Here is a 281,869-nt window from a genome sequence, read left to right on the forward strand (position 1 = left end):
TCTAAGTAGGGTGTGGTGCACGTGGTTTTAATCCCAGCACTCAGGAGGTAGAGGCAGAGGGGGTCTCTGTGACTTTGAGGCTGGCCTGTTTTACATAGTAGGCGTATAGTGATATCCTGTCTCAAAAATCTTGTAAAAATTTACACAAGTCAGTCACACACAGAGATTCTTACATGGTATAAGATGGGGTCCCTAAGGCTCAGTCCTTGGGAGAGGGTTTGTCAGCATTGTTGACCAGGGTCATAGGGAATCCTCTCCTTGAAACCATCCAGGGGGAAACAGTGTGGTGTGTGTGACCTTGTGCTCTGGTTTTTTACACATGGCTGTACTGTATAAATCCTGAGTTTGGACACTAGATTCTTCCCTGGGTTCCTAAGATCATGGCTGGGGAGGTGGGTTTTCACTAACTCACCTATCCCTTCATTGCCCCCTGGTCTTTCTTCCTGGAAACCCCTCTTCCCCCAACCACAGACCTTCCATATCAAAGGAGGGTGAGTTTGGGACACCTCAATACCACTGGACAAGCTGTCAGTGCCCTCCTGGGAAAGGGGACCCTAGCTACCCAGAGCCCAACTTAGAGGGGATCTTCCCCAGAGGGAAGCGAGATTGTGATTTCATTTGAGCGTGTATGCATCAAAGCTACAAGGTTAGAACACTAAACATTAAAATAAAAACAAAACCAAATGGGCTAATTTCTCTTTTATGCAACCCATTAAATTTTTAAAAAGAAAAAAAATGGCTTAGAAACATGCCATTATTAAATCACACTTCTGAAGCAATTTTCAGGCTTCTCTTTCCTCCCTTGAGACCTGTCTAAGCCAGTGAAGAAGTTTTCTTCACTGTTAATCTTTGGGATGAATGCCAAACAGAGTACTTCTCTCCTAAGCTCCCAAGCAGCAAGATAGACTTCTGTTGTGAAGAAGAAAATTTTAAAAACGAGGAACACATACCATAGAAACCAGACCTTCACTTCGACCTCTGGCTGGGTCCTCTGTGGCGGTTCCAGGTTCCTTTCAAAGACACTGGGCTAGAGGACTGACAGAGGGAGGTTTCTCTGTTCACTCATGACTTCCTCTTTCCCAAGAGCAGACGCCGTGACTCCCACCCTCTGTCTCAGGTGTAGCTATGTTCCATAGGATGCCACGCCCTCTGATGCTCAGTATTCATGCTGTAATAGCTACCCCAGGGCTAAATTTGCATTGACTTAAGCTTTAATTTTATAGAATTGTAACTCTTCTGCCCAGAATTACAGATGGCATCAGCCAGTTTCAAGGAAAGACTGCACAAAAGATGGGCGTGACATTATCAGTGAATGAGCAGTGATAAGGCTGACATGCCTTTCAGAAAGAACCACCAAGTAGTTTATTAGTGTGACGTATACTGAAGCCTCTGATAGCCAAGAGTGATCTGCTTTATTTAATTGTTATTACTGTTACTTTGCCTGTATGTTGGTGCATTTGGGCCTCCAGACTTGTGGAGGTCTGAGGACAACTGGCAGGAGTCTGTTCTCTTCTTCTACCACATGGGTTCTGGAGATGGAACTTAGGTTGTCTGGCTCAGAGATAAACATCTGTGTCTGAGCCATATCACTGACCCCAGAGTCTATCCTTTTGACCCTAAATTCTTTTTTGCTGTATTTCAAAACCTTCCCATGCCCCAAGTCCCAAAATAAAGATTTTCAGATCCCTTCAGCTACATGATTTAAAAATCTTCGTAACACTTTATGCTTTATAGTGCCAACACTTCCTAATCAGTTTAAGAGCTACCCATAAACGTATTGTATCTAATAATCCCCTCCACATAAGAACAGCCTGCTCCTATCAGTCGAATACCGTGTACCCGACTCTGCTGTGAACACTTCATACATATTAGATCTGCAATCCTTAAAATAACAGGTGAACAGGGAGGGGAGAAGAGAAAAATGTAGAGCTCAATAAAAAAAGAAAAAAATGAAATAGTGAAATAGTTACAAAATTTACCTCCATTTAACAGCTAAGGAAATTGAAACACAGATTGGATAACTTGTCTAGTAACTCTGGTGTGTGTGTGTGTGCATGTGTGCCTTTGCACAGATATTTCTAGGTCATACTTGTGCTAACTGCTTCATGGAACAGAAAGTAGAGAGTTTTCTTATGTCTGCCCTCCAGCCTATACACACAGCCACCGCTTCTGTTCCGTCAATGAACTCACCTTGACACTTTGTTACCATTGACAAGGAAGGCTTCCATTAGGGCCCTCTGGGGCTGTCTACATTCTGCAGGTTTCCACGCAGACACATTCACAATGGCATTCATCCACTGTTATTGTATTGTACAATAGTGTTCGTTACAAATTCCTGCTCGTTGTGGATTCTCACTGTCTCTGCTTTGCCTTTTCCAGGGATCACACATATATATCACACATGGGTCATATATGGTATCACACATGGGTTACATACAGGATCACACATAGGTTATACACAGGATCATACATGGGTTATACATAGGATCACACACAGGTTATACATGGGATCACACATGGGTTATACATGGGATCACACATGGGTTATACACAGGATCACACATGGGTTATACACGGGATCACACATGGGTTATACATGGGATCACACATGGGTTATACATGGGATCACACATGGGTTATACACGGGATCACACATGGGTTATATACAGGATCACATATGGGTTATACATGGGATCACACACAGGTTATATACAGGATCAACACAGGATCACACATGGGTTCTGTATGAAATCACACATGGGTGATATATGGAAGGTGATATATGGAATCACACACACAGGTTATATACAGGGTTATATATGGGATTACACATGGGTTATAAACAGGATCACACATGGGCTATATACAGGATCACACACAGGTTATATACGGGATCACACACAGGTTATATATGGGATCACACATGGGTTATATACAGGATCACACACAGGTTATATACGGGATCACACACAGGTTATATATGGGATCACACATGGGTTATATACAGGATCACACATGGGTTATATACAGGATCATACATGGGTTATATACAGATTCACACATGGGTTATATATGGGATCACACATGGGCTATATAAAGGATCACATACGGGTTATATACAGGATCACACACAGGTTATATACAGGATCACACACGGGTTATATACGGGATCACACACGGGCTATATACAGGATCACACACGGGTTATATACGGGATCACACACAGGTTATATACGGGATCACACACAGGTTATGTACAGGATCATACACAGGTTATGTACAAGATCACACACAGGTTATATATGGGATCACACATGGGTTATATACGGGATCACACATGGGTTATATACGGGATCACACACAGGTTATATACGGGATCACACACAGGTTATGTACAGGATCATACACAGGTTATGTACAAGATCACACACGGGTTATATATGGGATCACACATGGGTTATATACGGGATCACACATGGGTTATATACAGGATCACACATGGGTTATATACAGGATCACACACAGGTTATGTATGAGATCACACACAGGTTATGTACGAGATCACACACAGGTTATATATGGGATCACACACAGGTTATATACAGGATCACACACAGGTTATATACGAGATCACACACAGGTTATATACGGGATCACACACAGGTTATGTACAGGATCACACACGGGTTATATACGGGATCACACACAGGTTATATACGGGATCACACACAGGTTATATACAGGATCACACACAGGTTATGTACGAGATCACACACAGGTTATATATGGGATCACACATGGGTTTTATATGGGATAACTCAGGCCTTGAGAGTTTGGGTGTATGTGATGGATGGGGGATAAGGAAGAGTGGAGCAGAGAAAACACAAGCCTACAAAGATGTGCTGAGTTGGAGGAAGATGGTTTTAGCAGAAAGACTTAGTTAAGTAGTTAGATGCTGATACCTAAGAATAAAGCTCTGAGCTAGGTGTAGTGGCTCATGCTTGCAATGCTAGCACTTGGGAAGTAGAGGTGTAGACAGGAGCAATGTTCTGAGCCAGCTTTATGGACATAGTGAGTTCCAGGAAAGCCAGGGCTACACAGTAAGACAGAAAGAGAGGGAGAGAGGGAAAGGGAAAGGGAGAGAGAGAGAGAGAGAGAGAGAGAGAGAGAGAGAGAGAGAGAGAGGAGAGAAGAAAAGAAAAGAAAAGAAAAAAAGAAAGAAAAATTTAAAAATGCACATCAGTTAATTTCTCTATTTTTTTCCCTAGTTTTCTCTTACTTCTATAAAATCATATTTTCCCCACCTCCCAGGAGAGAGGTATTTTTCATCTCTGAGGTGAATTATACCTTAAAATTAGGCCACTCATTTTTGGATTAAGAGAGTTAAATAAATTATCGTTGGCTCTTACTTATTTGCTTAGGTTTGATTCCACTGGTTGAAATAAAATGAGTCAGCACGTTAACCTGCAGGAGGGAGGAGAAGCTGTAATTGTTCACCCGTAGGCTTCTGCCTGCTCACCATTGCCTCAGAGACGCCACCACTCTCTAAGCAGGCATTGTGAGAGCCGGGCAGGCATCAGGAGTCTTCACAGGGTCAATCACTGGAAGACACAGATGATAATGACTCGCTGGGAACAAATGGATCCACAGCCATAGAGAGCTGAAGGAAGTGAAATGGGAAGATGGCAGGAACAAAAACAGAGACAGATTGTACCCACCAGATAATGACCTTTGTTTGAAACAGACAAATTCCTTCAGGAGCAAAACCTGTTTGCCTCAAAGAATAACCAGCCTAGAGTCCACAACCTCTGAGTGAATTGGGAGCATAGGAGGCAGGGGAAAGGGAGGGGGGGGAGGAAGGGGAGTGGGAAAAATGTATAGCTCCATTAAAAACAATAAATTATAAAAAATATAATAAATGAAAAAAATAGCTTTAAAAACCTATTTGTCTTGGGGTTTCTATTGCTGTGGAGAGAAACCATGACCGAGGCAACTCTTAAGAAGCATTTAACTGGGGACTCTCCTACAGTTTTGGAGGTTTCGTCCAGTATCATCAAGGCAGGAAGCATGGCAGCAGGCGTGGTGCTGGAGGAGGAGCTAAGAACTATTTCCTGCATGAATGTGGCTGCTTTTGCCCTTGTCCTGGAAATTTGCCTGAGGCTAAATGGAAGAGTTTTGGAGGAATGGAATTAGCAGGGGAGACTTCAGGACAGCCCAGTGTTGACAGTGACACGTGGTTATTGGTGGTCACTCTTATGTGGATCTACAATGAAAAGAAACAGACTGAACAAAGAAAGTTACAAAAGGTACAGTTGGAGGAGGGAAGGGGCTCCAGGAAACGTACTGTTGGAGCCAAGTCCTGTGCTCACAGAGATAAAAAGTTCAGAGAAAAGCTTGATGCTAAATGGAATAAAGGGAGAGATAACCTCAGGACAAGAACCCATCTAGCTAAACTTCCAACTTGTGAAAAGAATTTAAAGAAAAATTTAAGTAGTGAATGTAAGCGAAAGTTTCTGTCCTGCCTGGTTCTGCAGCCATTCAATCCCAAAGAGGCTTATATTAATTATAAACTATTTGGCCTATTAGCTCAGGCTTATTATTAACTACCTCTTATAACTTAAATTAAGCCATAATTCTTGTCTATGTTTAGCCATGTAGCTTGGTACCTTTTCTTAGTGCAGCATTATCATCTTGCTTCCTCTGCATCTGGGTGGCAACTGCATCTGGCCTTTTCTCTTCCAACAATTCTCTTAGTCTGGTTGCTCCTGGCCAATCAGCATTTTATGAAACAAATACAAGCGACAAATCTTTACAGCATACAAAAGCATTATCCCATGGCAACTGGAAGAAACCATTAACAGCAGAAAACTGATACAGATGTATTTGAACCATGGTGCCAAGTTCAAATCCAATCAAGCAGAAACTTCCAGTTTCTGCCACATGGTTCTGGCTTTAGCTACAAGGATACAAGAAAGGGGTTGTGGAATCTCTCTTCAAGGCTAAGAAAAGCCACAGAGACCAGGAGGTGTCCCTGCATGGAGGCCTAGAGAGGTCTTTGTGTGAAATTGTGATGGTGAAGCCTGGATTGTGCTGGAGACCCCAAGATGTTGGAATGTTGTGGGCTTTCCACCAGAGAAGACTAGTTGGGCTTCGGTTTAAACCTATAGAAAGTCTTTATTAGCCAGCCAACTACTACATTGGGGGAATATCTACTAGGTATCTTGGTGACAGTAAACAGGTACTCTTTCCTGGAGGTTCCTCCAGCGAGCTTAGTTTGTTCCCATTTACAGCTCTTAGGGTTGGAAGTGGGGCTTATGGAGTCTTAGGGTTCAAGTATAGCCTGTAGTTCTGCCCTGTGTCTAGTTAAGAATACTATACCCTTGTTAGCATCCCAAACACCGAGGGGCTGGCTTCCACTGCCTTCTGAACCTTTTTTTTTTTTTTTTTTTTTTTTTTGGTTTTTCGAGACAGGGTTTCTCTGTGGTTTTGGAGCCTGTCCTGGAACTAGCTCTTGTAGACCAGGCTGGTCTCGAACTCACAGAGATCCGCCTGCCTCTGCCTCCCGAGTGCTGGGATGAAAGGCGTGCACCACCACCGCCCGGCCTGAACCTTTATTTTTGAGGTTATCAAAGGAATTCCTGGGAAAATGAAGTTCAGAGCTTGCCATCTTAGGGCTCTCATCTTTCAGGTGTCCCAAGTGGGTTGGTTTAGGCTACTGGGCCCCATGACTCTAGGTACAGGTTTCTTCTGGACAGTGAATCTTCTGTCCAAATCTGAACTATGTCGGTGTAACTTTACTTCCCAGGTTCTACCAGTTTTTCAATGATGATTTTGGTTTTCTGACAGGTCCTAGATCACAGGGTTATGGGACTGCATTGCCTATGGCCATAAGCAATGCTTTGAAGGGATCAGTGTGTCCCTAGGAGGATTCAGTTTAGTAACCCATCAAGAATAATGGTATTTGCTTGGCTTCTGGCAGCTCGGGGGGCTGTCAGCTGGGCAGGCATAGTTCTGGATAGGTCAGCGCTTCTTCTCCAGTGTACCCACAGCCCTGGGGGCATGCTCCTGCTCAGGAGTCAGCCAGTCACCCTCGAGTAGCCTCTGGATGCAATATGTTATAGACATCTATCTGGAAGGTGGGTCGTGTCTCAGTGGATAGTTCGGCTATGAACTCTCTGGTTCTGGTTTTAGCTGGGTGTGGATGGTCCACAGAATGACATCGGAGATATTGGTGACCTTTAGTGTTGCTTCAGGTAGGATTCTAGTCACCCATATAAGGTTTCCAGGCTGGAACTTGTGGGGGAACTCAGAAGTAACCCAGGGCGCACCATGTGGAAAGGAAACCATCTGATGAATAATAGTCCCCGCGGTGTATTACAGGGCCTGTCAGGACTCCAGGAGGGAATGGTTCCTACTGCTGGTCTCTGAGCTGGGGAAGCAGGGTGGGGCCATCTTCCAAACATAGTCTCGTTGAGGCAAATCCCTTCCTCTAGGGGGTGCAGTGGGCTCGGAGCAAATCAAATAGGGAAGTCTATCCATCCTTCACTGGATTCTAACGAGAGTTTTGTTAGTTTTGCTTTTGTTTTTTTTTTTTTTTTACATGCTCAGAATTTTGTGGGCTATATGAAAATTTCAATGAAATTTTCAACCGATGTCTAAACCTTTAGTTATTATTTGAGAGATTGTCATTGAAAGCTAGCTGGGTCATTGTCAGACCCCTTTGCTAGAGGGAGGCCAGTTTCAGGGAACACTTCTTGGAGAAGCTTTTTAGCTACTATTTGAGCAGTTCAGTATGGTTATAAATGTTTTACCCACTAGGAAAAGGTTTCTATAAAAGCTAGCTAGTATCCTCCTGCAGCAGGCTGGATCTCAGTGTAGTTTATTTCTTGCTGGGGTGTTGGCCTCTCGTTTGGACTCTTTCCTGGGTAAGGACTCTCTGCTTTGGATTTACTTGGGTACTAACCTGGCATTTAGCTCTGGACTACACGGTCTAGGCATAATGTACCTCGGTGTGAGCAGGTCAGAGAGTTTTGTGGACCCCAGATGAATAGCCTGTCAGAAGTCAGCTACCAGAGTCCTGTCAATTGCTTCTGGAAGAAAGACCTTACCCTCTGGTGTCCTCCATCAACTGTGGGAGCAAGCTGTCCGTATTTTCTTTTTTGCATCCTCTATTTCTTCTTGGTTGTACCATGGAGTCTCAGGCAACTGGGTCAGGGTGTGTCACCAAATATCAACGGACCCCACTGGTCTTAGGGACACTTGTTGGGCAGCCAGTTACCTCTTGTCTCAAGGGAGTCATCTTTTTGATGTCCTTAGCAATGGCAGATATCAACTTGTAGGGGAAGCCAACTAGCCTTCAAGAGGGCCAAGATTTTCTCTTTGTTTTAAATGTCCTTTCCTCCAGCGGTGATAAGGCCTCTTTCTCCGTAGATTGTATCATGGACATGCATGCTGGTAATGCCACAGATAGAATGATGGGCTTTCCTTTGCCCCATTGGAGAGCCTGGGTCAGTTCTGCTCTCTGGGCTGAGGTGTCTGGCTCAGGCTTGGGCCCACCTCATTTCAGTTCAAGTAACTACGGTAGCTCCCACATTCCTGGTTTTCATCCTGGCTGCATGGTTCATCATTGATTTCCCTTCTAGGCCCACGGGCAGTTTTTCTACTGTTTGCAGAGAATGATAGGTTTTGGATTTTCCAAGTATACAGAGTCATTGGTTGAAAAGAAGCCATGAACTCTGAAAGAGGGCTTCTCCTTCACCTGGGTGCACCCAGTTACTCAAAGCAGACAGGGGTGGGAGGGGAAGGAGACCATTTCTCTCTTCCTCCACTTAGATGACAGGGGGCCCCTCCCCACTTCCACACAGGGACCAGGTCTGTGTGCTGAAGCCATGTAATGAAGCTAGCAAGCAGTCTGGGAGCAGAACAGCTGAGAGAGCAGCTGAGCAACCCGACAGAGCCCAAAGGATTGAGGTCCCCAACAAGAAGGCACAGGCCTTAAGCCAGGGTGGGGATGTCTCTCACACCACAAAAAGCCACAGGTCGATTCAGGGAAACTGGCCAGGGTGTCTGTGGTTTCATGTTTCAGACAGCCTGAACTGTCAATGGGCTGCCAGACTCCAAAAGAGGGCCAACGATTTTCACAGAAGTTCCTGACCTTTGCTGTGTGAGAAAGACATATCTTGCCCTCCATGAAACTCTCCTCTGGGCCATGGTGGACCTCGGCCCCTATGGCCACCAGCATTGTCATAACTACAGCAGCAGCTACCAACACTGATGCAGACGCAGTTGCTGCAGAAAGGGAGGTTGCAGTGTGGGCACAGCACAGCCCCTGAACCTGCAGTCAGGGGTGGATGCAGGCATGGTCCCAGTCCTGTGACAATTCCCCCATCTACTTTAGATATTTCTCCAATTAACAGAACTGACAGAAACACATAGAACACACACACACACACACACACAGAGAGAGAGAGAGAGAGAGAGAGAGAGAGAGAGAGAGAGAGAGAGAGAGAGAGAGAGAGAGAGAAAGAGAGAGAGTAAAGGGCTGGCCAACACATATATACTTGAAAAGATCAGGGGAGTCTAGTGACATCTCATATGGATCCCCGACACCAGATCAGCAGGCTCGGCCAGCCTCTCCTGTGTGTCCTAAACAGAAGGCACCTTAACCAGATATACCTCTGGAGGTGACAGGCAAGGTGATCTCTACTTTGTTCCTTTTGGGGTTGAGGGGTCAGAATCTTCTGAAGCATTAGGGCAGCCTTTATTGGAATAGAACAATGACTAAGAGGGGCATTTAAATTTAAATCAGGGCTGGGAAGATGGATCAGTTGGTACAGTGCTTGCCTTGGAAGCATGCTTACATGGGTTCAGATCCCAGCACCCAGATAAAAAGATGGAGGCCTGTGGCTGTAAACAGAGCCTGTATGAGGTGGAGACAGGAGGGTTCCTGGAGCTCACTGGCCAGCCAATGTACTCAATTGGTGAGTTCCTTTGCTGTGTGAGAAAGAGACATCTTGTCCTCCTCCATGAAACTCTCCTCTCGGCCATGGTGGAGAGGCCTTGTCTCAAAAACTGAGGAGGAGAGCCATGGTGGAAGGTATCAAACTGTCTCAGAATTACTATTGCTGTGCTGAAACACCTTGTCCAAAAGCAACTTGGGGAGGAAAGGGTTTATTTCACTCCTGGTTCCATATATAGTTCATCATCAAAAGCAGCGAGGGCAGGAACTTAAGCAGGGCAGGAACCTGGAGGCAGGAGCTTGTAGACAGAAGTTTCTGTCCCACCCAGTCCCACATCCATTCAGCCCCCAATCGCAGGGTTTTTTGATTGGACCATCAACACCTGCTGAGCGAGCGTTCTCCTTCTGATAGGTGCCCACAGTCAAGTATCAGCGGCTGTTTTGAAACTGGTTGTTTTCTTTTTCATGTATGTGCATGTGTGTTTGCACACATGTCCGTGTATGTATGGGACCTGATACCAGAAGGTGCAGGCTAACCCGGAAGCTCCCCCCAGGCAGTCGTGAGCTACTTCATATGGATGCTGAAGACTAAGCTGGAGCTGCTCTTAACCAGTGAGACGTGTCTCCAGCCCCTGTACCAACAATCCCCATGACTTAGTGTCTTCTTCTTCTGGTAGACTACCCAGCAGTTAGCTTTGTTCTTGAAGCTACGTTTCTCATTGTGTATTACTCAAAAGAAAAAAAAACCTACCTACTACATAGAGGGCAGGAGACATCTGTTGTCTCCCTACCATGCTATTCTTGTTCCCAGGGGATGCACTGACAAGCAATTAATTATTCATAATTCTTCATATTCTAAATTGGATAGAACATTGGTATGTATTAACGAGGATACAAAATTAAGAAATGCCTCAAATTAACGTCAGTATTTGGTAAACTTTTAGAAGATTATTGGGGGAACACTAGAAAAATTGGATGAAGGTTTCTTGGGAAAGGGGTTTACAGGACCAGTTTCAGGGCAGTGGTTACGTTTTAGTCAGAAAACAGGTACCCGTGACCTATTTCTGTGGCTGATATAAAGACCTGGGCTATAGAAAACAATCTTATGCTTCTTGAGGACAGTAAAATCAAATTATGCTGCACTTGAACGTTAGTGTTTTCACATCAATTCTTCCTTTGTTGACAGAACACCTGGGATATTAAAATAAGTCCAAATTGATGTGCTATTACATTTAATGAAAACGACGAGCTTCTTTTCCTAGTGGCGCAGCTAAATTTCTTCACCTAGTGGCAAAGCATCCATTTTCCCCCTTAATACCACTCAACACTAAGATTCATTATCAAATTTCACATCTGGAAATGTTTTAGAAGACACGCTGAAGATTCATATGGCTTAGCTATTACAGGCATGTCAACTTATTTACTGAAAGGACCAGTAGTGAAAACCACTGTGCTTGGTAACACTCGGTAGGACTGTAAGTAGGAATAACATTCTCAGAAACATTTTAAATTATATTATAATGCTGAACATTTTTGTTCCCTACTATCCAGCTATTTCACTCCCATATATAGCCTGGATAGACTTTTACACATGCGCACCATGAGGTAATACACATAGAAATTCAGGAGATCATTCATCCAAACAAAACCCCAAAACTTAGCCACCTGTTACTTCTGTAAGGAAGAGGAGTGTATTAGTGATGGGAGGTGATACATCAGCAAATGGATGGAATTTCAGCTATCCGTGACAACACGCGAGGATCCGGAAATACGGCGTGGGCGAAAAGGCAAGTGTTAGAAGACCACGGCCAGCAAGACAGTATTTCGGAAAGGCCAAAATCTCGTGAACGAGGACAAAAGCTAATTGATTTTCTTTTTTACAATGGTCACGTCTTTCTTGATGGTGAGAGTGTACAGAGCCCCGAGTGGAGAGCTCCAGGGCTTCAGGATGGCCAGTCTAACTACACAGCAGTTCACCGAAATGTATAGAGTTCGGCACTGGGCAAAGGTGTGTTTGGGTGGCTGCATTAACCTAGCTGCGTGATGTTTTTATTTGTAAGTTCATTGCAATACAGTGATTTTTTTTTATTTAAGAAAAAGAAAAGCAAAACAAAACCTTGAAAGCTAACCTCGACAAAATCTCGAGCATATGTAATTCAGGGATGCCGACATGGGGCTTAGCACGATAGCCATGGAGGACAGTTAAGGAGAAATCTTCATTGTTGGTACAGTTCCTTTTAATCAGGCCATTGCTTTATGTCTGCAGTATTTATGGGGGTTGTGCTTCAAAAGAAGACTTTAAGGTACCCTTTCCTGTGTATTGTTGCCCCCCCCTTGCCTGCTGGAGTAAACAGCTTGTTTTCCTGTGCTTGCAGCTGCTCTGAGCACGAGACCCTCAGGAGTTCCTGATGGTGGGTGAGTGGCTTCTGGGGGGCTTGCAGCTGAGAGAGTGTGGCCATTAGTCAAGGAGACCCTATATAAGCTGCCTTGGAACACAATAAAGGGAGCATTCTTGGCTTTGTGTGTGTGTGTGTGTGTGTGTGTTTTAATCTCCAGGCCTTTGCCCGATTCGCGAACCGTCCTGTAGCGCGTAGAGCAGGTATTGCGCCATAGTGTATAATTGGAAAGGCTTTCATATAGAGGCATATACTGTAGAATGTCAGAAAAAGTGTCCAACACAGTCCTCTTCAACACAAACATATATTTGGATAGAAATGATAAAAAAAAATAAGAGCATGATTCAAAGTGATAATTGACAAGTTTAAAATGTGCAGAGAATTTCTACATGATTTGAAATTTTCTTCACTGGTTTTCTTTTAAAACATTCTTAGGTTTATTTACTTTTATATGTCTGAGTGTTTTGGCTGCACATATGTCTGGGTGCTGTGTGCATGCCTGGTGCTCTTGGGGTCTGAAGAGGGCGCCAAATTCCCTGGAACTGGAGTTTTGAATGGTTTAAGCCACCGTGTGGGTGCTGGGAACTGAACCTGGTCCTCGCCAAGAGCAACAAGTGTTCTTAATCACGGAGCCATCTCTCCAACATCTACGTCAGAGGTTTTTTTTTTATCACTTTTATTACCTACAGACTGAGAAGGTAAACCATATTAAATATTTTTAACTTTGTATAAGGTAGCAAAACCAAAAACTGATGAGGACATAATGAAACATCATACTAGAGAGTGCGTTTACTGGTTATTTTTTTTTTTGAGACGGGGTCTCACACTAAATGTAGAGCTTACGCCTTGGACTGGCCAACAAGTCCCGACATACACCTGTCTCCACTTCCCCAACAATGGGACCACAGGTGCATGTCCAACTTTTGACCCAGTCTTGGGATCTGTGGTAATGTGAATGAAAATGGTCCTCATAGGCTCACGGGGAGTGGCACTATTGGGACGTGTGACCCTGTTGGATAAAGTGTGTCACTGGGGAGTGGTCTTCGGGGTTTCAGAAGTCCAAGCCAGGCTCAGTATCACTCTCACTTCCTGCTGCCTGTGGATCCTGGTGCAGAACTCTCAGCTCCCTCTCTATCATGTTGGCCTGGGTGCTGCCAGGCTTCCTGCTGTGATAACAATGGACTAAACCTCAGAACTGGAAGACAGCCCCAATTAAGTGGTTTCCTCTATAAGAGTTTCTGTGGTCATGGTGTCCCTTCTCAGTAATAGACACTCTAAGCAAGACAGGATCTGAACTCAGTGGGCATGAGCAGCAGGCATGTCACCAACAGAGCCATCTCTCCAGTCCTTACCTAGTAACTGTCACTCTTCTATCTCAAGAAAACAGGACTGCCATTAGCTCAGCATTCATTACCGAGTTCCTTGTACGTATAAAGTACTTGTACAGTGTGCCTTTTATACTACCTCTTTCTTTACTGTGAAATTCAGAAAAAAAAATTCACTTAAGCAACAGGGTTTTTAGGTGTTTACTGTGAAGGTGAAGGACAACTTATTTGTAGTTGTGTTGGATACTAACAGAGCTCTGCTTGTCTCAAATGTGTGGCATAAGAATCCACATAGTTTTTGTTGCTGTTGAGATTTCTGTAACAAAGATGAACTGAAATGTCATCAGATAAGAATTATACTAACCCTCTCGGTATCACTGGCAATTAATGGACGTTAGAGTATTGCATGATGAGAATTGGGTTCAATTTCTTATTTGCTGTACTGTGACATTTAACACCTTTGGGCCTTAACTTCCTTATATCCTAGACACAGATAACAGCTCTCTACCTTCATTAGAACATTGCTGTGTGTATGGAAACATCTACTACATCTAAAAACCTTTGCAGCCAGGCGTGGTGGAACTCACCTTTTGTCCCAGCTTATATTGAAGACCACATTCTAGTTTCCAAAAAATATACTCGTAACAGTTCATATTTGTTTATGTTTCTATTGTTGGGATCATATATGTGCCACTTAAATTGATATTCTTTTTTTCTGGTTGTGAGGGAAGTCTAGGTTTTTGTTAAACTTTGGAAGTTATGGAAAATAGACAAAAATCTGAAGGAGAAAATGAGAATTGTTATAGTTACTACTTAGTTACTGTGAACATTTTGTTTTATTTCTTTCCAGTGTGTACACACACACGCACACACACGCACACACGGTTTTTCTAGACAAAGTTTTTTTGTGTAACAGTTTGGCTGTCCTGGAACTAGCTTTGTTGACCAGGCTGGCCTTGAACTCACAAAGATCCACTTGCCTCTGCCTCCCAAGTGCAGGTATTAAAAGATTTGCTCCACCACTGCCCAACTTATATTTATAGCTTAAAACGTAATTGGGCTCAAAAGAAAGCAGAAGAGTTTGGGGGACACATTGGCTGGGAGGGTATCTGGAGGCCTGAACGCCAGTCCAGTGGATCAGCACCGTTCTTCGTGGACAGGGGTAGAGAGAGTGGAAATTTTCCTTTAAAGGTCACTTGTTCATTTTTTTTTCCAGGCGACCAGCCCTTGACCACATTTCAAGTTATCCTGCCGAGGTCCACCCTTGTTTATACTCTTGCCCTCAACTTCTGCGAGGACTGAGGAGGTAGCTGTCACTTCGGAGCCTCCAGAAGACTGCCAACCTGAACCGCAGGGAGAGTCGCTCGCGGAGGACACTCCGTGGCGACCAGGACAGTCCCAATCTTTAGAGGCCAGCCTGTCCTGGATCTCCCGAGGTTGCCATATAAACCCGATCTCCGGCTCTGAGGTCCCCGATTTTGGTATCCGAGGGGCAAAACTGCTGGGGCCCCGGACCGCGTCCCGCTGCTCGGGAGATCCAGGCGGGCCTCGTTGGCGACAGCCTCTTGTGGCCAAACTAATCACTCAGTTTCGATTCGCGAGCCGGGGGAAATGTGTCCCATCTTGCTAGCCTTAGGAAGGGGTAGGCGTGGACGGCACCACTGTGCAGCGTGCCGCAGGGGGAACCGTTCACGTGCAGCTCCCGGCTCCTCAGCTAGCAGCCGCGTCGCCCGAGAAACCAGCGTTCAGTGCAGTCTCTTCTCTATCACACCGTCCCCTGGAGCCGGCCCCCAAAGCAGAACCGACGACCCGCTGGAGCTGGGCGGCTGGACGCGCGCCCACCCCCCCGCGGTTCGCCTCGACCTGCCTGCTGCCCACGCGCGTCCGCCACAGCGAGCTCCTCAGGGCCCCCAGTCGGGTGAGAGCGCGACGCGGTCCAGAAGCTCCACTCCAGGGGCGGGGCGGGGCCAACGCGTGCGGGGCGGGGCGGGGCGGGGCGAGCGGAGCCGGGCGCTGCCGAGCAGAGCCGAGCCGAGCCGAGCCGCGAGGTGCCGGGGAGAGGCAGGCAGAGCCTGCCGGTGGCTCCGCACCCATCGTGCTGCGTTTCCCGGCTCGCTGTCTCCCTGCCTTTGCCCAGGCGCCCGCAAAACTTTTATTGTCTCGGGCTCCCCCGGGGTGTTTGACGAAATCGCAGCGCTCCGCTGTCGCCACGCTCGCCGGCACCGGCGATCGAGGGGACGTGCAACGCTCGCCCGCCGCCGGGCTCTTGCGCCCTGCGCTTCCTCACCTGCCGATTGCTCCCGGGAATCGCGAGGGGGGACCCCCAAAAGGACCGCGCGGGCGTCGGCTCACCGAAATCCTGTTCACCGTTGCGGACCGGCTCGGCGCAACTTTAACTTGATTGCTGTCGCCCACCCAGGGCACCCGCGGCGGCCGCCGCCGCCGCCGTCGCTGCGGTCTCACAAAGAGCGCGGGGAAGGAAGGCGGCGCGGGCGGCGGGCACGGGCCTCGGGGCTGCCTAGACAAAAGGGAAACTGCCATCGCTCTGGGCGCCTGCTCCGACCCGTCGTGGGTTCATCCTCCCGGCCCGGGCTGCCTTTTCGCCTCAGTCCCTGCGGGCTGTGCCCGCAGAGCTCGGACCCCGCGAGCTGCGGGGCGCGCGTCGCTGCTGCTGGTTGGGGCTCTAGGTATAATAAATGATAGAGGATACAATGACTTTGCTGTCTCTGCTGGGTCGCATCATGCGCTACTTCTTGCTGAGACCCGAGACGCTTTTTCTGCTGTGCATCAGCTTGGCTCTGTGGAGTTACTTCTTCCACACCGACGAAGTGAAGACCATCGTCAAGTCCAGCCGGGACGCGGTGAAGATGGTGAAGGGCAAGGTGGCCGAGATTATGCAGAACGATCGCCTTGGAGGACTTGATGTGCTAGAGGCCGAGTTTTCCAAGACCTGGGAGTTCAAGAGCCATAATGTGGCGGTGTACTCCATCCAGGGCCGGAGAGACCATATGGAAGATCGCTTCGAAGTTCTCACCGATTTGGCCAACAAGACGCACCCGTCCATCTTCGGGATCTTCGATGGGCACGGCGGCGAGGTAGGAGTTCTCTGGGTCCGTGCGCGTGTAAATAACCGGGCGTCGCGTGCGTGGCGGGGTCGGATCTGGGTGAGAGGGGCGTGGTGATGACCTGGGATGACAGATGTCATTTAAGTTGCCAAGACCCCTCCAAAGAGATCTTGGGGACCGAGCGTTCAGTGTAGCCGAGACATACACTGGATATTTATGCCGCTTTAACACAAACTTAGCAAGGTCAGATGCCAGTAAATAACTGCTAGTTTTCCGGGGAGAACTAATAGTATATCCAGTGAACTTTGTTTGTCCCCGGGCCTCATTGTCCTAATTCTAGGGTTTGAGGCGAATTAGCTGCCAAGGAAGACGGTGGTGCCTTCAGTGCACCCCTAAAGGGAAGAAGCCTGCATCTGCTGGATAGACTCAGTGAAGGTGAAGGAAACCGACTCCTCTCATTTCCTTCGCTCTAGGGAAGGATCCCCAGCGGCAACGCTGAGCTTCTTCCCAAGTCTGTCAACTTTGCTGGTGCAATGGGACAGGGATCAGAGATGCCTCCCCGGTGGTGGGTTTTGACTGCCTGGCTTTTGGAGAGGTGGCTGTGCGCAGAGCAGGCAGTGGCCACACTTGACCTCTGTGCAGTGACCAGCTTGGGGAGACCGATGTCTCTTTTCTTCTATAGGCCTTTGCTAGGTGTTTAATCTGGGAGCAGGAAATGGGCTAAAGCCTGCTTTAGGTCTTTCTCGCAAATTTCTGACACTGGGGAGTGTGGAATCGCAGGTTTCCTGGAGGTCCTGCCCTTGGGCCTGTGCCCAGACGCCGTGAGTGTTAAAATGTGGCTGCAGAGCTCAGCGCCGTTGTCCTGACATCTATCTCGGTTGGACACTTGTAACTGTTTGATTGCATCACACTCCCCCACCTCCTTCTCGGCAGCATTCCTTATCACCTACTCCTCTGCCTCTTCTTCTCTACTACACTCTTACCCACCTTCCTCCTCTGGGAACTCTAAGGCTTGTTCTTCTTCTTCGGTGTTTGCTTGTTCTTTGGTCCAGCAGTGTTTTGTTTTTGTAAACACCGAGGAAGCTTTTGATTGGTTATCTTATCTTCATTCTTCACTCATCATTTGCGTATCTTGCCCAGGTATGGTGCCTACCTGCCAACATTGCCGAGAATGCCAAACAGTTGCAAAGCTTAGATGATAAGACTGGAATTAGACTTTAAGCATTTTTTTTTTCCATCCCCTCTGCCTGTTTGTAATGGGTCCTTCAGAATGAAAGTTTCTCGTTCATTATCCTTCTGAAGTCTTCGGGTGGTTTGGAGTGCTCCTCCCTTTGACCACAGCAGTTGAAAGACGGGATGCTAATTGAGATAGGAGACGCTGCACACTGTACAAAAAGATACCTGAGTCCCAAGGGTGACAGTGTCATGACTGGGTCATAATGCCATTTATGTGCCTGAAACCAGTGGGGGTGAAGGAAACTATGTGATTTTTCTCCCCTGTCAATAATTTAATAAACATGTTTATTATCTATTTATAGTAAGACAGTTGTTGGTAATCTGACTCTGGGTTTGGAAAGCACAGCTCTAGAAGTTTTGGTGGAATATCCGAGCTGTAGAACACTGGCCTGTGCTTGTCTAGATAGGACATGTTGGCATGGTTTGGGCTCACGCTTGTGATTGGATTGTTAGAATCTTTTCACTGGAGTCTTTGAAGACCTGGGAGCTGCAGAGCCGGAAGTTTCAGTTGAGAACTTTCTAGCAGTGCCTGGGGTAGATACACCACCCAAAAAAGGGTGTGCTGGAGGCTTCCCTTAACTCATCATTCTACATGTACGCAGCTTTCATTGCATTTTAAGAAAGTTTTAACTGAGAAGATGACCACTATTAGCCAAACTGTGAAATGTTTCTTATTGCTCCTTCTGTTAAAACGCTTGCTGTTTGTAAAATAGCTAACGATACCAGTCCTCATGGAAACCGAGCAATTGTTTTAGCCCCTGTTATCACATGCAGTCAGTTCTCTTTGACTTTGTTTTATCTTAAAAAGGTAAACTAGGAAGTGCTATAAATGTGTTATTAGGTTGCTATTAGGATTGGGATAATACCAGATACTACTGAGTGACTTCTCTCTTGTCTTTTTCATTCTCTTGCTCTTTATTTGAAAAAGATCCCACCATCTAGTTCTTGTTGTTTGTGTTCTTGGCTCCTTTAACATTCACCAGAGGAGGGTGCCACTGTTTGACTTTTTGGAATGTTTGTTACGTCCTTGCAGAAAAGGAGCCTTTCCTGAACGATGAGTTGTACATATACACATGCGCACAAGCACACACAACACACACAGAACAGAGGGTAAATAAGTTAAACCTTATTTGTGATCATTCATACTGATAAGACAAGCCATTAAAGTACTGTTGAGATTCAGAAGAGACATATACATGTCCTTGTAGATCTCATCCATATATGTTGATTTCATCCTGTTTTTTAGATGAGGTGCTGATGGCCAGAGACACATTGACCTTCTTAAGGCTGTACGGCTAGTTAGAGACTTTTGGTTTGTTGGTGTTTTTACAGGACAGATAAAACAAAAATTGCACGTTTATCTGTAGAACTCTCGGGATGACTGACCACCTCTTCTGTTCCCCAGGAATTTCAGACTAATAAGAGAGATAGACTCCTAGACTAAAAGTAGAAGTATGGTGCTCTGGGGACACAAGAGCAATCTTTTAAACCACCCCTCCTTTAACTTCCCGATGCTGAGTGTATAGGCCTGAGCCACCATGCCCTGTGTGCTTTGACTGAGAATCTCTGTGACTCAGTAGCTGCCGTCACCTTGGGCCAATTGCTTAAGCAGCTTTTTCTAGGAGTGTTTTATCCAAAAAGAAATGGGGGACAGTAGTGCATGTAAGGTGAATCCTCTTCAGCTGTAGTGTGTCTTAGCTGGACGTACTCAATGGAGAGAAGAGCTGGAAGTCTGCCATGGTGAGGCAGTGGTAACCAAGGGAGAGACGGTTTGCCTGTGCGAGTGATAGCTTTCGTTGGGCACCCGTAACCAGTTTAGTAGGCATTCCTCACATTCTCTGTGCCCTCTTTCTAATATTTGGTAAACTTCTGATTATTATTTAAGGATTCTACAAACATCGAGAAAGTAGCACTCTGGAATCAGGTTCATGTTTTCTCATTACTGGAAAGGAATATTCCCTTGGATCAATTAATAAATTGGGAGTCTGATTAGTACTTCAACCTCCTATGAGTTGAGTTTCAGCAAGGTTTTTGTTGTTGTTGTTGTTGTCTTGCACAAATGCATCTCCGCCCTTGTGTTGAAGACTAGACTGAATGGCTAGGACTTCATTTGGATGTTCAAGGTCTAAAAGAGCTTCATCTCTATGACCCAAGGGACCAGGCTCTTAGTTTTATTCTCTTGGACCCTTGAAACATTCTATCCACCACAGTATGGACAGATGGTTGACTGCTTGTGAATGTTCTGCAGCTATGGCGGTGGTTTTCTTGTGTAACATACTATCAAAACAACCAAAGGTTGCAAGGGAAGCTCAGATTGTGTCAGTAGAGAGAGAAAGGTGCTAGTTTTATACTTCAAAAACATCATCTAGGGACTGAGCATGGTGGCCCAAACCTTTAGTGCCAACCATGTGGGAGGCAGAAGCAGGTGAATTTCTGTGAGTTCAAGGCCAATGTGGTCTAAACAGTGAGTTGCTAAGTAGTGAGATCCTGTCTCAAAACAAACAAACAAGCAGAAAACCAAACCAACCGAACAAATAAAAATCAAAATATACCATCTAGGAAAATTATTGGTAGTGCGTTTACCTATAATTTTACCTGCAGGCAAAAGGCATCTTGTCTTTTTGTTGTTGTTGTTGTTTTTAAAGTACTGTATAGAAGAAAACCCACCAATCCTTTGCAATTTTAGCCAAAATCTATCTAGGTGATTGGATTGTTTTCTGCATTCCTGTATTAAAGGTCACATATATCTTGACACATCACTTGAGAATGTTCGAATTTCTATCAGACAAGAGCGTACCTCAAGTGTTCCAGTCTTGAGGCTCAGCTGAGAAACCACGTAGGCTTGCCTGCAGGATCCAAGGTCAGATAAGAGACCCTGTAGGCTTGTCTGCAGGGTCCAGGCTCAGATAAGAGACCGTGTAGGCTTGTCTGCAGGATCCAGGCTCAGATGAGAAATCATACAGGCTTGTCTGTAGGATTCAGGTTCAGATGAGAGACCATATAGGCTCCCCTGCAGGATCCAGGCTCAGCTGAGAATCCATGGAGGTTCACCTGCAGGATCCAGGCTCAGATAAAAGACCGTGTAGGCTTGTCTGCGGGATCCAGACTCAGATGAGAGTCCATATAGGCTTGTCTGCAGGATCCAGGCTCAGCTGAGAAACCATGTAGGCTCCCCTGCAGGATCCAGGCTCAGAAAAAAGACCTTGTAGGCTTGTCCGCAGGATCCAGGCTCAGGCTCAGATAAGAGACCGTGTAGACTTGTCCGCAGGATCCAGGCTCAGATAAGAGACCGTGTAGGCTTGTCTGCAGGATCCAGGCTCGGATAAGAGACCTTGTAGACTTGTCTGCAGGATCCTGGCTCAGCTGAGAAACAATGTAGGCTCACCTGCAGGATTCAGGATCAGATGAGAGATTATGTAGGCTTGTCTGCAAGATTAAGGCTCAGCTGAGAAACGACATAGGCTTGCCTGCAGGATCCAGGCACCCAGGTCTTAATTTTCATCAGTAATACTTGTTTTGAGTCAGCTTTTCCTCTGAGAATGTCACAAAACCATAGACATATTGCAGACATCGACATCAAACTTTGTTTATTTTCAAAGTCAAGTGGTGTATCCAGCCTCTGTATTTCAGGGTTTTTAGTCAGAATGGAGTCTAGATCCACAAGGAGCTTTGTACCTGGGCTTCTTTTTGGAACAGCTGCTAGTATTTTCCAGCATGTGCACTTTTCCAGTGTGTGAACTCCTTCAGAGTGTGCACATCTTCTCCAGTGTGTGCACTTCTTCTCCAGTGTGTGCACTTCTTCTCCAGTGTGTGCACTCCTTCTCCAGTGTGTGCACTCCTCCAGTGTGTGCACTTCTTCTCCAGTGTGTGCACTTCTTCTCCAGTGTGTGCACTCCTTCTCTAGTGTGTGCACTCCTCCAGTGTGTGCACGTCTTCTCCAGTGTGTGCACTTCTCCAGTGTGTGCACTTCTCCAGTGTGTGCACTCCTTCTCCAGTGTGTGCACTCCTCCAGTGTGTGCACTTCTTCTCCAGTGTGTGCACTTCTTCTCCAGTGTGTGCACTCCTCCAGTGTGTGCACTCCTTCTCTAGTGTGTGCACTCCTCCAGTGTGTGCACGTCTTCTCCAGTGTGTGCACTTCTCCAGTGTGTGCACTTCTCCAGTGTGTGCACTCCTTCTCCAGTGTGTGCACTCCTCCAGTGTGTGCACTTCTTCTCCAGTGTGTGCACTCCTTCTCCAGCGTGTGCACTTCTCCAGTGTGTGCACTTCTTCTCCAGTGTGTGCACTTCTCCAGCGTGTGCACTTCTCCAGTGTGTGCACTCCTTCTCCAGTGTGTGCACTTCTTCTCCAGTGTGTGCACTCTTTCTCCAGTGTGTGCACTTCTTCTCCAGTGTGTGCACTCCTTCTCCAGTGTGTGCACTCCTTCTCCAGCGTGTGCACTTCTTCTCCAGTGTGTGCACTTCTCCAGCGTGTGCACTTCTCCAGTGTGTGCACACCTTTTCCAGTGTGTGCACATCTTCTCCAGTGTGTGCACTCCTTCTCCAGTGTGTGCACTTCTTCTCCAGTGTGTGCACTTCTCCAGCGTGTGCACTTCTCCAGTGTGTGCACACCTTTTCCAGTGTGTGCACATCTTCTCCAGTGTGTGCACTCCTTCTCCAGTGTGTGCACTTCTCCAGTGTGTGCACTTCTCCAGCGTGTGCACTTCTCCAGTGTGTGCACACCTTTTCCAGTGTGTGCACTCCTTCTCCAGCGTGTGCACTCCTTCTCCAGTGTGTGCACTCCTTCTCCAGTGTGTGCACTTCTTCTCCAGCGTGTGCACATCTTCTCCAGTGTGTGCACTCCTTCTCCAGCGTGTGCACTCCTTCTCCAGCGTGTGCACTCCTTCTCCAGCGTGTGCACTTCTTCTCCAGCGTGTGCACTCCTTCTCCAGTGTGTGCACTCCTTCTCCAGCGTGTGCACTTCTTCTCCAGTGTGTGCACTTCTCCAGCGTGTGCACTTCTCCAGTGTGCACACCTTTTCCAGTGTGTGCACTCCTTCTCCAGTGTGTGCACTTCTTCTCCAGTGTGTGCACTCCTTCTCCAGTGTGTGCACTCCTTCTCCAGTGTGTGCACTCTTTCTCCAGTGTGTGCACTCCTTCTCCAGTGTGTGCACTCCTTCTCCAGTGTGTGCACTTCTTCTCCAGTGTGTGCACTCCTCCAGTGTGTGCACTTCTCCAGTGTGTGCACTTCTTCTCCAGCGTGTGCACTCCTTCTCCAGCGTGTGCACTTCTTCTCCAGCGTGTGCACTCCTTCTCCAGCGTGTGCACTCCTTCTCCAGTGTGTGCACTCCTTCTCCAGTGTGTGCACTTCTTCTCCAGTGTGTGCACTTCTCCAGCGTGTGCACTCCTTCTCCAGTGTGTGCCCTCCTTCTCCAGCGTGTGCACTCCTTCTCCAGCGTGTGCACTTCTTCTCCAGTGTGTGCACTCCTTCTCCAGTGTGTGCACTCCTTCTCCAGCGTGTGCACTTCTTCTCCAGTGTGTGCACTTCTCCAGCGTGTGCACTTCTCCAGTGTGTGCACACCTTTTCCAGTGTGTGCACTCCTTCTCCAGTGTGTGCACTCCTTCTCCAGTGTGTGCACTCCTTCTCCAGTGTGTGCACTCCTTCTCCAGTGTGTGCACTCCTTCTCCAGTGTGTGCACTTCTTCTCCAGTGTGTGCACTCCTCCAGTGTGTGCACTTCTCCAGTGTGTGCACTTCTTCTCCAGCGTGTGCACTCCTTCTCCAGCGTGTGCACTTCTTCTCCAGCGTGTGCACTCCTTCTCCAGCGTGTGCACTCCTTCTCCAGTGTGTGCACTCCTTCTCCAGTGTGTGCACTTCTTCTCCAGTGTGTGCACTTCTCCAGCGTGTGCACTCCTTCTCCAGTGTGTGCACTCCTTCTCCAGCGTGTGCACTCCTTCTCCAGCGTGTGCACTCCTTCTCCAGTGTGTGCACTTCTCCAGCGTGTGCACTCCTTCTCCAGTGTGTGCACTCCTTCTCCAGCGTGTGCACTCCTTCTCCAGTGTGTGCACTCCTTCTCCAGTGTGTGCACTCCTTCTCCAGTGTGTGCACTTCTTCTCCAGTTTGTGCACTCCTTCTCCAGCGTGTGCACTCCTTCTCCAGTGTGTGCACTCCTTCTCCAGTGTGTGCACTTCTCCAGTGTGTGCACTCCTTCTCCAGTGTGTGCACTTCTTCTCCAGTGTGTGCACTCCTTCTCCAGTGTGTGCACTCCTTCTCCAGTGTGTGCACTCCTTCTCCAGTGTGTGCACTTCTTCTCCAGTGTGTGCACTCCTTCTCCAGTGTGTGCACTTCTTCTCCAGTGTGTGCACTTCTTCTCCAGTGTGTGCACTCCTTCTCCAGTGTGTGCACTCCTTCTCCAGTGTGTGCACTTCTTCTCCAGTGTGTGCACTTCTTCTCCAGTGTGTGCACTCCTTCTCCAGTGTGTGCACTCCTTCTCCAGTGTGTGCACTTCTTCTCCAGTGTGTGCACTTCTTCTCCAGCGTGTGCACTCATCTCCTTGTGTGCTGTCACTTGGTTGTTATGAGGAATGTCTTCCAAAGCCGTGACAGATCGGCCACAAGGATGTTACTGAGGATTTTGGAGCATTACATAGTGCCCCTTCTGTAAAGACCCCGCTACCTTCTTGTTTACATCTTAAGGGTACTGAGTCATGTAACCTAGTCATCCTGTATCTTTTGCTGCTGGAAGAGCTGAGTCAAAGCTCTGTCCTCTAGGAGAAGTGTGGACCTTTATAGAATGCGTTCATTTGGCATGCTAACCTCACTCCCAGGATAGCTTATCTTTTCTACATTCAATTTCCCTTTGTCCCATTTTTCTCCTTCTCCCTTTATATATGTCACTTTATTATCTCGTGGTATTGCATGTACTTATGTGAGATTCATTGGCTCCCTCTGAAATAAGATATAGCTCTAACTAGAAAAATTACACATGGTACAGTCAGTGATCTGCTCTTCAGACGTTACAACTGAGGTTAGTAATGCTTAGCCCTCCCACTGTGGTGTACAAGAGACCCGGGGATTTACTGAGGAGAAATGCTTTAGGGCCTAAGAGAAAATAAAGATGACTTTGGCTTTAAAATGATTCGTTAACATTTTTCAAAACTATCTTTATATTTTTTCTTCTTCTTCAGTGAGATCCTCTCTTCTGTTCTTCTGTTCTTGGGAACATCTTGGCCGGTGAATGTAGGAGACTAGCTATGACTTTGTGCATCTTCTAAACTAATAAGAAAGCCAGTTCAACGGCTTCAACAGCCTTTATCTGTGTGGTCTTCCACGTGTGTAAAACAGAGTTCAGCTGTGTGATGTCCAAAGATGAGTCAGTGTATTCTCTGCCCATAGGAAGCATTTGTGTGTGTGCATATGCATGTGTGTTTGTGATGTGCATGTATGATCTCAAGTGTGTGTGTTTAATGTGCATGTATATTTCCCAATGTGCGTGTATTCGCACACTCGCTCTTGCATGTGTGTCTGAATATGTATCTAGAGGCTAGAAGTGGATGTCAGGCGGATCATTCTGCACTTTAATTACTAAGGCAGTGTCTCTCCTTGATCTTGGACCTTGCTAATTTGACCATCTATCTGGCCAGCTTGCCCACAAAACTGCCTGTCAAAACTGCCCACAAAACTCCTGAGTGCTGGATTATAAATGGGCCATCGCACCTACCTGGTTGTCTTGTGGGTGTTGGTAATCCAAATTCCGGCCCACAAGCGTTTTGTCCACAGAGTTATGTCCCCAGCTGTTCAGGAAGCTCTGTCTAACTCTGGGGAGGTGAAGTAGTTTAGAATTTGAGGGCTACAGGGTACCCATCAGCCTAAGTATGTACTGGTGTGTCCGAGAGAGCTTACAGGAATAATCTGGGATACTTGTGAGAAGAACCTGACATCCATGGTATCCTGGTGATTTAGTTGAGGCTGGGTTGGAGGGAGAAGGGGAAGATAACAGTTTGTGTAGAAGGACACGGGTGTAAATGGTTCAGAGGGAGCAAACTGCAGAGTTAGATGAGAGACAAGTAGGTGGCCTCGTCGCTCAGATCAGACTTCAGTCAACAGCCGTCATCCCGGAAACCCATTCACTGTGTTTTCCGTATTTGAATACTGTCCATTTTGATATACACGATGGTTTTAGGTTACCTATTTTATGTTAAGAGCATTTATTTGGAAAGTAAACTTCTCAGCACTGGGAGCAGGTGATCCATCAAATAAAATTCTTGGGCTTCAACTTTCTATGGAGCTGTCACCATCCTGATGAAGTAGAATGGTTCTACGAAGGCTCCCTTGGTTTCCAGGTACAGGTCGGCCCCTTGTTCAAGATCCTCCTCTTTCAGCCTCTTTGCTTTTTAAGGTCAGAAAAGTGATTTAGAAAATTTAACTGCCATGCATAATTGGAAGTCTGGCAAACTGCTTCATAGTGGCAGGATACTGTAATGATGAAAGGGTACTGTAGTGATGGGAGGATACTGTAGTGATGGGAGGATACTGATGGGAGGATACTGTAGTGATGGGAGGATACTGTAGTGATGGGAGGATACTGTAGTGATGGGAGGATACTGTAGTGATGGGAGGATACTGTAGTGATGGGAGGATACTGTAGTGATATGAGGATACTGTAGTGATGGGAGGATACTGTAGTGATGGGGAGGATACTGTAGTGATGGGGAGGATACTGTAGTGATGGGGAGGATACTGTAGTGATGGGGAGGATACTGTAGTGATGGGAGGATACTGTAGTGATGGGGAGGATACTGTAGTGATGGGGAGGATACTGTAGTGATGGGGAGGATACTGTAGTGATGGGGAGGATACTGTAGTGATGGGGAGGATACTGTAGTGATGGGGAGGATACTGTAGTGATGGGGAGGATACTGTAGTGATGAGAGGATACTGTAGTGATGGGGAGGATACTGTAGTGATGGGAGGATACTGTAGTGATGGAGAGGATACTGTAGTGATGGGGAGGATACTGTAGTGATGGGAGGATACTGTAGTGATGGGGAGGATACTGTAGTGATGGAGGATACTGTAGTGATGGGGAGGATACTGTAGTGATGGGAGGATACTGTAGTGATGGGGAGGATACTGTAGTGATGGGGAGGATACTGTAGTGATGGAGGATACTGTAGTGATGGGGAGGATACTGTAGTGATGGGAGGATACTGTAGTGATGGGGAGGATACTGTAGTGATGGGGAGGATACTATAGTGATGGGAGGATACTGTAGTGATGGAGGATACTGTAGTGATGGGAGGATACTGTAGTGATGGGAGGATACTGTAGTGATGGAAGATACTGTAGTGATGGGAGGATACTGTAGTGATGGGGAGGATACTGTAGTGATGGGAGGATACTGTAGTGATGGGAGGATACTGTAGTGATGGAAGATACTGTAGTGATGGGAGGATACTGTAGTGATGGGGAGGATACTGTAGTGATGGGAGGATACTGTAGTGATGGGAGGATACTGTAGTGATGGGAGGATACTGTAATGATGGGAAGATACTGTAGTGATGGGAGGATACTGTAGTGATGGGAGGATACTGTAGTGATGGGAGGATACTGTAGTGATGGGAGGATACTGTAGTGATGGGAGGATACTGTAGTGATGGGGAGGATACTGTAGTGATGGGGAGGATACTGTAGTGATGGGGAGGATACTGTAGTGATGGAGGATACTGTAGTGATGGGGAGGATACTGTAGTGATGGGAGGATACTGTAGTGATGGGAGGATACTGTAGTGATGGGAGGATACTGATGGGAGGATACTGTAGTGATGGGAGGATACTGTTGTGATGGGAAGAAACTGTAGTGATGGGAGGATACTGTAGTGATGGGGAGGATACTGTAGTGATGGGAGGATACTGTAGTGATGGGGAGGATACTGTAGTGATGGGAGGATACTGTAGTGATGGGAGGATACTGTAGTGATGGGAGGATACTGTAGTGATGGGAGGATACTGTAGTGATGGGGAGGATACTGTAGTGATGGGAGGATACTGTAGTGATGGGAGGATACTGTAGTGATGGGGAGGATACTGTAGTGATGGGGAGGATACTGTAGTGATGGGGAGGATACTGTAGTGATGGGGAGGATACTGTAGTGATGGGAGGATACTGTAGTGATGGGGAGGATACTGTAGTGATGGGAGGATACTGTAGTGATGGGGAGGTACTGTAGTGATGGGGAGGTACTGTAGTAATGCTGTTTTCACAAGAGCCTGGATGGGAATGTTAGTCACTTTCCTGGCACCATGACAGAAGTCTCTGAGAAAATCAAAACCCTTTTAAAGGAAGAGCGATCTGTAGTGGGTCATGTTTCACAGGTCTCAGCTAGGTCTCAGTCTAGCTTCATTGCTTTTATCTATGGCAAAGTTGAAATGTCACAGCACAAGGACTGTCATGGAGGAAGGGTCAGGCAGGTGATACCTGCGTTTCATGGCAGCCAATAACATGAGACGAGGGTACTGAGACAAGATATACCATCCAAAGGTGTGCCATTGGTCACCTACTTCCTCCACCTGGGTTCTACTCAGAACAGCCTATTTAGCTGTGAACTCATTGATAGGTTAATTAGTACCTTCATGGTCCGATCACTTCATCATCTTGACGGCAAGTAGGGACTAAGCCCGTCAGGATATTTTGTATTGAAACCACACACACACACACACACACACACACACACACACACACACACACCCTTTTCTTTGTGTTAGGGATCAAACCCAGGACTGTGTGCATGCTAAGTAAGTATGTAATTTATTACTAAGCTCTATCTTTCATCCTCTACCCAATTTCTTTCCTCTTCCTTCTCCCTCCCCAGACAGGGTCTCACTCTGTAACCCTGGCTGTCCTGGAACTCACCTCGTAGACCAGAGAGATCCACGTGCCACTGCCTCCTGAGCCACAGGGTAGCTGTTTTTAGTTTTCTGAGAAGCCTCTATAGAGGCTGTACACAGTTTATGTTCCCAGCAGTATATAAGGGGCCCCTCACCTTGTATTATTGCCAGTTTTTATCTGACAGCTGTTATCTTTTTTTCCTCTTCATGGTACCCATTCTCTTAGATAGACTTTAAATGTAGCTTTAATTTTTACTGCCCTGGTGTCTATAGCTATTCAACATTTTTCATGTCTTTACTGGACATCATACTTTATTTTTGAAAACCATTTGGTCATTCCATTAGTCCATTTATTGATTGACTAGTTGGATATTTGGTATTTATTTTTTGGAATTTTTGGAATTTCTGGACGTTAAGTCACCACCGCTGTGTAGCTAGCAAAGTCTTTCTCCCAGGCTGCAAGCTCTCTCCTGACTCAGTTTGCTGTGCAGGCACTTTTTATTGTCACATGACTCCATTTTCAGTTCTTGGTCTAATTTCCAGAACTACCGAAGTCCTTTGTCCTTTGCAGACAGTCTCTGCTTTGTCTTGTAGTGTTTTCTTGTATAACTTTTGGCATTTCAGGACATGTATTAAGGACTTTTTTATCAATTTCAGCTGAGTTTGGTACAGAGAGGCCGAGGGTCTAGTTTCATCCTTCTGCATGTGGGTCTGTAGATTGGCTAATGGTACCACTTCTGTACCTTCAGTATAATAGTTGAGTAAATGAGCAATAGTCTGAGGTTTTCAGGCACCAATAGGCATTTTTTTTTAAAAAAACAAGAATGTCTTATGTCTTTCTGTATATGAACACTTTGAGAAAATTTGTTCTGAAAGTTTCAGTCAAAGATACAAACCAGGATAAATATGAGCTTTTGGAGTTAGTAGTAAGATGAATTTGATGGTTTTAAAAGTCGGTTTGCAAAGCTGATGATAATGCCATATTAGAAGTGTTATTTTTAACCAGGCATCGCTTCGATGCCAGAGGGAATTTAGAGATGGGCACCAGCCTGGCAATTTATACTCAGAGTACAAAGAAGTTTATGTTTACCTTTTCTTCCTCTCTGTGACTTGAGGCCCGAGGGGGATTTTATTCTCCAGTGTTTTCAGAAGAGAGAGCAGAGGGCATTCTGTCCCTTCTTCTGCCTTCCTGGCAACTCTGCTGAGCATTGGTATGGGACATTCAGGTCTAACCTGTTTTGGTAGCCTGGGAAGGGACTGGAGACAGCATGGCCTTCGAAGTTCTGGAGACATAGCTTTGAGTTCAGAGTCCTTCACGGCCGTCTGATCTTAGGAAAGTCACCGATGCACTGTGAGCACAGCATCTTCTTCTCTGCCACGGGGCAAACACCTGCTCCCGTGAGTGGTGAGGGCATTGCAGGCTGTGTGCTCGTATGTGGTTCTCTGGCGTCAAGTCTTCATTCTTGCTGAGCCCCTCTGCTTCCCTTTTCTTCTTCCTCCTCCCCTCACCTCCTTCCTTTGTGCTTTATACTCCCAGCTCAGTTTGATTTGGGCTTTTTCTTTCCTTCTTGACGGTGTAGAGGATTTAGACTCAGCACAAGGCAACACTGATTATACCAGCGACAAACTGGCACGCACACAGACTTTGCTCTTTTGAGACAGGCTCTTGCTGTGTAATCGAAGCTTCCTCAGCCATACACACACACACACACGATACACATGATTCAGTCTTTTGTTTTTATGTATGTATATGAGTGTTTGCCTATATGGACAGGCGTGTATATAGGACCAGGCCTACATGGTCCAGTCCTTTATTTTCTGTTTGTATATGAATGTTTGCTTGCATGGACTTATGTGTGCTGTTTTTAAGCTCACCGCCCGCAAAGTCTAGAGGAGGGGATAGATGCCCTTGGACCTGGAGTTCCAGACGATTGTGAGCCACCATGGAGACACTGGGAAATGTTCTAAGAACAGCAAGTGTTCCTAACCACTGAGCCGTCTCTCCAGCACTGTTATCATTATTCTGAAATTTGTTTAGTGAAGAGATGAATGAAATTCATCTCTTCCCATTTAAATTCCATCTATTTATTTGCGTTTTTAAAAAGGCTTTGTTTTTGTTTTATGTGTATGGGTGCTTTCCTGCATGTAGATATGTCCACCGCTTGCATGGCTGGTGCCCGCAGAGGTCAGAAGAGGGCAGCGGAACTGGAACTGGAGTGACAGAGGGTTGTGAGCTGCCTTGGGGGGCCAGGAGCTGAACCTGACCCCCCTGACAGCAGTCAGTGCTCTGACCACAGAGTCACCAATCTAGTTTCCTCCGACCGCTTTTATTCTTTCTTTTCTTTCTCTTTCTCTATCCCTCATTCCTTTCCTCCCTTCCTCCTCTTTCTTCCACTCCTTCCCTCCCTCTTTCCTTCCTTCCTTCCTTCCTTCCTTCCTTCCTTCCTTCCTTCCTTCCTTCCTTCCTGCCTGCCTTCCTGCCTTCCTTTTCTTTCTTTTCTTTCGAGGCAGAGTCCATGGCTGGCCCAGAACTCACCATGTAGACCAAGCTGGCCCCAGACTCAGAGCTCTGCCTGCCTCTGCCTCCTGGAGGCTGAGAGTAAAGGCGTGGCCACCATGCTCAGCTCTTTAGTTTTTATAGAAATACATACATTCAAAAAACAATCAGCAAAATTCTACACAGTGAACTGACTCAACATTCAGCTCAAGAAATAGATTATGACCACTTCTTCCTCCCATCTTCTGTTCCTGTTCTCTTTTGCAAACTATGTTTTTTTTGGGGGGGGGGGAGTATTTTTCTTTAGTATCATGTGGAATGTCTCATGCTTTGTGCAAACTCTTAACAGCTATAGTAGACAGGTCGAGCATTATGAATGGTCTTGGTAGATGCATTTTTATCCCCTTTGCTTTCAAAAGCATGTCTCTTGGAAAGGAATTTCCTGGGGCTGTTAAGTCGGACCGAGTGATCCTGTGGTTCTTCTACGAATAGGTAATGTGTTCTCTGCTTTTATTTATTCAAACTACAAAAGTCTGCTGAACACAGGGTTGTCTATTATACGAAAATAAAAGGGAAGTAAATGGCCCAGCTGCACAGGCCTCTAGCTGTCCTCTCTAAAAAGCATTTAACAGTCAAAGCCCAGGACATAAGGAGAAAGAAATCCTGTGGCGGAGGGGGCTACAGCGCTGGGTGACTCATCTCCTGGGTACAAGGAGGTGATTAGGCCGAAGCATAAGCACCTTCTAGAAGCCACGACTGCCGCGTGTCTGCCCAGTTTCTGTCTGGACATGTTCAGAACACTGGAGGGAAGTTTTCAAAAGGCGGCTTCTCAGGGAAAGAAATACAGACTGTGAATTGAATTTAAGGCCCTTTATGTGTTTTCCTTTCAGAATCAAAGCAGAGAACACACAAATGCTGGAAACCTTGGGAACTTGCTCACCTAGAGTGTGTGTCTCTTCCAGCTTTCTGTGTGTGCTCAGTTTGCCTGTGCTAAATTTCCATATGTATCTTCAGAATTCCACTGCTCAATTTTTGGCTATTATCCTTTTTATTAGGATTTATTTTATTTATCCAGGAGAGGTTTTTTTTTTTGTTGTTGTTGTTGTTTTTTGCTAAGACAGGTTCTCTGTGTAGGCCAGGTTAGTCTGAAACTCACTACATTGTCCGTGCTGCCCCAGACTCACGATAATTCTCCAGCCTCAGCTTCCTGAGTACTGGGACTGCAGGTGTGAGCATCCTCTGTGGTTTAGATTTTCAAATAACCGAAGATTCTGGCAGCTGGGGAGATGGCTGAGATGGTGAAATGCTTGTGCAAACCTGAGGGCCCAAGTTCACATCACCCACACAAAAGCTGGGCTCAGAGCCGATGTCTAGAACCCTGATGTTGGGGGCTGCAAGGCAGAGACAGGTGGATCCCTGGAGCACATCGGCTAACCAGCCTAGCAGAACCAACGGGTTAGACTGTCTCACAAAGTAAGGTGGAGAGTGGTCCGGGGAGACCCCTGACGTCAACTTTAGGCCTCCACACTCGTGTGCACACGTGTTACACGCTCAAATGAAATGCACACATCGCACACAAATGAAATAAAATGATTTTAAGGGTAAGTATTGAGCCAGGCGGTGGTGGCGCACACCTTAATCCCAGCACTTGGGAGGCAGAAGTTTTGTGGATCTCTGTGAGTTTGAGGCCAGCCTGGTCTTCATAGTGAGTTCCAGAACAGCCAGAACTGTTACTCAGAGAAGTCCTGACTTGAAAAAAAGAAAAGGAAGGAAGGAAGGAAGAAAGGAAGGAAGGAAGAAAAGGTTAGAGTTAGTATTGAATATTAAAAAAATGCTAAGATGTAATTCACGTAGCATAAAATCCACCTCTCTAAAGTATGCAGTTAATGAGCTCATGAGGTTGCACCACTGTAGCCCCGGCCTCATCCAGAGCATCTTCCTGCTGTAGGAAGAACCCCAATGCCCATGGGCAGTCACCTTCCTCAGTTCTGCTGGTTTCAGTGCCACAGCAGAGGTGCTGGCCTTTTGCAGAGACATTCGTCCCATCCGGTGTGTGTTGGAAATGAACTGGGATGTGTGTTTCCGGAACCACAGACCCATGCTATACTCCTGCGAGGACGGCAGGCTGTCGGAGTTAGGTTATTCCCAGGGCATAAGCAGCTTGCGCAGAGCTCTGGCCATGAGCATCAAAAGAATTTCAGGATGAAGAGGTCGGGTCCCTCTGGTCTGTGTGGTCAGGCTTACACTCGTTTCTCTGTTAGACCATCTGTTGAAAAGCAAGTATAAACCGTGCCTTTATTTAGCTGATTTCTAAAACCCCAGCCTTATCTCTAGACTGAAACGATTGGCTTTTAACAAACCGTTAAAAGATTTTAAATTTTAAAAATTTTCAGATTTTAAAAAGATTTTGAATCTGTGTTTTTATTATTTTAAAGGTAACATATCATGTGAAGAAGATTTCAGACACATAAGAGAGGACTTGTTGGGTTGGCATTCCTTGTCACCTGTTCTCGCTTCTCATTCACAGTCCAATCGTCCATGCTTCGTCCTAGATTATTTGCCGGACCTGTTCGTGATTCTTAAGTGTCCTTCAGAAAAGCTTGTTACTGAATTGTGTAATTCTGTGATATAAGCCTGTTTACAACGGATGGAAAGTTTAACATAGTTTGCTTTCCCAAATAGTGGTTGTTGAAAATAGTACTTTTTCTGAAGACTCACTATGGCCTCTGTATGATCAGTGGAACTTCTGAGCCGTGGTGTAAATGTGTGTTCTTTAAGAGCTAAGTCTCTTAAAAATCAGTGCAAGAGAGAGAGAGAGAGAGAGAGAGAGAGAGAGAGAGAGAGAGAGAGAGAGAGAGAGAGAGAGAGAGAGAGAGGAAATAGAGAGGAGAGGAGCTCATACATTCTCTCTGTGTGATCTGGTGGGGGTATCTGTGGTACCTACACACATGTGTGTACAAGCCAAGGAGAACGTTGAGCACCCTTCTGGCTCACTCCTTGCTTTTATTCCCTCCAGACACCTCTCACTGACTATCCAGCTAGGCTCACACCCAGCAGGTCCCGGTGATCCTCCTGTCTTTGTCACCTACAGCCGGCCACACCTGGCTTCTTATGTAGCTTCTGAGAATCTAAACTCAGGTTCACCTTCTTGCACACTCAGCAGCCGTAACCACTGGACTGTCTCCCTAACTTTTGTAAGACTCCAGGCCAGATGACTTCTAGATTCATGTCTGTGACTTTCCGCAATAGAGGAGCTATAATGGATACGAGCGGGCACGTGGGAAGAAGCCAGCAGCGGCGAGCACGCCACGCAGTGTAGAATGAGGTCAGATTAACATATGCTGTTTCCCAGTCCAGCATAGCTATTGTATAGCCTAAAGTATAAGCATAATTTGAAGCTCACCTTTCAAAAAATACACAAAAAGTTGGACCTAATAATTATTGAGATTCTTAAAAATTTGTAATCCCCCCCCCCATATGCTTTCCGAAGGGCAAACTCACCACCTGACTGGTTTATATTAGCAGGACCTTGTTATGTTCCCAGTCCTTGTGTCGAGTTGGGGTAGTTTACAGTGGTGATGTATGCTCGCCTCTTAGGAGCCTTATCTCAAGACTGAATGCGGAGGGTGAAGGAAAGGTGTGCCTATCAACAGACTGGGCATGGGACGACAGAGCAGTGATTGTTCCGGAAAGTGGCCCTGAAGGGTCCCCTGTGACCAGTCTGTCTGGCTCTGTGATTGTTCTCTTGGTCACTGGAAACTTTTCTCAGACTTTGGCAAACTGCTAAGTTGTTTCTCGTATCTGAAGACTTAGATTTGGGGCATGTGTTCTTTTTTTACCCAGTTCATTTATTCTTTATTTCATCCCACAAGGCTTTAGAAAGTGTGTGTTTACTCTAGACACAGAGTTTATGTAAAGCCTGTGACTAAACTGTCGTGTTTAATGGTCTAATTATCCACAGTTTTAGAGGAAAAGGAACATTTGGAAAATTTGCTTCTGAGAACACCTTGAAGGTTCTGCAAAAATTTTAAGATTTGTATGAGAAATAATAGTTTTAAATATTTGTAAAACAGTATTGTATGTATATACGTGTATATATTTATGTGTGTATATGTGAGTGGGTGTGTGCGTGTGCGCCATGGCATTTGCGGGCGCCATGCACGCGTGTGGAGGTCAGATGACCGCTTTGGACGTGGGTTCTTGCCTTCCACCGGTGTTTGAGACGGGCTGTCTTGTTCACTGCTGCGTACCTCAGCGTAGCTGGCCTGTGAGATTCTAGACGTTCCCACCTCTACTTCCTGTCTCGGTTCAGGAGCACTCGCCTTCCAGTCCTGCACTGCCTCACCCTGTCCTGTGGGTTCTGGCCATCAAATGCAGGCTCTTGCACTTGTGTGGCAAGCCCTTGACCCGTGGAACTGTCTTCCCAGCCTAAGAAACAATCATTTTTAAAGAAAAGCTTGTGATTTCCTAAACCTTGCAAGTCTGAGAGTAATGTGAAAGATGTTATCACTTTATGTAATGTACAACACTCAAGCTAAAAATTTCAGACAATGTGAAAATATGGTCAATAAAGGAATTAAATTCTTGGCCTGGCAGTGGGGGTGAACACCTTTAATCCCAGCACTCAGGAGGTAGAGGCAGATGGATCTCTGTAAATTCAAGGCCAGCCTGGTCTACAAGAGCTAGTTCCAGGACAGTTAGGGCTGTCAACAGAGAAACCTGTCCTGGAAAACAAAACAAAGCATAAAATTAAATTCTTGAGGCTGGAGAGATGGTGGAGTGGTTAAGAGCACTGGCTGCTGTTCCAGAGGACCTGGGTTAGCTCTCAGCACCCTCGTGAAAGCTCATAGCTGGCTGTAACTCTAGTTCCAAGGGATCTAATGCCCTCTTCTGGCCTCCCCAAAGTGGGGCATAGATATACATGCAGGCAAAACACCCATATACATAACATAAAAATATATTAAAAAAACTGAATTCTCTCCAAACTACTTAAGGGGACCATCATTATCAATTTCCATTTGTTTCTGGGATGACATTTGAAGTGTGTGCAAACATGTCTGTTTGATTCAAGTTCTCCTTTTAAGTAAATAGCTGTGTGGAAGCTTCTGTGCCTTGTGTTTCTCACTCAGTATGTTCTGGAGATCTGCTGAGTTCCTTTTACTTGCTGTTCAGCATTTGTCTTAGGATTTCTACTGCTGTGAAGAGACACCATGACCACAGCAACACTCAGAAAGGAAAAATATCTGATTGGGTAGCTTACAGTTCAGAGGCTCACTCCATTATCATCATGGTGGGACATGGTGGCATGCAGGCAGACATGCTGCTGGAGAAGTAGCAGAGTGTCCTACATCTTGACCTGGAGGTAACAGGAAGTGGTCTGAAACACGGGGCATGGCTTGAGCATATGAGACCTCAAAGCCCACCTTCATAGTGACACACTTCCTCCAACAAGGCCACACCTCCTAATAGTGCCACTCTCTTTGGGGGACATTTTCTTTCAAATTACCATAGTATTTTATTACACAGATGAACTGCTATTTAACTACTCATTCCTGATGGACATTGGCATTTCCCCAGGGTGTTTGCTTTCGCAGACAGTGCTATATGTGCAGTACTCTTTATATATGTGTTAGTATATTTCGCCGTTTGTTAATCATATTTTGGCTTCAACGTTGCTTTTTTCTTTCTTTGTAGCTAAAAAAGATCAAGCCATCAAATATAGCAGTTTATTATTTTGAGATGTTATATCTTATTTAGAAAGCAGTTTCATATTTAGAGATAATCACGACCTGTTACTTTTCTAGTATTTTAATGTATTCATTACTTTTAACCTTTGAGCCATCAGCAATATGAATGTGAAATAGTTTAGCGTGATTCCCTGCTTTCCCAGAATAGCTCCACTTCCCAGCTCTGACGGATGGCAATGCTGGTCGGTGCGTGTGGTTTTTCTCTCACTACATTTCATGCACCCCGCATAAGCTGTCTTATTTTAAATCCCCACAGTCCCAGGTATTTACAGCTCAGTGGGATTGCCCATGCCGATAGTGTGGTGGTATCCACCCGGGCAGCTTCCTGGCTAAGAGACTTTCTGAGGCCGGGCTTTGATGTCCGTTTAATTATTCCAGCTGTTATCACTGTATTTTGATGACTTTTGTACTCATGAGTGATGTGCTGCTTCTGTGTTTGGTAAAACTTTTGTTTGTGTGAATGTAGATGATCAGTTTTAGCATTCCGAGTTTTACTGATCCCATTCAGCATCATAGAAATCAAACCTGCTTCTTTAACGGTAGCCTCTAAACATCTTAGCTGGGTGAAGATGTAGACAATTCTTCGCAAATATGTTTTATGTAAGTATGTGCCGAGAGGAAGTAAGTTGAGAAGGGAAGTTGGCCAGTTTGAAAAGTAGCGAGTGTGTGGATCTGAGCCCTTTAGGGGTCTCAGTTAGACCAGTGTTTCTCAACCTTCCCAATGTTTCAGCCATTTAATGCAGTTCCTCGTGTTGTGGTCACCCCCAACCATAACATTTCGTTGCTACTTCATACTGTAATTTTGCTACTGTTATGAATCATAATGCAAATATCTGATATGCAACCCCCAAAGGGGTCGCACGCCAAAGGTTGAGAAACACTGGGGTAGAAGGTCGTGTTTGGGAGCATAGCCTCTGGAAAGCATGGAGACAGGAGAGAGTCTGCGATGCGGTGGATGTCTTCTGAGGATAAGAGGTATCACTGCAGGGCAGACTTTCTGAGGGTTTTGTTACTCGTGAATTTTCCCTTCAGTTGGTTCTGCACTTTGGAATGGCAGAGTCAGGATGCAGGGAGGGCACAAAGGAATGGCGGATGCTATTCTTGGGAGACCAGCTGTATCTGGCTCCCTCAAGGGTCAGCATTCTGATTTCTATATATAACAACTTGCATATTTTCTCATCCACGTTGGAGAGGAAATTGTGTAGGACGATGGTACTCAGGTTGAAGCCACTCCGTTGAGTTATTTTTAGGTGCTCTTTGTAGGATGTTCAGGCAGGGCTCTAGGTGGTTTCTTTGAAGTCCTGTTTCATTTTCATTAGAACTAAATGCTTCAGCCAGTACAGAGGCTTAAAGGCCTTTTACTTGTACACATTCCACTGTCACTGGCAGTAGAAAACGCCAACAGAGCAGCCTGAGGTGTCCCCACAGGGCCTCAGAGGCCACAGAACAGAGTCCCTCAGCTCAGAGGGAAGCAGGGTCAGTGAGTTTATTGACACCTGAAGAGCTGAGTGCAGTGTTAAAAACAGAAGCTGTGTGACCGGTTTCCTGGCTTGTACGTGACTTAACCTACAACAGCGTTTCGATATTAGGGAGGGAATGTGAGGGCATTACTTACTTTTCTCATTCAAAGAACTTTTCCTTGAAGAGAACCCCTTTTTGGGCACATTGTGCAGGAAGGCAAGGGGGTGCTAGAAGAGATAGAAACACTGGCAAAAGGGATTCTTAAGTAGAGGACATAGTTGAGCCATTTTTACATCTCTTTTGTGATGTTTCTTAGACATGACAGTACAGTCATTCTGTAGGTGACCTTGATGGTTATGTGTGAATTCTTCAACATGAGCCTCTGAGAGGTGGTGACCTGGAGGAGAAGACTGAGGGCTGCCCTACTTGCAGGTCTTCCTGACTTGACCTCTTACACCAAGAGCTTTTTATCCATTATACTGTTGCAAGAAGGCTGCTTGTTTGTCCTGGTCACCCAGAGCCGAAATAATCACACAGAAACTCTATTAATTAAAACACTGCTTGGCCTATTAGCTCTAGCTTCTTATTGGCTAACTCTTATTTTAATTTAACCCATTTCTATTCATCTATATATTGCCATGTGACAGTGGCTTACCGGGTAAAATTCCCAGCATCTGTTTCTGGCGAATCCATGGTGACTCTCTGACTCTGCTTTCTTTCTCCCAGCATGCCATTTAGTTTTCCCTGCCTACCTAAGTTCTGCCCTATCAACAGGTCAAGGCAGTTTCTTTATTCGTTTATGGTAATCACAGCACAGAGAGGGGACTCCCACATCATTATACCCAGCACAGCTGTCTTTCTGGACTTCCTGATCTTTTGATTCAGGCTACAGTCACAACCATGGTCACAGCTTCAGCCTTGTGCTAGACTTCAGTTGTCCTGAGGTCACGGAGCCAGCCATAAAGTGAATGAATGGGACCTGCAGGTGTAGCTCGGTGCTGGAGCGCTTGCCTACATGTGCAGTGTTCTGTTTGATCCCAAACCAAAGCAGCATACCGACAATGCAACCCAAAGTAAAACAAAATAAAGCCCGACTACTAAAGATGAAGATGTGACAGCCGGGGATGGAAGTCAGTGGTACGGTGCTTGCCTGGCACGTGCAAGAAAGGCTCTGGGTTCAGCCCATAGTATCACCCAAACAGCAGCGTCAGCAACAGAATAAAGCAAATCCGCCACCCGTGTGTGTGTGTGTGTGTGTGTGTGTGTGTGTGTGTGTGTGTGTAAGTAACAAGCAATTGAATTTATTTATCAAAGGAGCGGATAAAGGATACTTTTAGCATCAGAGGGATGTGAAGCCATGTAAGTTTTGATGCTGTGCTATTTACGAGATCTCTCCCAATCCCATCTGTAAATAATAAACAGACGCAATAAGTAACTTGTAGAGTTTTGTGAAGATTTAAATGAGATTATGGATTAAAATAACCTGGGACATAATTAGAACTTACCAGACTTCTTAATGATGGTTCAGTCCCCTAGCATGCCAGTTTCTTTTCTTATTTTTTCCCTTAATAGCTCACATTTTAGTATTATTGTACAATTATAAGTTTTATCCATCCATGCATCTGTCCGTCCATCCATCCGTCCATCCATCCGTCCATTCATTCCAGACCCATTCATTAAGAACTACTTTATGTCAGGCACTACTCTAGGAGCTGGACTTAGAATAGCACCCAGGTATGGCTTGCTTTTTGGGTTTTGTTTGCTTATTTCTTTGAAAACAAGGTCATATCATGTAACTCAGGCCAGTTTGAAACTAGCTATCCTCCTGCCTCCGCCTTCTGAGTCCTGGGATTTATAGGTGTTCACTCATCATATCCAGACCATGAAATTTGAGTCTAGTAGGGAAGAAAGAAAGAAATTTAAAAAAATAAGAAAATGTCAAGTGGTGATTAGCACTGTGATTCAAAGTATAAATAGGAGAGGTAGGACATTAAATATGCTTATTTAGGTTGTAGAGACAAGAAGAAGGCTTCTTGGATAAAGTGACATTTTACTGAGACTGGAATTATGAGGGCTTAACTGTATTAAGATCTGGAGGAAGAACATTCCTGGCATAGGGGCCAGCTAGTGGAGAGGTGGCGATACGTTCGTTTTATTCTAGAAGGAGAAGGATGGAGCTGTCAACAAGTGCCTGATCTTGGGGGATCTTATGGTCAGCTTCTAGAGTTCGGTGTTACGTTGTTGAGCTTGGAACTTCCTGTGCTGAGATGTGTGGGTCTGTGTTATTTATTCCATGACTGTGACTGTGAGCTCCTGTATAATAGTCCAGCGTAAGCGTGCACTGGACAACATTCGTTATCCTGCCCTTCGGCGAGAACAAAGGAAAAGCATTCTCTAGTACAGCGAGGTAAATGGCTTCAGGACCAAGGTGTAGGTGGCCGACTACGCATAACTAATTTTTGTGTTAGCTAATGAGAGGTGATTAAAGTAATATGCTTATGTAATTAACTTTTAATTATTTTCTTAGTGCCACTTAGTTTATGATAATTCTTCAAATATAGTAGCACAGCAGGATAAGCAAAGACTAACAGGTTTTTGCTAAATATTCATTTTAATGCAGCTTAGAGTGAAAAGTATATTTTGGAAAAAGTAAGTTTTGAATTTTATTTATTTATTTTGTGTGTACGGGTGTTTTGCTTACATGTATGCCTGTGCACCATGTGTGTACCTGGCGCCTTCAGAGACCAGAAGATGGTATCGAGCCCTTGGGATTAAAGTTACAGATGGATGTGAGCTGCCTTGTGGGTGATGGGAATCAAACTCTGGGTCCTTTGAAAAAACAGCCGTGGTGCGTTTAACCGCTGAGCTGTCTTTCCAGCCCTCACTTCTTTTATTCTTTTTCTTTTTGTTTTGTTTTGTTTCGTTTTGTTCTGTTTTTCAGGACAGGGTTTCTCTGTGGTTTGGAGCCTGCCCCAGAACTAACTCTTTTAGACCAGGCTGGCCTTGAACTCACAGAGATCCACCTGCCCCTGTTCCTGAGTGCTGGGACTAAAGGTGTGCACCACCACCTCCTGGCTGCAGCCTTCACTTTTAACTTTAGAGTGGTTGGATTTGAAGGGAACTTAGAAACACGGTAGAGTTCTGATAGTAGTGTATACCCAGCTTTTCCGATTAGTATCTTAGGTGTTTATCGATACATTTGTCAAAACTACTGAACCACTGTATGTACAGTATTTTAATAAACAGACGTCCATAATTGCAGTGCGGTTTTGAGGTTGGGTACCTGATGTTAATGCACTCCAGGTTTCATAGGTTGGCGGCACAGTTTCCCGAGAGTCTCTTGTCATTTCAGATGCCAGCTGCTAATTCTTAGAGCTCCTGGGTCACCCCTGTTTCTGATAGGGGTTTACACTAACCATTTGGCTCAGTAATTCACTTGAATAACTCACAGAAACCAGGACCAGCCAATGAGGAGATGGACAGATGGAGTCTGGGAGAATCTCATAGGTACAGCTTCTGCGTCCCAAGGGTGGATCAACCCTCCTAACCCATGCCTCCGATTCTAGGAAGGTTCATCGTAGAATGTACCTCAGTTTGGAATTCTTTGATGCTTTTTTTCAAGAGTGTATCAAGGGTACTTCAAACTGCTCGTGGTAACCATGGGAACCTGAATGCGCTAGTTCTCTGCAGCTTTCTCCCCTGTAAAGTTGCCCCCGTGTCCCTCCCCTTCCACCCTGTTAGTGTTTTTAACTATCACATTTATTTGCTTACTTTACTTATCTATGTGTGTGTTTGTGGGTGAACAAAGGGGTGCGTGGCCTGCCTGTGTAGGTCAGAGGACAACTTTTGGGAGTTGGTGCTCTCTTTCCACCTATGTGGGTCTGGGGAATCAAACTCAGATCTCGAGCCTCGGCGGCTAGTGCCTTATTCTGCTCAACCGTCTCGCTGGCCCCCGCACCGTGTACAGAGCACCGGGGAGGTATGGTCCACCTTCTGGAGGGTGTAGTAACAGAAAGGGTGTTCTTTCTTTCTGCGTTGCTTTTGGAGTGCTCCGGGTTGAATATGAGGCGTTCCGATGTTCATGCCTTCTGCTTTCACCTACATCCCTGGCATGGATGAAGGCGTTTGCGATACAGGCGAACAGAATGATTTGAAGAATCTATTAGGAAAATACAATCAAGTGCTAGAAAATTTCAAGTATGAGAAGAATGGAACCACAGAGAATGGAGCCTTTCTTCAGACGAGTGAACTCTGAGGGACCGTGAAGTTAGAGGCAGGCAGCGCTTACTATTAGAGGGAGGGGCTTTGGTGGAGGGCTGTGTCACTCAGGTTGTCCTGATCTGGGGCATGGAAGGTCATGACTTGCAGTGCTCCTGCTGAATTACAAGCAGAGGCCTTTCCTCAGTGTGCTTTGGGAAAGGAAGTGTAGCCGGAAGTCCTCCGTGTGTGAAGTGGCATAGCATTTATCCAGCTCAGAAAAATCCTATAATGTGTTCATTTGTGTGAAATATAATTCTTCCATGGATTGACATCTAAAAGATAAACTTTAGAAATTAGTATTCTGGTTTTCCTCTAAAGAATATTCAGCTTTTGATATATGTATGAATGTACGTATGTATGCATGCATGCAATGTATGTATGAGTATTCAGGTTTTATGTATGGTCTGGGTTATCAAATTACTTGTGGAATAAAATATAATAACTGTATTAAAGCTTACAGTTGATAAGTGGGAGAAAGTGTTTAATTGGGTGGGGGGGGGCCGGGTACAGAACGCTCGGGCCCTGTGCCTGTGAGGGGAGCATTTTCCCGTTGTTCTAGAGTCGGTCCTGGGGACAGCGCATTCTGAGTTATCATTACCCTGTTGTTGACAGCCGTCCCATCTCCAGTGGCTCTCCTCATGGTGGCCATATGCCAATTCTTTGACCCTTCCAGGCTGATATTCACTGGACAGCAGCTGGCCTAAGGGGAAAGGAGGCTTAAATCCATCCAGGGCTCCAACCAGGGAGCGAGATGACTTGTGATGTCGAAAACCACATAACCCCTCATTATGAAGCCCGAAGTTCTTGGCGGGGTGGTTGACCCAAGCAGCATCCCCTGGCCCCAGGATTCTCTGGTCTGTGTGGAAACCTAGAGTGCGGCCATCTGATTTAAGGCAGTGGGGAAACTTGGGCAGTTAGCCCGGGTCGGCCCTGCTGGCTTCATCTGTCGGAAGGAAATGAAAGCTTGCTTGCTCAGCACTGGCAGGTGAATTCACCGACTTGCAAGTTAAACAGTCTTCTATGGAGGCAGAGGTGTGACTTAAGGAGTTGAAAATCAGATAAAAATGGCAAAGTACCACCTACAGGGCAGTTTGGGCAATGCATTTTCTTATCTTTTTTTTTAAAAAAAAATCTCAAAAAATATTTCTCATTTGTCAGGGTTTTTTTTCTAGTGGCTCACCCGGTTTATTTATTTTCAGAGATAGAGTACCCCTTTCTTAGTAACTCTAGGCTAAGATTTCCCAGCCTTAACACTATTGACATTTGGGGCTTGAGTTTTTCTCCCTTCCTTCCTCATTTTCTTCCTTCCTTCCTTCCTTCCTTCCTTCCTTCCTTCCTTCCTTCCTTCCTTCCTTCCTTCCTTCCTTCCATCCATCCTTCCATCCATTTTTCCTCCCTCCCTCCCTCCGTCCTTCCCTCCGTCCTTCCCTCCCTCCCTCCCTCCCTCCCTCCCTCCCTCCCTCCCTCCTTCCCTCCCTTCTTTCTCTCTTATCTTTTGTGGTGTTGGAGACAGAACCTAGGGCCCGTGGGTACCAGGCAATGTGTCTCCCTTGTGCCTAGTTCTACCTCTTTATTGCGGAGCTGTCCTGTGTATTGTAGGATTTTGGGCACAACCCTGGCCTCAGCTCCTAGATTTCAGTAGTGACCTTCACCTGCTCTGCATTGTAGCAAGCAGAATTTTTCCACACATGGCCAGTTAGTTGCATGGCAGGCAGAACTACTGGTTTTGTTAGCATATCCTGGAGGACCCCATTTTGACCGTAACTTGGCATCAGCTTACATCACCACCGATGTTATTTTTTTTCTGGCTATAAAACAGGGTAATTATTTATGCCCCTTTATCATATTTCTCAATCTAGTGAAATAACACATTAATGAATGGCTGTGTAGCCAATCTAAGTGCAGCATTTTCAGTTTACAGGCTAAGCTGAAGCTAATAGCTCAGCACTGCCTAATTTTATTCTTGCTACTCTTCTTACTTTTAGGGAATTTTGAACATTTGCTCACTTATCTCTCTACCCAGCCTCACAGTACTCCCCTCACGGGAGTTTTGATCTGCAGTCTTGGGTCTCAGAAGTTTTGCAAAGTGTTGTGATGTGGGAGGGGATGTATGCTGTGAATGTGTTTTATTGCCATTGGCTAATAAAGAAGCTGCTTTCGGCCAATGGCTAACAGAGTAAAGCCATATATATATATATATATATATATATATATATATATATATAGAGAGAGAGAGAGAGAGAGAGAGAGAGAGAGAAAGAGAGTAGAGTAGAGTAGGCGGAGTCAGGGAGAAGCCATGTAACTGCTGCCAGCGACGGACACCCAGCTGGAGCCCACCAAAACTTTGCCAGTTGGCCACAACCTCATGGTGATGCCCAGATTAATGGAGATGGGTTTGTTTAGGATATAAGAGCTAGCTAGCATTATGCTTAAGTTATTGGACAAACAGTATTGCAAATAATATAGTTTCTGTGTGATTATTTCAGGAGTCTGGGCGACTAGGAAACGACCAAGCAGCCTCCTCCAGCAGTGGTGCTACAGGTCTGTGTAATTAGAGAAAGATCTGAGTCCCTAAACCTGAACTTTTCTTGGAGAAAGGAAGTAACTTTCTGCCAGCTCCCGGGACTGCTCTTAACCTCTCCCATCAACTATAAGCTGGGAGGATGGGAGAACCCTGGCTTGGGAGCTCCAAATTGTGCAGCCGTGTACTTCCTTTCTCTGAACATTTTCTCTATGTTGTAGGCAAACGTGTACGGTATCTCTTTGCCTTTCTACGAAAGTGACGTGAGGCTAAATGGGACCCGCAAACACCGCTCGCCTCCGTTGCCTTCTTTTGAGTGCCTGTGAGGGAATGGCCTTTCTTTTGTAGCCGACATTTTTGGAGAAGCAGCCTTGAACTTTAGAGTTGGAAGGCTCTGCATTTAAATTTGGTGTTGCCCTTTTACTGGCTGCGGGCCTTGTCTGTAAGAGAGGTGGTATATATGATGCCTCCCCATTTTTAGGATGGAGTGTGATTAAATTAGATAATGTCCTCTCTTGGGTACTTGGGTACATAATAGGAACCTAGTGCAAGGCAGTTCCATTCTTTGACTCTCTGCTTTTCTTACCATCCACCCACTAAGCCAGTCAGTTACAAATACCTCAGACAGTCTAGGATTCACACTTGAGGGCCTCTCCCAGCTCTCATGGGCTCCCTCTGCCTGCTCCCTTTTGTCATGTCTCAGCATCTTCACGCTCTGGGGCCCTGGCATGTGCTGATCTGTTGGCTGGTTCAGGCAGATGTCCGCATGACTTGTTCCTTTAGGTACCACTTGTGCATTACCCTTAAGATAGGCTGCCTGGCCACTGAATACACAGTAGGATTTGCCCTTTACTTGATGGTATTTCTCTTTCTCCTGCCTCAGTGACGTTGCTTATCTCAGGTCACAGAGCTTGTTGGCTGTTTATCTCTGTTCACACGCACACGGGCCTGACAAGGACAAGGACTCAGTTAGTTACCGCATCTTCCTTGGCTGTATAGCACGTGGCCTGCACGTGGTACTCGGTAAACACTGCTCGGATACATGAGCGGATGAATGTTAATCACTAGTCACGACACATTTTCCTTGAGTTTTTCAAGAAAAAGATGCATGTCTGGATTTTAATAATCATTATTTAAATAGTCTGAGATGATATTGGTCTATAGGTGACCACTTGAGTCTTCAGTGTTTTCTATGAAAATACAATTTATTCCGAGGCTTTTTTTTTTCCTTTAAGCAATTTTAATTTTAGAGAGCTTTTAATTGCATCGTTAACATTCCTGCCTGTAGGTCACTGTTGTGTGTGGATTGGGAAAACAGACCTGTGCTCTATTTATATCAGCTCTCTGTGACCTTCAGCTGGCTGTCAGAGTCCTTGATACCCTTCTCAGTGGAGAAACTGAAAGTGCACAGGAAAGGGACTGGAGACATGGCGCAGCAGTTAAGAGCGCTTGCAACTCTTGCGATGGACCTGTGCTGATTTCCCAGCCCCCACATGATAGTTCACAACCACCCAGAACTCCAGTTCCAGGGGATCTGATGTCCTTTTCTGACCTCTGCGGGCATCAGGCATACATGTAGGCAAGCACACACATAAACTAGTAAACAAATTTAAAATTATTTGAAAACCAGATCAAAACAAAACCCCAAAAAGGTGGCTCCTGAGGAACAACACCTGAAATATATCTGGCCTATGCATACACACACACACACACACACACACACACACAGATACAAACACACATGCTCAAATGCACATACATGCAAACATGAGTTTGAGGGAAACTCGGGCCGTGCGGTGAGACCTTGTCAACCCTAAAAACAAACAGAATTACAATTATTTGCCAGGCAAGTGTAGAGAAGATCTAATGAAAACTGAAAGGTTTGTATTTAGATGGCTGGATACATACGTGCACTCTGTAGGGACTGTGCTCTTGCTGGAGAACAATCTGAGTGTTTTTACCACTATTATTTTTATTTAGCTAATTAACTGTGAATAACAACTGACGTATGGAGAACAGTTTTCCATGTTAGGCTTTTAGCTTTTATATTCAAATAAACTTTCCCTCCTCCACCTTTAGGCATCTTAAAAATATTCCTAGGTAGTATGTGTTAGGATTTAGGCATATGCTGGCCCCTGTCACCTGGGAGGATGCACTCAGGTCCTGTGGCTGCTGTGTCACTGTAGGCAGGTGCAAGGGTCCCTTTAAGAGACAAGCTCCGCCCACTCCAGAGAGAGGGGGGGGGAGGAGAGAGAGAGAAGGAAAGAGAGAGAGAGGGAGAGGGAGAGAATGGCTTACACAGACTGCAGGCATTTTACCAGACAGGGTAATTACATATTTTATCTTTTTGAGAAAACTTGAAGAAAAAAAATCAAGCCGTAACCTCTTTATTAAATAAACGGTGTGTCTGTCCTTTCTTGGACAGAACTTCGGTCACTTTTTTGATGTGAGAATCAGTTGTAGCCAGGTATCCCTGATGGATGCCTTATCTCTGCTCATTTTGATGTTTTTAATAAATAGATGGGATTTTTTTACTTTGAATTTTATTTTTTCCTTAATCAAATCTATGAACTTACATATTCCCAATTTTGTATGTAGATAGCTGTCTTTGTAAAATACACCTTTCTCAAGTTTAAGACAAGTGTATTTTTAGAGGCTTTTTTTTTTTGGAGTGTCTTTTACAAGTGCTCTGTTTACCTCTCCAGCTTTATTTCCCTTGTGACTTTAAAGACACACTCACTTCCAAGTGTGAAAGAATTCACCATTACAGTTGGCCCCAGCAGTATTTGGCCCTAGGCCATGCTGCGAAAGGAACCTGTCTTTCCCCTCACGTTTGACAAACTGGACAAACTGACCGTGGGAAGGAGACCAGAGTTAGCATCCAGCTCAGGAAACAAAGTCCTCTTTGGGCCCTGGGTGACTTTCTTGTGACCCCTGTGTTCTCTCCTCAACCCCCTTGCTGTCAGACTGCCCTGTGGGACTGTTGGCTCTGTTCCCGCTGAGATGATCATCCGGGCCTCTGATTACCACCAGCGTGTGTAATTCAGAGCCCACTGCAATTGACATCACCCTGGAGCCTAGGAAGTGTGATTGTTACCTGCATCTGCATATTTGTGATTTTTAAAATTCTTTCTTCCTATGGTTGTAAGATGGTCCTGTATTAAGTTTGGCAACTCGAGGAGTAGAGGGTTAATTTCAGAACTCCCTGACATGGCCAGGTGATAAGCTTGGCACTGTTGGGCCTGTCCGATGGCTGTGCAACGCTGCAGTGAAATACACTTGAAAATCTATTAATGTCTACACTGGACACCATCTTCCTTGCCTTTAAAGCTTTTCAGCAATTTTCTAGGAAAGGTGTAGCCCGTGCCTGCAGCTTCCAGGCAGAATCTGGCCTGCGGACCCATTTATTAGTCCTGGTCAGATTTTAAAACCTGCAGTTTCACCCAGCAGCTAGATTTTGAGTATCCTTTGCAAGTCTGGAGATTGTGTCAATATTGAACTTTCCGTAGGCTGGAGCTAGGAAAACAACAGCTCCCCACCCCCTGCTGCCACTCCCGCAGTTTGGGCAGCCCACCCTACCATCCGCCTTGTGTGTAGCAGCTTGCTTGTCCCAATGCGTCACCACTGGTCCCCACATTCTTGCCACCCTGGATCATGTCCCCAGCCCTTTCCCCTCAGTATCCGTGCTCGTCCTCACCTCACCTGTATGAACAACATGCTGAGCTCTGAACCTTGGCCCCTTCTAATCCTTTTGACGTTCCCTTCCCTACTTGTCCCTCCTGGCTGGCTCTTACCTGCCCTGTGAGACTCATTTGATTGCTTATTTGGGGTGCCACCCCAGGCTCATCTCCTCCTCTTTCCTGTTCTGTTAGATGACCCAATGCAAAGGTCCCTGTTCCTGCTTTGTCGCCTCAGATAGAGCTTTTAGCACGCTGCCCTCTCAGGTTGAGTTACATGGCCTTTCTCCCTTTAGACCGGGGACCTTTGAAGATAAGGCTTGTCTTCCTACACTTCGATTTATGCAAGTTCTCACAGTTCTTGCTACATAATAGGATTGCAATATATTATTTTAATTGACATATTTGCCAAAGGCAGTAATTTTCTGCTTTAGCTACAGGTGAGAATCACCTGGGCACCCGCTGGGGCCAGTTATAGCATAAGCATACCCTTTGATCAGGAATTTGCTTAGGAATTGGGGCTTTAAAAACCCCTAGGAATTATGCTGTGTACCCAAGGTTATGAGTTATTAAGAGTAATCGAAAAAAAAGGCAGTTGTCTGTGATTTATTTTGTTCGTTTCATTTTATTGATTCAGGACCTTATAGATCCCAGGCTAGCCTCAACCTATGTAGTGGAGGGTGGCTTTGAACTCTTGGTCCTCCTTCAGTTCCTCCCGAGTGCTAGGATCACGTTCATTTGCTCCGCTTGGCTAAATGACCATGACTTCATTTAGGGTTTGTCCTAGGTAGCTTTGGTTGTGTAACACACACATGGGAAGAGGGAACCTCAGTTGAAGGATTGCCTCCATCAGATTGGTCTATGGGACGTTTTCTTGCATGCTAACTGATATGGGAGGGCCTAGGCCACTTTGGGCAATGTCCTTCTTGTCCAGCAGGGCCTGGATTATATGAGGAAGGTTGTAGAAGGCGGCTAAGCAAGCCAGGGGCAGTGGAGTTTTGTAGTCTCTGCCCAGTGCCTTCCTTCAGCTTCATAGCTTGAGTTGCTGCGTTGGTTTCCCCGATGATGGACTCTAAGCTGCAAGACAAATAAACGCTTCCCTCCAAAGTTCCTTTCGGTCAGTTTATCACATTGAGAGAGAGGCAAATAAAAGGATTAAAATATCTGGTTCTTATTTTAGTAAACGTGTACCTCTGATGAACATTTTATTTACCCCGGGTGGCACATGGGCATTTAACCAAGTAGACAAATACCCTAATGGGATCAGTTTCTTTCCCAACAGCCCGGTGTTCTGCATGCGCTATTGGTCGCGGATAGCTCATCAGCAGTGTTCTGTCCCGCACATCCACAGCTTTTTATCATGTTGGTAGTTTATGGTGTGTAGCCGTGTGCCATTTTCTGCTGTTCTGCATTTTGATTTAAATTTCAAGTGACTTATTTTCCAGGCACTCTACAAATTAGCTAAGGAGTTTATTGACTTTCCAACACTAATTACTTTTTTTTTTCTGTATGTGCGCATCCTTCTTTGTTTTATACGGGGACTGCTAGTTAGAATCCAGATAAATAAAAATAACCATTAGCTGTGTGTGGTGCACACTGGGGACAAGGTCGTCTTAACTTGGTGAAAGCTATGGCCAGTGACACTGTCTGATAATTAAATCATCAGTCCTAACCTCATGACTTGATTGGAGAAGGTTCAGGAGCGGGGAAAAAATGAAAGAGTTGAAAATACATTTATGAACTGGGGTTGCCTTTATTTTGAGTATACGGAGGTAACGCAGCTTCTGCGTGTGCCCCACCTCTGTGGGACGGGTCCATGAGCTATGGTGTGCACCTGGAGGTCAGAGGACAACTTTATGGGGTTGATTCTCTCTTTCCACCTTTCAGGGTTCTGGGACTTGAACTCAGGTAGGCAGACTTGCATGACAACTACCTTCACCTACTGAACTAGCTCATCTGATCTTTATTTTCGTCTGTCTGTCTGTCTGTCCATCCGTCTATCTTTGAGGCAGGGTCTCCATTACCCAAGCTAACTTCCATTTTGTTAGTGTAGCCTAGAATGACCTTGAACTTCCCTGCCAGGTGCTGGCTCTCAAACTGGCTTCTCCAGTTCTAGGCAAGCCCGCTGCCAGTCTAGCTGCATCTCTAGCCTCTTTCCCTTTGTGGGTGGTGACTTAATTTTGTTTCCACTGGGAATGCAACAGTAAGCATTTGCCTTAAAAATTCCGAGTTTTGGAGACTTACAACCGAAGAAAATAATTTCTTATTCATAAAGACTGTGGCGTCGTGGTATTAGCTGTGATTTCTCCCCGAGGGCTTTATGAGGAGCGAGCACTGAAGGCTGGTGACTGAAAAATGCCCCGAGCTTCCTTTTTTATCTCCATGATTGGGAAAAATTTCATCCAATTAATCTTTGTATCTGCAGCAAACGATCTTTCCACAGTGCCTGTTTGTCTCACCAATAAAAGTGCTTTAATTGACATCAAATCCGGCAGCAGTTGCCTAATGTAATGTAGATTTTCTAAGAATTGGTCTGCCCCCTCAGCTCCCTTTCCCTCTGTGCTGAGGCTGGGGGATGGGAGAGGAATCTGCTGACTCTACCCTCTCTAAGCGGAATTCTCCTTGTGGGAAGAAGGGGGTTCAGGACTTCAGCCCTTAGGGGTCAGTCCTTTTAGTGGCCCCTGACCCCATCTGACTTATTTCTAAGCTTGACTCAGTGACATCACATGACCAGGAAGAAGACACAGTCAGCACAGAAGAGCCAGATTCGAATCTCTGCCAGGCCTGGCTGTCACCTTCAGTCACCTGGGGACACCAGGATGCAATTATGTGAGCTTCCTCCACAGAGTGGAGAAGGGAGTTGATTAATCAGGCAGTCTGGTGCACTCAGCCGGGTCTCCCTCCACGGAGCTGCCCAGCAGCTCCATTCTGGATGGGAGGGGAAGGCTGCCAGTGGGCCATTCTGTCCTTCTGGGTGGACACCTGTTTTCTTGCTTACTGCCTCTGCTGCCAGCTTCCTTCCCTTCACCCTGAAATGATCGGGGAACTGGCGTCTGATCAGATGACCTAGGTAAAGAAGTGGCAGTCGCCTACAGGAGGGGAGAGTGTTGGCAGGAAGGGAGGGGAGATAGCAGCTGCCAGAGTCAGTGTGCCTGGCACCGGCGCCCTTCCCTCAGTCTGCTCTCGTGGCTTCGTCTCTGCTAGCTCAGGGCTGCTGTTTGGAAATATGAAGTTCTGAGCTAACTGTGGCACGCTCCTTTCTTTCTTTTCTTGGATTGCTTGGGTTGCTATTCTGATTCCATCTGTTCCGATTGTAAAGATTTGACCTTCTGCGAAGGTCATTGGCAATGCAGTTGGTGGTAGATGGAGACTTGGGAATAGAAGTTGATGGTGTTTGTCATCTCCCTGCAGTAGAAAAAGAACCTCACTCCCATCTCATAGCGCTCAGCCCCCATTCCCTCTTGTCCCCACACTGAATTTCTCACCTGAAGGCTGGGCCAACTTGAGTTTTCAGGCCCTTCTGGATCCCAAACAAATAGTCTTTGAACAGATTCGGTCCTTTCCCTGGTGGTATCTGGCCTTCATTTTTAGGGAGCTCACCTCCTAGATTCCTGTCTCGCAAACTGTCTCAGATTTCCCTAGGCCCCACTGTGTGCTCAGATGACTAGGCTCTATTGACAGTCATAGACCTTGAGGGCTGACTTTGTGAAGCTGTGGCTGACAAGTGGACAGTTTTAGCAACTGTGGCATCTGGGACTGGTCACTCTTCCGTGAGGCAGTAGAGTCCCGGTCTAAGCCTAGAGTCCTTTTGCTTACAACACCGCCCGCCTATCTGATGCCCGAATGTTGGCAGCTCTATGCTACATTTTGGTACCTTGTCTTTGAAGGATGCAACGTGATGGAGTGACGAGGGCAGGCTTGATCTAAAGCTGCTCAGGATCAAATGGTATATCCGGGGATTCTTACATGTGCTTTTGGAAGTGGCTTTATCCTGAGCCTTAGTTCTTCATCTGGAAGATGGGGTGCTACTTCTGGTTGTATAAGCTTGTAACGGTGACATGATCCGCCATATATAAAATCTCTAGCATAGTTCCAAGTCCAAGGCTCAGTCTTTCCTTTCTTCGCTTGGTCTCTTACACTGTGACTGAGCTCACCACGTTCTCTGTATACAGGACAAACGAGAACCTTGCCTTCTCGACCACACATTTCTAGTTGGCTTTTGCATTTGTTCACTTTCTGCTGTCTCTCTTTCATGTGTATTAGTGGGTCTTGGGCCAGGCCTTCTTCACGATCCAGATTTTCTTCAAGTGGGGATTATAACACTGGGCAAAAGGGTCAAAATCCAGGAATAGCTTCTATTGTTCCTCTGCCCCAATTTTCTAGCTGCCCTTGTCAATAAATCAGCCCATATTTTTTGACCCGTGGGCCATATGGTTTCATGTATAGCCTTGTGGAATAAGTTAGTGGCTTTTGGAATCCTGAGAGTCTTCTGTTTCCAATTTGTTTAGCTCAGCAATGAAAATAACATTTGTTGCTATTAAATTAGTCCCCAGAGGCTGTCTTCTTTTTCCACTATGCAGCTATGAAGCAGCCAGGCACAAATCAGCGGAGCTGAACATATTTTTAACCAGAAATTCTTAGACCTGGCACCAAAGTTGCTTAACCCACACCAAGCCAAATTCCAGGTCACATGACAAATATTTGCTTATGGATGGTTCACATGCAAATCCTGGGCACAAGTTTAGTATTCAAAGGGAAGATCAAGGGGGATAGTGCATTGTGGGTGATTTTTGCCCTGCAGAGAAGTATTTGAATGCCATTGAAAATGAATCTTATACGTCCCTGGTGTTGGTGAGCTGGATCCAATTTGCCACATCTGCGGGTGGACTCAATGGTGCTCACAGGTCTCGAGGAATGTTCAAAGACAGTTTTACAATGTCACAAAGCAAATGGAAACTTTCTGTCACTTCAAATAATAGCTCCCTAGAGACTTTGGAGCATACTGAAAGAGCCCTGGTCAGCCTAAATCGTTCATTATGTTACAGCCTTCTAAAGTAGTGGGCCCTAATTAGATTGAGGGAAGCATTGATTTTCACTGACACATGAATATTAATATTCCAAGGTGGAATATGCAAAGGATGGAAATAAAGAAGTGCCTGATAGTTCCGGGCACTATTCTAATAAAGGGATCTTAGTGATTGGCCTCTATTCTCATTCTCCACTTAATAATGGAGCACACTGAATGTCTAAGGTTGATCTCCCCGCCACCTGCCCCTTGCACACTTTGATGCTGAGCTTATATCCCCCATCCCTAAATGTGAAGCAGTGATAAATTACAACATTGCATCAGTGCTGTGATTCTCATCAGATCAGAACTATCGAGCCTTGCTTGGGCTGTGCTTCCAGAGGTCAGGGAGCTGTGACCTGCAGCCGACTTTTGTGCAGCCTTGAGAGCCTAGAGTGGTTTTTATGTTTTTAAAGGACAAATACTGGTCATTCACCAAAACAATCCTGCACTAGCTGAAGAAGTCCCAGATTTTTACTCTTTGGTCTTTTACAGGGCAAGGAAGGTTTACTAGTATACTGTGCACGAGCCGTTCCCTCTGTGAGCTTGGTTTGGCCGCTCCCAGTTCTGTCTGTTAGGGTCAGCACAATGGAAGAGTAGAAGTTGTGGGTTTCAGAACTGGACAGTACAGCTTCTGTATCCAATCTTCCTGACTTCTCTCTGGAGAACCCAGGGGATTAACTTACATCCTGCAAATGCCAGCTTCTTTGGGGTTGTTGTGACCCATTTACATGTGCTTAGTATGAACAAATGATAATTTTTCAGTCAAAAATTAGTAAACCAGGGCTGGGTATATACATATATATATATGTGTGTGTGTGTGTGTGTGTGTGTGTGTGTGTGTGTTAAGTTAGTAGCATGCTTGCCTAGCCTGCACCAAAAAAGCACTGGATTTTGTTCCCAGAACCACATAAAACCTCATAAAAATAATCCTAGCATTTAGGGAGTAAAGACTGAGAGGATCAGAAGTTCAGGATCATCCTCGATCTCGTTCTATACATAAATATGTCTATTTGAATGTAGTAAGTCACCTGTAAAGCCCATACTACATGGATAACTGTGAAAAGATTGTAACTGATTTGTCTGTGAATGGACCTTCATGAGTCCCAGGACTTGCTGGGTGCTCTGTATCTTTGTTAGGGTTTTTATTGCTGTGAGGAGACACCATGACCACGGCAATTCTTATAAAGGAAAACATTTAATCGGTGGCTCACTCACAGTTCAGGACTTTAGTCCATTATCATCACGGTGGGACATGGTGGCGTGCAGGCAGACGTGGTGCTGGGGCTGAGAGTCCTACTTGATCACCAGGCAACAGGAAGTGGTCCGAAATACTGGGCATGGCTTGAGCATATTATGAGACCTCCAGGCCCTCCTCCACAGTGAGACACTTCCTCCAACCACACCAGACCTACTCCGACAAAGCCACACCTCCCAATAGTGCCACTCCCTATGGGAGCCATTTTCTTCAAAGCACCACTCTTGGTGTGTCCCTAAGTGACCACCGTCCTAATGTCTGAATCCCAAAACAAGTTTTAGCGGGCAGTGTTGCTGGTTCTCCTCCAAAGCTGGTGCTTGCTTCAGGCCTTGACAGGGACACATCCCTTTTGCTCGCTGTCTCTGATGCCTTCCGTTTCCCTCAGCAGTCTGCAGTTGCTCATGTCTTTGGACTTTCAATGTATACAGGCATTTGGGCCTTTGATGGTGATCCAAAGTCAAGACCGTTATCTCTTCATGCCTTCCCCCTGTCCTTATTAGAGACAATGTGTGTAATTAATTAGGTAAACAATAATTTGGCCCTTCTTTTCGGGGTGGGCTCTCACCGTCTTGCGCAGGGTGGCTTTCCCTGGACTCAGCAGGTCTCCTGTCTCAGGCTCCCAGAGAGCTGTGATTCCCATGTAAGCGGCTGTGCTCCGTGGGGTTTGATCTTCTTCAACAGCCCCGCTCCTAGGCCGTCACAGCTGTTTTCAAGCAGTAGCTCTAGGTGAGGGATGTTCCTCTTTATTTCTGTGTAGAGGGGAATCCACAGCATTTCTGCTTCGTACCTAGATGTCTCAGAAGCCTGGCATTTGACATGAGAATGTCCGGGTTCTGTCCGGCAGAGGCTGAGGCTGTGGGTGTGATGTCAGGAAAAGCCCTTCTGCTTGCTACTTGGAAATCTGTGGCTGGGAAGTTCTCTCTCTGTGTAGTTATGCTCTGCCTGGCTTCGCAGGGACGAGTCTGGGTCATTTGCTTCTTTAGAGCCACATTAGTAGGTGAGGTTTGAGCTTGCGTGCAGCTCTGTTGAGTGGATGTGTAGATCGTGGTTATTTCTGGAGCACCCTCCCCGGGATAGTTCACCTCTGCTAATATGTTATTTCCATGTTTGTAAGGATCTTTTTTGTTTTCTTAGCTACTGTTAATAAACAGTTCACCTACTATTAATCAATGGTTTTGTTGGTTAAGGGGAATTTTTTTCTGAATTGTTTTGATAAACTGAAGTCTTCTGTATATGAGCTGTCTCTTATTGATACCACTGGCATTTAGCAATGCTAATGTGACCAGCTTTATGATATTGTATTTCATCATGATTAAAATAGCTTATTAGGATTTCTTTTACATTATCGTGTGTGTGGATGTATGTGGGAATGGTGGGTGTATGTGGTGTGTGGGAGAGAGAGGTCAGAAATGGAATCTGTTCTCGCCTTCCACCATGTGGATTCCAGGGACTAAACTTAAGTCACCAGCGTTGGTGACAAGCTCCGTGACCCCCTGAGCTCTCTCGCTGGCCCCCAAATCCTCTATTTTTAAAGTTTTCCAAACTCGCCGCAGCCGAGTTGCAGCTTTAAAGAAGTTATTAAAGAGCAGCGGTCTTGGCCGACATTCTGCTTCTAAGCTAAAATCAATACAATTTTAACATTGTTCTACAGATATAGAAATAATATTCTGATCCTGTCAGAAATCGAGAATGAGCTAAGCTATTGGTTTAGCTTCATATGGGTATTTAAGCTACAGATTTAAATTTCAAATCCCCAAATATTACTTTCTACTACCTCTGCCTGGGCGAGTGAGAAGCAGAGGGCGTGAGCCTGAGCCAGCTGTCAGCACGCATTGCGCACGCGTGCTTGCCTTCTCTGGGAAGCCATCCTTCCATCAGCTCGCCGGCATGCACCTGTCAAATCTAAAAACACGTGAACTGGGCCGGCAGTGTTCGTCATATGTCTGAGGAACTTTAGATAAATTGGAAAGAGGAGGTTTTGGACTTTCAAGAGCATTCTTTTTTTCTCTCTACACAGTAGCTGGAAACATGTTTTAACTTGCTAAGATCCCAAAAGTAAAATAAAGACAACATTCAGGAGGAAGGCGCAGGTCTGTGGCTGCAGCTCCCAAGAGGAGCAGTTGCCCCGTGTGCATGCTGCCTTGAGTTGGCCTCCCCTACACCACAAAAGAAAAAAAAAAGGCAGAATAAAACAAGAAAACCAGCAAAACATAACAGTAAGCAAAAAACAGATGCGGGCGGAGCTTAACCGTCTCCCTCCAGGGAGCAGCCTCTTTCCTTGGCCCAGACCTCACTTCCTGGGTTCCCCCTGCAGGGCTGTGTCTTCACGTCTAGATGGGCCACTGAGTCCTGGTGGGTCCCCAATGGCAGAGACTGAAGGCGCTGTCTCTGGCCTCCCACAGACAGCAGCCCATGTGCCCATCTTCTGGTTTCTTCCCGGTCATACTTTACATCTCATTCCTCCATTCCAGAACGTTCTCCAGGGACAACTTTTTTTTTTTTTTTTTTTTTTTTTGTGGAGCCTAACTTTTCTCCTGGCCAAATAAGACTGAGAAATGCCTGCACATTATAGCTGCCTTTCAGAGCCCTGGGCCCTGACTGGCATGGAAAGAGCTGTGGAAAACCCGCCTCATCCAGGGCTAACATATTTTTGCTCAGTAAATACTCTCTCAGGGCATAACTGCTCTCATTGGCTTGAAACATCCGACATTCCGCAGGGAGAAACTCTTCCCGGAAGCCGCGAGGAGCATCAGGTTTCCGGGATATCACTGAAGGGAAGGGCAAGGGTGAAGAAGAAATAAAGAGAAAGTGTTATTTGCTAAGTCAAACCATTTTACATGCTGCCTGAGGCAGAGCTCTGAATAAGGGCCCTCCATCAGTTCTGTGGCTAGAGACCGGGGCAGCGAACACAAGATGCCTTGCCTTATTTTTCCTTAGGAAGGATCACGTGTTTAAAACGATAAGACTCCTTATGGAAATAGGTACCCTTCAGTTAACCAAGATCACTTTGCTCACGTGCCTCCTTTGCTTTTTGTGTTCTCACAAGAAGATTCTGTCAGAGTACATATAGCCCCCGATTTCCATAGAGCTCCCGGTACTGGAAGAGACGAGTTGTTTAGAAACATCTAGACTTCCATAAAATGACTGGGCTTTCTCGCTAGGGAGCTCAGGCTGGCCTGTACCTTAAGCTTCCCCTGCCTCTGCTGCTGTAAGGTGTGGGCCCTCTCCTTCCTAAGACTAAGGAGCCTTGGGAGACTGGAGGACGGGTGTGTAGAAGCCTGAGTGTAGCAGCGATCCGCAGTGATTTGAGTGGTTGTTCAACTGAGGTCTCGGCGAGAATGGTTTGCTACACCCCTTTCCCCCTTGAAACTTCAGAGCCATGTAATGAAATGGGAAAGAAAATAAATTTCTTCTGAAGACATAAACGTAGCCTAAGAAAATATGGTTAAAATGTGAGCTTTAAGGAAGTCACAGAATCTAATTTTTTTTTTTAGATCAACTAAATACAGGCTCTGTAATGATGGGGTATTTTTGGTTTGTGTTAAAAATGTCCCCAAATTCTTTAATTTTATATCAAGAACAGAGTTCTTTTCTGTCTGGTGGAAAACCCAAGGCTCAGTCTAGCTTCTGATGGGATGGGTAGGCGGAGGCGAATGTGGGAGGTGGACTCAGGTGATGTCATGCTGCCTCAGTGGGCAGCAAGTCAGCTTTGCCCTCCCATGAGGCCCTCTTATCAGGTCTGAGAGCAGGCTTGGCTTCACCCTTGACCTTATCTTGAACATGAGAACCTTGGCTACACAGTTATTCCACAGCTAAATTTCCTTCTTTTTGCTCCCCGTTCTGTTAGGCCTGAGTCTTTTTTAAAAAATATTTTTAAATTGGTAGACTTGAATATTTATTAATAAAATGATTAGAGCTACTAGTGATTATAAATTCATGTTGATGACATTGACATAGAGAATGTAATCTGGTAGAAAATTATAAAAGGATAATTACAAGAGAAAGAATTTAAACAGAATATACATCCATATATACACATATATGAGATTTGACTTCTTATCTCTTGATCTCATAATTATCTGAGTACTTTAAGAGAACTGACATCATGGATGGGAGACAGAAACTGAGAAAGTTTGATGTCCCCGTGGCAAGGTGGCTTAGGGAAATTCAGTTGTGGACATATCTTGATGGAAGAGATAGTGACCAGTGAGTATCTCTTCTCGAAGCCTAGAGTAGACAACGGAAGCTGAGACTGAAGTGGAGATGCAGGAATGAACCATGAGACTTAGTTAATACCAGAAAATGTACGTAATCCATCACTATATTGTGTAGGAGAACTGCAGTTAGCAGATGGAAAGAAAGAGATTTAAAGATACATTTTCTTTTTTTAATTATGTCTGTGTGTGGGGGATGTACATGGAACAGCAGGTGGCCCCAGAGGCCAGGAGAGGCTCCAAACTTTCTAGAGCTGTAGTTACAGATGATTGTGAGCCTCCAGACATGGGTGCTGGGAGCTGAACTTGGGTTCTGTGTTAGTTAGGGTTTCTGTTGCTGTGAAGAGATGCCCCACTCCTGAAAACTCTTACAGAGGAAAACATTTAACTGAGGTGTTGGCTTACAGTTCAGAGGTCCAGTCCATTATCATCATGGCAGGGAACATGGTGGCAAGCAGGCAGACACGGTGCTAGCTACATCTTGATCAGAAGGCAGGAAGTGGACCGTGATACTGGGTGATATCTTGAGCATTGAAAACCTCGAAGCCCTCCCCCAATAGTGACACACGCCGTCCAACAAGGCCATAGCTGCTCCAGCAGAGCACACCTCCTGGTGGTGCCACTCCCTGTGAGCTTATGGGGGGGGCAGTTACATTCAAACTTCCAGAGGCTTTCTGCAAGATCAGTACACGCTCTTGTCTGCACAGCCATCTCCTAAGTTCCCAAGAGAAATTAATGTAGAGAGGGATGGAGGCATAGCATGGGAAAAGCAGAAGTGTAGGTGCTGGGGATGCTCAAAGAGGAAAGGATTCGCTCAGTGCCGGAAGCCAGAAGGAGAGCAGGGTGCAGTAAGGACACTGACTTTGGCAGCGTCAGCCACAAAGCACAGGTGATGGATTAGAGCAGAGACAACACTGCCTTTTAAGGAGGGGTAGTGTTGACTGTGAAACCCGTATAAGCCTATGAAAACAGTCCTGGGCATGCTTTGTGTGAAGTTAGAGCATCAGTCAGCTGGGGCCGTGTCTTTGTTTGGAAGCCTGTGTGTAGCATAGGGAAGTCCATTCCTAGTAGTAGGAATGCCTTCTTCTGTCTGGGGTTCACCGATGTACCGAGCTCATTGCTGTGTATTCCTTTCAATAAAAGTGTTGACTTGGATAACCAATTTATAGTTTAAAAACTAAAAAGCAGTATAGGCTACTGAAAAATATAATTATGTGTTATAATCTGATTTTATTTTTACTCTCCTCGGGCCTGCTTCTGTTGGCCTCAGCAGGCTATTTTCCTCCATTGTTATGTGGTAACTGCTGATATATTTTGAGACAAGTCAAAGCAAGCCTTTGTTTTGCTTGTGCACAGTTCTGACTTCTGCCCGGTTTTTAAAAAATGAATCACCACAATTTTTACCTTAACACACAGAGCCTCATTAAAAGTGAAAATTCAATTCCTGTTTTGGTAACTTGGTGCTAAAGCTGTATGGTGGGTGAGGAGAAATGAAATAGTATAAATTAATCGTCATAAATGCTGTAGACGACAAGTCGTGAACTTGAGATAGTATTCTGAATAAAGTAATTCTAGACCTATAGAGGTGTAGATTGTGGTATTTTAGCAATATATATTTATATATAATGTAATAATAAGGTCAGGGTAATAACTATTTCTATATCTTCAAACAATCATTTTCATGTGTTGGGAATTTCATACTTTTCATAGATTATTTTAGCCTGTAGTTTACTATGCTAATGAAGAACCAAAGTTAACTCTTCCCCTCTGTTTTGGTGCCCGTTATCAGACTTGGTGTCTCCCTGCTGCCCTTTCCAGCGGCTGCTGGGTCCCATTCTATACGTTTATAAGGTTAGCATCGCTATCTACAAAGGGTTAGGAACATGCTGTATTTTCTCTCTGCTAGATGATTTATTTTTCTTTGAAAGCCGTTGGTTGACCTGGGAATTATTATGTAGCCCACGCTGGCCTTGCACAAGCTGGCTTCCCTCCTACCTCACCCTCTCCACCTGTACAATTACCTGTGTGAGCCACCATGTTTACTTTCTCATTGGGTTTTAGGGAAAATATACTAAAAATAGTATCTCTTTATTTGAGATTTTAGTTAACTTTTCTCAACTGTGGTTTGAAAAATATTAAATTCCAGAAATAACAACTTGTAATTTTAAAGTAATTTTGTAATATTTTAATAACAATTCTATTTTAATACTTTTATACGTTCTTTTTTATTGTCAATATTTGTACCTATTTTATAAATTAAACCTTTTCATACCTTTGTGTATAGAGAACAATGCACAGTACACATAGATGGGTTATTGTATCTGTGTAAGCATCTGGGTAAGGGTGTGTGTTTACGGTTCTGCACTGTTGCCTGGGTAAGGTGTGTGTTTACAGTTCTGCACTGTTACCTGGGTAAGGGTGTGTGTTTACAGTTCTGCACTGTTACCTGGGTAAGGTGTGTGTTTACAGTTCTGCACTGTTACCTGGGTAAGGTGTGTGTTTACGGTTCTGCACTGTTACCTGGGTAAGGTGTGTGTTTACAGTTCTGCACTGTTACCTGGGTAAGGTGTGTGTTTACAGTTCTGCACTGTTACCTGGGTAAGGGTGTGTGTTTACGGTTCTGCACTGTTACCTGGGTAAGGTGTGTGTTTACAGTTCTGTACTGTTACCTGGGTAAGGTGTGTGTTCACAGTTCTGCACTGTTACCTGGGTAAGGTGTGTGTTTACAGTTCTGCACTGTTACCTGGGTAAGGTGTGTGTTTACAGTTCTGCACTGTTACCTGGGTAAGGGTGTGTGTTTACGGTTCTGCACTGTTACCTGGGTAAGGTGTGGTGTTCACAGTTCTGCACTGTTACCTGGGTAAGGTGTGTGTTTACGGTTCTGCACTGTTCCCTGGGTAAGGTGTGGTGTTCACAGTTCTGCACTGTTACCTGGGTAAGGTGTGTGTTTACGGTTCTGCACTGTTACCTGGGTAAGGTGTGTGTTTACGGTTCTGCACTGTTACCTGGGTAAGGTGTGTGTTTACAGTTCTGCACTGTTACCTGGGTAAGGTGTGTGTTTACAGTTCTGCACTGTTACCTGGGTAAGGTGTGTGTTTACAGTTCTGCACTGTTACCTGGGTAAGGTGTGTGTTCACGGTTCTGCACTGTTACCTGGGTAAGGTGTGTGTTTACAGTTCTGCACTGTTACCTGGGTAAGGTGTGTGTTTACAGTTCTGCACTGTTACCTGGGTAAGGTGTGTGTTTACAGTTCTGCACTGTTACCTGGGTAAGGGTGTGTGTTTACAGTTCTGCACTGTTACCTGGGTAAGGTGTGTATTTACGGTTCTGCACTGTCACCTGGGTAAGGTGTGTGTTCACGGTTCTGCACTGTTACCTGGGTAAGGTGTGTGTTCACGGTTCTGCACTGTTACCTGGGTAAGGTGTGTGTTTACAGTTCTGCACTGTTGCCTAGGTAAGGGTGTGTATTTACGGTTCTGCACTGTTACCTGGGTAAGGTGTGTGTTCATGGTTCTGCACTGTTACCTGGGTAAGGTGTGTGTTTACAGTTCTGCACTGTTACCTGGGTAAGGTGTGTGTTTACAGTTCTGCACTGTTACCTGGGTAAGGTGTGTGTTTACAGTTCTGCACTGTTACCTGGGTAAGGGTGTGTGTTTACAGTTCTGCACTGTTACCTGGGTAAGGTGTGTGTTTACAGTTCTGCACTGTTACCTGGGTAAGGTGTGTGTTTACAGTTCTGCACTGTTACCTGGGTAAGGTGTGTGTTTACAGTTCTGCACTGTTACCTGGGTAAGGTGTGTGTTTACAGTTCTGCACTGTTACCTGGGTAAGGGTGTGTGTTTACGGTTCTGCACTGTTACCTGGGTAAGGGTGTGTGTTCATGGTTCTGCACTGTTACCTGGGTAAGGTGTGTGTTTACAGTTCTGCACTGTTACCTGGGTAAGGTGTGTGTTTACGGTTCTGCACTGTCACCTAGGTAAGGGTGGGGTTGACTCTTCTGCACTATCACTGTGGCAGAGTCTTATTCACCAACACATGTATTTAGATAAAGGGCATGTTTACAAAATAATCTTTGTTTTTAACATTAAGCGACATAGAGCTAGAGAATTTCAGATCTCAAGTCTTTATTTTAGGCTGAGAATGATGGACTCATCTGTTTTTCTGGTGATGGACATGTCAGTCCTCTTCACATTCGTTGCTGTGACCGGTGCAGCTGCGAGTATTTTTTGGTATTGTCTTCTTGTGTACAAATGCGAGAGATTTTTAAAGGATGTTTGTATGAACGAAGGTGCCTGGCAGTAAGATATATACATTTTCAACTTAACTAGATATTACTAAATTTTCTCTAAATTAATTGAATTAAATTATCATCCCATTGCTGTGTACCACATTCCAGAGGTCTCCGGCCAGTTCTTCTCTGGGGGGTATTGTGTGAGAGGCTACAGACAGTTCCCCTCACCCAAGCACAGACCATTCCATTGCCCTGTTCCTCTCTAAGTTTCAACCCCTTGGTATGTAAGTGTTGTTAGTACTGGAGACCTGGGAATTTAATCACAGGATGTCTTAGCTGGCGAGCCTGGCTCGTTCTTTGAGAACCTGCCTCTCCATAGTTAGACAAAGTGAAAAGTCACCCTCATAAAGTAAGATGGAACTATCTTCTGTTATCTCCAGGGAAAAGGAGAGCCTGCTTTGCATAAATTAGCATGCATAATTTGTGCAGGCAGTGGACTCCTGGAAGGTTGCCAGAAAAGCTTTCCGTAAGATGAAATTCATGGGAGTTCTTATTCACAAGACACCAGTGAATGCTGTTTTCTCTTCCACTTGTTTACTTCTTTTGGTTTTTCTTAATGTTGTTCTTGATTACAGGTGGCTGGGGCAAGGGGAAATTCTCAAAATTAGTTTTTTTGTGGGATGTTAGTGCAAAGTGAGGTTCATGCTCTTAGACGGCGGTGCAGACTATAAACGATTGAACTTCACTTGCCAATGCCGTGGTATTTGGAGATGGAAGTGATTAGGTGATGAAGGTGATGCCCAGGTAAACAGAGTGGGGAGGAGAGAGCTTGCTAGGTTCTTCTGCAACGGCAGAATAGAGTCAGAGATGGGTGGTCTGCAGCATGGAAAACGGAGCTCTCCAGTCTCTTTCCTTCTAGAACAATGAGAAACACGTGGTTTTAAAAGCCATTCAGTCTGCGGGGTTTGATACAGCAGCCACAAACTAAGAGAATATTTAAAAGTACTCAGTTGTACTGCTGATGGTATTTTTAATTCTTTGTTTTTAAATCATCATTAGTGTTAGGGCAGGAAAATCTCTCTGTGTGTGAGCATGTGTGTACACATGGAGAGGTTAGAAAACAGCACTAGGTGTTACTGGTTTGCCTCCCCCCCTTTTTCTTTATTAAGTTTGTTCTTAGACAATTTTATAAGTGATTACAATGTGTTCTGATTATTCTCATCCTTGTCAACCCCACCTACCATTCCTTTTCTGTTTTGTTGATTTCTTTTTTTTAAATATGTATGGATGTTTTGACCGCATGTATGTCTGTGTACCATATGCGTGCCTGGTGCCTTTGGAAGCCTGAAGAGGGCGCTAGTTCCAGATGATTGTGAGCCACCATGTAGATGCTGAGAACTCAACAGGTCTTCTTGGAAGTGCAGCCTCTTAGATGCCCAGCCATCTCTCCAGCCCTGAGTTTGTTTTTTTGAGGCAAGCTCTCTCCTTGACCTGGGGCTCACTGATTAGGCTAGGGTGGCTGACCAGCCAAGACCCAGGGATCTGTCTGCATTTGCCCTTCCATTCCGAGCTTGTGCCGAGATGCCCAGCTCTGTCATGTGGTGTCTGGAAATTGAACTCCACTCTCCATGTTTGCAGAGCAAACACTGACTGACTGATCCATCTCCCAGCCAAGAAATTCTTTTATGAGGGAAAGGTCATGGATTGGAATATTATAGATGTCAGCCTGTTCATTTTATAGCCAGTCTTCCATAGCAGGATTTAAACCTTGCTCCTCACCTGTCAGAAGTGAACCCTTTGATGTTTGGAGTTCTAGATGAGACAGTGTGGGTGGACCAGTGTAACTCCACTACTGGGATCATGGCCGGGAATCAGGTTCCGTCACCAGAAACCTCATTGGTGGCTCCGTGAGGAGCTGCAGAAGTCCTGTGTCTGGACATGTTATGTATCTAGAGCTCCATCCTTCAAAGAGGACAAGGGAGTTTAGAGCACAGCATGGTGGGGCCCTGGAACCCTCGGGCACTCTGAGAAAAACCAAAGAGAAGAGCAGACAGTTCCGTTCTAGTGTGGAGACAAGCCCTTTCCACCGTCTCTGCTTCAGGTCTTGGTATGGCTCATCTTTTTAAGCATGCATTTTTATAGCTTTTCTTTCTAACCATTACATAAAACATGAAAGTTGCACATATTAATGTTACCATAATGTCTAATATATGTCCACATGGTGTGATGTGTTTTCTTAAGCATTTATCATGTTTTTATAGTGAAAGCTTCCTTAATATCGTAGTTTTTGAAATGGTCACCACAGCATTGTTCTGTGTGCTGTGTGACAGCAGACCAGGGCGTTTTGTCTTTAGCTGTAGTTTAGTGACCGCTGACCAACCTTTCCACGCTCCTCTAGGGCCTTACTGTTCACATTCTCGGCTTCCATGAGATCAACTCTTAGAAATGTCTACCGGTGACTGACTCCACGTGGTGCTTGGCTTTGTGTACTTGGCTGATTTCTTTTAGCACACTGATATCAAATTCCTCCTGCGTTGCTGCAAATGACAGGACTCTATTAATCTTTTACGACTGATAGAATTATAAAATTGTGTCTTGTACGTCTCAGCTGACGGCACTTGGTTCCGTCCCTTTCTGTCCTGTTGGAATAATACTGCTGTAAACAGGAGCGCAATTGACTCTTTGACAAACCGATTCTTTTCCTGTGGATAGAACCAGTGCCGGGACAGTTGGCCCTTACGATAGATCTTTCAAATTTTTGAGAAATTCCATACTGTTTTCCGTAATGGCCGTGTTGATTTATGTTCCTGCCACCTGCGTGGAAAGGGTCCCTTTTCTCCACATTCTCACCAGCATTTATCTTTGTTTCGGACAGGGTCTCACTACACAGCACTGACTGTCTTGGAATTTACTCTGTAGACCAGGCTGGCCTTGAACTCGCAGAGCTCTGTCTGCCTCTGCTTCCTGAGTTAAAGGCATTAAAGGCGTGTGCCACTACAACCAGCTGCCAAAGTTTATCTTCAGTCTTTTGAATACTGGCCATGTGCCACTGTGGTTTCTATGTGCCTTTCCCTGACAGTGGTGGTGAACATCTTTTCATAGTCCTGTTTGTATCTCTGTATTCTTTGAGAAATGCCTTCTTAGGCATTTTGCCAGTTTCTTAAGTGGGTTGTTTAATTTTTGCTGTTAGGATTTTGACATGCCTTGAACATTTGGGGTAGCTACCAGAATCTATACATTGCAACTTTTTGCTCGTATTCTGTGTATTGTCTCTGCCCTTTCCTTCCAGTGTTGACTTTGTGGTGTAGAAGCCTTCCAGTGTGATGTAACCTCTGCATTTGTCAGTTTTTGCCTTTGCTTCCTGTGCTTTTAAGGTTGATCTCATATTATCTATTCTGTTTTGAGACTCATTTTATTTCAAGTATAGTTTACTATTTTTGAAATTCTTCCTTATGGAATATGTAAACATCCATATTTTAATTTAACTTTCCTTTATTTGGAATTCTGTTCTAAGTCCCATGGCTGGAACAACATTTTAAGTATGGTAAAAGCTCAGCTTGTTAACTGTGTGGCAAATACACACACACACACACACACACACACACCTCACACACACACACACACACACACACACCTCACACACAACCCCTTGTGGTCAGCTCATCTGTTTATGACATTCTTGTGTCCTGATGTTGTAGACTGGCTTTCTTTATCCCTAACACATCTCGAAAACTTTATCTGTTTATTTGTGGCGTCTATAAATTTTTGTGGGTGCATGTATGTGTGTGTGTGTGTGTGTGTGTGTGTGTGTGTGTGTGTGTGTGCGTGCATGCGTGTGTGCGCTGTCTTCTTCAGTTGCTCTCCACTTAAGCTTTTGAGATGAGGTCTCTCTCTAAGACTGGAACTCACTGCTTTAGCTAGAATAGTTTGCCAGTGAGCTCCAGGGATGTGCTTGTTTCCAGTGTAGCCTTTCAGCATTGGACTTACAGACATCCCAGCTTGTTAGTGATGGGCTTACAGACATCCCAGCCTGTCAGCAATGGGCTTACAGACATCCCAGCCTGTCAGCCATAGGCTCACAGACATCCCAGCCTGTCAGTGATGGACTTACAGACAGCCCAGCCTGTCAGCGATGGACTTACAGACAACCCAGCCTGTCAGTGATGGGCTTACAGACATTCCAGCCTGTCAGCCATAGGCTCACAGACATCCCAGCCTGTCAGCGATGGACTTACAGACAGCCCAGCCTGTCAGCGATGGACTTACAGACAACCCAGCCCGTCAGTGATGGGCTTACAGACAACCCAGCATGTCAGTGATGGGCTTACAGACATTCCAGCCTGTCAGCGATGGGCTCACAGACATCCCAGCCTGTCAGTGATGGGCTTACAGACATTCCAGCCCGTCAGTGATGGGCTTACAGATCTGTGCTGTTGTGCCAGGCTTTTGTGTGTGCTGGGAATACAAACTCAAGTCTTCTTGCTTCAGCCAACTGAGTCATCTCCTAAGCCCCCTTAACATACCTTCATAGGAAGATACACAGTAGGCAGACAAATATGTAAGTACTTACGGTGGAGTAATTTGTTCTTGTCAGTATTTGCAATTTGAAATCAAAGCATTTAGGAGCTAAAACAATGGTGTAAAGCTCATAAATCTGGACATAAAAATATTGCTACTAACAGTCCGAATAAATTGATCATGATGGTTGATGCGAATCTTAGATTGAACTTTATGAAATTGCCAACATTAGATCAGTATGACTTATAAAATGCTGTTTTCTTACATCTTACCTTAGACTGTCTTAGGCGGCCACTTGTATGGTTTGCCGTGCGCCAGGACTAGGGCAGATGAGTTCAAACATTACTGCATTCTTTAACCTCAGAGGGCAGACACTAACTTCCTTTGCATTCTTGCTAATGGAAGACATTAGAGAAGACCATGGTTTTTTCTGTAGTCACTGAGAGTAGCACACGGTATAATCCTCCTGCTTGCCTGGCAGTGCTGGCCAAGTCCACAGAACAGGACAAGGTGAGGAGGGGGAGGTGCATTTCACTGTGGGCACTTTTTAAGCCAGTGGTTTTGTGATGTCATTTTATCATCAGAAGAGAAATAAATGCATGTAAGTTTTGGCTTTGTGTAGTAATTGATATAAACAGGTTAGGGTGAAGCCAGTTCCTATGGTGTGAGTAGAGATTATTATACCTTCTTATTTTGGATGCAGCTGGCAACTGATGTGGGATTTTCCTCTGTATGCTGTGTTTACCATTAATGAATAAAGAAACTGTTTTGGACCTACAGCCGGGCGGAACAGAGCTAGGTGGGGGAAAACTAAACTGAATGCCAGGAGAAAGAAGGTGGAATCAGAGAGAAGCCATGTAGCCCCGCTGAGGACAGATGTTGGAACTTTACCTTGTGGCAATACACAGATTAATAAAGATGGGTTAATTTAAGATGTAAATTAGCCAGAAATACGCTTAAGCTATTGGCCAAACAGTATTGCAAATAATATGGTTTCTGTGTGATTATTTCGGGGCTGAACAGCAGGGAACAAAACAAGAGACCTCTTACCACAGGCAACTGTCAATTTTTTTGTTTGTTTTCTTCTTTGTGTTTTGTAGGAAAGGTCATGCCTTTCTGCTTCGACTTTTGACTCACAGGGTGCTTAGACTCTTGCCCACTTTCATTTGCGAGCTCTCTGCTAGACTTGTAACACCTGCCAGACCCCTCTGTAAGTTCGCCCTTTTTGTTCACCAGACTATCCATATTTTGGCATGACTATCAGGCATACCTGTTTTTTGGCACAGCCCCACCATAGTAAAGTTCGTCTATGAGACGAATCAAATGAGAAGCCTCTTGTAACAGACATTTCAGGGTAGGGACATTTGAATGCTCAAACTGTAATTATTTCAAGAATGGTGATTTGTGTCTCAGGCCTTAATATGGCATCTTGTCATAGTTCAGAATATAGTTTGGGTCTTTAGTCCTGGCTTACTGATGCTATTTATTTTATTTATTTCATATATGTATATATATATATATATATATATATATATATATATATATATATAGCATCTTTAGAAACCATCATCAAAACAATTGGTAATTTGAGTTTAGCAAATGAAATAGGATGTGAATTTGATAACTGTGGAGATATATTAGTAATAAAAATCATGCTTGAGTCTTGTTATGATGAATTTCTTTGGTAATTTGTATAGTAATTGCTAAAAATAGATAAGCAAATTATGTGTGATTGCATTTCCTAGGTACAGATGAATTCTCTTTTGATAGAATCAGCATTTAGATGTATTCTATCATTTTTCCCCTCAGAGGTCTCTCTGCTTTGAAGTAAGATCTTGGAGTAGGCTGTGGAACCCTTATCTCACCCGGATCTCTGAATACAACTCAGTCTGTTTTTTAACTTAAAAGCGCCATTTATAAAAGTACGCGTATTTATAACATGCATGGAGACAAATGTATTTGTTGGGTGGGGAACAGCACCGGGTAATTTGACTTAGTTTTGCCACTCTCAGGAAATTTCATTAGATCCCCTGTCCAGAATTCTCAGCTATAAATAGAGATCAGCTAATTTGATGAAGAGCCTGTGGGTCTACAGATAATTGAACGAATATATCAGGGTTTAGAAAAACTCGCAGGAGATGACAGTGATAGTGAACAGAGCCGAGGAGAGCCGTGACGTGGGGAAGAAGGAGAACAATGGTGGGCTTGTGTAGGACAAAGTGCAGCTCCAGAGCCAGCAGCTGGCCCTGTGCCTCACTGGAACCCATTGTTCTTCCCCACAGTCTTTTGCTCAGCTGCCTCAGTTCCTCATTCTTCAGCTCCTCTCCCTCCCATTCTGGTTCTTGACTGTAGAGGGCTACTTTTGCTGATGTTCTTGGGGGAGTTAATTCTGCAACTGCAAATGTAGTCCGCCTTTGCACACGGGCTGTCAGAAGAATTCTTTCCGCTGTCCTTTCAAGTGCTTTATCACTGGCTAGTTCCGAAAAAAAGAACTGTGATGTTTAAAGAGGCTTCTCTGGAAATATTACTAGTATTCCTTCTGGATTGTTTTTACTAATATTCATTAGTAAGTAATGGCTACATTGCTAATGTTTCTTCTTATTTCTTTCTTTTGATTCTCTTTCTTTTGGGGATGTGCATGTCTTGAAAAACAAAGTGAGCATTGAGAAAGTATTTTAGGGTAAGGATTTAAATTTCTCTGTGCTTCATTTATATGGTTGGTTCGTTTTGAAAGAGGATCTCCCTCTGTCATTCAGGCTGGTCTGGAGATCCCAGTGTAGCCCAGGCTAGCCTCAGGCTTTTGGTCCTTCTGTTCCAGCCTCTGAGTCCAGCTGGCTTCTGTGTCCTTTCCATCTCAAAGACAGGTGTTGAAGCAGCGGGGGAAATGTGTGCCTTCACATCCAGGGAGACATCTCTTTAAGGCAGCTTAGGAAGTGTAAAAGTATGGCTCAGGTCACAATACCGTGAAAGGGATGGCAGTTGGAGCATGTTCTCACCCAGACCTCTGCACACACCATCCCGCCGATGAAGTGCTGAAAGAGATGTGTACACAAACTGCCTACCCAGTGGCTTAATGCTTCTTGGTGCAAAATAAGTATGACACTCGAATATCTCTCAGGCCTCCACACCATCAACTGTTTGGCCCACCCACGCATGGATTCTGTGCCTTGCTTGACTCTTTTCCCGGCTTCGAGATCCTAAGTCTCATGACACATGATCTAGTTAGGGGACTGTTTATGGGGACAGTGCAGTGGAGTGTTTAGATTCGGGACTATCTCCTGCAGTTCACACATCGGCATGCTTTCCAATAGCCCGTGTAGACTCCTACTGTGTGCCAGAGATGATTATAAGTAGGGAGGGGGCAGTGCTGACAGATTTTTTTTTAAAAAAATTCTTATTCCCTATATCTGGAAGATAGACAATAGATGATAGGCAGATGAGGTAGGGTTGATGGTTATGGGTACTAAGGAGAAATAAAGCACGGGGAGGGGCTAGCAGACATTTCTTCAGTGTAGGAAGTATAGTTTTTGATGAGGAGTGAGCCATGTTGATATTGGAGACACACAGTTATGCTATAGCAGTTCTTGAATCTTCTTCATTGTTTTTTTTAGGTTCTGTAACCTGCCCAGACCTTAAAAAAAAAAAGGAAACTTTTGCACATAGGAGTGGGTGGAGTCATGGAAAATTAAGCCATACCTAAACACCGCACATACCTTTGGTTGTAGCAGGCTTCCAGACATCAACGAACATAACCAAGGAGCAAGTCGTCAGAAACCCTGAGAAAGATGCCTTATTAAACAAAACAGAGCAAGCTCCTCATCTCCAACTGATGCTGGATCTCTGTGCCCCTAGCTGGGTCATCATTTTTAACATAGACAAGGATACTGGTGATGTGGGAGTCCCCTCTGTGTGCTGTGATTACCATTAATAAATAAAGAAACTGCTTTGGACCAATAGTAAGGCAGAACTTAGGTAGGCAGGGAAAGCTAGGCTGAATGGTGGGAGAAAGAAAGGTGGAGTCAGAGAGAAGCCATGGAGCCACCACCGGAGACAGACATGCTGAAACTTTGCTGGTAGGCCACGACCTCGTGGTGATGCACAGATTAATGGAGATGGGTTAAACTAAGATGTAAGAGTTAGCCAATAAGAAGCTAGAGCTAATGGGCCAAGCGGTGATTTAATTAATATAGTTTCTGTGTGGTTATTTCGGGGCTAAGTGGCCAGGAACCAGCAAGCAGCCTCCCACTACATACTGGTGCTTAGAAAGAAGCAGTATGCCAAGAGCCTAGGAGTTACACTGGGGATGTGTGGTGTGTTACTCACTGACTCAAGGAAAAACAGTGGAAGGCCCTAGATCATGGCAATCCTTGCTGCCTGCTGCTGCCCGTGTGGTTTACCCCCCACCTATTATTTGTGTTTCGTTGATCTGAAATTCTTTCTCTTTGTGTTTTTGCTTATTAAAACTCCTCTTGAGTCTCAGAGTCACCACACTTTTATTTATCTCTGTCTGGCACCCCTGAGTGCTCCATGACTGCGAGTCACGGCTGAGTGGATGGAAGAGGAGGTCTCAGCTGGCAAGCACCTTCTCTTGTTTGAAGTGGCGTTTCCAGACTTTGTCAGAGGTGCAACCCTTTCACATCCTCTGATTAGACAGAGTGGCCTTGTGGGTAAGGAGGCGAGCAACCCATTCATCCTGCCAGAGAGGGTGCCTTTCCCTCTCCTGTTTGAGTAACCGGCATACAGTGCTTTCTTTTTCCCTGCCTACTGTTTGTTTGTTTGTTTGTTTGTTTTTTTAAACCGTGCTGTCCCCTTCCAGGGCTTTCTGTTTCATTTTTGCCTCAGCAGCTCCCTTCTCATCCTGCAGGTGGGCAGACTGGAACAGGATTGCATTTGTAGCCTGTCAGCTCGTCTCGTCTTCTGGCAGAGATGAACTTGAACATTAAGAAGGGCTTGGGAGGCAGTTACTAAGAAGCCGCTTTGGTGTATCAGGGGTGGGGAGCGGGGGATGAATATACAGACATTTTCCTCTCCATTAGAGAGAGCTTAGATTCCGTTAGCATGCCCTCCCTGCTGTTTCCCAATCTATCAGTTTCCTTCACGTACTCCTACTCTACAGCTTAGCCTACAAAGGTTCGAGCCTGGCAGCTCCTTCTCAGCCAGGAAAACACAAGCACTTTGGCCTGTCACATCAACAGGGCTCAAGTCCTGACCATTGAGAAAATAGCCCGAAAGTCCCAATGCCTGGCACCATAAATCCTGGCTTTGTGAGATAACTTAGCTCTCTGTATGTATTTTTGTGCAGTGGCTTTTATCCTGGTTTAAAAAACCGGAACCAAACAAACAAAACCTAAGTATTTTCTGGCATTGCCATCAACGTTCTTAGTGGCCTTAAAGTCGTTATGCCTGCTGATTCTGAAAGGCACTTTGATCTATGGTTCTTGTGATTCATATTTGCTAGCTCAGTATTTAATCCCTCAGCATTATTACCAAGAAAGAGATAGCCTAAGCTGATTTAGAAAAATTACTAATTCTCCTAGTGGAAACCAAAACTTTGAGGTAGTATCAACCTATGAAGGGAAGCCATTTTTTAGAGGGTAGTGTCTGTTTCCATGTCACCCTAAAGAGTTTGTGGTGTTTGGAACTGTTTCCTTTAAAGACAGGGACTGGAATATCTACACCTCAACCTGCTGGTGTAGTTGAAGATGACCTTGAACTTCCAATCCTCTCTCCTTCACCTCCTAAATGCTGGGATTGCAGGCATATGCTACAATGCCCTTCTTATTTGGGGCAAGGGTAAGTACTCTGTAAACCGAGCTACATCCACAGGCAAAGTTGTACGTTCCTAAGCGCATTAGAGAAGTTTAGATGCCTACGGAAGAGAAAGGAGTCCAGTCACAGTTGCCCATTGTTGCTCTCAAAACTAGATTGTGAGGAATTCATGCTAAAGGGAATGTTATGGACAACCACATGAAATGGTCGGGCTGATTCTAACCTAGTCAACAATTGTACATGCTGTAGTAGGGAACATTAAGACTTCAAAATTGACTTATAAGCCTTTTCCCTCCCTCCCTCCCTTCCTTCCTTCCTTCCTTCCTTCCTTCCTTCCTTCCTTCCTTCCTTCCTTCCTTCCTTCCTTCCTTCTTTTCTTTCTTCCTTTCCTTCTTACTTTTTCCCCTTGATGGAACTATTCTATTTTTCTCATGACATTCTGCCCAAAATAGCCATTAAACTACTTTTAAGCCTGCATATGACTGCTGTAGCAGTGGACATGAGTATTTAAGAACAATTTGAGACACGTTTCTAATCACCCACTTTATTTATTTTTTTTAAATATTTATTTATTTATTATGTATACAACATTCTGTCTGTGTGCACACCTGCAGGCCAGAAGAGGGCACCAGACCTCATTACAGATGGTTGTGAGCCACCATGTGGTTGCTGGGAATTGAACGCAGGACCCACTCTAATCACCCACTTTAGCACAGATTATAAGTCAACACTCTCTGAATTCCTGTTCCATGCCAGAAGCGGTGTTAGGTGTTGGGGGCAGAACTGGACTGGCTACATTGTATCTACTGCAGCTTCCTCCTACCTTGGACAGCACCCAAGTTGGTTTAATGGGATGCATCTGAACGCTCTTCCTTCCTTAAAACGAGCGCCATATGTTGCCCTGGAGAACCCATGGATGCTCATCAGTAGCTGTGTGGTTAAAAAGTAATTTATGATTCTGACCAGGGAAGCAGGCATGCTAACTGCAGATCTTCACCTCCCCCTCTGCTCCTACAAATCCAGTCCCTGAGTCCTATCCCCAGTCCTGCAGCAAGCAAAACACCTGCTGCTGTCTCCCTCCTCCCATGCCCATCGATCGCACAGATCTTCCCTTTCTGAGCCTCCCCCCACCACTCACTGCTTCATGCCAGTCCCCGACTCCAGCAGGTATTCCTGAGACCCCACAGGCAACTCAAGCCAAAACTAATCAGAAAAGATGGGGAGTTCACTACAAACTCATCAAAGGAAAAATCCACCAAGAGGGCTTTTCAGTTCTTAACATCTATGCACCAAATGCAAGACACCCAAGTTTGTAAAAACACGACAGTTTAAATTACATAGTGACCCTCATACACTGATAGTGGGAGACGTCAGTATCCCACTCTCGCCAGTAGACAGGTCATCTAAACAAAAACTAGCCAGAAAAAATGCTGGAGCTAACAGACATTATAAACCAATAAACCAAATGGACCTAACAGATATTTACAGAACTGTAGTAATATGGGCGGCGGCGGCAGGGTTGCGTCCCCCAAACCCAAGCCACCTGCCCGGCTCGGCTAGCATATGCCCCAAATAATTACACGGACACTGTATTCTTTTAAACACTGCTCTGGCCCATTTCTAATAATCTATGTAGCGCCCCTAGGTGCGCTTACCGGGAAGATTCTAGCCTAAGTCCATCCTGGGTCGGAGCTGGGGCATGGTGTGCGTCTTCCCTGGTGCAGGTAGCATGGCGTCTCTCCTGCGTCTGCTCCGGAGAGGAGAGCTGCGGAGTCTGACCTCACTTCCTCTTCCTCCCAGCGTTTTGTTCTGTTTACTCCTCCCACCTATCTCCTAACCAATGAGCCAAGCAGTTTCTTTATTGCTTAACCAATGAAATCAACAGATTGATATATGACACTCCCACATCACAGAACATTTCACCCAAACCCAAAATATACCTTCTTCTCTGCACCTCATAGAACTTTCTCTAAAATTGACACCACATACTCAAGACACAAACCAAGCCTCAACAGATAAAAGAAAATTGGAATAACACCCTAAATTTTATCTAACCATCACAGATTAGAGGAATTCAACAGCAACAGAAACGGCAGAAAGCTTGCAAACTCATGGAAATAGAACATATCACTACTGAATAAAACAAGGAGCAACAGAAACGGCAGAAAGCTTGCAAACTCATGGAAATAGAACATATCACTACTGAATAAAACAAGGGTCAAGACAAAAATTCATTCATTCTAGAAATGAATGAAAATGAATCCACAGTATAACCAAACTTATGAAGGCAGTTCTAAGAGGCAAGTTCATAGTACCAAGTGCCTACATTAAAAAAAAAAAAAAAGAAGCGATCTTGTATTACTAACTTAACATACCTGAAAGGTCTGTAACAAAAAGAAGAAACCACATCCAAAAGGAGCAGACAGCAAGAAATAATCAAATTCAGGGCTGAAATCAATAAAACAGAAACAAACAGTACAAAGAATCAATGTAGCAAACAGTTGATTCTTTGAGCAAATCAATGGGATTGACCAACCCTTATCTAAATTAATTAAGAGGTGGGGAGAGAAGATCCAAATTAACAAAACTAGAGCAAAAAAGGGGACGATGGCAACAGATGCCTGGAAGTCTAGAGAATCATAAGAGCGTACTGTAAGACCTATGTTCCAACAGAGTGGAAAATCTAAAAGAAATGGATAATTATCTGGATTGAACTTAACCAAAGTTCGATCAAGATCAGTTAAGCAATTTAAATAGACCTGTAACTGCTAGTAAAATGGAAGCAGTCATTAAAAGTCTCCCAACCCTCCCCACTCCAAATGCCCAGGGCCAGATGGTTTTAGCCCAGAATTCTACTAGACTGTCAAAGGAGACTTAATGCCAATACTCCTCAAATTATTCCACAAAATAGAAAGAGAAGGACCATTTTCCCATTCATCTTATGAGACCGCAGTTACCCTGATACTGAAACCACATAAAGACTCAACAAAGAAAGTGAATTATAAACCAATTTCCCCTATAAACATAGATGTAAAAATTTTCAGTAAAATATTTGTAAACCGAATCCAAGAGCTTGCAAAAAAGATCATCCACCATTATCAAGTAAGCTTTACTCAAGATGTTCAAGAATGATTCAGTATACCTAAATTAATAACTGTAATCTTCTATATAAACAAACTGAAAGAGAAAATCACTTGATCATCTAATTAGATGCGGAAAAGGCCTTTGACAAACTCCCAACACTCTACATGATCAAAGTCCTGGAGAGATTAGGGATACAAGGGACATGCCTAAACATAATAAAGGCAACATACAGCAAGCCTATGGGTGATGTCAAATTAAATGGAGAAAAACCTCAAAGCAATTGCACTAAAATCAGGAACAAGACAAGCCTACCCACTCTCTCCATGTCTCACCAAGATAGTTTTATCTAAAACAAATATGACAACTAAAGGAAATCAAGGGGATACAAATGGTAAAGGAAGACATCAAAGTATCCTTATTTGCAGATGATATGATAGTATATACATAAATGACCTGAAAATTCTGCCAGGAAATTCCTACAGCTGATAAACACTTTCCGACGTGTGTGTGACTACAATATTAGCTAACAAAACTCAGTGGCCCTCTGTACATGAATGACAGATGGACTGAGAAACAGATAGGGAAACAACACCCTTCACAATAGCCTCAAATAATAGAAAACACCTTAGAGTAACTCTATTTTTAGTTTTATGTGCATTGGTATTTCTCCATGGGTGTCAGGTCCCCTGGAACTGTAATTATAGACAGTTATATGCTGCCATGTGGGTGCTGGGAATTGAACCCAGGACTTGAGGAGGAGCAATCAGTGCTCTTAACCGCTGAGCCATCTCTCCAGTCCCAATAACTCTAAACCAAACAAGTGAAAGGCTTGTATGATAAAAACTTAAAGTCACTGAAGAAAGAAATTGAAGACGATATCAGAAGATGGAAAGAATCTCCCATGCTAATGACTCGAAAGGAGTAACAGTGAAAATGTCCATTCCACCAAAAGCAATCTACAAATTTAAAGCAATCCCCATCAAAATTCTAACACAATTTTTTTTATACAAGGTTTCTCTGTGTAGCTTTGAAACCTGTCCTGAAACTTGCTCTGTATACCTGTATGTCAGGTTGGCCTTGAACTCATAGAGATCCACCCGTTTCTGCCTCCCGAGTGCTGGGATTAAAGGCTTGTGCCTTAGAAATACCTACTTGGCTCTGATTCTGACAGGCGGACACTCTATTGCTCACAGGCAGTCACACCACAGAAACTAAACCCTGAATGGTTCCAGACGTGTTCTTAGGAAGTAGGAAACTGCATCGGAATATACATGTTGCTTTCATCGGAAGGAAATGAAGAGGCAGTTCAGCTGCCTGAGTGCTGAGCCAGGACCTCAGCCACGCTCTGCACTGGGAACTGCCTGCACTTCTCCGTGGGCCCTTGAGTAAGTCCTCCCACCTGAACGTCATCTCTGATATGTGTGGGCTGTGCTGAAGGTTTCCACACTGAAAAATTCTGGTGTCCATTCCACAGATGTAGAAAATCTAAGTGAGTCTCCCACTCCAGAGCCAGACCCCGAATCTGAGTGTCCCATCTCTCCTTTCATCTGGGTCCCATGCTATTCACCCTGTATGTGGAGTGGAGATTGGCTGGATGTTTTCTGCGTTTACTGAGTGGCTTCACTAATCTAGCTATAGTTAGCAAGTGCTTTTTCATTACCACCACCATGCTAAGCATTTAAAGGCCTTTTGATCTCTTAGTGACTTTACAAAGAAAAAAAACAAAACAAAAACAAAAAGCCAGTTTCATGTGATAGGATTTGTGGAAGCCCTAGAAAATGTTCTGTTGAACCGCAGTGCAGGCTGGTGTTTTGCTTGTTAAAGAAACATTGGTTTCTTTGGAGGAAAAAGTTATGAATGTTGATTTCATATTAAAAGGCAGATGCACCTAGCGATGATGTTGTTACCAATTTGTTTTAAAGTCAAGGGATCATAAATAGAGAAAAAGCTGCCTCGTTCCATCTGCGCCTTCCCTATGTCAACATCGTCTGGGGAGCCGTGAGACCAGCTCGATCTATTGACTGAATGTCTAGAGAAGAGAGGGATAGTGCTAATACTACTACTAATAATAAAAAGACAGGAAACAGAAAGGACGCTGTTACAGGCTTATGTCCTAGTAGGTGATAAATGAGAATAGAAACATGAGTTTGTAAAGACAAGTAAATGAGTTTCCTGGGCCTTAAGCCCCTGTGGCTGTCAAAGCAAAACTGTCCGGTAAAGAAGGGAGTCTAAACAAGCAGGATTCCATTCTGGCGTTTAAATACTTTCACTGCTTTCTCTTTTCATGCCCATTTCATTGAATAGCACTGGGGTCATAGCCCTGGGGTCATGGCTCTGGCAGTGTTCCACCACCCAGCAGCTCCCCTTGTGTCTGGGAAAGGATTGCTTGTCCTTGCTGCAGGAAGGTCAAAGCAGGGGTGGGAGCTGGCGTTGGTCGCCCAGGGGAGGGCAGGGTCCTTGGAACTCGCAGCTGTAACAGATGAGAGGAAAACGTGGTTAAATGGCAGGGAGTGGGGTCAGGGAGATGGCCCGGTGGGTAAACTGCTTGCTACCTAATAGCTCCGAGAGCTGAGTTCTGATACCAAGCACCCAAGTTAAAAGGTACATGTAGCTGAGGCACCTGTAACCCCAAGAGCTGAGACATAGACTGTGGAGGCGGGCAGGGACAATCCCATGGAAATAGGATCTGGGAAAGTTTGGGAAGAGCTGAATTAGGTGAAAACAAACTTATGTCTTTGTACAACTTTCCCAGACTCTTTAGTTTTGGAATGAGGGATCCAAGAGGATCACATGGTAAGGAGGATTCTCCACTTCATTGGCTGGCAGCCACCTTAGACTGTTCCCTCTTAATGCCTTTGGGAAATGCGATGGTATATTCACACCTCCCAGTCCGTGGTAAGACTGCAATTGAGGTGTTTGTGGCATTCTCCTGGGGGAGGGGTGTGTACTAGTCAGTATGGGGAAATTTTCCTTGAATCCCAGTTTGCCTTGGGTTTCATAAGACTTACCTAAATGTTCTTGAGTCTACAGAAACCCAGGTCCTACAGTTAATGTGTCCAGAGACACAGGCAGCTAGGAACTGGCTAGATTTATTAAGGAACTGCCTTACATAATTACAGAGGCCGAGGAATTACGTAGCGCACGGTCTGTAAGTTCAAGAACAAAACAATCGTGACTCAGTCCAAGTTCAAAGGCTTTAGAACCAGAGGAGCTCTTGGCGTTTCTCTCAGGCTGTATCTGATGGCTAAGGACCTGGGCGGGGGGGTGGGGGCTTCTCTTGTACATCCTGGATTCCAAGGGCAGGAGAACCTGGGGTAATATTATGAAAAGAAGACAAATGTTGTAACTCAGACAGGAAGTCACCAGCCTCTGCATTTTTGCTCTGTCTGGGCCCGTAGTCAATTGTAGGGCACCCGTATAGTGTGAAGGAAGAAGCGCTTCTGTTACTTGACCCGTTGAATATGCATGTTTCCCCAAAGTGCTATGAGAGCAATCCTGAGGGATCATGCTTTGACTTGCTATCTGAACGCACCATTCCAGTCACGCTGATGCCTGAGGTTAACCGCCACAGAGCCCAGTCTGTCCAAGCAGAGATGGAACTTTAGGAATTTCATTTTGCTAAATTGATTACTTAATGTGAGTCAGTCTACAATTGCCCGAATCTAAGACTTTTTTGTTGTTATTGTTATCTCCCCGTTCTTTTCTTCTGATCGCTCACTTCTCACTTAAGAGGGAATCTGGAAACTGTGTGCGATGGTATACACCTGAAATCCCAATACCTGAGATGCTGGGGCAGGGAAATGTTAGCTTTAAAGTCCAGCTTGCCGGGTTGGGGAACGGATGGACCCAGTTTAGAGCCCTTCCCTGTTTTCACAGAGAGAACTCCGTGAACCCCGAGATTTTCTTCAGAAGATCAAAGGTCAGCACACAGAGTAATAGGACTTTATAAACACTCACACTCGGACTGCGGACAAGGAGGCTTCACATAGAGCTGTGTTTCCAAATAAGAAATGGTGTTTGGCCGCGTAGCTCGACTTTGTATTTTCAGCACAGAGTGAGAGGAAAGCTGATTCGTATTTTTAAAACAGTAGGAAAATTCTTTCTGCCCGGATATGAATTCATCTTGGGACGAGCTTCTGGAAATCCTTGCCTTCCATTGGCTGCAGGGTGCCGCACCGTCGCATTTTATGTGGAGTCGCGCAAGGAATCCTTGCTGCTCTTCGGCCTCTTGTCGCTGATTTCTTCAGGTGCAGGTAGTGCTGTGTTCAGGAGTTACAGTTTCCTGGCCGGCTAACAGAGCCGGCCTCCTCTTGTTGTGTTTGATTAAAGAGATAGAAGAGACTCTTATCTTATAGTTTAGTAAAATGTTCAGATTCTCCGCAGACGTATACCCCCTCCCTTGGGCTTACACACAGCCTTTTATTCAGCATCTTGGTAGGAGACCTTTAAAATCCTGTTGGCTGAAGCTCAGGGAACATTTATTTGTCCCTGGTTAGGTGTTTTGTAACGAACACGGATAAAGAATAGACATGGATAATTTGCCCTTGTTAGTAATGTTCAAGGATAATTCGCCCTGGGGGAGGTTATCCACTTCAGGAGAGACGCAGGGATGAGCCTTACTCATGTGTCTGAACACTTCATCTCCGGATGCCGGTGGTACTCTTCTTGATGTGGGGCTTAGCTGGCGGAAGTAGGGTCCCAGGGCGGGGGTTGCAGGTTATAGGCTAGCTCTGATTGGCCAAGCGCTCTGCTTCCTCCTGATGGCACAGACTCACTTAAGCCACCATGCCTTTTAAGTCGGGTGGAACTGTATCTCCTGCGCTGTGAGCCACAGTAAAGACCCTCTCCTTTAAGGAAAGTTTACCTGGTATTTCGTGCCAGTGCTGAGAGAAACAGCTGGCACCGTGCCTTAGGAGCCTGCATAACCGGCACTCGATTTCTGGAGGGGACTTTTCATGCTTCCCGAGATACTTTTGGAGAACTCATGCAGAAGCGGAGACTTTGGCTGGTCCCTAGAGATGGGAAGGACTTAGGGAAGGTGGAGGAGTGGAATGGGCTGCTGGCGGCGTTAGTATTGGTGGCTAGAGCAAAGATGTGTTTTTCCACATGGGTTTTTCCTTTCGACTTTAATAGAGACTAATGAAGGAGAATAGAGACTAATTGGACTAAAGCCCCAGAGGTAGTGTTTTACTCTTCTTATTGCTGGGACAGAAAACCTGGCAAAGTAACTAGAGGAAGGAAAGGCTTACTCTGGTTTCCAGCTGGAGAGTCCAGTCCATCAAGATGGAGAAGTCTCAGGTCAGGAGAAGCAGGTAGCTAGTCAAGGACACCTGTAGTCTGGAAGTGGAGCATGATGCTTGCTGGTGTCCTTTTTTATTCAGCCCAGGACGTCAGTCCAGCAAATAGTGTTGCTCACATTTAGCGTGGGTTTTCCTACCCCCACTCAGTCTAGGTAACTTCTCACAGACACGATGGAGCTCTGTCTCCAGGGATCCTAGACCATGCCAGGTTGACAGTCAATCATGATAAACAACATTATTGAGACACCCCCCCCCCCGCCATCAGTGGGTTAGCAGTGAAGGTTCTTGAACAAAAGCTAAGTAGACAATTTAAACGCTTCCCAGTTTAGTTAGAGCAGAGAAGCCCGCAGGACCCATGAGCCCTTGGAAGCAAGATAGAGAGGAAACGAATTTATCCTCTGCTCTGACTGGGGCGGGACTCACTGCTTGCCTTCATTTTCCCCTTTCCTTTTCTCTTCCCAGACTGGAGTTTTCTTCAGTCCCCAAATGCATTAACTCAAAGATGACCTTCCTTACTGTGTGAGAGTTTGAATACCCAGAGCTATTTTCATTTGTTCCAGATTGTCTCAGAAGTCCGATGTCCAGGTGCCAACTGGAAGGGCCGGACCTGGCCTGTGGAGGATTGGTTTAAAGTTGAGTTCTAAATTAAGTACTTGGGGACAGAAACGAGACGTGGCCTAGTTCTAACTCACCAGTTAGCTGTATGTGTTTTCCCTCTTCGCTTAAATACGTATCTGTCTGGCTCTTTTAGACCCCAAAGGCATACAGCTCCACATCAGGAATGTCTGGATCCCTCTGCTCTCTCTTCTGTTTTTTACTGAGTAGTTTTTGGCTTGCTAAATGCTTTAAAAAGTCAAACTACAAAGGAATTTCTCCAAATACCTAGTACTGTATTTTTTAATTTGTTTTAAATTTCTGGCCCACCTCCTATCTTACAAATGATTAAAATGGTATTAATTAAGAAACATAAGCTCTTGCTATGACATAGACCTCTTAAAAAAGGTTTATTTTTTTTGTATGTCTGTGTAAGTGTATGTCACCTATGTGCTGGTGCCCTTGGCGTCCAGAAGAGGGCGTTAGACCCCTTAGGTTGGAGTTACAGGTGGTTGTGATGTATCTGATATGGGTTCAGGGAATGAACTTGGGTCCTCTCAAAGCAGCAAGTGTCCTTAACTCCTGAGTCTTTTCTCCAAGTCCTAGAACCTGTAAGTTCTAAGCAATATTGTCTGCAGTAGCAGGAGTTTTGCCTATAGGGAAGCAGAGCATACGTAGTACAAGCTTTAGGGCCAGAAGAACCTGATTCTGAAAGCTCCCTGTGCCTTTACTCCTGGGGTGACATGAGTGTATTGTGGACTAATCACACATGTTTTGAGTCCCCTGGGTAGAACCTGTAGTAGGTTTGTTCTCTTCCTGTCAGTGACCTTTGAGACTTTGAGCAGTAGACTTAAACAATACAGATGGATGGGATTGCAGAGGTGATTGGGAACGATTAAGAGGGCATGCTGCCTTTGTACAGGTTCCAAGTTCAGTTCCCATCACCCACACTGGGCACCTCACAACCTCCCGAAACTTTGGCTCCAGGGAGACCTGACTTCTCCAGCCTTTGCAGGTAGCACACTAATGTGCATATACTCACACAGTTACTCACACGTAATTAAAATAATATAAATTGTAGAAAACTCCAGATAGGCTTTCAAGGGCATCCATTAGTCCATAGACCTTTTGAGACCCTTTGAAGTATGGAGAAGTTAGAGAGGCGTAGAGGGCGGTAGTGCCTCAGGTCCTTGGCTCCTCCGGTGTCTGAGCATTGGCTTCTTCCCCTCTAATTTAGAGGATTATATTTACAGGCAGGGTTGTTAGGAATATCAGAGCAGCTAACATAGCCCAGCAGGAGGCCTCTTCCGGGCAGTCTGCAGAATTGTGGCTGTTGCCCTTAAGTGGGAACGCTGGGAATCTTTTTCTTAAAGTTGTGTTGCTTGCTGTCTTGGATTTTCTTTTCTGCCACAGTAGAGATGGTTTTGGTTAGCACACATTAATTACAAACAGTACTGGATGTCATTATGACGTTTCTGTGTATATGATGTGCTCTGGTTATAGTCACACTTCATTACCCTGTTCCGTCATCTCCCTCTGATCCCATGCTCTTAAGTAGCTCTTCTCAACCTTCCTACATTTTTTTTAAGTCATTGTTATTGCTTTTGTCAGCAAGTGATTTTGGGAGGGTTGCTAGTGTGAGCGTGAGTGAGGGGCTATTTGCGGGGCCTGGATAGCTCATTGGTGGCTGCTCCACTGAAGAAAATGTCTGCCCCCTCTCCAGCAACCAGTTGTTGCCCGGAATTTCTCAGGGCTGGGTGGAGCATTGTGAACCCCTTTCCACTGAACCCAGGATTCTTAAAACACAGAAAACAAAAGACCTAAAGTAAAGTGCTTATAGGGGCCTAGACACGGCTCTCTGGTTACTTTCTCTGTCATCCTATTGGCTACAGTTCAGTCACATGACTGCAGTGGAGGCTGGGAAATAATAGCCTCCTCTATAGAAGAGAAGAAAATGAGATTTTCATGGATAACTGATAGTCTCTGCAAAACCGTTTAATCTGCTTCTGTGATGTAGCTGGTGACCCCGTGGAAGCTCAACCTATTATGACATTTCTCCTCAAGGAGATGTGGTCATCTTACATATTTCCTTGGCGTTTCATGTTTTACCTCAGATTTGAAAGAACTGTCAAACAGTTTTGCTTTCCCGTTAGAGAGATTCAGATTTAGTCTGTAGTCATTCAGTCTGGTATTACCGTCATTCCTTTTCAGAGTGTAGGTAGTTGCTTTGGTTTGGTTTGTTTTTCGAGACAGGGTTTCCTCTGTGTAGCCCTGGCTGTTCTGAAACTCAGTCTGTAGACCAGGCCGTCCTTGAACTCACAGAGATCCGCCTGTTTCTGCCTCTTAAGTTCTGGGACTAACGGTGTGCACACTGCCTGGCTGTAGTTGCTTTTTAGTGGTAGTGACTCACTACATTGGCAGATGAGTGAATAAGGGAAGAGTTTATTTTAGCTCATGGTTCAGACAGTTGCGCCCTTGGTTGCCTGGCGCCCTTGTCCGTGGGACTGTGATGGCAGCAGGGAACCCAGAATGGTGCAGAGTTGCCAGGAAGCAGAGGGAGGAGAAAGCCTACCCTGTTGGGTTCCTTCTCCTTTCCCTTTCCTGGACCCTCACCGCACTGACGGTGCCAACTCCTTAACTAGGAGATAATATCTCTATGGAGATATTATCATGGCACACCCTAGCATGCACCTCACAGCTAGACTCGCCCAGTGCAGTCAAGTTGACTGATCTGCTCCCATGTCTCCTTCTACTGCTACTCTGGAGCTCTGAGGAGAACAGACAGGTCTGTCCTCTATTCACAGGAAGAGCAGAAATGTCGACAGTTACCACACATGTGAAAAGGCTCTGTGATTCTTACCCATTGTCGGGACAGACCTTACTTCCCCCCTCTGTTTACAGAAAACAATGGCTTGGGTCCTTAGGCTGAATTACACGTTTGAAAGTTCATTTTGCTATAATTATAGTTTCACATGTATCTGTGATGAACAGCACAGAGATCCCAGGTGCTCTTCCTATTTTTTTTTCTCTGACGGTAGCATCTTGCATAAACAACGGATCAGGAAAATAGCTGCAGTACAATCCACAGCCCTTACTGAGATTTTACGAGTTTTTAGTGTATGTGTACGCGTGCATGTGTGTGCATGCGCTCTTAAGTAATTTAGTCACGTGTAGACTAATTCCACAAGCAAGATTTAGAATAGTTCTGTCTACAGACGGCTCCTATGTGTGACCCCTTTTAGCCATAGCTGCTTCTTCTTGGCAAGAACTAACCTCTACTTTTGCCATTTTAAGAATGTTCTGTCAGTGTTTTGGAAGTATATATATCCCCTGTTCTTCTTCTCCCTCTCCTTTCCTCTCTGTGCCCCTCCTTTCCTCTCTTCCCTTGCCTAGATTTCCTTTTGGTAAACATTTGGGCCTAGGATGCAGTTTTTAAGACCTAGTCATTCTGCATAGACAACCAGACTCTGGATGATGTCCTGTGTCATAGAGGAACGTATGAGACACACATATCTGATATGCACGATTGATGTGTTGTATTTTTTTTTAGGATTTATTTATTTTCAATTTAATTATATGTGTTGGCATATTTTGCTTACTTGTATTTGTGTACAGTGTATGCATGCAGCGCCCAAGGGAGCTAGGAGAGGATGTCAGATCCTTGGGAGGTGGAGTTACAGATGTTGTCGGCCCCTGCGGTATTTGAGAACTTAAGAACAGTGTTTTAAGTACTTGGCCTTTGTTGGGATTGCAAATCATTCCTTTTAGTTTACAGGTTCTTACATTCTTTACATGGTCTTTTCCAGAGAAAGAGGCCGTGATCTTTCTGAGGTCTGGTTTGAGTCATTACCCCCATGAGTCATGCCTTCGCTGTCAGCTCTGAGAACCTTCTAGGTCATGAAGATTTCCTCCTGTGCCTTTTGAGAGTGGATTTGTTGAAATGGAATACAGACTCAACACTCACGTACAATGCACAACACAGTGGTTCTTGGAATTGTACAGCTGTCTATCACCTTTGTTAACTTGAACATTCTTATCATCTGTAAAAGAACCCTGGAGCCCATTATTGGCCATTCTCCATTTCTTCTTACGTGAGCAACTTGCTAGTCCACTGTGCATGTTGGTTCGATGATTTTGTACATTTTATGCAATGGATTCATGCAGTATGCAGTCTTTGTGGCTGACTTCTTTCACTTGTGTGTGCTTTCAGTGTTCACCTGTGTCGCAGCATACCTTTCCATTGCACAGTAATATTTCATGGTCTGGCTGGGCCACAGTTTGTTTGGTTATTTATTAGTTGGTAGCCATCCGATTTCAGTAAATCACACCGCTGCGGTATTTGTGCACAGTTTATGTAAGCATGCATCCTATGTATTGAATGAACCCATGGAAATAATTCATATAGTATGCTTCTTTGGAGAAATGCTTACCTCCTTTGCCCATTTTAATAATTGAAGATTTATCTCATGTATGTGTGTCACTTGCATTCACGGTGGTGGGGTACCGCTTCTGAAAATGGTTCTCCCTTTTTCACCTTGATGAGGCAGGTTCTGTTTTGATTCTGCTGATGGACATGTAGGCTGAGGCCAGGCTGATTTCTGGGGTTCTGGGCTTCTGGGTAGTTCTCTTGTCTCTGCCCTACATCTTGCTGTGGGATGACAGGGATTTTAAGTGCCTACCACTGCATGTCCTATGCACCCCCACACCCGTGTGTGTGTGTATGCGTGTATGTGTGTGTGTGTGTGCGTGTGTGTGTGTGTGTGTGTGCATGTGTGTGCGTGTGTGTGTGTGTGTGTGTCCGTGTCCCCACTGGCTGAACTCATTTTGACAGGCTTATCCTTTTATCCACTAAGCCTTGACTTTTAATCTCTTTATTATTGAGTTGTAAAAGGGATTTTATAAAATATATTCTACATGTAAATCCTTTTGTTAGATACATTCTTTGCCAATATTTTCTCTCATTCCTTGAGGTGTCTTCTACTTTCTGGTTAGTGACATTTGTAATATTTATAATTTCAGCAGACCCAATTTGTTGTCTACTGATTAAATTATTTCTGGTTCATATGCATTTGATGGTATATCTAAGAACTACTGTCTAGCTTACAGCTGCAAATTTATTTCTGTGTTTGTTGTAAGAATTTGGGGGATTAGTGTGTAGCCCAAGGGTAGAGCGTGCGTGTGTCCCCGGCCTCGGTGTCTAGCACTGCCTTGAAGAAGCACGTTTTGCTTTTTCAGTTAGGCTTGTGGTCCATTTTGAACTGATTTCTTAGGCAATTATAAAGATTTCTTATACCCCCACAACGTTTTGTTGCTTAACAGTTTACGTTGAATTCTGCGATCCGCTTTGAGTTGGTTTCTGTAAAAGGTGCCAGAAGTGCCAATAAAATTTGCTGAATTGGAATCCAACAATTAAGTAAAAACTTTTAGGTTAAAATCTTAAGTGCTACTCACAGATGCAATAGTTAAGCTATGAGCTTGTTTTCCTTCTGGGAAGGAATTACATTTGGGAAGCAATCTTCTACTTTATTAGCTTTTAAAGAAGAAAAATAAGTACAAGAGAGAGAGACTGAGCTTGGGAGAATGCGGAACACCTTCATTTCCCCACTACAGAAAACAGATAACCCATCTGCCAAAACATGACTATTGAAAACCAAATTCCCATTTCTCCCCAGTGGTGTGTGTACCTCAGAAGGACATATTGAGCAAGTGTGAGACCCTGGGCTCAGTCCTTAGCACCCACAGACAAAAGGAACAAAATGATTCTTGTTATAAAAGTGTCTCACGGTACTATTAGAAGATTTTGGATAGAAAAGCATCTAATGGAATCCTTGCAGTAATTAAAAAGTTTCTCCTTGAAGGTTAAAAACACATTTGTTGTTGTTGTTGTTGAATTTTTCAAGGCAGGAAATTGTTTATATCAAGCTGCCCTGTGGGCATGTTTGTGGGGAGTCATCTTGATTATTAGTTGATGTAGGAAGACCCAGTGGACTCTTAGCCACCCAGGACAGGAGGAAACTAGATGAGTGTCAAAGCTACCAGCAAGCGGTCAGCATGGGTGTATTTGTTTCTCTCCGCTCTTGACTGTAGATACACTTGCCTAGCGGCTTGAGTCCCCTGCTGATGGACTGGAACCTGGAGCTGAAGTCCAAATAAAACCTTTCTCCCTAAGTTGCTTTTGGTCACAGCAACAGAAACAAACTAGAACAGTTAGGTCAATATCCAGAATCTCCTGTCCCCACTGCCCCTGACTTTGGGAGCTAGCAAGAATTAAAGTCCCAGATCGCCACTCAGGATTGGCTGCCCTGACAACCAGCCCTGACAGAGGCTGTGGGGGACCCCTCCGCCACCGGTCATCTCATTAGCATACCAAAAGACATCATAACCATTGGGGATTCAAAAGGGATTGGAAGCCTTGTGCTGGGTAACTGGGGCAGAGAGCGAGCAAGCATGGTGTTCTTACTATGTTATGGCTGCAGGTACCATTTTAGAGCAGGTCCCCAAAGCTGGCCCGTCGCTGACCAAGAACCTGGGGACACAAGAACCTGGAGGCTTCAGCAGATGCCTGCAGGACATAGACCTGTACCTGTTGCACCCATAAAGATTAAATTTCTCTTATTTTGTAGTCAGGATTTTTTTCCAGACTGGAGGGTAAGGTGACGAGACCTCATCGTTCAGAAGGACACAGGGCAGTTTCTTGCCTGAGAAGTGATTAAAAATTAAAGGCAGCATTTGTTCCGGTTAATCTGTAGTTATTTATAGAGATGCATTTTTTGGATTATCTATCTAGGGATAATAAAAGGGCACCAAAGCCTTTATTCTCTTCCTTTCTTTGAAAATCAAGGGCTATGTCCAAACCTGAGGCCCAGTATGGTGAAATAGGCAATTAAATGAGTCCTTTAAAAAAAGTTAACTTTTTAAAAAAGCAGCCTCAAAGGCTGTCTGGCTGAGGTCATTTAGCAGCATAATGCTTTCCAATGAACTAAATTATTCCTTGGGAAATTAGATCTTCCTGGGAGACGTAAACATTTCACCTATGAAAAGAAGAATAGCTTAGTCATATATTGAAGGCGTTTCTTCTGCTGTGTGTCCTACCTGGTGGGAAGAATGGCCATGTGTTTCAGAGAAGGGAACGTCTGCAGAGAGAATGCCTGAGGTCATGCACGAGCATAGTAAAAAGCTGCCAGGTGGTGTGGGGAAGGGTCTCATCCTTAACAAACCAGCAAGTGTAAGTCAGGAAGTGGAAAGGAAGAGGAAGGTGGGCAGTTATTCCAAGACACTTATTCCCCAAACCGATCTCGCTGGAGCTTGGAGCCTGGGTTTGCTTTCTGCAGCCTGCATTACTGTTTTTATCATCAGGCCCCCTTCCCTTAAGGGCTAGCTGATTAGAGAGCTCTGATGAAGGAAAAGGTCCCATCTGTTCTATAGATAAAAGTCATTGTCTGAACCATCAAGTGTAATTCAGCTCCAGCATTCAGGGAAAATGAAGATTAGATGTATTGAACTCTGAATTTAATGTTCATGAATAGTCCTTCATAAAGGAGGATGCGGCCATTATCCTCCTCAGAAGGAAAGTGTTGATAAGAAACCATTTAGAGCAGCGAGATTCATGGTGACATCAGAAGCTGGAGAATTGCCGCCCGCTGAGCATCCAGGTCAACCGGAGCAGCTGAGTTTTTCCCGGGCTGTCTTGTGACTTTTAGGAACGTAATACCCGCCACTACCCATTTTATTTGGGTAGACTTCTTCCCTAAGCCAAAGAAGACTAGCCATGGAAGTACCAATACCACCTCATGTAACGAGACATGGTGACTCCTTGGCTGAAGGAGGTGACTGAAAAGAGTTTCTCCACACTTGCCTTATTCCTGTCCCCCCCCCCCCCATAAAATCCATGCATTTCATTGATTCAGGACAGAGGGGGTTGCTCGTTTCTTCTTGACCTCATTCTTCCTAGGAAGCATTTAGCTGAGGGCAGACAGGCCCCTTTGCTGAGTGAGGAGGTGCTTACCCAGCTCGTTCCCTTCACAACGCCCGGGGCCAGTGTCTGTGGAGTCAGCAACAATGGTTTCATAGTGTGCTTTTCCAGTGGGGGTCTATGGAAAGTTGGTCGTCTGTGCGTGAGGTGATTTGCTGCAGAATTCTGCGTATGCAGTACTCTCCGGATGTGATGTCCTTTAGAGTTCACCAGGAGAGCGTCATTTCTCCAGCTAATTGAAAACAGATACTCGTCAGGGTACGGTACTGGTTCACCCTAAACTCGGAAGCTTAAAACAGTAGAAATAGATTGTCTCCGAGTTTTGGAGGCCAGCTGTCTGAAACAAAGGGGCTGGCTCTCTTTGAAGTCCTTGGGAGAGCGTGTTCTTGTTTCAGCTTCTGGTGTCTCCTGACGTTCCTTATCGGTGGCTGCCTGACTCCAGCCTCCATTGCCTTTCGTCCGAACATTCTCTGGTTGCACAGGGGTCCAGTAAATAATCCAGGGTTACTTCGATCACATACTTTCTCTAGATAAGGTAACAGTAATGGGTCCTGGGGAGTAGAGTGGATCTTTTGGAGGACTGCCATTGACCATAGCACAGGCATTTTACCCATCTTTATTGGCCCATAAGCTTTATTATATGTTCATTATACCTAGTCTAAGAATATACCTTTCTAAAACCATAATTTAAATTAAGATGAAAAAAAGTGCAACCTTAATTTTTCTCAGTAACAAGCCCAATTTTGATTATTCACGCTGTGATTATGCCATTAAATAAAAAGTAGAAAACATGAAAAAGAGCATAATCCCAGTGTCACTTCTGGTTGAACTCATTCAACCATTAAAGTCCAAAGATATAAAAATCCATAAAACACTAAGAACTATTTTACCATCATTTTTACACCAAGAAACTACTGAGTGAGATAAATTTGGGTTGTATTGAATAGATGTTGGAAATAATTGAAGATCATTGACATAACTAAAAATAGCTTATTCAAGATTAAAATCTGGTCAGTGACATAATCCATATGGCACATATGTTATGGGCATGTTTGCAAAGTATTGTGGAACTAAAGATTGTATGTAGTAGATTTGTTTCTGATTTTGTTTTTTATAGAGGCCAACACAGTGTTTCCCCCTCCATAGTGTTGAGAAAGAAGGGAGGATGCATTGTCAAGATATAACACTTCCAACTACAAATCCCATGTGCCAGCTGCAACAGAGGGCGCAGGGAGTCCGCACTGCCCTGCCAGCTTGCTTGGTTTGCTGGGTATCGCTGATGTGCTGGGCAGGTGGTGCTGGCTTGCTGGGAGAGATCTTGCTTGTAGGTGTATAAGGCATGTGGATGTCTTGACCCTCTTATATGGCTCCATTAGTTTAAGTGAAGCCGAGAGCCTGGGCAGCCCATGTTTTCCTGAGATTCAGAAACCTTCTCAAAGGGCCAGAGCCAGTTGGCACGTTCCTGCCGCCTCTCCTGGTGTGGTTGATTGGAAAGTGGTTTCTCCATCCTGGAGTGAGGCAAAAGTGACTATTCATGACAAGGTTAGGACGTGCCCACTTGGATGTTCCAAGACTTGAAATGTAAGGACGATTCCTGGAATCCCATCCTGGCAGGGCTGGAAGGCTGGGCTAGGAACACTGGGTTTTCTTCTTTCATTACTGTTTCTTTCTCCCTGTTTTTTTTTTTTCCCTTAAATGACATTGAATTACTCAAAGCATTTTTATAGTTGGCTGTCCAATAGTATTTTGTGAGGCTTCGAAAACTGTAGTTTGACATTTTGTTTTACATTTTCTTTCCTTTCCTTTGCCCCATAACAGCAAACAAAACATGGAGGTTTTGTCTTTTAAGTCTCTGTCACTGTAGAGAGAGAGGCTATCCAGATCATGCCTTTCTGAAACTGCCTTTTACTCCCAGGTGAAATATGGAAATGTTTCAGAAAGGTCATTTCCTCTTGTTTTCAGTTCCTTTCTTGGGAGTTCTTTGGAGTGTGGGCCTGAGACACGAGCCACCCCACTCTTCAAGCCACTTTTTTTTTTTAATTTGACACGTTACATCCTTAGTCTGAACAGAATTAAGGACTTGAGTGTTCCTGATAGAAAATGCTAGGCGCATCTCTGTGTTTGTAGATTAGTGTATCTTGAAGTCTGGGCACGTCTCTGTGTTTGTAGGTTAGTATGTCCTACAACCTTCATAGGAAAGTCTCTTTCTGCCGTGGATGGTGTTAAACACAGGCTCAGAAACGAGCAAAGTGCAGACAAGTGCCAGTGACGTGCTCAGCCACAAACAGGACATCCAGGGGCTACTGGGGAAGACGGGGAGGGATGAGCAAAACTGTCCCCTGGACATGACAGGACCTCCCAGCAGCTGGGGTTCCCTGCAGAAGACCTGCATAGGCCACCAGCATCCCTGCGTGGAGGGGAAAGGAACATCACACTAACTGAGGAGCTGTGGCCAGTTGGTCACTTCTAGGGGAGGGAGAATCAGTTTTTATTAAGGGCCTGGCTCCTGGTAGGTGGACCACACTTTACTGGAGGGCCCCATACCCGTGAGTATATGAACAGCATAAATTGGTGTTGGTGGGCTTTATTTAATATAAAGAAAAAAATGTCATGAATTTGGGGGTGGTTAGGTACATAGGAAGGGATCTAGAGGAGTCAAGGCGAATATGCTCAAAAAGCACAGTGTGAAATCCTCAGGGGATAAATAAAAACAACAAAGGACCACAGGCTTAGGATAAAAATCCAGAATTCTGCTTCGGCATGCAACTGAAATTGCTTTGGTTGTGTTGCTGGTTAGATCCACCGGGTCACACTCGGTGACTCCGAGGTGGAATTGAAAAGCTAGTCTTCAAACATCATCCGAAAAGCAGCCAGCTCGACATAAATAAAAATAAAACAAAATAGCTCAGTCCTCTCCTGTCTTTTGTGCTACAGCTGGACTGTGTGCTTTTCTGAAGCTCATTGGTGCAGCTGTCCTTTTCCTGTGTGGATTCCATCCGTTTACACAGTCCCCGTGGTTTACTCCTCCCTGCCAGCATCAGCATAGAGAACTGCAAGCTGTGGTCCCTGACCTTAAGGATGTTAAAGCTTTTGGAGTGGCAGACAAGAGACGAATAATTCCAGTCTGAAGGAATCCATGCCATTATAGTGCGGAGATGAGGTCGGTCTTGTGGCCTAGACTCTCTAGATACGTTCTCCAACTGACTGTGTGCGTGCTTGTGTGTGTGTAGGGGATTTGGGGTGTGTGTGTGTGTGTGTGTGTGTGTAGGGGATATGGGTGTATGTGAAGGTGTGTTTATGTGTGTGTAGGGGATTTGGGTGTGTGTTTGTAGGGGATATGGGTGTGTGAAGGTGTGTGTGTGTAGGGGATATGGGTGTATGTGAAGGTGTGTTTGTGTGTAGGGGATTTGGGGTGTGTGTGTGTGTGTGTGTGTGTGTGTGTAGGGGATATGGGTGTGTGAAGGTGTGTGAAGGTGTGTGTGTGTGTAGGGGATATGGGTGTATGTGAAGGTGTGTTTGTGTGTAGGGGATTTGGGGTGTGTGTGTGTGTGTGTGTGTGTGTGTGTAGGGGATATGGGTGTGTGAAGGTGTGTGAAGGTGTGTGTGTGTGTAGGGGATATGGGTGTATGTGAAGGTATGTTTGTGTGTAGGGGATTTGGGGTGTGTGTGTGTAGGGGATATGGGTGTGTGAAGGTGTGTGTGTGTGTGTGTGTGTGTGTGTGTGTGTGCGCACGGGATGTGGGTGTGTGAAGATGTGTGTGGAGGCCAGAGGTTGAGGTTGGTTGTCTTCTACAATTACTCTCCATATTTATTATCATTTTGTTGCTGTTGTTGAGACAGAAGACCCTCAATCTCGAGCTCCTTGGTTGCACTGGGCTAGCTGGCCAGAAAGTGCCAGATCATAGCAAATTTGCCTCCCCTGGGTTATAGGTGCTGACTGTCTCACCGAGAAGTAGATGCTGAGATTTTGGACTCATCCTTAAGCAGCATGCTGCCATCTCTCCTGCCACGCCTGTCAATTGATTAATTATTCCCATTCTCTCCCCCTCTCTCTCTCTCTCTCTGTGTGTGTGTGTGTGTGTGTGTGTGTGTGTGTGTGTGTGTGTTTGGGGCAGGGGACAACCTTGGGTGTCCTTCCCTAGGAACTCTCGGTGTTGCTTTTGAGTTGGGAGCTGTCATTAGTCCAGAGCTTGCCAAGGAGGCTGGGCTGGCTGAGCTGGGATCTGCTGGGACCCTCCTGCTTCTGCCTTCTGAGCACTGGATTACAAGCATGCGCGGTCTTGCTTGTGTTTCCCCTTTAAGGGGTCTTTGGAACAGATTCAGGTGTTCACGTTTGTGCAGCAAGCCCTTTACCCATCGAGCCATCTTTCCAGCCCTGATTGTTTTCCCCATCTATCAGTCTTGCTTCCAGACACACTTACTCGTTTTGCTTTTTTATTCTTTTGTGTCATGTATATGAAGAAGTGCATGACCTCTACTTTAGGACAGATAACAAACATTCAAAGCCGTTTTAAATGTAATGAGCTCCTTCCGTAGTCTGTGATCTTCCTTCCCTTCCTTTCCCCTCTCCAACTCTCCCCTCCCCCCTTCCCTTCCCTCTTTCCTTTCTATTTCTTTTGAGAAAGGGTCTTGCAGTCTAACCCAAGCTGGTCTTGAACTGATGACCTCCTGCTCCTGTTATGGGATGATAGGCATCCACCACCATGCCCACTGTATTGATTATAATGTTTCCTACTGTTACTTAATAAATTACAAATGGCACAAGCTTATTGTTACAGTTTTGAAGATGATGCTTCTGAAAATGGCCTTCACAAGGCTAGTTGGTGATCCCTTTGAAAGATCTAGAGGAGAATTTACTTCTTGCCTTCCAGCTTCTAGAAGCTGCCTGCATTCCTTGGCTCATAGCTTCCCTTCCAGCAATGGCATTGCTGCAGTTTCTGTTTCCATTCTTCTGAAGTTGACATTTTTTTTGTTTTGTTTCATTGAGACAGAGTCTGGCTTTATAAGCCATGCTGGCCTGCAACTTGTTATTAGCCCAGACTGGCCTGCAACTTGTTATGTAGCCCAGGCTGGCCTGCAACTTGTTACATAGTCTAGGCTGGCTTGTAACTTGCAATTCTCTTGCTTTAACCTCCAAACTATTTGGATTATTGATGTGTGAATGTGGATATAGGATTGTACCAGTCCAGGTACCATTATTCTTGCCTCTGTAGTATTAGGGCCCTGTGCCCCCATAGGTGTCTTGGGTCATTGAGATGACCCAGGAAGAGAATTTAAAACCTTTTAGTTCATCACATCTGAATCCTGTTCCAATACCAGGAACCACGTTCCCAGGAGTTAGGGATTTGCCATGGCATATGTGGGGATGTTACTCCTCCTCCTCCTCCTCTTCCTCTGATGATGATGTTGGTGGTGGTGATAGATAGAAATGAAGATGAAGAAGAATGACTATTGGTATTGTACATGCTCCCAAGCACTTTTAATATTTTATTTTTAGAAATAGAAATAAAACCAAATTCTTTTGTCCCCAAACATGGAGAGAAAAAAAAAAAATGTAACCTGAAACCAGACTGGCTTGATTAAAGCTTCCTTAGGATAACTGAAGATGACTTCCTCAAAGACTTCCTCAAAGAAATGCCTGGAACTCTCTGGAATGTTTACATGAGCCCCCTTTTTGGGGGTGTATAGAATTTATTTAGTGGGTTATAGAGGGAGAGAGGAAGGGTAAAAGGAGGGGAATGGGGAGAAAGGAGAGAGGTAGAAGGTGCCACTCTAGAAGAAGGGAGGCTGCGGAGGAGACAGGAGATCAGCTTGAGGAAGTGGGGGGAGGTTGAGAGTGAGCAGAGCTTATCTTTTAAAGGGACAGGGAACAGGGAACCCAGGTGACAGATCAGGCCAGCAAATTACAACGAACTGTAGGCTGTTTTTTGTTTGTTTGTTTGTTTTTGCTTTTGCTTTATGTCTTAAAGCCACTTATGAGTGAGTACATATGATATGTGTCTTTCTGGGTCTGGGTGTTACCTCACTCAATATGATGTTTTCTAGCTCTAGCCATTTGCCTGCAAATTTCAAGATGCCATTTTTTTCTGCTGTGTACTGCTCTATTGTGTAAACGTACCACATTTTCTTTATCCATTCTTCAGTTGAGGGAGCCCCTTTTGATTCAGTCATTGAACAGCTAGCAAAATGCATGTGATCAACTCTTCTAACTGGTGTGGCAGAAATGAAGATATTCTAAAGGGACTCAGTCTCTCAGGGTGACTGTCAGGTGATTGGAACGACTGACTCCAAACAGATGGGAATTTCCGCAAGAACATTCTGCTCTGGGAGGGAAAGGGACAGGTCAGAGGGAAACGTGTCTCTAGGGAAGAGACTTCACAGTTCTGACAGCTCAGAACACCTCACAGGATGAGGCTGAAGCCCAGGCAGTGATGGGTCAGTGGTGGGTGGATATCGCTTACAAGTGCATATCCCTGATCCTCTGTTTAAAATTAAATCTCACCCTAGAACCCTAGAGTTGAAGACATACTTGGAGTGTAAATGGAGACTGATTTTTTTCTTTTGTAGTAAAAGACTGCTCATTCATTTCCCGATTGCTCAGACCCAACAGAAATTATATTAATTACAACACTCTTTGGCCAATGGCTCAGGCATATTTCTAGCTAGCTCTTACACCTTGAATTAACCCATTTCTATTAATCTATGTATGGGCATGAGGCTGTGGCTTACTGGCAAGGATTCGGCGAACACTGTCTCCTTCGGCAGCTACATGGCATCTCCTTTGACTCCACCTACTCTATATATCTTTGTTCGGATTTCCCACCTGCCTTTGCTCTGCTAAGCCATTGACCAAAACAGCTTTATTCATTAGCCAATAAAAGGAACACATAAACAAAAGGGCATCCCACAATCATGGGAGTTTACTGGATCTCTTCCAGGTGGTGCATTGAATAAGTCTCTTTTCCTTGCCTTTTACTTTTGGCTTAACTTTTAAGTAGATGACTGACCAAATCTGGCTTGGGTGATCCTTAAATTCTAAGACAGCATCAGTGTAGCACAAGTGACTATTGTAAAACATGTAAGGTGCTGAGGACGCGTGGAGATAGGTACACTTTGGCTTAGTGGTAGGAGGGAAGCTTTTGGTAGAGGGGCCAGCTTTCATATTTGAAATAGCCAATCACCTCCTTGTGTTCATATTTGAGATAGCCAATCACCTCCTTTCTTTCATATTTGAGGTAGCCAATCACCTCCTTGTGTTCATATTTGAGATAGCCAATCACCTCCTTTCTTTTATATTTGAGATAGCCAATCACCTCCTTTCTTTCGTATTTGAGATAGCCGATCACTTCCTTGCTTTGGGTCCTATTTAGTGGGGCATTTTTCCCTAAAAGACTCACAGGAAGTTTTGTATCTGTGTCCACCCCCAGATCCTTCCTGAGTGTACATGTGCTCATGCACACACACACACACACACACGCCCATGTGCTTGCACCCACACACTTGTGCACACATGTGTGCATACATGCACATGCACATACAGAATTTTGAAACCCTAATATTCTGCCAAATCCACAAACCAGTCTCAGTGCTTGGGAATGATTATAGGCCAGAATGGTCGGTCATATTCAGGAGAGTAATAACAAAAACAGAATAAGTGAGATAGCAACAGAAATGAAATGACTATTAAAAACACTTGGAAAAAAAGACCTCTTGCTTTAATTTTCCTTCCAATTTATTACAAATTATAGATCTGCCTAGCAGAAAAAAGAAATGAGGACAAGCTGTTGCTTTCTAAGAAACACATATCAGACAGATCGTTACACAGCCAGAGGACACACATCTAATTTTGATTGACACTTGGTATATCCATTTGCTAGCTTTTCATAGACACTCTCCTCCACCAAATACCTTAGTGACTTTCATTCTTCCACTTTCCCCGTCATAGTTTCATGTGTTGAGTGTTTTGTCAATTTATGATAAGTATAAATTAGAATAGTTTTATTTTAAGTAAATAGTACACATTAAAGTAAAAATTTGTGTGTGTGTGTGTTTGTATATGTCTGTATCCATGTATACACATGGCCAGAGGAGAATGGTGTGTGTGTGTGTATGTGTGTGTGTGTGTGTGTGTATGTGTGTGTGTGTGTGTGTGTGTGTCTAAGTTTGCACCCACATATACACATGGCCAGAGAATGGTGTGTGTGTGTAAATTTGCACGTGTGTATACACATGGCCAGAGGAGAATGGTGTGTGTGTGTGTGTGTGTGTGTGTCTAAGTTTGCACCCACATATACACATGGCCAGAGAATGGTGTGTGTGTGTGTAAATTTGCACGTGTGTATACACATGGCCAGAGGAGGATGGTGTACATGTGTGTGCACTTTGTGAGCACATGCATGCCTGTGGACAGAGATCGATTCAGGGGTCTTCTTTCACTCCTAACATTATAGTTTGAGACAAGGAGCTCACCAGTTGGCTAGAGGAACTAGCCAGTGACTGCAGAATTACTGTCTTACCTTTCTAGGGCTACAGTTTCAGGCACGTGTCACTGGGCATGACTTTGTACATGGGTGCCGAGGATCCGAGCTCAGGTCCGCATGCTTGCCCAGCAGTGCTTTACCCACAGAGTCATCCCCCAGCTCGAGCCTGTTCTAACCATCCTGTCCAGGACCCTCATAGCTCACCATTCTCGATACCGCTGTTCCAGATGCTAAGCACGCAATTCCAGATGTTAAGCATGTCCCTCTACAAAGCCCCTTTTGGATCTGTGAACCTGGCTAAGAACACCTCTTCAGGAGCAAGTTAGCTAACTCAACTGCTTAGCCAAGACGGTTGGATGAGCCGGGAGAGTGTAGATAGATGAGCCACCCTTGGGTACATAAAGAAACTGGTTCTGGCTGTGTCCATATATCTCCTGAACACCAAAGAATCTCTTTCCTAATGCAGAATAGTTTATTAGATTGGCTACCCTTCTCACTGAACTGCCAGGGTCCTGCAGACTCTCTTTAAATATTCAACTCCCAAAGAGAGCTGGGAATCTCATTTGTCTTCCTGACCGCTCTGTGAAGGGAGATTTAAATCAAAGGTAGACTCCCACAGCAATCCCGTTATCTCCTTTCAGGCAGAGCTGGTTTCAAATCTCCGTCAGTTCCTTTGGCAGATGTGGTGTTTGAGCATCTACTTTCCATCAGGTCCCAGACATACATGGACAAGTAAGATAAAAAGGAAATGTCCTACAGATACTTGCATCTCCCAGAGCTAAGGCTTGATTTCTATGGGGCTTTAGACAGAACGCATTATTTGCAACAGGAAGTAAAGCATAGGAGATTGTAGAAGCCTTAAAGTATCAAATTCATTTGGTTTTGTTGTTGTTTTCTCATCGTTGACCAGGCTGACCTCAGACTTGCTGTTCTACCTTAGTCTCCTCAGTGCTGGGACGATATCGCATGTTTCACCACAGGCCCTATATTAATATGAATGTAGACTTTGTGAGAAGGTAGGAAAATTGGCCATGAATTAAAAAATATGGGTTTCGGTGGCTGAGTGCCTTGCAAGACTAGGTGGGATTGGAGAGCTCCGATTCAGCGAGAACCTGCCTTAGTACACATCAAGTTGAGCATCGTGGAAGAAGACACCGGACACACATATGCACGTTAATGATTGAATAACTGAGCTTGAATCTAGCTGGTGTCCAAACTTGAGGCATGTACCTCAATGGTAGAATGCTTTGTCACTATGGCTTTTGTCCCCAGTGTCATGTAGGCAAACTACGCCAACACTGTAATCTCCCAGGTAGTATCTGCAGATGGAGACAACTCATAAATAAAGTTTATACAAGTTACTGAAAACTTGCCAAGGAAGGGTTTTTGAAAATCAAATTTCAAAAGTTCTCTCATGCTGCTTATTGGTGTCACTCATTCAGACGCATCCAGCCTTGGTGTTGAGTATCAGGAAGCGGGAGCTGAGCTCCTTTGCAAAGGCCAGTAAGAGGCCCTAAAGTGGCTTCAGTGCAGTGACAGATGAGGGAGCCTTTGACTCCTTGAAGAGACCATAAAGGCTGTGATGGAGGGGACACCTGAACGACTGCACCCAACCCTAGAGGGCGCTCTGCATCTCTGAGGTAGTGGTAGGCAATAGGAAGGAAAGTCAAAGGGGTACTTCGTTGTTGACCTTAAAGACAGCATTACAAGACTGCCTAGCCTGAAGCCATTTTCAAATTAATGCCCATGGCTGATGCAGTCACTAGTCCCTTTCAGTTAGTTCTAAAATCGTGGCTCTCCATTTGAATTTAGTTCTGCCAAATGTATCCTCTGTCAGATTTCCAGATTTAAGCAGTCAGTTCTTTTGAGTGAGTGATATAGGCTTATCAAATTAATACACTTTAGTTAATTCTTTATTTCAGTGAGTTATATGGACTCATTAATAGTGATTACAGATACCTATTTATTACACAGTGGATTCGTAGTGAATTACTAAACAAATTGGTAATATTAAATGTGTATCTTGGTATCCAGAGTTAGTGGAGGACAATTGCATTTTTTCCTAAAAATGTGTTTTGGTGTCTCTCTTATGCACAGAATGTCCCCATGCCATTTGATCTTACTCAATAAGATCAACTTACAGACTCAGTAAGCCTGTTTTGAGTGAAAACCGCTGGTGGCTTTTTTTTATCTTCCTTCAAAAAATAAGAAGATACACCTCCCACCCCACACCCCCTACCCACCATGCTTAGATACCTGGATAAAATGCATCTGAATTTTAACACAGCAAGCCCCCCTACCCTGCTTATAAAATCTCCTCTCTGTCTTTGATAGTAAATTGAATGGCCATGCAACGGCACCCTGGGCTCCAATACTGATGGGGTGGTCCCACATACTAGGTTTATAAATTAGGGCCCCTGGAGCTGTTTGTTCAACTCTGCCTACTGAAGCCTGGCTCTAGAAAAACAGGACAGAGCTTTACAATAATATTCTCTTTTCTTCAAAAGACCCATGTAGTGGCATTTCAACTGTATTTTAATAAATAAAGACCGGCTGAAGATCTGAGAGTAAAACAGCCCCACTGGTCAGCCTTACAGACCAGGTTATGGTAACACACACCTTTAATCCCAGTAGCCACACTAGTTGCCATAGAAACCAGGTGGTGCATGCCTTTAATCCCAGTGGTGCGCGCCTTTAATCCCAACTCTAGAAAGGAACATAAGATGCGGGGAGACATCTCCCAGACACAGTTTCATTCTGAGATTCCTGAAGGCAGGATCGCCATTTCAGATTGAGGTCGAGGTAAGAGCCAGTGGCTGGCTGTTTTGCTTTTCAGATCTTCAGGTTGAACCCCAATTTCTGACCCTGAGCTTTTATTAATCGTGCTTCAGTTCCACACTTCATGGCATCCGTATATTTCCTTTAGAATTGCTGCGTATTTACTACTTAATTCTTAGTATTTCAGATGACGATGATATATATCATGTAATAGAGGCATCAAATGCCTTTGGAGTTTTGCAGCCTCGAATAATTTTCAAGATCTCTTACAAAATGTGATTTTTATGATACTGTGTTAACAAGCTGTGACCCGTCTCTCTCAAGGCCAATAGTTAGCCCCTTTATAGTCTAGGTTCCGTATCTTTATTCGGGAGATGTTCTGAACAATTGATAGGACATTTGATTACCTCTCTTTTTCTAATTCATAGTCACTCAGGGTAATTTCGAGACTCAAACAAGAGCCTTCTTTTAGTGCCTTTTATATTCTTTAGAATCAATTTACAACTTCGTAATGAACTGAGAAGAAAGGCAATCAGCAAATAATATGCAGTTACTGGAAACTGTTTGGTCGTTTTGAATTTTTAATGAACACTTAAGAGTACCCATAACCTTATAATTGACACAGCCAAAATCTTAAGTCAGGTTCTTATCTGATACTTCGGCCTAGAATCGGGTCTATATTCTGTCTTTGCATCAGGACAAAGAGACCTGCTAAGCTGTTTATATTTCTATTCCTTTATCTCGGATTTAAGGACGCATACACAGCCCTCAACTGGGTTTTCTTCTCTCTCCTGTGCTGTTAAGATGCTATTAAAATATTATTACTCTGCAGACAACTTTTCTTGACATCTCTCATCTTTTCCCCTCCTATCTTTCTCCCTTATGAGTTGTGAAAATTTTGTCCTGATAAAAAGAAAATAAAAAACCTACATATACATATGTGTGTAGTTTATATATATAAATTAATATATATATAACATAAAATATGTCATTATATGTGATAACATAATAACACATTACATGTTATATACTTATATAATTATAAAGTATAATGTGGTATAATATGATATAATCATATATAATGTGATATAATTATATAATGTCATATTATTACCTTATATGTAATAATATATTATTACCTTATATATAATAATATGACATTATATAATTATATCACGTTATATATTATATATTATAAAACATTATCAAAATTCGGCTTAAATAACCCAAACCATTTGATTCCATGCAGGATCGCAGTTTGCTCCCTGAGGGGAAGAAAAGGACCATTTTGAAAGAGTAGGCTGGTCTGTGAGCAGGCCATGAGGAAGCATGCATGTTTGATCAGCTTCCACTACTGAGGGACTGGAGCGGGCATGCTGTCTTCATCCTCTGTAACCTAGCTGTGCGTGCCAGAGTGGCCTCGTTAGGGTTTCTATGGCTGTGACGAAACTCTGTGACCAAAAGAGCAACTCAGGGAGGAAAGGGTTTATTCAGCTTACACGCCACAGCACTCTTCATCACTGAAGGAAGCCAGGGCAGGAACTCAAGCAGGGCAGGAGCTGGAAGCAGGCGCTGATGCAGAGCCTTGGAGGGGAGCTGCTTACTGACTCGCTTCTGCTGGCTTGCTCAGCCAGCTTCCCTAAAGAAACCAGGACCGCCAGCCTAGGGATGGCACCACCCTCCCCCATCAATCACCAATTAAGACAATACCTCACAGGCTTGCCTACAGCTCATCGCATGGAGGCATTTCCTCAATTGAGGATCCTTCCTCTCTATTGACTCGCGCCTGTGTCAAGTTGTTACAAAACTGTGCAGCAAAGTGAGCATGCTTCATATGCGACATTTTCAAAAGGGGCTGGAGACCTGTCTTCTTCAGAAGATATGCAGGTGGTACCCACTGCCTAGTCTTTCTGTTCCACTGTTGACGAAGGAAGGTCCTGGTGTTTATCCTATGGTGAGGGGTGCCTGGCAGCAGATAAAAACTGACTTCTAGGACTATGGCTTGTCTTAGGATATCCTGCCAAGATTCCTCAGGGGGAACCCTAAGGAATGGGGTCAGGTTTCAGGGCCTCCCCTGAAATTTGGGAGAAGAGGGATTGACTTATTTCTGATGTAAATACTGTTCTAGGAGAGTGGACGAAGCTGGACTGCGTGTTTCAGAACACAGAATTCTGCTCTTTCGTCATGCCTCACAGGTACCACCGCGTTCTCTGTACTTTGAATCAAACATATTTAATTTGATGATTAACGTTTGCTTTTCCGGAAGAGAAACTTGCACCCAGCACTGAGAAATCTGAGAGCTGGGGACAAACACGGCTGCCTCAATGAAACGAGGTCCCATTTCCTCACTGGTCAGGTGCCTGCCATGGCTCTCAAACGTCACGGTCCACCTCCTGGTTCTTGGGGTATGTCTATTATCTAACTAGTTCTGGAAATGTGTTTTGATCAGAAGCCATGCTGGAGCCTCATGCTTGGAATCTGGGCTTTGTATCTCAGCTCCTCTTCACTTTCTACCTCTGCCTTTTGACGTCACAGCAGGACGGTGCCTGCCAACACCAGCAAGCTTCAAACAGCGGCAGGAGCAGAAATTGGATTTTGAGGGATTTTGTGGCTCTGTGTTGGGCCGCCTTCACAGCTGTTCCGGGCCACCTGTGTCTGTCCTTGATTCCCTCATCCAGTAGAACAAAGTGTGGAAGGGGCTTTAACAAGCGCGTGCTGGTAGTGTGGACGGGTGGTATGTGGGGCAAACATGCTTTCCTTTCTGTTTTTTTTCTCCAGCCTAAACTAGTTAGTGCATTGTCAGGACCCTTAGGGTAAAGGCAGGAGTGTGAAATTACAACTGCATCAATAGCAGCGATAAACAGACGTTCTCTTTTGTAAATTTCACACTCACATACTCTGCCCATTGTCCCCGTCTGTTCAACTTTGACCTGGCTTGTAAAAGCATCTAGTTATTAAAAATAGCAACTATATGTCAGGCACATCTTAAACTTCTTTTCAGCCTCGTTTTAATAGTATCTATGGTGTTTTGTGTCTATCGAAGTTTCAAATTTCATTTCCAAGATAGAGCTCTTGTTTGTCTTGGACTGTAAGACCCATTGGTTATATGGCCTGTGATTTTAGCGGTAGCGGGATGTGAGGAGCAATGTTAGGGTCATGAAAATAGAATTTCAATTTTTTGATAGTTCTCATGCTTTCACTTATGGTTTCTCATAGTTCCTGCCCTCTTCTGTGTGTGTGTGTGTGTGTGTGTGTCTCTGTGTGTGTGTGAGTGTGTGTGTGTCTCTGTGTGTGTGTGAGTGTGTGTGTGTCTGTGTGTGTGTGTGAGTGTGTGTGTATGTGTGTGTCTGTGTGTGTGTGTCTGTGTGTGTGTGTCTGTGTGTGTGTGTGTCTGTGTGTGTGTGTAAACTGGGCTCATTTCCTGCCCTCGAAAGATGTTTAAAATAGGCATGGTGGCACACACCTATAAGCCCTGCATTTAGGATGTTGAGGCAGGAGGATCAGAAGTTTAAGGTCATCCACCGCTACATAGCCAACTGGAGACCGGTTGGGGATACATAAGATCCTGTATCAAAGTTGACAAAAATCAACGAATAAAAGTCAAATAATTGTGAACATGATCGGCTGTGGAAAAATGTTCTGTTCTAAGACAGCTGTCAAGAGTGCAGCTGCTTAGATCTTAGAAGCCTTGACGTGGGCCGCAGGCTTTGCGGCTGGAGGGCTTTGGCTTGTCCACCGTTGTGGAGTCTCATGCTGTCCTGACTACTGTGCCCCTTCACCACCTGCTGTTAATGTGGTCCTCTCGACATCTATCTCCGTGGCGGCACAATTTGGCATTGCTTTCAGGAGAGGGCTTATATTTCTAGTTCCTCCTGCCTCTCTTTCTAGACGAGGATGATGCCAAATCTTATGAAGGCAAACCACAAATTCGAGGGTGGCGGTGGCGGTGGTGGCAGCTCTTCTGTCCTTGGAAACTCTTCCCCTCTTCCTTTCCAAACAGAAGAAGGAAACGACTGACCTCCAAATGGCCTCCAAGAATACAGCAACACCATGACAAGATTGTTTAGTTCACAGTAGAGACGCCAGATTTTATTTTATTATATGTTTTCAAAAAGCCGATATATTAAGAGCTACTTGCTTTGGGACTTGTAGAGTGTAGTAATCTGTAGTAAATCAAGAACTGAAGATGTCACAGTAAGCTGAGAGCCAGACGAAGTGGTGGGGACATCACTGTGCCTCTGTGGTCAACAATGACCTTTAATGGTTCATGGTCATTGCTTTGCTATGGTTCGGACGGCTGGCTTTAACAACTTTGAATCTGAAGTCTTATAATTATAACTGGCTGTTCTGAAGCTGGTAATTAGACCTACTGAAGGCCTCCCACAGAAGAGAGGTTTTTACATAAAAATTTTGAAAACAGAGTAATTAATGGAGGATTATTTAAATTCCTCTTCTGTAACGTTTCACTTAAATGTGGAAGCATGGTTTTAGCCTTTGGCAAATCCTGAATTAATAATTTTAGAAACAAGGGCAGCTGTGGGAAAGATTTCTTTTTAAATCTTGGTAGAGAAGTGGGACCTTTCTAGTTTACTGAGCATGTATCTGCAATTTCTCAGAAATTAAATAATATGACCTTTTGATAGGATCCAAAATCTGAACGTTTAAATACACAACTTCAAAGTAGTTGACTTGAAATCCAAAGATCTGTTTTAGGATCCTTTGAAATTTTTATTCCCATTTCAGTCCAGCAATGCAAATGCGCATATATATATTCATTTTTATTATTCATTATATACATATATATTCATTTTTAGAGTCTGCTATTATACTTTTACAGATAATTTTCTTATATTTGGCACTGCTTCAGTCTATTTGTGTAGGATTTGAACGTGAGTAGGAAGAGACAGTAGTTTGAAAGAATCGAGAATCATGTAAAGGTCGTACCTAAAAACTAAAGAGGAAGAGATTGAAGGGACATAGCTGAGCTACTGAAGAAGAACAGGGTGGAAGGTTGAGATGGTTCACAGAAGTCCTTATGCACAACAAGTGTTCTGTTCTAGGCGGGGATTGGCTGCTCTCCACTCTAAGTGATGGAAGAGCTGAGAGACAGAGCTGTAAAGGCAGAGAGGGGATCTTTGAAACGTATTCATTTGGTGGCTGAACTAAGAACTGTCCATCTAAAGTATATTAGTAAATATACTAATAATTCTCCCCTGTTAGATCAGCTTGCAGATGTCTTTTTAAAGTTGGGCACAGTTTGGTCTTTAGTTTTTTGAGCTCACTGTTTCACACTCTTTGCACGGACTGGGGACTGGCTGACTGGGAAGCATTCCCTTCTTCCTTTGCCCTGTCCTTCTTCCCTACCTACCTCTCTGTTTGTCTGTATTAACACTTATCTAAAAGGGGTTGCAGATTCTCTGATCCTCCCAGGATAGCTTTTGAGTTGGTGTGAAATGGTGGCTTCTACCTTAAGGTCGCTTCCAGTTCTAAGATGTAATGACTCACTGCGAGTCAACAGGCCCCGTAGCCCTTAGCTGTTTCTTTTCTTGTCTCCTTCCCTCCAAACCCATTTTTCCTTACAGTATGAAGAGTGTTTTACGTTTAGTTGTTGTTCCGAATCATTTTATTAGCATTCCCCTTTCCCCGAGGTTCTTGTAGATTCTATAACAAAGTCAGAAGGTGACTACTGATTAGGAAATGTTCCCTTCTGTGTTTGAGTTGAAGCGTCTCTTTTCCAGTTATTCATTGTTCTCATCTGATCCTTAATACTGACGCTGTGTTCTGTGCAAGGTAGATCTTTTCCCATCAGACTCAGGACAGTCTTCCCAGAGAGATAAGTCACTGCCCAAACTGAGATCCTCCTTCCGTGTTGAAAGTTGATAAGGGCTTTTAGTGTGCACTGAAGCCAACTGTCAGCAAGCACTCAGTGATTTCAGAAGTGTGAATCTTGGATGTTCGCTGTCAGGCTTAGGGGGCAAATATTAAAGCATTGTGTTTTAGAGAGGGATTTAGGGAGAATATTGATAGCATCCAGACACCCAGAGTAAAAATCCTTGGATATTATTGGTTCATGTGTTGTTGTTGTTTTTTTTCTCTTGAAATTATATTAGATTTTTTTATTTTAGAAAATATTTCTTTGAGACAGAGTCTCTTATAGCCTAGGATAGCCTCTTATTTGAAATGAAACCTGTGCTCTATGAGCTTCCGTGGACGGCAGACCTCGTTTTCCGAAGGGGTCAGACTTGAGACCTCAGAGTGTGAGGGCACGGCCCAGAGACTGACAGTTTGTTCTCTTATTATTGGTGACATCTAGATCAGTCTTCCACCTTTTCTTTCAAGCTTTATAGTCCTCAATACATTAAAAAAAATAAAATAAAAAAATAAGAAAATTCCTGTTAGCCTGCCAAAATTGGTTCCTATGATATTTAATCAAAAACCTCATCAGTATACTATGAAAAGTAAGGTACCCGCGGCCGATCATATTTTCCAACATTGGTCCAACATTGGTCCCACCCGTACACATCCTGTTTGACCTGTAACTTCTTGCAGTGTGACTTCACACGCCTCCATTGAGGAGTGGGAGTTCGTGTTCCCGTTCCTTAAACCCAGGTGAACCAATGGAACGTAGAGGGATGGAAAGGATGCCAGTTCTTCAGAGACACCATAAAAGGCAACGCCACTTCCTCTCGGGCCTCGTTTCCTTTATGGTTTTTAGAAATAAGTATCCCTAAAGAACCGTGTGTCACAGGCTTCTTGGCCCACCTGTGGCTCGGCTGTGAGAGGCAGTGACAGGAAGAAGCCCCGTCACTAAGAGAGTGCGCCTTAAGGGGATATCAGGACCCCAACTTCTTCCTTGTTTTCACCCCTCCCCAATTCAACGACATAAATAGCTTTGTCTGTCATCATCTCCTTTGAGATAAGCTTTGACGTGGGTCCAGAGCATCACTTCAGCTGACTGTGGGCTGAAGGCAAGATGAGCAATAATAAAGCTTTCCTTTGGGAAAAAATTTGCATTTATTTATTTCCTAGTGGGAGGAGCACTCTACCACAGAGCCTGCCACTCGTCAGAGCTAGTTCCCTTCTTCCAGGTAGGTCTCCAGGATTGAATTCAGGCCTCCAGGCATGGCGACAGGTCCTTTTACCCACTGAGCCATCTCACTGGGCCCTTTCTATGATTTGTAACGTGTCTTAAGAACCTTTTACAGCAGTGGAAAACTCATGGCGGAGCGCGGAGTCCAGGCACTCCGAATCTACGCGTAGGATAGATCCTAGGGAAAGATGGCAGGAGAATGGCAGAGGAGCCCAGCTGTTCTGGTCCCCAGCTATGTTCCTGGCTTTGGGGACAAGTCTATTGGTTAGTGAGCAAGAGATCACATGATTTCCCAGCTGCAGCTTAGGAGGAGGCCCAGCTGTCTTGGAGTGGAGCAGGCGTAAACTGTCTTGAGTCCCTGTTCAGACCACAGATTCATGAACACAATAAACACTGTCATTCTTTTAAGCCATTTTGGGTTTTATTTTGACAACGTACAATTTTTATTAATAAATTTTGCAAAATAGTGATGACTGTCTAAACATAAATTTAACAGCAAAGGTTTAAAATTGTGCATATTGGCCTTTGTGGCATGGCAAATAAAGACAAATGTTTTCTATTTTCACGCACAGGCATTAAGCCATAATACTGTCTACAAATTACAGTGGACAAATTAAACTCTGGAATAATTAATACACGTTTGGATAGCCGCAATTATATGAGTAGTAATGAATAAACGGCCTGTGTTTGATAGACTCTAGATGTCATGTTGTAATATTTAATGCTCTTAAAACTTAATTCTTCATTTCCATTTAAGGATACATTTTCATACACGTGTGTGCTCATATGCAAGCTGAAGACTCCGTTCTTTGACCGTAATCACAGACTCACACAAGCGACGGCGCTCGTCTTGCTTTGATGAAGCAGTGCGTTTGCTCGCAGTCTTTCTTCTCTCCGGGCCTCGTTGTCATCATAGTACTAATGAACATCCAGCTGTAAGGCGTTTTCTCATTTAGCCATCAGTCAGGGAGGGCTCAGCCCATGGTGGGTGGTGCCATCCCTGGGCTACTGGTCCTGGGTTCTATAAGAAGAAGGTTGAGCAAGCCATGGGAAGCAGGCCAGTAAGCAGCTCCCCTCCATGACTTCGGCATCAGGTCCTGCCTCCAGCTTCCTGCCCTGTTTGAGTTCCTGTCCTGACTTCCTTCAGTGATGAACAGCAATGCTGAAGTGTCAGCCAAATAAACCCTTTCCTCCCCAGCTTGCCTTTTGGTTATGGTGTTTCATCACAGAAATAGAAACCCTAACTAAGACTCTATCTATCGATCTATCATCTATCTGTAAATATATATTTAAGTAAATAATTTATATAAATATATAAATTAAATAAATATATTTCTCTATCTCTCTCTATATATATATCTTAAGTAAAATGAAGTTTGAATAGCGCAGGCTGCTGTGATGATGTTAGCAGCAGCCAGTACTTGTCCATTGAGTCCCAATTTCTTTTAACGACTTGCAAAGATTTGTGTGTTCTTCAGTTGACGTTACTGACTGTAGGTGTGTCCTGAGTTCCTCCTCTGATGTGCCTGTGGTAGCTGGAAACTTCATTTGCAGAGAAGCACTATTGGTGAGATAGTCTTAGAACTCAAGGTTAGAACCGTTTGGAGTTTAGTTGACAGGGAATACTGATTGTTTTGAGGACGCTGGTTACAAGCGGGGCAGTTTTCCTTTTTCTCTGCTTCAATGTGTCTGTGTACAGTCCGTCTACATCATTGGATGCAAGCTTATTAACAAGAGGATGCTTGTACTTGTGGCTGTCTTAAAACGCTTGATTGCAATGACTGCATTTGGAGAAGCTACGTACTACAGGAATGTTTAATTTACTACCCCTTGAAGGAGTCTGTAGCGAAGACTTCTAATATTATGTTGTGACATCTTCTTTCAGACGTATGGAAAATCCACTATGTTAAGGGTCATCTCCATCTAATGGTACCCCATCTCCAGAAGGCTGTTCTTTAGGCTACTGTAGCCCCTCTAGTGGCCAGGACATAGATGCAATGATATACATGGGGAAGTTAACCTGTGTCGGATAAAGTTTCAGTGTGCATTCAATACAAGTAGTCATTCCAGGCAAAATCAGCTGGGTATTTCCTTTAAAACCTGTTCCCATCTATCAAAGGGATAATTGAAAAGCTTCTGCACCCCAATAAGCCCCTCCGCGTTAACCCAAACAATAATGGAGCTGGGATCCGGCATACCATCTTCATAATTTAGAAGAGATATTTCATTGATCTCTCTTCTGGCTATGACAGAGTCTAGGCCGTGTACAATAATATGAAATTGTCTGTGGAAAGTGTCACTAAAGTCTTGAATCTTGTTGAAATGTGGGATGATGTGGCAGTTCGGAACTCTATCGTTTAGGAACCCCACAGCAACTGCAGCCTGGGTCTTTATCTAAAACCAGACAATGCCAGATTTCGCAGGAGCTGCACTCTAAGTCACCCGCCCCAGTGGCTAGAACTCTACACGGATCTAACCAAGACCGAGGTGATTCAATGCTTGTTTCGAAATGCAGGCATGTGAAGGGTCAAGATCACTCACTCAAGGGACTTTTTTTCACAGTCCCAGCAGCCCTTCCAGCCTCCAGTGTCTACCCACCCACCGTCAACAGACAGTTTATACTCTTTATTAGAATCAGACCTTCTATTTAGAGACAGGATTACTGATATGGGGTGGAGTTAATTGATTTAGTTCTCCCATTTCCGTTTTATTATTTCATGTCCCTTCTACCGATATTGTAAAGTTATTTGATGGGAGTAAGGTTACAGAGTTTTACTGTTTATATTAGTTGGGGTTCTCGAGAGGAATAGGACCCAGCTAGTCCAACTCCATGCCAGGCACTATGCAGTGTTTAATAAGAAAGGCCGCATGCACGTAGCCTAGTGCCTGGCATGGAGTTAAAGGGAGACTTGTCTGGGTCACGTAGTTAGTGACTGGGACCCAAACCCAGGACAAAGAAGCACCAACTCAGGGTCTGTGTGTTTGTAACGGCCATGCTGGATATGCACAGTGGCTGAGTGAGCTTTCCACATTTTTTTCCTTCTCTCTTTCTTGACACTCTTTTTAAAAAAGGGTTCTTCACACTGGCTATCCCATTCTACACGTTTCGCTTTGAGTCAGAAAGACTACACTTCTACACCTCCCATTTGGTGTGAAACTTAGTCCTGAAGTATTATTAAGGTATATTGTTTACCCTGTTGGGGAAAGTGTGAAAACAAAAATTGTATGGGGACCTGTTTAATTGGTGACATTTACTTACATTAAACCGCGTTTATTTTGTATATATGGTGTGCATATATATGTATGCATGTTCACGTGGGTACTGGCATATTCATGTGCTCATAGAGACGAGATTTGCATCAGGAATCTTCCTTTAATACTCCACCTTACTTACTGAGGCAATCTCTCCCTTGAATCAAAACTCTGTGGATGCAGCTCACTTGCTTTGCCGCAGACTTTCAAGTGCTGGAACAGCAGGCGTCCTGCTCCACCTATCAAGCCTTTTACCTGGCTTCTGGGTCTGTAGTCCAGATCTCAACACTGGCTGAGCATTCCCCCAGCTTTGGAGTTGCTGGAAGTATAGCCGTCGGACCCAAACAACTCAAAGTAACTCTAATACCGGTTGTCGAGCATCTAACATCAACGCCCTTGCTGTTAGTGCTTCCTATTTAAATGGCTTGTAAAGGGAGCTCCAGAGTTTGAGGGCTTCGGAGGGACCCTGTGGAGCCACTCTGGTTTTACGTCCATGTGTGCATTTTCCCGTCACACTTGGTAGCATGGAACGGGGACAAAGAGTGCTGGCCTCGGCTTGATTCGGAACAGGAAGGCGAGATCGGTACTTAGGGAGACCCCGATTACTTCAGCGCTCTCTATGCCCCTCATGCCTTGCTTCCTGAGCCGAGCTGATTTACAGCAGAACACTGGCAAATACAATGGGAGGATGCTTCAATGTCTCTGTGCCTCTCGCCAGAGCCCGAAGCTGGTCTCTGAAAGTCCTCCGCACATCGCTGCAGATGCTGTATTATCCCTCTAGGCGGGTACCGCTGAATCTTTTATGGAGATGAATTGATTTCCTAGCAAGCAGCAGGGCCTCTGAAAACTTGGCAACCCTGCATCAACTTACCAGAAGTCCACTTAGTGCGGGGGCTCTCTGTGGGCACAGCTATAGCGGTTGAGGCACCATGCTGGGAGGGTGTGGTCCCATTTTCCCTAATGACACAGAAGAGAATGAGAAAAGACTTCATACTGCTTTTGAGTGCCGCAGCCTGAGCCTGGCTGTGACAGAAAGCCACTGCTATTTTTCTATGGTTTGGGAGCGACTTCTGCACTTAGGCAACTAATCATAGCCTGAGAACCACAGAGGAAAGGGCTGGATTTGCTAACTGGCCACAGAGAAAGACGCCACTGCCACTTTCTGGAACTACTAACTCTGCAGGAACCTGCTCACAGACAATGCCTTGCTTCCTTTTTGTCGGTCTGAAAGTTTCTTTCTGGAATTTCATTGCAGAGACCTAGATCTAGGTAATTGCCCCCAAAGTTATCTTTAGCGTGTGGGTTAGTACAGGTCTGTAAAAACTGTTCACAATTAAAAGGTGTTTGGATAGCTTACTTTTCAACAGAGAACCTTTTCCATCCTCGGCCTGAAAGAAATTTAACAGTTGCGACCTGTAGAGTTTTTCCCACTTCCAGGCTATGGCAAGCTGGGGGTGATACTCATTTCAGCTAAGGAGCCTTAGGTATCAGTGTGTATTTCCGACGTAGCAGCTTCCTGTCTCTGGCTATGTCATCCTGAACATACCTGATCTCATCCAATCCAGCAATTTTCTCTTGCTTTCCAGTTAGGTCTGCCTCATGAAAATTACCTTTATTTTTGGATGTTGACCTCCAGTTGCTTTGGTAGGCTACCACTGTGGTCTGTGTGGACTGCGTACGGGTAATTCCGTTCACACATACATTGACACTCTTTAGCAAATACTGGGCTGGGTGAAAGCATTGTTGCAAAGGTTACAATTGAGACGTATTCATCTGCCTGGAATACCACACACTGGGAGTGTTATTTATTTCAGTTGTAGAAGCTAGGAAGCTCAGGATCAAAATACCAGATGACCAGTTCCTAGTGTGGTCCTTCTTGCTGTGCCAATGGTCATCTTCTGTCTGTGTATCTGTTGAAGAGAAAGAGAAAAAGAGAGAGCACGCACGAGAGATTTTTGGTGTTTTTTTTTTAATTTTGTAATCCTTCTTCCCTCCATTCACCCCTGTGCTCCATGATGTATATTAGTTATTTTGATTATGTCCAGAAGCAAATAGTAAATATGAACTTTCAGGTTTATGGCTGAATACAATGAAACTGGAAAAATGGAAATGAGATCTTTCAGAAATCACTAAAGGTGAAGGGTTTGGCAAGCAAGCTTGTTGGAAAGGGGCTGTTCTGTGCTTTGGAGAAGAATGTGTGCTCATGGAATGTACATATTCTGGAAAGTAAACGCAGCATCATTTTTCTATCCTCTGGATGGAGTTTTATCATAAAGTTTTACTGCAGGGGAGTGGGAGCTTTCATTGCTATTTGATTAGCAGCAGTCCAAACTGTTCTACTCTCAAATATGTCTTCCAACTACTTCATATTCCTGGGGAAATCGTGTCTTGTGGGGTTTTTTTCTCCCAAAGCACAGAATCTGTACTTAGATTCATGTTATTTAAAGTTTCTATCACATACCCCTTTGAGCAATATAAAACCTTCTAAATTGTCTCCGTTTTTAGCTGAAACCAACTCCCAGTGTGCCAATATCAACGGTTGACTAGGTCAGGTTGACTTTGGGCATTTCGAGCAGGCAGAAACGTTTTCCTTGTGCCTATTCCTACCTTCCCCCAGCCCCACCTCCTTCAGATCTTATCCTGCCGTCGCGTTCTCTGTTTTCTTCAGGATTCATATAGTTAAGAGATTATTTATCTCACTCATGGGGCCATGGGACCCTTACACACTCCAGCAGGCATAGACGGTGTCGATGCCGAGGAGGGCCAACTCAAAGCCCTGGGCTGGGCCTCCTCTCAGATCATTGATGGTAGGGCTAGGGGTATAGTGAAACGCAGTGTTATTTCATAGTGGGACAGTGAGTCTTGGTCTTACTTCCTGGTAATTTTTGAAACACTTGATTGCATCTAATTCTTAATAAAGAGAGCAGTTTCTTATTTCCCCCGCTTTGCAGAAGCATTTAAAGATAGGCTTCTGTGAGGTAATGTTTTCTATCTTAAAGTATTAATGCATATTCATAATTAGGTATTGAAGAGTACTGTGCTATTATGCTGCAAATTATAGGAATGAGAAAGCAAATGTTTAATTTTAATGTGAAGATGCATGTTAAATGATATGTTACCAATAAGAGGCCCTGGTTCCAAGAGATGACACTCTTTTTTCTTTACCATTTTTTCTTAATTTTCTCTCTCTCTCCACTCCCTTGACATAAAACTAGCCAGGACAGGGAAGAAGAGAGGACAGTGTGAGGAAGTGTTCCCAGCCTGATCTGTGCATGGCTCTGTTTCGGATAGTATTTTCCCAAATAACTTTAAGATGCCCTTCCCCTCTTCCTAAGCCAGAGGGACCTCCAGTGTGACTCACGCATGTCTTGTTCACATTTTCACAGTCATTGCAGAAATTGCCTATATTCCAAGTATTGTCTATTGCTTATTTATTGTTTTCAGTCTTTGTAGTGGAATTTTGAGTCATGTGTACACCTAATGACTATAGTCTCTGGTGACTTTTGTCTCCATTGTGTCCACACACCTATCAAGTGATAGCCATGAATTCCACATCATTAATCTTTGAGTAAAGGGAAGGACAAAGGTCGTCTATGGTGTATACATGGCCAAGGACCTCTTGAAAGGGTGGTCTTAACTCCCCAGGACTTGAGCCTTCAGGATTGGTGGCTACCATGTTTTCCCAGAAGTTTATTTCTTGGGTAGACACAATCCCGAAGGACAGAAAGTACCTGACATGCGCTCTTCAGGATCTTGGCTAGACAACTGCATTCAGTGCTGAGTGGAGCCTGCGCTAAGTTTGAATAAATGAGCAAACGAAGGAATAGACAAAGCTTTGAGGAAAAATATGGGTATTTATGTCATAGGTTCAGGGCCATTGTTCAACTGTATTTGTTTTTAAAAAAAAAAAGCAGAACTTGTTTTCCTTAATTTGATTGCTTTTTGAGTAGGTAGTATAGTTACACCGTATAAAAATTTGAAAGCATTGTATTAATTTCCCAGGGCTTCTGTAATTAAGCGCACCACAGTCATCTATGGCCTGATGTTACTTAGTATATCTCCGAATACCCAGTCTCCGAATATGGTCCCGTCACGTATGCTCATCTCTAGCGGTGGGATTTGAACACTCCTCTCTGGAGGAACATGGTTCTCGCTACTGTAGATAAAAACGTACGAAGGAAGAGGCCCCATCGTTGCTATCCCCGGCTCACTCTGCTGCCACCCTCAGAGGTTACTTATGTCATCTGACTTTAAATTGAACTACAACCGGTTTAAAAATGACAGTGGGAGAGGTAGGCTCATTTTTTCCTAGAAGGGTCTGTCTTGTTCCCGTCTATTTCATTCATCAAAACTTGGTGATTTTTAGCGGTCGGATTTCTACCACGTCCTCAGCAGGGTTCAGGGGTAGGGAGAGAAGGGGAAATGTTCAAATAGGAACTAAATATAGTTATCCTATATTAATCATAGTGTGAAGCACATTCTACTTTCCCGCGGCTTCCTCATTAAATGTCAGACGCTGTGTGGGCGGCAGTACTTAATCACTCATGTGCTGGCACCGGACAGACCGTGGCTGCCTTTGAGTCTAGTGATATTCAGTCTGAGAGCATTTGACCTGGGACTTTATTTAAATGCATGCTTTAGAATTTTGGTCAACCTCATTGAGTTATAATTGACCTACAACAAAGAGCAAGCATTTGACAGGTTCCATGAGGTACATTTATTCACTACCATAAGTGGGATATCAGAAGGGGTACAGGGGGATGGTAAAGAAAAGCTGTCAATGGACTTGGTTTTGTTTTTTTTTTTTCTTAACAGCGTGGACATGGGTTTGTCATTGTCTGTGCTGTGAAGCACTGCTGTTAAAGCTCCTTGCTACACGATACTCCTCTACCGAATTAGCTGAACTTCGTGAGGAGATGTTGTATTTCATGATAGGGAACAAGATGTGTTCATTCCCTGTCTTTTAAAATAGGAAATATATCCACATAGAACTATAAATATATATTGCTGTATAGTGCTGTGTTAAATGATCTCATGGGTCCTGAATCTATTTAACTTTTCCTTTACCATTAAAAAAAATTTATTTTTGAGACAGGGTTCTTACATATGGGCTTGAACTCACTGTGTGGACAAGGATGACCACGAGTTGTCATCTTCTTGCTTCCTCCCCCTAATTGCGAGTTGTCATCTTCTTGCTTCCTCCCCCTAATTGCTGCGAGTACAGGCATCTACCTAATGGGCATGCCTGAACCTCACTACAAAGGAATGGAGATTGGGAAGCAAAGACGTTTAAGAAATGACAAGTGGCCTCTTTTCTTCTCCATAGACAGTAGAGACTAACCTTCTGTGTGTCTCTGTCCCTGGGATGGGAGCGACCCTGTGGAGCTGATGATGGTAACACCCTTCACAGTGATCTTCAGTGACTAATGCTTGCATCATCACTGTGGAGCCATTCCCCAGTAAACAACCGTGAACTCAAGGAGTTGAGCTTTAGCTGGATGGTCGTTGAAAGCTAATTACCAACCACACCACGATGCAGGTTTAAATGGTTTAATCTGGCACAGAAGCCTTCAAACAGGAAGAGGGCCGTTTTCATGGATGTTTTAGGGTTTCCTGAAATACTATTGGAGGAATGCTTAATGGATAAGATTTTTAATGGCATGAAATCAAGTCAAAACCAGGCACCTTTAGTTAGAACTTCTCAACAAGTTTACACAGCTAAAAAATAGTGGGGGCTGGAGAGGTGGCTCAGCGGTTAAGAGCACTGCCTGCTCTTCCAAAGGTCCTGAGTTCAATTCCCAGCAACCACATGGTGGCTCACAACCATCTGTAATGGGGTCTGGTGCCCTCTGCTGGCCTGCAGACATACACACAGACAGAATGTTGTAGACATAATAAATAAATATTTTTTTTAAAAAAATAGTGTTAGAGCCGGGCGGTGGTGGCGCACGCCTTTAATCCCAGCACTCGGGAGGCAGAAGCAGGCGGATCTCTGTGAGTTCGAGACCAGCCTGGTCTACAAGAGCTAGTGCCAGGACAGGCTCCAAAGCCAGAGAGAAACCCTGTCTCGAAAATCCAAAAAAAAAAAAAAATATTTCTGTCTCTGAGATATTCCTACACACAGACAATGAGGGCCTTTCCTCCAGCTAGGATTTGGAATTGCTCACTCTGCATTTTTATTCAGTACTATCTCTGGGACATGAACAAGCAGAACTTGCTGTTTAGTCTCATCTGCCATTTTCCTGATTCCACAAACCAGTGTCTGGATGTCAAAATATGAAGGTGAAAGTCGATGTTACTTTTCTATCAGAACACCTAAGTCAAGGTTACCAAGGTTACCTCTCCTCCATGGCCCATCAGAAGGCCTAAGTCATAAAGACCCAGGTTACCCCTCCTCCATGGCCCAGATAGATTGGTCTGTGGTCCCAAAGTACAAACCTGACTTTGTGAGTTTCTCAGTCATTTCAACCTTCATTCCTGTTAAAACAAAACCAAATAAAAAATCTGCTAGACTTTTAAAGACCATTTTAAGTAAGTTGTATAATTCATTTTTATAATTAATTTTTCTGATCCCAACGGGGAGCTAAGGCTAATCATTAATAGATATTTTTAACATGTGCTTTGTATATGTGTGATGCGTGTGGTTGTCCACATGTCACAGTGTAACCATGAAGATCAGAGGGACAACTTGTGGGCGTTGGTTCTCGTCTTCAGCCGTGTAGGTCCCTGGGATCGAACTAAGATCTTCAGGATTGGCGCAGGTGCCTTTACCTTCTGAGCCATCTTCCCAACCCTGCAACAAACACGTCTGCAAGCTTTCTAAGCAGCCCACTGAAGCCCTGGAACTTACCAGCGCTATACTCTTCACAGCTTAATTTAAATGAGTTTGGGGCTCTTTTCTTTTTATTCTTATAACTACTAATTTATTTTATAGGTGGCCCCACTTTAGGAAACTCAACTTGGGTGTAATTTAATGAGACCCATCAGTGTCCATAAGCTGGACTAGCAGTGATGTTTTAATATAGAGGGCATACCTTACATATAATCCCTAATGTTTGAGAATCACATGAAGAATTTTAGCTTTTAGCCTTGACTTTTGAAGGAAGAAAAAAAAAGCAATACCTGTTTCATTTACTGGAGGAACAAAAGTCCTCAGCAAAGAATAACGGGCCAGACTTGCATTCCCGCCACACCTATTCCCCTTTTACAATGCAGAATCTTACACGACCCCAAGCATGAAGTGCAGAGTGATCTGTTGAACAGGAGCCATTCTGAACAATGAAGACGGCAAGGTGCATTATTCTCAAAGGCAGCTGCAAAGTCAGAATCCAAACAACGGCTTATTCACAGCTGATGCTTGGAGGTCAGAGGGAGATCCAATAAATAGCAACAGTGTTGGGCGGAGAACCATGCATCTCTTGGAATTTAATTTATATTAATGAGAAGTGGGGCCTGCTTAGGGCTTTCTTAGCGATTCCTCTGGTGTCAGGTTTTAATGATCTGACTTCATGAAAAGGATTTTAAATGGGTTATCTGGGAAGAGAACCTGATGAGATACTGCGTATTAATTGTGAGGCTTCGATTACTCTGCCCCCTGCTAAGCCACGGTCACCTATCTGGATGTTTTCAGAGCTCGCCCTACCGCACTGATAACTTGCTCCCAGTGCAGCCTGGGTGAAGTTGCTTGCTGTGTAGGCCAGGATGGCTTTGAACTTGTGATCCTTCTGCTTCGGTCTCTGTAGGGCCAGGGCCACAGGTGTGCACCTCCGTATCAGACTCGCACCTCAGCAGACCTCGTGACGACCTGCATTTGAGGCAGAGTGGAAGCAGTGCTGTTAGCTGCTTTGTGGGAGCACTCACTGCGTCCTGGGCTCTGCGAGGTGGTGTTCCCAATTTCTAGTTTAACATGTTTACAGAATTACGGGTGTGGAGAGAGAGACTCGGAGACATGAATTAACCTGCTCCAGGTTATAGTAAATAACGGGCCAGAACCAGGGTATGGTAAGTTGGTTAGCTCCCAAGCCCGCGAAGCTAGCAATCTCAGGCTGTTTTCTTAACTCATCTTACTTTGCAGTAGTTATAATACTCCCCCTTGATCCAGCACCACGCTCCTGATGCTGTGCTTGGGGTCTTATCCTGCAAACCTCTTTAATAGATGATACCAGACCCTATTTATAAATGAGGAAGATTGGGTATCTGGCCGAGCTAGAATTCAGCGCTAGACCTATCTGGCCCCTCCCACACATTTACTACTCGGGTACACAGGCCTGGCAGCAAGTGCCTATAGCCACCAAGCCATCTTGCTGGTCCCCAGTGCAGTGGCTTTACGAAGGTGCTGGTGGAGTTGGCACAGAGGGTGAATGCCAAGTAGAATGGTTGTGCCAACACGGAGCCAATTTGGTTAATAACAAAAAATAGAAAGAATGAGAGAAAACATTTCAAAGTGAGGAGCTAGTTTCCTCTCTATGTACAGCTTTAAGCACATTGTTCAGGTGTGGAGTATAGTGCTTCGGATTATAGCGATTATATAGTATTTTAAAATTTCAAAGAATTTTTAACTTTAGCTTTAATTTTCTTTTTGGCTCATATCTTAGCATAATTTCGAATTCGTTAGATTTGTTATTTGTAAGTTACTGTTTATTCATACTGATTTGTGATACAGAAAAACACCTGAACCATTCTTAGTTGACGAATTTACTAAGATTTGCTATGTGGACAGTTAGGTGAACAATTTTTTATAAATGATGCATACACGTTTGAAATGAATATTTGCATATAGATGATTTTCCAAAGAGTTCAAAGGTATAGACTTGCTTACTAATGAAATCATTCTGCTCTTCATATCTTTAGCTTTTTAAAAAGACTTTTTTATTCATTTGAAATTTTATTTTTAAATTGTAGAAAATAATGAGTTTTATTATTTTTCAAACATGTGCTTTGAATATAATTCACCCCCCTTTTCCTGTCTTGCATTTTTTCTTTTTAAATAACCCCCCTTCTGCTTTAATATCTCTTTCCCAGCCATGTGGTGATGGCACACGCCTTTAGTCCCAGCAGTGGGGAGGCAGAGGCAGGCGGATCTGTGAGTTCGAGGCCGGCCTGGTCTACAGAGTAAGTTACTGAACAGCCAGAGCTGTTTCACAGAGAAACTCAGTCTCAGAAGAAAAAAAAAAATTTTTTCTTTAAAGCTAGATCCTGCCTATTGGAGAAAACAAGATAGTTGTCTTTCTTAGTAGTTTTATTTTGTTTAACTTGATAATCCCAAGTTCTGTTTTTCTGCAAATGCCATAAATTCATGTCTTTTATCTTTGTCTGAGCTAATGGAGGCTCAGGTAAGGATTTCACAATTTCACACTGGTATTTTGTGCTAGCTGGATCTCTATGCTTTGTCCTCAGTGGTACTAGTGTGAAGCTAAGATCCTGTGCATATTGGGCAGACTTTCTACCACTAAACTATGTCCCCAGCCCTTAGTTCTAATCTGATATCATTGGTAGTATGTTTTAGTATGTATAAATTTGTGCTTATGATGTACCTAAAACCCTTATATTTGTTCCATTTGGTTTTTTAAAATTAAACTATATTATCATAGTTAATTATATATCAGATTTCATATGCCCAAAACTGAAGTCCTGGTGCATGTTTCACCGAAACCAGAATTGTCCTGTTCTTCTCTCACTAGATGGCATCTCTGGCATTTGGGTACCTCCAACTGCATCTTCAGTTAGTCAAAAATAAAACCTCGGGCTCTTAAACTCATTTGAAATTCTCACAGGTTCTACCTTCAAAAGGCATATCTAGAATCAGGCCTTGTTTTTATCATCTCCCCCTACTTAGTCCCCTGTTTTGACACTGTCATCTGCCTTTGCCATTACATAGCTTCCTTGCTGGGTTTTCTACCTTTGTCCCTTCACAGCCAATATGGAAGCCAGCTGCCTCCACCTCCCTGAAAGTTCTCTGTACTCCAGCCTGTCCCCATCTTCCTCACCCTGTCTTAATTAATTGTTTTGGGTTCCTGGTTCTTCCTTCTCTGTAGAAGTTTGTTTCATGGCCAGATGTCTATCTTACTTCCTTCAGGACTGTGGTTGTTGAAATGACAAAATGTTCCTCACAGGCTCAGACATTTGAGCCCTTGGTCCCCAGTTAGTACTTTGCCGGGGGCAGCCTTTGAACATTTCAAGTTTCTCCCTAGTTCCAATTCACTCTCTGTCTCATGTTCGTGGTTACGGACGATGTGATCTCTCAGCTTGCTTGCCACTTGCTGTCATTCCTTGGCTCTGCCACGATGAACTCTTAGCTGTTTTAGAACCATAAGTCAGAGTGAGCTATCTCTTCCTTAAGTTGTCTGTGTTTGAGGTTTTTATCACAGCAATAGAAATCAATACATACCATGAATTATAAGTGTATAATTATTAGCTATGTGTGGGTGGTACTGATATATTTATATCAGTTCTATTGTCTGTCTGTTTGTCTATCTATCTCTATCTAATCTATCTACCTACCTCTCTGTCTATCTATCTATCTATCTATCTATCTATCTATCTATCTATCTATCATCTATCTATCTACTTTTCTCTCTCTAATCTATCTATCTATCATCTCTATCTATACCTACCTACCTCTCCTATCTATCTGTCTGTCTGTCTATCTATCTATCTATCTATCATCTATCTATCTATCTATCTATCTATCTATCTATCTCTATCCATCCATCCATCCATTCATCCATCCATCCATATACCCCAGTAGAGCCTTGTTTCCATCTTTGCCTCAGGTTGAAGGGAATCCAGCAACCATCTGGATGGGTCTGCTGTAGGTAAGCTTTGGTTGATGGCATTGGTCAGGTGAACATCACCTGGGACTGTCCTGGGCCAGGCGGCTGTTCTGTTTTAGGAATGTTGTTAAGACTCCTTTCAACATCAATGAACGAAGACATTTCCTGTATCGACCGAGGCTGAAGCTCTGCATCCCATAGGTTTTGTGACGGCACTTTGTGTAATAAGTAGCACTAAACTGTGGCTCATCTGTGCAGTAAAATATTAAGAAGCTGCAAAGTAGTTTTACGAGGATATTTGATATTCTCACAGCTTCTTAGCGAGGGGGAAATGAATGCGAAGCAATAATCTGGTATAATCTTTATATGTACTGGAAATGACTAGAAGAAAATACATCAGAAGTTTCATAGCCGTTTGGGGGCAAAAGGTTACAGTTGCTTTTTACTGACGTTTTAATATGCTGTGTATTTATGTTTTCCAATGTTAACACGTATTAATTTTATATCAGGAAAGAAATACAAGTGATTGTATATATCAAATACTCATAAGCAAAACACAGGTTTCTGAAAATGACACAAAAGCTGCTTGTATTTCTGCAGCATCTCAGCCTTGAGTTCCTGCACCATCAACGTGCCTGCATTCAGAAGAAGACAGTCAGGCACCTTGCATTTATTTACATGAGTTGTAAAAAATGTTTTTATTGCATTTACTTAGTGTGTGGGTACACACGGTGCTACAGGCCACGTGTGGCGGTCGGAGAACAAAACGGGAGCCATACAAAGTTTCTGTGTTTGCTGGTCTTGGGAATAGAACTCGGGTTGACAGGCTTGGCACCAAGTACCTATACTCTCTGAGCCGTTGCACTGAACTTTCTAAATTTGTGGTTTATAGTTTTTGTCGCGGTTCCTATACGGTTCTAGAACTCCATAATGCAAAACCTTAGGGCTCTTCCAGCAAGCGTAGGAAACCAAGGCCCTCTTGCGGCTGCTTCTGAAGAAAACCTTGTGTTAACCTTCAGAAAGCCTAAGAGGGTTGTTTTGACGTATTTGAATATTGTGTTTTCATTTCTTTTAAAATTATGTTTATTTATTGAATCTATGGGTGGAGTGACAGCGAACAAAAAAAAATCAAAACATGGTGTTTGGAAACAAAACAGTTGTTTGAGCACAGCGTATTCAGTGAATAGGAAATACTAAAGTAAGTCGTTTGTCTATAGCACACAACAAAGACAGAACAGGGCCAACGAAGATGACAGGAGCTCCTCACCGGAGGCCATCTATCAGCGAAGTCCGTTTTCTTGAACAAAATGAACATAATCATATATGCTAAGTAGAAACAAGGTTTACCCGGGTGTGGTGACACACACCTGTGATCCCAGCACTCGGGAAGCAGAGGCAGGTGGATCTCTGTGAGTTCAAGGTCCTTCTGGTGAGTGTCAGATTAGCCTGGGCTGCACAGGGAGACCCTGTCTCATAAGGAAACAGATGGCCTTGTTTGGGGGGAGCTGACCCCCAGGAGAACAGACTTAACAACAAGAGCCACGCAAAGCTCTTACAGCATCACCCAGGCATGTTTTCCAAGTTTAAGATGCTTCTGTATCTTCGGACTGAGTAGCTCTCTGCAGGACAGACACTGACGAAAAGAAACACACCATTCACATTTTAATCGTCATCCGTTTTCAGGTAATTTCTCTCTAACGCTTATTTGACATAGACACTCTGGTCCCTAGCTTTTCTTTGGGGAGAATTTTAATGCTCGCCTTATTTTTTAACCCTTTCCTCGCCTGTAAATCTATCTTTAAAACTTTATTTTTAAAATAATTTCATTAAAACAGGATGTGGAGAATTTTTTTCTTTTCTTTAATTCAGGGTCTCCCTGTGTAGCTCAGCCTGGCTTAGAACACAGTCTATAGCCCACGTTGCCTTCAAACTCCTCACTGTCCTAAGGCCTCAGCGCTGAGTCCTGGATTTACAGGCGTGTGCCACCATGCCTGGCTATAAACTGGGTGTTTTAACAACAAGAACAACAAAAGCCCCAGAGAATCCTTTTTTCACATTACCATTCATTCTGTTTTATACAGGTTTTCTGTTTTTGTATAAATTTACTCCCCTGTAATTCTTTGGAATTCTGTCCTAGACCGTGAAGCCTAGAAACCGAGTGATTGTTTAAACAGGATTTGTTTAGGGCAGCGGTTCGCAACCTCTGGGTCACGACCCCTTTAGGGGTCACGTGCCAGACATCCTGCATATCGGATATTTACATTACAATTGATGACAGTAGCAAAGTTATGAAATAGTAAGGAGATAATTCTATGGTCGGGGGTCACCATGACACAAGGGCCTGTATGAAAGGATTGCAGCGTGCGGATGGTGGAGGACCATCCCAGGGAGTGTCCTAGATCGGCACAAGATGTTGAGCGGTGTGTTAGCACCCTAGGAACCATTCCTTCCTGTGCTTTTCTTCTCCTCTAGGTGGAGCCTATGACTTGGTGCTAACCAGATGTGTAATACATTTTATGCCAACAGCATTATCAGTATCATTTATTCAGAGCTCGAAGGCTGGAGTGTTGCTCAGTGCTCGAGAGCACTGGCTGCCCTTCCAGAGGACCCAGGTTCCAGCACCCCCTTATGCTGGCTAACAGCCAGGTGTGACTCCAGTTCCCAGGGTTGCAACCCCTTCTTCTGGCCTGTGCAGCAATATGTATATGTAGCATACAAACATATGTACAGAATATCTGTCTGTCTGTCTGTCTTCATGGAAAGAGTATTGCAACAGGGATGTCATTTTAGATGGGAAAGAGAAGCACAGAAAGACGGGTAACTTGCACGTTGTCACTGTTAGGAAATGACTGCTCTGGAATTCAGACCTAGGTCTGGTAGGCGTGAGGGCCCAGGCTTTTAAGCACTGTGTAATACTTCATTCAAGAGATTCATTATGGTGCGCCAGAACAGGCAAGCAAACATGCTGGAGTGTGAAATGGTGTATGCACAGCTTGAAATGACCTCAGAGGGATGGCTCTGTGGAGTCCGTGCTCACATCCTTAGAAGCGTTACTGAATGTGCACTTGTTCACACACCCTGTAGGTGGCGCTGATCCGGTTCTCCTGACATTCAAAGCGGCGCTTTCCACACAGGAGTCTCTGGGGAGCGTTTATCTGAGGCACAGCATCCAGAAACTCATGGGAGCAGATGCAGAGACCCACAGCCAAACACTGGGTTTCTGGGGCTTTGTAAAATGTGGCAATGAGTGATAAGCAGGTGAAGATTGGAGAAAACACATCGTTATTAACTCAAATCTGTTTACCTTCATTTAATGAACTCTTCATTGCCGTGACTAGATTTTTATAAAAGTAAAAACAGTTCCCAAAATCCAAGAATAATGAGGCAATCTATGTTCAAGAATTAATGGTAACACCATCTCAAACCTATGTGCGGTTTTTTATATTTATATTTTTAGTGTATCTCATTTCTCTTCAATGACAATCTAGCAGTTTTGTCTCTTGGTAAAGTTGTGAAGATCTAGCATCCTCATCATAAACTATGATACTAAACTCCTTCCTCAATTGTTGTCACTGTGCTTGATGAACAACTTTATGAATATGTGGTAAAGGATAATAGTATTGCCCCGCGATGGGCAACTGTCACTAACCCAAACTTGAGGAAGCAATCACGTTAGAAACAGAGAGGAGCTGATGACAGGCAAGAAAGCCAGTTCACGTGGAACAGGGACACAGTCACCTCCACAGTGAGGAAGAGCCATGGAGAAGAGAATTTTCAGACTTTGCCTTACCTTAAAGGGGTTCCACGAGCTCCACCTAGTGTTTGGTTGCCAGTCACTGCATCTGCTCCCTTCAGTTGCTGGGTGATACCTGCTGTGGAATATTAGTTTAAGATGTGTTACATTTGTTTATTTGGTGGAATATTTGCCTAATGATGCAAAGATGTGTTGCATTCTTTTATGTTGCATTTGTTTAACTCTGTAAAAGCTGTGTTGCTTTGCCTGCCTAAAACACCTGATTGGTCTAATAAAAAGCTGAATGGCCAATAGCTAGGCAGGAGAAGGGATAGGTAGGGCTAGCATGCAGAGAGAATAAATAGGAGGAGAACATTAGGCTAAAGAAGAAGAAAAGAGGAACAAGAAAAGGAGATGGAAAGGAGGACACCAGGGGCCAGCTTCCCAGCCACCCAGCCAGTCATGGACTAAGAAGGAAAGAAAGATATATAGAATAAAGGAAGGCAAAAAGCCAGGAGGCAAAAATATAGTTGAAGAGAAATGGGATAATTTAAGTTAGGAAAGCTGGCTAGAAATATACCACAATAAGGCCAGACAGTCTTAAGTAAGATTAAGTCTCCATGTATTTGTGTGGGAGCTGGGTGGTGGGTCCCCAAAGAGAAAAAAATTAACTACAGATGCCCCCTGATAAATGTGTTCCAGAGACTCTTGGGCTGAAGGCTTGGTCCTAGCTCATGATCCTGTTGGGAGGTGAGAGTAAGTGCATGATAGTAATTGACCTACAGAAGAATATGGGTCCCTGTTACATTGGCAGTGATAAGAATTGGAGGCAGCATTGGCCGTCCAAACAACTTTGTTAGATAACTATTTACCCATTTCCTTGACTCCTGTTGATAAATACTCATAAACTTGAAGGGAAAGGGCTGCATGGGAGAAGACTCTAATCTGCGTCATTAACTTTTCTTTTAAAGGCACATGTTATATTTAGAAACATTGTACAGAGGAAAGATTGTTACAAATTCCCTAAATATTTATGGAGGCTTGTCTGCTTATCATGGCTGCACAGAAGACGAACAGCGTAGGCATAGACACTGAGGGCAGTTAACACATAAACATTTAACAGTAGCCGACAGCATCTTGTAATCCTATGTGATTCGGGCAACGGTATAGGAATGCAGAAAGAGACCTGAGAGATGCTAGTGTTCGAGATGAGCTTTGAGGTTTGACGGCCACGTTATTGGTAAAGAGAGGAGAAATCCTTTCAGGCTTAGAGGGTGTTATAACAAAGAGCAACTGAGTTAAACTGCAAACACAATGAGAGGGCAGAAGATGGATGCAAAGGGAACCTAGGCATGAATGACCGGGGGTAGTGCAGTGGCCAGGGAAGGAGGTGGGGGAAGATGGACTTTGAGAACAGGGCTCCATTGTCAGCCAAGCCTCTGAGGATTTTGCTGAGGATTTTGAGTTTTTCTACATACCTAATAAAAATTCTTTTGAGAAGGGGAGAAAAAAATACTTGTAAAGTAAGGGATTAACTGGGGGTGAAGAGAATGGCAGAGAGGGGCCAAGAGAATGTACGGTAGATGAGATTTTTTTTTTTTGGTGGGGGTGGTAACTGTTGGAATAGTTACTACCATTAACTAAAAGACAATAGAAAGGGAAGATCTGACTTTGGAAGAAAGTTTAAAAGTTTAAACTAATAGAGTTTGAGAGATGATTATTTTAATTAGGGAATCAAGAAGTTCTCTGGGTTAAGGACAGGAATCTAAACCAGACATATTACCCTGAAGGCAGCTTTTTAAGACAGGAAGTGGGATTTGCTGGTGAGCGTGCCTTCAGGAAAGGAAAGCACAGGAGAGGCTCTCATGATCTCAGAGCCCACCACTTGTCCAGTGGACCACAGTTGGGGATGTATTGACTCCACAGTCCTCTGTGATGGACTGCCCCAAGCCACCGTGGCTTCAGGTTCCTCCATGTTAACCTGATACAGCACTACTTTGAAATATGGATCTTCTCTCAGCCAAGCACTTGAACTTGTCCCTGTGGAGGGCCTCAACCACATGATCTTTGTTCTGCAACTTGTGTGGTTAGACATAATGGGTTAGAGTGTGAGCCCCAACCACCATGCACTGGGACTTCCCAGAGGCATCAGCCACATGTACCTATTTAGAGACTAGCTTGTGGGCATTACAGACAGGAACATCTGTTGGAAAGGGCCATCTCCAGAGTCCCTCAGGGAACGCACACATGGACCAGGCTGCAAACTCACACACAGAAAGCTGCTGTTTGCCACCATGGCGCACTGAACCAAAGGTAATTTTTAAAGCTGTGGGGATAAATGATTCTTTTTCCCTGGAGGGAGCTCAGAGTGAAGGGGGCCAGAGTGAGAACCATTTAAGGAGAAGTTGCACACAAGGCCATAAAGAAAACAGAGATCAAAGAGCTAAGAGGAAAATCAGAACCGTAACCGTCATAGAAGCTAGAGAGAAAAGTTTTTAGAAGTCAGCAGTAGAGCTGTGTTTAAGCAACTTAAGAACTGTGTTTATAGCAACTTGTAAATTTAGTCCCCCTGCAGGGACTTTAAATTGTGTTCTTGTGAGTGGGTTGGAGAGGCCACGGCATTCGCAGGAGTTGCTCTGGGTCTGCAGAGAATCCGAAGGCAAATTTATGGAAGCGAGGTGACGCCGCCTGCCAGTAATGCTCCATAGTCCTGAACAAAGCTTCTTGCCCTGAAGGACCTGTTTCTCGTTGTCACAGTGTGTCAGATTTTGTCAGAAATAGTAACCATTTGTCTCTTCAAGTCAAAAGTCGTAAAAGAGCCTGGCTATTCATGTAAAACACTGAACTTATGAGGCAAGGGAGTTGCTCAGTGGTCGAGGGCTCACCTACCTTACATAAAGCCCTGGGTTTGATCCCTAGCACCACCAAAAACAACAATGAAAAAAGCCAAAATGACCATATGGCCACAACACTGTGTATTATAATGGTTTCCCAATTTTAAAAATGCATTCAGAGTTAAAGGTTAATTTTTCGTTTTTACTCTATTAATTATTTTATTTTTATGGGTTTTGTTATTTTTAAAGTCAATTATTTTCTAAATATTATCTGTATCTATATGTTTAAAAAACTTCTTGACAACTGCATATGCTAAGTGAGTTTTTGTGAAGTCGTCATTTTTGTGACTATATTTTAAGAAAAAGTTGAACTGTTTAATTTTACTGTATGTGTGTGTGTGTGTGTATGTGTGTGTGTATGTGTGTGTGTATGTGTGTGTGTGTGTGCCTGCCATCTCATCTGTATGTGTACCAGATGAGTGCTAGTGCCTACAGAGGCCAAAAGAGGGCATCAGGTCCCCTAGAGCTGGAGTTATAGGCACTTGCAAGCCTCCGAATGTGGGTGCTGGGAATTGAACCCCAGTCCTCTGCAAGAGTAGCAAGTCCCTGCTGAGTTCTCTCTTCAGTTGGAGGTATGTTTAAATGCGGCAGTTTACAGGCTGTGGCTGACTGGTCATTAAGTTGATAAATACCGGGGCAAGGTAATTCTTTTTAAACTAAAAGACCTCTCTTGAACTCGGGAATCCAGGAACTGAGATTTGAAACTACTCTTGTGTGTGCCTTTCTTTCAGTGGGACAGAACACCTAGAAGAAGCTTGAGGGAGGGGGTTGGGCTCTGTGTCGGGCCTGCTGTCCGTCAAGGCATGCCATGACCCAGGGTCATGGGAACCTGCCAATCAGGAAGCAGAGACTTCCAGGAGGCAGCACTGAGCTCTTACCCTCAGAGGCCTGCCCCACTGGCCCATCCCTTTCCAAACAGCACAACCAGCTAGGGTAAGCTACTGAAACCCACAAGCTGGTGTGGACTATCCACATTCACATTCAAACTGTAACACCTGTTCTTTAAGTGCCTTCAACATGGCGGCTCTTTTGTATCCTATTCAGAGAACAAGTTAGCATTCACTCACCCGAGATGAGGAAAACCTGGTCCTTTGTTGACAATGAGGATTGTATTACCATTAACGCAACCATGCTCTTCTAATACCAATGACCTCATCCTCGATGTCAGATTTGTAAAACCACAAGTCAATCTTATGAAAGATTATTAACATTATAGAGTAGATACTACCATCCGAGTGATGAGACCTGGGAGAGGTTATATGTTATGTATTTAATGAAAGGCAGGACCTCAGACCGTAATGATTACATTCTTACACTGCCAAGGGTTTTGCAGAGTTCTGTAGACTGACCCTTTTACTGAATGTACATTCTTGTGGTTACTGAACTAACCCTAAGTCCTTCTCTGGAAGATCCGGACCTCCCAGCCTGATCTGAATTACTTGTGAGTCCACTTTTCATCCTTCTGATTGATGGGGTACACTTAAGTGTCCTCGGGCCCCTTTTTCTCGGTTCCCCCATTTTTAATTCTTGAATTCCTGCCAAACTTTAGCATTACTTTCCAGCCTTCACAGGGTAAGCAAGAGGCTGTGTGACTTGTCATATGCTGGAGGACTATCCCAAAGGTTAACTAGCACCTGCATCTACTCCAGTAGAGGAACCCAGAAAGTGTATGTAGAGCGGACCCAAGATTTCTGACCACGCTCTTCCAAACATGTGGAACATTTGTCATTGATCCCACCCCAGAGCAAATTCTGCTGCTGAATGTGGGCATGGGGGTCTTGAATGTCTGAGTGCAGAGTAGCTAGTGGGAAAGACTTTTTTGGTTCATTCAATTAATCTGTGTTAAGTGAGTTGGAAACCCTGAATGATGCTGATGGCGTGGTGTGGTTTTAATAGTAATCACAAAGGCTGAACTGAAATTCAGAAGTTTATCTGGAGTGTTCTGGCTACCAAACCCCTTTCTTCCAGGATCCAGGCTAACCCCCTGTCTCAGCTCTTCCTAATGTAGTAATTCAGGCATGTTGTTACTCAGATGATCTCCCTCTGCTGTTCCTGCAAATGCATGACTTCACGGCTTCTTGCCTCTTACAGTTGATTAGGAATTAATCCATTAGGCACGTAGGTGTTGCATTTACACAGCCCTTGCACATCCACGGCTGTGTCCAACCCTGCTCACCATCACAGGGGATAAATTAACGTGTTCTATGAGTAAATCCTTTCTTCAGAGTTGGTGTGTGTGGGGTGTGTGTGTGTGTGTGTGTGTGTGTCTGTGTGTGTGTGTGTGTGTGTGTGTGTGTGTAGGGGGGTTCATTTGTGCATGTGGAAGCACCAGGTCAATGTTAGGTGTTTAGCGGGGAGGGTGCAGGGTCTGTCACTGAACCTGAACTGTAGTGGCAATTCATTTGTTTTGTTGTTGTTGTTGTTGTTGTTTTCTTTGATTTGGTTTGGTTTTTCCAGACAAGGTTTGGAGCTAGCTCTTGTAGACCACGCTGGCCTAGAACTCACAGAGATCCGCCTGCCTCCGCCTCCCGAGTGCTGGGATTAAAGGCATGCGCTGCCACCACCTGGCTTCATTTGTATTTTAATAAATAAAGCTTGCCTGAAGATCAGAGAGTAAAACAGCCTCACTGGTCAGCCTTACAGACTAGACAGTGGTACCACACACCTTTAATCCCAGTAGCCACACTAGTTGCCATAGAAACCAGACAGTGCATGCCTTTAATTCCAGTGGTGCACACCTTTAATCCCAGCCATAGAGAGGATTATAAAATGGGAAGAGATAACGAGGACGCTGGCGCGGGATCTTCCTCCACTAAGGCCTGAAACCCCACTAATGCCAATACACCACTCCTAAGTCTCCTAGGCCTTCCCTTGGGATGTGAAGATCCATGCTGGGCCACATTTGCAAGTATTAACGTGTGTCACGCAGAACTGACAGGGAAGTGATAGTTACAGTGTATCGGTAGTTATATGTACAAATCGTGAAACATTTATTGCAAGATTATGAAGTTCGGGGTGCTGCTGCAGTCACTGTGTGGATGTCAATGCCAGCTGAAAACGTCATAGAAGAAAACACATTACAATATTCCGGTTGTCATCTTTACCGTTCGCATCTCCTGTTTTCGTCCTGAAGCCTGTCAGCCTATCTCTTCAGTTCCCTCTGGAGTCTGCTTTAAATTCTTTGGGTTTTTGTTTGTTTGTTTTGGACATCTGCCAGTCGAGTGCCAGTTTTAGATTCTAAATTTTCCCTCTGCAACCCCCTTGAGAAACGCGTGTTTCTAACTTCAGTCGCTGCTTTTGCTCCCATATGCTTCTTGCTCCATTTCTAGGCATTGGGAAGACACTTGGGTTGAATATGTGCGTGGTGAAGACAGCGGAGCTTCGGGGGTCAGGGCTTCTCTCCTTCTCATAGTCAAGAAAGAGACCATCATCAATTTGAAAGTCACTTTGAAATAGATAGCACCGAGTCCTTTCCTTAAACAACTTTAATTTAAAAAGCAAGATGGGGGAATCCTCTGTGGCAGTGAGAGTCTGTCCCTGCCATTTTCCATGAGTGGGTCAGAGGGCAGTCCTGGCTCTCTGTCTGCAATTTTCACTTTGGGACAGCCTCTTGGTGCTGCTGCAGGCCTGCAGAGAATTTTCCTCTTCCTGCCTCCTGTCCTGTGGGAGTGCTGGGATTATAGCCGCGCACTGTTAGATCTGGTCCCACGTGGGTTCTAGGGGTCCCGCAGCAGGGCCTCATGCTTGAGCCACGAAGCCACTGCCCCGGCCCAACTTTAGTTTTCCAACTGCGAACGTCTTGCCCTTCTGGCTGTAGGTGTAGATCAGGGGCCGAACACTTGCCCAGCGTATGGACGGCCCTTGAGTTCAGTCCTCAGCGTTACACACAAACGATGAAAAGTTCTGTAAAGCAAAGCCACACACGGGGCTTACACGTCAGCTAGGGCTTCTGGTTTTCTCTTTTGGCCAGGGTGTAGGACTGGGACAGGGACCCAGGGAGGGTAGAGTCACATTTGTGCATTGTTCCAAGCTAAAGGTTCCCGGTAGGGCACAGAAGCTTGGAGGACAGCTGCTTAAGGTTGGAGAAGAGCTAGGATTGTTGAGTATTTGGGAGTGCCATTTGCTCTGGTCTTCCCCGACATCGTGTACCATTGGCTGTCACTGAAGGGCTTACAGGACAGTAAGTTTTGGGTTCACTGGAGTCAAGCACATACACAGGCCAGTGACTTAGTGGGATGGATTTGGTTTCCCATCCCACTATCGCTTACAGGTATGAGAAGTATCAAAGGAATCCCAGTAGAGCAGCACTGTAAATAGCCTGTTGGTTGTGGAATTGAGTTGCTATGCAACCTGTTGAGTGACATGTCTGAGAAAGTGTTTCTACTTTTAGAAATTTTGGGGCTTACCTGACTTTGCGTTTTGGCCTCTATTACCTTGACTATAAGAGATCAATGAACAGGAGGTGAGGTGCTCCCTGTACAACTGAAAAACACAACAGAGTTTTCTTCCTCTCATCAGCTTCAGACACAGAAGGATCCTACCGGCCTTATCCAGAGCTTATGTGTTCTTATATTAAAGATGATTCCCATAACCTTCATGATCTTTTTTTCTGTGTCGGTACTTATTAAACACAAAGAGGCGGGTGGAGAGGGACCCGCAGACACATAAGTCTCGGCAGCAACTATAGGAGCCTGCATGGAAAAAATGATGTTATTTCTCAGTGAGGCCACTATAAAACCATTTCCTAGAGGGGTTGCAGGCCCCAGTGGATGCTGAGGACTTCCTCAGGAAGCCCGTTCCAACACCAGACTCATGCAACATGAGAGGCAGCCAATCAGCGCAGCTGCTCATGACTGTCCTTCTCAGGAGTCTACAGTCCCTGAAATTCTGTGGCAAATAAGGACCAGGGCCCCAACCTGGGAGGCTCCAGTTCTACCCTCAGCCCATCTCTTTCTCTTTCTGGGCTCTCATCCCTCCTCCACATGTCTCTTCCTTTGTGGTGGAGTTTAACATTTAGCTCAATGGAGAAAGCAGGAGCACAAAAGCCTGTTTGCTTTTCCTGCTCAGAAGGACTGGGTTTTGGGGGGGACAGTGTAAGATTCCCTGTTCCCCATGGATGGACTACATGCTTCCTCCAGACAGCTGGATCTCACCAGATACGTTTATACATTTGATTTCCGTGTCCTGCTACATCCAATTCTTGGTCCCCTCTATTGTTTTTCAGAAGCTACCATGGCATGCTTGCTCTACAGCTTAGGATTCTGTGTACCCTGCCCCACAGACTTTATAAAAAATATTTTCTCTTTCTTACCTCCTGTCCCCTTTTTAATCCGTGTTCTCCCCAACCCACTTCCCCCTCTCTCCCCCACTCTCTCTCACATGTGCACGCACACAAGTGCAGCCTGATAGTATTTGTTTGGGGTCCCCCTTTTAACAGTAGAAGGATGTGCTTGGTGAGTCTCTATCACCAAATGCTAGTGTTCTGCAGTCACTGTCCTTGTGCCCAGACATCGTGCTAGAAACTGACTACAGCAAGCTCTAGTTACCAACTGAAAATGTGCTTACTGAGTCCCCTGTGGCAGCCTGGAAGAAGCCACGCCCGTCAGACAGTACCATGGTGCCAACTGCAATCTTACTGTATATTTATTCATCTTTCCAGCCTTATCTTGCTTAGTCTGTATCCCAGATTTATGAAACACTATTTTCTTTTTCTCAGCTTTGCTAGACACAGAAAATCGGATCGACTCTCACTAAGCAAAATTTTTTTTAAATTCCTGATATTTAAATAGTCTTTCTTCACTGTAATATGTTTCTAAGAGTGTCAAAAAACAAAAGCAATAAAACCAATTAACATTTAATCTTCCTTCCCGCACAATTGTGGTAGAGCCTGCAGTTATGCTGTTAAATTGCTGGAGGAACCTTATTTATTCTTTCCGGCCATAATGACGGGGCAGTCAGTAGGCTAAATGTGAGGATGAGGAAGAATGCAAGATTTTTTGTTTTCAAAGTTCTTTAGGTTTTGCAGTGTGTGTGTGTGTGTGTGTGTGTGTGTGTGTGTGCGCGCGCGCGCGCACGTGCCTTTTGTTGCAGTCTCCAAAGCTTAGTTTTTCTTTTATTTATAACTAGGTAAAATTTAACACATTAAATTTTATTTTACACGTATACATGTTTTGCCTTCATGTATGTCTGTGCACCATGTGTGTGCAGTACCCACAAAGGCCCGGAGAGAGTTCAGATCCTCTGGGATTGGAGTTGCAGCTGCCTGTGAGTCACCGTGGATACTGGGAATGAAATCAGGGTCCTCCACGAGAGCAGCAAATGCTCTTCACCCCTGTGCCATCCCTCCAGCCCCCAAGTTTAATATTAATTTTAGACTGTCTCTGTTTGATCTCATTTGCAAAGTTAATAAAACATTTCAGCTATGTTAAACTTAATAAATCTTCTTTCCCTTTTTATTTAAATTGCCTGGTTTTAAATGTCAATGGTTTGTAAATAATAATACATTCAAATCTAATAAATAACAATGAGCCTCATTTTTAATCTTATGTCTTAAATAACATAAAATGTCAAGAGTGAGTAGATTCCTGAATAGGAAATGGTTTTATTTAAAAAAAAAATGTTTGCCATATAGCGGAACTTTCTGAGTATTTAGGACATAAAAATACAACCCCGTTTAAGGAAGGCACTTGTTATAGCTGTTCATTAAGAGTACTTATCCTTAGGCAGTTCAGTTAGTTAGAGTCTTAGAGCTTCAGAGACCCAGAGTATGACAAACCACCTTTGGAGGAAGTCATCAAAGGTTATAGTTCGGAGCTATTTCTTCTTATGACCAGAGATTTCCAGCTGATGTCAGTTAGATCATAGCTACAATCATTTTGTAGTGTTCTCTCAAGGACTTTGAAGCAGAAACCTACTCTTGTATGTACAAGGTCTCTGGACTTAGATTTTTTTCCATGTAATAAAGTTCTGCTGTCTTAGAGTTTCTACTACTGTGATGTAACACCATGACCAAAAAGTAAATTGGGGAGGAAAGTTTTTTTTTTTTTTTTTTTTTTCCGCTTACGCTTCCACACTGTAGTCCACCATTGGAGGAAGTCAGGACAGGAATTCAAACAAGGCTGGAACCTGGAGGCAGGAGCTGATGCAGAGGCTATGGAGACGAATTGCTTACTGACTTGCTTCCTTTGGTCTGCTCAGCCCACCCTCTTATAGAACTTGGACCACCAGCCCACGGATAGTCCCACCCACAATGGGCTGGGTCCTTCCCTATGAACCACTAACTAAAAGATGCCCCACAGACACATCTTAGGGAGACATTTTCTCAACTGAGATTCCCTCCTTTCAGATGACTCTAGCTGTGTCAAATGGACATAAAACTAGCCAGGTTAGCTGGCTAATCACAAAAACCACACTATCCGTTGAGGTCTATCTTCTGGGTCCTAGCTTACATCCTTGAGGTTCTTCTAGGCCTGAAGAGTTTTGAACTAGATGAGCTCTTACGTGCCTTTACATCCCTTGGACTGCACAACCCCGACACTTAAACGCTGCAAGTTGAACTGGGTCATGTTCGTGGTTCCCACAGCAGTACAAGGGGAAGGATTTATGTATTTTTGGCAGTGACAGCAAGCAGAATTATGTAATAGTATTTTTAGAACTGTCCATATGTCAGGCACTGTGCAAGACAAAAGGAATGCGATTTTAGCTTTAAAAGGCATGAAATTTTTCCTCATAAAGCATATGATCAAGTGAGGTTGAACAAAACTTACCAGGGAAATTTAGGGTTATATAAAGGGGTACCTAAATCTTGGACTTCATTTCTCTTGAGTAGACTACTAAATGTACTAATTTTCTTCTTTTCTATATCTAAATTAATGCCATTCAAGAGTTGCTATAGAATTAATTTAGAGATGACTGGTATTCAACTTATTGTGGTCTGAAGTGATGGTTGATTTGTCAAGATCACTGGTTGTTCTTGCAAAGGCCCTGGTTCGGTTCCTAACACCCACACAGCAGCTCCCAACTGTCCAATAACTCCAGTTCCAGGAGATCCAGCACCCTCTTCTGGCCTCCATGGGTGCTTGCCATGCACGTGGTGCTCATATATATATTTTTTATACGTGCAGTCAAAACATCTACACTCATAAGATAAAAATAAATTAATTAAAAGTAATCTTACACACAAAAGTAAAAGCTCACCTAAAAACAGTGTATTTACCCTCTGTTGTATTGAGAAGGGTGGCTTGTTCATCCCAGCCGCCCAGCCATGAAATAACCAGTCAGAAAACCATATTATTTGCAATACTGTTTGACCTATAGCTTAAGCGTATTTCTGGCTAAACTCATATCCTAAACTAACCCATCTCTATTATTCTGTATATAGCCACGTAGCTGTGGCTTACCAGCTGAAGTTCCTAGCATCTCTCTCAGGCAGTGGATCCATGGCTTCTCCTAGCTCTGCCTTCTTCCTCCCATGCTATAGGCCAAGCCAGTTTTCTTTATTCATTGACCAATAAAATCAACACATAGAAGGACCTCCCACAATACTCTGTCCACTGGATATTTATTTTAATTGATGGTACTGTGCCTTCTAAGACTCACACACACAGGAAATCACACTTGATCACGTAACATCAGCGACCTGACCCATATAGCACAGAAGCCATTAGAGTGAGTCCTTCTTGACTTATTTCCATTGAAGATATTTTTTGAATAGGTTACTGTAAATGAGCTTCCTACAAGTCGTATTTTATTTTGTGATTCTTTTTTTTTTTTTTTTTTGGTTTTTTGAGACAGGGTTTCTCTGTAGCTTTTGGTGCCTGTCCCAGAACTAGCTCTTGTAGACCAGGCTGACCTCGAACTCCCAGAGATCCGCCTGCCTCTGCCTCCCGAGTGCTGGGATTAAAGGCATGCTCCACCACCGCCCGGCTTATTTTGTGATTCTTGAGCGATTCAGAAGCCATTCTAGTGAAGGGATTCGGAAGCTCTAGTCACTCAAGATGACTTAGAAAACGTGGCTTTATTTCAGCAGGTTTTCAGACTACTGCACATGGGGTTGGGTTCTTAAGTGGGCTCACTTCAGTAGCGCTTCGAAAATGGCTTTAATCTTCCTTTACCACTGCTCCCAAATCTCCTCACATCTAAGAGTATGGAAATGGTGCTAAGACACAAGGCAGCAAAGCAATCCTGAAGAGGAAATAGCAGTTTCCTCTTCAGTAGGCCCTCACTTTCAAATGCATGTGAGGCTGGTTACATATTCAGGCATGCAGACAGGATGGCAACAGATAAGACCCCAGCATAGTTCTCGGGTGACCAAAGAGACTTTTCTATCAAAATCCATGGAAATGCATTGAAACCTACGGTTTCTGTAGCAGAAGAGGCACACCAGCATTTGCAAGTGTCCTGTTGAAAGTCTTCATTTAGAGCCTGTGTTTTGTTTGATTCTTTTAGAAAGTAGATTGGGTGGTGGTGGTGCCCGCCTTTAATCTCAGAACTGGTGGGGGAGGCAGAGGTGGGAGGATCTCTGGGAGTTCGAGGCCAGTCTGGTCTAGGACTGTTTCACAGAGAAACACTGTCTTAAAAAGAAAAACAAAAATCAAAAACAAACAAAAAAGGAAGACAAAAAAAAAAAAAGATAGGTAAGCTTTGCCCACTCTCAAATGCTGAAGGGCGTTGTCTCTGTTAGGGTTGCTCATGCTCTTTGGAATTCGCAATTTGTTCCTGCAGAGCTTGGTCATAAACCGTGACCAAAGCTAAGGTGAAACAGTCTGAAGCCTGGCAATTTTGTAGACATGAAGAAATGTAATATTCTGGGGAGGTTCAGAAGCAGTGTGGGCAATGTTATATTTGATAAGAGCATTAAGAATTTTGAGATATTCCTGGTCTCTTCTGTTGTGAACGTCTCAGGATGGAAAGGGGGTCTAGCCCAGAAAGGAGGTCATTCCTACAATGTTTGAAGGTTCTGTAATGGGGAGAATGAGGCAGAGTCAACCAAATCCATCCTGATAATGATGGGGCAACTTCCAGATGTGGAAATCACTGGACACCACCCTTGTTTTCCTAGGAAAACATATAATAGAATTTATATAAAGCTTATATGCTACAAAAATGGTTAGTTGGTTCTTGGCAAGCATGCTATTTCAAGGTTTGATAGAGGTATTGGCACATGCCTTCAGTTAAATGCAGCACTTGAGGACCATCTGTTATAATAGGGTGGTGTTGCCATGGGGTCAAACAGGTCAAGTGTGAGATTTTTGCAAAGTGAGCCTAAAGATAGAAATTAAATTCTGACTTAGGATGGATGATGGGAAATAGTCACGTTTAGACTTTCTCTTGGGTATGTTGTCCTGTCGGCTATTTTGTTGTCTGAGGTTTTCTGTCCTGCCTGGTCCTGCATCCGTTAAGTTCCAAAGAATCACACAGAGGTCAACATTAGTTCTCACCTGCCTTGGTGTCTCTCTCCTCCGCATACTCCTAACTCAGCGGATCACTCCCTCTCTGCAGGGCGTGAGTGGTAGATGCAGTCAAGGGACTGTCGTCGCATGCCATTCTGACCCAGAAATAGGGTCGTCATGGTGGCAGTCTCCAGAACCTTCCGAATTTGCTCGGCTTGTTAGATATGTAGAGCCTGGACTGCTGAGGGAGTCCCCAAAGAGGCAATGCACTTACGCTGTGTTATTTCAAATCTATTCCAAGGGGCTCGGTGTAGCCCTATAAATAATCATTGATCCTCCCAGAATGCCTAGCAGCACGTATTATTCCTGTCTGCAAACGAATCAAGAAAGCAAGAGCCCTTATGTTCTCTACCTCAGGTCAGTGGTGTGCAAGTAGATGCTCTAAAAGCCGATGATAGGACAGGACACCGTTTGCCTGTATCTCTGCTTTTGCCAGAAGCCCCACGCACAAGGAGCATCCCATGACCGAAAGCGAAGATAAGAACCCCTCCCCTGTGCGACTTTAATACACCTCCGTTGGCAGAGGCCCACCATCAAAGCTGGGCCGTGTTATCTCGTGCAAGCAGGAGCTCTCTCAAGGAAGTAGGGTTGAGAAAGCAAAAGAATTTCTAGTTGTGCCTTTGAAGTTGCGTGGTCTGCTCTGATGGGTGTTGATGCGCGCTGTGCAGATTTAAAGGCAGGGAGCGGTACAGTGTGGATGTAAAAAGCAGCTGTTTGCCTAGCTGTGCTGAGCGCCAAAATTCAGCCTCTACAATTTTTGCGAGCCTCCTTTTTCTGTGTTACCCTCCGTCTGCCGCCTGGCACCCTTCTTCTGACGCCCTTCCTTATGTTATAGCGGTATCTACGTCCCGATGCTGAGGGCTTTGCTTGGTAAACTGGAGACATCCTTTTTGGCAGTGAAGCTGTTAGAAGCTATGTTTTTTTATGCTATAAAAATCTCTTGGGTTTGTGACATCTGTTGTTTCTGCCTTGTATGTGCTAGCGATTAGCATGCCTGTAAGAAAAACTTTGTTACCGCCCATCACCAATCAGGTGAAAGCAGTCATCTTTGGTTAGTTTCAGTTGGGGATGATGTGAATTGATTATGCTAATTCCCCCCCCCCATGTTGGTCAGTTACCAAGTGATTCAGGGATTTGTTTGGTTTGGGGCTCTGCAAGTAGCAGTCCTGTAAGAGGAGGGTGCCAGGCCTGTCCTGGGTAGCAGTGCTCAGTGAGTACGTATGGAATGACTTAAACAGGAGAATAAATGGCTCCTGTGAGAAGCAGCTAGTAACCTGCTATGCCATCATACGACATTGGAGGTCGTCTAATCTATGTTCACGTCTCTGATCTAGGAAATCTTTTAAAGGAGAGGTTCCAGGGCCGGTGAGATGGGTTGAGCTGGTAAAGATGCTGTCTGCTAACCTGACATCTGATAAAATGATTATTTTTGTCATTTGATTTTAGTGTTGACACTTGTGAGTGATCTCAGTCTATTAAATAATAAACTGTGCTTCCTCAATTCATGGTGTCTAGATCCAGATGCACAACTTAACAGTATATCTGGCTAGGTTAAGTCTCTCTCTCTCTCTCTCTCTCTCTCTCTCTCTCTCTCTCTCTCTCTCTCTCTCTCTCTCTCCCTCCCTCTCTCTCTCTCTCTCTGTGTGTGTGTGTGTGTGTGTGTATCCTTGCTTTGTGGTGGGGGTGGGATTTGAACCCAGGGTCTTGAGCATTCTAGGCAGGCATACTTTCACTGAGCTACATCCCCAAGCTAAGGTTAGACATCCCAGGCCACCGTATGTATTAGGAAAACATGTCTGAAGCACAGAAAGATCTGGGTTTGAGTTTCTGCTCCACCATTCACCACTGAATGACTTTGGGGAATTTAATAATTTTGTTCTTCAGTCTCCTCATCTGTGAAATAGCTGTGAAGATAAGATAGTAAAAGTTGCAGAAGTAAGTACTGCTTGCTGACTTTTCTATAGGCCCTAAAGTGCTAGTGTTCTTCCCTTGGAAACAGGTAGAACAGAACCTCGCATTTGTTTTAAAAGATTGTTTTCTTTAAGGATGAAATTCAGTTTCTGTTCAGCTTTTGCTGCAATGGTAAAAGCACATCACATCTACACTTATTTTCTAATAAAACCATATTTTAAAAATACTCTAGTGTTTCTACTGAATACCAGCTTTTACAGAAACTTGACTACAGCTGGTTTGTGATGGAAATAGTACAGGAAACACATTTTTATTTAATTCATTTGAAATGCTATAACTTGAGTAGATCCTTCTTGATCATTATGATATTCTTGCTATCTACTTGATCCTAGATAAGTTTTTAAACGGTTAAAGAAATAAAGCCCCAAAGAGATCAAGGCAATTAAAGTGACATTGAGAGGCGAAGGGGAACTTGAACAGGAGTGTGTCCCCAGATGTCTAACCACAAGCGATAGAGATGGCAAGGGCGGAGAACCCCACAGAGGGAAGAGGAGCTGAAGCTGCCGCTTTGCCGCATTTCATCACCGTCTGCCACGATTCCTCACTGTAATGATTGTTGTGAGAAACACAACAATTATTACACTCACTGCTCCTCTTTTGGTGGCACCGTCTTCTCTGTGTTTGGAGGACTGTGGGGTTTGGGTGGTCGGTTGGAAATGAGCCACAGCTGACCCATTTTTGCAGCGTGCAGATAAGCAATGAGCAGCAGTGAACATTTCTTCTGGTGCCTGGACAGCTTCTCCTGCATTAGAAGCTCCGCCCTCACAGCTGCGGACCCTCTGCTTTTTCTGGGGTGCCACCCAACTTTCTCTCTCTCCCTCTGAAATGGTCCCAAGCCAGGAGTGGTTAGAAAAATGACTTCAGACCATCTCTATAAAAAAGACTTTGATGCATGACTTTTTGTTTTTGAATTGTAAATGGCCTAATTTCTCTTAGTAAATGTGCCTCTTGAGGAATGTGTCTGGTGGAAGCTTGTGCTATTAGGGATCCTTCATCCTAATCGTGTGATTACCATAGGCCATCAATCCTGTTCCTCCGGAGTCCGTCCTGTTTTCCCTCTAAAGCTAGAGTGTAACAAGAGCAAACGTCTCCCACGTCAGCTCGTTACTCCCTTTAACTGTGTGTTGATAAGTTAGGGATATGAAAAATAAGAAATCTAGATGATTATTTAGTTTTTTTTAAAAAATCTTTTAACTTTCTTTTTATTTATTCTTTATGTCTTCCACATCGTGCGTCTCTATCCCATTCATTTTCCCATCCCTTCATATCCAGCCTCTGCCACTGCAACCCTCCCACCCCCAAATAAAATGTAAGAGTAAAGAAAAAAATAAAAGGAAAGATCAATCTTGTCATGGAACCTGTAGTGTGACACAGTGAGTCACGTAGTAAACCTGTTGTCTGTGTGCCATGACTTGCAAATGTTCATTGCAGAGAGTCACTGGTCTGGTTCCAGTCCTCTGGTTTCTGCTGCACTATTGATGCTGGATCCTCACTGGGACTCCTCTTGGATATCCCGCTGTTACCTGTGTTGTGGAGACCCTGCAGCTTTGGGTCTGCAGGACCGGTCCCTTCACATGCTCCAGCAGATCACAGATGGGGTGGCTGTTACCCTGGTTCTGCACCTGTGTGGTTGCAGGGTTGGTTAGCCTGCCAGCATTCCGTAAAGTGGAAACCATTAAGCCCTGCTCTAGAGGAACGCCTCTTAGCGTCCTCTGCTATTCTGGTGTAAATGTGTAAATCTTGTTGCACTGTTCATTTTTAGACTTCCATTTTCAGTGGTACCCTTTTATTTTCTTGCCCTCTTCTTCCTTGTGCCAGAGAGTTTTTTTAAGTAAGTTTCCTGCTGTGACCAAAGTCAAAAAAATTGGCAGAGGGAAGGTTAACACTTAAGTGGCTAATGTCAGAGAAGATTACATGTTCAGTCTTTTCCCTATTTCTTCTCTGGGAAAAAGAGCTGGCATAGCTGATTGTTCTTTTCTTTCTGTTCAACATTATATTATTAGAGAAGTAATTTACAGTCATTGTAGGAATCCTAAAAACACAAAACCTTGGAGGAGAAAACAAAATTATCATGTAGTTCCTCTGCCCTGAAAAGCACCATTGCTGATGGCCATGCATAGCGTTGTAGTCTGCCCCCGTTTAATATACTGTAGGTATTTCATGGCATTGAAATGTCTCCTGCATTCTCCCTTTTAGTGGCCGAAGGTGCCATTTGGATGCACGCAGTTAGGGACAGACTCGTAAGGGAGTTCTGTGATGTCAAAAGCCTTGATGCCCCCAAAGCACAAGTGTAATAAGGCAACGACATACAACCCAGGCACCAGGAGCTGGGGATATTGTCCTCCAAAGGGGAAGTGGCTAGGACCACACAGACTTGTAGAGCCCTACAGGGCCTCCTTTTCACAAGACTGGTCTCACTTTCCAGGTGACTGAGGGAAGCTTTGGGGAGGCCCTCACTCTTAGCTCTTATTGCTCAAAGAGATTATGGAGAAATTCCTTTTCCATTGAGGCCACAAGAACAGCTAGTCCTCAGGGACTGTACAACTTCTTTCAGTGAGAATGAGTTGTGTGAACTTTGTAGTGGCAATCACCTCATCTCTTTCTGTAGGATGGAGTGGAGATCCTGACCCATTGTGAACTCTCTGTTTTCATCTTCTGTAAAGAGCGGGTGACCTGCAACACCCAGAGTAAACTTTCAAGAGGGTAGAAGCTGAGAGAGAATGGTGTGTGTGTGCGTGCGTGTGTGTGTGTGTGTGTGTGTTTGTGTCTCTGTGTGTGTGCGCGCATGCTTGCTTGCCTCCTTTGGTTCGATTTAGTGTAGTTTAATGCATCAGTTGGCAGGGGCAGGAATGCTGCATTGCTGCAAAGACTGCAGAAAATGCAAAGGCAGCACATATTTAGGTAACACTGAGCAAGCCCTGAGAAAGTAGAGGTTGCATGCTGCAGCTCCCTGTTGGTTTTGACCAGCTGACTTGTCTTGGGGCAAAAGGCTGTGCACCTCAGAAACCTGAGAAGAGAACGAGCATCAGTCATGGAGCCTTTAGGGCCTCAAATCACAGCTCGATGAGCCAGCCAGGCCATTAATGCCTTGATATTTAATTACCGGCTGCTCCGCGGCTAGAAAATGTCACTGGGCCCGTGTACTAAATCTGCTCCAAAAACTAGCTTTCAGTTGCCGTGGGTCTTGTTTCCTGTGCTGTGAAAAAATCAGGAAAACATTTGACAGATTTGCCAAAGCTGGTAGAGCCAGCTGCTGTGTCCCTGGCCATCTTCTCTCTCCAGCCTGTGTCCTGCCCTGGGCAGGCCATGCAGAAGAAACACCAGGGACACTTGGCTGTGAAAAGACTCACCTGAGTCAAATCTGTGACTTTGAAGTGAGTCACTTCAGTGTTTTTCCAGCTGTTTGGGTCACCCCCTCCCCATGTCCCCACCTTCTATGTTACAGTTAACCATGCTACGTAGGGCATTGGGAAGATTTTTTTGTTGTTGATTTTTTTGGCATTATTTTAATAGTACAAAACTCATTCAGCCTTGGGTATCAGGCTAGTGACAAGAAAAAGTTAAGCAGGTGTCTTTCCAAGCAGCTAAGTGGATAGAGTTCTTCAGATGTTCCGTATTTCTTTAATATTCCTATGGGTGTGTTCTGAAATATGGCTTCAGCATCCACAAAACCGTTTAACGTCCTGGATGGAGGCTTGATTAACTGTGCTGGTTAGTTAATGGTGTTACAACAACAAAACACAAAATAGGAAGAAGCATTATAAATAATGAGGTTAATAGTTCCCAAATGGACTTAATAAATAACAAGATAGATGATATTATGTTTCCCGTTTTGGGAGAATCCAATTCATTTGTCACATTTATGTTATTATTTTAGGTTCTCTCTCACATTCCTTTTGTCATTTCACACAGGTGGCACCTGCCCTGTAGGTAGTACTAGCGGTGCAATGTTTGATAGAGTGAATTGGGCTTGATGAATAAATCTGGTATATTTTGTGCTGGCCAAGTGGGTTTTTCCCTTTCAGTTTAACTGTGTGTGTGTGTGTGTGTGTGTGTGTGTGTGTGTGTGTGTGTGTGTGTGTGTGTGTTGTGGTTCTGGGGACTAAGCCTAGAGGCTTGTATGTACTAGGCAAGCACTCCACCCTTTGAGCTGCGCCCTTCATCTTTCCCTTCCTGCCATTATAGGACATGCACACACGGTCTCTCCTGGTTTTAGAGGACATGCACACATGGTCTCTCCTGGTTTTAGAGGACATGCACACACAGTTCTTGATTTAGTGCCTGACCTAGAGTCAATGTGTAGAAGCCGTAGGACTTAGGAACATTTTTATCGTCATTAAAATATTTCTGTTGTTTTTTTTTCCACCTCTAGTTGTAGCCAGTTTTTAACAGGGTTTATTTATTTATTTACTTATTTATTTATTTTTGGATTTTCGAGACAGGGTTTCTCCGTAGCTTTTCGGTTCCTGTCCTGGAACTAGCTCTTGTAGAGCAGGCTGGCCTCGAACTCACAGAGATCCGCCTGCCTCTGCCTCCCGAGTGCTGGGATTAAAGGCGTGCGCCACCACCGCCCGGCTCTAGCCAGTTTTTGTTTGAACTATTTGAACTAATTAAGTCTTTGAGAATTTATTTATATAATCTCATGGAATTAAAAGAAAGCTGCAGCTTTACTAAGTTTTAATGAGATGTTTCTCAGGAGCTAGTAAATAATATAAATTTGCTTTGTAGTCCTCTCCAACTGAAGCCCCTCTCACTGTCACCCATGACATCTGGAGAATGGTGAGTGCAGAGCCCTGTGAGGACCTTCCCTGCTGCAGTGGGAACATGGAGTCTAGCCTGGTTACTCTGCTTCTGCACTTTCTACCATTTAAAAACTCTCACTCCCAAGTATTTTGTGCCCCAAAGTGTCACCCGTTGGCATGGTTACCAGACAATAGGAGCTATAACGCTCCAACTTCAGAGCACTTTCTAGGGTTATTTTGATATTTAGACTGTAATTCAACATTGTTTTCCATAGATCTGGTCTATATGAAATTCAAAGTGTATGGTTTCTTTGAATCCCTTTTTTTTTTTAAGAAAAAAAAAGGACTGGTATCAAGTGCTTGCTGCAAAATATTAAGTGTATTGAGATTTTGACTTCCCTACACGAAGCCACTGGTTCTCTTTTCTGCCCTGGCTGCTTGTTGCCACAACAGTCTGTTTTGTTGAGAATCGGTCACACTGGTTGTCACTTCTTCTGCCACGTTTAAGGCTCGGAGAGCATCTCTGTTACTTAGTCAGTGGTTGGTTCACTGTCACTAATGTGACTGCAGGTATTTGAAGCCATGTGACCTTGTCACTGGCTCTGTTAATTCAGTAATGGCTTCATAGTGCCAGTGGTTGGCTGCTAAGTCCCTGTAGTTAATGTAGAATTTCTGGAGAAACTGCTGTGTAGAGACCCATAAACCAGTGGGCACATTTTTAGCCTTTGGGATAACCATCGTGCCTTCTGTTTGTTAGGCTCGTAGAGTGTAACTTGAACTTTGAGAGATTACCACTTAGTATGATCCAAGCAAAGCAGTCACACCAGGGCCTGAAAGATGTTATTTTTTCCTGTGCAATTTATCTGTCAGTTCTCTGGCTAAATCCTAAGTCTCCAGGTCTTGTAGGTTTTACAGATTGTTTATAACTTGCCCCACCACCACTTCCAGCACCTCCAACATTGAGTAGACAGTAGAGGAAAAGAAATTTCAGAGTAGAACTTAAGTTGAGAGGGACTTTTGAAAATCTCAATCCTCTGTTTTCCCAGTACCTCACTCCACTGTTAAACAGGAAGGAACCAAGGGCCTCTGGGTTGATGATTATGTTCAGGTACATTGAGCCATAGATCAGGCCGATGGCAATGTGACTTCGAACCAAGGTTTCCTAGTCTTGTCTAAAGTGTGTGGTTGTTGGAGAGACACCTATTGTTTGAGAATATTCAAGAGTAGAGCAGTTCAGGCTCTGAGAAGTGAGTATCGAAAATACTATATATTTTTAGGACTCAGAAGAAGGAAGAGAGAAGATAGGATACCTAAGTGTTAGTCTACTGTTCTGCATATGGAAAGTTCCAGTGAATAGTAGTTGTTACTAATAATCATCTATGATCTTAGTTAAAATTCCTGAACATTTTCATCTGGTTCTAACCTGATGCTAGGTCCTTGTCGGAGGCTGCTTGTTCGTTCCTGGGCTGCCCAGACCCGAAATAATCACACAGAAATCTGTATTATTTGCAGTACTGTTTGGCCAATACCTTAAGAGTATTTCTGGCTAACTCTTATATCTTAAATTAACCCATTTCTATTAATCTGTGTATTGCCACGTGACTGTGGCTTACCAGCAAGGTTCCAGCGGGCTCCTGCAGACAGCTACATGGCTTCTTGCTGATTCTGCCTACTTTCTCCTCTATCCCTGCTTTGAATTCCTACCTTACTCTATTCTGCTAAGCCACTGGCTAAAACAACTTTATTCATTAGCCAATAAAAGCAACACATATACAGAAGGACTTCCCACACCATTGTGTGGCGCACACCGGTAGGATTTGCTGAAGAAGGTTCCCCATCACCTCCTCACGTTCTATTTCCCTCACCTTTCCTCCTCCCTCCAAACACTCCCACATCCAACTTACTTTGGCCCTATAACACCTCTTCCTATAGCCCCGGTTTAGCTCTATGCCTGTGTGAATTCTGCCTTGAATGCTACCCAGTTGTGACACAGCTCCTTGTAACCTACCACTTGGCCGCAGCTCATCCACTATGCATGAATTGCCATGCCGATGAACCTAGCACTCTCGTGTCCCTTATCTCTCAGTGGTTACCCGCCAGCTGAAAACCAAGCCTTAAACACATTGGTCTGTTTGGGAACCCCCTCATGTCTAGACCACAGCACTAATTGATCTGCTTAGCTAACTCCTTTCATTCCTCTAGAGCGGGCTCGCATATCCCGCTAGGCAAGTATTCCTCAAGCATCTCAGTTAGATAATTGATTACACGTTCTTTGTATTGATCTATTTATAGGTTATCTGCTTCCTTAAATTTCAGGGTGTTTGAAGGCAAGAACTCTTTAGCTCTCTGTATTCAGTGTCATCCTTGGAACGTCGTAAACATTCAGTAAATACTAAATGAAAATGCAAACCAATTATAAGACTTGCTGTAAAACCCAGTTCAGCCAGTCCCCTGCTCGCCATAGTTTAAGATGTTGGCAGTTGTTGGTTTAGTCAACATAAAGACCACCATCACTAGCTTCCTGTTTCCATCCAGGGGAGCTCAGAAGTGCTACCCATTGCCTGATTCTTAATGCCACCTGGTGGATGAAAGGGTAACTCCAGGAGCACCTACCTCAAAGCCTGTGGCAGATTCATGAATATGGGAGTTTTTCCTGTGTCTTAGCATATTTCTGAAGCCTTCTATGGCAAAATTTCTCTTTTGTGTATGGTTTCCTAATATATTAGGGGAACCATGAACAATGTTAAAAAACATTAACTTGCCCAGTAACACATATCTTATTAAATATTACTCATTGTTTCCTAGTTTATGTGATCTAGGATGAACTGATTGAATGTCTCTGTTACACTGAGTTTTGCTCCATTCATTCAGAAAATATCTATTGATCAACTACTAGATGATGACTAAATGCCTGACTTTTTTGTTGGTGGTGTTGTTTTGTTTTTATTTTGTTTTGTTTCTCTCTGAAGCTTTGGAGCCTGTCCTGGAACTCACTCTATAGACCAGGCTAGCCTCGAACTCACAGAGATTCGCCTGCCTCTGCCTCCCGTGTGCTAGAATTAAGGCATGTGCCACCACCGCCTGGCTATGCTTGACACTTTTACAAACTGCTAAAGAACCAAGAAAGACACGGTAGCAGTCTCCTTCTAAGTAGGACTATTTAGGTTAGAAGAGAGAGCGCATGGTCACAGTTGGAACTTAGAAACATCCCTCACGTTCACAGCCATTCGTGCCCACTGGAACAGAGCGCCAAAGCTACCGCTTTTATTCAAGCCATTTGGCTACATTTTCTTAGAATATGTGAAACCGAAGGGAAATTCTTAATTTTGATAAATGTGTACCTGCGTTCAAAATTCACGTTTCTTTACTTTCTATATTCCATGTATCTAAGGAGTAAGTTTTTGTTGTTGTTGTTGAAGAAGACATCACCCCTTTTATTGTTTCTTTAGGAAATGGAGATCTTACTCCATTCTGTCCAATAATAAGAGCTTCTTAGAGAAAATATCATTGCATATCCCAGACCTCCTGCTTCTTTTACCAAACATTTCCAATACACAGGATGACATCTTTGAAAGAGTAGCTATTCAGTGCATGCTTGGTTAAATCATGAACCTTTAAAACAAGAGATCTGCTTCTCTGCTCATTTCTCACACATATTTTAATATCAGAAACAAAAGTCAGTTTACATCCCTGACATCACTGCCAAGAAAACAGGGACTAAGAGAAAATATTCACTGAAAAGCCTAACGCTTTTGAATATTTTTCTTTGTATTTCACACACCATTTTCTTAATCTAATTCCATAGTATCTTATGAACATCATCAAATCCTTAGAACATGTCAAATTGTAAACTGTATTTCAAATCAATCCAAAAAATTTGAGCTCCCAACTTGGAGAACAGCAGTGAAGGAACTGGCTACAAAACTTATCTGTGTACATTTGACCCCAAGTTACAATTTTGCTGAAAGTCCTCCAAAAGATTTTCAACAGCTTATTTGAGAAAGGTGAACAGACCTTTTCAATCATAAAGCAGAGGCTACCTTATACCTCACTTGTGAGTAGGACGACGTAACTTGGTCTTAGTACGTCCCTTGGCCTTGCCTTTAGTGCCAGACTTGGCTGCAGCTGCAGCTTGGGCTTTCTCTTCCTCTCCAATCAAATCCTGCTCAGAACGATATAAGCAAACCCCAGGCAAGGCTTTACTGACCTTGGCTAAAAAGTCCATCACCTTTATCTCGGTTGGTTCAGCATAGGCTCTTGGGCCCCACAGGAACTCATAGGATGGAGGATCACTGTTAGGAACCTGACGGTATTCTAGGTATTCTTCCCGCACTAGCTGCTCAGTGATGACCCTCTTCATGGGCTGCTGCACTTTGTATTTGTAGAGGATGTACCCCATCAGCATTCCCGTCTTCCTTGTCATAAGATCCTTCTGCATGCTTCTAGTGCAGGGTAGAACCCCTGAGGAATGCTCATTTCCGTCCCCTTGGCCCTGGTCACCATTATCAGACCCTCCATGGGTCACTCCCTGGCTGGCAGTGCTGCTGGGTGCTGAGCTTTCAGACTGCTGTGGGAAGTCAGCAGTAGAAGTGCTTGGCTTAGCATCTCCTGAAGCTTGATCAGAGCCAGCAGGTGACTCTGCTTTCTCTGCCTCCTTTGCTTGAGCATCCTTGAGCCCCTGATGCAGTTTCTCACGAGCACGCGCCTTACTCTTCTGTCCCCTTGGCATGATGGCTGGCGTCAGGGACAGCAGAACAGAGTCTTGGTAGTAGAACAGGGAACTGAGATACCTTGACTGCAGAACTCTCCCGCAGCAGGGCCTGAGCAGCAGAGCTAAGGAGTAAGTTCTTACACATCTGGAGCATTTAAAAATGAACCAGGAGCTGGGCATGGTGATGCAGTATCTTTAACCCCAGCTCTCAAGAGGCAGAGTCGGAAGGATCTCTATGAGTTGGAGGCAAATAAATACCATGCCAGCCAGTGCTATATTGTGAGATCTTATCCAACCAACAAACAAACAACAAAAACCTAAATCTAAAAAACAACAGGATGTAAACTTTTAAAATAGCAACTATAGTGTATGTGCTTGAATAAAAAAAAAAGCTAAACCTTCCCTGACTCTTGAGGGTTAATAATGTGCACAAAAATAGCCTCTTTAAAGCCAGATTTCCCACGGATGGAGAGAGCGGCGTCTCACAGAGGGATCAGGATAATGTGAGAACCAAACTTCCCTGTGGGAGCTGTGAACGCCACTGTCCTTCCTAAGTGTTCCCTCCACTGATGGCCTTACAGTATCAAGGAGGGGCTCCGTTTCTAAGTCATTTTTGTCATAGGTAGCATACTAATATGGAAGTCCTCTTTGCCCGATGCCTGTGCACAATGGGGTATGTTGCAGGCAAGCTACCATTTAGAGACATCATTTGAAAAATGTCAGGACTTCCACACACATCCAAACTCGATTCTTTTTAACTAGAAAACTAGAAAAGACCTAGGACCTTTATCTGGTTCTGAGGAAGAAGACGTTAAAATACGGTATTTTTTAAATGCGATTAAATGTGCCTCTAAAATTTTGCCTTCTGCGGTTGAGGGAACTATTTCAGAATTCTCAGGTTGGCCCTATTAACAGCTGATCGATGGTTTTCCTCTCTGATGTCGGGGTACAATTTGTCTTGGAAATGAGATGATTTGTCAATTGTCGAAATGATTTGTCATGTTCTTTGATTGAAAGACAACGTCTGCCATGGGCATTATTTTCGTCCTCCCTCTGATTTATTTTAATGATACCGTGATTTATGCAGATGCTCCCTTTTATCTCTTTGTGTCGCATGCCAAACTCAGTCTGTGTCTGATTCGTCTCTCACAGATAAAAGGCATCTTCACACGTGTTCTGTGTGTCCACTTTACCCCTAGCGTCAGTTGGTGTTATCACGTTTTTCAGCCTGTGACTGCTGATGTTGCTACACCAAGTATTTACGAAGGTCTAGATTTTGCCGAAGAGGAAAGCATTGCTGGTGTGTGTGCGGGCACACCAGTGGGACATGGCTGAGCGCGGACTGGCAGGATTGTCGCGAGGGTTAAACGCGGTACTTTATGTAGAGCACTAAGCACAGAGCCTCGGGCCTAGCCCTCAGCCCACCAGCTGACTGTTTAGGAGCCTGGCTGGCCTGCCCACCAGAAGGGTGAATGGATTTGCTTCTGGTTTTTCCAGTTCTCCTCTCAGGCAGGCAGATAGATGGGTACCATGCCTCTGCCCCAACACAAGCCATCACTGTAAATGCTCCAACTGCACTTCCCCTTGGAAACTGAGTCTCTCACAGCGGGAAATACTGAACTTGAAAATGAGTTGAACTTGGCCGTGTTGGGTTTCACGGTTTAAGTTGATGAGGACCACTGACCAGGTCTTTTCCTCAAGAGGGCAGCAGATCTCATTACTGGTGGTTGTGAACCACCATGTGGTTGCTGGGAATTGAACTCAGGACCTTTGGAGAAGCAGACAGTGCTGTTAATTGCTGAGCCATCTCTCCAGCCCACAGTGGGACATACTGGGCCATCCTATATTTGAATCTGTCTGACTTTCTCAAATTCTCTGTGATGGAGCGCTTTGATCAATAGGACCTGTGTGAGAGGAGAGTGAGGGGGTTTGCAGAGAGGAGCCTGTGGGGCCTCTGTCCTGCACATTGAAACCACTCCTCTCTTACCCTACTGGGGGAGCGCCCACACATTTCTTAATAGAGAAAAGTCCGTTTTAGCCCGATTCTGCTGCCATTTCAAATGAGAAATTTAAAGCTTGAGTAGTTCAAATTTGTTGACGCTTACCAGTTAATTTTTGTAGCCCAGTTTTTTTCAGAAAACAATGTTTCTGACTTTAAAAAAAAAACTGCTTTAACAGATGTGTCATGAGTTTGTTATATTGTGGCAAAATGGCCAGTGCTGTAAATTCAGCTTCCCAGAAACCACGAAAGGAGGCGAAGGCTGACAAAAAGCAGCCGTGAGCAGATGAAGACAAACTGAAAAATGGTTGGAAAATAGGAAGGCGAGAGCTTGTTGGGGCCTACGTTTGTTTTAAATTCAGATTTCTTATAATGAATCCACGTTAATGACAAGGCCAGGAACTATTTTTTTCTTTTAACAAGTAGAAAGTTGCTGGCTTTATTTGGAGCGTGCCGCTCATATCGTGGCCGCCCCCACCCTTCACCGCACTCCCCACTTGTTCTTCTACAGGCCTAATGGCTTCTCCCCAACACTTCTGAGCAGGGATCAGTCTTGAGCCTCTTCTACCTGTAACATTACCAGTTTCGTTTCCTTGTGACTCCAGTTTACTCCTATTTTAAAAGTTGCATGGATGTCGCAGGCCATCGGCCCTGTCTTTCTTATCCCCTTTGCCTGTGAACCTTCTGACCGTATTTAGATCTTGGCGCAAGCCTTGCCCTCTCAGGAAGCCTCAGGCTGCGCCAGGCTGTTAGGTTTTTTGGTTATTTTCCCTGAAAAACTAGCCTTACTTAAGTTAGCTTGAGGTTCCTTGTCTCTCACCAACCCACAGGCACTCTCTGTGAGCAGGCCCGGTGCCCCTCCCCCACCGTTTATCCCCGGCATCTAGGGCAGCATCGTCTGGCGCATACAATAAAAACAGAACTGGAAGGATGCAGCCTTAGCTCTTGGCTGTGCACCAACCCATCTAGCTTTGGTCTTTTGGAGTTGGCAGTGGGGATCTTTTCTTTCTAAGGTCTACAGCAGTTTGCATCATCAGAGCTAAGGATGCGCCGTTTTCTATTTACATAGCAGGTGTATTCACTGCCGAAATTACAGCTTTCCCGTGCAATTTTCTTCTCTTTTCTTTTTGCTAAAATAAGATGTCCTTTTGAGTCCTGCGTGTAAAGCTACACATTACTGCTGGTGATCCCAGCTTCCTTTCCCGTTGCCTGCATCCTGCTGCGGCCCCTCCTGGCAGAGGGCAGGAGGAGTTCTTCGTGCCAGGATGCAGTCAGGGTGCTTTGCTGCAGGTCACTCTGTGACCTGTTTCCACGCAGCTTTCTAAGGATGGCCTGACTGCCCACAAGCTGCTGGGAAGGCATTTCTGTGCTGCCTGGCTCTTCCAGGATAGTCAGTTTGCTTCAGAGGAGGAAGGGCTGGCGTTCTGAGGCTCGCAGACTGGCATTTTTAAATGACAGAAGAAAGGAGCCTGTGGCACCGAGGCCCTGCAGCAATATCAGGGCATATAGTCGGGGTTTTTTATAAGAATTAAAAATATCGTGGGCTGGCAGGATGGCTCAGTGGGGTAAGGCAGCACACAGCAAATGGTATCAGTGAAGGAACAGACGATACACTGTGGCCTCCTCCTTTTAAATCTTCCCATGTGGTCCCCTCATATCGCCCTTCCCAGCATATTAAACCTTGTTTCAGAGTACCCCTACCTTCCCCTGCTTCTGGCATGCCTGCTTGGATGGTTAGGAAAACCCACACAGGTGAAGCAGGGGGATGGGGACCCTGTGAAGCAGGGGGACGGGGACCCTGTGAAGCAGGGGGACGGGGACCCTGTGAAGCAGCTGGTGCCGCACTAGAAGTTCAGACAGTGGAAGGTGCTGTGGTCATCGAGGCGAGGGAGGCTGACTCTTGTGAGGATCCTACTTTGGCAGCCCAAGAGGTGGTTCCTTGCTGTCCAGGGGAAACTCGATGATTTTCCAACAGATACCTCTGAGTGTGGTTCTCAACCAGGCGGAATTTACCAAATGTCACATATCCTCAAACAAGCTCAGATGGGGGTCCAGGGTGAGAGGTAGAGCGAGCTGCTCAACCTTCAATGTCAGAGTAGGTAACTTGTCTTTCTTGATCTTCATGCTCCTTTTTCTATCCTATTCCTGGGGCTTTCCCAGAGCGTCGTTCTGCTGTGCAGTCTCCCTTCCTACGCTGAAACTGATCATTACTTTAACTTACAACTGCTCCTTAAAATATTTAATTTTTTAAAAAAAAAATATCTGTTGTTCCATTTATTGACTTCTTGGGAGGGCAGCATTCACGGTAGGCAATTTGCAGAAGTCCATTCCCTGGTCTGCCGTCCCACGGATGGAACTCAGGTCATCAGGCTTATAGTAAGTGCCTTTGCCCCCTGAAACATCTCCCTCAAAATCAGAAAAATATTTGATTGCTGATAGAGGAGAGTTTAGCAGTAACGAAAACCGAAGCTATAAGGTCAGAATTTCAGGCATCATTGGAGGGTGGGGATTCTGTTTGAATTAGTCATGGGATACTAAATAAAATAGTCACCAGCTCCCTGGACAGAAAGTCCAACCCGTCTTACTCCATTCGGAATAAAAGGACCCCAAATCTAATACTGGTCCTGAAAGCACTTCTTGTAGGGGGGCATCAGCCCATGCCATCTGGAGCCTCCCTGTCACCCTGGTCACGCCTGCTTCCTGGAGGTAGCTATGGGTAGCAGCCAAGTGAGGCCCAGTAGGAGTCCTCTGGAACTGTTCCTGTATAAATAGCGGGTGCAAGCCAAGACTATTTTATGTGTGTTCTGACAAAGTCCTCCAGGGGCTGCTCTGCTGTCATAGCCTTGGAATGCGATCGTTTTGATTAATAACTCACGAGTATTTTGTAATTCATTTGTAACAGTCCCATTGGCTTTCTCAATCCCCAAGGGCATTTTCAGGAAGAATTATGCATGGAACTTTCTAGAATACATTCGAGTAGTACTTATGGAAGTTAATGTTTCCCCGAGCTTTATAGCCGAGATTCAGAAATGGAAGGAAATTTAATAAGAAATAAACCTCATAATTTTTGAGATATGAAACCTATTTCTCTGTAAATAAATATTGCTTTGGATTTTTCCTCTATAGATCTCAAGTGTGTACAGTGAGAAACAGTTTCTTTTTTATAACTTCTGTAAGACTGCTGTAAAGATAGGAACTTGCCCATCCCAAAAACTTAGCCCAACAATTTTGGCTGAATGCTGCTTCAGCTCAGGAGATGCGTGCGTGCTGGGCTGATAACATGGCGATTTTCCCACTGCCATCTCTTAGAATTTAAAAGTGTGTGTGTGTGTGTGTGTGTGTGTGTGTGTGTGTGTGTGTGCGCGCGCACGCGCGCGTGCGTGCTCTCAAAACAGAATTAAGGGAAGGACCATCCGACTGCCATGACCTTTACTGCTGAATTCCTAACCTTTCCTTGGAGGATGTGTGGCAACTGAGGAGCAAAGAACCTTGGTTGTGGAGAAATAACCTCGACTTTTTAGTCTGTAAACGGGTTTTTGAAAATAAACCTGAGCGTTTAAATGTAGGTTTTGATCAAAATAACAAGAGGAGCTTACTCATGGCTGGATACTGTTTGACACATTGGCTAATTATGTCTTAGAATAATTAGAGACCAGAAATCTGGAAAGTGGGGTGGTGTCGTCTTTTTTATAGATAAGAAGCGCCATCTGGAGCTAGGAAGCCGCACTCTAGTGCGTGGGATGAGAGTTATATATACATGCCCCGGCATGCTTGGCGCTACCTACCACGTGAACCTGACCTCATAGGAAACACAAGCTAGCGGACTGATGAAGTTATGAGAAGTTTGCTTTATGAGGAATCCCAGGGGGTTGCCCCAAGTGATGTATAACATAGCGGTCATCCCTTTAGTGCTTAAATCAGAACTTGAGCTTCCACGTTAAGTATGTTGTGCCGTTTCCCGCCCTCCACATGTGGGGTTCCTCCCAACACAACCCCTGACTGGCATCCTCATGTGGGCAGCGTTGGCTCTCCATATCAATCTTGGACTGCTGGAGACTTGATATCTCATTGTCGTGTTTCCAATGAACACCTGGGTACCATCTCTTGAAGGGTCCTGGTTTTCCTGAGGAAGAGTTATGAGGTTAGGAGTACAAGATGGTCTTTCAAAGATTCTTTCCTTGAATAACCTCTCCAGGTTAGAAGTAGCAAAGAAGAAAAATGGCAAGAACGACAGTCTTGGCAGGCAGAGAAGAGAAATCACCCCTGCTCTCTGTCCTTGTCCTGGTGGGCAAGGACGTTCTCTCTGACTTTGTTTAAAGTGCCTGGAGCCAAAGAACACCTGTCAGGAGTTAATGATATGTTACCACAAGAAAGATGGATTCCGATGTGGACCTCAGAGAATTAATGTGTGGGCCATGTACTGGCTGCTGCCAAATCGGCGCGCACACGTCCGCGTCCCTTCAAGGGCAGGGAAACCTTGCCTGTAGTGAGATGTGGCTCCTTTGTAGGGAGTGTAGGAAGCGGAAGAGATCCTGGGTGAGTGTGTACTGTCAGACCCAGTAGGAGATGGCAAAGCCTCATCTTGCGGCCCGAGTGCCAGTGTTGATGGTGTTACAATCACTTTCTCTCAGACCCCAACTTTCCCCCGCTGCCGGTGGCCTGAAAGCTGCTCCCCTACAGAAGCTGCTCCTACCAAATGAGCTAACCCTGCCTCCTCCGTCCAGCTACTCCAGCAAGCCTGCGTCCTTGTTTATCTGTCCGTACTAACTCTGCCTCCCTGCTCAGCTGTAAGCAACAACCCGCCTCCCTGCTCGACCGCATATAATAATTTGCTGTGCTTTCTCAGGGCGTCCAGGACCCCCAACCTCTGCTTTTCCATGTCTGGCTATGTGTTTGTTGTTTCTTCATTTCCTCCGTGCCCCCCTCCCCATCGCCCCCTTCAGGTCTGTCCTGGGACAGCGCTAGATGCAGCAGCCCTTCCTGTTTCCTACATTGTCTTTTTTTTTTTTTTTTTTTGTCACAGAATTTGAAGGGTTTCCATCTCGTTCTCTGGTTTATCCTTGCGGACCTGGCCACAGTTCCCAAGCTGTCATTTTCCCGTATGCAGTCCTTTTCCAGATCAATATTTTCAGGATCGATGTCTCTTTTTATCTTCCTATGTTTTTCTCATGCCAGGCTCGGTCACTGAGAGTCTCATTGATCTGAGGGCCCGAGGGCCAGATCGAGCGTTTGTGCATGAGAACACCGTTGAACGTACTGTCATCTGGTGTGGAGATCAGCTGCTTTGCTTTTAAGTCTCTGTTCTGGTTTCCTTTCTGTTAATATGATGGAGACACTCTGATTGCAGCTTAAGATTTGGCCTATAATCAAGGGAAGCCAGGCCAGGAACTAAAGCAGGAGCTTGAAGCAAAAACCATAGAGAAAGCTGCCTGCTGGCTCACGCATATGCTAATGCCTACCTCGCTTTTTATTTATTCTATTTTTTCTATGCGTGCATGTTGTCTGTGTGTGCAATGCTGGTATAAGCCTGGAGATGTCATGGCATCCCCTGGGACTGGAGATAGGGACAGTATGAGCTGCCATGTAGGTCTTGGGATCGAACCCAGGTCCTTTGGAAGAGCAGCCAGTGCTCTTCAGTGCTGGACCATTTCTTCAGCCCCTTCCATAGCTTGGTATGCAGCCAGGACCACTTGCCCAGGAAATACTGCCACCCACAGTCAAGACAGTCCCTCACATATATACCTGCCACACTGTCTCGTTTGGCAAGTCTCTCAGATGACTCCAGGCTGTGCCAAGCTAACACTAACTACAGCCGTCTCCTTTGGATCCAGCTTTAGGTGGCATGTCTATTCGCAGCATCTAGCAGAAGCGACAGTGCTGTGTGTTTGAGCTTAGGAGTCTCTGCAGCCCAAATATAGATGGAAAGAATTGCTATCGATTTTTTTTTTTTTGTCACATTCCGCTCAATGGTGCTTGAGGGTTTCCTCTCCTTTAAAACTATAGTGGTAGGTGTAGAAACGGCTGACAAGACCGTTTCCTCATGGCTAAGAAGATTTTTATTGTAGATGTGAGAAAGAGAACACCCAGAGGCAGCTGGAAGAGTTCCTAGCAGAGAGAGGAAGAAGTAGGTTGAGCATAGCCAGCAGGCTGTACCTAGCCACAGGAGAAGCAGGGGCAGAGAGAGAGAGAGAAGAGAGAGACACAGACAGACAGACAGACAGACAGACAGAGGTGGGTGAGAGAGACCGGGTGGTGAGGGGAGAGCCAACATACAGGAAACAGCAGGATTATAAGGAGAATGAATAACGGGGAAGGAAGCCGGTGTGCTGGAGGGAGTTTGTGGTTGGAGGAGAAGGTGAGAAGGGCTAGGAGGGTAGAATAGACTCAGAAATGTGCAATTGTGGTCCTGAGGGAACCTGGAGGTTAGCATGAGCTTTGGTACGCTAATAGACACCACAGATAATCTTTGTCTCTTAAGCCAGTGAGGAGGGAAACAGCTCCTTTTGGTAGAGGGAATTAGCAGCTTCGTAAGTTCCTGAGGAATGCTGCTAACATTATCTAACTGTCAGGAATCCTCCGTCGTCCGGGTGGAACCTGGAGTTTCTGGATATCTGGACTGCCTTTTGGAATCTGGGGAAGTGGAGTTTCCTTGGGACCTGGCAGATGGCATGTGTTTTCATACTTCAGTTAGAAATATCTGAAGCCTGTTTCATTTTGTTTAAACCCACAAAGGATGAGAAGAGGAGCCACTTGATCTTTGTAAATTCCAAGGGAAAAAATACCAAGTGGTTTAGAAATTCTTGCTAATGGGATTTTATTCCCCGTCGCTTACCAAAAGCAACTTTGCCATCCTGGAAACTGACGAGACTCACTGACCTGACATTTTCCTTCAGAGTTATAGTAGTCAAACACCCTTCGCTTGTGGAGATTTTGGGGATGGGGGTTGCAGGTAGTGGCCCTAGTGATCACTGATGTGGGGTGGGGTGGGGCTTTGAGATTTGCTGTTGAATGCCGACAGACAGGTGTGACGTCCGTTTTCACTCTCTCTTTCATCGTGCTTAACGTCTTAATGTCAGCATCCCGTTTGGGAAAATTAAATTTACTTTAAATATCTCTTTCCCACCTGCCACCACGCTTGGCTCATGGGTTCTCATTGCCTTGATCCCGTTCTGGGGTTGTTTTACCTGGTAACACAATTGTCAAATGAACATTGTTTGCTGTTTTAAAATGGTGCGTGTGTGTGTGTGTGTGTGTGTGTGTGTGTGTGTGTGTGTGTGTGTGTGTGTGTAAAATCTAGTTTCAGCAGCTCACTGTGTAACCAAGTATAAATTAATTTTATCCTCTGTCAGCCTGTTGTCCTATCCTTAAAATAGAATCAAATACACATTTGATACATTTACAATAGCCAGACTAGTACCAGCACAGAGGGATATTCTTATAGGATCTGGAATATGCAGAAAAATAAATACGGAAAACTCCTTTAAGCCACCTGGACGCTTACTACCGAGATAACAAGTGATGCACATTAGCGCAGCCCCTTTCCCCACACAGAGGTAGTAAATACACCGCTGTAAGGCCTTCATTTTCCTGTGAACATGTTTCCTAACGTCTAGCAGCTGCATCATGCCCCACTGCCTAAGTGTCCAACAACTGAGTCAGCCTTTCTCTGACTTCAATATCAGAAATGAAACTTTCTCAAAGGGTCATCTGTGGGGTGAGAGAGAGGCTCAGCCATTAAAAGCACTTGCTGCTCTCTCTCTCTCTCTCTCTCTCTCTCCCTCCCTCCCTCCCTCCCTCCCTCCCTGCCTTTCTCTCTGCTGTTTTATTTGTATGAGTGCTTGCCCTGTGTGTCCTTGTTTACATCATGTGTGTACCTGATTGCTGAAGTCCATAGGAGGGCGTCAGATTCCCTGAACCTGGAGTTATAGGCAACAGTTGTGAGCCACCATGTGGGTGCTGGGACCTAAACTTCAGTCCTCATCAAGAGCAGCCAAATACCCAGACACATAAAATAAATAAATCTCAAAGGAAATAAAGAGTAGATAAGTAATTCCATATTTTAATTTTTTTTCAGTTCATTTTTAGGATGTCGCTAAAAATTTTGAATTTAGACTATTCTTTGAGTTTTCTTTTATTTATGAGATCATTCCCGTCTCGTTTAAAAATGTGCTTTGAACAGAAGCGCCTGCTGGAACATAAGGGCTAGCTGCCGTTCGAATCCATTTGAAGTGTCACTCGGCGTAAAGCGGGTCCTTGAAATACTGCACCAGGATCTAATATTTGCTGAGAGTTGGCTCCCTCTGTTCCTCTGACGAATCTCTAGCAAGAGTTGTGTATGTGAAGTTGCAGAATTGAAATGCCAGAGTGTAGCCCTAATAGCGTGCACTACAGAAACTCTTGAGACCCGCAGCCTGATTGGAATTAGGAGAGTAAATTCCATTTTAAACACCGTCAGGAGGCACAACCGGGAGGAAATAATGTGGTGTGCTTTCAGTAATGAAGACTAGATCAATATTTTAAAATGTGATAAATTATAGGGCCCTTTCTCATGTCTCATAAATAATCCAACAAACACAACTGTTAAAGACAGATGTTGACTGACTCGCAGGGTAGTGTGTTTAAATGTAGTTATTCTGCAGGGTCAGGATGCTGTTGTCTAATGTCAGGAGAAACTTGTTAATAAAATCTAGAATTGAATGTGTTATGCTAATGTACTGCCGAGTTCATTTACATTTTATGGAATAATTTTATTTGTTCTGCACTTGCTGGCTGGCAGAGAAAGTGAGCACTGTTTGGTGATATTTTGAAGCTGTAACATCCTCAGCATCTGATTTAGGGAATTCAACTGTGAATCTGGAAATAAGTGTTGGACGCTATTGTTAGCGCCTCTGTGGTCCAAACACAGCTTGCCCGCCACTCTCCAGTATATATACCTTCTGGGACGCCAGTTGTCTTTGTCCAGAGAGTTTCCTTCCACAGTAAGGTGTGGAAACATTTAAGGGGAAAGCTATGGAAGGTTACAAGAAAATACAATTTAAATGACAGTACTGAAACCACCGTGAGAGCATTCCTGAAATAGAGGCAGGAGGAAGTACCTTCTGCGGTTGGGATGTATCTTTCCATGTCTCGTCATACTGATGTGTAGGAGTGTGTGCTTTACATGGAAGAGATGTGCATCTCTTGTGTTCAATAGCTTTGCTTTTAACCATATCAGCCCTTCATGGTTTCTTCCTGGCCAATACATAGCACCTGTTGTATATTTTCCAAAGAATATAGATCATCTTATTCTGTAAACGGAGAAGCTCTCTGACCTTGTATTGAGTCACAGGACATATATATGCATGTATGTTTATATTTTAAAGTACACATATTTTGTTTTTCTTTTCAATTGACAGAAATTATATCCACTGTGGAATGGTTAACCCTAACTGACTGACATTACCAGCGGGGTGCCGTGGTCCATGCCTTTGATCCCAGTGCTTAGGAGACAGAAGCAGGGAGATTTCCATCAGTTTAAGTCTGACGTTGTCTATACAGCACATTTCAGACCAGCCAGGGCTACAGAGGAAGACCCTGTCTCAAAACAAAACAAAATAAATGAACAAAAATTACCTTTCAGTGATGACCACGTCATACACAACAGCCACGCTCACTTTTCAGAATACAATATAGCAGTATTAGTTATGGTCACCCCCCTTTATGGAACTATTGAAACTTTCTTCTCCGATCTAATGAGAAGATATTCTTTAAAAAAAAACAATAACTCCCACTCCGTCCCCCACTACCCACCCCGATAACCACCATGGATTCTAGTTCTAGAAAATCAGCTGCTTGTTTTTGTTTTCTTTTTTCCTCTATTTTATTTCTTTCTTAAAAAATTATGTATTTATTTTACATCCTGGTTGCAGTTTCCCCTCCCTCCTGCCCTCCCAGCCCCTCTCTCCCATACCCCTTCTTACTCACCCCACCTAACCCCCAACCCGTTCCTCTGTTTCTTTTTCTGGAAAGGGGAAATCTCCCATGAGTATCAACAAAACATGGCATATCAAGTTGCAGTAAGACTAAGCACCTCCCCATTTATTAAGACTGGGCAAGGTGACCTAGTATGAAGAGTAGAGTCCCAAAAGTCAGTAATAGAGTCGGACAGGCCCTGTTCCCACTGTTAGGAGTCCCACAAGAGGACCGAGCTACACAGCTGTGACAGAGGGCCTTGGTCAGTCCCGTGCAGGTGCCCCAGTTGTCGGTTCAGTCCCTGTGAGTTCCTATGAGCCCAGGTTAGTAGATTTTTGTGAGTTTTCTTGTGGTGTCCTTGACCCCTCTGGCTTCTACAATCTGGAAATCAAAATTGTTAATGTTACATATTTAAGATTGTGTTTCATATGAATTTTAGGATATTTTTCTATGGCTGTGATAAATATCTTTGGTACTTTGGGTAGGGCATTGAATACATAGATCACTGTGGACAGGAATTGCACTGAATCCATGGATCACTTTGGCTAATAATAATATTCCTCTAGTCTATGAATGTGAGGGATTTTTATTTAATTTTATCCCATACCTTAAATATTTCACAATTAACAGGACTTAGACTACAAACTATGTGGACGGGTCTTTGCTTTATTCTTGGCCCAAACTAGATTGATCATCATTATCAGGGTCTTTGAAATTTCTTAGTGGCCGCAGATGTGCATTTTTTGGTATATTTGTTGGTTTTTGAGTCAGTTTCATGTAGCCTAGACCGACTTTGAACTCACAGTTATAGCCAGGATGACCTTGTACTGGGTTTTCAAGTATGGACCACCAATCATATCCTAATTTTGGCCTTCAGCTCATAGTACTAAGTCTGTAAACATGGAATCCATCGTCTTTTAAACGAGATAGAAAACTCAAAGAGGTCTGGGGTCTGACAGAGTGAAGATACGTCTTACTGCACTTATGCAGTCTAAGACTCACAGCGGCAAGATGTGTGTCTGGCGGCTGGATCTGAAGTGTTCTGAGTTCTCTCTGTAGCCCCTGAAGGTAAAGGAAAACCTAAGGCGAGAGAGAGGTATTAATGACGTTCTCTGTTTACCCACAGACTGCAGCCGAATATGTAAAATCAAGGCTCCCAGAGGCGCTGAAGCAGCATCTTCAGGATTATGAGAAAGACAAAGAAAACAGTGTTCTGTCTTACCAAAGCATTCTGGAGCAGCAGATCCTGTCCATAGACCGAGAAATGCTGGAAAAGTTGACGGTATCCTATGACGAAGCAGGTATGTGTGTTATTACATTCACACACACACACACACACACACACACACACACACACGCACACACCACTCCCCAGAATGCCCTTATTCTGAAGTAGGTGATCAAGGGCGAATTGGACTCGATGTTGCCAGTTGTTGGTGATTTTCTTCTCCGCAGTTCCGGGCAATGGCCCTCACATACATCAAGTCCCTCTGAGCTCTTGCTTATGAGGTGTTTTGTTGGTGATTTTCTTCTCCGCAGTTCCGGGCAATGGCCTTCACATACATCAAGTCCCTCTGAGCTCTTGCTTATGGGGTGTTTCTCCCCGTTGATCAGCTATGCTGCCGTTGCTCTAATCCTGCAGTCACTTCGGTTTTGAAAGCCCGATGAAGACCTTTATATCCGGTAGTTGGTGGACAGCTCTGTTTGATTTGGGTAATTTCTTTTTAATATCAGAGATTGTGTTTTCCCAAGTAGTACTTGTTTAACCCCTTGAAGCTCTAGCTGGATTCGGCCTTCTGTTTTCAACAACTGAAATGCCGTCTGTTCTCTGATCCCACAGCAGACATTTGGTTGACTGCAGACCCTTTGTCCCCTCCACTGGGACTTAGCAAAGCCATGGACAGACGCCCTTACCACACCGTTTTTATCTGTTATATAGTCCGTGAGCTAAAGCCAGTTTTATTGATATTGAGTGCAATATTATTTAGACTCATTGGAACATTTAGTAAAATGAAATTTAAGGCTCGGGTGTAGCTCAGTTGGTAGAGTGTTTGCCCAGCATCCTAATTTGTTTCCTGTTGGTGTGATAAAATGCTGACCAGAAACAGCTTGGGAAGGAAAGGGTATATTCCATCTCACATTCTCAGGAAGGTCTAGGCAGAAACTCAAGGTAGGAACTGAAACAAAGACCATGGAAGAGTGCTGCTTGCTGGCTTGCGTCCCATAACTTGCTCACCCTGCTTTCTTGTATAACCCAGGGCCTTGTCAGGGGTGGCACCACCCACAATGTGCTGAGCCCACCCCCCCATGTCAACCATAAATTAAAAAACTAAAAAAAAAGTTGCCACAAACATGCCACAGGCCAATCTGAAGGAGGCTGTTCCTTCCATGTGACTCTAATTTGTGTCAGGCTGACAAACTACCCAGAATGCCTAGCATGCCCAAGACTTTGGTTTGATCCCAGCGCCACGTAAACCCAGAGCCTTGTGCATCAGACGGTCCTGCGACGTGTTCAGACAAGTGCACGCTCTTAGCCTTGGCCTTTAGAGACAAATCCTTCAGTGCAGAGTTAATCAGGAAGCAGCAGGAATAAACCCAGGCGCGAGAGTCCAAGGGTCCACGTTTCCAGGCTTAACGCTGTCCTGATCGTTAGAACATTAATCTCTTAGAACCTCCGTTTTTCATTTCATAAAATCGAGCCAATCTTCCGTTGGGTTGTTTTAATAATAAGGGATATGGTATTTGATCATGAGGTCCTTAGAATTCATATGGCTGATTAATGCCACTAATGCTGCGTAAGGCCAGATTTGGATCCTTCCAGTCTCTCAGACCATGTTAAGGTGGTGTTAGGGCCTCTTTGCTCGGGAGACAAAGTTTTTGGGAGTGTGTTTGGAACCTGTGAGAAACTAAGCGACATCTATGTAAAGCAGAGCCTGAGCTCTGCTCACCTTTGGTCACTGCTGTCTGTCTGTCTGTCTGTCTGAGCAGGTGGCGGGTCTGGTGAAGACTGGATGCGGGCAGATGAATAAGTGACAGTGTCCCCTTCTCCTCCATAGCTCATGCACTACTGGTTTAGCTAAAGGAAGACAAATAGGAAAAGATATTGCTACTCAGAAGAAGGCTATTGCATCGTAAAAGAAGGATCCAGAATAGAAGCTCACAGCATCCAGTACTGTGAGATAACCCTCCCACACCAAGATCCTTCATAGTTGGCCTCTTCCCATGCTGTCTTGGCTTCTGCTTCCTCACAGTTTAAACTCCACTGTCCCAGTGTGAGGGGGGATGGATTGTTAGTTAGGACTACGCTGGTCTCTGGAGAGGTCAGTTTGTCCCAGTGTGAGGAGGGGTGGGCTGTTAGTTAGGAATACCCTGGTCTCTGGAGAGGTCAGTTTGTCCCAGTGTGAGGAGGGGTGGGTTGTTAGTTAGGACTACGCTGGTCTCTGGAGAGGTCAGTTTGTCCCAGTGTGAGGAGGGGTGGATTGTTAGTTAGGAATACCCTGGTCTCTGGAGAGGTCAGTTTGTCCCAGTGTGAGGAGGGGTGGATTGTTAGTTAGGAATACCCTGGTCTCTGGAGAGGTCAGTTTGTCCCAGTGTGAGGAGGGGTGGGTTGTTAGTTAGGAATACCCTGGTCTCTGGAGAGGTCAGTTTGTCCCAGTGTGAGGAGGGGTGGGCTGTTAGTTAGGAATACCCTGGTCTCTGGAGAGGTCAGTTTGTCCCAGTGTGAGGAGGGGTGGGTTGTTAGTTAGGACTACGCTGGTCTCTGGAGAGGTCATTTGTCCTTAGTGCTCACCCACTGCGGTGTCAACCTGAGTGATTCAATGGCAGTTATCACCATCTGTGGCTTCCAAATGTTTCAAATGTAATTAATGGGGGGGGGAGTACTTCAACATTTGTCTACAGTATTGGCTCAGAACCTTTTCCCCTCCCCTGCTCCTGCCTTTTTTTAAAATGAACTTTTTTCTCTTTTCCTTTAAATACAATAAGTTTAAAACCTTGTTTACCCACAGTCCAGATATCCAATATCCAGCAACTTGACATTCATCAAAGATTGGGGAAATAGGCAAGAACGATGTGTGCAAACCCAGACTTGGTAGAATGTACTTATAATCCCAGTTCTCCAGAAGTGGAGACAGGACCAGAAGCTCAGGGTTTTCCTCTGCAAGGAAATGAATTTGAGGTAAGCTATAAGAGACCTTGTCTTAAAACAGGGGAAAGATGAAACTGCACCCAGACCTCGGCACAGAACTTACAGACATGACAAACACATCAGAGTTTCCCGTCTCACCTGGACCCTACACGTTGTTGTTATTTGACGTCGCGCTGAAGCCATTTCATATCATATTGAACAATGACGGTTTCAAGATGAAGGCATCGGCAGACTCAGGGTCATGAATTGTGTCATTGTAAGACAGCTGTTGGTTGCCTGTAAATTTCTGTGCCAGAAGGGACAAGCAAATCTTTCTGAAACCCCTGTTAGAAGGACACGCGCCTCACTCAAGAGGTCCCTGCCCACCTTTTGAGTGCTGTCACTGTGGGGACTTTAGAAACGAAAGATAGAGATTCTGTGCCTCACTCTGCTGCCAACCAGATATGTGGCTTCAAGTAACTAAACATCCGTAAAGCCCGTTTTTCCTGTAAATTGATAGCATGAATATGGTCTCATGGATACCCTCTAGTTCTGAAATGATGCTTCTGGTCTCCTGAGGTGGAAAGTTTGCGTGGCTGTGCTTTCTGAAGGCCGCAGGTGGATGCAAACTTCGTGTTTGCTCTGTGGCCTTTCTCTTGCTGCCGGTATCATTTTTAGCTGAGTAAAAGGAGACAATCCCACCGTTTTTTCCTGTATTTGCACATGAATATATGCAAATAATCAGTGTTGCACGGGGAGTGATTAACTGTACGCATCGAACAAAAGCTGCGTCTGCAGCTCTGCACGTTGGTCCATGGCCACAACCTACCAATTAGAAAGAAGATGGGGACAGGAGGATCGAAGGCCAGCCAGACTCATGCTGGAGACTCTGTCTCAAAAACGACCCAAATCAGATGTAGGAAAGCCACGGGATGTTTGGAAGAAAACGTTCTGATCTGTCATTCGTGGGGTCTCATTAAGGTGCTTTAGATTCTTTCATTGACAATTACCAATGGTAAACGTGAAATATGCTTCCTTTCTGATCTAATACTGCCTTTGTTTACCCTGAAGTATTTATTATTTGCGCATTTTAACATGTCGGAGTTAGCACGGGGAGATCGCCGAGGAAGGAGCACAGTGACCTGATTGCTGAGAACCATTGAAACAGCACACCACCCTCCGAGGAAGCACCGCTGGGTGCTGTTCTTTACCACAGCGGGCAGGAGAGAAGCTTTCTCCCTGTTGTTTATTATTTAGGCTTCTGGAAGGGACCTCCGTTCTGTTTTTAATTGTCTTGTGTTGCTTGTGCGTGAATAAGTACATAACCTATGGTTTTCTTTGCTCGGGATATAGTAGCGTGGTTTGTCATTCTCTGTGTGGGAGGGGTTGAGATGATGGTAAGCCATCTTTATTTGAAGGTGCTTGAGCCTGCGCCTGCCTCATGGAGAGGAAGCCCGGCAGCAGGAGCAGAGAGGCCTGCTCCTCTATCAGGCCTGCAGGGTGCCCGGTGGTAGCATCTTGCTCCTCTTTGCCTCGAGACAGCAGTTTCCTGGACTTCAGCTTAGCTCTCCACTCCTGAGCTCTCTTCTCAGACCAGCAAGGGTCTTTATTTCTTTTATTTAATTTAATTTATTTATTTATTAAAGATTTGGGTCTTTATTTCTCATCTGACAGGTTGGATGTGGGAATTGGCCATGCAGCAGGAACACTTGGGAGAGGAGAGAGTTCCGCTGGCTGCGGGTTGTGTGAACCTGAGCCCTCAGGTCAAGCAGACCCGCAGATCCCCTTAGAGGTACCAGGCAGTCACACAGCTTCCCCAGAAGACTTGAGGACCACGGGGAAGAAGCTGCAGGTTTTCGGGTTTTGCCTTGTGACTGACTCTTGATGGAGGTTTACATTAGAAATGCCTGAGAGCTCCCCAGTGAGACTGGAGAAGATGCTCCAGACACGGGGTGCTCTCTGGAGAAATGGCTTTTAGAAGAGGAAGGTAAATGTGCTGTTAGCAATTTAGGAAGTAGCTGAAGAGTTCCCCCCTACTGAGATTACTTTATTCCCCTTGAAATGGATGATACCTGAGAGTTACATCTGTGTTTTAATTGAGCCATTAGTGTCAGCGTAATCAGCGGTCTAAAAGCTGTTGACTGTCACACACACCCAGTCACCCAGACCCTGAAGGAGACAGGGAATTATTTAGGGCCCTTCCAGGTTTTCTAAGAGCATCTTAGAAAGCGCAGTAACAGCCCTTAGCAAGAAGTTCTTCACTCTGACAGAGGACTGTCTCCGCTGTATCTCAAACAGGCCCTGAGGGAGGGAAACACTGAGGCTTCCTCACTTTTATCTTCAGTCAAGTCTGTCTGATCTCAGGAACTCCTGACAGGAACTAGAGAATGTGGAAGGGAGAAAAAAAACAGGACCCAAAAGGGACTTTCAAAGGAACGCATGGTCCTGACTATGCAGTGTTACCAGCTTCTGGTTCTCTGCCCAACCGTTAAAATCCGACTTATTTTTTTATTATAACGGTAATAGAAATACATTTGGGGACATTCTCAAAGTAGAGAAAAAATGCCCTTAGTGCATTTCCTTCTAGCCATTTTCCTCTGCTGAGTTTTAGTTCCTTATGCCCAATTTTATATCTTTTCACAAAATTTAACACTGAATTTACTTCTCCGTGGATTTATAAACTATTTATAATGGTTGGCATCCTGTTTGGGTAACTATGTGACAGTCACTATGCCTCTGCCCTTTTAATGTTTTTTTGTTAAAATTCATATTTCAATTCTCATCCCCCTATAGAGAGACTTTTTAATGTAACTAGTTATTAGCCACGTGAAAGGGATGGAGAAAACAGGTGGCCAGGATTCTCTTACAAACCAAGAACTTTCTGGCCACTAATTCTTGCCCCCACCCCTCCCCTCCACCCAGGCGCTGAGGACCAGGCCTCACACTTACAAGGCGTGTTCTTTACTGATTGAGCTGTGCACTGGGTCCCTTTATTCCAACTTTTAAGCAAAGCCAATTTGTATTTGATTTATTTATTTTTCATTTTTCTTTTATAGTCAGGATCTTAAACACCTGTTGTTTTTTTTTTTTAATTTTGGTGCTGGGTGAAGGTGACGGAGAGGAATAACTAAACTTTCCTACCTGTAAAATAGGAAACAGTCTCACAGCTTGAAAAGTACCCGACGCCCGTGACTCAGAGGTGGGACACTGAGTGTCTGTGCTTGGCTCGTCCCTGCTGAAATAGCAGCCTTGGTTTCTTAAGATTCTTCCGGCTTTAATAGGTGACTCTGTCTTTCCTCTGTATAAGCTGACTGCCTGAGCACCCGAGTAAGGCTTGATATACCACTAGAACACCCAGGTGACAATGGGTCCTTCACTCAGGATAAAGAGTATTTGCCTAAGTGTGTTTGTGTGTGGGTGCACGTGTGTGCTTTTGTCCACACGTGGTGTAGGAAGCTCCCAAAACAACAGCTGGCAGAAACAGGACAGTAAGTGCATTGGAACTGGTACTGCAGGGACCAGTAAATGGGCAGAGGAGGAAGATCGGGGTTTGGGAAGGTTTGATCCAGTAAATCCAATAAATCAGAAAATCCCAAAAGTGTCCGTAAGTCTTTTGAACTGTCTGTTCAGTGTGAACGTTAATGCCTGCTGCATTTTAAACACTTTAAAGGCAGGCTCTGAGTGATGCTTGCTCGCTTTTGCTTCTGTGACTGTGAACCATTGCCTTACAGACCTGCTCTTGTCCTCTGCCACCTACCACGTTCTAAGCTTTTCTCTCCAACTAAATTTTAATGAATTTGATTAGATTGCATTAATATGTGATCAGCTTTGCCTGTTCATTTATGAAATTCCCAACACAGGAAAAATTATAATTCCAACTGAATCTTGCAAAAGTGTCTGATTAGGGAGTTTTGAAAGAAGAAAATCAGTTCACATTTTTCAATTGCTTCCTGGTCTTTAAAATAGAAAGCTTCAAATACACTCTGAAACTATAAAGTGCAGACTTTATGGGGGGGCAAGATGAAAATTTCAAATTTCAACGAATTCTGCTGAGTGAACTGCCACAAATTAACACTGAGATTCAGAATATCAGCAAATGTCACCTCCGGTGATTAAGACACCTGGGCTGGAGCTATGTTTATCTCCCTAATCAAGTTGTCATTGTTCGCCACAAGAGAGAAGTAGAGCTGCTACCTGTCTCTGATGAAGTATTTGATTACAAGGACCAAGGAAAACCATATACACATCAAGGAAAATACTTGGACCAGGTGACTCCCGCCGAGTAGCTGGCTCTGTCTACAGCGGGAATGCCCTCCTCTCTCTCTCTGTGCCCTGATGAGTTTCCATAGCCAACATTCTGTGGGCTTACTGCAATGCATATTAGGAATTTTAAGATGATGCAAGTTAAGAACGAGCCCTTTACTTTGTAGAGAAAAATAAGATGAGTTTTTAAATGACGGGGTTTCTTATATACAGACTGTCCTCTTACTGTACGAGAGTCCAACAAAAGCGTCCTCTGGCTGAATATCAGACTTTGAAGGTCTGGACTGTGCTGCCGTTGAAGTCATCTGTGTGCCGTTGAGTTCAGTCTCTGCAGCTACTGAACACTCATGATTTCTCTTGGTAAATTGCCCTGGGAGATACATTGTTTTCAAGTCCCTGTCTAATGGCCAGAGGAATTCATTATGTTTATTTCGTTAGTTAATGGCCTTGTCTCTGCTGTGTGGCGTAGGCCATTTCTAATGAGGCGGGCGTGATGGAGAGTGTTTGTCGTGTGTACCCCTGAGACGCTCCTGAATGTGCTTTTATAATCCCGTAGTCATCAGTCCAAGAGCAGCCGGCAAACGACAGAGAAATCGCTAAAAGCCACTGTCCACTCGCGTGTACATGTACTGTGGACCGGGTTCTAGTCAGGTGCTGGGTCTGAGCTGTGGGGAAGGACAGGTGAGCTGGAAGAATGGGTCTGAATTTATTGCTAATCTTTGCTGCTGTTATGAATTATTCTTTACAGTGTGCTTCTTCCTTGCCAGAACTCAATTGATTTCATTCAAAAAAGTAGCATAAATTACCTTTCTAATTATGTATAACTGATGTGTTTCCTAAAGGTATGATTTTTCCATAGTTAATAGTCATAATACTGTAAGACAGAAAGGCAAAGCCATACAGCACAAAGTAAATGTGCTAACCACAGAGAACAATGCAGCACAAATGTTATAATGCTCTGTAATGAGTTCTCCAATTTCTCCTCAGCTCTTTGACAGCCGGGGTAAAAAGAGGAACCTAACAAATTACAAAGTTCTGTTTAATAAGCAGAATGAAGCTGCTGCTGCTGCTTTTTCTTCTTTCTTTCTTTCTTCTTCTTCTTCTTCTTCTTCTTCTTCTTCTTCTTCTTCTTCTTCTTCTTCTTCTTCTTCTTCATCATCATCATCATTATCTATCTGTCTATCTATCTATCTAGATATCTATCTCTTTCTCATTTTGAGACAGGGTTTCTCGATGTAGCCCTTGCTATCCTGGAACTCACTTTATAGACCAGGCTGGCCTCAAACTCACAGAGATCCACCTGCCTGCTGGCCTCAAACTCACAGAGATCCACCTGCCTCTGCCTCCCGAATGCTGGGATTTCACCTGGGTTCCCCAGGAAGAGAACCTGATACAAATGGCTTTAGAGTTGACTTAGGACTGTGATCCTAGGGACAAGAATTGGAGACATTGGATCTGAAGCAGGAAACAGGGAACACTTGGATTTCCTTCACAGCTGCTACTGAAGCGGAGCTATGTTTTTTTTCACTGTAGCCTTGGAGCCTGTCCTGGAACTAACATGTTGGCCTCAAACTCACAGAGATCCTTCTGAATGCTGGATTAAAGGCGTGGGCCACCACCACCCGGCTCAGAGCTACGTTCTTTTTTTTTAATATTTATTTATTTATTTATTTATTTATTTATTTATTTATTTATTTATTTATTTATTGTGTATACGATATTCTGTCTGTCAGGCCAGAAGAGGGCACCAGACCCCATTACAGATGGTTGTGAGCCACCATGTGGTTGCTGGGAATTGAACTCAGGACCTTTGGTAGAGCAGGCAATGCTCTTAACCTCTGAGCCATCTCTCCAGCTCCCCAGAGCTACGTTCTTAAGAAGCTTATGGATCACACCCAGGGCCTTTGAACTGCTTTCCTATCCCCACATTGGTCAGGAGCCACACACGTCACTCATGTTCCTTCCTGATCTGCCTGTGCTCCTGTGCTGGATGGGTTCTTCGGGAGTCAGTGTAATTCCTGGGGAAAAAGCAAACGATAGACCAAGGCTGTGTCTAGGCTCAGGTAGCCTCCTGGCTAGCAGTTAATGTAAGGTCAGACAGAGATAATGGGAGACAGTGGGTAAGAAGTGCCCCAGCCCAGACCAGAAGGTGGAATCTCAAAGAATTATTTACCAAATGCAAGTGACTTCACCCTGTGGTCATTTTCTACTTTATAACAGCTTAGGTAAGTCGCTTGTTTTTTACATTTTCTGTGTAACATGTAGATATGTGCAATCTAGTGCTCAATGCAGAACTATCCCATCTGTCCCACACAGTGGCCTAACTCGGCCTAAAAAAGCCAGGTAGATTGTTGAACCTATCTCCTAATGGCAGGTAGGGCCACCTCTCCAGAGGCAGGAATGGTGAAGGCATGAGGTAGACATGCAACAGGCAATTTGGAGATAGGGGCATTTATTTATGTCCTTGGCCGTAAACCAGAAATGCCCTAAGTCCTGTCTTGGCTGGTAGCCAGAAATGTTTGGGAACTATTATTCATCCAAAGATTCAAGGAGAAAGACCACCAACCCAAATCATCATGGCCAAATTAATTAAAGCAAGCTTTTTTTTTTTTTAATTCATGTACATAGGCTGCCTCTACCTAAGGCAGGGTTAAGAGGTCAGCTTCGGATGTGAGGAAGACAAGGTTTTTATAGTTCAGGGGTAGGAGGTTTCCATGTGGAGGATTTGGCAGGCGAAATAGGGTTGCAGTAGCAGAACAAGTCAGTCATAAAGACCTCCTGAGACAAAGACATGGTTGCAGGGTGGTCATAACAGTAGGTAGTCATAACAACCTTCTGAAACAAAGGTAGGGTTGCACAGTGATTATAATAGTTTTTTTGAAACAAGACATGGTTGCTGTTTCCTGGAATAGTATAGAATCATTTGTAGTTAAGGTTACAGGTGGGAAGTAGCCCAATCCTTGAGAAACAGAGGGTTAGTCATAAACCTAATGAGCCTAGTTTGTCTTTACTAAAAGATGGCTTTTAAGCCTAAAGTGGAGGCAGGCCGGTCCATCACTGTGATCCTGGTCAGGTTCCTCAATGATTTTAGGGTTCCCTCTTTAGAGGGGAGGATGTTAGAGCAGCTTTGGTTAGGGCTCTGTGGAGTTCCATTAGGGAAAGTTATTTCTCTGGCCTTGGTAGATGGCAGTAGCACCCCAAGCCACCCAAAACATGAGTTAGTTCAGTTGGGCCACCCCTAGAAAGGCAGATTAACCGTAAGCCATGCTAAAGAGAAGGAATAATTGTCCTTTATTAAGATAGTGTACTTTTCTTTCCTCGAATCCCCATGTCCTAGTGTAGCTGCTAAAAGCCTCCATGAAGTTCTGTTGGGTCTGTCTACCTTTCTGATTCTTGACTCGGAAAGCTGTGACTTTTCTTCTTTTGTTTGTCTTCTTCTCTGGCTTTTCCAGGTGCCAGACAGAGCCTAAGTATTCTTTTGTACTCTCAGCTTCTTATTTCTCCAAAGCCCTTCACTCCTGTTTTTTGCTACACAATTGTTTGTCTACCTTGTTGACCTCCTGTTAAATGGTGTGGTTGGCTCTCCCTGCTCCCTGCTGCACCCTTTACTTGAGGTCCTACCTGTTTATTACATGCACCTGTAATAGACTCCTTTTAACAAAGGTTCTCAAATGCATCTATAGACAACCTTATAGATTTACAATGTGAAAGGAACAGGTGTTTTTTGCTTGATATAACAGCTCAGCAGGACAGCTACTCAGCTCAAACCAAAAAAAAAAAAAAAACTTGGCTGATCATTTCTTTGAGAAATGAATTTGGGTAGCTGGCTCTTCGATCTTAGCGACGCAGTGAGCTATGGCTTACAACTTAGGCGTGTGTTTTTATACATGTATAAAAAGGAAGTAGTCACCTATCAGAGACTCTTCGCAGTTACTCTAGATGGAAAAATTATGAAAAGATTAACTTTTCTTTTTGATGACAGTATATTGCTTATATTTTTAACTTCATTATATGTATTTCCTTTTTTTGTTTGTTTCATTTTAAATGAAAGTTAGCAGAATCTTCCTAGTGGCTAGGGAGTAGAGAAAGCCTTGGGTGAGTTAAGTTCTGAGCTAATGTGTATTTTGCCATTAGGACAGCCTTTTGAGGACTCCAAGATGAACTAGCCCATGGTAAAGTAGCAAATCATTGCCCATGTATTGACTCATAAACAGAAACTCGTCCCTGTGTCTTTGCAGACAAGGTTGTGTATTCAAATCTCGGCCTGAGCAAGGGGGTGTAGCTTGAGCCAGGGGCAGTTTATCTGTGGCTGTGTCATTGAGGAACGTGACTGACCCCTCACCCCCACCCACAGTAACCTTTAATTGCCTGTAGCTCTCCAGGGAGGGCTGGGACCTCCCTAGGCCTTCCCCTTCCTCAGAGAAAGATTGTTGGCCGCCTGACAACCTTGTGGAGGTGCTCACAGCTGCTGCGTGCCTGATTGCAACAGTTTTTGCACATCAAAAGAGCACTCCTGGCTTAATAATTTATTCTCATATTCCCGCCTCCTCATATTCCTTAAGGCTTGTGGGGAATGATAAAAATGTCTTATATAGGACCAAGCACCAAACAATCATTTGTTTTCATCTCTTTGACCCACCGGGAGTCTTCGTGTTTACAGCCATGTACTGCCTAGAGAAGCATCTCTCCTCAATGCAGGGTGTGCCACCAAAGCAGTTTGACAGGGTGTCCTTTTAGCCAAACATCAGAGGTGATCTGCCCACTCCCCCAGCATTATGAAAGATAGCCAACAAAGAGGAAGCTCCAAGCTCAGTTCCAACTGAATTTCTTTTTGTCGACCTTAATTCATTGCAGTGGAGCGTGCACACATGTGTGAGCACACAGACACACACACAGGGAAAAGAAATACAACAGGTATTAAAGCTGGAGGAGACGTGGGCAGAAGGAGTTCAGTGGGAGTGTGGTGCACTGAGAATAATGAGGGTGAATAGGGTCAAATCTTTATTCATGGAATCGTGAAAGAATAAATAAATGAAATTTGAAAAGTCACATCTGAAGGGCTATGGGCTGGATATAATTGTATTTGCAAAGAGAGGGCACACAGTTCTGAGGTTATTCTCAGAATACGATTAGATGTGAGTGTCTCCCCCCCCCCCTTTTTTTTCTGGAATGCTAGTAACTTCAGGCCTCTGGTTGACTCTGCTTCCTTATAAGCCTGCCCCTGGAGGGAAATCAGTATTGCACAGCCACCAAAGAAGATGGGTTTAGCTAAAAATAGTTGCCTTTTGACAAGGTTTTAGCAGATTATTATTTGGGGGGGAATATGAAAGTTACATAAAATGAAATGAGGTCAGATATAACAGATGTGGTCAAATCCTCTTCCCCATCCCTGGGAAAGTGATTGGCTCGGTTGTGCTGATCTGTAAGCAGATGCTTGGAATTGTGCTGAACACGGGCCCTTCTCCTGTCTCTAAGTGTTAGGGTGCTCTGTGCATTCTGTGGGTTAGTGATCACCAGAGACTCTGTTTGCTGGTGCCCACTGCCTCGCATTCACCAGAGGCTCTGTTTGCCTTAGCTTTTGATTAGGAATTGTTTTCTGGCCACTGATAATAAAAGTAGATTTACTATATAACAGCCTTTTCTTTATTATATGTCTGCTCTTGCAAGGGAGATTTCTGCCCCCAGCTTCACAGGACATTTCGCAGGATCTGAGGCCACCTGTGTTGTGTGGGCTTGGAAGCAGAGCTGGTGGCATCTACCAGGCAGAATCTAAGAATGTCACTAACCATTCTAAAGTGCACAGGCCAGCTCCTTCCTCACCTTCCCCCAGCAAAACTTGTCTGACCAAAAATGTCATTGTCATTAAGGCTGTAAACCTACTTTATTGCCGTGGTGGCATTCGTGAAGCAGAGGCAGGTGGATTCCTGAGTTCAAGGCCAGCCTGGTCTACAAGGTGAGTTCTAGGACAGCCAGGACTACATTTTAAAAAAATCCATATCTGGAAAAACCAAAGAAAGAAAGAGAGAGAGAGAAGGAAGAAAGAATGATAGAAAAAGAGAGAAAGAAGGAAGGAAGGAAATAGAGGAAGAAGGAAGCCTACTTTAGAGCAACAGTTCCCAATCTTTGTGACATATTACACCCAGAATCACCTTGGAGAAGTGTGGGGTGCTGATCCCAGCTAAGTCATTCCTGAGCAGTGGAAGCCCAAACAGCTGGGTTCTTTTTTTAGTTTAATTCTTCCCAAGTGGCTGCAGTCCTCAGTCAAGATGACGATATGCTACTTTAAGACATCTTTTTTTTGTCTTAAAGAAGAGGCTAGTTCAAGCATCACCACAGATAGTTTTCATTGCTAAGATGCATAGAAGAACTCACTACAGTGTGGGTTGACCTTTTTAAAGGTGTCCATCATTACGATGAAATCAAATGACTTAAAAGAGCCTTTTATGCCGGGCGGTGGTGGCGCACGCCTTTAATCCCAGCACTCGGGAGGCAGAGGCAGGCGGATCTCTGTGAGTTCGAGACCAGCCTGGTCTACAAGAGCTAGTTCCAGGACAGGCTCCAAAACCACAGAGAAACCCTGTCTCGAAAAACCAAAAAAAAAAAAAAAAAAAAAAAAAAAGAGCCTTTTATACCCTTTGAAGGCAGTGCTTATAGCTTTAGAAACAGCCATTCTTGATGCTGTACTGGGTGTTTGTTTCCTTTCGTTCTTTCTAGCGAGTGCTTTCTCTCTCCGGTGAGTAGAGATAGCAAGCATTTATTAGTAGCTTTCTTCAATACAGTTCCCCCACATAATGTCTGGGGCATTGGAACCCTGATAATTCGTTTTCCTTGAAGGTTTGGAAAGTTGTTTCAGTTACTACCGCATCTTAGGTGACTCCAGATTTCTGGAGTGTAGCCATTTTCTTAGCATGTGGATTCTGTGTGTCAAGGCAAATGGGAAGTTTTATTTATCTTCCCCTGGCCTCACCTGGGAAGACTTCAGTCATCTCTAGCCCCTGGGCTAGAGTGGGGAAACAAACTGGACTCCACAGTGTCTCTTAGCCAGAGTTACCTGCACAGGGCCTGACAGCATAGGAACCATTTGATCCATGCTTTTCATGGAAGAAGTGTCTTGAGAAACTCTGTCCTAAGAAGTGGTACCCAAAGAGTGTTACTGTTAGCTGGAGAAAAATCACACAGCATTGTAAGACCTGGACTGGGCTGTCTCCTGTCTACTGTCACTCTTAGGAACAGTCCCAGTCCTACCTGGATTCAAGGAGAGGGAGCTGAGGCGGCATCTCCTTGAAGGAGGAATGTCAAAGTATTTCCAGCCGCTTTTTAAAAATCACCACACTGGGGCTGGAGAGATGGCTCAGAGGTTAAGAGCTATTGCCTGCTCTTCCAAAGGTCCTGAGTTCAATTCCCAGCAACCACATGGTGGCTCACAACCATCTGTAATGGGGTCTGGTGCCCTCTTCTAGCCTGCAGGCATACACACAGACAGAGTACTGTATACATAATAAATAAATAAATAAATAAATATTTTTTAAAAAAATCCCCACACTGGATTATCCATTCCCTTTCTTAAAGCAGGATTTGGTTGCCCCAGCCTAGCCCACAGATTAGATCCTCTGGGCCTCTCAGTCATGGCGAAGGAAAAGATGTCAAATTCAGCAGAATGAAAAATGCAAATCCTTCTAGTTCAGTGGTGGAGAAGAATGAATGTGACCTCCAGCGTAGACACCGCCAAGGGTGGCATCTCAGTCGCTGTTTTCCACAAGTCATTCTGTGAACAACCTGAGCAAGAGGGGGGCAGATTCGGGGTGAGAGACACACAGGGGCTGTTTCTACAAGCCCAGATGCTGTCAAAAGCCTGGCATTTGCCTTACTGATGTTTCTATATGGTCCACAGAGGCGCAGGAGTGCTCAGGTTAGAGAGCTGGCAAATGATATCAGAAAATAAACCCCATTCTTAAAATGAAATCCATTTTGACCTTGAGCAAAATAAAAAAAAAAAAATGATGGAGCCCCCGCACGGCTGCTAGAGATTTGCACCTCCTGAAACAGATGTTAAATATCAGCTCTCCTTGGCCTCTGGTCTGTCAATCCTGGTCGATAAACAGCCACATTGAAGCGCCTTCCCTCTGAGGTCTCCAGCCGCTTAACTGATCCGCTTCGCTGTGCTGAGCATCCTGAGGCAGTAAGCGGTGGGAAAACACAGTTCTGGTCAGAGCGGGATTGCTACCAGCTCAAAGACAAGAAAAAAAGAGAGTGTTTTCTAATCTTCCTTTCCGCTTGAGGCACTAACTCACAGCGAAGTGAAGTGCCTTTCTCGGGGTCTCGGAAACAAACTTACTGGAATGGAATAGTTTGCCTTTGATATCACAGCTTCCCTGGGAGCTCTGTGCGCCAGCAGCCTGCTTGCTCTCCTCGGGTTTTGCGGTCAGCCAAAGATGGCTGTCTGCTTCTTTATGCCTGAGAAGAAGCCAGAGGGTGTGTGACCCCCATAAGCGGGTTCTGCATGTGTCACTCATGAGCAACAGAGTTTGAGACTCTGACACTTCAGCAATGGGGACCTTCAACTAGAAAAAGATTGCCGCCAGCGTAGGGGAAGATACCAGCTGTAGCCATCAGGTATCGAGCTAAGTGACTGTTGTTACTCCTGACAGGAGAAAGAGAAGAGGAAATGGACTGAAAGCCCAGCAATCCCTGGAAGAATCTGGCAACCAGAGTAGAAGGACGTGTCCCACCTCTGAGACCTCCTCATTTCTCCTCTCATCTTTCAGGTTTACAGTCCAGGTCCCATAAAAACACACGGGACACTTACCCTGTATCAGCTTCCTCTGTGTTGGGAAACTGTCAGGAAAAGTTATCGTTGTGCTTCTCTCTGCTCTAAAGTCATAATTCTTCCTTTTATATAACTGACGCTTTGTTTTAATAACATATTTTAATATACTATCCTGATAGAAGCTTCACAGAGGCATAATGTTTTTCAAACTCACCAGAGTATCCTAACAATATAAACGGAAGGTAATGAGTAGTAACCTGGAGGGGTTTGTCTGTGAAAACACTCGGCTTCTGCTGGCACTCTGGGCGTCGTGGCGGGCTTGCACCTTCTTGGTCTTAGATGCTGACTGGGAGGACATCTTGGGGACAAGCGCGGCAGCTACAAATGCAGACTGCCGGCAGACAGGCTTGTGACTGCGGACAGGCTTGTGACGCGGACAGGCTTGTGACGGCAGACAGGCTTGTGACGCGGACAGGCTTGTGACGGCAGACAGGCTTGTGACGCAGACAGGCTTGTGACGGCTCAAGTACCGTGAGCGATGATGACATCAGGGAAGTGACTTTTCCAAGGCTCAAACAACTCTTTAAAGTCCTACGGCAGAAGTGCGACTTCATTTGTGCTGTACTTACAGTCCTGGAAAACCCGGCGTATAATAAGGCCTTTCCAAACCCTCTCCATCGAGATGCAAAGCCCAAAGCGCAGGTGATTGTGAACAGTTTTCCACTCTGCTGTTTGATAGTTGTGTGGGAAGTGGAAAAGTTGATGGTCTGTAGGGACTGTCCATCACACTGCAGAGTCCTGAACATCCTCGACCCCTTCCAGTTAAATCTCATGGACACCCCCTGTAATTGTGAGAACCGGCGGTGCCCTTCCCCAGATATTCTAAACATCCCTGGTCAAAACGTGCTCTAGAGTCCGGTTTGCTCTAGAAACACGGCTTCTGGGTAAGTCCGCGTAAGTGATGTCATCTCTCTGAGTTGTTGAGTTTCGTTTCAGTTGCTGTGGTAAAATATCTGGACAGAAAACAGATATTTATTCTTGGGGAAGAAAGGCTTTATTTGGCTGGTGTCTCGGTCCACGATTTGGAAGAAGTCAGGGCAGGAGCTCAGGCAGCTCATTACCTCTTACCTGCGCTAAAGAACAGAGGAGACCAAGGCGCAGTGCGCCGGCTTACTTGCTTCTCTGCCGCTCATGGCTAGGCAACTTGCTTCCCTCTTACATTGTAACTAACAGTGACAGCCTAAGCCAAACCTTGGTGGCATTAGATATAGTTCAGGCTTTCACACATAGTAAGATGTTGTTGTCTCAGCAGCCCTGATGGAAGAAGCAATGGACGACTAACTAACCGGCTTGAGATTGCTACTTAAGAAGAGGGGAAGCCCAGATTTGAATGTTGTCAGTCCGTGCCTCAAGGAACCAGGATCTCAATTGTTAGTCCATCCATATTTATGATATACAGTAAGACCTAAAGCTGAGTGTGGTGGTACACACCTACTATCACAGTTCTTGGAGGGCCATGGCAGGAGGATTCCAAGTTCAAGGCGTCTGGGGCTGCATAGCAAGAAACCTGTCTCTAAAGACAATACACTTTTTTAAGTTATGTGTGTGTGTGTGTGTGTGTGTGTGTGTGTGTGTGTGTGTGTGTATATATATATATTGTTTTTGTTGGTTGTCCTGCCCTACTCCTCTTTGCACACCTTCTGCTTCCCCTTGTACTCTCCTGGGTGTCCCCCTTCTGGTTTTAGGTCACACGTGTTCTGTCATTCTGATCCCTTTTTAAAGCTCCCCATTCCCCCTCTCGTGGCATCCCTTCAAGTTTTATAAAATCTACTCTTTCTCCTCTTCCTCTCTTATGATCTCTCTCTCACCTCTGTCACACACACATACACAGGATCCACATATAAGAGAGAACATGTGGTATTTGCGTAAGTTGGGTGTTCTCACACCCATTTCACTGTAAAATTCATAGTTTCGTTTTCTCCATAGATGATTAAATTCCATGGTGTGTATGTACCAAGATCTTATCCGCGAACCTGTCGATGGCCATCTAGGCTGACCCCATTTCCTTGCTATTGTGAATCGAGCAGCAGTGAGCATGAACGTGCAAATGCTGACGAGGTCCTGCATTAAACCCCAGCACCGTCCTGTGGAGATTATAGCGGTGGAGAACGTGGGATGTGCTGGGACACCATGACCAAAAGCAAACTGGGGAGGAAAGGACCATCAACGACTCTGAGGGCTAGGCTTGCTAGCCCTATCCTTCCTGGAAAATGGCTTGGAAAACCAGTCCTTGGAAAAAATTTTTGCCATCCGTAGAACTCTCTGCTATTTTCTCCGGATTTGGAACTTAGGGCGAGGTGACCTGATTGGTGAGGTCATATCCCACATCCCAGATGGTAAGGGAAGCTGGGAAAGTGATGGTATAGACTTTCCAGTGTCTGTCGCAGGAGGCATACTGTGCCTCCTCCTAGTTATTAAAATGATGAGTATTGTCCCCGGCGTGTTATCGGCCACGGGAGATGACTTTCAGGCCTTTTACATTGAGTGAAAGGGGGCTGACAATGCCATTTATTGAGAATGAATGATGACTGCAATTTAGAAAGCCACATGTTGGGCTCTCGATCTGTGCTGGATCCAGCTGGATCAACATGTCATAGGCTACCGTTTCTAGTTGCCAGATACCAAGCAGGCTAGTTTTATAGCTTACTGTCTTCATAAGGGTAACTTCAGGTTTGAGCGAGACAGAAGATTCTGGATGTTGGTAGCTGGCTTCATTGTGACTCTACAGGTTCTTTTGATGGGAAAAGGTCTGTTGGATGAGCAGAAAGATGTATTTTGCAGTTTTCTTTTTCTAGTATTCAATTGCTTGCTTTCTTCTGGGCTAGCAAGAATAGCCTATTGTTGACGATCTCAGTATAACCGTGTGTGCTGTGAAGAGCCTAGCAGCTTCCAGAGCAGCTGAGAGCCTTGCCAAGCAGGTCTCAAGTTTCAGACGTGTCTCACGGAATGCACTTGAAGAATTGAAAGAAAGTAATTTGGAGCTCAAAGGCCTGTATACAAATTCCTTTCTAGTCCTTGCTTTCAAAACAAGTAACAGTTATTGGAAAAATGTCTCTGTCATAAAACATTTCCACATTACAATTTCTACCTGGAAGACAGTACAGGAAAAAGTGCCTCCACTGGCCAGACACTGTGGGCAAGCACTGCAGATCAATTTCCACCCAAGACTCGCTGCTCCAGCTGCTTACAGCCAACATCTGTTCTAGTTATTCGGCATCTGTGCCTTGCGAGTTGCTGATGTTTTTATTATCACCTCAACTAGCCTGTGTATTTATTTATTTGCCAGATATCAAAAAGTGTAGTTACGATAACGGAGCAAGAACAAAGACATAGACGTGGTTCACCCATGGGGCGTTTGTCATTGTCCTTCCTGTGCCTCTCTCTTCCTCTTGGCTCCCTTTTCCCCTTTGTAGCCAATCATAAAGATGACTTTAGCATCACCTTCATCAGGGTCACCGAATTCAAAAGAAACTTTTTTGAGGGAGCGTTTTTGACAGGCTTCTTTAAAGAGATGTCTGGGGAGACTTGGAGCCCCAGGATGACAGTTCAGGAAATTGAGCATAGATACATAACCGCATTAACAGTATGAGAAGTCTGTTCAAAGTCATTTTCGTAAAGTCAGTTTTAGTGAAGCAAGAGGACGTGTTGGCTGTTAAGTGATCCCATTATAAGGCAGGCGCTGTTTGTCGGTACTCGGAAGAAACTCACAGGATCCGAGCACGGCTACTGCTGCCGGGGCTGACTTGGAAGTTATTTTACAACTATATATGTTAATATCGAGTTAGGAAGATGAATAGCTCCTAAATAAAGAACTCAACTAGCAAATTAATGGATCCCTGTCTTTACGAATTTTATGTACGTTTTATTAATTGCACGTGGGGGGAGCATGTGCCACGGCATATGTGGGGTCAGAGGACAACTTGGGGGAGTTGGTTTTCTCCTTGTGGGAGGTGGGTCCTGGGGACTTAACTCAGGTCATCAGGCTGTTATTGCCCAGGGCCTTTGCCCACTGAGTCACCTTGTCAGCCCACAGATTTCCTTTTCTGTTAGTTGAAAAAGGCCGCTCGTGGAAGCAGCCATGTTTCTCAGTAGAGACCTCACCAAGTTTGATGCAGTTGTTGTGTGCTTTAAAGCAAGCAAACGCAGTTTAGGCTCGACGTGCAGTAAAGTGTGGAAGCACTAATGATGGTTTTTCAGCACGTGACAAGTCCCTGCCCTCTTCCGTGTGTTCCCCGTCTAGTAGCTGATCGAGTCCTTACATGGAGAAAGAATGATGGGGGAAGCCTGAGAGGAAAAGTTTCTAGAGCTCACTCAAGGCCATGCATGGTATATGAAACCAGTTTCCACACGAAGGTCAGCCTGGCTCTAGAGTTTGTAATCTACAAAGGCTTAATTAAGGCTCTTTGGTTGTACTTAGTAAACCACAGCTCACTGGACTAATCTGCCTTGGGCTTGTGTGTTTGTGAATGTAAGGAGCTGAATCATGAAGAGGAAAAAGACCTCTGAACCAGCCCTTGATCCCCAGAATCCACATAACCGAACACTGAGGAAAATAAGAATCCCTGAACCAGCCCCTGCTCCCCAGAATCCACATAACCGAACACTGAGGAAAATAAGAATCCCTGAACCAGCCCCTGCTCCCCAGAATCCACATAACCAAACACTGAGGAAAATAAGAATCCCTGAACCAGCCCTTGCTCCCTGCGTTGTCTGTGTTGGGGCTTTGCTTTCTAGCATCTTGGCTGCCTCCACAGCCTCTGCTAACTCCCTCTAAGGAGACTGCCGTTATGGAGGGCCTAATTATTGGCTTAGATGCATCTGCCCTCATGTTTCAACTCTGATGAGGACCAAGATGCCTTGCCCATAATTTCCTGAGTTCAGCTACGATCACTGAGTGACCTTCACCGGCCTGACAACAATACCACCTCCAACAGAATCGGATGTTACTTGAATCGTTTTGCTGTGTTCAGCATCAAAACCAAACCAGAAGTGCATGCCCTTGGCTCACCAGAAGTGCCTTTCCCTGAGGCCAGTGATGGTGTACAATGGCTTCCACATCTTGCCTATTTGTATTTATGGACTGGTTTACAGGAATTTTCCCTGCTAAGGAAATAAAATATTCCAAAATAGGAACTGTTATGCTCCTTTGCACCCAAGGTTCTGACTCATTCCACACATCCAGCAAACACTCGCTATCTGAGCAGATGGTTGAATAAATAGGTCACAGAAAGGAATGGGTTGTTGCAAGGTCTGTTTGGATTCCACCATTTTACGATGATGGAGAAATACTCGAGTGCATGTGCTTTCAGTACGGAATGAGAGAGAGGTCAAGAGTCGGAAACTGGAGCTCAGAGCTCCAGCTGCTTGTCCCCAGTGAAGAATTCAAAGTTGAAGCTGTAATTCTAGAGAGGTCTTACAGAGAAGCTTTGTTGGAAGACAGAAGCAACGCAGGAGCCTTGAAGGATACACAGGAGGCACAAGAACCTGGTTGGGCTAAGGAGAACGGAGCGGAGCTCAGCGAAGCAGTTCAGCAGTGTGTTGGAGACAGAGAAGAAGGTGTACTAAGAAAGGTACTTATCGAGAAATGCAAACTGAACCCCAGTCACCTCGTACATGAGGGCCCCCTACTAACCACAAAATGGGATCAGTAAGGATGTGGAGGAACCAGACCACACATAACACCATTAGCAAAATGTTACAAAAATTTCTCTGGAAGTCCCTCAAATAATAGAAGCTCCCTATCACCCCAACAATCCTACTTCCAAGCAAATAACCGAAGAAACCAAAGGTTGTTGAAGAGATATTTGCACAGCTCTGTTCATTGCAATATTATGTACAATAGCCAAGAAATGGAAACAGCTCGTTTCCACTGACAGATGGCAGAATAAAGAAAATATTGCTCTACCTATAATAAAACATTGGCCTTTAGAAAGAAAAAACCCCATCAGGTGATCAGTGTGGATGAACCCTGATGCTATGTTGCAGATGCAATAAAACCAGTTACAAATGGTGTTTTTGCTTACCTGAGTCAACATCACGGAAAGAGAAAGTTCAATGATTCTGTCTGTGTGTGTATGTGGGGGTGGGGACTAAAATGATAGGGAATTGCTGTGAATAGAATTTTAGTTTTGCAAGATGAAATGGTCCTGAAGATTAGTTACCCTACAATCTGGATGCAGTGATTACGACTAAAATTGTGTGCTTAAAAATGACAAAGGGGACATACGTTTATAATATACTTTTTTGATTAATTTTGTGTTTGACAATTTCAAACATGTATATAATAGTTTCTTATTACTCTCCCTCCTGTCTGTCAGCCCTGCTCCATCCCCACCAATCTCTTTCCCTGGTATCTTTTGGGTTTGTTCTGTGACTCATTTAGTTTCACCGGGACCATGTGTGTGACGCTTGACTTGGATCTGTCTACTGAAGCCTAATGAGGTCATCAGTGGTCATCAGTGAATGATGGACAGCAATGACGCTTTAAAAGGCTTCTCAGAATCGTGTTCTTTCACCCTTGAATATGGCTTTTACCCATCACATGACATCTAGAAATCGACAGTTCACTTCTGCTGCTAGTGTGCCATTTCTAGCTATTTTTCAGACAGATCCAACCAGTCACTTAATAGTTACTACACACATATCACGTGCTGGGTTCTAGTCTAGCCATTAGTTCCTGAGCAGTAGAAAGAACAAAATCTTCACACCCATAACCCATTTTACTGAGGGAAGGTAGATATTAGCAAAGGCATACCTGTGTCAAATGGTGCAAAGGGCTCTTAAGAAAACGAGCAAGGAAGAGGAATGCCGGAGTCTTAGTTGAAGCTAGGCTGGTGTCTGAAAACAATGAAGGAACATGGTGATGGGTGTCCATATCTAAGAGGCAAAGGCCCGGATTCAGGAACAGCTCGATGGATTTGAGGAAGAGCAAGGCCCATATAGTTAGAAAGAGTGAGTAACGTGGAATAAGAGGGATATTGTAGCAGGCTCTTTGTTTTTGACCCACTAACTAGCTCCCAGATCATGACACGGAGACTTCTTACTAGTTTTGAATACTCAACCTTATCTTAGCTCTTATTTATTGCTCGTTCTTATAACTTAGATTATCCTGTTTCTTTTCATCTTCATCTACATTTTGCCTTGGGGATTTCTTTCTTTCTTTTTCTTCCTTTCTTCCTTAATTCCTTTCTTTCTTCCTTTTTGTATGTTCTATTATGTGTCTGTCTGGCAGCTGCCTGGCTTCTGGCTCACTGCATGTCCCTCTCTCTCTCATCTTTCCTTCCCTCTTCCCTCCCCCCTCACCTAAATTTCTCCTCTTATTCCCTCTGCCCTCCTGCCCCACTTAGCCTTTCTCTGCTTAGCTTTTGGCCTGTCACCCCTTTATTAGACCAATCACGTGCCTTAGGCAGGCCAGGTGAAACACATGCAGCAGTCTGTACATAGTTAAAGAAATGCAACATAAACCAAAGGAACACATCTTTACATCGTTAAAGGCTGCAGGAACAAGTGTAACACCCTTCACACAGTTAAATATTCCACAGCGTAAACAAATGTAACACACCTTCACACAGTTAAAGAAACAGCCCACATGGGCTGGAGAGATGGCTTAGAGGTTAAGAGTACTGACTGCTCTTCCAAAGGTCCTGAGTTCAATTCCCAGCAACCACATGGTGGCTCACAACCATCTATAATGAGATCTGGTGCCCTCTTCTGGCATGCGAGCATACATGGAAGGAATGTTATATACATAATAAATAAATAAATCTTAAAAAAAAGAAACAGTTCACAGCATAAACAAATGTAACACACCTTCACACAGTTAAATATTCCACAGCGTAAACAAATGTAACACACCTTCACACAGTTAAAGAACTATTCCACAGCATAAACAAATGTAACACACCTTCACACAGTTAAAGAACTATTCCACAGCGTAAACAAATGTAACACACCTTCACACAGTTAAATATTCCACAGCGTAAACAAATGTAACACACCTTCACACAGTTAAATATTCCACAGCGTAAACAAATGTAACACACCTTCACACAGTTAAATATTCCACAGCGTAAACAAATGTAACACACCTTCACACAGTTAAAGAAATATTCCACAGCGTAAACACATGTAACACACCTTCACACAGTTAAATATTCCACAGCGTAAACAAATGTAACACACCTTCACACAGTTAAAGAACTATTCCACAGCATAAACAAATGTAACACACCTTCACACAGTTAAATATTCCACAGCGTAAACAAATGTAACACACCTTCACACAGTTAAAGAAATATTCCACAGCGTAAACACATGTAACACATCTTTACATGGTTAAATGTCCCAGAACGGGAGATGAGTTAGCCAACAGTTGGAAGCAGAGCACTGACTTAGATTTTGACTGTGCACATGACAAGAGCCGCCAGAGGATACATGCAGAGAAGTGACACTGTCCATAGGAATAATAAACGGCAGAAGGGGAAGTAGAAAAATGAGGACAAGGGCTGGCGAGATATGTTCATCAGGAAAAGGCATCGGCTGCCAAATCTGATGCCCCGTGTTTGAGACCCAGAATCCACACAAGGACAGAGATGACTGTTGGGAGTTGTCCTCTGGCCTGCATGTGTGCACATATGTGCCCCACATAGTAAATAAATAAATGTAACTTTAAGCTTTTAAAGAGCCGGGCTTGTAGCACACACCTTTTCTCCTGGCAGCTAGGAATCAGGGACTGTTGGGAGCACAGAGAAGCAGTAAGAGAACCAGGAATGTTATTCCCGCAAGGGTGTCTCCTCAGTGGAGGAGGGAAAAATCAAATACCTGCATTCCGTGCAGAAACCTGAGGGTGGAGGCTGTTCATTAACAGCCTGGTGACCTTGTCGCTGTCTGTGCAGGCAGATCTCACCCACCTAATACTGCAGATGCTTATCCCACTCTCCCTCCCTGGACCGTTACCCGTCCTTAGATGTCACGTGTACTTTATGGCTGGCTGACCCCTGTGCTACCTTGATCAGAGGCCACACTAGATTCTAGGCCTTTTAAACTACGGAATCATGGCCACATGTACCTTGAAATGAAGTTTCTAAGTCACACCTTAAGTTTTATTGTGTACCCGGAATTGGACTGATTGAACTGATGGTTGCCTGGAAAGCTTTGCCCAAATTGTACTGTGTTTTAAATATGCCCACAGTGACCTGCCTGATGTTAAAGTCCCCGCAGTCTGACCCAGATTGACAATGTCACTCTGCACCTGGTTTTCATTCTTATCTCTTCGAGGTTAGCGTTCCCGTCTGACACCTGCAGAGACTCCCTCAAGACACAGATAGATCTCTGTGAGTCTAAGGCCAGCCTGATCGACATAGTGAGTTCCAGGACAGCCAGGACTGCATAGAGACCTTAGATAAAAATACATACATACATACATACATACATACATACATACATACATACATAAGCAAGTAAAACAGAGACAATCCAGGAAAGCAGAGGCAGTGGCTCAAAGTAGCAGTATGAGATGTATCAGAGTCTACATTCACTGTGAAGGGCATGTCTAATGGGTTGGATAGCAGGCGTGGGAGAAAGAGCGGTGTTTTTCTTTTCTTTTTTAAAATGAGCATATGAAATAGTGAGTTTCATTATGGCAACTTCATGCATTCATATCTTGTACTCTGTTCACGCTCATCCCCACCTTCTCCCATTCATGGCTTCTGCTAGTTCCCCTCCCCCCATAGTAGACCGCTTCCTATTTTAGTGTCGTATGCATGTCATGTATATATCATATACATATGACGTATGTTCCCCATGTGAGAGAAAGCATGCAACATTTGTTGCTCTGAGCCTGACTTATCCCATTGAGCACATTGGTACTCAGTTCCATCCTGTAAATAACATAATTTGTTATTTTTTAAAAATATTTATTTATTTATTATGTATACAGCATTCCTTCCATGTATCTCTGCAGGCCAGAAGAGGGCACCAGACCTCATTACAGATGGTTGTAAGCCACCATGTGGTTGCTGGGAATTGAACTCAGGACCTTTGGAAGAACAGTCAGTGCTCTTAACCTCTGAGCCATCTCTCCAGCCCCCATAATTTGTTATTTTTGACTGAATAAAACTCCATTTTGTGATTAATAGCATGTTTTCTTATCTACTCACCTGTTGATGAGCATCTAGCTGCCTCTGTATCGTGGCGCTTGTGAACAGTCAGCAATGAACACGGACGTGCGTGTGTCCCTGAGGTGTGTGCCTAGGCTCCGTGTATGTGGTCAGGAATGGCATAGCTGCATCACACTGTAGCTGTGTTTTCAGATGTCTGAAGAATCTCCATGCTGATCTGTATTAGTGATTTTACAGGTTATATTCTCCCCTGAAGTGTGTGAGCACAGCCCCACCGAGAAAGGATCTCAATGTACTTTTTTTTTTTGCCTTTTCCTGATTTCTGTGGATGATGAGCACTTCTTTATCTTTCTTTTTTGTGTGTGTTTTTGTTTTGTTTTGTTCAAGATGAGGTTTCTCTGTAGCTTTGGAGCCTGTCCTGGAACTAGCTCTTGTAGACCAGGCTGACCTCGAACTCACAGAGATCTGCCTTCCTCTGCCTCCTGAGTGCTGGGATAAAGCGTGCGCCACCACCGCCCAGCTTGATGAGCACTTAATTGTGAGTTTTTCGTCTTTTTTTTTTTTTTGGTTTTTTCGAGACAGGGTTTCTCTGTATTTTTGGAGCCTGTCCTGGAACTAGCTCTTGTAGACCAGGTTGGTCTCGAACTCACAGAGATCCGCCTGCCTCTGCCTCCCAAGTGCTGGGATTAAAGGCGTGCGCCACCACTGCCCGGCTAATTGTGAGTTTTTTGGATGTTTAATATTTGCACATATTTAATTTTTTAGTTCTTTACATGATCTAGATTTTAGTCTCCTTTCAAATTGATACTTGGCAAAAAATTTTTCCCATTCTATAGGCTGTTTCTTCCCTCTATTCCTCTGTTGGGCATTTCCTGCAACCATACCTAGCAATTCTTGCTCTTCTTTCCTTAACTGGGAAGAGTTCTTTTCAGAAGTCCTTGCCCCATCCCTGTATCTTGAAGGGCTTTCCCTATGGTTTAGTCTAAGGGTTCCCGAGTGCCAGGTCTTGGGTTAAAATCTTTGGTACATTTTGAATTGTCATGCAGGGGGAGATGCAGGAAGAGATGCAGCCGCATTCTGTACACGTGACTATTCACTTCTCTGAACATCATTTATTGAAGAGGCTGTTGGTGGCAGGTTTCCCACCAAAGCAGCGTCTGAGTGGAGTTAATGCTGTAACGACAGCCTAATCTTCTGTGCGTTACATCTGAGATGTACTGTAAGTCAGTCGGTGGTATATGGGCCTCAGCAGAAACACCAAAGCTGGGAGTGAAAGTTTGGAAATTGTCTATGTACCGATGGCATTTAAAGTTACTACACCCTTAATAAGTGTGACTAAACCCTAGGATGCCACTCAAAGCCTGATGACCCAGGACTTGCCAAATTTGATCCCCAGGACCTACAAAGGAGGAGAGGGTGACACTCACAAGTTGTCCGCTGACCTCCACATACATGCTATAGAACACATGCACAGATACACAGTAATATAAAACTTATGCAATAAATGTAAAAAAATGCACTGGCAGCTGAATCTTTGATTGTCAAGTGACACTGATGATATGGGAGGTCCTTCTGTATATGTGCTGCATTTATTGGCTAATGAATAAACCTGCTTTGGCCAATGGTTTAGCAGAGCAAAGCCAGGTGGGAAATCTGAACAGAGATAGATGCCGTGTAGCTGCCAAAGGAGAAAGATGCCAGAACAGAACCTTTCCTGGTAAGCCACAGCCTCGTGGCTATACACAGATTAATAGAAATGGGTTAATTTAAGATGTAAGAGTTAGTTAATAAGAAGCCTGAGCTAGTAGGCCAAGCAGTGTTGCAATTAATATAGTTTCTGCATGATTATGTGGGTCTAGACAGCCAGGAATGAATGAGCCAGGAACAAACAAACTATCTTCTATTACAACTTTCGTTAGTGAGTGTTAATAGTCTTTTCGTAGTCTTTAGTCAGCTGCCAGGGTCATACAAATGCTGATGATCTTGGACTTGTGAGAGCAATGAGCTAGACAGTTTGCCCCACAATGTTTTCTCCATGGAGGTTCTCAGTATTCTTCCTCCTTTTGGAATGGCTCAACAACTACCATGTAAGGTTACATAGGCAATGCTTAAAAGGAAGATAAGTTTACTTCCAGATATGTGACCACGTTAGCCCATACCAATAAGAGATGCAGTGTTTGTCAGTAGGATGCCATCAACCTTCTACACCAGTCCACTGAAAGCAGTGTCTTGTCTTTCAGCCTTGCTAAATGTATGACCTTACCCTGGTCTCTGCTTGTCCCTCACCTCCCGTCGTGGATAGCATCCTTTCTGCATCCTCTGAGATGCAGATGAGCCTGTTGGATGCAGGTGAACTATTGCTCTCCTGCAGCACAGCCCTGTAGCCCTTCCCCATGAACTAGTCTTGAGTCAGAAAATAAGGCTACATATAGATTGTCCTTTTCCATTCCTTCCAAAGAGCTTAGAATTTCTAACTAGAAGGTGATTTAAAAAATGAAAAAAAGAAAAAAGCCTAGAACCAGCTGCAAGATATGTCCTACACTGAAACCCTTTTATTCGCTAAAAACCAAACATTTTGCCTCGCAGTGGCCTCTTAGTTAAGCACAGGAAGCAATGCTTTCTGCCACTCACGATTTCCTAAAAGAGTGTTCCAGAAAATGTTCCAGTTCGGCGTGTCATTTTCCAGGAGCAACTACTTCTGACGCCAACTCCCAAGTGGAAAATATTCACGTCCGTTGTTTTATGTGTCTGTATGCTCTAACTTAGAGAGCCAATCGATACTGTCAGCTCATAAAGCCAAATGCCATCTTCCTCTTTGAAGTCAGGACTTTTAATAATAGCAGACACGAATATAAGCACTGCCTCTCCCTCCTCTTCGATCCTGCCTGCACCTCCTGGTCATGATGTCTGTAGGGCGATGCTTGCCTGTGCTGCCTTCTGAGCAGCTGGAATGACGCCATTCCTCAGGGAGGAAATAGGTCCGCCCAGCTTTCTTTGGTGCATGGATACCTTCACTTCCATGTGCAGGAGCTGCCGGAGAGAGAACTCATAGGCGTGAAAGGTCACGGTTATAAATTAGGAAGCCATTACTCTGTACGTAGAGTGCAGTTAGCAGGAGGAGCAATCAGAGGAGAGAGTGGAGTGGGCACACAGCTAAATGAATTCTTGAACACCTTCCCGTGGACAGACATTAAAACAGCTTAATGCACATTTTAGCTGCACATCGTCTATTTTTAGCGAAGTGTTATGAGTCACACGATCCTGCTCCCCAGGTTTTGGCCGTGTGGCCCTGCTGCCCTCTTGCCAACCCTGTCTTCTGGGCAATGCTGGTGATCAGCCCTTCCCTGGAGGCTCCCAAACCAACCAGAAAGCTAAGCAGTTCTTTCTAGGCACCTTAGTGAGGCCAGCATTCTGACAGGTGCGTGTGCTACCAGGGTGTGCAAGGCCTCCTTCATCAGACCAGAGTTGTAAGGAAAGCCATTTGTTCAATGTGGCGGGAAATCCTAAGGAGGATTTCCCAGCAGATGGGTTCCCTTCACCCCTGTGATGAGAGGGTTGATCAGAAGGTGTTCGATGGCTGGTCATTGCTTGCCTGCCCCAGCTGGCTCCCTGATTAAATCCCCTGCCTTAGTGCAAAGGCCAACTGCCTGGGACCCATTGGTATACAAGGGCTCTCTTGGGCCCAGCTGAGTCAGATCAAGGCCTTCCCTTTCAAGGCAGAGGGGATTTTTAGCTCCTGCTGAGGCTTTTTGCACAACTGGATTCTCTGATTCTCCTGTTGTTTTGCTTTAACTTTTACCAAACTAGCTATTGTTTGTGCTGGCTAATTAACAATGACTCAGTCTGTGTACAGTGTACAGACTGAGCTTGGCCTCTGTGCCAAATATGGTCCTGCATAGAACTTAGATTAAAAACATGACATTTATATTTATTAGAAGAGATGAACATTGTAAGCGACAATCAACCAGTCTGAACCTTCCCTTTGATTGTATGTCTTGTGGAAAGAGACCCTGCCTTGAAGAGTATAGACTAGCCACAATCCCCAGTTTAGGGGAAGTCCTGCGAAAGGAACCTTGTGGTCTGAAAACAGTCCAGCTGTCACTTTAATTGGTGGCAGGTCACCAGGAGAAACAGTTCTATCAATATGACATTTGACCTCATGAAATACATTCTACATCACTATCCTGCCTGTTTTTTGTTTTTAATCAAGATTTTGTGCAAAGTGGATAATGAGTTACGGAAGCGTTGCCAATGCTATCGTTTCTTTGACTGGAGACCTCTGGGTGATTAAGAAAAGGAAATGGTGTTGTCCCAGCTAGTTAACTGCACTAGACTGTGGTCTTTGTTTTAAATATTTTCTGTGGTAGTGCATGGTATTATATTGTAGGAGAGGCCCATCGTATTTCCCTCAAGAAAGTTTTAGTCTTGGGGATGAAGCAGATATTCAAACAAATAATTCTACTATAATGTGGTAAGTTGTCTGTCCTATTTCTAAATTAGGTCAGCAGTGGGGGCGGGAGGATGATGTTCTACTAAGATACAGGATGCCGGAGAAAGAACAGGTGGCATGAGAAGGAGAGAGAGCAGGGAATAGTCAACTGGATTTCAGGTGTTCTCAGGCAGTTTCTTGTTTCAGAATCTTGTTTCTTAGCATCCTTGCTGGGGGGCAAAGGAGAATACAAGCAGGCTTGGGGGAAGGCTGTCTACACACCAGGAAGAGGCCGCGGTAGCAGGTCACAGGTCAGCCTGGTCAGTCAGAGAACACCTTCACTTCTTCCCGTTTTAAAGTGGCTCTGACTCTGTCTGTGTCCAGGGTTGGGAAACTTTCCAAGAGAATAACCAGACAGCCATTAAAAGACCAATTGCCCGTGGACTGGTCATCATTCAGAGGATGGGACTCTGCCTTCTGCGCTCTGGAAAGAGGATATGGAATGTTGCTGGAACCAACCACCGTCCACTCTGGTTTCCTCTTGTTTATAGCTGTCTTAAAGATCCCGAAAGAGGCTGTCTGGAACACTTCACTGGTACTTCTTGCTGAGGACAGGCTTGTGGACTGTCTCATTTCAAAGCAGAGAGGATTCATGGTTTCATTCTGGCGTGTCACTTCCTGGAAAGGAAGTGTTGAAAATAGTACATTTTCATTCATCTTCAGGCTGAACTTAAGACTCCAAGCTTGTCGGCTTAACTGGGGATGCTGAGCTCGTATTGTGTTTACTTCCTCACCTAATCTTCTGCTTTCCAAAAACCTCCGAGTTTTTACTGTCTAGCCGAAAAAGAGCTACTGACATTTTAGTGCGTCTCTGGAGGTCACATGGTTCTACCCTTAGAATGAGTGTCCTTGTGCGCACTGCATTGCAGCAAACCTGGACCACGCCACGCCACCAAGCACTTCAGTGGTCAAGGCCATTCGCTCACATCCTCTTCCGTGTCCTATTGTGTCCCTTATGTAAAGGTGCTAACCCGGCTGCGTAAAGACAAATGGCATCATGGCTACTGTACCTCCTCGCCAGACCTAGGGCAGTTGCTGTCTGCTGCTGAGGTTTCCACAGTGGATGAAAAACAGAAGGAAAATATCCTTTCAATTCTGGAAGCCAAGGTTAAATAGAATACACATGGGGAGGAAATGGAGAATTTTTGCAAAGCATAAATGACCTATAGTAATGAAGAGTCCGTTGTATTCCAAATAGAAATCTGACATCTGTATAGCCGGGCAGTGGTGGCACATGCCTTTAATCCCAGCACGCGGGAGACAGAGGCAGGCGGATCTCTGTGAGTTCGAGACCAGCCTGGTCTACAAGAGCTAGTTCCAGGACAGGCTCCAAAACCACAGAGAAACCCTGTCTCGAAAAAACAAAAACAAAAAAAAAAAACTGACATCTGAATTTACAGAAGAAATCCTAGAAAAATTTCCTTACCACCGTTAACAAGTTAAACTCAAAATGAATTAAACAAGCTAGTGGATCTTCAAAAATAATACTAAGAAGAAATTATTATGAAAGTGAACATATAGATAATTGCTTCGTTAGTTCTAATTTCATTTTGGATGATGGATAAGCACATAAAATCTATTTTGACAGTGGAAGAATGGCCATTCTAACAGTATAGTTAGTCATTAAAACTTAGAGACTTGAGGTCTGGTGGATTTCAGTGTGTGATATTTCTTATATTTGCAAGATTTTTTTTGATAAATTTTATTTAAATGTTTTTAAAAAATCAGAAATTGGGGGTCCAGCTGGACATTTAGTTGAGTTGTAAGCATTAGACTGATCAGATTCTAAGGCAATCAGTTGCATCCAACCCTTTGTGATGTGTGGTTTTTTTTAAACATCTACCACGTCAGTGTAGGGTCTCTTTATGAAGGGCGGACTTTATAAGAATTTTCTATGGCAGGACACAAATATGGGGTTTGCCTACAGAGAGCAAAAGGTGTCAGATGCTCTAGGGTTGGAATTACAAATAATTGTTAGTCACCATGTGGGTGCCAGGGAACAAACCTGGGTCCTCTGGAAGAACAGCCATCTCTCCAGCCCAGTACTGCAAGCTCTTTGTTTTTGTTTGCTTGGGTTTTTTTAAAAGATTTATTTATTTATAAATTTATTATTCATATATATTTTATGTATATGAGTGCTCTATTGATCTTATGCCAGAAGAGGGCATCAGACCCCATTATAGGTAGATGGTTGTTGGGAATTGAACTTAGAACCTCTGGAAGAGTAGAGTGCTCTTAACCACTGAGCCATCTCCCCAGCCCTCTTTGCTTTTGTTTTTTTAACCAGAGTACTTTATTAGAGCAGCAGAAATGAGACTAGAATCCTAGGTGCCCATCGTGACTTACCATTTACATCCCCATGTGTATTTCTTAGAGAAGCATACATTTGCATCAGAAAACATCTATAAGGACATTTGTGGCCACTTATGTTTAGTTTGAAGACCTAGGAACAACGACAGCCACAAAACATACTCACCAGCAGGAAGAGAAGCAAGCGAACCAGTTGCAGCTTCACACCTCAACACGGATAAATCCGACTGACTGTATTGGTTAGGCTGTAAAGAGAAGCCAGGAGATAGTGCACCAAGGCTGCATGTTTCCATTGTCCTGTATCTGTCCCTGTGGCTGGTGAACTGCCCTGGCTTCATGAGGTATGGAGGTTGCTTCTCTCTGTTTCGAAATGTGAGGTTTTGGTCAGACTTCTTAATAGGAAAATACATTTATGGAGGAATTTCACACCCACCGTCTCCAGACCACTACTCCGAGTTCCACAGCCCTAGGTTCCCACTACGTGGGCTTCTATTTTTATTTATTTATCTTTCCTTTGAGACAGGTTCTCTCTACATAGCTCTCTGGCTGTCCTGAATCTCACTATGTAGATCAGGCTGGCCTTGAATTCACAGGCCTGCCTCAGACTCCCAAGTGCTAGAATTAAAAGCATTGTAGCACCTTGCTCTGATCATTTGAGTTCTTCTACAAATGAGTTTTTGCATTCCTGACCTGCAGACAGAGAAGTATTCTTCATTTACTTTTATCTACGGTGGGCATGTGCATCACGGTGCATGCTTGGAGGTCAGCAAACAAGTTGCAGGAGTCGATTCTTTCCTTCTCCCACGTTGTTCCCAAGGATTGAACCTAGGTCATCAGGTTTAGTAACAAGTGCTGTTAGCCCCATTATCCACTAGCTGTTTCGCCAGCCCGAGAAACATCATTTTAATGAATAATAACAGTCTGACGTAACTACAGAGGAAAATCTAATGTTTTCCATTAGTGAATGATGTGGCCTTCTTATAGCCTTTCCTCACGCCAGCCCCACTGGTAGCTAGATTCTAAAATGATATCAGAGATTATAGCCCCTTCGTGTACATGAGCCAGGTAGCAGGGGGAGGGGCCTGGGAATGTGTTGGGCTGATGGCTCCCTTAATTAGACTCTGCTGTCTAAGCAAAGTGATGGGGGCAGAGATCCCATGGTGATGTCTCATCTTCTGAGATTCACTTTGAAGCTGTCGGTTGCTTCGGAATGGAAGACAGCAGCTGCTAGGAGCTGGGAGGCCCCCACGCCCGCCCCAGCCAAAAGCCATTGAGTAAATGGGACCCTTCCATCCAAGAAGCCCAGTTTTGCCAACACCCTGAGGGAACTTGGGCGAAGCTCACCAACTCCAGGTAGCTCCCCCAGCTCTGCTGACACTGACAGTAGCTTTGGAAGGCTAAGCCGAGGCCCCAGCACAGCTGGGTCCAGACTCCCAGCTCTCAGGGGATAATAAATTTGGATTGTTTGAAGGTCTAGTTTTGCAGTAAGTTGTTACAATAATAGAATTGGTTACATCTTTATTTTGTTGTTGTTGAGGTTTTTTGTTTTGTTTTGTTTTTTAGTGTTTTGAGACAAGGTTTCTCCTTGTAGCTTTGGAGCCTGTCCTGGAAGTCACTCTGTAGACCAAGGTAGCCTCAAACTCACAGAAATCCGCCTGCCTCTGCCTCCCAAGTGCTGGGATTACAGGCGTGTGTGTGCCACCACTGCCTGGCTGGTTATGTTTATCGTATGTCACTGTTAAGTAATTCCACTGCAGCCTGGCTTGGTCTATCCTTTCTCCCCTTTCCACGAACTTCCATAGCGTTCTCCTCTTCTGGGTCTGGACTGGTATTGATATCCCTTCATAATAAAAAGAAAGATGCTTCTAATAGTTTAAATCTGCACTCCAAATGTCTCCTCCCACTTCTCTCCAAGGAAAGCCCTCATCATAGTAGAGATAGGTTACTGAAATTCTAACAATAGACAATATAAAATATGAGACCCCCTTTTTTTATATAGAAGGGTAACTGCTGTACTGCACACTCCAGAGATAAACTGCAAACTCCTATCTGTGAGGCTCTCTCTGCTTAACCATGGGTACAAACTAGGCACGGCAACAACCCTGCTGCCTGGACAAGCGATTGCATTGTGGGAGAAGGCAGAACTTCCTCCTTTTCCCATGGCCACACACCCACTCTTTCCCTTGTTTTGCGCACCCTTATAAATATCCATGTGTAATAGATACGGTCTTTGGTCACAGTCAGGTGGATTCCCTATGGAAAACATGAAATTACCACTCAGAAAGGACATACTTCTTTTTAACCGACTTAAGAGTCAGCCCTTAGAAAGGAAAAGCAAGGAAGCCAATTCTCATTTTAAATTTTAATTTCCCTGTAAGTTTGAGTCCGGCTGCCACTGACTTCTTTTGTGTTTGGTGTCCCAAGTGCCCCATCTATTTGTGCCAAGAGCTGTTGAAAATGACTTCAGAAACACCATCCCGAAGCATCCGAAGTGGCAGGAACACAAAACAACCATTTGTGACTGATGCCTGCAGCTGTTTCCGCGGCCGGTGCTTCCAGCGTTCTGCAATTAGAGCATTTTAAGCTTGTACCACAGCCCTTGTCTGGAAATGGCCATGTTAAGCAGAAGGCTGATAATCTGCTTTTATGACAAATTTGGCTCTACCGCGAGCTCCTGCACACCTGGGCCACTTTTACCCGGTATAAAATTAGATGAATTTGATGAAAATGAGGTGTAACCATCAAAAAGAATTTGTTTATGGTGCTTGGGTTTTTCATATAAAAACAGAGTACTAGCCAAACCCATCCGTCACAGCTGAAGAAACGCGGGCCAAGAATCATTGAATCTTTCCCCGCTCTTCTACGTCCCAAAACTAAAGTCATTCACTTAAAGCTTCAGCCGGAAATAAAAACAAAGTGTGTGTGTGTGTGTGTGTGTGTGTGTGTGTGTGTGCATGTGTGTGCGCGCGCGCGCATGTGTGCGTGTGTGTATGTATGTGTGTGTGTGTGCGTGTAAGCTGTGTAAGAAGACTTCACATTGGCTTTTGAATTTAGGATAGATTTTATCACTGTCCCTCTACCAGTATTAAATGAATGTTAGGATCATTTGGTGCTTTTGCAGAGTAAACCATCTGAAGGTTAAAATCCTCCCAGGATGTTGTGTTTAAGGGTGACTTTGCTAGCTGAGCATGCTGGTGCACATCTTTAATCTCAGCACTGTCTATAGGCTATGAGAATTCATAGTTCACCACAGTTTAAAAAGCGCACTAGCTGGATAGTTGCTAGTACTCAGTGAAATACTTTGGTAAAGTGTTTGCTTTCTTCTTTAAGTCTTTCAGTAACTGACACTCCAACACTAAGAAAAATGGAAGTACAGAACCAAAGAGATGGCTCAGCAGTTAAAAGCACTGGCTGCTCTTGCAGAGGACCCAGGTTCAGTTCCCAGCACCCACATGATGGCTCCCAGCCTTCTGTAACTCCAGTTTCAGGGTATCCAACACCTTCCTCGGGCCTCTGTTTACACCACACACACGGTACATGGGCATACGTGTAGACAAACACACATAAAATAAGTGAAGCTGTTTTTAAGTTGTAAGCTCAATACATTGATAATTCTTCCTAAATTGTGGTCTAATCTATTTGTTGCAAGAATTGCTAAGGCATTGCCTCACCTTCGTAGGAGTTCTTACTGGACATCAGCCACTGTATCTGGAGGCTGATGTAGAACTTAATAAGATCCTTAGAGCTAAGAATCCTCATTGTAAACATAGACTAATGCATTTCCTGGCTTTCTGTTGTAAACGTGTAGGGCTGGGAGTAGAGCTCCATGGTAGAACACTCACCTGAGCTTGTTTCCCTAGCAACAGAAGGAAGACTATCAAAAGATTAAGCCTATGGACTGAAAGCAGAGAGCACACTCACACGGTGGTTTTCTTTCTATGGTGCTATTATTGGGCACCGTGTACAGTCCCCATCTCCACTCTTAATTCAGTCATCCCAGAATATGGACATGGGTGACTTGTGACAATCTGAAGTCTGTTTGGGGACCTGCTTCTTTTTCCCACAGCTTTCTTGAGTTTTGTGTAGGGCACCATCAATATTTGCAAGTCAGCCATGCTGAAGAGCTGTGGCGTTTCTCAAAGTCAGACACTTCCGTATTGGGATTTGACAGGGATCTGGATTCACACTATCAGTTGTCCTTTATTGTAAAAATCTTCCTCAAGTGTGTAAGAAATGATAATTCTCTCATATTCCCGTGCTCATGCAGCATCCAGGTACTAGCGCATACACGCACGTCACACACACAGCTTCCCTGGCAGGGTTCTCCAGCTAGTTTCTAGCTATCCCGGCAATCTCGGCTCTGGTTCCGAGAACTCCTCTTAGCACCACTGGCCGGGCTCTGTGCTTTCTTTGTTGGTTTCAACCCTAAGAGGATTGCTGTTTTTTTGTTCTCCGTCCCCTTTGCCTGCTCACCGGTCCCTCTCCCCCCACCCCCACCCTGATACCATCTAAGGACCACAGCCTTTTTGTTTCTGAGCCCCAACACCTACCAGCATGCTTGGCACAAAGTGCTTGTTAAATGCCCACCTGCTCAGCGACTGAATGAATGACTTCAGCTGGGGGCGAGCTAGCGGTTGAGTTCAGAGGCTGTACAAACACCATTCAGAAGCTCAGCAAGAATCTTGTTGCAGCCAGAGCTACCGAAACCTTGAAAATCGGCAACAATGCCACCCTAGGGCTTCTAACGCCTTAAGAGGCTGCACAAGGCCGAGCAACTTGGCAGCAGCTGCATACTGGAAAGCCCTTCCTCCCCAGTTCCCTGCTGCTTAGTACTTTTGTGTTCTCTGTGGGCCTGGACCAATTCAATGTGGGAGACCTCTCCCGAAGACCTTTTGGCTTATTCAAGAACTCCAAAAAATTAAAAAATTAAAAAAAAATTGCCAAGAGCCGTGTTTTCCCTGTGGAATCTTAAACAAAACTCAACGGCATGGATTATGATTGATTGTTAAAAACCTTTTCACTCAAGTCAGCTGACTACTCTTGCCTGGAAAATATACCAGTGGGAATGAGTGAAAAAATTACTTCAGAAGCCAGTTTAGTCAAGAGTGGATTCGTAAGGGGAGTTGGGGTACATGGGGGCCGTGAGAAGCCTTGTTTCTCAGTTGTGAGTCAGAACCAGGGCCCAGGATGTGGGCTTTAGACAAATGGAGGTTGTGCCCCTAGTTCAAAAAGATGTCCCCTGCAGTCCACAAGTGAGGCCGTGGGACCCACAGAGAGGAGATTTAGATCCACACAAAGCAGAGGTTCTCAGCCTTCCTGATGCTGTGACCCTTTAATACAGTTCCTCACATTGTGGCAACTCCCCAACCATAAAATTGTTTTCATTGCTACTTTATAACTGCAATTTTGTTACTGTTATGACTTATAATATAAATATCTGTATTTTCTGGTGGTCTTAGGTGACCCCTGTGAAAGGGTTGCTTAACCCCAAGGAGTCAAGACCCACAGGTTGAGAACCACTAACATAAAGCATACCGTCTGGGCTCTGCCCGCCAGTTCCTCTCTGCTGCAGCCACATAGCCCGTGCCCTAAGTGCAAACTACCGGGCCTGTAACTGCTGAGACTTTCTTCTTATGCCCGGAAAGTAAAGCCTTCACATTTTACTCAGTAGACATTCAAGCCAGCAGCCTAGATTATGCCGGAGTCTTGGGAGAGCCCCAGGATTGCTTTAATAGTGGAAGTGCGGGTGGGTTCCACGGATCTTGAGCTGGTTTCTTGCTCCCTGAGTCCATTGCCCCGTTTGATGAGTGAAAGTCAGGACTGCCGTTTTATAGAACCAGTCCCCAACCCTTCGGGGCCTATAATTATATGTAGTTACATCATAACCCCACCTTCGGTACCACTATTCTAGCTTAGCTGGGGTATGGGGTTTGATTCAGATTCTGTTTCCTTGCTAAGATAAACAATGTTAAGATTGATTTGCCTTCCTGGCTTCAGTCCTCGGTCACTGGCTGCATTAATCCCGAGCCTGTGATGAGCTGGCAAGGCTCAGAGCTGCACACCTGGTTGTGGCCAGGAAACAGGGAAAAGCGGTAACTGAGTACAGTGCAGCCCCCCACCGCAATCCCTGCCGACGGACTTCCCTCGGCTAGCGGACCTCTGGTTTCTATCCTTATATTATATCCTTATATCCTTATATTATATCCGTATATTAATCTATGGATTAATCTTACCAGAGCCCACATTCTTCAGTGATTTCTTGGTGTTTTTTTTTAATTATTTTCCCGAAGCAAGGGTTACCCTGGCTGCCCTGAAACCCACTACATAAGGCCAGGCTGGCCTGAAACTCACAGAAATCTATCCACCTCTTCCTGCAAGTGTTGGGATTGAAGGCATGTGCTACCATACCCCCCAAAGAATTTGTTACATTTGTCTGTGTCTGTGTGTACATGCCACAGTACATGTGTAGTGGTCAGAGAACAATCTACCATATGGGTCCCAGGAATTAAGACCTGGTTGTTAGGCTGGGCAGCAAGCACCTTTACCCATTGAGCCAACTCCTCAATGACGTCTTAATAATACCACAGACTGAGGATCCAGCCTTCAGCATGCAAGCCTTGGAGCCATTTTATATCCCAAACCACAACAAAAACCAATACTTTGTATTCTTTCAGGGAGGCAAGGGTGAAGAGTAAAGACTCTTTCTATGAAGCTGTCTGCCTCCCACGTGGATGCCTCTTTCCCATGTTGGACTCTAGCGTCCAAACACCGAGGAGGAGTCGCCCCCAGAGACCACCTCACACACCACTGATGCAAAAGCATGAGGATTTTATTAATTCTGTCATGACAGGGTCCCTCAGCATTCGGGAAGCCGAGAGACCTCGAAGAGCTGGCACAGGCTACTTTTAAAGGAGAAGGCCACAGAAGCAAGGGGGGTTGTGATTGGCTTATTCGAAAGGGCTATTACCAATAATTGGCTAGAGAGCTGTTGCCAGATCAGATGAGGTAAGAGGTCATTTTGACCCCGTTTCCCAGGGGACCGAATCAAAACATGCGAATATGGGTAATTGTTCAGGAACTGAGTACGTACGTGTGAGTGTAGCTGTTAGGTCCTTGGTTCCCAGGGGAGGAGGGGAAGCACTATGGCACGGAGACTGAGAGGATTCAGAGTTGTCAGAAATGGCTTCAGGATTGTCTTAAAGTCTTACACCCACACTCTTAGGAAGGCTCTGCCTCTCGGGGGGAAGTTAGCACTTGATTTAAAGTTCAAAACTTGGCTCTTCTGCCCAAAAGCTATGTGATCGTCATGAGCTTCTCATTCGTTATCTGCAGACAAGGAGGTGAGAGGATCATAATCATATGCATATAGTCTGTAGGACTGCTATTAATAAAATAAAATCAGCAATGCACATGCAGCAAGCGGAGTGCCTAACTACTGTAGCACACGCTCGTGTGTGTCTGTGTGTGTGTGTGTGTGTGTGAGAGAGAGAGAGAGAGAGAGAGAGAGAGAGAGAGAGAGAGACAGAGAGAGAGACAGAGAGAGAGAGAGAGAGAGAGAGAGAGAGAGAGAGAGAGAGAGAGAGACTTAGCATCTGGCTTGAGACTCTGACTCTCTGGAACTCCTCCCACGCCACCTCCCCCCTGTGAAGCTGGCACCCTGTAATATGGCATCCACTCAGCTACTGTCCATATAGTAATATGCTCACCAGCTACTGCCATTAGGAGCTGTGTCTCCCTGGTCATGGTGTCCCATGTATTGTGTTTCATAATTAGCCTATTCCACTTTCCCTTGCCTCCCATGGTCATCCTGTCCTTGTTGGGCAGTAACAGCTAATCTTGGGGTGTGATACAGTCTGGAAGCGTAGTGTCAGGAGACAGCTCTTTTGGTCTCTCGTTATGAGTCATAGTTCTGGTATCCCCGGCTTTCCTAATAGAGGATATTTCCCTAGAAACACAAAGACCAGAATGACACCAGAGAGACAGTTAGGGTTAGCAGTGTTCATCTGCTTAGCTTCAGTCTCCTGTGACTGAAATGATATTCGGCTTACCTCGGAAAAGCAAACACCCAAACAATGTGAACCATTGCAGAAGGCCCTCACTGCAGAGGAACATAGCTAAAACCAAGGGACATGAACCTGAGCATGCTGAGTTTGGTAGATAGGAAGTCATTCCACTACATGTAAAAAATATGGAAGCTTTCATTAAAAAAATTTGAATATGTTTAAAACCAACTTTAATAACCAATGTTATCTTTTAACATTTGACCTATATCTATATGCATATTTATTTATAGAAGTAAATTCAGTTAGCATAATTTACATGTAGTTCTTTCTAAGTAAAAAAAATGCTATATTCTAAAATTTTAATACACATTTTTGGTTTTTCCTTTTTGTCCATAAGCACTGTAGACAAAATAGCAATGCATATTCTCCAGAAATGCTACGCCACTGTCTTTATAATGCATCTTCATGTGGTATCTTATACTGCATTCTGACATTCTTATGTTTATCCATTTTAGCTAATTCTTTCTGCTATAAGCATTTCTGTGAGGTGAACCCTTGTTTGTAAAGTCCTGTGTATATCCCTGCCTATTTTCTTAGCTCAGAACTCAAGAGCTGGCATTAGTGGGTCAGAGTATATAAGCCAGGATATGCTCTATTGTTTATTTGGAAAGTGAAAAAATCAAGAAATTCTCCTTTAAAAGCTGCTCTTGTCTTTCATTTTTATTCAACAGATGCTTTCTCTTCCTCCTTTATTGTGCCAAGAGCCATATTCGCTGAGTAAATGCCTCACCCTATTCCATTTTCCGAGAAAGTAAGGTCTCACTTCCTCCCTGAAGCCTTCCTATAGTTCCCCTCCTGCCCATCACCTCCCCTCAGACGGAGCCAAGACCTCCCCTCTACCGTAACAGCAACCACACACCCAGGCTCTCACAGCGTGCTGTGGTGTTCCAGTCCTGGCTCCACGTGTCTGGTTTAGTGCTGCTAATAGGCAGTAATCACCATGGTGGTAAGGGCTGTCGGTATCTCATTAATTTTTATTGCTCGAGCACCGTGGTTGGTGTCGGGGTCCAGCTCGACGGGGTTCCCACATTCCAGGGTAGGGGCATATAGATTAGAAATTTTAGGTGGAAGAAACGGAGATACGAAAGAAAAAGACAGAGAGGCGGAATAGAATTGGGAGGACAATCCAGTGAATACTGAATCCACCCGTGTTTATTTTTAATGATCTTTAAATACCCCAATCCAAAAAGAGAAGAAAGCAAAATGACTTTTTTTCATTGTACAAGGAACAAACAAAGTGGTTATGATCTTAATACCCAAAACACCAAGTAACCACAGCCTAGGTCAAGATATCTTTGTTAATAGCCACACCTTAAGTCAAACCTCTTGTCAGTAGCCTTGGCTGCAGAGAGGCCCTGCCTGTGGGGACACCTGGAGCAGGCTTGCAAGAACTCTGGAAACGGACAAGAAGGAGGACAGTGAGAAAGGTCACAACCTGCTGCTTCTCCTTCCAGACCAGACGCTGTCCTGACAGCTCTGCCTCGGCCTCCGCATTAACTTTAGAAAAGCTTTAGGCAGGTCAGCCGCTGACAGACCTAGAGATTATTTACGCTAATGGGGTAGGGCAGACTCTTCTCTGAGAGCAACCTGGCGAGTCCTCTGTGCTTCCGGACAGAAGTGACCACGCGTCGGCTGGGGGAGGCATGGCTGGAAAGTTCTGCTTGCAGTGACATTAGCATTCCTGGGTGACATGTTCATTAGTGACCCGCTTCCTCCGCTTTCCCCGGTATGCTTCGTGCCAGTATGGTTTCTCTTCATCATTAAGCCCAGTGGATCGAGGCTCTGAAATTGTGTTATTGAGCTAACATTCACTGTCAGACCTCCACCAGATAAACTGACTTAATGTCTTAGAAATGTGTTGGCCCATTTGGTTCGCTTCTTTGATGCTTCTCTGTATTAAGATAAATTTTATATGCTATATAAAAAGCACGATTTATTCACAGCATTTCAGAAGCATATTTACTGCACGAAGCAAAGTATTTGATACATAAAATGGGGAGGAAGAAAGAGAGTAATCTATCTTGATCATAGAAATGTCTGGGCTCCTCTATACTGGGTATAAAGAATGGCCCTTTGGCTATCACAAACGTCACTGAAGTCCTTGAGGTGTGGTGGCCCTGATATCGTGTCTTTGCCCTTTTCTCCTTGCACACCTGCTTCCCACCCCTTGCAATCCCTTTCCCAAACTCGCCAATTCCTCTTTTTCCAAAAGAAAACAAAATGGCAATTTTCCTTATTCTTCATACTTCATGCTACAGCAGTGTCATTAGCACGAGCAGTCCAGCATTGTGTAAGTGGGTGTCCCTGGCTGTACTGAGCAAAGCCATAAGGTGTGTCCGTTCCTCTAGACTTTCTTTCTTTTAGGTAAAATGTTTCCTTTTACACATGTGTATCGGTGCATGAGGGTGTTAGCATACACACACAAGTGCAGGTGCCCACAGGCACCAAGAGGGTGTCGGATCCCCTGGAGCCAGAGTTAGAGGCAGTTGTCAACCCCTGACGTCACTGCTGGGAGATGCACGCCAGTCCTCTGCAATAGCCGCAAGAGCTCTTAACCTCTAGGCCATCTCTCCAGGCTCACATTGGACTCTCTTCAACCGAACAAGACTGCCACCCCTGGCACAGCGACAAAAATCTGGAGCCATTGACCTAGCGAAAATCTTACAGTAAAGATGAGTTTCCACAAAATAAGGGTTCAGACTATTGACATGTGCCTAAGCGAGTACAGGGATCTTCCAGGGAACGAAGGGGAAATGGCATGGCTGCTGTACAAAGCCTAGTGTTCCTCTGTGGAGATCAGGCGCCCTCCCCAGAGACATGTAAAGCCATGCTAGGTGACACAGAGACAGCTGCAGGTCATGCCTCCATCACCGAGATGCTGGCAGCTCAGCACTGACGGCTGAATCCGAATCTGAACTTGAACTGTTGAAAGTGCTCCGCCATCATTATTGCCCTTTCCCATCTGTGCCAGCTCCTTCTCTGTAGCCCAAATTATTGGCTCTTTCCTCCTCCACCATTTTATGTTCTGACTACCTTGTTTATGCAGTAAATATTCTCCTGAATTATTGTGAACGAGCTGCAGCTTTATAGCATATAAAATTTATCTCGATACAGAAAAGTTTAAAAGAAGCAAACACAATGGATCAAATCCCCTCCCCCAGTTAACTCTTCACGTTTTCAAAACTTCTCTGTCACATGTATATTATACACATGTTTACGTGGTAGTAAAGTATGTAAGCAATAGGGTAGGGGGTCATTGTTAGGGGGTGGACTAATAATTCAAGATCGTTGGGTTTGGCCTGTTTAATCATTGAACACATAATCATTGACTCGGCTGAGCAATGTGATGATGGAGAAGACACTTTGCCCTGTCCCATCCTAGTCTGCGTAGAGGGAAGAGCAGTCCCGTCCCTGCCCTGCATGAAAACCTCTGCGTTGTGTCTGAGCCGCTCGTAGAGCTCGTTGTAAGGGAAGGGGTCTTGGGGATTTCACGTAGAAATTTCTAACCAAAAAATATCTACAACCAGGGGCTTAAACACCACTGGGATCGCACTTTGAAACTCAATTCCTTGGGTGTGTGCAGAAAAGCCTCTAGCTTATCGGGGTCCCAGGCGCTAATTCAGGAGACAGAATGCGAGTTTGGAGGCGCAGACCAATGAGCAGTTCACGCTGGTGTCCTACTGCAGGACAACTGGAATAATTAGCAGTTCTTATTAACGAAGCAGCCCTGGTTCGTTTGTGCGGCAACAGTGGACCCAGACTGTGCACGTAACACGCACTGTGATGCACCTTTACCGTTCTGTAGCGACGCAACTTTAGAACACGTCCGGGAGAATGAGAGGCCCGCCCATGATCCTTTGCGCTAGACCAGGATCCTGGGTCAAAGGAAAGAATGGCGACACACCTGGGCTGAATGATCTCTCCACCTTGGGAATGGGCTGTGCCCACAACTGGCGGGGTATCATGTTTTGAGTGGGTTAAAAACAAAACAAACAAAAGTCTGAGTGGTTTCTTGAGGGATCGTGTCTAGAAGGCCATGTGCAATATAGCATCGAACTGAACGGCCTGTTGGGTGATGAGCAGAGCGTTAGGTGATTGTTTATTCAGTCGTAATATTGAGTGCCTGTAAGTAGTGCAGGCAGCATTAGATCAAGGGAAACAAGCAGCCTCATTTATCCTTGGGAAGCTTATATTCTCTAGGACAAGATTGATAGTCAGTGCTTTCATTGAATAAACCTTATGCTGTGCTGGAGAGCAATAAATAAAGAGACAAGTCCCCCAGAAAAGGACTCGCTGAAAACCTCCTTCTTGAGCTCAGACGAGAGCAGATGTCCTAGCCAGTATCAAGGACAGAACAGCAGAGGGGAAACAGTGTATCCAAAGGCCCCAAACAACTAAGGCTTGGCATACTAGCGACCAAAGGGAAGCCTGGAACAAGGGAGGAGGTGATAACGGACCGTTGGAGAGGGGCCAGGTCACGCAGGATCTGCCACTGTTGTTTCTTACTTGGACACCTGATGTAGCCTGCTGACCAAAATGACAGTGGCCTACACAGGCATCAATACTGTGTGAACAAGAAAACCGGAGGCGTTGATGTGTTTTAGAGCTAAGAGCCCTTAGTGACGCCCTAGACGGCTCGATTGGGGAAGGAGAAAAACCAAGCATGCTCTCTGGGCTTCTGGCTAGGTTAGCTGGATGGACCGTAGTGCCATTTTCTCAGATATAAAGGTCCGATGGCGCACCAGGTTTCACTCAGCATCGACTTTGAAGTCTGCCCTGCGCAGACTCACTTTTCCAGACGTTTGCTGCGAGTTTTGTTGTTCTCGTTCTTTGAGACAGGGCCTCCCGTGGGGCAGGCCGGCCGCTCTCACATTCAGTGTGTGTTTACTGTTCACTCCTGTTCATCCTCCCTCCGCCTCCGGGATGCTGAGCTCACAGGTATGTACCACTCTACCCAGGTCCGATTTTTCTTTAATCTGTAAGGTGAGGTGATTACAGTAAGTTTCTAAGAGCTCTTCCCAATTAACAATCTCATGAAGAATAAAATTAAACTTGCTAATATAAAAACATCCTCAGGTTCATAATTAGGGAATCGTGTTATGCCCTGGTATTTTGATAAATAGCATCAGAATGGAATAAATCAACTTATGTCAAAACTTGTAACCAAGGAAATCAAGGTTATTTTTCTCCATCTTAGTGAAGAAAGCGTGACTGCAAGCATTTTCTCCTGGGAAGTGTTTTTATGGAGTTCCTTGGCAACAGAGTAGTTTGTCCTGTTGAGTAATAGTATATTATAAATGGTTTTGTAACCCTGGGCGAAGACGGCAGAGACCAAACAATACATTGGTTTGTGCTGCATTGCTTGTACATAGATTATTCTCCAGATCCACACAGGCCCTGCGTGGGATGTGGACACGCTTTTGTCGTTGCTGTTTTTCTGTAGAGAGGACACTGAACACATTCCGGTTATTCAGAACTCTACCTATAACTCTGTTTCTGCCACCTACGTTTAACCACTTTTGGCCAAGCCTAAGATGCTCTTGCTCATGTCGACAGTGCAGTACTGACACCTGCATCCTGAGGTAGAGCTTAAACCTGCGTCACATGACTCTAACAGAAAGGACCTTTATTATCTCACAGAGCAAACTCCTGTGGGACACACTGGCTCAGAAGTTTCCACACTGTTGGACAGTTGGGATGGGGCCAGATCGTGCAGATCTGCCCCTGTGGAGTCTCATGCTGACTGTAATGACAGGGGCTGTGTGCTGTTTCGTCTCCACTCTTTAATGCTTAGACTGTCCCCCTCAGTTGCAAGATAGCTGCCCCTGTTCAGTAAAACTCACAGGACAATCCTGAACCAAAGAAGTGGTCCTTTTCTGCTCTGTATGCGTCAGGGAAAGCAAAGTCTTTCCCAGAAGCTCACAGTAAACACCCCTGCGTTGCAGGGAGTACCCGTTTCCTGCCCGGAGATAGAGACATTATTCTAAACCGCACCCCTTCTTCCTTCCTCCCTCCCTGATGGACCGACCCAATCTGGTTTCAGATCCGTGTGCCATCCTCTGTCCCCGTGGTCACCACGTTAATTCCTCATTAACTCAGTCTGTCCACGCTGTTTCTGGTGACTTTTCTGTTGTCACCGGAATAACCTTATAAAACAAAAACATCATTGTGATACCATAGCAGGCTTTCTTTTTTGGACCACCAATCCAAATTATGACACAGAGACTTATTGTTAGTTACGAACACTTGACCTTATCTTTGATCTTATTTTAACCTGTTTCTCTTTATCTACGTTTTGCCTCAAGACTTTTTTTTTTTAACTTTTTCTTCTTTTCTGTATGTCCTGCTTCCCTGCTTCTCATGTCTGCCTGACTAGACACTGCCTGGTTTCTGGCACCAGGCCTGTCCCTCTTTTTCTCCCTTCTTTTCTTCTCTTTTCTCCTCTCATTCTCTCTTATTACATTCTCTCTGTGCACCAGCCCCTCCTATCCCTTTCCTGCCTAACTATTGGCCATTCAGCTTTTTGTTAGGCCAATCAGGTGCCTTGGGCAGGCATGGTGAAGCAGCAACGCATCTTTACATTGTTACCAAAGGCAGCAGAAACACATGCAATACATCTTCACATAGTTAGAGTAATACTCCTCAACATAGACAAACACCACACACCTTTGCCTAGGTAAACAAATATCCCACAACATGATGCTATACCGTTGAAAACCCTGCAGGGATTCTTAGTCATCGGTAGGATAAAATCTCAGGTGGTTTCATGGCTGCAGTGATGACTCTCCTCCCCCTTATCTGACAGCTCAGTAATCTCCTAGGTAGATGAAGAGCTGTACTGGCAGGATGGTGTTGGGGAAGGGCCCAGACCCCAGCTAGGTGGATCCCCTCCCTGGACCCCTGTAAAACAGGCAGAAGGAAATGCCTGCTAAGAAGCTGCAATGACCTGAGCGTCAACTAGGCTAACGGCATAAGTTTAAACAATGTAGGGGCCATTAGTGGGGACATCCTTCCCCTGAGTGTGGAGAAGGGCAAAGGGGCAGAGAGAACTCATAGGCCCATACGCTCTGTCACATGCATCCACATGCCTGATGACGCCAGGAAATCAGTGCTTCTGTTTACCACCCAAACTAAAATACCGCCGGAAGAATTTCTCCTCTGATTGTGTTGGACAAGTTTAGCCAAGCAGATACTTAGAACAAAGTAAAAGCAGTCGCAGATGAAATTCAACCAATATTAAAAACTTGGGGGGGCATGATTTCTGATTATTTGAGTGTATTTATAGGACGTTAAAATTGCTTTAGTGATTTCACTTAGATAATCTTCTTATGTATATATTTTAAAAGGTTTCTATTATATTAAGTTTCCATACAACCCGTAAAATGGACTTTAATTTTAGCTGCCTCTCCCCATATTCCTTCCCTCATCTTCCTCTTCCCTCACCTCCACACTTGATCCTTCTGTTACAGCCCCCCACATCTAGCCATAAATATCTAGTCTATTTCCCTAAGGAGATCTGTCTGTCCCCCTAGTTCTTTATGCCTAACCTCTGTGGTTCCACTGATTGTAGCTTGGTCATCTGTTGGGAGCTATTTGGGCTGTGGACCCCTGGACCCCGAATTCCCTGTGAGTGGCTTGTTTTTCCTGTGCTTGCAGTTGCTCTAAGCAAAACAAATTGTTTTTCCTCTGCTCTGGGCAGACTGCAGCTGCTCTGAGCATGAGACCTTGATGACGGGCTGGTGGGTCTGCAGCTGAAATATCCCGAGAGCTGGGGCCTGGCCAGAGCCCTATATTAGCTTCCTCCTGAGCACAATAAACTTGGCATTCTTGTATCAAAAGTGACCCATGTCTCTGTCTCTGTGTTTGTTTGTATGTTTTCAAGTCTCTCAGCCCAGTTCCTGGCTCGCATACCAACAGGCATAGAGCTGACATTGTATTTTACAGTCATCATAGACTTAACTGCTAATATCCACATATAAGTGAATTCATACCATATTCATCTTTCTGGGTTAGGATCACCTCACCTAGGTTTTTTTCTAGATGTTCTATCCATTTACTGAATTTCAGTATTTCATTTTTTTTAATGGCTGAGTAATAGTCTATTATGTAAATGTACCACATTTTCTTTATCCATTATCTGTTGAGGGTCATCTAGGTTGATGCTAAAGTCTGGTTGTTATAGACAGAGCAGCAATGAGCATGGCTGAGCAAGTATCTCTGTGGTAGAATAGAGTATTCTTTGGGTGTATGCCCGAGAGTGGTATAGCTGGATCTTGAAGTAGATCGATTCTCATTTTCCAGAGGAACTGCCACCATTTTCCACAGTGGCTGTACAAATTTGCGCTCCCACCAGCAACGGATGAGTGTTCCATTTACTCCACATCCTAGCGAGCATAAACTGTTACTTCTTTTATTGATCTCGGCCATTCTGACAGGTGTAAGATGAAATCTCAAAATCGTTTTGATTTGCGTTTTCCTGATGGCTAAGGATGCTATGCTGCATAGTTTATGTCAGCTTGACCCGAACTCAAGTCATCTGAGAGGAGGGAACTGCAATTGAGAAAACGCCTCATAAGATTGGACTGTAGGCCACCCTGTAGGGCGCTCTTGCAATAGTGATTGAGAGGGCCCAGTCCATTGTGATGCCATCGCAAGCTGGTGGTCATGGGTTCTATAAGAAAGCTGGCTGAGCAAGCCAGCAAGCAGCACTCCTCCATGGCCTCTGCATCAGCTCCTGCCTCCAGATTCCTATCCTGTTTGAGTTCCGGTCATGACTTTCTTCTATGATGAACAATGATACGGAAGCAGAAGCCAAATAAACCCCTTCCTTCCCGAATTGCTTTAGGTCATGGTGTTTCATCACAGGCATCGTATCTCTATCCCTAACAAAGAGAGATGCTGAACATTTAAGTGTTTCCCAGTCATTAAGGTTTCCTTTTCTGAGGAATCTCCATTTAGATCTATATCCCATTTCTAAATTGGGTTATTTGCTTTCTTGGTATCTAGTTTTTTGAGATCTTTATTTTTTTATATATTAGTTATCTACCAGATCTGTAGTTGGTAAAAATCTTTTCCCATTCTGTAGGCTGCTGTTTTGTCAGAGTGGTGGCATCCTTTGCCATGCAGAAGCTTTCAGTTTCATGTGGTCCCATTTATTAATTGTTGATCGTAGGGCCTGTGCTAATGATGTCCTGTTGAGAAAGTCTTTTCCTGTGCCAATGGGTTCAAGGCCATCTCCATTTTCTCTTCTGTCAGACTCAACGTATCTGGTTTTACGCTGAGGTCTTTGAGCCGTTTGGGGTTAAGTTACCTTCTGACCTGCACACAGGAGCTGTGGTAGGCACGGGCACCCGTCTGCATGTCCCACCATCTCCAGTCCCACTCAACCATTCTTTAACCTAAAAAGAGCAGAATGCCAAACAATCATAATTGAATGTGCCAGTGATTATAACTACGCCCCTGCTCAACCTGAATTTGTTCTTCCTGCTTAAGAATGGAGTCCTCCCTCTAGTTGTAGCTCTGCAAAAACTAAAATGTTGTTTAGATGCGGTTTACGTTTTCATTAGGGACTCTGACTTTCTTAATGGGGAAGGAACTGTTAGGGACGACCGGGGAGTGCTTTTCAATGAGGAAAAGAGTCATCGATTTGAGGACTGAGTGTGAGCGGTGACAATGACAGGCAGGGAACAGGCTGGGAGGAAGAGGCAAAAGACTGCACACGCAATTCTCTTTGCTTTATTCTTTTTCATTTCGAAAGGAACTGGGGAGAGTTCGGCTTGGTGTGTCTTATGTGGGCTTCAGACAAGCTGGCGCTCTGACCACCTCAGACTTTCTATATTCAGGCTTGACCTTCCCTGACACCGCTAGTTCTGTCACAGATATGGTTGTTGACATCGCCTCTACCTCAGGAGCCCACCCCCCCACACACACCCCACACCCATCCCCAGCGTCTCCAGCTTCACGCTCGTCACTAGAACCTCTCAGAGACTGAGCGCCTATGAGAAGACAACAACATGTACCAATTGTCTAGGGCTTCAAACTGATTGTGATTCTCCTCTAATCCTTTTAAATGTGGTGTTTTTAAATTAAGAGTGGCAGAAACAAAGTGATTTAGGACAATGATACTGTTCTTCTAGCCTGTTTAATGACGGTGAAGCGTGGCTCAGAAAATGAACTGTCAGATTTGATCAATGATATTGAAGCGAACCGTGCTCATTCCCGGAGTAGCTGAAGTCAAACTCCCTCCTAGCGAGAGATGCTTTAACGATGGAAGGGTCTGGTGACCAGGAGACGCAAGGGAACATCAGCCACTCCCCTGCTCACACCCCCTCTCTCTTCTGTCTTGCAGGCACAACGTGTTTGATTGCTCTACTGTCAGATAAAGACCTCACCGTGGCCAATGTTGGTGATTCTCGAGGAGTCTTGTGCGACAAGGACGGGAACGCCATTCCCTTGTCACATGACCACAAGCCTTACCAGCTGAAGGAGAGGAAGAGGATAAAGAGAGCTGGTGAGTTTGTGAGCCCCCTGGAGGGAGGCTGCCACGGTGTCTGGTGGTCTAGGTTCTCACTGGAGAGGGAACACACTTTCCCAGGAGCACACGGGGTCAATATGACCTGACTGTCACCTTGTTTATATTCCTATACTGTACATTTCTTATTCATTGAGGAGGACTTCATTTGCCACTCTGAATGGCCAAAGACAGCCCTTCCCTGTCGAAAGTCCCATTTGTGAGGTCATCCGCTGGGACCATGGTCTGACTACCGAGGGCCGCACCCTGACAGAAGCCGGCTCACTCCCTTCCCACAGCTCTCAGTTGCCAGTGGCTTCTCAGGCAGTGGTGGGGCTCTCACCTCCACACTCGAACCGTCTGACCTGAGCTTCCACTTGTGCGTTTTGTCACAACTCTTGTGAGTTCATATACGCAGCTATCCCACTGTGTGCAAAACCACACAAGCGCACAAACACAAAGAAATAGCTCCCATGACGTCGTCCACCATCTCTGGCTCTTAGACCCCTTCTGCCCGCTCTGCCTCGATGAGGGGACATGCTCCAGAGGTCCCAGTTAGGGCTGAGCCCTCTGCAGTCTCATATTCTGACTAGCTGTGCACCTCTGACTCCGTTGCCCTAGGACAGTTTAAGGGAGGGCGGTGACTTTTATCATCTTGATTGGAGTTTATTATGGCCCTAGCCGTCAGGCCATCTCTGTTCCTCATGCTTAGCATGCCAAAAAGCTGCAGCCAGTCTGGATCAGATGTTATATATGTTGGCCTTTCTGTCTCTGCTGTGTCACTGATGGCGTCAGTATCAGCTGCCTTTCATGGTGCTCCCCGTGCTAAGAGCCGAGCCTGATACACCACATATGTTTGTATACATTCTGGGAAGATGGTAATGTTAGAATCACTTCATAGCCAGTAAACTGGAGCCTCGGAGACTTATGTTCACAGCCGCACAGCTAGCGAGTGACGAGGCTGGAATGAAAACCATGACTAACTCCAGAGCCCTTGCCCCTGACCACTGCACCAAGCTGGCTGGAACTGTCCCCTACACTGCCCACTGTTCCTTTACGGCTGCTCTGTGATGTCACTCCACGAAGAAGTCCTTCCTCCATTCTCCCTTGCTTCAGTGGGTAGCGGACACTAACCAGTCCTGGAAGAGTACCACTGGATGCCAGTGACTTCTAACAAACGTGGCTTCTCTCTCCTCCAGGTTTTCAAAAGAAAAATCTAGGTCTTGCATAATTTTCACATCCTGAAAAAAAAATCCCCTTCTATAGTGTAAATATTGAATAAATATCTGACAGATAGAACTTTGTCAAGGAACAAAGTTCTAGCTCCTTTAAAGAAAGCAACGTAGAAGCCACGGGTAGTGGTGCACATCTTTAAAGATCCTAGTGCTTGAGGGACAGAGACAGAGGGATAGGAAATTCAGGCCAGCCTCAGCCATACAGTGAGTTCAAGACTAACTTGCACTCTAAGAGACTCTAGTCCCCTCTCAAAGGAAAAAAGGAAGGGGGCAGGATAGATAGATAGATAGATAGATAGATAGATAGATAGATAGATAGATAGATAGATAGATAGATAACATTGAGTGAATGTGCTGGCGGGCACCGGGCTGCGGGATCTGTACAGAATAACTTTTTCCGGTCTCACTATACCACAAGATGAACATTATACTCATTCGGCAGCTCAGAAGATGAAGCATCGAGAGGGGAGCCTTTCTCATGGGGGGGGGTGTCACTGAATATGCCTAAAATGTGATTTTACTTAACCCCAGTTCTGCTTGGGACCCACATCAGTGCATCCGAGAGTGGGCTCACGGATTGTTTCAGAGATGTCTCCCTGCCTGTCCACTTGCTTTTTGGCATTTCTCTGCCCCTCTCCTCGAATCCCCATGCTGCGGCTACCTGCTGTCAATCACTGAGTGGCCCTGGTGTGTTGTTAAAGCTGATGCTCCGTCCTCACCCATGCTCTCCCCTCAGCATTCTTGCCAGCATTAGCGGCGCCAAGGATGAGAGCATGCAGGTCCATCCCAGGTCCTGTGAAATGCTGTTGCCTTTGGCAAAGGGGAAGGAGGCGCACCTCCCGTGGCTCCGCCCACATGTAGCAGACCAGCTTATGGTACGCCCACCCAGACTTTACCAAGTGTGAGCGGTATTGGCTGGGCAAGCTAACCGGCTCACGCGCTTTGTCCTTCCAGGTGGATTCATCAGTTTCAATGGCTCCTGGAGGGTCCAGGGAATCCTAGCCATGTCTCGATCCCTGGGAGATTATCCGCTGAAAAATCTCAACGTGGTCATCCCAGACCCAGATATCCTGACCTTCGACCTGGACAAGCTGCAGCCTGAGTTTATGATCTTGGCATCAGACGGTCTGTGGGATGCTTTCAGCAACGAGGAGGCAGTCCGATTCATCAAGGAGCGCTTGGATGAACCGCACTTCGGGGCCAAGAGCATTGTCCTGCAGTCCTTCTACAGGGGCTGCCCCGACAACATCACAGTCATGGTGGTGAAGTTCAGGAATAGTAGCAAAACGGAAGAGCAGTGAGCCCCACAGGCTCTCAGCTGCCCTAGACCAGAGGACTCTCGACATACTGTTCTCTTAATGTAGGAAAAGGTGTGGGATTTATAATTAGGATCATGTGTCCCAACAAAGAGCCCCTTCCCTGGCGACTTCGAATCCCTACCAGGTGGTGAGCAGGGAGTCCCCTGGCTGACACTGTGGAGGGGCTGGAAAGAGTCTGTGTCCCCCCAGCCCTTCTCACCAGTGTTTGAAATGCATCTATAAGTAGCCCTCGACCCCCAGATATGAGGCAAAAGGAAGATAGGCCATGTATTCCCTTTAATGTGCTTTTCATGATCTTTTCCGTGGTCCTTCAGCTTCCTTGGTGTCCTCTCAGCACCCGTGGGCAGGGCAGGCCTATAGCTGCAGGCACCATGCCAGGGCATCTCCTGACGATATGGTGGTGGTACCCTCCGCCTAGCAGAAACACTTTCCCCTTCTGAGCTTGTGATTTCAGTACTCCAGCAGCCTGTGGAGGAGACTCACAACACTTTATTATTTGTTGCCTGCTCTTGGAGACTGAGGGACGCAGAGAGGATGGGGAGTCAGTGGCAGCTTCCTGCACCCCAGACAGCACCCCTTCCCCACCCCTTCCTTCATTAGTGTAGGAGACTCCTGATACAGTTAACCAGCCCTGTGCCTCACCCACGGAGCACAGCTTTCCCATTTGCCCACACCTCACAGTGCGTCAAGGACAGCCGCTGACTTCACCAAGAACCCACAGAAAGGAATGAAACCGGGTGACGAGCACATGACAGCGCAGGGTGACCGTCCATCCCCAGTGAGGAATAAGGCTGGGATCAGTCTCAGTGCCCCCCGTGGAGATGCACTATCCACATTGGAGAGGCAGGCATGAGCCCTGGGAATCTCCACTCCACCCTCACCAGCTTCTGCTTTTCCGCACAGCCTTCCCGAGCTTTCATGTCTTTCCAACAGTGTTGGGAGAAACAGCAGCCTAGAATCGCCCAAGTGCTGTTCCCAGCCACCCCAAATTGGTATTTGGTGGCAAACCACTGAGACATGCTTTTGGGCAAGAGAAAGGCCTTTCATCTTTTGCTGCAAATCTCTGTCCATACCCAGTAGCGTTCCCCAGGCAAACACCAACGGACTGCGATAGCCTGGAGGGAAAATAGCAGACTGGCTCCTGGGGGCCCTGTGTGTGTGGCAGCAGAGCTGGCTGGGAATGCAAGCAAGAGCCCCAAGAGATGTGCAGCACGGTTATCTGGGGGCCTGGGTTGCTGCTCTGCCCTTCCTAACACCAAAGCTGTGGGGGTTTCCCCGATCTCTGCGCTTTATAAGTTTGACAGAACACAGTAGGCTGTCCTTCTTGACTGAATGAACCAGCCCCAAACAACCACGATTTTCACTGTAGACCCACGCCCGGAGCCCGCCTGGTTTTCTTTCTCAGGGTGGGTGTTGTCAGCGTGGCCTCTCAAGGCCCACCCATTAGCCATCCCTGCCCCGCTGCCCAGCCCTGTCCTTCAGCTGCAGAGCTTGCCCAGAGCCCAGAGGACAAAAGGTACCTGGGACTCCGGGACTGCAGACTGTCTCGACTCCTCCAGGAACTTGCTTTTCTTTGACTGCATTGAGAATTAATTATGGTTTCCCAGGGACTTTGCTTACTTTTGTATCCTGTGTTTTCAACATTGGAATTAGGGTCTTAGTTACTGCTTTTCAGAATGTTTTAGTGCAAAGTACATTCTCTCATGTTCCATGAGTGCACTGGCCTGTGGCGACACGGACACATGGATGTATATTCTGGGTCAAGGGTAACGAGAGGAAACGGATGTGGGTTCAAGTGATGGAGATACACTTTTTGATTTAGGATGCTCTAGAGTCCCCACAACGCCTCTTCTAAAACTCCAGATTTGACAGTCCATTGGGCAACTTCTTCTTTTGATTTTGTATTCGCTTAACACAAAAGTATATAAAACAAGAGGAAAAATAATTTGAGAAACATTTATTGTAAAGAAAAAATGAAATAATGTTTTGGTGAAGAAGAAAAAAGGGAAGATACCAAATTAGCCCACTGGTATTCCTTGAGCACGCGGGCGGTGCTGCCTGCACTAGTTATAAAACCTTCTACTTGAGGCTATGGACAGCTTGTGAATTTTGCTCTGAAGACATAACTTATTTCTAACTGCAACCAAATAGAGTATATATATGATATGTATATATCATATATATAAATTTCATATTCCTTTCTTGCCTCTTCCCGTCCCCCATGGCTTGTAGACTTTTTTAAAGATAGAAATGCTAAGCAGGATAGTAGCGGTTTGATGAATAGTTACATATAAACCAGAGTACCCTTGCCCTTCCCCGTGTCCTCCTGGAATGCTCCTTCTGACCTGGGTCCAGCTGTGGGGAGTCTGCAGTTGGTTGTGGCTGGGCACACTGGCCACCCCCGTCCTCCAGCGCTCTGGCAGGGTGGATCTAGCTGCAGGAGAAATGGATCTGAGGGAGAACTTGTGAGGCTTCCATCAACAGCACTGCCAAAGCTTGGGGATCATCCCCCAAGGCTGCCCGGACTCCCTGCCCAGCCTGAGTTCAAATTGCCAATCGTCCCCACGGTGCCAAATCTCGGGAGGGTTTTACAGTGTTTCAGAAATACAGCTGATGCCGGTCCCAGGCCCCGCTAACCACTCTGCTGCTGCTTCCCTGGCAATTTGTGCTCTTCAGGTGGGGAGGGGGAGGGAGGGAGGGCAGGGAAGGGTTTTTAACGATTCACTGCATTTGCAGTTACCTAATCATATAAATAAACTATACTAACCTAGAACAACCCAAAGCTCGTCCCCAGGATCTGTATTTTTTTTATAATGTGACCAACTTGCCCCAGCCAATCTGGATCACTGACGTACCACGTGACTGTATGTGCTCACTCCCAGTGGCCAGTGTTAACTTCTGTTCCTTGCTGTGACCCGGAGGGACTGGTCTCTTGAATCTGGTGTGTGTCAAGAACGTTGCCAAGAGAAGGTTCCAGCATAGAGCATCTGCAGGCTAGGTATCTCAGGCATGCTTTGTGGCACACAAGTGTAGCGATTTGGACATTCTGCACGGGGGTGCTGGTGTTGCTGCTCTGACCCTCTCTGAAGTGGCTCCAGGGAACCGGCTCCACTGTTGCCTAGAGTATCTGGAAATGCACGAAGGACTCGCCAAAGGTGTGACCCCTCTTTCCTTTGCCAGGTTCACCTGTCTCTCCTGTGTTTTTGTTGTTTCTCTTCATCTTCTTCTTGACTTCAGAAATGCTTTTCCCTCCTTTGGCCCACTGTTACATAATCTTCCCAGAGTAGTCACCCAGAACTGCCTGGGTCTGTCACAGCAGCATCCCCGTTTAGCTCTGGAAAAGACACCGGTCTCATGCTTCCACCCACCCCCATGGAGGCTGCAAAGTGTAAAATGTGAGCTGCTTCTGGCTAAATCATTTTTATGGAGGCCTTTGGGCTAGCTGGATGCACCTTGCAGGAACAGAGGAGCCTAATGGCCCTCAATACAGGAGAACACATATTCTAGAAATGTTTTTCCAAATACATGGTTTCATTGTCACAGGAGTCTTCATAGTCTAAAATAAACTCATGACTAAGCTAAATGCCATACAGGAGAGGAGAAAATTCATACAAAGCCCTAATACAGTGTCTGTGAGCTTCTTGTTTCCCCAGTGAACTCGATCCCAGAAAACTCTAGCCCTCCTGACATCTCAACGGGCTCCTAACCACCACTTTGGGATGAGTGACAGTACAGTGTGTAAGCCACAGCAAAGTCTTCCACCTGCGAGCCTGGCTAAGGACAGAAGCAGCACTGGCTGCTGGGGTCTAATATGACCACAAGAGTCTCCCGTTGACGGTGGGAGCCCAGCAGCCATACCTGAAACTAGATGTGGCCTCCCTCCTGTGCGTAGGAAGCGGGGGCCTTGCCTGGCGGCGCAGTTCTCAGCTGTGCTACCACGGCCTTCGGTTGTTCCTCTGTAGCTGTCTTTGCTTTCCAGATTAAACCAAAATATTCTTCTCTCATCGTTGATAGTATATATGTGTGTGTATAGATAGTATACATATATATACACACATATACACATATATATGTATATACACACACATATATATAATGGGACAAGTACATACTTGATTTTAATCACTTTTGATAGTTTATTTTTAAATATATAGTAGAAATGTCAGCTGCTAATTTTAGCACATACTATCTTCCCCCTGTTCACTACAGATTTCATGAAATCATTTGCAACTCAGAGCTCATGCATCCTGAAATTCATATCCTGTCTTTCACATCTCACACACACACACAATACACACGCCCCTGTCAAGTCTGGCAGCTTATAAGCCTTGGCCATATTTCCCCAGCCGTTATCCTCAGCCTGGTCAGTTTGCTTTGGAAGCTGTGGCAGGTAACCCCAAAACAAGGGGTGAAACAGAAGCGGTAAATCTGGGGTAAAGTCACTAACTTAAAATTGCATCCAACATTTTGGGGGATATACCACCTATACAATATAAAATAGTTAAAACTAAAAATAGCATCCCTTAGGCTAGGTTGCAGATTGCAAAGGGCAAGGGCCAGTTGGTATAGTGAGGTCCATAGTTACGTTTCGAAATGTTCCCTAAGCCGGGCGATGGTGGCGCACGCCTTTAATCCCAGCACTCGGGAGGCAGAGGCAGGCGGATCTCTGTGAGTTAGAGACCAGCCTGGTCTACAGAGCTAGTTTCAGGACAGGCTCCAAAGCCACAGAGAAACCCTGTCTCGAAAAACCAAAAAAAAAAAAAAAAGAAAGAAAGAAAAAAGAAAAAAAAAGAAATGTTCCCTAATACAGAAGCTTTGGCAGATTCTTAGTAACACTGGGGCTTTGTCCATTATCTGTTTGATTTACCACTGCTAAGCTACATATGTTAAGCCAGGTGTTGTAATCATTTCATGCATCTGGTAATAACTACACGGTAGAATCTGAGTTAATGTCAGTGAGAAGAGCATGTGCTATTCATTTTGACAAGTCATCAGGGGCATTTCTGCTGTTCAGAATTACATCAGGAAACCAGCATGAAGCAGAGCAACAGACCACATTTAGGGCTATATTCCCATTTGTTCCCCAAGTCTTAGTATTGTCTAACCATAAAATCCTTACACATTTGTCACACTGAAATGAATTTTGAAAGCCTCCAAAGACCGGCAACCAGCACAAGCAGAATATTTAATGGTTCTGGTAGCAGCTTGGGGCTAGCAGGTTTTGAGGAGGGGCAAGAAAATCTACCAGTTCCTCTCAGCATCTCAGCCCATGAGGAACTTTTATCAGTCACACGTTCTCACAACACTCCAGACAATCCTGATGTTGAATGGGAGGGCATGCATCCTTCAGACAACTTAATTAGCTCATTTGTAATTTAAAGTGTGTTCATGAAGAAGCAAAGGGAGAAGCCGTGGTCCAGGGAAGGAGCGCTGGGGCGTGGGAGAAGTGAGGACAGGGAGGAATGAGAACTGTGCCGTGTGCTTTTTCTATTTCTGATCTCAAGAGACTAAACTGTAATGATCTCATGCCCCAAAAGACAACTGACTATGTAGATGGCGATTTTGTCATTTGGAAAGCTAGCATATGTCAGGAGTACAATTACTTAACTTCGAATGCAAACAAACACTAAATGACAGATTTTTTTTAAACAATAATAACATAAATGGTCTCTTAGCATTGCACATTGCAAGTTCTAAACATATGATTTTAAGTTTTATACTTTGAACAAGAATAGTAAAATCTGTATGGGGGAGCAATCAAAAAAGTCAGACTTTTTTTTTTAACCAAAGAAGCATCACCTTTAAGGTTTGTCAACCCCACCTTTCCCTAAACTCTTTGAACCTCTGAGTTACAGTCCTTTGCCTAGGCAGAGCAGACCGGTAAGAACCAGCCTGTCGCTGCACTCTGGAGTCTGTTGCTGTTTTTAATCACGAGCACCTGCAGAAGAAACCTCACCAGCTTCTACAAGATTAAGACCATAGGTGGGGCCGAGTATTTAATAAAGGAGGAAGAGGAAGAGGGAAAGAGACACTGTATTAGCTACACAGTAGTTTCTGTGAGTGGCACCGCAGCTCAACAGTTCTGAGACCAGCCTATGCGGACTGTGGAAATGCTGGCTTTGTATAAGCTGTTCTTGAGATCCATTTGACATCATGGAATTCTTCCCATTGGCAGCATTCCCTTGCTACTTTAAATGTCAGAAGGGGTTGTTTATCAGAAGGCACCAAGATCCTCAATGTATCAGCCACGTTTGAAAACTCCTGACATTATGTTTAATGATGAGGTCACACGTCGGTGTGACAGCTGCATCAACCAGGCTTTCTGAAGTCAATCCCTAAAACCCATCTGTACATCAAAACCTTGCAGGAACCTCAGAGTGCTGGGGGCTACTTAGAGCTTTCCACTTGTACTGTTGATACTTGTTTCTGAGACACGTGAGGAACAAAGCTGCAGTGGGTTTGGGAGGCGGTCAGAGCCGGTGGCAATGTAGTCACTCAAGATGCATGGCGTGTCACTTGGTCCCTATGATGTGCTGGGTACAGTTGACATTGTAGAGACTGCTGTGCTCATGCAATCACTAAATTCTATGTTGTATAGAAATGAACAGCTGAAGGAGAGAAGGCAAACACATTAAAGCTATTAAACTGTTTGCTCCTACTATTCTTTTCCTTGGATTCGTTTTCTGTTCTAATGTCTGTTTGGAAAATAAATGGTTTTGAGTTTTTGCTGGTTTGGGGTTTTACAGAAAAATCACTTCATGGGAGGAGGCCACCTAAACATAACAGACACAAAGCGGGAAGAGCTGCTGGCAGTTGGGATCAGGAGTGAGCCTGACGATAATTCAAAATCAGCAAGGTTTTAAATATTTATTTATTTATTTATTTATTATGCATACAATGTTCTGTCTGTGTGTATGCCTGTAGACCAGAAAAGGGCACCAGACCTCATTACAGATGGTTGTGAGCCACCATGTGGTTGCTGGGAATTGAACTCAGGACCTTTGGAAGAGCAGGCAATGCTCTTAACCACTGAGCCATCTCTCCAGCCCATCAGCAAGGTTTTAAATGCATACAACGTAAGTGAGTTTGAGGCCAACCTGGTCTACAAGAGCTAGTTCCAAAGCTACAGAGAAACCCTGTCTCAAAAAACAAACAACAAACAAAAAGTAGCCTTTGTTTTCCTCTTTTTCATTAAAACAATATGAGCCAGACACAATAACTCACCCTTGTAATCCTAGCACACAAGACATTGGGCCAGAAGAAGCATAAATCCAAGGCAACTCAGGTACCTAGCAAGATCTTCCCAATATTAATCACAGATATTAAACAATGGAACCCGCCTTCCCTAGGTAAAGTATGATATGGCATCTTTGTCACTTGGCTAGAATACATGTGAGAGGCTTCCTCGTCTAACTCTGATGGACTCGCTAGTCACCGGCTAAGATGAGCTCGGTAAGCAACTAAGAAACTGGGCAAATACGCTGGGCAGCGGTTTCCCGGAAGCCCAAGGCGGCAAACCTGGGAGGCAGGAAGCTGTCCCGTGAGCAGCACAGTTCAGGGCAGCAGGCTGGAGTCCACTGGAGAGGATGCCATTGCAGACATGTAGATCAGGGCCAGCAAAGAGATTAGAGTCTGCAGAGACGATGGAGGAGGAGCTGACAGTTCATGTACAGATCCCTCACGCGTCCAGCTGAGGGCTTTACTGCACGGAGCAATAGATAGCCTAACTGAAGTAGCTGCTATAGAGGTGAGAACAGAAGGGAGTACAGGGGTAAAGCTTTGCTGAGGACTGCCAGGTTCTGATCACCTGAAGTGGAGAACCCTCATCTAAACATGGCTAACACCTGTATGCCATGCTTCAGAAGGAAAGCCCACACTCTGGGCTAAGGCCTACTGCAGACTTAGTCCACATGAGCTTAAAGCGAACTGCTGATAAGAGCTACAAGGAAATCAAAATTGGAAAACTGAGCCAACAATTCCCAGGAGCACGGGACTTAGGCTTTCATGGACTGGCTTAAGTAACCCTTAAAACCCTCCTCTACAGAAAAGGAAAAAAACAAAACAAAAACCCCCAAGTCCAGCATAGTCAGTGAATGACTCAGCTGCTGCCTCCAACTAAAAGCCCAGAAGTCCTCAGAGGAAGAAAACAGTCCAGGGTAGTGTGTGTTTACATTACCCCATTGTTCAAGACAATCGCCTATCAATAAATCACTGCATGTAAAGAAGCAAGAAGATGTGATTGGGAGTCAAAAGACAGTAGTCAGTAGCAACCAACTCCTTGTAGCTCACAAGGTGTACTTTGAAGACCTTAGAATGGCTGCAGATGTGTTCAGAGTTAAAGGTAACTATGGCCCTAATGAGAAAACAACGTATATCAACAGAAAGATGGAACATTAAAAAATCAAAACATTGTAAGCTGACTGTGGTAGCATATATACACCTTTAATCCCGGCATTCAGAAGAATCTCTGAGTTCGAGGCCAGCCTGGTCTACAGAGGTCCAAACTGGCCAGGGTAACACAGAGAGACCCTGCTTCAAGCAAACAAAATTATCTATTCATCTATGTCTCACAACAAGGCTGTGGCTTACTGGCAAAGTTTCAGCATGTCTGTCTCTGGCAGTGGCTCCATGGCTTCTCCCCTGACTCTGTCTTCTTCCTCCCAGCATTCAGTTGAGTTTACCCCGCCTAGCTCTGTTCTACCCTGCTCTGCTATAGGCTCAAGACAGTTTATTAACTAATGGTATTCACAACATACAGAGGGGACTCCCACATCACGACGCCTCATGACCTTCTTAGACCCATTACACAAAAGTTCATATAATGTCTTCCCTGGCAAAGCACATCACTTGTGGTAACTAGAATCCACGTTCTTGGCCATAAACATTCATATTCGGATGTGAACGAGAAAGCCAGTTTCTCATTTACTTTAAGGAAGAGGCATTTTTACACGGATAGCGGCACCTGTGAGAAAGGAGTGACATGCTACAGGCTTCCAGGGCCACAGCAAGAAACAGCAACAGTGGAAGAGATAGGATGGACCCTGGAATCTTCTGGGCACAGCAAAGGAAGCTTCTAAAGCAGTGTAAGACGGTAAAAGTTATTCAAGATTAGATGATCAGGGATTTGGAGCTATTCGGGCAACACTGCTCTGACTTCTCCATATACACACATCTTGTTACTATTATAAATAAATCTAGGATCATTAAGAAAACCCCACTGCTTTCTATAAATGTTGATGTGTGCCAAGGATCTGAAGGAAGTCCTTGGAAATCTGGTCCCATGTTAACCACACTGGGCTAACCAGGGAGCGGATGGAGTTTGAAGGAGTTCCAGTGAGAACTGGTCTTTGAGTACCCCCAAATCCAAATCTGAAGGCCTCACTTTAACATTAAGGAAGTTACAAGGTACGGTGGCACAATAATCTTAGCATCTAGGAGGCTGGGTGAGGTGAGAGGATTGCAAGTTTGAGTCCTGATGGATTAAAAGGTACAAGGATGTAGGAATTCCAAAGACACTAACATGGGCTAGTTATATTACAGCATCCATCCTTCTCCCCCACCTAAAGCTAGCCCTGCCTACTCCTCTCTCTGCAGTAATGTTCTATTAGAGAATGATGTGGGATTCCCAAGATGGCAGTCTGGGCTCAGCTCAGGCTGGACACTGACCCCCGAGATGGCAGTCTGGGCTCAGCTCAGGCTGGACACTGACCCCATAAACACTCAGCTTCCCTCAGAAACCTTGTAAAGTTTCTGTTTGCCAGCAAAAGCCGTTATGTTCTCTGTGAACTCAAGCAAACCCCCACAGGGCAGAGCCCCATGCTAATAGTTCCCAGGCTGTTCCACTAAGCTGCCCTCCTCCCTCTGCAACATACCCCCCATAACTGGCAGGACACTCCCACCATATTTGCTGTCTTCTCTTCTCCCAAAGCTCTGACAATTGCTGTCTGCCCCTCACTCTGTCCCCGAGAGGTAGCCATGACAGTCTCCCTCAAGATGGCTCCTGATATTTATCTACAATAAAACCCTGCCCCCTAATTATGGAGCTCTTTTGACGGTGATTTCTTTACTGAGCCCCAGCTTCCAATTTTTACCAGTGATTTTTTTTTCCTTCTCTCCTTAAGAATGGTGTGTTCTAGATGGGGATTGCCCTTGAACCTGTGCCCTGGTATGAGAAGACACTTGGTGCAGGGTGCTAGGCAATCACTGGTAAGCAACGCGAGCTTAAAGAACACACGGTGGTATTCATACACTCGGGAGTCTTCTGAGACTCCCATAGACTGATAACCCGGGGAGATGGTCACAGGCCCATTATAGGGAACCACACAACATAGCAGTCTCCACACAGAATTATAAATCAGCCATCACAGGACCTGACTGCGGGTTTTGAGGTTATATTTTCTGAGGAAGGTTTGAGCTCTTACTACTAGGTAACCAGTAAGAAAGGAATTACCTGTTCTTTATCAACTCTGAGAGAAAGCTGCTTAATCCCTGGCACCTGTGGACAAGGTGTCCTCTTTTCTCCCTTAGGAACAGGTCCAGCAAGGAAACGCCGGCACTGTGAAGGCACAGGAGATTAAAATCAGACTCGACCTCAGACTTTCGTCTCAATGATGAGCTCGTGACAACAGAAGCAGCTTTTCTTGTTTTTGGAAACTCTTTATTCACAAGTTGACCACTAAGCAGAAAACACACTGGGTAGGTTAACAATGCAGCGTGGATCCTCTGCCTCCCCTTTCCAACTCAGACACTGCTGTAGCATACTCTAATACCACCTTAGCCTCTTTGCTTTTAGGAAATATTTTCCATCACTCCCAAGGACTGTGGAGGAAAAAAAGCACAAATGCAGTGACATCTAGAAACACTGACTACATATTTGTACTACATTTTAAAAAAGCACGAAATCTTGAATTTTCTTGCTTTGATTCTTCATATTTCTACAATAAAATATCCAACAAAGCTCAGGAGATTGCTGTCAGTCAGTAATAAGCTATGATATCACATTAGTGGGGCTTTCAAAGGTGAGCTGCTGAGTGGAGGAAGCAAATGTGAAAGGGGATTCACTATATAATAACACTGAAGCCTCCGTAACCTTGAAACACTTAGGAACCTGAAATAACATTAAATACTATCTTATAACTCGGAAATACCACATTGTCAAGTATCCTGTGGATGAAAACAATACAAACGAAATTTTCTTCAATATAACTTTAGTAAAGCTTTTACGAGAAATATATGTGTATATATGTATATATGCATACACACACACACGCCCATATATATAAATAATACCACCGAAGCTCCACGCTGAGCTTCATGAGACTAGACTATCTAATAAATACAACTCTGCACGGTTTTGTTGCTGTGGACGAGTCAGCTCTTCTTTCAGGGAAATCTTAAGGAATAATAATCTATAGACTAAGTCATCCAGACGACGTTTGTTTCTTTGACTGCATTAGCAAAACTCTTTGTCTGCATTGCTCCACTCCTCCATCGCCTTTAAAGGGTCCGCGTGAAAGTCTGTGAAGTCAAATCACTAGTAAGTTTATGCTGCGGAGCTTCCGTCTGGGCGTGCTCTGTGAGTCTCAGTGTGGGAAGCCAGCACTCTGAGCGTCCCTGCCCTGGACGTGCCTTAATAATGGCACGTGGTGTTCCTCAGCATGACCTGCCAAAATGTGATGATCTCCTTAGAAGAGAAGCCATGGGCGGCAATCACGCGTCTGAGCTGGCAGACATCCAAGTGGATTCTATACAGAAAGAAGAGATTTGTGTCTTCCGGGATATGAATGTCCACTTTTAACAAATTCAAGCAGATCCCAACATAAACATCTTCAAACTTGATGGGCTTCACGTGACTCATCATTTTATAGATCCTCGGTACAAGGTCCCTGGACAAAATGTAGCCCAACCCACTACAGTAGGGAGGGAACACCTTGAAAGGGTACTCCTGATACGAAATATGGTTTTTCTGGAAAAATCCTCTATAGGAATAGTTGTCAATTAGAGGGTAGCCTGTGAAAAACCTCTCTGAGTGGTTTACGTTTAAAAGATACTTGACCAAATTGCCAGTGTTGATGAAAACATCCGTGTCTGTTTTCATGATATACTTGGCATTGGGGCAAAACTCAATTACCCACCTGAAAGCCATAATGGTTTTCAAGGTCAAGTTATTATATGTGTCTAAAAAATCTTGCCGTATAATATCGCCATAGAGAAGGTGTTCGTCTTCTAGGGACAGCGCTAACACCTTGTCTTCCTTTTCGGCCTGCTGGCCTAATAAGAAAAACGTAAGAACCTCATACCCCCACCAGGACTTCTTTTCACCCCACGTGACTCTAATCGCTTGTCTGGCTTTCACGTCTGAGGGGCGCGAGGTCACCAGGATGACCAGGAATGGGTTCTGTTGAGAGCAGTTCGAATGTTCCCGGAGTGTGAAGCGAAAGTCTTGTCTGTAAATTGGCTCATACTCATAAAAGTACATCCAGTTCACACGCTCAATGACATTGTAGTGAGGAAGGCTGAGGTACCACATCACTAGGAAACTCAGCAGGGAGAGCAGCAGGAGGCTCCATTTGAGGGATCTCAGTGACATCCTATTGAGAAGGGTGGTCAAGACAGCCGGGGCCATTCACAGCAGCGGAGAAGTACAGAAGGCACGGGTTCTACAAGACGGAGCAAAGGCTCGGTGAGTGTCCACCTCCTCAGCACACGTCAGTTGCTGTCATCTAGTCAAGAGGAGAAAATGGAGAGAGAAAGCTCCCAATCAACAGTAGACGGTCTGACCTCAGCCTGCCTGGCTACATTTAACACACCGATGAACCACCACCCAGGGGTGCAGAGCAAGACCCAGGTTAAAACAGACCCAAGAATCATTTTCAAACAACATCTCTCATTCGACACAAATAATTGTAACCCCAGTTATTTGGGAGGATGAGGCAAGAAGATCACAAGTTCGAGGCCAGCTTAGGTGACCTGGAGAGACCCGGACTCAAAAGTAAAAAAGAAAAATGAAAGCTAAAAAATATTCCACAAACAAGAACTAGAAATATATGTCTTTCTGTCCTTGCTCATTTTACTCATTTACGTTGCTTCAAATTCCAGGACTCTAACATTTTTAGCTGAATAATATTCCATCTTGTAGATTACCACACTGTTTTTATCCACTAACCCATCGCTCGGCTCTGCAACAGATTCTGCATCTTGGCTACTGTGCTGCAATACGTAAGCAGGTCTTGCTTGCCTCTGACTGTATCCCAAGCAGGCTTTCTAGACTGTGTTCAAGTCAAGTAACACCACTGCTATCAATTTATCCTAAATACTAATCAGAAAACTGTGTGGGTCCTTTATAATATAGAAAAAATATGATTTAAAAGTCTATCATAGGAAACCTTTGAAGTGAAATTATAGCTACCTCATTCAACCAGATACCTTCACTCATTACTTGCAATTTTGCTTCCCATAATTCCTACATTCATATCACTGACTGAAATATGGAGCAGTATACATGATGTACACTTCTTTTGAAAAGAGAGGATGATAAACACCTAGAATTCTACGTGCATATATGCAGAGCAAGGATGTGCTCCACCAACCCAATGGTCTCGTCTTTGGGGTTGCTGGGAGCTCACGCTCTTCCTCTCTGTGTCACGGGATTATACATGCATTGCTTTGGATTGTCTGTGTTGCCTCTGTAAATAAAAACAAAACACTTGATTTTGTGCCCATAGGGCACCATGTTCCACTGTGGTGCTGAGCCTGTGTAGAGGTTGGGAGCCTGAGTGCTACCCTGTCTTAGCTGTACCCCACAAGTGTGACCTTGAACCATTCATGACATTTCTATCATTTTAAATTTTCTACTGTTTTAATACACATCATCTCAATCCAGGGCATGCTCTGAAAAGCCCGTTTGGATGTGCATGTATCTCACAGTGGTGCTGAGAGCAGACATTCACCGTTACAGCTTGCTGAGAAGATGGGTTTTACTGTACCTATTTTATAAGAGGATTTTAGAGTACTCACATGAAATCTCAAAAAGACTAGGATTCGCAGAGATCCACCTGCATCTGCCTCGTCTCTGCCTTCACCTCCAGAGTTCTGAGATTAAAGGCATGTGCCACCAAGACTGGCTATTAAAGGGTCTCTTTTTACTATGAAAAACACTGAATTTAAGGGGAAATGAAATGTAAGAAGCAAAGGTAAAGCAAGAAATTATTAAAAGATATGAAAGACTTGTAATCACAGCTAAAAGAATGGAAATAGACAACGAAGAACACAAATAATTTTTTTCATATAGTAAAGAGAATGAACCTAGTGCAGTGGTTCTCAACCTGTGGGGCTTGACCTTTTCAGAGGGTTTAACCTTCACGGGGTCACCTAAGACCATTGGAAAACACAGACATTTACATTATGATTCACAACAGTAGCAAAATTACAGCTATGAAGTAGCAATGGAAACAGTTTTATGGTTGGGGTCACCACAGCAGGAGCCACTGTATTAAAAGGTTGCAGCATTAGGAAGGCGGAGAACCAAGAGGCTGTAGAAAGATGACAGCTACGTTGATTAAGTGCTTGCCCTGCCAACACAGGAGCCATGCACGTGAAAGCTGCCTCCTGAGTGACAAGATGACAGAACACATCCCCAGGCTCCCCCATGCACTCACATGAACAAGTAAACATGCACAAATTGAAACTGAAATACCAGGTAAAAGTGAGATGGCTCAGGTGGGAAAATCCTTGCCATACAAGCATGAAGACCCCGGTTTAGATTTTCACCACTCACATAAATGGCAGATACAGTATCACACGTTTGTAACCTCACTGGAGTGGGGGATGGCTTGGTGGAGAGGAGTAGACTCCTTGAGCTTGCTAGCTACCCAGTTTAAGTAAATTGGTGAGCCCCAGGTTCAGTGAGGGAGCTAGTCTCAAAAAATGTGGAGAGAAACTGAAGGAAAGGCCTGATGTTGACTTCTGGTCTCCACACATCTGCACGCGCACGCACACGCACACACACACACACACACACACACACACACACACACACACACACACACACCTACCTGCCTGCCTGCAAAAGAACATCATAAATGAGAAACTCTCCACACTTTGTTCAGTAGGAATAAGGATGAGGATAAACACAGTTTTTGCTAAAACCATCGTATGTAAGAATCTATTCTAAACTGGGGTGAGAGACGGCATAGTGATTCAAAGCGATTGCTGCTTTTGCAGAGGACCCAGGTTTGGGTACCACCACCACTTGGCTCACAACCATTTGTATCTTATGTCCTCTTTGGTCTCCTTCTCTGTGGCACACTTTCACACTTGCAAGCAAACATTTATGCACCTAAGATAAAAATGACTAAATAAAATACTTAAAAAAATAAAAACTTTAAAGAAATTTAAAAAGAATAGATAATATAAGCCTTCAGCATAACTAGTAGAAGAATAAATATGGACATATATCTTCTGAGTTGAATGATGGAAACAACAAAAAAGTCAAGTAAGCCAGCTATTGACGGGAAGATGAAAAAGGGGAAAGCAGAGAAAATGTATGGCAAAGAAAATCACAGAAGCCAGCTCACCTGAACCACGGGGGTTTTCACGGCTTGGCCCAAATTTCTGCCACATGCTACGTAAAAGGCTCACACCTAAAACAAAACACAAAGTGTTTAAAACTTAAGAAACAGGAAAACATGTGCCAGGAAAATGCCAATCAACAAACTAGCCATTCACATCATGTTTTCTAAGTGATTCGCATTGAAAAGAAACAAAGAAACACTTGCCGCGAACAAAGTATCTATATGACATACCTCTTTTTAGCCATGTGTTTTGTGTGGGCCCCTGTAGTGAAGGTGAGCTACTGTCCCATACTGATGTACGTTTGCACTTAACAGCATCTGGCTTCTGTGTTTTCTATGTGCCATGCGGATGTGATTGCATGTGTGTTTGGAAGGATGTGAAGGTCAGAGTTCAACGAAAGCACCCCCCAAAAAGGTAATTAACGATCATAAAGCTACATCACACACAAAAAAAGCATCAGTGTGGGGAGCCAGACTGACCCAAGACTTCCTCAGTGGTCCCGATGAAAGGACAAACGTGACCTTAGTTCTGTGTCCTTGTCCAGTAGCCGGCTAGTCAAAGCTGGTCTTGGGCTCAAGCCAGTGCCTCGAAGGAGTCAAGGCTGCAGCTTCTGGAGACCCGACTCTTCCCTCTGGGCTGTGGTTATCAGTCCTTGGGTAGCCGTTGGAGGTGCTGCACGGTCTCTCTGCTGACGCTGTCTAACACAGAGCTCTGCTGACCTTGGCCTTTTTCCTCCTGCAGATAGTATCAAATAAGAAGTTGTGCTTAGGGGCTGGAGAAATGGCTCAGCGGTTAAGAGCACTGACTGCTCTTCTAGAGGACCCGCGTTCAATTCCCAGCACCCACATGGCAGCTCACAACTGTCTGAAAATCCAGTTCCAGGGGATCTGACACCTTCACACCAATGCACATAAAATAAAGATAAATAAATCATAAAAAATTAAAAAAAAAAAAAAAAAAAAAAAAAAAAGAAGTTGTGCTTAATAAACTTCTCGGGCCAGGTGTGTTTGCACTGGCCTTTAATGCCAGTACCGGAGAGGCAGAAGCATTTGGGTTTGCGGCCAGCTTTGTCTACAAAGCAAGTTCCAGGCCATCCAGGGCTACACAGAGACACCCCGTCTTAAAAAACAAAAAGAAAAAGGGAAACACTTGTTTGGTGCAAGTCATCAGCTTCTGCCAGACCCCCAGCCCCAGCTATGGCTTTTGTCTTCCCATTCTCTCTATTTCTCACCCCTGCTCCTCCCACTCAACACCCCACTGGAATCGGGGTCCTGATTCCAGCTGGTTTGGGACATTACATGAGTTGGCCATCTTAAGTCAGGTGTGATAAAGCGGGCCTCTCGGCTTCCCTCAGCCCCCCTTGCACACGCGCTCTCGGACACATCCCACTTCCTTCCGCTCTACGTGAAACAGCATACAGACCCTCTTGAGAAGCCAGACGAATAATCCTTTCCTTAAAATCTGAAAATTACACTTATTTGTTGGTTTTGATTGTACATACACGGTTGAGGACTAGAGAAGAACTTTCAGGACTTGGTAGAAAAGTGGATCTTGGGGATGGCGCTCAAGTCATCAGGCTTAGTGACAAACAATTACCCACTGAGCTACCTCACATAAGTACTGTGTTTTCAGCATTTCCAACCCTTTCACTCCCTCTCAAATCGACCACTTATTGTTTGCGCACGCACACACACACACCTTTACAAGGTAGAAGCAGGAAGATTGAGTTGAGAGTTTGAAATAATCTTCAGCAACATAGTGAATTTAAGGCCAGCCTGGGCTATCGGGTAAAACCCAGTCTAAGCAATTCTCTTTGTATTTTACTTAGGGTTCTATTGCTGTGAAGACACCAGGACCTCAGCAGCTCTTCTAAAGAAAACCATTTAGCTGGGTGGCTTCCAGTCCAGAGGTTCAGTTCATTATCGCTATGGGACATGGTGGTGTGCAGGTAGACACAGTGCTGGAGAAATCGCTGAGAGTTCTACATCTTACCCAGGCAACAGGAAGTGAGCTCAGACACTAGGTGGTACCCCTCAAAACCTGCCTCCACAGTGACACACTTTCTCCAACAAGGCCACACCTCCTAAAAATGCCACTTCTTTTGAGGCCATTTTCTTTCAAACCACCATACCCTGAAAACAAACAAAACACAAAAACTACCACTGCCCCTAAGGTAAGATATGTCTTTACTTCTGTATAAAACCTGCAGACTTATTTTCTGTCATTATTCTCTAAGAAACACTGAGAAACAGCTAGGCATTCCCATTTTAAAACGCTGCATTAGGCTTTAAATCTGGAGTGTGCACAGACAGCATGCAAATATGACACCATTGTAGATAGGGATTTGAGTGTGAGAGAATCTGGGAGCCCACAGGAGTCCTAGAAGCCCCCGAACTTGTTTTTAAGGCTGCATCAATCATTTACTTAAAAAGAAAAAATACAACAACAAGACCTGATATTAGGTTACATATTGTGCTGGCTAGCTCTACTTCAACTTGACCCAAGCTGGAGTCATCTCAGAGAAAACAATCTCTATTGACAGATTGCCTGCACACGACTGGGGTGTAGGCAAACTTGAGGACATCTTAACTTGTGATTGATGTGGGAGCACCCAGGCCATTGTGGGTGTCACCACCCCTGGCCTGGTGGTCCTTGATGCTCTTAAGAAAGCAGGCTGAGCAAGTCTCAGAGAGCAAACCAGTAAGCAGCACTCTTCTGTGGCTTCTGTAATGGCTCCTGTCTCCAGGTTCCTGCTAGGTTTGAGTTCCTGCTTTGGCTTCTCTTGATGAACTGTGATTCAGGATACGTAAGCCAAATAAACAAACCCTTCCCTCCCCAAGTCACTGTTGGCCATGGTGTTTCATCATCGCCATAGTAACCCTAACTAAGACACGGATGTCACTTGGCAATCCTAAAACACTAAAATACAGGCTACCTTGTTTACCCACAACATTAACTCCAATGTCCTGTGTGTGTGTCCTGCCCCATCACTCCCCCCCACCTTTTGGCAATCCTAAAGCACTAAAACACAGGCTACCTTGTTTACCCACAACATGAACGCCAATGTTCATGTAATTTGAAAACACATTTAAAAAAAAATCTGTTTAAGACTGGAGATACAGCTGAGTGGTAGAAAACCTGCCTAGCCTGTGATTGCTGGACTCAACTTCTAGCAACACAGACACACACGCACACACATAGTCACACATAGTCACACACACATACACAGAGTCTCACACACACACACACACACACCTTCTTTAGAAACTCAAAACGTTTGCGACAGAGGGTCTCAATCACATTGTAAATTATTTTTTAATCTATAACTGAACATCAACAATGTAGTACATTTCAACAACTAAGTGGATCACCAACACTTAATTTGAAAATTATTTCCTGGTGTGTGGCCAGAAAGCATTTTTTCCCCACTTCAAAGGATGATGCATACATAGTTTACGGGAAACCAATAGCCCTAGTTGATAAGGAAATGGCCTCTTTTACAGAAAAACTGAAGTCAGAAATGTCTTTGAAATCACTTAATTGTAAAGCTACCATTTTGCGAAAATAGCAAAAATACCCTGTGAATTCTGGTATGAAAAGACTTCCAGACAATATGAAGTAAAGAAATTAGAGGTGGACTAAACAATACCAACATTGTTTACATTTATTTCTCCTGCACGTGTGTGTGTGCGTGTGCATGCGTGTATATACTCACATACATGTGGAAGTCAGAAGACTACTTGTGGGGTCAGTTCTCCCTATCTACCATGTAAGTCTAGTGTGACAGGCTTGCTGGGAGGCCTCTTATCGGCTGAGCCACCTCAATGACCCTGTCATACTAACTTTTGTATTAGAAAATTTAGAACATATTTATATATTTGTGGTGGTTTAAATGAAAATGACCTCATAGGGAGTGTCACTATCGGGAAGGGTGCCCTTGTTCGAGTACATATGGCCCTGTTGGAGGAAGTGTGTGGTGTGTCACTGGGGGCAGGCTTTGAGGTTTCAGATGCTCAAGCCATGCCCAGTCTCTCTCTCTCTTCCTGCTGACTGCTGATCTGGATGGAGAACTCTCCCCTCCTTCTCCAGCCCCATGTCTGCCTGTGCGCTGCCATGCTATGGTGATAATGGACTAAACTTCCGAACTGTAAGCCAGCTCCAATTAAATGTCTTCCTTTACAAGAGTTGCCACGGTCATGGTGTCTCTCCACAGCAGTGGAAATCCAAAGACAATGTATGTCAGAAAAGTAACAGAAAGAGACATGTGATAGATGGAAAGAAAAAGGTGGATCAGAGAAGGGGTGAAAGCAAGACTTTCTAATGTTACAAGCTGTAAATGTTTTATTAAATCTCTTTACTTATCCTTTATAAATATATTGTTTGGTTGGTTGGTTTTGGAGTTTTTTTTGGTTTTTGTTGTTGTTGTTGTTTTGTTTTTGACTTTTTTGGACAGGGTGTCACTATGTAGCTCTGGCTGTCCTGGAACTTACTATGTAGACCAGGTTGGCCATGAACTCATAGAGATGCACCTGCCTCTGCCTCCCAAGTACTGAGATTAAAGGCCTGTGCTACTACGCTTGGCTATAACTTTATATATTTATCCAGTGTACTAAGGTCCTACTCACACTGTATTACCCTCTGTTACCCCTCCCACTTCTGCTGAACCCCCTTCTTCCCACCTAGTCCACCTTCTGCTTCTTCCTAACCCGCTGTTTATTGAAGGCCACCTTACTAACGCGAACGCGGTAAGGTGTTATTTACTGGGATGTGGGTAACCTAGCCAGTGGCTACACCACTGAAGAAAATAACCCCGCTCCCTTCCCTGCAGTAATATTAACTGCCAAAAGTTCTTCCTGGAGGGGTGGGGCTCCATGAAACCGTCTCCCATCCATGATGGAGTGTTCTGTTCACGCTTACAAGCACCATGTCCCTTTACACCTAACTTTCAGCTTTTACAACCTTCCTGCCATCTTCCATGATGCATGCCAGTGTCTCAATCATTCTCACAGAAGGAATGGGCATCTCAGTTACTGAGCCCAAAATGTCCACTTTCTGCTCATGCCCAACTGCAGCTGCATCTAACCCACAGACAGATGCAGTAATCTTAGAAATGCCTGGGACAAAAAACACCTGGAAGTAATTCAAACAAACCTAAACTACGTTTTTTGTTTTTTGTCTTCCCAATGGAGGGCTTCTCTGAGATTTCAACATGTATTCTCTAAGGATATAATATGCCATGTTTATTACATTATTTAAAAAATAATCTGTTTTAGCTTTTGTTGTCTCTAGCAGGGAGGAAACCATTCAGAGAAATCTGGTCCTGGGAGACCTGCATAGACATCCCATTGAAAAGGCTTATATTAATTATTCTGAGTAATAGTTTGAAGCAAATGCAAATCAGCTCAATTCCTTTTACATAATTCAGTAAAGCTGAGCCTTTATTTTTCCTGTGACACAGCAAGTCCATTCTAGTAGAACACTTACATTAATTTGTCTGTACAAAACACCACCGAGAAATGTGCAAATGGGGTCCAAGTCCTCATGAGTGAGGGATCCTCTCCCAAAGTAAACAAGAAGGCTCATAACAGCACTCTCTCTAGGCCAACTCAGAACCTGTGTACTTTTCTGTCAGTCACACCTGAGAACCTGGCAGATCCTTCTACCCAGCTGTCACTGTTGAGGTCAAGGTAAGCAGCTGTCTACACAGACCTGCTGACTTGAGGCCCGGCCATGACAGCAACACCAAGTTCACCAAGACACCGGTTCACGTCAGGAGAGCTCATGACCTGATGTGTTTTACCTTAATGTCAGGACTCAGCATTGGTGTTTCCCCGGCTCAGCTTTGAGTCCCTGTGACTTTCTGTGGGCCCACCAATATCAGGGGCCTTGAGTATCAGCCTCAGTACCCCCTCGCGGGCTCAGAATTGGATGCCTATGGCCGGCGAGGATCAGAGGGTAAAAGATGAACTCAAGTACATTACCTCTGCATCTTCTATTTTTTATGTGAGGGAAGAAAATGAAGTGAAGGGGGCACAGAGGAGGAGGAAGAAGAGAAGGAGGAGGAGGAGGAGATAGGGGAGGAAGTAGAAGTAGTGGGAAGAAGAGTAAGGGCTAATCTCCACGAGCTTTCTAGTTTTTACAGACATAGTTGGAAAATGAGAATACGCACATCAGAATCTGACAAGCTGTGCTCTGGAACAGGTAATAACTCTTCTCTGCAGCCATACTCCTCTGTCCTCACAGCATACTGCTGCTTTCTGGCTGAGGGACTCCTCTGTCCTCACAGCATACTGCTGCTTTCTGGCTGAGGGACTCCTCTGTCCTCACAGCATACTGCTGCTTTCTGGCTGAGGGACTCCTCTGCCATCTGACCACCACCACTCTTGTCCCTCTCCTTGGACCCGGGGCTCACACTGCTGGATACCCGGGAACCAGGCTCCACCCCAAACCAACCACTTCAGTTTCCGAGGGTGAAGGGATGCACTGTTTTCAACTCCCAGATAGATGACCCCAGTGAGCCCTCACGTGAGACTCGTGAGACTCGCAGAGCTCCAACCGCTGGCCCAGAATTCCTAAATTGGTACCATTAAACAATATCCCTAAGTGACTCACAGGCTTAGGGGATTTGAGAAGCTCCGATTACCAATTTGTACACATCTTTTACCCTTTGAGGCACTGGCTAATTTTTCTATGAAAAGGAACAACAATGCCTTCTGCCTGGGTCCTTCTGTGACAACCACGTGAACAGAGCAGGGTGGGGCTGGTACCCAAGAGCTCAGTAGGCACACCGCTGCCATCGGCACCCACCCTCGATGCTCCTAGCTCTTACATGACTGTATTTGTTCTGCTTACAAAATCTGCAGCTATCCCAAATGTGGTATGATTCCACATGTTTCGGTGTGGTTAAACAGCAGATAAACCCCAGGGGGTCTACCTTTGCCCTCCAGCTAGCCTGCCTTCTAGAGGCCCAGGTTTCTGCTTTCTCCAGAAGGTCAAGTGCCTGCTCTCCCACTCCTCCGAGGTGTCCCTGGCACTCCTGGAAGAGATCCAGCTGCTGCAAGTGGACTCTGGTTCCTGTCCTCACACGCTCTGCTCCCTACGGTCCTTTTCTTCCTACCCCGCCATCATTTTGCACTGAGTTTCCTTTCTCCTTTTCCGGCATGACTTGTTTCCTTTCTCCTTTTCCGGCATGACTTGTACCGCTACAAGTCCTACCTTAGGCAACTGCAGCAACCACGAAACGCAGGAGCCTTTTCCATCGGATGCCCAGGATAGTGATGTGCACTGAGACACTTTGCATATCTTTAATGTTTTTACAGTTAGAGTGTGTGTGTGTGTGTGTGTGTGTGTGTGTGTGTGTGTGTGTGTGTATGTGTGTCACACGCGCGCACCAGTGCACACAGGTACATGTCGGAAGACAACCTGTGGGAGTCAGTTCTCTCATCCCACCACGCCGGTCCTGGTGTCGACCCCACTGAGCCATCTCTCCAGCCTACTATGTAAATTTACATTTGTCTCCTCATTGAGGCACAGTCGGGCATCCGTGGGAAACTGACTTTTACTCAAGACAGCAACTGGTATATTTACTTAATTTAACAACGTAAAAAAAAAATGAAATGTTTTACTTTGCCAGAGCAAATAAAAGCTTCACATTAAAAACACTTCCTTTCTTTTCTACTGAGTATCTTTACGCTCTCCCTCTCCATCATTTTACCAGTGTGGTCCGGGCACTGGAGCAGGTGAGCTGTCTTTGTATTTCTATTTGTGTGATGACTTCGTTAACCTTCTTCATTAATCACTAACCCTTGCCTGCCTGAGTAAACAACTTGTTATGCTTGCAGCTGCTCTGAGGAAAACAACTTGTTTCCCTGTGCTTGCAGCTGCTCTGAGCACGAGGCAGGGGAATGGTTTCTGGTGGCTTGCAGCTGAAGGATTCAGCTAGGGCGTGGCCATTGGTCAGGGAAGGCACTATATAAGCTGCCCTGGAACACAATAAAGTTGGCATCTGGCTGATCTCATCCCACTTTTTCAGGGTTCCTCCAAAGACGGTCCAGAGACACCCGAAAAAGCCCAAACTTAGATTCTATGATGAGAGTGAGGTGTTTAAAGCTCCTTATGAACAAAGTGGAAAATTGTACATCCAAAAACAGAAGCTACGGGTAGTGGTGGCGCACGCCTTTAATCCCAGCACTCGGGAGGCAGAGGCAGGCGGATCTCTGTGAGTTCGAGACCAGCCTGGTCTACAGAGCTAGTTCCAGGACAGGCTCCAAAACCACAGAGAAACCCTGTCTCGAAAAACCAAAAAAAAAAAAAAAAAAACAGAAGCTAGATAGCTCGGAATGTAGCTAACCCATCATAGCTACACTTCGTGTTCATACAAAAGCCTTAATTGCTCAGATTTTAAAAGATTTTAATTGTAACCATATGTATGTGTGTATGGATATGCACTTGAGTGCACCTGCAGACACCAAAGGCATTAGATTCCCTGGAACTGGAGATACTCGTGGTTGTGGGCCACACCGGATGTGGGTGCTAGGGACCAAACGCTGGCCCTCCACATGCACGGCCCTCCTCCCCACCCTGAGCCATCTCTCCAGCCCCTAACCTGCTTACATTTAAACAATGAACCTGAAATAGTCACTGACTTTCAGAAAACACCCACACTGAGCACCACTCCCTGAGACGGTCACACACATCCAATAGGGAGTGAATTTAAATCCCATCATTCCGCTGCCATTTCTCGGCTCTGCTCCTGAAGTCCCAGCCGGCTGCGGCAGCACCAGAGTCAAGCGTGGTCTGAGACACCAGGGAGGGGGGCTTTCATCCACGCCTGATGGGAACCAAGGCCTGCTGCCCTTGTGTGCTGGGGAGATGAGTGGGCTTTTAAATAAAGTTTGCAGCATCATGTCCTGCTCCCCAAGAACGTTTACTTATAGTCAAAGCAACCCTGAAGATGGTGCTTTATTCTCGACTTGGGGATCAGGGTACGCAGGGTTCTTGGGCTTCCTAGCAAACAGAACCAAAGGCAGCAGGAGCTGGCATACCTGTACAATTTTCATTTTGCTTCTGCCACCTTTACTTACACTCGACAACAAAAACTCCACTCTTGGCTATCAGTAGTGAGGTTAGGGCTTTATGTTGGGGGGAGTGGGGTTTGTGTCTTTGTTTGTCTGTTTTCATTTCTTTGTTTTGCTTTGAAAGAGGCTCTGTAGACGTCTATAGCACTTCCGAGGCAAATTTATAAAGCAACATTTTACAACACTAGATTTTTCAAAGACCTGAACAGCCCACAAACACATGGACCTAGAACCTGAAGCTTTTCAACTCCAAATGCTGTGCCCATTTTCCCAAAGCAAGGCTCCTGCTTGGGAGTCAGACCTCCCTTCACATCCAGTCCCCGAGTCTCTGGACTCATGACTCCCAAGGTTAGCCTGCACCTCATGAGTGAAACCAGTCTGAAGAAAACTGGGGACGTCTCGAGCTCAAATGTTCCTAAATTAGCAACCGGTGTGCAGGGCAGGGAGCTAAGTTTGTGCTCTCCGACTGTGCTGATGCCCAATAAAGGTGAAAAATACACAGCCTACGCTAGGATACAGGAACTATTTAACACTACAATAATTTAGAACGTCTGTGTGTAAGGCCCCTGACTGAGCACCTGAGTGGCCAGGCCCTTCCCTTGCAGAACTCTATCAGGCTCCACCCACAGAGCACTCTAAGGCAGCAAAGGCTGGACCCAGAGCCTCCAGACTCCGGTAGCCAAGCTCTCTCTGCCTTAGAGCGTGAAAAGCCTGAGCTCAATTCTGGGGCTTAAAAACCCACCAATGCCTGAGTTTACTCCGAGCTCAAGACTACAAATCCCACCAATCCCCACCCTGGAAAGCTCCACCAACAAGAAAACTTCCACCAGTGTTCTCTACCTTCCTAATGTTGGGACACTTTAACATAGTTCCCCCTTGATATGTTGGAGTGACCCCCCCCCATGAAAACAAAATCATTTTCATTGCTACTTCATAACTGCAATCTTGCTACTGTCATGAACTGTAATGTAAATACGTGTCTCCCAAAGGTCTGAGGTGGCCCTCGTCAGAGGGTTGCTCAATCCCAAGGAGCGACGGACAAGTGGAGACCCACTGCCCTGCCCGCCTGAGCAGAGGCAGCCACCCTCCTGCCTCTTTCCCTAGGAATCTCTTGTGTGAGGTTTATTGTGCTGTGTGACTTTGTGGTGTTCCTTGGCTCCTGGCTGCCAGGACACTTTTCCCCTTCAGAACTGTAACACACGCACTGGGGAATCTTTCCTCTCACAACTGCAACACTCACAATCTGTACATTTTTAGGACACACTTTTTCTAAACATTTCTACCCCGTGGTTGGCAGAATCTATGAATACAGAACCTACGCACACGAAGGACTGACTGTATTTATCAAACAGATATCAGTTTGGAAATACCTGCTGGAGCCTATCCATAAAAGTCATCCCCTAAAGCAGCAATAAAATCTCCGGATTTTATTGTCTTTTTCCCCTCATGATCCAAAGGAGTCACAGAATGAAAAGGGGTTCCTAGACTAACCAATAACATGTTCCCTACGTGCAATGGCTCCAGAAGGGTAGACTGAGCTGGGAACTGGTACCTCGGCTGTGTGTACAACGGGAAGGCAAAAGGCCTGACTTCCTAGTTAACTAGGGTCAGGGTCAGGGACACATGACAGATGACAGCTATTATCTGACTTGGCTTTCTGGTGTTTTACTCCTTTGTTTCACAGGGCTCCAATCAGCTCCCAGGCCCAGCCCTAACTCATACCTTTACCATCCCCCTTCCTCTAATCCACACTAAGGCAAGAATCCTGCTTGAAGGCAAATCAGTGTTCACACAACTTTTATTTATTGAAAGAAAAATCACTTCCCACAACCCCCAAGGAGATGCTGCCAAACAGCCTGCTGAACGGTAGTTCTGAAAGCATCTGTTGGTTAAGTTCATTCAATCTTGTTTGACCGTCCAGCTGACCTTACCCATACTATAGTTCCTACAGCACAGCCAACTGCGTCAGACAAGTGTGCTTTCCCTGATTGATACACAGGTGTAAACGGAATAAAGGGATGTTCTGAAATGAGATGCCACCTTCACCATGACAGAGTGGAGCTGGAGGCTGAGTAGGTTATCACCCACCCCCGGCAGGGCATTTCCAACTGCATAAATTCAAATCAAAAACACATTAAACTCACAGGATTTCAGATTAGATGAAACCACTAGATAAATGTGTGTATATGGGGGGGGGGGAGATTTCCATATTCTGTGTTTTAGCTAAAATACAAGTCCTGCAAACAACTGAATGGAAGAAGACACCATCTTGTGTGTATATGTGTGTGTGGGGGAGAGATTTCCATATTCTGTGTTTTAGCTAAAATACAAGTCCTGCAAACAACTGAATGGAAGAAGACACCATCTTGGGGCTGAAGGGATGACCTGGTCGTTAAGAGCACTTGTTGTTGCTCTGGTAGGAGACTAGAACTCACGTCCCAGTACCCATGTGGTGGATCCACCCGGATCTGTAACTCCCAATTCTACGGGATGAAATGCCCCACTTCTGACCTCAGGAGGCGCCAGGCATACATACATATATACATACATGTAGGCAGAACAGACAATTTTTGGTTTGGGTTTTTTTTTTAAATAATTTAAATAATTTTTTAAAGTATCATACAAAACAGCTAAAAGCAATGTTCCATTCCCGACAAACTGCTTTAGGATAAGTTATTATGCATCGGCAGCCAGGCTGTTCGTTTCCAGATAGGCCTCGATGCTCTCTTCAATTCTCGGTACCTGTCCCATGAGCAAACCGAGGATTGTAGATAATGGACTATTCTATTCTCAATGCTTCAATTCCCCAACGGCCATTCATTTTAAACAAACCTCTCAACGTGAAGGAGAAAACACCACACTCTCCTCTCAGTACCAGGTGGGTCCCTTCTCTAGAGTGATGCAAGTTCCCTGTGAGGTGTCAACACTTCAAGGAGCACAGACCCTCCCCCCACCCCCCTGCATTTGCCTGGAACACCCAGAGCCAAAACACAAATATTCTCTGGGTGAAGATTGCAAATTCCACTCGTGCTACCTCCGAAAACAAACGGTTGGGCAATGTCTTCCTTGGCAGTCGCCTTTCCTAAGAAAGCAGCCGCTTCTCCCAAAGGCTTGCAGTATGAAAAATAAAACCTACTCAGTTCAAAATCAAACCCTGCCTTTTAGTCTTGCGGTCACAGCCACCGAATACAGCCATCTGTGCTTGCTGCTGACATCATCCTTTCCACGCTCCTCCATCTAGTATTTTCTTTAAAATGCTTTGCTGGTTCACTCGGATCTCTTATTAATTCCGAGGCCTTAAACCTTGGGAGTTTTCTCCTTCCTCTTGCCAAATCTTCCATTCCCTTCCTAGGGTCCATTCTGCCCGCCATCCCTCCCCAGGAAGCACTCTCCTACCCAGGGGACCACCGGCCCTTTCCTGCCAGGAATGTGCGTTCCTCTGGGCCTGCTGCGGGTCCACCAGCGAGCTGACACTATTCCCAAATTCTCCTCGGCCACAGTGACAACCAGGCCACACACACACCCCCACCGCGCGCCCCCCGCCGCCAGGCTTACAGCGCCCGGGGCCTGGCTCGCCACGCGCACCGGAGCTCTTCCTAGCGTCCCGGATTCCCGGGTGCCTTGTCCCCGAGCCTCGAGAGTCGGCCGAGAGCACCCGAGCAGCCGCGGTGGCCGGGGCCCAGGGCGTGGCAGCTCGCCCTGGTGAGGCTATCCACCGAGGAGCGACAAGCGACCGGAGGAGCTTGGGGCCCGGCAGCCCGGACCCGCGGTCCCTAGAAGGCTGCGCCCCGAGAGGGCCGCTCCGCCGCCGCCCAACCGTCTTCCCCAGCACGCCCGCCCCGCACTCACCTCGGCGAGCCGCTGGCACCCGCTGCGATGCTGGCCGCGCTCGCTTCCTGCGCGTGGACAACAGGCTCCCCGCAGCCGCACGCACGCCCGGCGCGCGCCTCCTGCACGCACACGCGCGCGCGCGCGCGAGCACCCGCCACCCGCAGCCCGGAGCTGTCCTCGCCACCGTTGTCGGCCACGGCCACGGCCGCGGGCGCTGGCATCTCCGCCGCAGGCTCCGGACTGAAGTGCAGGTCTGCTTAAGACGCCCTGCTCCTTGGCACGTGCCATCTTCCACTAGCAGCCTAAAATGCTCAGCCAAAGGGCGGGACCTCATCCCAGGGCTCCTTGGGAAAGAAGAAGCCTGGGCAGGATTTCGGAGTGCAGGGAATGAAAGGTTGAGGACACTCCTGGTGCCTTAGGTCCCTGTGGGTAGGAGGCTCAGGGAGTCAGTCGCTGGCACACAGCCCGCACCCCCTCACCCCCAAATGCTTCCAGAAACAGTTCATTCCTGTGGACACTTAATCATCTACCGCTCAGAGTCGTCCCCACCCAAATAGTGCCTCCCTCGGGGAGAGGAGGGGAGGGGAGGAAAATGAAGGGAGGGAGGATAAGGGAGGGGACAGGCTTTGGTCAAGAGAGCTGGGTGTTGCTAAACTGGCCCTGCTCATTCCGCACTTTGGGTGGAGGTGGTTCCATTCCAAAATAAAACTTCCTGGGGTTTTTGTTTTGTTTTTTGCCAAAAGGCCTCTTCAGTAGAGTCATCTGAAAACAAAGACTCATTCTGGTGCCTCGGCTTTAAAACCACAGATGGCTTGACCTCCCTCCACCGCAAAGGGAAGAATTCATTCTTCAGTGCACACCTACATACCTGCATGCAAAGTTCATCAGCTTAACACTCTACAAGAATGGCTTTCCCGCTCTTTCCTGGATGCTTCAGACGGCACTTCCTAAACTAACGACTTCTACCAGACCAGATCAGCATTATTGCTTTTGAGAAACTAGAGATCTCTAAAGTGGCCTAGAATGGATACCATAGTCAAGCTTTCCCAGTTGTGGAAAAGTCACAGGGGTTTTCTAGGAAGGTGATCTTATAAAGGTTGGAATATTGCCTCAATGAATCTCCCTGGTTTTCCTCCATGACAGTACTTTTGGAAGTTGTGTGTCTCGTGTTTTGCCTTCCTGGCATGATTTTAACTTACCTTTAGCTCTAGAGTTTAAGCTGGTTGCAACAGTAGGACTCCTTCATGCAGCCCACGGTGCTCTTCATATTGTTTCCCATGGGGGAGAATATGAAATCTTCAGCACTATCCCGGCTGTCTCAAAACTACTACCGCTGAAGTAAAGAGCAGTGTTTTCCAATTTTTTTCCATTATAAGCAAGGGTGGAGAGTATTTCTCTTTAGTGGTGTCGTAGACCAGCTTCAACAAAATGGGGATCAGGAAAACAGCAAAGAGGAAGAAGACGCAAGTGAAAATAACAAAAGAGAAGACGTAGGATAGTACTGGGAGGGAGTTCCAGTGAGTACACCCTTGTTTAATTTTCCTTACATCTTTACACCCCAACACAACAGGAGAGGAAGACAAAAGGCTGCTTTAACACGTTACAAAGGACAGTTAATTAGAACAGTTATTTGCTTTAATACTTTGAGAAGTCAAGTCATTAGCATTCTGTTGTTTAGGCAGTGAACCCACCCTAGACCGAGCGATCTGAAGGCAGTCACTCCCAAGGTCAAACTTCCTATTTCAAAATAGGGAGCAGAAGTAGGCTTGAATTTCCCGAGCAGGGCAGGGTGTAGCCACGCTAGTCAACAACTGTGAACAACTGAAACTCTCTGACCTTCAGACAAGGTGGAAATAGGCTCCCGTCATTGGGTCTCCACAAGTGGTTAATTTGTTAAACAAAGATTTCGAAAATTCTTGGGAGGACAGGGCTTCAAACGCCTTCAGGACAGGAGAGTACTTAAGACTAATGTGTAGATAAGGCTTTCACCTTATCTACAAGATGGTCAGCTAGGATTTGTTGTGGCACGTCCTTGAGATGAGCTGTAACCAGTTTTAAGTATGAAAATAACCATCAAGCCAGGCGGTGGTGGCGCACGCCTTTAATCCCAGCACTGGGGAGGCAGAGGCAGGCGGATCTCTGTGAGTTCGAGGCCAGCCTGGTCTATGAGAGCTAGTTCCAGGACAAGAACCAAAAAGCTACAGAGAAACCCTGTCTCAAAAATCAAAAAAAAAAAAGAAAGAAAGAAAGAAAGAAAAGAAAAGAAAAGAAAATCAACCATGGCCGGGCGATGGTGGCACATGCCTTTAATCCCAGCACTCGGGAGGCAGAGGCAGGCAGATCTCTGTGAGTTCGAGACCAGCCTGGTCTACAGAGCTAGTTCCAGGACAGGCTCCAAAGCCACAGAGAAACCCTGTCTCGAAAAACCAAAAAAAGAAAAAAAAAGAAAATCAACCATCAAGAGTGTATTTTGCTTCATTTAACCAATCCAGACAATGTCAGAGGCACTGGGGCCAAATCAGTGGCTAAGGCAGGCCAAGGCCTTTGAGAGTCAGTCCCGCACAGGATAATCTCTGCTGAGCAGACTTACCGTGGAATTGTGGAGATGTGGTAGGAGAGTCATCATAAGCAGAACCCTGTCCACACCACTGAAACCCTACCGACACTGCTGAACAAACTATCTCTGATCATTTGTCCCTTTTCACATGGTACTGTGACTTTTCTGTACAAGGAATTGTGACATCGGTCATGAGACTTTGAAAACAAGCCCATGTACTTAGATACGTAGCATAATAACCCTCTAGGTTTTTCTGGCACCTGACGTCAGGTAGCCTAGCAGGAGGTAGATCACAATTGAGTTGAATGCTAGCTTTCCTTCCAGAGTCCCAGAGCTCTGTCTTTTGTGCAGTTGGGGCCTCCTGATAATACCTGTGAATACTTCTGCTAAAAGCAGTGATGTTCTGTAGGATCTTGTGATGTATGTTTTAAGATTTTACAAAATCTTAGCCAGATATGGTGGTACATGCCTTTAATTCCAGCACTGGGGAGGCAGAGGTAGGCAGACCTCTGTGAATTTGAGGCTAGTCTTACCAACAAAGTGAGTTCCAGGACGGCCTGGACTGTTATGCTATCTTGAAAAACCAAAGAAAAAGGGGGTGGGGGTGGCAAAATCCAAGTGTTTCCTATATTAACTTCGGCATATAAGGTCAGCTTTCCCATATCTATTTTCAATAGTGGAGAGAAATCAAGACTATATAATCTTTACCTTCAATCATCTGGTCTCTGACTTATGTCAAAAATACTTCCATTTGCCGGGCGGTGGTGGCGCACGCCTTTAATCCCAGCACTTGGGAGGCAGAGGCAGGCGGATCTCTGTGAGTTTGAGACCAGCCTGGTCTACAAGAGCTAGCTCCAGGACAGGCTCCAAAACCACAAAGAAACCCTGTCTCGAAAAACCAAAAAAAAAAAAAAATACTTCCGCCGGGCGGTGGTGGCGCACGCCTTTAATCCCAGCACTCGGGAGGCAGAGGCAGGCGGATCTCTGTGAGTTCGAGACCAGCCTGGTCTACAAGAGCTAGTTCCAGGACAGGAACCAAAAGCTACAGAGAAACCCTGTCTCGAAAAATAAAAAAAAAAAAAATACTTCCATTTAAACTCTCTCAAGTTCTTCTAGGCAAGAGCTCTGCCAAGTCTGCTGTAATGAACAATGACCATCTCCCCACTACAAGGGAATACTCAAAAGACATTAACGAGGACAGTTTTTCCAGTCTAAATCATTGGCTGTTATTAATGGTTTTCACTTGTGCAAGCAGATTATATTTCTACACTTACACTTGACAATTGATCTGAACGTCATCAGAACCAATGATCTAAGAGCTGAAGCCAAGCTGAAAGATAACAGCAAGGCAAGTGTCATGTGTTTCTGGGAAGGTGGCTCAGTTGGAAAATGTGCTGTGCAAGCAAGGGGAACTGAGTTTGATCCCAGATCCCACTGGGAAGCAAAGACTGGCAGAACACGGGAAGCTTTCTGGCTAGTCTGTCTAACCTAATCAGTGAGCTCCAGGCCAGCAAGTAACCCTCCTTAAAAAAACAAAACAAAACAAAGGAACAATAAGACAAAGGTGGGCAGTGCCTGAGGAACACTACTTCTGGCTTCCTTGTATACCTGTGCCCATGTGAGTGCACAGACACACACACACACACACACACACACATACACATATGAGTCATGTAGCAAATGTTTTAGCACATTCTAATGATCAGAAGCAAGCACAAGACTGTCCAAGATTAAAAGTGAAAGGACTAGGCAAGGACATCATCACCAGATGAGTTAGGGTTTGGGACACAATTTGGAAATCAGATATCATACTGTCATAGGCAAAACCAAATTCAGATGGGGAGAACTGATTATCTTGTCCCTTCAACACACAGTCCATTTCGTTCTCGCTTGGCTCGGCAGTTTCTTTACTGTTCTTTACTGCAAGAGAAAAAAGGAGAATGAACACATTTGAAATCTTTGTGGCCATCAGAAAGTTTTCTGAAAACAGGGATTGAACTGAAGGTTGAAGTGGGAATACAGCAAAACTAAGTTTAAACATTGGCAGCGTGAGCCAGGACTTCGTTGGCATAGTGTAAGGACTCGGATCTAAATCACAGTTGTGATTCTTTGCTTAGTTCCAGGCTTAGTAGGTAGCTGTGCCCTTTGCAGAGAGTAAAGTGGTTGCTGCCCTGCTACACAGTCATCCATCACAGCCGTTCCTCACCCATCGGGGTTGACAGCTCACCTCACAGAGGCGTGGTCTGTTATTGACAATGTAGGCAGGCTCCATTGCAAATGGGTTAATATACTGAAAAAGGGATGGACCTCAGGATACTAACATTAAATTTTTACTTTTTACTTTTTGGAAACTTACAGCACCACCTATTTCTAAAGTGTTTTTAGTGATCCATGAATAACTAGTAAGTGCACTTCCAGAATGCTCTAGAATGCAAAGACTCTGGGGCTTCAGATGAGGAGAATTAAGTTCTCAAAATATGTGAGAAGACACTCACAACCTAAGATGTGATGTTCTCTCTCTCTCTCTCTCTGTCTCTCTCTCTCTCTGTCTGTCTCTCTCTCTCTCTCTCTCTCTGCCTCTCCTGTACTTATAGCATCTAACAGCTGGGGATTCAGCTATCCATGCTCAGAACAATCCGTCCCAAAGTTTAGCTGCCTATACAAATATGAATTCAATCTGATGATATAACTTAGTGGTATATATGTAAGTGTTACAGCTCCAAAAGGAAGGTTTCCTGACAGTTGGAAGCCAAGGTATAGTTCAGAAGGGAAATGTGTCCTAGCAGTCGGAAACCAAGGAGTCCCTACAGTAATGAAAGGAAATAGACCACTCCAGATTGTTACAGCTCTGTTCTGGAGGGGGAAAGGTTTCCCCAGCAAAGTGTTACAGTCCTTGCTCTGGGGAAAGGTTTCTCTAATGCAAGCATAACAACTTTGCTCCAGCAGGGGAGGGTTTCCCTGAGCAAGGTTATTACAGCTCTGATCCGTTGTGCTCCAGAGAAATGTTACAGCTCTTCTCAGCTTCCTCTGAGTGTAACAGTTCTGCTCCAGTAAGGGAATGTTTTCCCAGCCGAAGTGTTGGCCGCCCTGCTCTCTCTGGTGAAAACTATTACATCTCTGCTCTGCTCTGCTCTTCTTAGGCAAAAGAAACTCCTTACAGCACAGCTCATTCTAGAGGTTTATTGAATAGAAGTATCCAGGAGTGTGGTTGCTCTGCCAGGGTGGAAAAAGGTTAGCCACAAACTGAACAGGTACAGGACTTATATCAGGTTTTTTCGGGGCAGAGCATTCCAAGGTGGAGATTTTCAGAGTGGAAATTGGTAGGATATCAATTACTGAGACCAAGCTCAGAGATTGGTTAGATTTCATGCTCAAGGACCGATTGGTTTTCGTGTTCTTGACATGGCTGGTTTTCATGCTAAGGAATTGATTGGATTTCAATTGTGTGGTATACTTGCAATGTAATTTATGTTATAATATGTAAAAAACGGTTTCATTGCCGGGCGGTGGTGGCGCACGCCTTTAATCCCAGCACTTGGGAGGCAGAGGCAGGTGGATCTCTGTGAGTTCGAGACCAGCCTGGTCTACAAGAGCTAGTTCCAGGACAGGCTCCAAAACCACATAGAAACCCTGCCTCGAAAAACCAAAAAAAAAAAAAAAAAAAAAAACAAAACGGTTTCATTTTATTAGAGACATGCTGGTGCATTGTCAGTATTAATTTGTACAGGTATCCCCATGATGGTTATAACTTCTTTTTTTTTTTTTTTTGGTTTTTTTCGAGACAGGGTTTCTCTGGGGCTTTGGAGATTCAATTAATATTTGTGTAACTCCTGGATCTGGTATTATTCTGTTTACAACTGAAGTCAATCTTTGTATTTAAAAAAAAACAAAAACAACAAAAAACAACGAAGACTTCTTTTGGGCCTTGTATACTTTTAGTAAATGACTCCTTCCTCTTTCCTGAGTCTTCCACCCTGTCTGAAGCACTCAAAGCTGTTATATGACTGGGGGTGGGGGGTGGGAGTGGGAGGTTGGAGGAGGCCTGTGTGGCCCTAAATGAGGACATAGGCTGGTGGAGGGGCAGCTAGCCCCAGAAGCATTTGGGGGCCAGGGGTGGGCAGCAGCTTAAGGACTGTAATAAAAAAAAACCTGGATGCAGAAAAACAGGTACAGAGGGCCGGTGGAGAGGGGGACAAAGCTGGCCTCTGCAGCAGCAGGCAGCTGAGGTTATGGCGTAGAAGGTTCATTGCCTTGGCATGGTTTAATAATTCCATGCCTTGGAAGCCAGATGTAATGACTATCTAAATTGTTTCAATGTAATAAACTAAGGAGTCAGAAATTGAGATAAAGATCTGATAAATTCATGGACAGTAGAGTCAATTGGCTGATCCTCTCTCCACGTTTTTCCTGAACCACCAGCCGCAGAAATCCCCCTTTTCTCTTCCTGTCCTCTCTGCAGACCTCCTGGGTCCTCCAAGAACTCTAAGACTAATCCCAGCCCATCTTTGACCACAGTCCTTTGGTTCAAGGTGGCTTTATCGGCACAGTGGAATGGCTATACAAACAATTCTCCCACAACAGTGGTAGAGTATTCGCCTGGCATTGTTGTGTAACAGTTTCCTCCCAGATTGAAACGTTCCACTCTGCAGGAGGCTCCTTAAGCAGGAAAGTAAACAACTTCAAATTAGCTTCAGGCAACCACTGGAACTGACCAGCTGAGCTAGGTTACTTTCTGCCAGAGTACAGGATGAAAGCTGAGTCCCCCACGGACTGAAGGAAGCTCAACTGCTAAGGTGACTTCTAACAACCTGAGCAGCAGGAAAGATTCTGAGAGAAGAAAAAAACGGCAAGGAAGACCAGCCCAGCTGCCTGGAAGAAGCAGAAACCAGCCGAACTGCCTGGAAGAGATTTGAGACGACTCGGGAAGGACACTCTGAGCTACCTGCAGGCTGTGCAGCACGCTCCAGGTTCCCAGTTTTGATGGGCTGTCATCCATGCTGAGATGGACCCTGGTGATGCAGCTGTCTTTGAATCATTCTGCTTCTGTCAGAAACCCCGACAAAATTCATTGATTTACCAGGTTGGATTTTGGTGGTATTGGTGCTTTGGTTACATTAGCTGGGCTGAGAAGACATGCATTGCATCTCCCCAGGAGAAGTTCCATCATACAGCTGACGTGCATACGGTGCTAGGTTCAATCCCCAGGATTGCAAAATTGTCATTTCGTCACCATCACCCATCGTAATACTTTTCAGCTCTGAGAGTTGTTTGGGTGACTTCTCTCTGCCTTTGTCTGGGCTGGTTCAACAGAGTTACATTCTGCTTAAAGGATTTAAGGGCTGGGAAGGTATTCTCTAAAAGACTAGCTAGTAAATGTTTTAGGTTTTGTTTCTGCTATGGTTTGTATCTGCAATGTATGCTAAAGGCTTGGCTCTCCGCCAGTACCAATAGTGGTTTGTTTTTTCTAAGTTGAGATTTGAATGAGTTTTCTCTTCCCCAGTGCAATGCGATGTAGCACTGCCTTGACGCAGGCACCAAAGCCATGGGACCAGTTGGCCATATACGGAGAATCCCCAAACTGCAAGCTAAAGGAAGCTGTAATCTTTAACCATTGGCTCATCTCAGGAATCTGTCACGTAGCGGGTTGTAATCCCCTCAACCGAAGGATCAGCTGAGCTGAAGGTCACAGGTAGTCCCACTCACCTTCTTCAGCCACAGCCATAAAGTCACACAAGGTCATATATACAGCATTTTATACATCAAAGCAAGTTATCAGGTCTCTCTGCACTCTGGAGACAAACAAACCTGTCCTGCCTCTCAGTGGGGAGTTACATTATTATAACCACGAAGACAACCAAGGGGCAGATTTTACCACACATTCAACCAAGGAACTTTTTAAGAGGTTATGGTTACTTCAGTATCATATTTTCTTTTTTTTTAAAGATTTATTTATTTATTATGTATATAACATTCCACCTCCATGTATGCCCGCACGCCAGAGGAGGGCGCCAGATCCCAGTACAGATGGTTGTGAACCACCATGTGGTTGCTGGGAATTGAACTCAGGACCTCTGGAAGAGCAGCCAGTGCTCTTAACCTCTGAGCCATCTCTCCAGCCCCCCAGTATCATATTTTCTATATTTAAATAACTTCAAACTGTGACATAAATCTCCGCATTTTACTTCTTTGATACCCATTGTTCTTCCGCCCTTTCCCCACGCTGAGCTAGCCTGTCATGATTCTCAGCAGCCACTCACTTTTCTGAGAACTCCCTTATAGGTGTCTGTCATGACATTATGAGCTACCAGGGCAAAGAGACCAGGGCCCTACGGTTCTGCCACAACTTGGAACATATTTCATAGATACGTATGCATCTCACTCATAGATATGTATGCGTCTCACTAAGTTGTAATGAGGTTTAAAGAAGGGCTATTAGCCGGGCGGTGGTGGCGTACGCCTTTAATCCCAGCACTCCGGAGGCAGAGACAGGCGGATCTCTGTGAGTTCGAGGCTAGCCTGGTCTACAAGAGCTAGTTCCAGGACAGGAACCAAAAGCTACGGAGAAACCCTGTCTCGAAAATCCAAAAAAATAAATAAATAAATAAATAAAGACGGGCTATTTGCTTAGTTCCCAGAGGCAAAGCAAATGAATAACCCACCATTGGCTACAGATTCCAGGAGAAAACCATGCACCACGAGGTCACATTTCATGCCCAGCTATCATTGCATACGTCAGGTGGTTAAGCCTACTAGCAATTTTCCAGGCTCACAATCAAGAATTTAGTAGCCGCGTGCTTCTTTAGAAGTTTGAACTAGAAATCGCCTTTATAGAAAACATTATATTTCAACCCTAGGTTTGTCCGCAGGTGAAAAATCAAAATGGAAGAGAGAATTTGAATCTATGCAGTGTGTGTTCCAGCGAGGGTGGGTTCTGGAGAAGGTTTCTAATCTGCAGTGAATGCTGTTGCTAATTGCTCAGCTGAATTAGTCAACGTGGGTTTAATTTTGTTTTGTTTTGTTTTGAAATCTCATTGTAACCCCGTCTTGCTTCATCTGATGGAAAACTTTGACAGTTTATTGTTCTTTGAAGCAGATGGGATGCACCCTTCATTGATGATTTGCTGCCTTCTCTTTCTTCCCTGACTGGCTCCATCTTTCATTCTCCGGAGCAGTTTCCTCCAGTGCCTCCTCTCCTGTCTTGCTGGACTAATGGATGGTGGTGTTCCACGCACGCACGCACGCACAGGCTGTGTCTTCCATCTCTCCGCATCCCCCTTCTTATACGTTACAGAACACACGCAGGAGTGATGCTAGCGCGAGCCTGACGCGGATCCATCTGCAATGTGTATTTATATGTATGGCATCGGTTGATTATTAACGAACCCACCTGATTTGATAGATATTACCCTCGGCGTTTGGTAGATGAAGGCCATTTGCCTTCATTACTGGGGCATCTCCTGGGAAGAGCACAGAGCTCCTGTGTCAGGAAAGGGCATGGAGATAAACCTCTCTATAGACGATTTCAGGTTTATTGAACACAAGCAACCACTCATAGAGCAGAAACCGATCAGCTGTGATTGGCTAGCACATTACTTCCAATCGGATAGTGAGTGCTGATACCCCCAGGGTGACTATGCAGAAGAATCACATTAAGGAGATGGGGAGGGTGCTGATTTGTCTATAGGCAAGCTGCTGGTTCCTCGTGCCATTTCAGAATCCACTGTTCTGACTTCTGGGGCACAGTGTGCCGTGCTTCTTATTTAGAAGTGCAGCGTACAAGGTAAAGTGACTGCCAGGTTATGCCTGTATTTTCTCCTATGGACGTTTAGCAGGCCGTCTGAAGATATGCATGCAAAAGCCAGTCTCAGTAGTTTCCCATAAATTTTGATGATTCTCCTGGATCCTCATTTGATTAAAGTAGCATCATTTGTCAGGTATCCATATTTATTCTTTGGTTCATCTTTCTCCTTAACCCAGCATGTCAGGTCAGGGATTCGCAGAGTTGGGGCTGTAGCTATAGATGGTAGGATGCTTGCCTAGCCTGCGTGAAACCCTGGTCTCCATCTCCAGTACCATTAAAATCCAGGTCTGGTGGCACAAACCTGTAATCCCAGCACACAGAAGGTAGACAGGAGGATCAGGAACGCAAGGTCCTCCTTGGCTGTAAAGTTTCAAACCAGCCTGGACTGCATGAGTCCCTGCCTTAAAAAACATAACAAAATAAATAAATATATCCTTCCTCCCTGAGAAAACCACATCTTACATGTTTCCTGGGGAAATACAATCAAACATCTATGCACCTCAGATAGGGTACTTCTGATCATCCCTCCCAAAATGCTTGCACTGAAATTTAACTTGGTAAACCAGTGAGTTTATTGGGGTTATTTCCAGGGCCCTGGTTGAGGGGTGAGAGGAGCATGGGGGGCTCAGCAGCAGCTGTACCACTGACACCCTCATCGTATCACGAGTAAGAGCCACGAGTGAGAGCTCATGGAAGCTAGATCCCTGGAGTTCACTCTCCAGCTGGTATCCAGTCAGTTCCACGGAAGAGTCTCCTCTCCACAGCAAATATTTACTGCTTTTATTGCAATGGTGGGAAAACGACCTCCATTTCAAACTGGGTTTCAAACGAAGTTACCGAAGTTACCGCATTAAGTAATAAATAAACAAATACACCCAGAAGTCAGCAGGACCTTAGTCTTAGCCGAAGAAGTGTTAACCACAGGATGTCTGGACCACAACCCTAAAGTCAGCCTGGTCGGCTGTTGATGATTGACAGCCATCTAAAGAGGAGGCTGATTGCAGAGCCACCTGGCTCTTCCCCCTTACTGTGTGATTGTTATCTAAAATACCGACGCTCACTCTGATTCTATAACCTCATCTTGTTGTGGGTCCGGGCTTGCTCAGAGATTCACCAAGATCATCAATACATTTTAATAAGCATTTTATTTAGATGCTGGCACCAGGCACCCTGGCAGGAGGACTGCACCTGAGAGTGTGCCCAAGCTGGGTCCATCATCTGGCCGTACCAACACGGGGCGTATAAAGGAGAAAACAACCACAGTTACCGTGCTGGGTCTAGTAGTTGTCTTTCTGAGCAGAGTCTAAGTCTGATTACAAAAGCAGAAATAGTAGCTAGTCTTATGACTTTGTTTCTTGGAAGAACAACAAATTTGACAAGATCAGTCCGTTCAAGAATAGTCCGCACATCTGGGCCAAAGGGGAAGCAAGCTGACAGGGGAGAGCCCATAGAGACTGGGGGTTTACATGCTGGAGACAGCTAAGATATGTATCTGAAGCAGAGTAGTGAAAACCTTAAATGTGGTGTTGAGTGTTGACCATCACAGTTTATGGCTGCTTGCAAGGCCTCAAGTAGCAAAAGCCCCAGAGTCGAGACAGTTGTGGTCTCGTGGTTTGTCCCTTTAAAAGCTACAGCCACTGCCTTCCCCTTTTGCTACAGCTGACAGATTAGCAAAGGCGGCTGTCACAACATTGCATAAGTAAAACAAACCTAATTTTTTATATTTTTATTTTGTTTGTAAGTCTTTCCCTGGTGATCTTAAACTCTGCAATATTTTGGAGACCCCAGTGAAATTTCTGGGAGATCCCTGACTTGGGGCCTGAAGTCTAAGTCTCCCTGAGATCATGGCTGGCACAAATTAACAGCCTGAGATAGGCTCCCATGGGAGCAAGTCCACGGTGGCCTTGAGAGACCCTAGGCAGGGGCCCAGACTGGGACGGCCACACATTTACAGATTGAACATAAGAATTGCTAGCCAGGGCTGGAGAGATGGCTCAGAGGTTAAGAGCATTGCCTGCTCTTCCAAAGGTCCTGAGTTCAATTCCCAGCAACCACATGGTGGCTCACAACCATCTGTAATGAGGTCTGGTGCCCTCTTCTGGCCTGCAGGCATACACACAGAAAGAATTGTATACATAGTAAATAAATAAGTATTAAAAAAAAAAAAGAATTGCTAGCCAATGTGCATCTCAAACTCAGATCGATTGGTGAGTTCTTTTGTTCTGTTTGGAGTCTGTACGATCTGGAGAGGTTGTAGGGTGGACAACCCCTTCTCTGAGCCGTGGGCTAGCAATCATCTAAATTGCCTAAAGACTTGCCTTTGACATGTTTCTTCAAAAGCTTACCAGCCCTGGAACTAAAAGGCTCTATTAAGACACAATGCCTCGTTCCTCTGTAATACACTCTGGCCGAAGAACCCCAGCAAACATGTCCACCAGCCGCCCCTAGACCCTATGTTTAACTTCCAAATTCAAAAGAAACTCCCATTAATGCAAAGGTATGTGACCTGAAGTTTCCTGTACACAGCTTTCACCTGTTTTTGTTTCTACCCTACTCCGTGCTTGTCCGTCCCTCCCGGCTTGTCCGGAGCTGAGTTGCTGCCTCAGGCACTTCCTCCCTAGCCAAACCCAGACGCAGCCACTCCCCGATGGAATCAGATAAGGAGAGGAGGTCGGAATCTCCGGGAGGCCCAGTCTAAGCCCCTCTGCCTCTGGTAGCTTCTCTGACATTTCCCATTTCTGCCTGCTTTCCTCTCAGACCCACTTCCAGGGTCGGACCAGCCTTCACCACCAGGCCTGCCTCTGCCTACACTTTACTTCTTCCCAATTGCTGACTTATTGCTAACCTAAACACGGGAACAAAGAAGTTCCTCATTCCACAGATCCCTGCCCCAGCAGACTAGCCACTAGCCTTTCCAGTTCCTTTTTTTTTTTTTTTTTTTGGTTTTTTGAGACTATGTTTCTCTTTGTAACAGTCCCGGCTATTCTGGAGCTCACTCCTACAGACCAAAGTGGGCTCAGACTCACAGATATATCTGCTTCCCAAGTGCTGGAATTAATGGTGTGTGCCACCACTGCCCAGTGCCCAGCTATACTTTTTAACAAGTTAGTCTATAGACTTCCAAACTGCTTTGCCAGCGTTCAAAGATCCCTTGAACATCATGGAAAGTATCATCTGGGGAATGAATGTGATACTTTGCAAAAGTCTTCAACAGAGTTTTACAAGGGAATTAAGTCATTAACTCCAACTGACCCTAACTGACTCAGACAGCAAACAGTAGTATAAGCATCATTGTTTATCAACCAATTTCCATAAATGATGCGTTTATGGTAGGTATCCATGTATTGTGTATCTTAGTTAGGGTTTTATTGCTGTGAAGAGATGCCATGACCAAGGCAACTCTTACAAGAAAAAACATTTAATTGGGGCTAGCTTACAGGCTAGCATTACTGCCATGGCAGGAATCATGGCAGGAAGTGGGCAGACATGGTACTGGAGAAAGAGTTAAGTGTTCTACATCTTGATCCACAGGCAGCAGAAGGAGTCCACGTGTCACACTGGCCAGATTTGAGCTTAGAAAAATCACAAAGCTCACCTCATCAGTGATACCCTTTCTCCAACAACATCGCACCTACTCCAACAAGGCTACACCTCCTAATAGCGCCGCCCCCTATGGCCAAACATTCAAACTCATGAGTCTATGGGTGTCATACCTATTCAAACCACCACATGGTGGCTATTTCAGGAAAGTGCTCCCAGCTTCTGTATTTGCTGATTTCAGCAACTGATGCACAGGCTGAGTTCTCGGTCAGGAGCATAGAAGAGCACACAATTGAAGATTTTAACTATGCATTACCGTAGGTTGTCAAAGCTGATCCCATGGGGAATCCTAGGCAAGTAAGGTTGATTGCCGCATTGCTCTCTTAGAAGCACGTTAAACAAACAGAGTGAGGACACAGTACGATGGCCGTCTTCAGGGACCTCAAAGGGTATTAGTAAATCTGACTGTGCAAAAGTGCCATCTCTTAAAGTGTAAGACACATTCTTATCATGATGCAATGCCAGAGGGACAGGCCTGCGGAACTACATGTCTTACTTAAATTGTGCCTGCTATACGAGATGTCCTCATGCCTGTGGTCCTCAGACCTCTTGAGTGACAGGCAATAGTCACTAATAAACTACAGGCTTTTCACAGCTGGCCTTTGTCACTGCTCTGGTGGCGGTGGGACTTGGGAGAATGGAGCTAAGAAACAAGGCAGACAAAATTCTCCTGCCGTTGCCTGCTTTATTCAGCCGCCCCAGACAATTTATACCCTGAGGGTTAAGAAAGGTCACCTAGGTAAAGTTCTCCGGAGTTCAAGCTGTAAACAAGCACAAGGACAAGCCACACACGGTAAAAGCACGTTTTCCATAGAGACATATAAAGGGAAGTTTTAAAAATTAACTGGATAAGAACAGCAAGGAATAATGAGTAATCTGAAGTAAACTCACTCCTGTCCTTTAGCTGGAAGCTTGCTATCTTTCTGGTGGCTGCCTTGGTCTCCTTGCCCTCCACCATCATCCGTGACAGTTCAGGGCCAGAGGAGCCAAAAGCAGAACCCATAATTGTTTCAGTGGATCCATCTGGAGTGACAGACGCATACCCCTTCCCGAGGGTAACTTGGGACAACTAGGCTTTCAAGTCTCAAATTGTTTAAACCACACAGACCTTTCTAAAGGCAGTTCAGAATGGTCTGAGCTCTTGACCATACATCACCTAGAGGCACAGTTTACAAATTAAGAGTAATACCCGGGCGGTGGTTGTGCACACCTTTAATCCCAGAGCTCGGGAGGCAGAGGCAGGTGGATCTCTGTGAGTTCGAGGCCAGCCTGGTCTACAAGAGCTCGTTCCAGGACAGGAACCAAAAAGCTACGGAGAAACCCTGTCTCGAAAAATCAAAAAAAAATAAAAATAAAATAAAAATAAATTAAGAGTAAATAAGGAGACTGCAGAAATATTCGTTAGTGCCCCCCTTTTCTATGTTTTTAATATTTACTATTTTAATGATCTATGTGTTCTTTCAGTTTTGCCCTGGCCTTGAAGACTAAAGGAATACCTATAATATGATCAATATTCCATCATTCTTTATAGTGCTTCTTAAATGTTTTACTATAATAGGCTGGTCCATTTTCCATTTTTATGGAAGTAGGCACTTTCTTTTTTTTTTTTTTTTTGGTTTTTTTTTCAAGACAGGGTTTCTCTGTGGCTTTGGAGCCTGTCCTGGAACTAGCTCTTGTAGACCAGGCTGGTCTCGAACTCACAGAGATCCGCCTGCCTCTGCCTCCCGAGTGCTGGGATTAAAGGTGTGCGCCACCATCGCCCGGCGGAAGTAGGCACTTTCTTAACTCTTGGGACTGCTGACCTTCAGACCCTTGACTTTCTGTGACCCTCTGCCTGCTGCAGCAAACAGAGTGAACGGCTTGTTTTCCTGTGCCTGCCGCTGCTCTGAACACGAGACCCTCATGAGTTCCTGATGGCAGGGGAGTGGTTTCTGGTGGGTTTTACAGCTAGAAATCTCAAGAGCTGGGGCGTGGCTATCAGTTAAGGATCCTATAACCTGTGTCCCCTTGTCTCTGCCTTGTGTGTGTATGTTTTTAAATCTCCAGCCCCTTTCCTGTAATACAGGCACTACACTTAACAGCAAAAGTGTGTATAAGAAAAGAACATATTGCAGAAGCACTCTCTGAGGATGGAGATACAGCCCAGTGAAATTTAAAATATGTATAAACGCAAACGCGCAAGTGCGGCATCTGAGGAAGAAGAGCAAAGTGAGTAATGTCCATGCGCCATAATTCATCAGTATATTCACCTCCGGGATTAACCCAGCTATATGACTGTGACAACGTCTCAGAGCACAGGTGGGACACTCGGGCACTGTATGTCTCACCTGTCTAAGAGGGATGTGGCATTGTACATGACACCGATGAGCATTAGCGCATAGGTGTTGTTCTTCCTGTTCTGAAGAAGTGAAAAATAGGGAAGGCTAATGCACCAGCTTGCTTGTTTTCTTCTGCAATAAAACCAGGAATGCTAGAGCGTGCATGAGCGTGAGTAATAAAAAAAGGATGTGTGTTAGCTTTAACCAGATGTTGTAGTTCCTGTAGAAATGGGAATGCAACAGAACACAAAGATGAAATTAAAGCAGTTTCTATGGCTGGAAATGCTCCTGCAACATAAGCAGAGTCTGAAACTGTCGAAACATGGTCCATAGACAAAGTCATGTGAGAGCTTGTGAGAAAACTCCAAGGAAACAAGACGGGGTCTTGCAGTCCCCGCTCCTCCACAACATGGGTTGTTCTTGGGACGTGCTCTCGTGCTCCTCCCAGGTGTAATACATAGGAATGGATTACTTTTAGACCGCCCAGCATAGCGTCTTACCCGTTCTTATTCAGGATAGTGTTTCCTAGAGTTGTCCCCAGGACTGTGGACGTCTAAGCTCCTGTGACCTTGCCCTAGGGACTGTGTACAGTTTGAACTCAAGAGAACTTTGCTCCTGTGACTTCACCTAATCCTCAGAACACAAACTGTCGGATGCCCTGAATATTGCTGGCTATTGCATTGGACTTTAGTCTGCCTCATTTTTAGGCTCCTCTGTCCCAGGTCATGCTGCTAACTAGAGTGATAACAGAAACGATATTTAAGAATTTATGAGTTAACCATAATAGATGAACCAAAACAGCCAGTTTTACCTATTGGGCTGAGAAAAAAAAGTAATAATATATTATGGATATCTGGACCATGAATCCCTTCTATACCCTTAGATGAGCTATCAATGACATATGCCTGTGGAATGGGAGAAAGTTGAACAATTTTTGTAATCATGAAATCAGTTCTTGATTGTGTTAAGGACTACAAGTAAAAACAGGTAAAAATAATACTAAGACACTGTTGTAAAACTGTTTAATCAGACCCCCTACCTGATCATATTAGTCAATGTTCTCTCAGAGGAACTGAAACTGTCAGGATGAATAAATATGAGAATCTATTATATCATCTTATATTACATAGCTGTGGTGGTTGTTCAGTATTTGAGTCTGCAGCCTCAGCAAAGGAATAGTCCCACAGTGTTTGTCTCTCACTGAGGAGGCCGACAACCTGGTAGTGCTCAGCCGGTGAGGCTGGGTGCCTTAGCGGTCCCCAGTCTGGTGCGGAAAACCTAGAAGATTCCTGGAGAGTCACTGCTGCTTAGTCCAGGATGGAAGTCTGGAAATGCTGGAAATGACAGCATTGGAATCAGCAGCAGCAGCAGCAGCGGTGTGTAAATCAGCTTAGCAGCAAGAGGGAGCCCTGCTGAGCAAAAGGTGAAACACTTCCCTTCTACCCTGCCCCTCTGAAAAACATTTCTAAAAAATAATTATTTATACCTTTGAATGTATATGAGTGTTTTGCATGTGCAAGTGAGTATGTATATGCCCTGTATGTATACCTGGTGCCTATGGAGGTTAAAGGGGAATCCGATCCCTAGAACTGGGATTATGGATGGTTGTTAAACCACCATGTGGGTGCTGGAAACCAAACCTGTGTCCTCTGCAAGAGCAACCACTGCGCTGTCTCTCCAGCCCCTTTGCTTCTTTCCATCTCCATCTGTCTTTGCTTCTTAAAAATACACTATACTTTCCATCATCTTAATATTAAATATAATACATCTATGCTACATCTGTAGCTGAGGTCCCTCCAAGCCCAAGTCCTCCATAAAGATATGATCCTCAACTGATTTAAGAGAAAAAAAAAGTTAATTGTCATCACCTGAGTGGTTTTAAACAACAAGCAAGAAAGTAGAACCAAAGGTTAAAGTAACTAAGATTGAGAGACAGAGAGACACACAGAGAGATAGAACCACACTTCAATATGAACAAATGAAGACCTTAAAGGCCTTTCCATTAAATAAACCCCAAGTATGTATGGGCTACTACATGCCAGGTGTAGGAATTATATCTCTCCAGCTGTAATCGGATTATAGAACTCTCATACTTTTTCTAATTGTAGACAAAATACTGTTTGTATATTCCTGATAATTCTTCTGATATCTCTCTTACTAAATAGGTTTTATATAGCCCCTGATAAAAGGTTTCTCTGTCGATGTGGTAAGCCAGATCAAGCTGAATTGGAAAAGTAAAAGAAGAGGTTTATTTGAGCAAGGCAACTCCCAGGTGATTTCTCCAGTCCCAGAAATGGAGGTGAAAGAAGTCCCATGCCCCGAACTAAAGCAGGAAAGCTATAGAACCTGTAGGCGAGGGGTGGTGGCTTGCTTGTCTGCTACAAGCTGGGTCTGTGTATGTCAAAAGATGAGCACATTAGGCGGGGACTTAGGCTGCTGGCAACTTCAGGGGAGGAGCTGCCATAGCTGCCAGGAATGAGGAACTGGGCTTTGGGGCTTCTTTTCTTGTTGGAGATTCTCTGAGAGGGCAGGGTTTGGAGAGAAAGAGATGGGGCTCTTCTTCATGCAGGAATGCTGGAGGTTCCAACCAAACACGTACTTTTGCTGATCTTTGCTCAGCTAATCCTGTGACCATCTAATTCCATATGTCTAGGTCCCCTTGATTGCCCTCCAATGCATACGAGTCAACAAGAGTGGCAAGCCTGAGTCTTGCTGTGCTCCCACTTCAACTGAAAACAGCCACAGAGACTTGATAACTGTCTCCTAAATACTTTTAGATGCAGCTGTTGAACTCACTCATTCTGTGAAGCTCCACCACAATCAGCCATGTGACTGCTTGCTGACCTCCACTACTGAACCAGTGTGCTTTCCTGACCCCTGATTTAAAGGGCATGGCTTTTCACCCTGTCTTTTAACTGCCTAATCCATTTTGTATACCAGCGGCTAAACTGTTTTAGCCAGGACGCCAAGCAAGGCATGTCAACAGGATCCTTTTCTTCCAAAATTTCCAGGACCAGAGGTTGCCCCAGGATCCTGCCTGATAAGGATCCCACACTTATCCAGCAGAGAGAACATCAAGATCCACTGTGCCCCTTTCCCCACCTATGTATGACACTGCTAGCCAGGGCCGTCAGTCAGCGCCACACTCTTTTATAGAGCTCTCCATTTGGGTTAAATGGTGATCATAAAAAAAAAAAAAGCCAGGTGGTGGTGGGCAGACAGATCCCTGAGTTCAAGGCCAGCCTGCTCTACAGAGTAAGTTCCAGGAGAGCCAGGATTACAAAGAGAAACCCTATAAAAAAAAAAAAAAGAAAGAAAGAAATTTGCATTTCCAGAACTAAAACAACTTGTTTTTCTACATTTCTGCCTTCCCTGTCCCATGACCCCAGTAAAGGGTCATAGCAGATGTCTATCATCACCTACCATTCTTTAATACACCACGCCTGAGGTTCCCCTGGAAGAAAAATGAGTCAGAGAGCAGGCTTGACTTCAACAGGCTGAGTATGCTTTATTGGAACATTGAAGGACCTTTCCATGGGATGAAGGTTGAGCACATTTTAGAAGGGCTAGGGAACCAGTACACACACACACACACACACACACACACACACACACACACACGAGTATCTATCAAGAAGGTAGAGCTTTTTGGGAGTTCAACTAGAGACAAGGTGGGTTGTTTTTGTTACCCGGATACCCAGACATACTTTTTCTGCAAGCGAGGCGGATCTGTTGGGCTGGTGCCAAGCAATTCTTTATGGCTGGGGGTATTGTTCGAGCTGCCTGGGCCCATGTTTTCACCTTAATACCTGTTGTAACATTACTTTATCTGAGTCAAGTCTTCATATTTAAAAAGATCCAAGCTTTCCACCACCTTCGTCAAAGAATTTTCCCATTATTCAGCATAAGTTGCGTTCCAAAATTCTTGCTTTTAAATGGGTAAATGGTTATCTTAGATCCTCCATGAGGAGCTTCATTTCTGGGTACATCTACTTTAAATCCAAACTCTTAGAGCTTATTCCTACTAAGAAAAAAATAACAACTGGGTCCAATCAATTGTGTTATTATTTTACTATAATAATTAAAATGTCAAGAGGCGACAAATGAAAGCCTCAGGGAAACGTGGGGAAAGGACTGTCTTCTTGCATATACATTGAGTTCAGCAGGAACAACTTGTCAGCTGTCCTACAGGGAACACTGGTATCAGATATCCAGGGACTTGGTCCCAGCTTGACTCAAGCAAATTCTCCTCCATATAACATTGTCTGCTAGTTCGATTTAATAAGCGTTTAATGAGCAAAGCACATGCAAAGTGTATTCTTACGTGATCTCTTAGGTGTAGGGGATGAGAGTTCTAACTCCACTTACGTATGTGCAGGACAGTGTGATGCACAGAAGTTGCACAGCGTCTGGCAAGACGGCTGCCAGGCCTCGCTGGAGCTGGAATGCAGCAGGTATCTTTTGTGTTGCTGTTTTATGCAATGGTCTCACTCTGCAGCCAAGACTGGCCTGGAATTCACTATGCCACCCAAGCTGGCCTTGAATGCGTGGAGCAGAAGGAAGGAAAGAACCAACTCCCCAAATGTGTCCCCTGACCTCAACACATGCACTGCGATGCACATGCTCACAACAGACACACACACTTTTCTACAAATGGAGGTGAGAGAAGTCACATGCCCCAAGCTAAAGCAGGGAGGCTATAGAACCTGTAGGCAAGAGCTGACGGCTTGTCCACCACAAGCTGGGTCTGTGTGTGTCAAAAGCTGAGCAGATTAGGCGGGGACTTGGGGACATTTCTATTTAAAAAATAGAAAAGTTAACAACAAAACTAGAAAACGTGTTACTCTCAAATCCAGAATTTCAAACAAAACTCCAGGGCAGCACATGGCACTGTTTACTCTCTCAGACCTAGATGCTGTCCTTTTATTTGATTATGCAAATAAGAAAGACGTTTGCATTAATTTCACTCGGTAATTATCAGTTTCCAGTTCACAGATCACAAATCATTTGTGATTACAAATAGGTAATGTAAAGCCTGTGCAGAAAGATGAATCCTTTCAGAGTGAAAGTGGTCATGGAGAGACTGAAGGGAGCTTTCTCCTGCCACATTGGCTAGTTCACATCGCAGATAATTTGAGAATAAAGTATAAGCCTCCAGTGGTTTGAATGAGATGCATCCCCCACCTTCTTAGGCTTCTGACTACTTGGTCCCCAGTTGGTGATGCTAGCTGGGTAGGTGTAGGAGGTCTTGGTGGAGGAACTGTGTAGGGTGGGAGCAATTTGAAGTTAGCGCCCTGATTCCTGCCTGTGATTCGTTGTGGAGTTCTGCCTTCATGGACCCTTACTCGCCCCCTGGAACCTTAAGCTAAAGAAGCCCTTTCCTCCGTAAGTTGACTTGGTCAAGGTGTTTTATCTCTGCAGTAGAAAAGTAACTAAGACAAAGCCTGTATTGTTCTCACCCCCTCCCACTGGAGCCTGTACAACTTGTTCCCCATTGACCTGAAGGAGAACAAACGCCCAACCCGTTGTTTCCTGCAAGGAGATTTGCCTGAGACCTAGCCCGAAGCTTATTTCAGCATTGCGTCTTGGAAACAGAGTCATGTGACAGAGGAACTGGAACAGTTCATATCATTTTAGCCACTAATTTAAATTAAACTAAATTATGGTTTAACTTCTATCACAAACAGCTATATTTTAAATACTCATGTATTTAGCGGTTTTAGACCAGTTGAACTGCTTGCGCTCTGGAATGCCCTTTGTCTGCTGTCCACAGATTTCTTTTCACAACATGTTACGTAAGTACATTCTTAGGAGAATGGAAACAATGCTGAGAAGCATACATGCGATATGTCACTTCAACATAAAACAACGTTGCTTATTCAGGGCAGGTATCCATCTGTGCACCATGCATGACCGCACAACATAACTCTGGTCGATGAAGTACAAATTGAAGTCTGCTGGGAGGGGCTCCTGGGAAAGCTACCTCCTGACAAAAAGATACACACACATCAGACACACACTATTTTTGCTTTATGTTCCCTTCTGCTTCCCCTCTTCCTTCTTTCCTTTCTGTTCTCCAAGCTAGGAGTTGGTAGTGGTTGCCCTTCTGCAATAAGTTTCTCTTGTCTCTCTTCCCAATAGAACCCCACTGTGGATTTGATGGCAATGAATATAGCTTATAAACCTGACTTGGTTAAGCTGGAGGGTGACACAGGACATAGCGCTGGACAGGGAGAGATAAATCTGTTCTATGGGATGTTTAAGGACGCACTCAAGAAAACAACAACAAACAAAAACCTCGCCAAGTCAGTGTATCCCTTTCATCTCTTTTCCATATTGTTATTCTTCCCTGGAATAGCGAAGCAAGGTAGGAGGAGATCTACCTATTTCGGTAGCCTGAAGTGTTCATAAAGATGAGATATATACTTCAGTAATGCAAGAACAGAAAGCTAGCTAATCTTTGATTATTATTGGAGAATCAAGAGAGATAGTAACATCAGGTTGTTTAAAACATTGCTGTGAGCCGGGCGGTGGTGGCACACACCTTTAATCCCAGCACTCAGGAGGCAGAGGCAGGCGGATCTCTGTGAGTTTGAGACCAGCCTGGTCTACAAGAGCTAGTTCCAGGACAGGCTCCAAAACCACAGAGAAACCCTGTCTTGAAAAACGAAAAAAAAAAAAAACTCAAAAAACAAAAAAAAAACATTGCTGTGGTTTGAATATGGAATGTGTTTGTGGTGGTTTGAAGGAGAATGACCCCACTCCCCATAGGCTCAGATGTTTGGATGCTTGGTTCCTAGTTAGGTTAGTGGAACTATTTGAGAAGAATTAGGAGTGGCCTTGCTGGAGCACTTTGGGTCTCGTTGGAGTAGGAGTGGCCTTGTTGGCGGGAGGTAAGTCACTGGAGATTGGCTTTGAGGGCTCTAAAGCCCGCACCAGGCTCAGTCTCTTGTGGATTAGATGTGAGCTCTCAGCTGCCCATTGCCTGCTTCCATACTCACTGGAGTGAGGATAATGGACTCACCTCTGAAACTATAAGCAAGTCTGAAATTAAGTGCTTTCTTATGGAAGGGTTGTGTGGTCTTCACAGCAACAGTTACTAGGTAACTAAGACAGTCCTGAATGTGAATGTCTCCCCATAGGCTCAGGCATTTGAACAGTTACTAGGTAACTAAATCCTGAATGTGAATGTTTCCCCATAAGCTCAAGCATTTGAATACTTGGTCTCAGGTGGTGATGCAGGTTGGGAAGGCTTTAGAAGTTTAGGACATGAGGAGCCCTGGTGGAGGAGATGGGTCACTGAGGGTGGCATAGGAGGCTGTGTATCTCAGTTGCCTCTTCAACCTCTGCTTTCTGACTTGGAAGCAATGTGGCCAGGCCGCCTCTCACTTCTGCTGCTTGGCAACCGTGATGGGATGAATGCTTTTGAACTGTGAACCAAAGGAAAAAAAAAAACCCTATCTTCCTTAAATTGCTTTTTGTTAGGTATTTTGTTGCAGAATCTAGAAATTAACCGATACAATGTAAACAATTATATTGATATGCAAACAACTGAAAATGATTTCTACTGCTATATATCATCCCTTTTATTTTTGGCAGTGAAAATTGTGGACTAATTTGATGGTTTTTGTATTATTTTGGGTTTAGGGTGAAGATGCTCCAGCATTTAAGATTCACTCTACTGGCAGTTTTTCTTGCTGCGGCAAACAGATGGCATGAACACATAAAAGAAAAAAAAAAGAGTTATTTCGTCTCGAAAGTTCCAGTTCGTATTTGCTCTAAGCCCCGTGGAAAGGAAATAAGTATGCAGGGTTAGAGGAGCAGGGAGGAGAAGAAGTAGAGCAAGGAAGTGACTGGGGACAAGATACACCTTTCAAGTCACACCCCTTAGTGGCGCTGATTCCTCTAATGAGGCCTCACCTCCTGGTTTTTATCACTTCCTAGCAATATCATTAAAGTATGAATCCATATCTGGATAACACATTGATTAGCCAAAGGCCCCCTGATACACTCTCTTCCCCACATCCTGACCTCTGAGCATCGCTTTGGGAACCAAAGAGTTTTGAGAGCAGATTTTATGTCTAAACTGTAGCAATGTGTGTGCTTTTGGAAGGAGCAGAAAGGAATGCCTTTTCTTTGATAGTGTATCAGAATTATGGTGTATTCAAAATGAGCAAAACCACATGGCCAAAACACGGCAAATATTGTCACCTCGGTGATAATTACAAGCGTCTGTGTGGAGAACCACAGGAAGGGGAAAGGGCTGGTGGTTGGTTCGACTCCTCACAAGCAATGAGAACTGGCGTTCTAGTTTGCCTTTCTGGCTTTCAAATTTTTGGTGATGAGATGTTTCAAAAAATTACTTGTGTCCTCTCCTTGTGTCCTAGAATCCAGATTTCAGAATGATATTTCAGCTGCCTCGCTACGCTATGCGCATGCTGAGATCACATAATCCATAAGGCGTTGATAAGTCACTCAAGGAAACCGAAAACAGTTCAACTCAAGGCAGAGGACTCCCACCATATTGGCTCTAGATTAAGAACAGCTCTGCACCTTTTGTTGCTTAATTGGATTAGTGTTGTCTGGTGGCTTTATCCAGTTGTTAATTAAGCACCAAGACAACCACAATCATCGACTCCTTCAAATCCCCAGGACACTGATTTAGTTATTGTTTCGATTTACTGAACCAAGCTCTCTGATGGGCAGTGCCTTGGAAATACTCCTCATGTTTCCTTCGCCACATGTTTCATCCTCTATATGATTGAATGGAAAAAAGCAATTCTACTTGAGTTTCTCATTCATTTCCATTTGAATTAGCAGATGTTTTATGTGTACTACAGCCAACTATTTAATTTGTAATATGGAAGAGCCTATCATAGCAATTTATGTTTTGCTCTATTGTGGTCTTAATTTTCTCCAAAATGTTAGCATAAAAACTGAATGCATTTTATTTTCCAAGAACATGATTGAGCTCATAAAATTGAAATACTATTTTTAAATAGGGCTTTTTTTTGTCCTCCTGAAGAGGGATTGAGGGAAAGAAAAAAGGGAAGTAAAGAGAAGAAGGAAGTAGCGGAGCAAAGAAGCTCTTGGCGTGCCAAAAAACAAGACCCACTGTGAGAAAAGATTGTGATGCACGGGAGAATTAGTTCACATGAAAAACATTATTTTTTTCTAGAATAATGTTATTTATACCCTTTATATATATATTACATTTTAATGCATATATTCATATGGTTTTTGCAGAAAATTTGGATAAATGGCAGGACATACATATATTATAGCATACGTTATATTTATGTATTTAAATTTTGTAATTGAGGCAGTGTACCGGATAATTTCATATCAACTCAATGGGAGCTAAAGTCATCTGAGAGGAGGGAACTTTAATTAGAAAATGTCTCCAAAAGACTGGTCTGTAGGCAAGTCTGTGAGGGCATTTTCTTAGTTATTGATGTAGGAGGACCCAGTCCGTTATGGGAGGTGACACCCTTGGGCTGGGCCTCCTGGGTTCCAGAAGGAAGCTGACTGAACAAGCCAGGGGAAACAAGCCAGTAAGCAGCGCTCCTAAACGGCCTCTGCATGAACTCCCTTCTCCAGGTTCCTGTCTGAGTTCCTGTCCTGACTTCCTACAGTGATGGACTGTGATTGTGGAGGAGTAAACCAAATAAACCCTTTCCTCCCCAACTTGCTTTTAGTCATTGAGCTTGATCACAGCAAGAGTTAACCCTGACTAAGGCAGGCACGATGGGAAAATTATGGAGGCGTGAGAACACCAAGCCTCCCACCGGGAAAGTCTAGTTGAAATCTTTAATCAAACAAGAAGCAAGAATCCCAGCACATTTAGCAACTGTTTAAGGTCTTCTCCCTTTCCAGCTGTAAACATACAATTTCCTAGGCGTCTCACCAGGAACCGCATTTGCATCGGAAGCACACACACCAAACCCCTTGTGCAATCCTAGTGGGACAGTCATCACAGAGACGGACCCTGCATTGACTGAACACATTAGTGATGAACTCCGAGTTGCCAAGAGTGCATCGGTGTCACACGAAGGAAGGAAATCAAAACTCTTCCCCTTGGAGACATTTAACCAAGTGTGAGTACAGACTTGAGTTCTCTGCTTCATGTGCTCCGTGTCTCGGGTCTTCCCTCCTCTCCCTGCCCACTATGTGAGTCTGAATCTGTGCCTGTTTGAAGGCTGTCTGAAGAAGCTGGCCCCGTGTCTGCCCTGTTCTGGTATGTCTTTATGTGTTATGTGACTGTGTGTGTGTGTGCGACCCTCACAAAAGGCTTCTTTTTGCCTTTATTGAACAGCACAGAGAGCACAAGGAAGGAATGGTACATTCCTTTATAGAAATCTTTAACAGAGTTTTACAGTGGATTAAGTCACTGACTCCAACTGACCTAGACAACAAATAGCACTCCAAACATCATTGTTAATCAACCAATATCCATAAAGGGATGTTCATTTTAGAAGATTGCTTTTTAACCTCGGTATTCGCTGCTTTCAGTAAATGATACAAATGCCATTTTCTGGGTCAGGGGCATCAAAGAATACATAATTTAAGATTATAGCTATGCATAAGCTTAGGCTGTAAATGTGGATAGGATACCCAAAGCGAGTAAGGTTGATTGCTACATTCTTCCCCCAAAGGCAGGTTAGACAAACTGTCTGAGTACACAGTAGAATAGCAGTCTTAAGTGACCTCAAGGTGTTTTATTAACTTTGATTGTGAGGTCCAGCCAAAGTTCCAGTCTTTTAGAATATAAGAGATATTTTCTTAATATTGTATTGCCACATTCCCCGTGTCTTATTTACAGCTAATCAGACATGATGTTCCTTGCTTTGAACTATTAAATTTGGGGTAACTCCCTATGAAATAAAAGATAGCTAAATTATAATCCACTCACAGGATTGCTTGGTGATTAAAATGACAGCTAAATAAAACCTTCATTAGCTTTTGTCCACCAGAACTATAGCCAAAAAGTATATAAATTATTCTGTTACTGCATTACATTTTTGATGTTTTGATCACTTTTGGCTCTTGTTTTTTTTTTTCTCTAATTTTCCCCATTATTCCTCTCTTGAGAGTTTACATTTCAACTTTCAATTCATGACAGAAGCATCATCAAGAAACGCATGCCTTTAATCCCAGCACTGGGGAGGCAGAGGCAGGAGATCTATGTAGGCCAGTCTGGTCTACAAGAGCTAGTTCCAGGACAGGCTCCAAAGCTACAGAGAAACCCTGTCTCTGGAGTGGGAGCAGGGGAGAAAGAATGGTTTCCTTATAAGAGTTACCATGATCGTTGTGTCTCCTCACAGTAATAGGAATTCTAACTACGACACTGGGAAATGACAGCTATTCTAATGAGAGAGTCTATCTGTGAGTCTGTGATTCTCACTTCATCAAAAGAAGGTCATCAAGTCTAAACAGTAGGGGTTACAGGTAGCACATCCAGAGTAACAGACATATATATAACCAAAGAACTGAAATGTCCTCTTGCTGCAACCCAGGAATATGAGAGCAACGGGCTACTCACGAAGCACCTTGCGAGGGACTTCTCTCCCTGCCTCTGAAACTGAAAAGGGACCCTCACTCTGCCTAATAGCCCTAAACTCTCTCAGAGGCCCTGCGTTCTACTATCTATGGTGTCAATAATTCTAATAAACTGCTTACACAAAAGGTAATCTGCATCAGTGTCCCCTTGAACCCTTAACATGAGACCTCAGAGAGCGAGCTGGTTTCCTCAGGAATAGGCGAGTCTACCCCATGAGTCTGGCTGCATATGCATGCAGCCTAGGCCCTTTCTACTTTACTGCGCTGTGATGCAGCCAGGGGGCCCTCACCCGAAGGATGACGTCATTTCCTTAAACCTTAGGAAATAGGAACTAAACCAATCTTATTTCTTTATTAAGCACCCAACCTCAGATAGTTTGCTCCAGCAACAACAAAACAACAATGGCCTGCAAACAGGTAGCTGCAGACAGCTTATCAAGGAAATAATTCTTTTTCTTATTTCTTATTCTGTGGGTTTTATTGCATTCCTGAACAAAATTCCATTTTGCAGCAAGATGAAAGGCTTCTCTTAAAATCAACAAGAAGCCTGTGGCAGATGAATGGTTGACGTGCAGTGATAGGGTTCCAGGAGCCATGCGTGAGTCAGAAGCAACCTCTCCTGGCCTTGAACGTTCTATAATCTATTTTTCCAGAGAAGGAAAAAAATCTGATAATTCTGTAGTATTTTGGCAGCATTTCCTGGTAGGTGACAGGCATTCATTTTGTACTTGTCATAACGACAACAAGAAAGACAGCTTTATATATGTGTTTATGTTTGCCGGGGCTAATATTTTCTTCATGAAGTACACATGGGCTTTCTGCAACTCTCTCTCTCTGCAGTCTTTGGGTACATAACTTTTGGTGGTAATAAGAAAATTAGAACCTCACGTTCGGGTTAAAACTCAATCTTGAGGGCTGGAGAGATGGCTCAGAGGTAAAGAGCATTGCCTGGTCTTCCAAAGGTTCTGAGTTCAATTCCCAGCAACCACATGGTGGCTCACAACCATCTGTAATGAGGTCTGGTGCCCTCTTCTGGTCTACAGGCATACACACAGACAGAATGTTGTATACATAATAAATAAATAAATAAAACCCCTCAATCTTTTTTTTTTTTTTTTTTGGTTTTTTGAGACAGGGTTTCTCTGTGGTTTTGGAGCCTGTCCTGGAACTAGCTCTTGTAGACCAGGCTGGTCTCGAACTCACAGAGATCCGCCTGCCTCTGCCTCCCGAGTGCTGGGATTAAAGGCGTGTGCCACCACTGCCCGGCACCCCTCAATCTTGAATGTGCTTATCAACGCCCATTTAAAATGCAGCTAGCTACAGACGGTGCATCTTAAATTTCTCTCGCTACATAGTGCTCAATCCCATGTCAACCTCTAGTGAAACAGTATTCTCACTACTTACTCAAATCCCAGTTTTTAGGTAAAATAGAAACAAAAATAGATATCCGAGGAAAAGGTTTAAGAAAGGAGAAGAAAAATTCCAAGATAATCCCTACACTGACTGCACCCCATTCAGCTTCCTAAGGGGGAGGGGCAGAAGGGAAGATGGTACAATTCCCATTAGTGACGTGGCTGTGTCTCTCTTCCCTCTCCACATACAGTGCTGGGAAGAGAGAGGGGACATTTGGGACTCTGATTCCGAAGCCTCTGCCCATTTTTTTTCTTTTTGGGGAAAGAGTGGGATTTGGAATCATGCCAGTATCTCTAGAACAGCTCTGAAAAGTGCCGGGGGATGGCACTGTGTCTTCTGCCCCAGAGCCTGGGGACTGAAACTGCCCTGAACAGTAAGCAGTTCACCAAGCAGTTCACCGGAGGAAGAGTGGGGAGTCTGGAGTCAGAAGCCATAGCAGAGGACGGAGCCTGAGCGGAGAGCGGTGTCCTGTGGGAAATCCATCCCACGAGTCACAGCTGGACTTTAGCAGCAAGGTTATTGAAGGCTCAGGCTTTGGTTGTTTGCCAGGTAATGTTATTGGGTAGTCCCGTTCCCCCCCTCCCCCGGCTTCATGTACATCACCCCTAAAGCCAGGAAAGTTGGGGCACAAGCTGCCAATGGAGGAAGATTGTTGCAGAGATAGAAAACACCAAGAGACAGCTGGAACTCTATCAAGTCGTGACTTTTATTTTTAGCTGCTACTGTCCTGAGTTCCCAGGGTCCTGTTTGGAACTGAGGCCTAGCTAAAAAGCGAGAGCCACTCTTAAAGGCAAAGGTCACAATTTATTCTTGCATAAGTGTACTTCTGAAGGTGGGAGAGAACATTCAGATCTTTTGCATTTCTGGAATTCCTGGTTTGTCTTAGCCCTCTCAGGTTGGTCACAGGGCTGGCACCACACCTAAGATGAAGTTCTCAGCTGCTACCAAATGTCTATCCCTTTCCTTCTGAAAGGCCCTTTGAGTCTCTTTTGGATACAGAAGAGTTGACTCCCTGCTCTAGGTTCCTGGGATCTAAGTGAATCTCACCAGACGCTAGATAAGACCCATTTTCTTCTTCAATTGTTTTCCTTAAAATGCCACAAACATCTTCTACATTGGGCTGTGAGTCTAGTTATGCACCGCCATAATGATGGTTCAGTCTACATTGTACATACACCGCTGTGTGTCTAACAGTGGTCCCGTAAGATTTAATCACCTAACAATGTAGCCATCTTAATCAGATAAGTACAGCCTGCAACTTTCACAACAATGATGAAATAACCTACTCGTTACATGTTTGGGGCCAGAGAAGAAAAGGAGAATTGTAGCCATTTCTCCACCTATAATACACTCAGCTTAACCTAAGTGATTCAGCCTGGGGTAGAGCTGACAGATAATTAATAGAAGCAAAGACAAGGTTTTATTTACATGCCTGAAAATGAGCAGTAGACAGTTGGAAGCAAGGCTGACATTTACAGGGCTTCAGAAAGCAAGTCTGGCAAGTTCTAATGGGTTCTTGCAGTGTGATTCAGATGTGTGGTTTCCCATTCTGTTTGGAAACTCCCCTAGAGGTCTACAGCCACTGAATTTGTGCTTCCCTGAAGAAATCAGGAAACACCCTTCAAGGAAGTTGAAAAGAAGCTGTATCACGGGACATTTGGCTTTAGTGACTTAGCTAGTTGCAGTCAGCTGAGGGTCAGATTTGATTTCCTTCTGCATCTCTGTAACTCAGAGCTTGCAGTTTAAAGTACCCCAGTCCCTGAAGTTCTAGTGACTTGAGCCTATAAAAAAGAGTACAACACACTGCTTCCCAGGGGAAAAGGCACACAGATTTTGTCCTGTGCAATTGTACAATAGTCGAACAGTGTGAATCTCAAAGATGGCCCAGGAGGCTGAAGCTTAAATTACAGGGAAGAGAGAGGTGAGCTTTGTAGGCAATTGGGGCTGGTTTTTAAAGGCGGTAAATGGAACTGAAGAATAGGTGATGATCTTAGACCAAGTTCACCTAGGTTCCAGGTGGTGTGTTGTCAACTCCAGTCTCCTTGTAAATTAATCTTGTAGGAAATACATCATTTAAGTAGCTGGGGCGGGGGGGGGGATCAGAAAATGCACCTTCTAGTGCTTGGGGAAAGGAAAAGAGGCAAGAGATGTGGTCCGGAGAGGAGAAGGTGCAAGCAATTATATCTCAGGATTCATTCTGAGCCCCTCTTACTGTCAGTTTCTTCTGCTGCTTCTCTCTCCCCCTTCCTCCCTCCCTCCCTCTCTCTTTTCCTTTCCCCTTCCCCCCCTCCCTCTCTCCCTCCCTGTCTCCCTCCTTCCATCTCATGATCTCATGCACCTTTAATTCAGACCCAACTCTGCTTAGCTTTCAAGATCAGATGAGACAGGATATGGTCTGGGGGGTATATCTAGACTCTTTATATACCTAGAGAACACACATGTATTTTGTGAGCTGTTTTCTATCCCCACCATATTTATCCCTAATAATTTTAGTTTTATTAAGAACAGGGGTGAGTCTTTCACACAAACTCTGTGCTGGTCAACATTAGTAGACTTCCCATTGCTCCCATTCTTTTTTCTCCTTTACCATCCATTTCCAACTTGGTTAGTTAGTCCAATAATGTATTCTATTGTTTTGCTCTCCTCCCCTTTCCAGAAGAAGATCCCCACTACGAACAAGTAATATACCATCTTTAGTTATCATGGCTTTTTGTGTCTGAATATGAAATTTTCCTTGACTTTTATTGACTTCCATGACATAAATTTTTGAGAAATTAACCCTTTTAAAAAAAAAGTTAGAACAGCCCTTATTTTGTCTTTGTCTGATATCTTCTCAGGATTGCTTTCAGATCATTCATCCTGACCAGAGCAGTCCATGCAGAATGTTGTAGCCCTACAGAATCTCAGCCAGAGGCATGCAACCTGTGTGTGCTGTCTGTTTCTCATTTGTCACTCTGATTGGTTCCCATGGTCAAGGTGATGTCTGGATTGCTCACTCTGTGGTTGCTAGGGTTTTCTTGTTGTTTGTTTCTAATTAGATATCTAGTAATAGGCTTTCTTGTGGAATTTTCATATATCTTTGTTTTGTTTGACCCCACCCCCATCTCCCTGCCCTTGGTCCCTGTTTAAGTTCTTCTCCCTTTGTATCCGCTCGCACGTTAATGTCGTGTGCATTCTGTTACACTCCTGCTTTACACCTGAAAACTCTTTCCTTTTCTCTCATGGGCCCCTTTCTTGTTTCATGACCTCACTCCTTCCCAATAAACACACACGCACACCTGCACACACACACACACACACACACACACACAATACACATGCACACACACATGCACACGCACACACGAAACCAGGATGTGCACGTGCGAGAGAATATGTGATATTTGTTTTTCTGAGCCTGGGTTACGTCACTGCCTATATTTCTGAGTTCCATCCAGGTGTAGTTAAAAGGTAAAATAACGTTAAAGAAAAACTGTTTCTCCCGGTGACCAAATGGTGTAAAGATGCCCCCTTGTGGACAGTTAGGTTCTCTTTATAATCGAATTTAAAGAAGGAATCTGCTGTCTTTAAATTGTTTAATACAGCACTGCACATCCGCAACTGGGATGTGACGCTGTTGCCCTTGCTGTGAACAACGGAGCCAACAACACAATTAGAAATTAAGTTCCTTACAGATTATTCTCGAAATATCATTTTAGACATATTTATTATTTTATGTGTATAGGTGTTTTGGTTGCATGTATGCAGGTGCTCCACAAGTGGGCCTGGTACTGAGGAAGTCAAAAATGAGCGTCACAATCCCCTGGTACTGGAGTTACAGAGGTTATGAGCCTCAATATGGGTACTGGGTATGAACCTCAGTTATCTGCAGAGGTAACAAGGGCTCTTACCTGCTGAGCCAACTCTCCAGGCCCCCATATTATCTATTCTTAAAAGGACTGTATTGATTTTAATAGCTTCAAAGTGTATCTCTAATGTAAAAGTCACAGAAGTGGTCACCTCCCGAGGTCGGGAATGTAGTATCTTGACCACATGTCTTTATTGCTTGAATGGGGCTTGTGGTGTTCCACTTAGAGAAAATTCATCAAAATTCACAAAGTCTGTGTGCTCTTTGGTGGGTGTTGAATTTTAATAATTTGCTTTACAACACTCATTCCTTAGGCTTTAAAAGCAATTTGACCCAAATGATGACGCTAAACTAATAACACATTCATTTCTTTAACTGTTTCTAAAGGGGCTGGGACATAGAAGCCAATAGGTTGGGTAGTACAAGCCCATTACCTCAACCACGGGATCTTGTGTAAAGACTTTTATTTCTTTTGTGAGTCAGTCCTTTCCACTACAGAAGTGCTTTGGGGCTACATAAGTCAGCAGAGTTGAAAGGAAAACCTTATCAAATACCTGTACCAGTCTGAAGAAGCTAAATCTTTCACGAAACTAAATTATGTCAATAGGGTTAGGTCCAAATAGAATTCTATATTGTCCCCATATGACTTAGGAAGAAAGAAGAGGCCCTTTTAAAAGTTTTAAATGGAGAGGGGATAAAGAGAAGGGACAGGGACAGAGGTGAAGGGCACCTGCTGCTCTTACAGAGGACCTGTTTAGTTTCCAGCACTCACATGGTGACTTCCCATCCCCTGTGATTCGAAGTCAGGGTATCTGGAACCCTCTATTGATCTCCAAGGGTACTGAGCACACATGCAGTGCACTTACATATGGGTAATGCACTCATGCATGCCAAATGAAAATAGGGTAAAGCAAATTTAAACGTTTCCAAAGACAAAACAACCTCGTCCATTTTGATCTTTTGACCTGGAGCCCTAGGGAAAGGTGCAATCAGTTGCAAGCTAATCGCATGGAGAGGAAAGGAGAGCGTCTCAGTAGAAAGATCTGGATAAATGGAGGAGCGAGTGGCTGAAAGAGTGGGGGACCCGTCACCCGTGCATGGGTCCGTTGGACAGAAAGGGCAGCGTTCTGCTGAGTAAACGTTAATTGGACATTATGTGCCGCAGATAAAAATGTTTCCCAGGGATTATTAATTCCCATGCA

The 281,869-nt window shown here is 44.7% G+C and overlaps 2 protein-coding genes and 1 pseudogene across 8 annotated transcripts; 1 reads left to right on the top strand and 2 right to left on the bottom strand.

Annotated features, from left to right (window-relative positions):
• Positions 1 to 15,717: 15,717 nt before the first annotated feature.
• On the top strand, positions 15,718 to 223,107 carry Ppm1l (protein phosphatase, Mg2+/Mn2+ dependent 1L). 2 transcript variants are annotated; one of them, XM_075951051.1, is made up of 4 exons: positions 15,718 to 16,774; positions 164,958 to 165,132; positions 216,376 to 216,537; positions 218,727 to 223,107. In XM_075951051.1, exons 1-4 carry the CDS (start codon positions 16,376 to 16,378, stop codon positions 219,071 to 219,073), a joined length of 1,083 nt encoding a protein of 360 aa, XP_075807166.1. In that variant the 5' UTR covers positions 15,718 to 16,375; the 3' UTR covers positions 219,074 to 223,107. The 2 variants fall into 2 exon arrangements, with proteins under 2 accessions (XP_075807166.1, XP_075807167.1); XM_075951052.1 differs by lacking the exon at positions 15,718 to 16,774 and adding an exon at positions 65,754 to 65,877.
• Positions 110,716 to 151,899, bottom strand: LOC142836622 (NEDD8-activating enzyme E1 catalytic subunit-like; annotated as a pseudogene).
• A 6,614-nt stretch (positions 223,108 to 229,721) lies between the features above and the next one.
• On the bottom strand, positions 229,722 to 247,726 carry B3galnt1 (beta-1,3-N-acetylgalactosaminyltransferase 1 (Globoside blood group)). 6 transcript variants are annotated; one of them, XM_075950597.1, is made up of 4 exons: positions 247,591 to 247,726; positions 235,144 to 235,399; positions 234,667 to 234,732; positions 229,722 to 231,813 (listed from the first exon to the last, which is right to left on the bottom strand). In XM_075950597.1, exon 4 carries the CDS (start codon positions 231,714 to 231,716, stop codon positions 230,721 to 230,723), a length of 996 nt encoding a protein of 331 aa, XP_075806712.1. In that variant the 5' UTR covers positions 231,717 to 231,813; positions 234,667 to 234,732; positions 235,144 to 235,399; positions 247,591 to 247,726; the 3' UTR covers positions 229,722 to 230,720. The 6 variants fall into 6 exon arrangements, with proteins under 6 accessions (XP_075806712.1, XP_075806713.1, XP_075806714.1 ...); XM_075950598.1 differs by having other exon boundaries at positions 247,297 to 247,591; XM_075950599.1 differs by having other exon boundaries at positions 229,740 to 231,813; positions 235,186 to 235,399.
• Positions 247,727 to 281,869: the final 34,143 nt, after the last annotated feature.

Source organism: Microtus pennsylvanicus, chromosome 16 (assembly GCF_037038515.1).
Source record: "Microtus pennsylvanicus isolate mMicPen1 chromosome 16, mMicPen1.hap1, whole genome shotgun sequence".
Taxonomy (NCBI): Eukaryota; Metazoa; Chordata; class Mammalia; order Rodentia; family Cricetidae; genus Microtus; species Microtus pennsylvanicus.

Excerpts from the sequence above, each read along its gene's own strand:
- Ppm1l (XM_075951051.1), top strand. The coding sequence starts at position 16,376 with ATGATAGAGGATACAATGACTTTGCTGTCTCTGCTGGGTCGCATCATG. Across the intron at positions 16,775-164,957 it reads TCGATGGGCACGGCGGCGAG|ACTGCAGCCGAATATGTAAA; the intron begins GTAGGAGTTCTC and ends GTTTACCCACAG. Across the intron at positions 165,133-216,375 it reads GGTATCCTATGACGAAGCAG|GCACAACGTGTTTGATTGCT; the intron begins GTATGTGTGTTA and ends TCTGTCTTGCAG.
- B3galnt1 (XM_075950597.1), bottom strand. The coding sequence starts at position 231,716 with ATGGCCCCGGCTGTCTTGACCACCCTTCTCAATAGGATGTCACTGAGA.